Below are 288,358 nucleotides of genomic sequence, written 5' to 3' on the forward strand. Positions count from 1 at the left end.
CAGTTGGAGCAAGTTTTCCATTGATAGAATCAATTGGGGCACAGCAGTTGGAAAACTGATGATCTACCTGGAATAGAGCGGGCAGGACAAGAGTTTAGTGGACAAGGTGCCCTGTCCACCAAACTCCAAATCAGATCCTTTGTTCTCAGACTAAATTATAGAAAAGTACATTCAAATGGTAATTGTGGTATGTTACCATTATTGAACAATATGTATAAGCAATAATATATAGAGATACAGGGCTTTAGGCCAGCTTTCATGGGTTTTTCTTGGTTTTAGATTGCTTGGAAGGGAGGTCCTGCAAGGCCAATTTGCGGATCATTACTTTGGCCCGTTTATCTTCCCATGATGGCTCAAGAAGCCCTTTTATTAGACTACAGAGCCAATATGAGTTGTAGCTCGTAATTCAGAATCAGTGTGTTCTTTAAGCATTTACTTTCTAGAAGTGACATGTTAATTCTTCATTGAGATTATTTTTGTTTAGGAAGTGCACCCCATTTGTCTATGGCACTTTTAATAAGGAACATAGGAATATACATCACGTTTGTGATGGAGTAGCCATCCGCCAAACTTAGGTTCTAAATCTCCTTACTCCTTTTTAGGTCGAGTCTAGTGTTGCAGCGCATGCGCTGCTCGCTCTGCAAGGCATTTTGTAGTAGGAACAGATGTGGAAGTGCCGTGGAAGCTCTGCCCATACTTTTCATTGGCTAGTGTCATTGTCCATGAAAAAGGCTGGCTTCCGATTGATAATGAGGCTTCTTAGTCCCTCCTTGTTACCGCCCTGTCTCCTTTTGTGACTGCCCAGCAGGACTGAATCTTTCACTTGCGGCGTTACATGGTCTCCTTCATTTAGTCGGAAAGCACTATTTTCTTTCAGTCGGCTTTGGCAATTGCGGCCGCGTGGTTATTTTTGCATCGCGCGTTCACTTTAACAATAGCTGTCGCCCCACCCCGTGAGTGCTGTGTGGGGCGGCAGCTATTGTTAAAGTAAAAGTGTGATTCAAATATAAACAAGCAGCTGCCTTTTGCGCAATGATGACAGCTTGTTCTCCAGTGAAACTAAGTTCTGGATGTATGCGATGGGTTGAGGTAAAAATGGCCCTACCATAGCACTCCCTTGCAACACCGAGACAGGCAGCCAGACAACACTTCATCTTCTATCAACAACACCCAGGCAGGGGAGTGTGCGCAGCGCACACTTGTCGGTATTAGAAATTGAAAGGTGTAGAGCAGATGAAAGCAAGGGAAGAGTAAGGGAGAGGATGTGGTCCGTTGGCTGCGCTGCCACCTCTGGTGCAGGAAGCCAGGGTTCGAGCCTCGAGGTCGCGTCCACATCCTGTAATTCTGGGCAAATAACTTAATCTCCCCGTGCCTGAATGTGTAATATAAATACGGTGCTATGTAAAGCGCTCCAATACCTTCGGGTCGAGTTCGCGCTATATAAATAAGCAACCAAAAGAGCGATTTGCTTTGACATCAGTGGCATAAGAGAGGTGCTGTCCTGGTGAGGTCACTTGCTGTCTCCCAGACGCTCGCTTAGGTGCATGTGATCTTGCACTGTTTGATATATACGGGCCTGACGTCACGGCTCGATGCACCGAGACTCACTTCTGGTGGTCCAAAGCGGCTTCCATTGAAATGGCACGTCAACTGAGTGGGCTCTCGTGTTAAGGTGTGCCAGAGGCTCAAAGCCTCCACCACTGTGCAAGGGCAATTGCAGTTATTAAGCCCCCCTCACCCCACCTTTAATCAAGTGTTGCTGTGCTCTCTTTTCCGTCCTCCTTTCAGCACCGGTGACAATCATTAGACCGTAACAGCAACGGCTTGATATTGTAAAGTGCGTTAGTGATCTGACCTTGTGATCTGATGTCATAGTCAGATGGAGTGAGGACAATTGTTGTCCGCGTATAATGCTGTGATGTTAGTGTAGGTGTTGTAAAGTTTTGCAGACTTTAGGGGCAGTGAGCGTTTCCACTAAATTCTGTTACCACTCGACAGTTTCAGTGAAGTTGTCACTTGAGCTCTGACTTTACAAGGCAGTTTACACCAGAATACTCAGTTAACACTGGCTCTGGCTTCACAGGGTGGTTTACGCGAGGATACTCAGTCAACAATTGCGTCACGGGGAAGTTTCATTCTTGATATTCAGTGAGCTTTGATACCACATTGCAGTTTTAGCACAGATGCCACAGGATAGTGTTTAATGACACTTAGAGTGCGCTCTGACGTTGACGTCACAGGGCTCACTTAGAAAGGGTTTCTTGTGACTTGTGATTTCAGGCCACAGTTTCGGTAAGGATATCCAGTGAGCTCTGGTCTCTTTGCCATTTTGTTTCACAGTGCTTTCAGTGAGGCTATCCAGTGAGCTCCGGTCACTGTACCATTTCGTGTCACAGTGTTCCCAGTGGGGCTATCCAGTGAGCTCTGGTCACTGTGCAATTTCGCATCACAGTGCTCTGTGAGGCTATCCAGTGAGCTCTGGTCACTGTGCCATTTTGTGTCACAGTGCTTTCAGTGAAGCTATCCAGTGAGCTCTGGTCACTGTGCCATTTCATTGTGCTTTCAGTGAGGCTATCCAATGATTTCTGGTCACTGTGCCATTTTGTTTCAAAGTGCTCTCAGTGAGGTTTTCCAGTGAGCTCCGGTCACTGTACCATGTCGTGTCATAGTGTTCTCAGAGAGGCTATCCAGTGAGCTCTGGTCACTGTACGATTTTGCATCACAGTGCTCTGTGAGGTTATCCAGTGAACTCCGGTCACTGTACCATTTAGTGTCAGTCTTCTCAGTGAGGCTATCCAGTGAGCTCTGGTCACTGTGAAATTTCGGATCACAGTGCTCTGTGAGGCTATCCAGTGAGCTCTGGCCGCTGTGCCATTTTGTGTCACAGTGCTTTCATTGAAGCTATCCAGTGAGCTCTGGTCACTGTGCCATTTCATTGTGCTTTCAGTGAGGCTATCCAATGAGCTATGCTCACTGTGCCATTTCGTGTCACAGTCCTCTCAGTGAGGCTATCCGCTGAGCTCTGGTCACTGTTCCATCGCAGTCCTCTTTCAGTGAGGGTATGCAAGGAGCTCCGGTCAATGTACCATTTCATACCACAGTGCTCTCAGTGAGGGTATCCAGTGAACGCTGGTCACATTGCTCTTTCAGTGAGGGTATCCAGTGAGCTCCAGTCACTGTACCTTTCCAATGCCCAGTGCTCTCAGTGAGGCTATCAAGTGAGCTCTGTTCACTGTTCCATCGCAGTCCTCTTTCTTTGAGGCTATCCAGTGAGCTCTGGTCACTGTACCATTTCGTGCCACAGTGTTTTCATTAAGAATATGCAATGAGCTCTGGTCACTGTGCCATTTCATGTCACACTGCTCTCATTGAGTTTATCCAGTGAGCTCTGTTCCCTATGCCATTTCTTGTCACAGTGCTCTCAGTAAGGCTATTCAGTGAGCTCTGGTCACTATGCCATTTTGTGTCACAGTGAGGCTATCTAGTGAACTCTGGTCACTGTGCCATTTTGTGTCACAGCAATCTCATTGAGGGTTTTCAGTGAGCCCTAGTCAGTGTACCATTTCATGTCACACTTCTCTCAGTGAGGCTATCCAGTAAGCTCTGGGGACTATTCCCTCACAGTCTCCTATCAGTGGGAGTATCCAGTGAGCTCCGGTCACTGTGCCATTTTGTGTCAAAGTATTCTCAGTGAGGCTATTCAATGAACTCTAGTCACTGTGCCATTTCATTTCACAGTAAGGCTATCCAGTGAGCTCCGGTCACTGTGGCATTTTGTGCTACAGTACTCTCAGCGAGGCTATTCAGTGAGCTCTTGTCAGTGTGCCATTTCGTGTCAAAGTACTCTCTGTGAGGATATTCAATAAACTCTGGTCACTGTGCTATTTCGTGTCACAGTGAGGCTATCCAGTGTGCTCTGGTCACTGTGCGATTTCATATCACAGTGCTCTCAGTGAAGCTATCCAATGAGCTCTGGTCACTGTGCCATTTATTGTGCTTTCAGTGAGCTCTGGTCACTGTTCCATCGCAGTCCTCTTTCAGTGCAGGTATCCAGTGAGCTCCGGTCAATGTACTATTTCGTGTCACAGTGCTCTCAGTGAGGCTATCCAGTGAGCTCTGATCACTGTCCCATCTCAGTCTTTTTTCAGTGAGGCTATCCAGGGAGCTCTGGTCACTGTGTTATTTCATCTCTCAGTGGGGGTTTTCAGTGAGTTCTGGACACTTTGCCATTTCATGTCACAGTGATCTTAGCTAAGCTATCAATCTTCTTTCAGTGAGGCTATCCAGTGAGCTCTGGTCACTGTGCCATCTCAGTCTTCTTTAAGTGAGGCTATCCAGTGAGATATGGCCACTGTCCCATCTGTCTTCTTTCAGTGAGGGTATCCAGTGAGCTCTGGTCACTGTGCCATTTCATCTCACAGTGCTCTCAGTGAGGGTTTTCAGTGAGTTCTGGTCACTTTGCCAATTCATGTCACAGTGCTCTCAGCAAGGCTATCCAGTGAGCTCTGGACGCTGTGACATCTAAGTCTTCTTTCAGTGAGGCTATCCAGTGATCTCTGTCCACTGTCCCATCTCTGTCTTCTTTCAGTGTGGGTATCCAATGAGCTTTGGCCACTATGCCATTTCATGTCACAGTGCTCTCAGTGAGGGTTTTCAGTGAGTTCTGGCCACTTTACCATTTCATGTCACAGTGCTCTCGGCAAGGCCATCCAGTGAGCTCTGGTCGCAGTGCCATCTCAGTCTTCTTTCAGTGAGGCTATCCAGTGAGTGCTAATGTCGCATTGCTCTTTCAGGTCCCAGTTTACAAAGGTTGTTTTTGTGAGCAGGTGTGCCTTTTCCTGTTTTGGTTGCAATTTACTTCTACATTTTCAGGCATAATGAACAAAACTTTTTTATGACTTAAAATTTATTTTGAAAAGTATTTCTTGGTCGAAAATCCCAAAGTAAGTGATGTTTGTCTCTGGAGCAAGAGTCAATTACTCAGAGAAACTAGCATTTGCAATGCAATAGGTCTTGCATTGCCGCGAGTTTGAGCTATTGACATTGCAATTAACAATGCCTTTTATTTTTGTTTTCGTTTTTAAAAGATAAATAAAAGGCATTGTAATTTACAATGTCAATATCTTAAACTTGCATAACTGTGAGACCTATTGCATTGCAAATGCTTGTTTTAACACTCGTCATTGAGGGTACAAGGCCCCATACTCCCATCTTCCGTATTGTTGTAGGCCAAGGGGTGGTTTAAGGTGTCTTCGTTCTAGGGCAGCTGAGAATAAAACACACAAAGTTGCCCAAGTATGATTAAACTCCACAAACCAGGGAGAGACCCCCTCAGATGCCAAAAGGGACAGGGTGGGTACAAAGCTATATAGACAGATTCCCGTTTGTGCTTCAACTTTACTGGAGTATGAGAATACTATTGAAAGGATTTGAAGTTCACTAATCACTCATCTAGACAATAAAGAAGGCCTTATCCGTGAATTATTAAAAAAAGACACATAAAAAACTGGCACGTCTTGCTTCATATGTAAAAAATTTATTACATTTGTATTTATTACTATCAAGATTCATACATGTTCTTAAAAGACATTCATGTGCGCATTAGCAAAATCTTCTCCACATTTGGTGCAGAATACAAGCACCTTATTATTCCATCAAAACATCTTATTCCTGTACCTCAATTAGAACAACACAAGCAGCTCATACCCCCATTTCTCTTAATTCATACTTCCACTGCATATATCAAGGGAGTTAAAGTACTTCTATATTTATGGCTCCAAATCCAACAAATATCAGAAACCTTATATTTTTAATTACTCCGGCATCCATTATTATTTGGTAAATTACAATGCCCATATTATCTGCTACCCGCTAGATAGTCCCACATATGTTTTTTTTCTAGATTTCTTACATTTATTTAGACATTGTATCTTCTTCCAAGTAGGGGTCGCTACACTATTACTCCAGTTGTGGCAATATAGAATCGAGGTCCTTTCTATACAGTAAACAATTAGAACACACGCTTCAGCTTACATCCAATACAGACACTATACTTACTTCTTTAACTTTTAGACTTAAATTAACTTATAACTAACGCAGAGGGCTTTTTGATAAGTTTACCTATTCTTCGTTTTCAGAATGGTTCTATAATGATACGGAGATCTAGTGGCATACATTTATGAATGAGACCTCAATTCATCACAATAGTAAGCTCCAATTGCATTATTACAAGGGGCAAGGAGATAGGATGTGAGTTTGTAGTAAAAACTGATATAAAACACAACTTGGTTACAGAAATAGGATCTGGTGAGACGTTTGGACAGTAAGGGTATCAACATATCCATACGACACAGGAGAAAGTTATAAGTTAATTTAACTCTAAAATAACTAAGTAGAGTGTCTGTAATGGATATAAACTGAGGTGTGTGTTCTAATTTGTTATTGTATGGGAAGGACCACGATTCACATCTACACAACTGGGGGATTAGTGTAGTGACTCCTACGTGGAAGAAGATCCGATGTCAAAATAAATGTAAGAAAGATAGAGAAAAATATTGTGTGGAGCTACCTAGCTGTTGCAGATAATATGGACATTATAATTCACCAAATATTAATGGATGCCTGAGTAATTAAAATTAAAAGGCTTCTGATATTTTTGGGCTTTGGAGCCAGAAATAGGGAAGTACTTTTACTCCCTAGATTTATGCAGTGGAAGTAGGAATAGGGAGAATTGGGAGTATGAGCTGCTATGAGTTGGATTTGTGAATATGTGCAACATGGGGCCCAAGAAAAGGATATTGAATTTGATCGTAAGCAGTCAAAATATCGAAAATAAAATTTCGACCTACACTAATATCGAGTTTTAAATATCGAAGGGACAGAATATCGATGTCAATAATATCTATGGACAGAATATCGACCCTAAGGTAAGTATTTTTATATCGATGTTAGTAATATCGAAGTTAGTAATATCGATATCAAATATATCGATGTTACTAATATTAATGTTACTAATATCGATATTTATATTATTGTTATGTATTTTATTATGTATTTAATATGCATGTGTTATATGTTTTTTGTTAAGTGTTTTACTGGTTTGAAAATATATGTATACAATTTTTATATGTTAATAATGGTTTTTTAAGTCAATTTTGTGTTTTAGTACTGTAGCGGGTTGTGGGTTTATAGGGGAATAGGGTGGGAAGTAATTTAATTATATGAAATTAATTATACATTTTTAGGAATTATAAATTAATTTTAATTAATTTTTGCGTTTAAGTTCTGTAGCGGGTTGTGGGTTTATTGGGGAATAGGGTGGGAAGTAATTTAATTGTAATTAAGTAAAAATGTATTTTCATTTATTGGTATTGATAATTATATTATTGTTAATTAAGTATTAATTGGTAATTAATTTTTATTAATTGGTAATTAGTTTTTATTAATTGATTAACTGATAATTATGTTAAGTGTATTATTTTATTATTGGAGTGTGTTGTGCGTTTATAGGGGAATAGTCTTGGAAGTAATTGAAATCTTATTAAGTAATTATTAAATTTGTTGTTGGGTGTTGATAATTAATTAATTGGACATTAATTATTAATTGGTACATATTTTAAATTATATAAATTTGGTTATGAAAAATAATTTGTTGTTGATCAATCATTAATTGTGAATTAAATATGATTAAATATTATGTATTGATATTTCTAATTAATATATTAATAAGTAATTATTAATTGGTAATTAATGTTTCATTATTATTTTGTGGTATAATTTTTGTTAATTGTTCAATATTTTTTAATTGGGAATTACTTTTTAACAATTCATATGTTTTTGGTTATGAAAAATATTTTATTGTTTAATATTTATTATTTGGTAATTACTATTTATTAATTATTTTTTCTTGGTATTTATTATTAATTTATTGTTAATTAATTATTAATTGGTAGTTATGTTTGTAATCATAATTTATTGGTATTTGTAAATAATATTGAGTTTTTTAATAATTAAACCACTAATTATTTTATTTGTAACTTCTATGCTATCCAACACTTTCCCTACTGTTGCACTCTCTGGAGTTGGAATAGTAATTTTTATCCCTATGCTATCCAGCACTTTCTGTACTGTTGCACTCTCTGGAGTTGGAATAGTAATTTTGACCCTTACGCTATCCAACACTTTCCCTACTGTTTCACTCTGTGGAGTTGGAATAGTAATTTTTACCCCTACGCTATCCAACACTTTCCCTACTGTTGCACTCTCTGGAGTGGGAATAGTAATTTTTACCCCTTCGCTATCCTACACTTTCCCTACTGTTGCACTCTCTGGAGTTGGAATAGAAATTTTTACCCCTACGCTATCCAACACTTTCCCTACTGTTGCACTCTCTGGAGTGGGAATAGTAATTTTTATCCCTACGCTATCCAGCACTTTCTGTACTGTTGCACTCTCTGGAGTTGGAATAGTAATTTTGACCCTTACGCTATCCAACACTTTCCCTACTGTTGCACTCTGTGGAGTTGGAATAGTAATTTTTACCCCTACGCTATCCAACACTTTCCCTACTGTTGCACTCTGGAGTGGGAATAGTAATTTTTACCCCTTCGCTATCCAACACTTTCCCTACTCTTGCACTCTCTGGAGTTCGAATAGTAATTTTTACCCCTACGCTATCCAACACTTTCCCTACTGTTGCACTCTCTGGAGTGGGAATAGTAATTTTTACCCCTACGCTATCCAACACTTTCCCTACTGTTGCACTCTCTGGAGTTGGAATAGTAATTTTGACCCCTACGCTATACAACACTTTCCCTAATGTTGCACTCTCTGGAGTGGGAATAGTAATTTTTACCCCTACGCTATCCAACACTTTCTCTACTGTTGCACTCTCTGGAGTGGGAATAGTAATTTTTATCCCTACGCTATCCAGCACTTTCTGTACTGTTGCACTCTCTGGAGTTGGAATAGTAATTTTGACCCTTACGCTATCCAACACTTTCCCTACTGTTGCACTCTGTGGAGTTGGAATAGTAATTTTTACCCCTACGCTATCCAACACTTTCCCTACTGTTGCACTGTGGAGTGGGAATAGTAATTTTTACCCCTTCGCTATCCAACACTTTCCCTACTGTTGCACTCTCTGGAGTTGGAATAGTAATTTTTACCCCTACGCTATCCAACACTTTCCCTACTGTTGCACTCTCTGGAGTGGGAATAGTAATTTTTACCCCTACGCTATCCAACACTTTCCCTACTGTTGCACTCTCAGGAGTTGGAATAGTAATTTTGACCCCTACACTATACAACACTTTCCCTAATGTTGCACTCTCTGGAGTGGGAATAGTAATTTTTACCCCTACGCTATCCAACACTTTCCCTACTGTTGCACTCTCTGGAGTGGGAATAGTAATTTTTACCCCTTCGCTATCCTACACTTTCCCTACTGTTGCACTCTCTGGAGTTGGAATAGACATTTTTACCCCTACGCTATCCAACACTTTCCCTACTGTTGCACTCTCTGGAGTGGGAATAGTAATTTTTATCCCTACGCTATCCAGCACTTTCTGTACTGTTGCACTCTCTGGAGTTGGAATAGTAATTTTGACCCTTACGCTATCCAACACTTTCCCTACTGTTGCACTCTGTGGAGTTGGAATAGTAATTTTTACCCCTACGCTATCCAACACTTTCCCTACTGTTGCACTCTGGAGTGGGAATAGTAATTTTTACCCCTTCGCTATCCAACACTTTCCCTACTGTTGCACTCTCTGGAGTTGGAATAGTAATTTTTACCCCTACGCTATCCAACACTTTCCCTACTGTTGCACTCTCTGGAGTGGGAATAGTAATTTTTACCCCTACGCTATCCAACACTTTCCCTACTGTTGCACTCTCTGGAGTTGGAATAGTAATTTTGACCCCTACGCTATACAACACTTTCCCTAATGTTGCACTCTCTGGAGTGGGAATAGTAATTTTTACCCCTACGCTATCCAACACTTTCTCTACTGTTGCACTCTCTGGAGTGGGAATAGTAATTTTTATCCCTACGCTATCCAGCACTTTCTGTACTGTTGCACTCTCTGGAGTTGGAATAGTAATTTTGACCCTTACGCTATCCAACACTTTCCCTACTGTTGCACTCTGTGGAGTTGGAATAGTAATTTTTACCCCTACGCTATCCAACACTTTCCCTACTGTTGCACTCTCTGGAGTGGGAATAGTAATTTTTACCCCTACGCTATCCAACACTTTCCCTACTGTTGCACTCTCAGGAGTTGGAATAGTAATTTTGACCCCTAAACTATACAACACTTTCCCTAATGTTGCACTCTCTGGAGTGGGAATAGTAATTTTTACCCCTACGCTATCCAACACTTTCCCTACTGTTGCACTCTCTGGAGTGGGAATAGTAATTTTTACCCCTTCGCTATCCTACACTTTCCCTACTGTTGCACTCTCTGGAGTTGGAATAGAAATTTTTACCCCTACGCTATCCAACACTTTCCCTACTGTTGCACTCTCTGGAGTGGGAATAGTAATTTTTATCCCTACGCTATCCAGCACTTTCTGTACTGTTGCACTCTCTGGAGTTGGAATAGTAATTTTGACCCTTACGCTATCCAACACTTTCCCTACTGTTGCACTCTGTGGAGTTGGAATAGTAATTTTTACCCCTACGCTATCCAACACTTTCCCTACTGTTGCACTCTGGAGTGGGAATAGTAATTTTTACCCCTTCGCTATCCAACACTTTCCCTACTGTTGCACTCTCTGGAGTTGGAATAGTAATTTTTACCCCTACGCTATCCAACACTTTCCCTACTGTTGCACTCTCTGGAGTGGGAATAGTAATTTTTACCCCTACGCTATCCAACACTTTCCCTACTGTTGCACTCTCTGGAGTTGGAATAGTAATTTTGACCCCTACGCTATACAACACTTTCCCTAATGTTGCACTCTCTGGAGTGGGAATAGTAATTTTTACCCCTACGCTATCCAACACTTTCTCTACTGTTGCACTCTCTGGAGTGGGAATAGTAATTTTTATCCCTACGCTATCCAGCACTTTCTGTACTGTTGCACTCTCTGGAGTTGGAATAGTAATTTTGACCCTTACGCTATCCAACACTTTCCCTACTGTTGCACTCTGTGGAGTTGGAATAGTAATTTTTACCCCTACGCTATCCAACACTTTCCCTACTGTTGCACTCTGGAGTGGGAATAGTAATTTTTACCCCTTCGCTATCCATCACTTTCCCTACTGTTGCACTCTCTGGAGTTGGAATAGTAATTTTTACCCCTACGCTATCCAACACTTTCCCTACTGTTGCACTCTCTGGAGTGGGAATAGTAATTTTTACCCCTACGCTATCCAACACTTTCCCTACTGTTGCACTCTCTGGAGTTGGAATAGTAATTTTGACCCCTACACTATACAACACTTTCCCTAATGTTGCACTCTCTGGAGTGGGAATAGTAATTTTTACCCCTACGCTATCCAACACTTTCTCTACTGTTGCACTCTCTGGAGTTGGAATAGTAATTTTTACCCCTACGCTATCCAACACTTTCCCTATTGTTGCACTGTCTGGAGTGGGAAGTGTAATTTTTACCCCTACGCTATCCAACACTTTCCCTACTGTTGCACTCTCTTGAGTGGGAATAATAATTTTTACCCCTACGCTATCCAACACTTTCCCTACTGTTGCACTCTCTGGAGTTGGAATAGTAATTTTTACCCCTACGCTATCCAACACTTTCCCTAATGTTGCACTCTCTGGAGTGGGAATAGTAATTTTTACCCCTACGCTATCCAACACTTTCTCTACTGTTGCACTCTCTGGAGTTGGAATAGTAATTTTTCCCCCTACGCTATCCAACATTTTCCTTATTGTTGTTTTTTTTGGAGCTGGAGTAGTAGTTTTATTGTCTGTGCTATTTAATATTTTTTGTATTATTTTAGCTAATGTAATATATAATGAATTTTAAGAATATTCAAATTAAATGTAATTTTTTAAATGTGTTATATATAATTATTTAATTTTTATTCATGTTATTGTTTTATGTGTATGATGTATTTGTAATTTATAATAATTTTTAATAATTTATAAGTTATTAAAACAATTATTAAAACTGATTAAGTATATATATTATATATTATATGTATATGTTTAACTAATGTTTTATTACATTATATATATTTATTATTAATTTTAAACATTATAAAATATATTTGATTATGTTTATTTTATTTATAAGTATTATTTGGTTTATTTAACATATTTTTTTTAACTAAAAAATACCCTATATTTTTAAAAACGATATTTTTGACATTCTATATTTTATTTCCGATATTTTTGTACTTACCATGTTGTAGATAGGATGTCGATATTCTTGACATCAATATTTTTGCTCCGATATTTTTGTAGGTCAATTTTTTTACCTTCGATATTTTGTCAGTGATCCGAATTTGATATCTTTTTTGTACTTTTAGCCACTGTATAATATGTATTAATATGCCTTGAAGAAGGTGAACCATCCTAAATACCACCAAAACACCGAGTTGACAGATAATAAACTTTTTGTTATAAGTGATTTTATAATATACATATTTTTAATATTGTGTTCTAATTGAGGTACAGTAACAAGATGTTTTGATTAAATAAAGTGCTTGTATTCTGTACCAAATGAGGAGAATATTTTGGTAATGAGCAGATGAATATATTTTAAGAAAATGTATTAATCTTGATAATAATTATTAAAAATTTAATGCACAAGTTACTTACCTTCGGTAACAATATATCTGTAAGAAACATTAGTAGTGATAGATTCCTTACCTTAGAATTACCCCCAGGCGTCAGACTGGATCCGGAAGGTTTTGGTCAGCAGTACCCCTGCGCGTCTGTAGGTGTCGTCCTGCGGCTCTGCGAGCGTCGTTGGCGCCTGGATGACGTTGCTGGAGCTTCTTAGACGCGCCCACGTGCGCTGACATCAGTTTTGTACACGACTTTCCGAGCCAGGAATGCAGAGCCATGCAAGAAACTGACCACTGGTGCCATGAAACTAGGGCCCTGAAAGGGATGACCTTAACCCTAGAAATCAGTTCGCAGAACGGGGAGGATGGGTGGGGCGGTAAGGAATCTATCACTACTAATGTTTCTTACAGATATATTGTTACCGAAGGTAAGTAACTTGTGCATCTGAAAGAAACACGTAGTGATAGATTCCTTACCTTAGAATAGATACCCCAGCAATACCAACCCCGGTGGTGGGTCTGCGAACCAAGATCACACCAGAAAGTCCTGGAAAACCAAACGGCCAAAGAAGCCGTCTCTCCGGACTTGGCTGTCCAGGCAGTAGTGCTTGGTAAACGTGTGCAGCAAGGCCCACATAGCTGCCTGACAGATGTCATACAAGGGAATTTGCAGTCCCAAAGCAGTAGTGGCTGCCGTCGCCCGGGTAGAAGGCGCGCGCAGCCCCACCGGAGGCTCCTTCTTAGCCAAAGAATAACAAGCCTTTATGCACAGAATGACCCACCGAGAGTTGGTCCGCTAGTGCACGGCCCAACCTTTCTTGGTGCCCACGTAGCCAACAAAGAGCTGGTCATCCACCCGGAACTGTTGTGTGCGATTTAGGTAGAATGAGAGCGCACATTTTGGGTCCAGACGGCGGAGCCTCTCTTCCTCTTTCGAGGGATGCGGAGGCGGAAAGAAGGTGGGCAAAGTGATGGTCTGCCCGATGTGAAAGGCAGTGACAACCTTCAACAAAAAAGATGGACGAGTCCTTAGAACCACTTTGTCCAGATGGACATAGAGAAAAGGAGGTTTAGAAGAAAGAGCCTAAAGCTCACTCACTCTTCTGGCAGAGGTGATGGCCACCAGGAAAGCTATCTTTAAAGTGAGAAGATAAAGATGACAGTGTGAAGTGGCTCAAAGGGAGCACACATCAGAAATGTCAGAAACAGGTTCAAGTCCCACTGAGACATTATGAAAGGAATAGCAGGGAAAAGATGAGTAATGCCTTTTAAGAATCTATTTACAACAAGGGACTTGAAAAGGGAAAGCTGATCTGGAAGCAGTAAAAAGGCTGAAATGGCGGAGAGATAGCCCTTGATAGTGCCCAGAGCAGAGCCCTGCTGGGCCAAAGAAAGAAGGAATAGAAGGACCTCTGAAAGAGGGGCAGAAAGGGGATCCACAGCCTTTGCTGTGCACCATGCCACAAACTTATTCCACCTGCAGGCCTATACCGTCTTAGTGGAGGGACGCCTGGCTCCCAAGATTACGTCACAAACTTTGGGAGGCAGGTCAAAAGACGTCAACTGCCGCCGCTCAATTTCCACGCAAGGAGGTGGAGGCTGGACAGGTTCGGGTGGAAGATCGTCCCCTGTTGCTGCGACAGAAGATCCTCCCAAAGAGGCAGTCAGATCGGGGGATCGATAGCCATGCAGAGTAGCGCGGGATACCATACTCTTCGAGCCCAGTCCAGAGCCACAAGAATGACTTGGGCCCGGTCACGCTTGATCTTCTTCAGCACTCTGGGTAGAAGTGCTATAGGCGGAAAGGCGTATAGTAGACCGCAACTCCACTCGCGACGAAAAGCGGCGCCTAGCGAGTGCCGCCTTGGAAATTCCAACGCGCAGAACTGATGACATTGCGCGTTCTCTCCGGTGGCGAATAAATCTAACCAAGGCTCTCCCCACTGCTGAAAGAGACCTTGCGTCACGTCCGAGTGCAGATGCCATTCGTGATCCATCATGCACCGGCGGCTGAGTTCGTCCGCCCTGGCGTTCAGAGAAACTGCCAGGTGTTGAACCACCAGGAAAATGCCCTGATGTTCCAGCTATGCCCAGAGACGCAGAGACTCCTGACATAGGGTCCACAACCCCACCGCGCCTTGTTTGTTGCAGTACCACATGGCGGTGGTGTTGTCCGTGAACACCTGCACTACTCTCCCCTTGACCGAAGGAAGAAATGCTTTCAGTGCAAGTCGGATCGCCCAAAGGACCAGAAGGTTGATATGGAGCCGGGACTCTGCCGAAGACCAGAGCCCTCTGATCTCCACCTCTCCCATGTGGCCACCCCATCCCAGAAGGGACGCGTCTGTCACCACTGTGTGTTCCGGTTGGGGAAGGGAGAGGGATCTGCCATTGACCCAATCACAGTTCGTGAGCCACCACTGCAATTGTTGTGCAGTGCTCTCCGAGATCTGGACATGATCGGACAGGTTCCACTGCTGAGCCCGCATATGCCATCTGGCATGATCCACCAACAGGATGCAGGAGCCCATCAGGCCCAGTAGCCGGAGGGTCATCCTTACTGAAACCCGAGAGAAAGGCTGATACATTGGAAAATATCCCGGACTCGCTGCTCAGGAGGATGAACCCGAAAGTGCGCCGAATCCAGAACCGCTCCGATGAAGAGGAGCTTCTGAGAGGGAATCAGGTGCGACTTTGGCACGTTGATGGATAACCCCAGCAAATGCAGGAGGTCGGCCGTAGTCTGGAGGTGGGAGATGACTGCCTGGGGCGAGCCCGCCTTCAACAAGCAGCCGTCGAGATAGGGAAAGACTGGGACCCCTGATCTGCGCAAATGAGCTGCGACCACCGCCATCACGTTCGTGAAAGCCCGAGGAGCGCTGGTAAGGCCAAAAGGGAGCACGGTGATCTGAAAATGCTTGTGGCCTACCGTGAACCGCAGGTAACGCCGATGGGCCAACAGGACGGGAATATGAAAGTAAGCGTCCTGCAAGTCCAATGCTACCATCCAATCTTGCGGGTCTAGGGCAGACAAGACCTGAGCAAGTGTTAGCATCTTGAACTTCTCCTTCCGGAGGAAGCGATTGACGTTTCGAAGGTCTAAGATAGGACGCAGACCCTTGTCCTTCTTGGGCACCAGAAAGTAGTGGGAATAACATATCATATACACAGTGCATTTATAGCTAAAACGTTATACAGAGCACTTGTACATACCGCATTGACCATTCGCGACTCGCTAATACCGGAATAGACAGGGGTAGGGCCCTGCCTCCTACGCGGTCCCAAATTTCAAAGTACGACAGTCGCAGGCTCCGCCAGAGCCGCGGGGGTGGCACCACCCACACCCTCAACCACGTCGCGCGACAGGAAAGGGGAAGTCGAGAAGCGACGATGCTTCTTCGACTTCTTTTTGGAATGCTTCGACTTACCTGACCCCGAGTGCGAAGACTTAGATCCCGAAGAATGATGCTGACGGCTCTGTGACCAGTCCCTCTACCTCCCACGGGACCGGGACCTTGAGCGGCGAGGAGCCGACTGCCGGACTTCCAGCAACTTTCGGGACCGCTCCCGCAAAGTTTTCGGCGCCATGGCCCGGCAGTCGGGGCACGACTTGGAGTCGTGGTCGTGCCCCAGGCAGTAGAGACACATGCAGTGTGGGTCTATCACCATCATGCGGTGACAGTCCCCACAGTTCTTAAATCCTGGCATCCCTACGACACGAGGAGTCGATCGACTCGAGGAAAAAAGGAGACAAAAGGCCTTGAAAAACTCAGTCAAAAAATGACTGGGGGTACTTGCTCTTCCCGGATCTGCGCTTGCTGGCGCGAAAAAAGAAAGAACTGACGTCAGCGCGCGTGGGCGCATCTCTGTAGCTCCAGTGACATCATACCGGCGGCAATGACGCACGCGGAGCCGCACGACGATGCCTACTGACGCGCAGGGGTACTGCTGACGAAAACTTTCTGGATCCAGTCTGACGCCTTGGGACTAATTCTAAGGTAAGGAATCTATCACTACGTGTTTCTTTCAGATATATTTTTTACATATGAAGCAAGACGAGTTAGTTTTTTATAATTCATGGATAAGGCCTTCCGTATTTGCTAGATGCATGGTTAGTGTATCTTCAAATTCTTACAACTATTAATAAATCTGTTCCTTCAGGTGTATTAGCTTTACCAACAATTTATAAGAAAATAAGTGACCAAATGGCTTAGCCCATGCTTGTTAAGTCTAATCTTATGGCACTAGCACCATTCTTGACAGCATACAACATACTCAAAGTGGCAGAGGGATTAGTATGTAGAACTGCTTTACAACTGGTGGCTGAGAGTCATCTATGCTTTAAGGCTCAGGAATGGAGTTTGCTTTTCTCACATGCTGAAACATTTTTTGGAGTTATCATTTTTAACTCATATGGGCTTGGAGAAAGGCATGTGTGGTTACAGCTGTGTATCCTAATAAATCATAGTACCTCATCCTAGTTTTTTAATCAGTGATCGCATTGTTATAGTCATCCTGGCATTGTGATTCATTTTTAAATGAATGCAAAAAAAAAGACACCTAAGCACAGTCAAAGAACTAGAAAACAGCAGTTGCTCTTCACACAAATGAAAAAAAACATTTAATTTGTGTGAAAGCATTTTTTTTGTTAGGAGCACGAAAGGAAATACAAGGAATTGGTGCTGCATTCCCATTTTAGTTTCCATCTTGTGAAATGGCAGTATGCATTACATTTGTTTGCAAGAAGGTATAGTAACATAAGTGACTTCTTAACTACCTACCTCCATTTCCACAGGGCACCATGTTTTTGGCCATGGACCTTCATTTCACACAAATCATTGTAACCTGGGAGTTGTACTTACTTTTTACTCCAATTAACGAAGACATCTTTTTATGATGATGTATATAGTCTAGAACTGGATCCACTATATTTGTTGTAGATGGGAAGATCTAGAAAACCCAAGTATGTCACATTTGTAGTGAAGTAACAAATGTACTACATTGCACATATAATGGAGTGGATAAAGGGAGAGCACTGCATTTGAATGACAGATGATCATTCCAAACACAGCAACAACTGAATGGGCGCCGAGATGGTAGTATTCTATTGCCCAGTAGAAGTGATTTCTAAAAAGAGGGTACAAGGATTTGTTAGGCTTAGTCATAAACTATTCTCAATTAAGATTTGAACAGCAACGTGTGTAAAGATTAAGTGGACATAAAACCTGTATCTATACACCCTTACATTTATTTGACTACCCTAACTATGTGGGATTGCAATGAGCACCTTTACTCTTGTTTTCTGTGCTGGCCATGTTAGTGTTGTTTTGTGGACATGGCATGGCTGCCAATGGATTGCATCACTAACAGTCTACAATTCTTAACTCTCAGGAGGTAATTCCTCATACTATTAACGCCCTGCCCCCATTTATACATCCTAACCTCTTCATTACCCTTCTTCCTTTTCCTGATGCCCATTTCACTCCCCTGCCTTCCCCTTGCAACCAGATTTGCTCCTGGTTACTACTCGATTTTGGGGAAAATCATTCCATTCCCAAGGCTCCTCCCTCATCATCGCCCTCTTGTTGTCCCCTTTCCACTCTTTCCCCCCCAGTTTTATATAGTGCAAACTTGACTCAAAGGTTTCAGAGCGCTTTACATGAGCACCAGTTGCATTACAGACAAACACACTATTATGAAATCTAGCTGTTAAAAGTAGACTTAATGCAGCACAAAGTGGTATGGAAGGAACCAAATAGCTTGCCACATTCCTTTGTGTGTAACAACGAGTGCATGTCAGGTTGTCATGTGTATTCGTGGGGCCTGTGTGCTTGGATACCAGTTTTGTATGTTGGCCTGTGTGCACTGTTTCTGTAGACATATTGGTCATTGTGTGCATGGATGTCTGTAGTTTGGTAGTCCTTTCTGCAGAAAGGCGCGTATGATTAATCACTGTCAATGTGTGCTTGGATGTTGTGTCTTTGTGTATGTAATATTAAAAATTATAACTCTTGTCTTTGTCAGTGCCTGTACTTGCCTTCAGTGAACATGTGTAAGAATACAGAGTGATACAGAGCTTTAGGTTAGCCCATGTCAGCCATTGGCTTTCATGGGTTCTTCATGGTTTGCCATTGGTTGGATGGGAGGTCCTTCAAGGCCAATTTGTGGATTGTTACATTGTCCCATTTATCTTCCCATAGTTGATCAAGAGACCCTTTTATTAGACTACACAACCAACACAAGGTGTAGCTCGCAATTAAGAGCCAGCTTGTTCTTTGATGTATTTACTTCCCAGACCTATCCCAAGCTTTCAATTGTGTTAATAGATCTAAGCTATGGCAGTTGATGTATACCATTGGCATTGATAATAACATTATCTTATTTCTCAAGGACCTTCATCGAGACTCAAGGGCGGCTGTTCGCTATACAAAAGACATGAAAGTGAACCGTCAAATAAACATTAAGAGAGGGGTGCGTCAGGGGTGCATACTAGCACCCTTCCATTTTAACGTATATGTTAACTCTCTAGAGAAGGCCCTTTTGTCCACAAAAGCTGATTGTCCTCAGGTAGCCAAGCACAGTCTGCCAGTCCTACTATATGGGGACGACGCGGTCTTCATGACGAGGACAGCGAGGGGCCTACAACTTTTATTGAGTTCTTTTACTTATTTTATGGAACACCTGGACCTGACGGTTAATCAAAAATCGTTTATTATGCAGGTGGGACCTCGTACAGCAAAGCAGTTTACCTTTAAGCTAGGATCACCACCAATAACCAAGACTAACGTCTTCTTCCATTTGGGGGTTTTGTTCGCTGACTCCTTGAGCTGGACCCCTTGCTTACTTGGAAGAAAGGGGAACTAGTGAAATCTTCTGCAACTGTTTTGAACTTTGCCAACAGAGTGGGAGGAAAACCAATAGGGCACTCTTGAAGATTTACCAAGCAAAATGTATTTCAAAGGCCAGCTACGTGAGCGAGATCTGGGGCCATATTGGGGTCGGGGCCATGCAAATCGCCGAAAACTCCTTCCTGCGACGGGCCCTTTCTGTGTCGCAAAGTATTTCTTCGTACGTTGCGCATGAAGAACTTGGGATGCCTTTCCTCTCAGATGAATTGGCTTTTCGTCCCCTGGCATTATGGCTCAGGATTTGAGCCAAGCAGGAAAGTACACTTAGCAAACACATCTTAAAGGACTGTCTTTCGCTTGACCATCTTTCACGTATTTGATGGCTTCAGTACATAAGAGTCGGCCTTTTGAGGCTAGGCAGAGCAGAACTATTCACTAATCCGGAGAGTATATGTAAGAGGGACTATGCATGGGCCAAAGAGTGTTTCTTAAGAAGGAGCCGTTGCGAAAGAGAGGAAGTAGAGCTGTGCAAGTCCAGTGTGCGTAGGCACATTATGTTAAAAACGGTGCCAACCACAGAACCATATCTTTTAGGGCTCAAAAGCATTTATGATCGTTTTATATTGACGAGGTTTTGGCTCGATCTTTTCCACTATCTCCTGGCTCAACCGCCTGGCTCCCACAGAGGTCAGTGTCTCATGCCCTGTGACTGCGACAGAGAGTCTCCTCAGGACATGAAGCACTTTTTAATGTTCTGCAGTTTTTATGATCTTCCCAGAAAATTATTTATTATCCCTATCCTTAAAAAGGCTGGTTTCAGGAGGGTTAAACCAGATTTTATCTTTTTACAACTTCTTTCTACAGATACTGTTTTGTACACTCTTAACTTTTTAAGGGCAGACCTATGACTCAGGTCAAGTTGTGATTAATTTCTGCACTGTAATCCATGTATTATAGTTATTAACCCAGTGTAATTTGATGTATTAACAGTTGTTAACCTGTATTGTGGAACACGTTTTTATTCATGTTTGTTTGACTTTTATGGTTTTACTCATAAAACCAAATAAAGTTTGTTGATGATGATGATGATACTTTCCAGACATGACATGCTAATTGTTCTTTCTTACAAGTAGGAAGCTGTAGAAATTCCAGACAACCCACTCTTTAATTTAGGAGCAAAAATGATTATCGCTGAGTGACTGTGCAATCTCTGAGCATGTAACCATAACCTAAAACAATGTATGAACTACTGGGCTTCACCTTAAGGTTATTTTTGTACATATTCTTGGGCTTATGGCACAGCCATGGAAGCCAAAAATATCATATGACTCGTGCATCTTCTGCAAAAGGTCATTGTATACTGCCATTACAATATGGTGTAGCATTCTCATATCAGTTATGGTTTGGCAAATACAAAAGCAAAGAACTCTGTGATGTAGCAGGATAGATCATTTCTTCACAAACATGATGTTCGAAGAAGCCCCATCCCGTTTGAATGAGAAGCTACGCAAGCGGTAGCACAGTTTGCCCAGAGGTGGGCCTCGTCGCTGCTTACCATGCCACAGCACTCAAGCTATACCTCACAGTTGAGGCCCGACACGTCCAAAACTTGGCTGAGCTTCCATGCAATGCTCTCAGTCAGGACATGTCTACAGCTCCTATTGGGCTGCTGCTGTTGAACCAGGGGCAAGTATGATTTGCATATGGCTGTTCCCCGTCTGTAATGATATAGCAAGCAAAAATTATTGTGGTCTGGAATACGTGGCAAATTAATCACCAGTGACTGAGACTTAACCCACCATTTGAAAGTTTTTCTCACGGAGATACCTTATGTGTTGTGGGTATGATCAGAGGTGAGCGCCATTGCTTTCTGTATCAGACTAAAGATGCAGTGCTTTGGAAGGGCCAATAAATGCCAAAAATGGGCTAGGGGCAGTTTATGATCATGTTCAGACTAACCTGAGCAAGAAGTTTGGAATTGACTGATACTAACAGAACTGCCCCAAATCTGATTTGCTTATCGGGTCCATGTTTAAAGTGCGACAATGAGCAAAAAACTCAATGGACCTGAAAGAGTCCCATAGTTAATAAAAATTGTGGTGATTATTGAAAGCATTTTCCCATCACTTTTTAAAATCATTTCGAAATCAGATGCGTTTGTTTGTGACACTCATATCCACGAGCCACATAATTCCTTAGTGATCTACTGTGCAAATTTTAATCAATGTTTGCAAACCATTATCATCATCATCATCATCATACTTTATTTGATAAAAATTTCATCATAAAAGTATACAATACAGTACAATAAGAAAAACAAGAAATCACCATAAAACAACTAACAGCGGAGTTAATGGTGCCTATCGGAGGCCCCATAACCTTTAGATTAAACACTGGACGCCTTAATTCTCCTCATACGTGTCATCCAGGCACTACCCAGGAATTTTGCTACACCACATACCATAACTAATGAGGACGTATCAGTACAGAGGACCCGCAGGGCCATTATATGACATCTTAAACCCAGCCCCTGACAGAGGGGTTTCAACCATATCCTCCTGGCAACCCTGTAGGCAGGACAAGCAAAGAAAAAGTGACCCAAAGACTCTTTAGGGGCTGCACAACCCGGGCAAGCCTTTGATGTACCTCTCTGGATATTCCACCCAGCCGTAAAATCATACACTGGAAGGATCCCAAACCTGACCTTTAAATAGAGTGATCTATCTAAGGGTTTCTCAATAAAATCAAGATGCGGTTCAAATTTCCTGGACCATTTAAACTCCAGGAATCGCTCAGTAAGAGAACCCCTTACACCTCTACAAATGGCCTCCGTCTGGATCCAGTCCCAGTACATCTTCTTAATGACTTGCTTGTGTGGGGGAGATTGACTCTTCCAAGAATTGCTCAAGCCCAGTTGCACAACCAACTGCTTCAAGTTACTCAGCCACTTAATCTTATTGCCTTTATCAATCAAAATTAGCTCATCTAGGGCGGCCGCATATTTGTTAAGCTCCCCGGTCCTTCTCAATCGCACCCAAAAGAGCAGGGGACGGAGGCGCACTAAGTCGTTTAGGGGGCGCCTGCCCATGTCAAGACGAAGGGGGGTTAGCGGAGTGGAAACAGGAAGAGCCACCAGATCTCGCAAGAACTTATTTTCTGAAGTAATTAATTCAGGTATGCTTTCAAACCCCCAAAGTTCAGATCCATAAAGGGCAGAGGGTAGGACTTGACCCTCATATATTGCAAGCATTGGAGCCACAGGTTTGCTCAATGACTCCCGATGATCTCTCAGGACCATCGCAGAAACTCTTTTAAAATTTAGCGACATTTTAGCCAGATGGTCTTTCCAGCTCATCCGGCTATTTAACCTGACACCCAGATAGTCAAAGGAGTCCACCAACTCCAGAGCCTCGCCGTTAAGCGAGAGATTATTCCTAAATCTCTTAGAGGGTGCAAGGGCCATAAGTTTAGTTTTAGAGGTATTGATGGTAAGCCCTCTGTCACTACAGAACGCACTAAAGTGATGCAAGAGCTTCTGGAGGCCTGCTGGGGATTTGGAGATCAGAATGGTGTCGTCTGCAAAGAGTAGGGTAGGTGTTTTTCCCCTGCCAGGGATGGAGCGTCAGCCGATACCTCCCTTAGATGGTCCACCACCCCATTCACAAAAAGAGAGAAAAGGGTAGGCGCCATGACACATCCCTGGCGAACTCCCCTCCTCACAGGCACCCTCTCAGTCAGTTGTCCCTGAGAGCCCCATCTGATCCTCGCATAGTTCCCCTCATGGAGCTTAACAATAAAGTCCAGAAGTGGACCAGGGAAGCCCATCTTCCTCAAAACATCCCATAACTTTGATAGGGGGACCAGGTCAAACGCCATCCTGAGGTCTATGAAAGCCAGGTAGAGACTACCCTTATTGATGGTCACAGACTTCCAATAGATCGCAAAAAAGCGGAAGACCTGGTCCATCGTGCCCACCCTTTGGCGAAAGCCGGCTTGCAAGTGAGAAAGAACATGCTCCTCTTCCATCCAGGCACCCACCCGCATGATGATGACCCTACCAACCACTTTCTGGATTACATTGATCAAACTGATCGGTCTGTAATTGGCAGGGTCATCTCTATCACCCTTTTTAAACACAGTTATAACCTCAGCACCCTTCCATGAATCAGGGACTGGATGTCCCCTAGAGATCATATTCATTATCTGGGCAATAAGTTTGCCCCAGAGCGCGGGTTCCTCCAAAAGGAGGTCCCCCGGAATACCATCAGGGCCAGCAGCCTTCCTCGGGGTAAGGTGTCTAATGGCCACCATTACCTCAGAAGCCAAAAATGGGTCTTCGAGCAATGGTATAGGGGAGGCCTTGCTATCTGTCTCAGGGTAAGAGGAGCAGGTCATATCCTGCACGTCATACAAGGTGGAAAAATGTGAATGCCATTGAAGACTAGTTATGTGATTAACTAAAACTGGCTTGGTACGCTGCCTTGCATTATTAATCAATTTCCAAAACAAAAAGGCATTCCTTTTACTAGAAGCACATTTGAGGTCCTGCCAATGCTGTTCCTCCCAATCTCTTTTGGCCCGGGCCATTTCCTTCACATACTCCTTCCTCACTGATCTAACTAGAGGTTGGTTTTTATTTCGCAAGGCAACAGTTAACTCCTTCCTTATTGCCTTGCACTGAGCGGAGTACCAAGGATTACTAGGTTTGGGAAATATATTGTTCAATCTGTCACATTTACCCTGTGATATGAAGTATTTACCTTCTTCCACAATGGCGTTTTTGTAGACCAAGGCAAGGGATGTCACCTGGGTACTATCTAAAGCCGAATCAAGACCCACCAACTCCGTCGTCATCTCTTCAATGTGCACCCTGATCCTTGCCAGGTTCTCAGACTGAAGGTGAACCTTATCCCATTTCAACCTGCGGTTACCATTATAATGGATCACTTCTTTGGTTAACCCCAGAGGGGCACTTTTCGAGCCACCATTACAATTGGCCCACCGTATCTTCATACATAGAGGGTTGTGATCACTGTCCTGTGAGGGAACCACCTCCATGTCTATTAAATCTTGCCAGAGTGTAACATCCAGTAGAATATAATCAATTCTGGAAGGTCCGGTTAGTCTATTAAAAGTCATAGCACCGTCTTGGTCAGAAGTTGACCTGCCATTTAAAGCTCTTAAATTATATTCCACCGTAAGGGCATTTATCTGGATTGCCTTGGAAGACCATTTCTTAATCGGGGCTAATGACAAGGGAGGGATAGACCATCTGGAATCCTCATCTTCCGTGCCCAGGGGATCATCACCACTAAGAGGTTCAAAAGTACAATTAAAATCCCCACCCACAAAAAGTTTAGAAGTAGGGGGGCAGTTGGCCAAAGCCTGTTCTAAAAGTGTGAAGGTAGATGGAATGTTGTCACCCGGGGACCCTCTAGAGTAGATGTTAAATAGGTCGATCCTACTATCCTTCTTACAGCCTGCAAATGAAAGATGTTGGATATCTCTGGAGGATGATTCGTGTGTAGAAACCACCCAATTTAGTTCTATTTTTATCCAAACATGTAAACCACCTGCAGGTCTGCCCTTCCCGCAACTATAAGCGGGCTGCCAAAAAGTTGCGTAGCCAGATTTATGTACAGGGGACATACACCATGTTTCTTGGAACAAACAAACATCAAACTTTTCAATAAAGTTGTTCCATTCCGGGAGCTCTATCTTTTTTTTTAATCCGGCCACATTCCATGAGATCAAGTGAATGACCTCCTTGTCACCAGTATTCCCAACCAAACTGACCCCCTCGATACCTACCAACCCACTAGAAACAGGGTCGATGGTAACTGCGAGTGGAATTGGCGAGTTTAGAAGTTGATAGCCATCTACTCTGGACCCTATTGGCGGGTCGTGAGTGAGAGCTTGGGCACTAATGGAGTCGAAACTGGGATATGGCAGTGCAACCTTGTTTACACTATCAGAACCCATGACCACTCCAGAAACCTCTGGGCTATTTCCCTATAAACTAGCTGCACCTAAACAGCCCGAAGAACCCGGCATGTACTGTAAACTTCAGTCGCACTCGTCCATACCGGAAAACACTTCGAACCTATTCCCTGTCTCCAGGGGGATGAAGGGTTTCGAATGATCCAATCTTCGGATGATTGTACTATTGGATCTAGGTGGAACAATGTTCCACCCCTGGGAATATAATGCTGAATGGCCAGTGAAAGGTCCCGGGGGAAGAGGTGGGTAAAAAGGAACATGATCACTTGTGTTGGGTGGTGGAAATACCAGTGATCTAGGATAAAAATATGTCAGAGCTCTTGGGTTAATGCAGTTAGTACCATATCCCATTGGGCAATTTAATATATGAATAACTGCAACTGGATCTCTAAAGTTGATCACCACTATATCCCCCTTAATATATTTGGATCTACCTCCAAGCCAGGGGAGACGCCTAACATGGAGTATCTCACCATTGATACCCTTGTCAATCGGTCTATATTTACTTAACCAGTGAATGGTTTTATTTTTCAACTGGGTAAAACTTTCCCTCTTATTAACAGCCAATATGGGCACACCCGTCAGGACAACCACAAGGGGAACAGCTTCTGGGGGTAGTTCTACCTGCGGCCCATGATTCCCCAGAGCCCCTTTGTGGCTATTACTCCCCCACACCTCCCGAATATTCCCTAGAGGTGCCAATGAATTCCCCCCCACAGAGTCACTAACAGGATTTGCAACCACTATTTTATCAACAGTGGGAGGCACCTGCCAGTGATGGTTTGGCTCTCTCAAGTTGGATGACTGAGGGGTAGCTACACTAGATTGGAGGATGACCTTAGGAGGATTAATAGTAGAAAGGGAACTGGAAGGGGAGGGAGGGACGGCCCTATATGGCTGAACTTTAGCCGGGTTACCCTTACTTGTTAGTATAGATTCAATGTCCAACAATCTCTGCTCCACCCTCGTCAAGGTCTCAATAATAGGGGAAATGAGGGAACTAACCAAGACTCTCAACGAGTCTAAAAAAATGGGAGAGAGTGCCGCCTGCTGCGGTGGTTCAACAGAATTAGATGAAGCCTCAAGACCGTTAACAATTGAATCAAGGCCAACAGGGGCAAAAGAGGTGGCCGCTTCAGGCAGACTACCAAGAGCGACCGCTGACACTGGGTTGGTAGTGGTCATTGTATGTTTCCCAAACTCAGAGTAACTCGACTTGGGTTTAACCTTGCTCACCCCCCCCCTTGCGTCTTATTTTCCGTGGTGGAGGGCCATGGACCTTACCCAATTCTGTATTATTAGGTTTCTTCCTGGCCACTTTACCACGGCAAGGAAACTGTTTTGTGGGATCTGCATGTACACTAATCGAGGTGGGGGGAGGGGTTTCAGTCGGGACACAGATTGAGGAAGGACGATCCCGCGACACGGGAGGCATATTCTCCCGTACAAAAGGGTCATCATTACCGGTCAAGCTACCTCCAACCCTAGGGGAAGCGTGGACGACATAGTCATGTGAAACCCTTAATTTTAGGTTCTCAACTGAGCGACGACGCTCAGTCCGTCGATCAGCCATTTGCATTTCCCTGTCGTCATCTGACTGAACCCTCTTAAAATAGTTATCCAGGCAACCATTTGACAGCCCACCCGACTTTATCCCACTACCTACATCATGACCTGAAGCCATAGGAACACAGTTCAACTGCCACAAATGGAACAGAAAAATGAACACTAAATAACCGGGCCCCGCCCAGCCTCACTCGGCCTCTGAGGGCCTTAGAGGGCCCACCCTTTGCCCAGGCTTCGCCCGGGACTCGCCCCGGACGCGTCCCGCGTACGCGTTATAGTGGGAGTAGTTATGGTGGAAAGGAGGGGAGGGGCCGGGAAGAGTCACCAGCTGCGGCCAATGTCCAGCAAGCAGAGGGGCCGCTGGTACTCGCAGTCCCGGGTAAGCTTTTACGCTATCCTCAGAGCTCCCGCACCTGTTCCCGCACAACAGTCACCTGCGGTGAAGGAAAGATCCTGCACACAGCCCACCAGCCAAAGTCTGTCTCCGAGCGGCTCCCGCGAAGCGGGGGCCGCGAGGCGCTTTGAAGAGAAGGAGGGAGGGGCCGGGAAGAGTCACCAGCTGCGGCCAATGTCCAACAAGCAGAGGGGCCGCTGGTACTCGCAGTCCCGGGTAAGCTTTTACGCTATCCTCAGAGCTCCCGCACCTGTTTCCGCTCAACAGTCACCTCCGGTGAAGGAAAGATCCTGCACACAACCCACCAGCCAAAGTCTGTCTCCGAGCGGCTCCCGCGAAGCGGGGGACGCGAGGCGCTTCGAAGAGAAGGAGGGAGGGGCCGGGAAGAGTCACCAGCTGCGGCCAATGTCCAGCAAGCAGAGGGGCCGCTGGTACTCGCAGTCCCGGGTAAGCTTTTACGCTATCCTCAGAGCTCCCGCACCTGTTCCCGCACAACAGTCACCTCCGGTGAAGGAAAGATCCTGCACACAGCCCACCAGCCAAAGTCTGTCTCCGAGCGGCACCCCATTATCACCCATATCTTTTCAGCTCATTTGCCAGAAGCCCAACTATTATAAAATACAGTTAAATTAAGTATAATTTAAAAGAAAATGACAATATAAAAAACTAACAAAGGTGACGGACTCAAAATGGTAGCACCTCACTCCCAATATGCTGCTGCCTTATCTGGCTGTTAGTGCACAAAATCTCCAGCACCATTCACCTAGTGATGCCTCAGAGGGGAAATTCTGACAAACAATTTACATTAAATGGAGGTGCACTGAACATAGAAAAGAAGTCCAAAAGTGTTTTCTACTTTTCTTTGTTTAATTTTTATTTCAAATAGATAGATACATAACCACAGCCAACGCGTTTCGTTCCTTTAAAGATACAATTTCTTAACGGAACTTCTTCAGGGCTGCAAATAAGAAATAGAAAAAATATATATATATAATACAATCATTAAAACTGACGGACGTACACATATATTTACAAACATTAAAAACAAATTTCGTGTCATTTTAGATCATTCCGGTTGTACAGAAATGGAATATTGGGAGTGAGGTGCTACCATTTTGAGTCCGTCACCTTTGTTAGTTTTTGATATTGTCATTTTCTGGACTGGCTTGCACTCACTGCTGCTCTATATAGATTTTGAATATGTCACGTTTCAATGACGGACGGGAGGAATTAGCGCAGGACCTTTTTGGCAAAAGTGCCACCCCAATACCCACTGTACCCACCACCACGGAGAAACAAGGATTACGTGCCTTATTTTTAAAATTAGAACGTCTAAAAAAACAAGAACTGGCACGATGGTGGGATGGAGTTACACTCCAACAGTACATAGACAACAAGAAAGTCCCAAGAGGACTACGCATTCTAATTTTCCCCACATTCGAAGATCTGAGTGCGGATCTACTCAAAGAATGGGAAGTAAACCTGGAAAATGCGTCATTAGTTATGATGCAAATTTTGATAAGAAATGCGATCGACAAAGGGGCAAAATTGCTATCGGAGATTCAAAAGATAAAATCAGAGATTGAGACATTAGAGACCAAAGATCTAATTGAGAAGAATTATGAGATTCTAAAAAAGGTAATTCTGAGCCATCAACAGTATCTCAAAGATAAAAAAATGCGAAAAATTCGAAGAGATGATTGTGATTATAAGGAAGGGCGAATATACACCTTTGCCAAAAAATATGACTCAATGCAGACCGCCGATATTAAGAAAAGAGGAAGGGAAGAAGTTGAAGATACACGATCAATAAGCAGTACCTCAGTATCTTCACGAAGTAGTATGGCCTCAGGTAGTAATCAAGATGAGACCCCTTTGGGGGAGGGTATCACATCATTCCAAAAAGAACTGGCCACACTCCGGATAAGCAGCAATCAGCGGAAAAAACAAATTCCAAGACGAGAAGAGGAGGGAGGAGAGGTAAAGGAAAAGGAAAAGGCAGCAAAAGGCAGACAGCCAGAGCAGGAGAAAATGACACTGAGACCCAAGAAACCGTGAGTGCAACCCATGAAGGAAGTGACAATATCATAACTCCATCTGATGATACTCTAGAGAATACAAAATTGGAAATTATCAATCTGTCTGATAGATCTATTGATGTTGATGAACAAAGTTTGTTATGTAAAGGCCTTGGATTCTGTCCCACACAGTCGGGTGACTTATCAGATGTAAATGTTAACTTGTTCAAATTCACAAGAAAACTGAAATTAAAAGAGTACTTCAAAGATCGAAATTGTGGTGTGTTTGTTGAGGGAAGAAGTACAGAACCTGTCACACATAGTATTGAGGATGTCAGGAATATACAATGTCTCCTTTCTATTGAGGAAGGTGAAGATTTAGAGATTGAATCTCTTCTACAGGATTTAGACATTGTAGAAAACGTAAATATAGACAGTGGGTTAAGACCAAAGTCTAAGTTTGTTCCTAATCAGGGATACCATCCAAACATCGATAAATTTCACAAAAAAGTAACGGAAGAATTATACAAGCTAGAAAAATCAGAAAAATACTTGAGACATGAAAAACAAAATCTGACCAGGGGTGAAAGAGAGGCACTGAACAGGTTAGAGAATGACAGCTCTATAGTCATCAGGAAAGCCGATAAAGGCAATAATGTGGTAATGATGAATAAGGTGGACTATATGGGTGAAATAGATCGACAATTAAGCGATAAAATCTGCTATGAAGTCCTTAAAGGTAACCCCATAATTGAACTTACCTCCCGAATAAATCTTATGTTGGGAGAGTGGAAAGAAATATGTCTCCTAAATGATTTAGAGTACAGATTCTTGAAAGTGAATAATCCACGTTATCCATGCATTTATATACTTCCGAAGACACATAAGAAAGCTAAATTTCCACCAGGAAGGCCAATAATATCAGGAGTAGGATCACCTACTGAGAAAATGTCTGAGTTTGTGGATCACAAACTACAAAAGTATATGTTTAACCTTCCGTCATTTCTAAAAGATAGTAAGGATGTCCTGTCCAAACTGAAAGACTTTGCCTGGTCAGATGAACTTTTCTTTGTCACGTGGGACGTTGTTAGCCTATATACATGCATTGAGCATAAATTTGGTCTTCTAGCAACACAGTCCTTCTTAGACAAAGACAAAGCTGATACTTTTGAACACAATAGGATGATTCTGAAGATGATGGAACTGATTCTTACAACGAATGTGTTTCTCCATGATGGAAAATGGTATCGCCAACTTCGCGGTACAGCAATGGGCACTAAATTTGCTCCCTCATACGCATGCCTATTCATGGGATGGTATGAGGCGCTCCATGCATGGGGCAGAGAGGCCTCCCCCTGGACACAGTATATAGTGTTCTGGGGGAGGTTTATCGACGACATTATTTGCATATGGTCTGGGTCTGAAATTTGTTTACATCATTATTTCAATCATCTAAATAATAACTCTTATAATGTGACCCTAACAATGAATTACAACAAAACAAAAATAGACTTCTTAGATCTACATCTATATGTCAAAGATGGAATGATACAGAGTGCTCTGTATAGAAAGGAGACATCCTGCAATGGAGTACTCCATGCCACGAGTGCCCACTCTAGATCAGTCATTAAGAATATTCCTTACGGTGAGTTAGTGAGGGTAAGAAGAAACTGTTCAGAAACAAACATTTTTGAGAGAAATGTATCAGAGACAGGAAACAAATTTCTGGAAAGAGGTTACGAGGAGAGAGATGTAAAAACAGCCATCTCAAGAGTACATCAAATAAGTAGAGAATCAACGTTGGAGAACAGCACTAAAAAGATGAGAACTAATAATGACAAACCTAGATTCATCACAAAATACACCTCGCATAGTCAAAAGATTTTTAGTATCCTGAAAAACAACTGGCATATGCTACTAGAAATACCTACCTTCGGAACAATTTTGACTAAAAATCCGAGTATCTCTTACAAGAAGGGTACGACTTTAAAAGAAAGACTGTGCCCTAGTTATGTGACTTCATCAAGAAAAACTCAAACATGGCTACCTACGAAACCGGCTGGTTTCTTCACATGCAGCTCCTGCAATATGTGTGTCTTCGGAAAATACAAAACTAAGGAGTTTATGTATAACAACCAGAAACAGTATAAAATCAGAGAATTCATCAACTGTAAAACCTGTTTTGTAGTTTACATATTGGGCTGTAAATGCAATCAAATATATGTAGGGAGCACAACGAGAAACCTGAAATTGAGAATACAGGAGCACAGAAGAGCAATAGTGGCAGGAGATCCAAAGTACCCCATGGCGGAGCATTTTAAAAAAATCCATCCAAATGATAATGCATTTTGGTTCTTTGGCATTGAACATGTGGCGGCATGTAATAGAGGTGGAGATAGAGCCCTTATGCTAAGACAACGTGAGGCGAAATGGATCTGTAGATTACAAGCAATTAAGTTTGGCCATAATACAGATAACGAATTCCATTATTTTTTGAATTAGGACATTCATCAATGCTTTAAATCTTGTATGTAGTAAAATCAATGAACTGTGAGTTGTGACATCAACATTAAAATTTCAGATCGATTGTGTTGAGAAGCCATTCAATTAACTGAATGTTACAGATGTGATGTTATTTGTATAATAGGATGATAAGAAATATCAGTAACAATATACCGTGTATTGATTTTAGTCTTACTCGAAGTGACAGCAACGTTAGCTATGCAGTCACCCCAGCAACATGAGATTTTCTTTTCACGTATATATTCTATCTTTCTCTTCTAAGACGTTACTCCCTGCACATCCTCTTTCGCAAAATGTTTGTCATATCAGGAAATCCATATTATTATGTTGGAATCAATGATTTCTACAGTTATACACGCATTGGTCATTTCATCTAATCAACCTCCTAAATTAACTGATATTCAAAGATGGCCGAAAGGAAAAAAATTTTTTTAGAGCTATTTAAGCCTCAATATAATATTGCCGCTATGTTATCTCTTCCTGCCGATTAACACTTATAACTGGTCGTCCTCAATTTCAGCTAATGGGACATAGTATGAGGTTAAAACAATTTGCATTAATCTGCTATTTAAAAGGAGTATCCCCCCACACTTGACGTAACTAGAATGAACTATACTGGATTAATATGGCCGCCGTGTAAATCTTAAAGGAGTCTATTTCCACTTTTCCCCCCCCCTCTTTTCAAATAACTATATTTGAATCGTTAACGTACCAACCCTACACAGTTTAATCCCCACACTCCCAGCAAACCGCAATAATTTGACCATTTAAAGATGGCTGAACGATTTGTGTCAGTTCATCACATTCGAGTCGGCGCTTATGCGGACGTCGCGTAATGACGACGTCTTCAAATAGGCGTTAGACTAGGTGTTCCAGATCTGAATCAATCAAACCAGGTATCTAGATATATCCAATAGGACACAGTCTGATCACATAATAATTTGCAAATAACTATATTTGAATCGTTAATGTATAACCCTACACAGATCAATCTCCATACTCCCTGCAACCCGCAACCATTTAAACATTCTAAGATGGTGGAACGATTTGTGTTAGTTTATCGTATTCAAGTCGGCGCTTATGCAGACGTCGCGTAATTACGCCGACCCTGAATAAGCGTTAGACCAGGTGTTCCAGATCTGGAAATGAATAAATCTAGGTATCTAAATATAGCCAATAGGACACAGTCTGATTAGAAATTAAGTTGCGGTAATTGGATAAAGATAAGGATTTTTTCCTCCATATTTGCCGTAAATTATAGAAATTGTTTTAAAAAATTCACGTGGTCACCGTGTCAAACATCAAGGAGCCGATCTTAACTCCTTTTCTTTAAATAACCAATTTTGATTCATGTACGCGCCAATTATACATCGAATAATCTCCACATCCCCTACATAATGCAGGAAAATGGCCATTTCAAAATGGCGAAACGATTCGCGACAGGCCATCGTACTCGGGTTGGTGCTTGTGCTGACGGCGCATAATCATGACATCATCAAACATGCGCTGGATCAGGTGTTTCTGATCTAGATTAATCTAATAAACTATTTAAACACGAGAACAGCTGGGCGAAAACGGTCGGAGAATCGGGATGTGACTGGAGAACGCTTAATAAGGTACCTAGATTATTTTAACATCCTCCTTGTGGTTTTTACATGGGGGTTAATGAATGGTTTAAGACAAAACAACATGCAATTTTATGTTGAAGATACTAGATTGGATTAATAACTGTGTTGAATTAGGGGATTTTTGTGAATTTTGTGGTCACAAGAGATTGTGACTTTGGAGATATATTTAGTTGAGTGTATACTTTGTTAACATACAAATTTTGATGGAAGCTGATTACATGGGTAAAGGACCTCCAAAGGACAATCCACTTAACTTCTATAATATCAAATTTTGGGTTTTACAAATTCCTACTCTACTTCTTTTTCATTCATTCTAAAAACATAAAGGTCATTTTACTATTTACTAAATGATTTGATATTTTTGAATTTGGAGCGTTCGTGTTTAGAATGGCAACATAGATAATGTCAATCAAATTAAAGAATATTAATAAGTTTTGTGCCAAGCCATTAATGCATTTCATATATTCCCCATTAGGTGTTTAATCAATAATATGTTGACATTAGACTGAGCATCTACTTTTGATGTCGTTTGACATTTTACCTCATGAACTGAATTGAAGGAACAGTACAGGTGAGATCACTGCAAATCTTAAAAAACATACCCAAGCGCTCTTTCTTGATTATTATATCTTCCAAAAGTTGCAGATTGTTCTCTTTGGGGTTATCCAAACTTGAATTATCATTTTGAGGGACATATGACAACACTTTGGAGTCTATCATGTTCTTCGTGAACATAAAACAAAAGCACTTTCTCTTGAAATTTATTTATAATAGCAGTCTGTTATTCTATGAGGTCTTCTTTAAGTAGAAACCCTTTTAAAATTCCTGTTCTAGAAATAAGGGCCAAAACTGTCGAGCCTGTTATGCACTGTGAAGTAATGTATCCTTATCACTTCAAATTAAAAGTGAGCAAATAAATTTTTTTTTATCTTGTTTCAGATTCTCATTATGAATCTTTGTCAATCACCAATCAAATGGATATTAATACTTTAAACTTCAACCACTGGTATTTAGCTTTAGTCAGACCCTCCACGATCAATCTGGTGAGATACTTGATTATATCCATCCCTTCTTTCCCCTCCCACTTCTTAAAACATCATAATAATGAATTCAGATTGTTCTAATTTGGTCTCCTTGTCACATATTTTCTTTTAGAATATCTTCTGATCTTTGGATAGTTCCATTATCAAGTGGGATACATTACCTATTCGTCATTTTTCAATTTTTGAAATCCAAAGCCTGCATTTAATTTGCTGTCACTTTGAGGTAAGATGATGACCTGCACATTATGAGTTTTAGCTTTGGTTAAAAAGACTCAAAGCGAAAGATTGTCTAGAATTTATATAAACCGTAAATTAGGGAGTCTTGAAATACTTTATTGGTGGATTAGAGTTCCTTCTTCTTTCATTATTTCACTATAAACTTTTGGAAATTTTGTGTTTATATAATATAGGTGGACGTGTATAAGAATGAAGAAAAATGTGTAAAATTTTTGTAAATATCAATTCCATTTCTGTACAACCGGAATGATCTAAAATGACACGAAATTTGTTTTTAATGTTTGTAAATATATGTGTACGTCCGTCAGTTTTAATGATTGTATTATATATATATATTTTTTCTATTTCTTATTTGCAGCCCTGAAGAAGTTCCGTTAAGAAATTGTATCTTTAAAGGAACGAAACGCGTTGGCTGTGGTTATGTATCTATCTATTTGAAATAAAAATTAAACAAAGAAAAGTAGAAAACACTTTTGGACTTCTTTTCTATGTTCAGTGCACCTCCATTTAATGTATATAATTTAAAAGAAGGAGGCATACAGGTCATTGGTGATCTTGCCGTGAAGGATTTATACATCAGTCTGTGAAATCCACACACTCCAATTCATTAATGGTTAAATTAAATTACATTTTCAAAGTAATTAATTTATCCAGGGAAATATAATGAACTACTGAATTTGTGCTACAGATGTATTAGTGCTGTAACGATACAAGCTTTCACCGAAAGAAAACCAGTCGGTATCCAATGTATGCCCATTCTGGCATTCCTGTATAATTAAATGTTGGGCTACATTTGTTTCAAAGTTTTGCTTAATAAATATATATATATTTACAGGCTGAATCCAATTTAGCTATGCAATAAATAAGGTGGTCACAAACCATCAGACACACCTGGTCGTAAATAGCCATGTCACATTTATTAGACATGTATGGGGTTACTGAAGACAGAAATGAACATGGTATATTCAAAGAGATTCAAAAGAAAAGTATGCTGAAAAGGTGTTAGGATATTTAATAAGTTTGTCCTTCCGCTCCAAGCATTAAATTTATCTCGTGCTCTACACAAATAAATATGCTTAATACTGAAAATTTTTCAAAAAACTGTTATCGAAGTTTCTGGTCTTGTTTCCCTTTAATGCTGAATTCTGGTTTGGGTCAGTTCTTGTTTAGGAGTATGTTTGCATTCCCTTGAATGAACTTAAAGTTAACAACATGCAATGGGACACAAAGTAAAAAAGTAAAAACATGTACAATCAATTCAACGCAAAGTGCTATCAAACGTTCCTACACATTGCAAACACTGAAAATATATTATTGGAAAACTGATTTATTCATTAAAAAAAAAAATCAGGCCAATTCCACTTATATGGCTTTTTAAACAAATTGCAATCAATGCAAGAGGCAGCAAAAGTACCAAAGTCACTGATTTGATTTTAGTGCGCTTGCTGCCTACTTTAGCAGCTGTGCACCATGACACAAAATTTATAGTGCCAAAATATGTAAAATTCTCAAAAAGAAGGTAGAAGCTTGCGCTCTAGTATTGTCAAGCTGAATTCTTGCAATAGGTAATAGAAAGAAACTGTAAGCAGGAGACAGGTAGCATTTCCTAACAAAGTGAAAAAGATATAAACGTCTCGATATAAAGTGCATTTTAACGTAAATCAAACGAGACCTGCAGCTGAAGAATAATCCACTGAAATTTGGAAATACAAACATTTTGTTGCCAAAGTGATTTGAATGAGAGATAAATGTATATTATAAAAACCAATTGGTCATAAAACCAAAATTCTTTAAAAAATAAATTCTCCTCTACAGATACAGAACAACTGAGTAAAGATGCAACCCAGAAAGGGTGGAGTTTATTTGTTTCTGGCTTTTAAAGGTGATCCTTAAACAGACGATGGTGATCCTTAAACAGAGGTGCCCCACAGCAATGATTTTCTTTTCAGCATTTCATGCAAATGGAATAGGACATGGTTTTCTACCTGGATGTAAAAGAAATATAAACATATATGTTATTACATCTTAAATTCAATTGTACTGAGAGTACATTATATGAGCAGGTTCAGCAGAGATGACAATGACTGAATGGGAACTGAGCTTTTCTAAACATTTGCAAAAGGAATGTGCTGAAGCTTGTTCTAACACTGCCAACAGAACAGACTGTGTGTGTAGGTAAATGAAGGCCTTCAGTTTTCCTTTCCCTCAATGTTGCATTTAAAGAATACATTTGTTAGATCAGAGGTCTTTAAACTTTTTTTCTCAGAACCCCTTAAGGCGGGCCTCGTCCCAAAAATGTATGCTAAGAAAAAGGGGGATAGGGAGGGGCAAGGCTGAGCTTATGAGATAATTTAGTGGTAGTTATTTGTAGCTCATAATCCACACAAAATGTGAGACTTAAAGTGCAAATATACCAAACATAAACTGAACAAGTAGCTAGACCCCATAACTGGGGTGTTGTGAGCCTGGGTCCAAATACAACTGCATCTGTTGCACTAATGGCAGCTAAATAGCAGGTTGTCTCTTCTGCCTCTTTCGCCCCTTCCCCTCATGCCTGGTCACCACTCCAATTTAGAAACGGACTGTCTCTTGCAGAAACAAATAAGCTTCTGCATGTCTCTTTCTTTTTGCAGCAAGGGGTCCAGTGGCCCCAGCATTAAAGCAAGAAAAACGTGCCCCTCATTTCACTTTTGTAAAGGCAGACAGTCATAATTGTGATATAGTGGGCCCCTTATAGTCCTGGATCCTAATTACGAACTTGCAAAGCAGGCCGTGTCCCCCGCCCTTTGCTAAAAACATGGGCCGCCATCTTGCCCCATCATCCTTACTCCCCCCTTTCGGAGGCCTAGATAAGATATTGCTTCTGCTTCAATTTTCACCTCCCTTGGCAACTGGTCCAAAGCAACACTGGGACAGCAAAGGTGTACTGGGCCCTTATGGAAGCAAGGAAGGATAGTAAAACGGTCATAACTGCGGTTTAGATGGCCCTTTACACCCCTGGATCCTGGTGCCACTGCACTTGGAACACTAATAATACCTCCAGCCCTGCGAAGCAGGCTCTCTCCTCCGCCACCCTGGACTGAAGCTCCAAGCAGGCTGTCGACCCCCTTGTATAAACAAGCATTGGCATAGCCAATAGGTCTCGCTTTTGGGACCTTATAAGTATTTAGTTATGCAGCACAATATCCTTGGTGCAACAACATCAACCGTTGCATGGCTAAACACTTATAAGGTCCCAAAGGCGAGACCTATTGGCTATGCCAATGTTTGTTAAGTTTACTTCTGCCTACCTTCTTTACCAAAAATAATAAGGAATAGAAGTGCTGTGGTCAAATGTATTTCATCACTTCGTCATCATGGTCTCTCAACCGTAGCATCATTTCATTGTGGTCAGTTCCACTCAAGAGGCACAGGTTGCACTGTTTGCCCTGCTCTCCTTACCAGTGAATGTCTGGGCTGTGTTTTCCTGGCTTGGTTCTGCCATGTGCTTGTCAGGCCTCCTTATCAGCTTCACACAGCTGTGCCCTTTATCTTTCTGTTTTTAGCAGGAAGTGGCTCAGATTAATATGCCACCGATGCTGAGACAAGATTTGCAAGGGCTTGCTCTCTGGATAAAGGGCGACTTCAATACTTTTGTGCAATCGCGGCACCGGCGCTTTACCTTTAACCATGCTAAAAGTAAAGCGCGGGTGCTGCGATTGTGGCAAAAGTAAAGAAATAGATGTTTTTTTCTATTTCTTTACTTCTGCAGCAATCGAAGCACCGGCGCTTTACCTTTAACCGTGTTAAAGTAAAGCACGGGTGCAGCGATTCAGCAAAAGTAAAGAAATAGATTTTTGTTTTATTTCTTTACTTTTGTGCAATCGCGGGAGACTATTTCAAAACGACTCAAGAATCGAACAGCTACTTCTTTTTCGATGGAGACTTGGTCTGATCCAAAGCTGTTGTTACTGTACAGTCTAAGCAAGCCTGTTATTTATAAAACTAAAGATGTAAATATAATTTAAAAGTGGGTGTTAAAATCCATGGAGGGAGGGCTTTGACAGTTTATGCTAGTGACGCTTCCGTGTTCTGATATATAACTTTCTCTGGACTTAATATTATGTCCACACATATATTCATGTATCGGTTGCTGCCGAGGTGTTGAGGCAATTAATTGTACACAGTCATTGGCGCTTAAAATATCAACACCAGAAATACTACATACACATATTTTTTGGGGCCATATGTTTGGTTATACTGCGACAGAGTTAAAGAAAGGGAGAACTGCTTCCGGAGTATGGGCGGGTTCTGCGATGTTTTGTCCGCCCTGACGGTCACTACAGACCGCGCTCCAGCTGTCTTCACTATTGCAGCTCTCACTAAAAGTGAACGGAAACGGTGGTCTCTACTCTGTACTGTAAAAATAAAATCCTTCTTTTTGACACCGCATTCACGCTATTTGCCATAAAATGTCACAGACCAGAGTAGAACATGAAGTAAGTTTGATTTGGTTAAGTGAGCAATCCTTGCATTTGATGGTTCACACCGGCGCGAGGAGCACACTGTGTCTAGTGGTGCAGCAAGAGTGAGTGCTACAGGCAATAATGCAAGCAAGAAAATGGGGCCTTACGCCACAGTTTGCACACAAAAAAAAAATTATAAAGCCTTCAGACCACTGTGTCCAGGTACTACTGTACCTGCGGCGCTATTGCAAGCTATGCCCCTAAATTCCCCCTCTAGAAAGGTTTGGTGTGTGCGCTACCCCAGGATAGTACAGCCGGTACCATCACATGGAGACGGGGGGAGTGTGCACATCCAAAACAACAAAGGAACAGCAATGAAAGCGACTCTACGTAATGTTAACACAGTCTATATAATGAGATCATTTTGCATTACAGTTACATCCATTTTCATTTAAAAATGAAAAAAATACTTCACTTACCTGATCACGCGGGACAGTTATTACAAGGAGGAGGGAGAAGCAGTGAGAGGGGAAAGATGAGGGGAGACGGTGAAAGGTGAGCAATGGGGGAAGCAGGAAAGTAATGAAGAGAGGCAACACTAGACAGGGTGGGGCTAGGAAACAACAATGGAAGGTAGGAACATGTGGCAGAAAAAAAGAAAGTATCAAATGTAGAGGGCGAGAGAGGATCAGCAGTGAATGAATGAGGAGGCGGAGAGGAGGCTCTGAGGGAGAGTGACGGCTAAAGGCCGAGAGAAAAGCCAGATGGCATGGCACGTGAAGTGGCTGGTGTGAAAAAGCAGCAGGGAAGGGGGAGGAGAGGAGGCTCTGAGGGAGAGCGACCGCTAAAGGCCGAGAGGAATGCCAGATGGCGATTGCGCGCATGCACGCAAGCTTGAGACCAGCAGAAGAGTGTGGTAGCACTTTGAAAACCCACTTACTAAATGTCTCGCCTGAGACAGCGCATGCGCGGGCTCAGGCGAGACCTAAAAAGGACGCGAGTGTGCGCGCGCGACAAAAAGGATGTGAGTGGTGGCGCCGAGGGAAAAGTGAAAGCAGGCTGGCAAGTAGTGTGCGATGTGCGCACACCATGACGAGAGAGGAAAGCCAGATGGCGCCTCTGCTCGTCATTGTGCACATAACCGCACACTCTACGCCACCCGGTCGCATTTTTGAAAACCCTTGCACTAAATGTCTTGCCAGAGCAGCGCATGTGCTGGCTCAGGCGAGACCTAAAAAAGAATAACGGGAAAAAGTCCCAGCTCACACCGCATGCTGCTTGTGCTCTTTTTCCTGTGCACAGGGGTATCACTGGCCCTGATGGTAGAATGGTGAGGGGCATCCACCTCTTTTTCACTCGTAAGACAGCCAAAACTGAGGTGCAGTGACCTTTCAGAACCCTGGCACCATGGAACGTTTTTGGCCCTCAAATGCACAGAGAGAGGGACGGGGAGCTAAGAAAAGAGGTCCAGTACCTGTGCTCCCAAGACAATACGTCAAAATCACTGGAGGGTAACTGTTGCTGTAAAGGGACGCTTGTATAATAGGCAGCAAAGAGTATAGATGAAGAAAAAGGTTGGTAGTGATCCACCTAAACAGATGAATATTCGGTTGGATGAAAAGGAATGTATGTAGCGGGGAAATTGAAGAGTTGCCCTCACACACCCGTTAAAGTGTCATGCTTCATCATAGGGCGTTTAGCTCCTCGTGGGGTTGGCACTGCAGTCCCGCACGCATGGGCCCCGCAAGAGGGCTCTTTAGTGGAGATCTTTTAGGAGGAACCCCGTAGTGGTAAGTGCAGGTGTGTGGGGAGTGTGCTCCGACGGCAAGCAGACAAAGGCAGGTATGAATACCATACCGCAATATTCATCTGTTTAGATCGATCACTACCAACCTTTTTCTTCATCTATACTCTCCGCTGCCTATTAGGGGAGCATCCCTTTACAGGAACTGTTACACTCCAGTGATTGACGTTTTTGGCTCTGCCACCATCACACACTGGATCACAGTTCCCATCATTTTATTTAAGGACTTCAAGTGCTGTATTGCATGTTTTACGATAATCAACACAAACCTTATGTCCCTGTAACCAGAAGAGTCTGAAGGATGTAAAGATACAGTTCTTTTGTAAACCAGTTTTTGGAGCAATCAATTACATATGAAAACAACTCCTATTTCTATTTTTTCAACTTACTGCCATTCGTTTTTGATATAAGCTATTAGCTTCCTTGTGAAAACTATAAGCAATTTACTTAAGTGACCCCCCTTTCTGATTTCAAAATGTATTTAACTATTCAGCAATGTCTAACTCTCCAGGTTCATCCTTGGGTTTCCACCACAAACTGTAAATAGGTAGACACCACAACAATGCGATTTCACATACATTAAAAATGTACAAAGGAAAACATTAATTTTAAGAAATGTTTCATTGACAATCAAGTAAAAGTGTTTGCTTTAGTTTAAGAAACACATTCTTTTAACACGCATGTTTGCAAGACATTTTGCAATCTATTCTGAAGAATGTTATACTTTCTAAGACAGGCACCATGGCAATAGGACATGTCAACAACTAATCCCCTTTTACTGTAAAATTTCCAAATAGATTTTTTCCAAATTCTCACAATTTCAGTTTACTTTCTCGTAGCTCAGTGGTTCCCAAACTTTTTCAACACATGGCTCCCTAGACCTATTGGCCGTGGCTACCCATTATGTTACTTTCTTTTGGTGGGGGATGTAAGCCTGGTCTTTAAAGTACTTCCATTTTTCTCCCTGAAAATAATTGGGAAGAAGTCGATAAAGGTATTATAATCATAGATGTAATCCTATGCTATCCACTGTGGAGCCCTATGCAGTGTCACTGACTGCTGATTGGATGGACACTGGGTTCTAGGAGGACTGAAATGTTACTCTAGAACATGCTGTAAAACTTGGACACCGAGTAGATTTGTTCAGAATTGGTCAGTTATATACGCACCAAATTGATCAGTTCTGCTTGTTGGAAAAGCCCTTGCTTTGCCTTCCAACAAATGTGGAAGAGGAGACGCTCGTTGTAGGGTACGGAGTAGTGTACTGAGTAGCTTCAGCGCCTTGTTAGGAGTTCCTTTGGTTCATTCTGGTACTTGCAGTTTTGCTTTCCACTGTAAGTGTTGGACTTCAAGCAGCAGAACGCAGAGGATAAACACGAGAAAATGAACTACTGCAACCTGACAGGGGCAACAAGTTATCTTTGCAGAGATTACGAAGGAGTCTCTTTAAAATGGAGATTGAATGGCGATTTTGGGTTGCCCTCTAAATTAGCTCAATGTTTACATTGAGAAAAAAACTTGCTTCTGCTACGTTAAAACACGCTACACGTGGAAGCCTGAGGAATAACTGTTTGCATCAGTCTTGTTCTTGGCATAGTTTCATGTAAGGTTAGCAACAGGAAAGGATGCAGTTTATCATTGTCAACAGTGCTACGAAGTGGCTCCTGTCGCAAGTGTATGCTTAGCAAAACATTCCTAAATATGCTTGTTTCGGGTGCAGTAGTTCTTTTGGGGAAGGGAGCTGCTGGGAGTATTTTACTATGCTTGTGGTGGAATGGTTCTATTACTGGGAGTTAACAGCTGTGCCCAGGGACCACTGGTGACGTGGTGACTCCGTGGCAGTGGCTTGCGGTGCCTGCGCCTCTAGGTGCCATGGCAGTCGCTGCTCTTTGGAGTGATCTGCTTTGCTCTCAGTGACGCGGGGTGCAATTGTAACAGACCTGTGATGATAAAGGATCTGCTGGATCCACAGTCACACAGTCAGTGGGCCCTGCTCTGGTGCGCCGGTAATAACTGAGCCCCCGACCCTGGCAGAGTTAATGCTTATGAAAGGCTGGGGCGTGGTAAATCTCATGTTGCTCAGATATTACGGCAAGACTCAAATCCGTCATACATGGCATCATAGCCGTGAATGTCTGGGAGATGGTGCAAGGTCAAGCCTCTCAATGGCTCGGAGAATTAGGCAGGAGTCAATTACATATCTGTCTGGGAGGGCTGGGAAAAGTCAGTCTCATTTGGGGGAAAACTAACATGATCGTGTCGTCTGTAGGCAGGCTGAGGCACTGTAACCTGCCCCTGTCTCTCTAACCCGCTTGTGTGTGTGTGCATGTAGCTGCAAGAGACTGCCGCCATTCTCACCTGCAGCTGAGGGACATATATAAGTCATTCATTGATGTTGATTACTTATTGAAGTAGAAACAGACAGTGCTGGGTTACCTCTCTGCCAGGAATATGACGCAAGTCGACTATTTGATGTAAAACCTTGGTATTGCTTTGTCAATGAGTTCTTCTTGAGCGCTTGTATTTCCTTCCTTCTTAATTTTTCTAACACGAATCCCTTTGTGCATTCCTGGCTTTTGTACCATGAGTCATTAACTCAAATATGAGCTTATGGAATGAAAGCTGTGTTTGCCTGCCATCTAGAGGACGTACTAAGGTTTAACCATCAACCTCTTTGGCTTAATTTCTGCATTGTGGTTTTAAGAGGTGAAGGATGAGTCTAAGCGGCGCAGTGGTTTCCAAACTGTATGCACCTGTCTAGTTTTGACGGCGCACCAGGGTGCCGTGGCGCACAGATTGGGAACCACCAGAGAGTAAAGTGGCACAGAGTAGAGTGGCATAGTGTTCAGTGGCAGAGTGCAGTGCTGTAGAGTGCTGCACTGGTGTAGAGTGGCGTTGAGTGCATTGGTGTAAAGTGCAGTGGCGTAGAAGGGTGTAAAGTAAAGTGACAGTGCAAGGTTGTAGAGTGGCGTAGAGTTCAGTGGAGTAGAGTATGGTGGCATACAGTATAGTGGTGCACAGTGAATTGGCATAGAGAGCAGTGGTGAGGAGTGTATTGGTTTTGAGTAAAGTAGCGCAGAGTGCAGTGGAGTGAAGTGGCGTAGAGTGCAATGGTGTAGAATGGAGTGACAGAGTGGAAAAAAATGGTGTAGACTGCAGTCGCATAGAGTAGAGTGAAGTGGCGTGGAGTGCAGTGGTGTAGTGTCATACAGTGTAGGGGCACAGAGTAGATTAGAGTGGTTTTGAGTGGACTGGCATACAGCGGAGTGGTGTAGAGTACAGCAATGCAGAGTTTAGTGGCATCAAGTGGAGTGGAATAAGTAGAGTGGCAGAGAGTGCAGTGTTGCAGACATTACAAAATGTACTGGAATCCATATATGCCACATCATTCTGGATTCCCTTAGGTCTCCAGATTTCAGAAATGCAGAGGATTCCTAGGCGTCTTTGGGTACAAGCTAGTCAACAGACTGAGCAATTCCCCATTTCAAGAGAGAGAAGTTGGGATTTCTTTGTACATAGATTTGTCATATGACCTGGCAGAAAGGGGTAAATGCCCATTCGGCTTTACCCTGAGGGCGAAAAACGTGACTGTGGCCAGGGGTGGGGCACATAACCAAGACAGGCCAGTGCCCCATCGTATTCCTTTTATCCCTGGTAGTCTGGTGAACTTTCTACACCCATGGTAGGCAGGTTGGGCTGTTTATCACCTATCTGCCTGTCCTGGAGGAGTCAGAAACCCACACGCCCACCAGGGAAAGTAATGAGAACGAGAATGGGGTATGGGGTTGCCCATCCTTGCACTTATTGCTGCCCCCACCACAAGGCACCAGACAGTCTTTCTGCTACCCAGGGAAGGCAGAAAGGAAGATGAAGTGGGATTACCCCCTCTCTGCTATCCCATATGTCAAAAGTAAGTAAAAAAGAAATCAAATTTCCTCCCAATGAAAACAGGGATGGCTGCAGTATTTGGGCTCTGGGCTCCAGGGATGGAGAAAGTGTTTTTGGGCTCCAGGGGTAGGTGGTGTGGCCCGATTCAAAGAAAGATCAAATAAAAGATTTAAAGAAAGTTGAGAAGATGACAATGGCTAATCCGCATATTAGGAATGCACAGAAAGATGGACCTAACATTTCCGGCACATATGCTACCTTATGTGGTACTGACTACATCATTTCCGGCGAAATTGCGAGATATCCCAACCATGTACGGCCAAGATTTGGGTATGGGGAGGGTTAGTTACATTGATGGTGGATGCACAGTAAGGCTACAGGCTAGGGTTTCCGACCAATCTCTGCTGCATGAAAAAGTATACCATGTGCAGTGTTGGTTGGATAAACGTATTGCTAGTCACAGGGCCCGACTGTGGGCTAAGCCATATGGTTCACCTCATCTGTGCATTCCCAAAACCGTTTTGTAGTGGGGCACTATTGCAGCGCTTGCTTACAACATTCACTGTGCAAGCCCAAAGTACAAATGCAGTAGATTGTATTAACATGGAGCATGATTAATTATTTGAAAAAAATCCACCAAAAATTTCCTACACTATCTTAGTGAAATTTAAGTTACAGTTACCTTTGCTCTGAAGACTAACAGAACAAATACCAAAGAAACGCTCCCAAAAAAATACAGTTAAACCATGCTTACAACTTCAGTCGGAAAACTACCGAAATTCACTAGTCACGGTTTGCAATGAAACTTTAACTCGCCCACAATAAACTGTTTATGACTTTACACATGATGTCATAGATGACATCACCAACAACGTAACAATGGTGAAAGAAGATTTAATCATTCCATTGACATCATCTATGACCTTACAATATATCCTCAACTCTTTGAGTATTTGTTTTTTAATTTTAACATATAAACTCAGAAGGCCAACCATTGAGCCTAGCCACATGTCACAGCTGAGGTGTGTGTGTGTGTGTGTGTGTGTAAGGGGGGTAAGGGGGAGACTATGCACTTTCAGTACACTCAGTGCAGAACTAATGATTTCTAGTATCCTATTTGCATTACTTTCAGGTTACAGCCTGCTGAAATGTATACTGATACCCCAAGGATGCTTTCTTTTTGTATCAAAGATGTTTTATTGACATAGACTTACAATTCCTGGGTCATCCATAGTGGTGTCATTGGTATGCACTTCATTATGCTCAAGTTTCACTTTCCTTTGAATAGGCCCTGTTGGATGGGTAATAACCTTGCCAAATACCATGAAGATTCATCAAATGGTCACTAAGTGCAGCAGCATGCCACGTTTTGTGCTAATTCATGCTGGAGGAAAAAGTTAAAATTGGAAGGTGAAGGGATGGGAGACGGATGGAATGTTGCTCTCTGCTGCAGTCAAAACTGTTTAACGGATTCACATCACACTTCGAATTTGGAATTAAAATAAGACTTTCACCCAAAATACTGCCTTTTCGACAAGGAGGATAAAGTTAGCTAAGCGGCCAAGAAGCCTTTTCGACAAGGAGGATAAAGTATGCTATCGGCCACGGAGCCTAAGAGCTGCTCACATCACGTTTAAGGACTAAGGCTGAAACGTTAGGATCATAGGCCGAATGTTCTGGACTCGATGTGGTGAAGGGAAGGCCCAGAAGTGAGCTGTATCCAGAATAGTTCTAAACGAATGCCAGCCTCTTAGAAGTAGACAGATCCTCAATAATCCTGAACCTCAATGATGTCCAAAGGTTTGTTGTTGCCTGGAGATGGTCTGCGACTTTGGTCAGCCCGCCATCAAAAGCCAGCCGCTGAGGGAGGGGGAAACAGGTATCCCCAACCTTTGAAGGTAGTCAGTGACCACAGTAATTCCTTTCCTAAATATCCAAAGAGTGCTAGTGAGTCAGGAGAAACTGAAAATGCTCCTGGCCTACTTGGAACTATGGAACTGCAGTACGGGTATATAAAAGTGTGCATCCTGCAAGTCCAAAGACACAATCCAGGCCCCTGAAAGAAGGCATTGTGAGGTCTAAGGTCCAAAATAGGGTAGAAGTTAATGCGCTTCTTCGGCACAAGAAGTAGTAAGTTCGGTACCCACTCTATAGCATCTTTCGAGGGTAACACTCACACGTCTTGTAACAGAGTGTACAAGTGCTCCTTTTAAAGTCGCTTTGTTGTGTATGTGTGGGGGTGGTGTAAGGTTTAACAGGGCAAAAAGAAAGGGCAGGGCATACCCATGCTGAACAATTTGCAGGACCCATCAGTCGTGCCTGACGGATAGCCACGCTGAGAGAAGTGCTGAGTCCTGCCCCTTACAGGATGGGTGTGTGCCATTAGGAGCCAATAAAGCTACTTGGTGATGCTGAAAGGAAAGAGGATTGGTACCCCTGCTGACTTGAGCGTTGCCTGCCGGACCTCCTTCTTGAGTCTCAAAAGGACTGGGGTGACAGCTATAGTGGTTGTGCAGGCTGTCATTGCATATGTGAAAATCCCCTGAAGTAACTATGAATTGCTTGGTAGGCGTTAGCAGACTCAGGGAGTGTGCTGTGGATCTACTTTCATTAAAATGCTCTGAGACAAAATCGACTTTTTTATCCAAAAGGTGTAAGCCATCAAAGGACATATCCATGAGAAAGCCAATGTGACCAACCCTCCCCATCTCTAGAAAATCGTGTGGTACGCATACATTATTGGTGGAACACAACACTGTGCAAACTGCCCTTCACAGGTAATCAGTAGTAGCTAGGCCAGCCAGAATCACATATTTGGCTGCGTCTTGTCCATCATGAATTGTCTGAGCCAGAAAGGTCCTATGTATTCCGAGACCGCCTGCAAGATCTTGCTGGCTATGTCCCAAAAGGCATGCGTGTAGCAACACGATAAACAAATAGGATTGACTGATTTCAACGCCAGGCTAGTAAAGAAGAAGATCTGTTTTCTAAAAGCCCAAATCATCTTGGACTCTCTATCTGGAGGATTTGTGGGGAATGAATTAGGGTTCAACTTGCTGTCAGAACTCTAAACCACCAGGCTCTCTTGAGTAAGATGTTTATTGAAAAACCAGGAGAACCAGAAGCCAGTCTGTGACGGCAGGCCATATGGCTATTTCAATCAATCAATCAGGGTTTTATAAAGTGCAGTACTCTCCCATGAGGCTCTCAAGGTGGTCGGGGGGGGGCGGTGCAGCTCCGGTTCAGTCGAAGAGCCAGGTCTTGAGGCTCTTCCTGAAGGTGTGCAGAGTAGGGGAGCGTCTGATGATGACTGGGAGCTCGTTCCAGGCCTTTGCTGCAACGTAGGAGAAGGCTCTTCTGCCTGCTCTGGTTCTGCGGATGCGTGGGGTCTCTGCCAAGGCAAGGTCGGCAGAGCGAAGGTTCCTTTTAGGTATGTGGAAGGAGACTCTCTCGTTGAAGTATTTGGTTCCGATGTTGTGGAGGGATTTGTAGGTGAGGTTGAGTAGCTTGAAGGTTACTCTCTTCTCGACGGGAAGCCAGTGGAGGTCTCGGGGGTGCTGGGTCATGTGCTTGTGTCGTGGGGTTCCGAGGATGAGTCTGGCTGCGCTGTTCTGGATGGTTTGGAGCTTGTGGAGTAGGGTTCTGTTGATTCCAGCGTAGAGGGTGTTGCCGTAGTCCAGTCTGCTGGTTATGAGTGCGTGGTGATGGTCTTTCTGCACTCAAGTGATCCATAGATAATGGATCATGAGAAACTAGCCTAAGTCAACAGACAGTGGGTTCACCAAATTGGTGAGCCTCAACAATTTAGAAAAGAAAAATGCTTTTCTAGAGTCCCCTCACTCACCCAGGGTTGCCCCTAAGTAACATGCTTCATCATTGGGGCCATCCCAAGCATCTACTGCTTGGGGCGTGCTGCGACTTGAGAGATTTACGTAGGAGCACTTTTTCGTGTGAAACTATGTGTTGTGCAGTGTTCGGGGAGTGGTGTTTGTGTTAGTTAAAAATACCTAACTAGTGAGTTAACAATGTATTCCTACTCCTGGCTGGTAAGATAAAAAGGGGTTAATAACAGGAAAAATATAACTGTTATGTGGTTATATTGCCTATTATTTTGTCAACATGTTTCGAGGTATCCCCTAACCTCTTCTTCAGGACAGCATGGGATCCAGCCCCACGTGTACCATTCCGTGCAGAAACCTAAATTAAGGTGAAAAATTAGACTAATAACGTGCGCCTATTGAGCGCACTTGGTTATATACATACGGTTATTGATGAACACGTAGTATCTGTATTAGAGAAAAAGAAATGCAGGTTAGAAAAATACATCCTGTCTCAATGGGCAGGTGCTGGTATTCGCTTTTTGGCACACTCATCTTGTCAGTGCCTTTCAAAATAAAATAAGAAAGTGATCTAACGTTATTAAAAAGGAACAGTTAGTAGTGCTTGTTTTCATGTTGTTATCACACAAATCTCCAGTCTAGAGAAAACTGAACTGGTTACAAAACACCACCTTTTAAAAACCACCACCTTTTAAAAAACATTCATCTTCCTGGACAAGCTTTGTGACAGTAAACACACACTCAACATGTAACATTGTACAAACATATAGACATATCAACATACTTATATGTTAGCACTAATATGCCCCTTGGTCTGTCTGGGTGGAGGGGCCTGTAGGACCCTAAAAATGAGGAGAGAAAAGTGGAAGAAACACCAATCACGTTAGGATTAGAGTATTTTCTCTCTGCTGGATCTGTTTTAAATAACCACCAAATCGGGTTCCTGTTAGGAGAGAAAACGAGGTAAATCTTACTGTTCCAGGCATCCCTCCGTCAGTGTGACCTGTAAGTCCCAGGCTCGACCGCATATTAGCGTGTCTCTGCCTCGGGGCTGTTTTTATATTCTGTAAATCGCCAAGTCATGTTGGCATTGTTGTTAAAAGACTAGTGCGTGTATGGTTTGAAAATTTGATTTTGGCACAATGCGCGCGCCATTTTGTTGGGATTTGTAATTCCCAAATTGTAACTATTTGGTTATGAGGCTTACTATAGCTGCGAAAAATATTTCTTAATAATCAAAATACTACTCCTAACATTTACCTCATATTTTTGTAAAAACCAGAAACCCCTTGATTAATCAAGAATCGAACCCTCCATGGAGGGTGTTAACGGCGGCCATCTTGGATTGGGCATGTTTTTGGTAGCCCGTGTCTGGCAAATAAAGGTCGATAATTCATAATTAAGGGTTGTTAATTAGGTAAACAAGTATTAGGATCATATTTTTACTGTAGTGAGTGTTTTTCTTGGGGAAAATACATGACAAATACATTTAACATGATGTATAACATTTACACATACATTTAGGAGTGACACATATAAGAACCTCTAGTAGTTTTGCACTTCTTTTAGTAAATTCTTAACTTTCTTAGTTATAGTGTCTTCTTTTTTATGTTTTCTAATGGATTGGGCGTGATTCCTACGCTTTTATACCCGGTGTAGCTGGTTTATTTCACCACAGTGGATCAGGATTGTGTATACTTGGGTCATCTGAGGAAATGTCCCCAAGGTATACCTTTGTTCAGCCCTCTAATGTCTGTGCGTAGTATAAAAAACCCATCTTTGTTCCTTTTCTAGTAGGACCTGTGTCAGGTTATCGCATGGTTTTACATGCTCAAGGACTACCCATTGCATGTCATTAGGGGTATGTTGTGTGTCATTGAAATGCGCCGTCATCCTGGTGCTTGCTCTGTGGCACCGGATGTTACTTCGGTGTTCACAGATTCTTGTGCTTATTTTTCTTGTGGTCATCCCTACATAGTGTAGGTCGCACACGCATGTGATGAGGTATACCACTCCCATAGTGTTACAGGTAGTGAAATTCCGCAAGTCCCATGTTTTGCCTGTGTTGAAGGACACTCTTTTGGTGGTGGTAGTGAGGTGACAGACACTACAATTGCCACACGGATGGTGGCCGGTTGGTAATGTACTTAATACCTGTTGGTTGGTTTTGGTTTTTGGTTTTTGGACGAGTGTGTACTAATAGGTCTTTCAGATTTTTAGCCCTTTTATGTGAGAACATTGGTGTCGGTATGTTTAGAGTTCCACTGTTTAGGATCCGTCAATGTTGATTCCAGCGTAGAGGGCGTTGCCGTAGTCCAGTCTGCTGGTTATGAGTGATTGGTGATGGTCTTTCTGCATTCGGTGGGGTGGGGGGAACCACTTGAAGGTCTTGCGGAGGGAGTTGAAGCAGGTGGAGACGACAGAGTTGATCTGGCGGGTCATGGTGAGAGAGGAGTCTAGGATGATGCAGAGGTTTCGGGCGTGGTCTGATGGAGTGGGTGGGTTTCCGAGGGCGGTAGGCCACAAGGTGTTGTCCCAGGTGGTGGAGGAGGGTCCAAGGATGAGGACCTCTGTCTTTTCCGAGTTGAGGTTCAGGCAGCTGTTGTTCACTCATGCTGCGACGTCCTTCATTCCTTCCTGAAAGCAGAGTCCGATGTCTTCGGGTTTCTTTGTGAGGGAGAGGATGAGCTGGATGTCTTTGGCGTAGGATACTATGCTGAGCCCATGCTGACTGACGATGGCAGCGAGGGCCAGTGGGCAAGAACAGGCCTTTGAACAAGTTACCATTCTGATGTCAATGGGGGCCGCGTGAAATGGGAGCAAGGTTTCAGACGTGGTTGGCCTAGGGTGCGAATTCCATGACCTAAACTGCCTGCCAGACCACAACTGTAAATGATGGAATCTCTTTTGTTGGTGCTCTAAGTGGTGAGTCAACCCTGTTTAAGGGGCTTTAGTAGAGGTATCAAGCCCACTGTTCTCTTGAAAGTCCATGTAAAAGTGGTCATTTGTATAGGGAGGAGGGGAGTAACGCCTCCATCTCCTCCCCATCATCATCATTATCGCCTTCTTGGGGTGTACCCTGCTCAAAATTATAATGGAGCCTCTGTTGGCGCATCTGCTATGGAAAAGGCACTAGCTCAGAGTCAGACTTATGACAATTGCTTGGACTTCTGTAATTTGGTAGTGCGACACTGTTTGAGATCGGCCAGAATTTATTATTATTATTATTAAGTCAGTTCGATATCAGCCATCAGCATAAGCACCGGATCTTTTTCCGAAGTTGGTACATGCATCGACGGGGAAAAGTCCGGCAAAGGTCTTTAAGCCAGAGTGGATGCCTGCAGCAGAGATGGTACGCACCTGGAGCAGTTCTCAAAGAGTCAGACGGCGCTGAAATTGGATCCATCAGCGGAAACCTAACTGGAAGTCCATGCAGATCTTGGATGCCTAAAGGCATGCCAGACAGAGCTGGAAGTGCAGCAAAAACATGTAGCATAGCCTCCTTGACTTGCCGCGCAACGGAATCAGTTGGGGAATCAGTTCCTCAACTGGGAACCCATAGGAAGAAGACTGACTGACATAGTGACGCCCTTGACACTTCTCGCTGGATATAAAGTGGTGGCAAGGGGTTGAGTCCAGCATCACTTTTTTGTGTTTAGATTTAAATTTTGACTTCCCAGAGGACTTTGACAGCAAAGTTGACCTGTTTCAAGAACAGTCTTGGGAGCAAGATGGAATCCTCACCAGCGACTTGGGACTTACTCAAGGGTCATGACTTCTAATTTCGGCGACTTCCAGCTTTGCTTCTCGGTCCTGGATTACCTTCAGGCACATTTGCTGCATGACTTGGAGTAGTGTCTCTAGCCGAAACAGCAGGAATACACCTAGTGGAGGTCTTTGATTGACATCTGCATTCTACAATCACAGTATGCTTTGTTGTTTTAGGAGGGGATATCGGTCCCTTAGTTGGAAGCCTTTAGAAGTCCAACGAAGTTAGGATCAAAGCTCCGGATCCACATCAGAAGTTGTGGAAATAAAAGAACAAATGGAGGTTTACAGAAGGCTACTTAGTACGCGCAATCATATCCAGTATGGAGCCAAAGCAGAGCCTCACAGTGCCAGCAAACAGCGCACAGGACCATTGCTGGAGAAACATTATTGGATCCAGCGGGCACCTGTGGAGGATTCTAAGTTGAGGAATATGCGGTTAGGAGTATACATCAGAACAGCTACCCTTTGTGTGAGTGGTGAGATAAGATTTTGGCATGGCAGAGACAGTAAAGCAGAGATTGCTAGGCTCAAATTATATGATTACCTTAGGAGTGTGTTGGAATAGCAAAATGTAAAGTTTATTGATGAGCCCCAGTCCACTGTGGTCCTCGGTGAGACTAAAGTGGCCAAATTAAGTACTGTAAGAGTATGTGAAGACTACTGTACAGATGAGATTGGAGAACCGAACAACATAGAGTCTGTTATAATCAGAACAGTGTCGCCATCTTCGCTGCTGTCTTGGGGACTCCAGCTCCAACATCGCCCTGAGCCAGCAGGCGCTTGCTACTGGGGCGGCCTCAGCGGAGCACTTACAGCACTGCCCTGATACCCGCGGCACGGAACGCCAGCCTTGCTGCTGTCTTGGGAACTCCAGGTCCCATATCGCCCTATGCCAGGAGGCGCTTGCTGCTGGGGGGCGGACTCTGAGCGCTTATAGCTCTGCCCTGATACCCATGGCGCCGTCATTGCTGCTGTCTTCAGGACTCCAGGTGCCCACATCCCCCTGCGCTAGGAGGTGCTTGTTGCTGGGGGCGGACTCTGCAGAGCACTTGTAGGGCTGCCCCAAAAGCCGCTGTGCTGGACATGCCCAGGCAAAGCCCAAGACAAGGGCAGGATCATCCTGTGCCAGTCATCGACAGGAAGAGGCAGGGCAGGGCCACTCTCTAGGCTTGCCATCTTGGAGAACATAGGGGACGATGTCTTCAGCTGCAATTGTGAGTATTCGGGTTTGGATTACTGATAGCTGTAATGGGTAAAAGAAAGACCCAAGATAATACAACAGGACCAGGGACACCTGGAAAATGCACTAAAGGACATGCTGACGACAACTGTACGCTTGATGCTATCGATGATTTGATATAGGAGGTAGAGGACAAGTTGAATAAAGGGAAGAAATGTTCTGGGGCTACCGCCTCTAATCCAAAAATCACACACTTTTTCAATAGTAAAAAAAAAACGGGAAACCCTAGTAAAACAAACCTTTGTCCAGATGCTGCCGAGGACTTTGACATTCTTTTAAAACCAAATTATCACGGCTCATCAAGTGCCCCAGCTGCCCCATTTCTTGTACAGAATACTCAACCCATCGTGGCCAAGGCTGTGCCCAGTATAATAAGCACAAACTGCTATGCTCTGCTAACTAAACTGAGAGGAAAATTTGACGACCAGCAGCACAAAGATAGCAGTAGTGATAGAAAGAGAGGAGTCAGAGGAGGAGTAGAGTACAAGAGCGCTCCGATCTAAAGACAAACCTAACCAACAAGTTAGAGGCACACCTGGTTGAGTGCCAAGAGGATGGGTTCAAATGCCCAACACCTCAAACCGGCCCTGAAAGCGCATATAATGGGACTTAAACTAACATAGCCTCTCTATTTACCGCCCCATAAGCACCAAGAGCTACACTGAAGGAAACCCTATTGCTTAAAGCAATTGGCAACCTATAGAGAAGGCAAATGTTGGTTCTGCAAAGCCCAACATGGAGCCGAATACTCAAATCTTCCAAGACCTCACTGTATCAAGAAGCCTAACTTCTTGCCTTCTTCCACAAACAATATACCTATTTCACAGCGAGCTGCAAACAGTTGCTTCTCTTACTCACCAAAGCTCGATTCCTGTGCCAGTAATCTGCAACCCTTAATAAAGAATCTGATTACATCCTCACTGACAGCCAGGCAATGTAATATCTTCATCATAAGGGTTCCAAGACTGCAGACAAGACGAAGGGAGTCCATTGAGTCATTGACTCCAGTGTTGTTCGCTGATCCATTCAGATATCATCTTTGCCAAATGTTGTCAAACAACACTGACCTTTACGATAATAACAAACTATCCCTGAAAAACAGTCCATTATAGGTGTTTTGCTGGCACTGGAAGCTAGAACTTTCCCTCCCCCTGACTTAGCCAACCAATTTGAAGCTGCTTTGGACTTCCTTAATTACTGTCCTGTTCCCCGTGCTGGCTTGTCTTCGACCCAGAATCCCAGCGTTTTGTCACCTTCAAGCTTATCGAAGAGGAAGGATCAATTGATGCCACCAAATCAACTAAGCTTCACAACTCAGAGGGCCCTCCACCCTCTCCATTACAGGAAACTGACTGAGTGGCACAGCCCCAAACATTCCAGACGCTACTTGCTGTTAGTACTAACATCCAGCCCCTTGATTCGGAAGTTGAACATTCATCTGCAATTTCACAGGATCCACATGTCGGAATCTCTAGGGTGCCAGTCACGGCTTCATGTAGTATTCTCTTAAGGAACCTAGCAGGACTGAAATCAAAACATTTGGACCCATCTTTTATTGACACCTTTGATATCTGCATGTTTCAAGAATCGTGGTTTACAGAACCTTTCTTTAGGGCAGGTTATTTCAACTTTTATTGTCCAGCCAGTGCCCAAGGGAGAGGTGGTCTGGTGGGGGCTCAGTTACGTGGGAAAAAACTAACTTCAATGCAGTATCAAGAGACTGTGACTTCACCTGACATACTTGGCCTCTCCATCACCAAAGGGGACACTTATGTTTACGTGTATAATGTGTACAACAGGTCAGTGGGTGTAAGCAAAGAATGAGCCATCCTTACTTCTCTAGAGCACTCTTTAGATGCCTTACCATTAAATGCCTATCTGATATTTGCAGGTGATTTCAATGGGACATTTGAATCACTAGAAAATCCCATAGTAGACGTAACCGAGGAAGAAGATGCCTCATGGCTCATCCCAAAGCTAAACATTCAGCGAGAGTCGAGACGCTTGGTCCTGGCAAATGAGGTAGTACGCTGAGTGCATACCGTCTGATTTATTCGCAGCTGAGCCTGATATTTGGGACCCCTACCTTAATGCCCTCGCAAGCTCAATTCTGAATTGTGGCCCCATACCCAAATCTTGTGAAAATGATGAGATCGTCCCAATATTCAAGAAGGACCAGCAGGGCGATCTTGGCAACTACAGACACATCAGTCTCATTGATGGACTGCAGAAGTTATTGAGTTGCCAAATTCTGAAGAAACTAATTGATTGGGCCACAAAGAACCATATTTTCTCAGATTTTCAGGCAGGATTTGGGCCAAAAACTAGCACATTGGTTCAACTACTACACTTAAGCATTATCTACTGGAAAACAGTATTGCTAGGGAAAGGTCACTTGTATCCTTTGTGATTTAAAATCAGCATTTGACCTAGTTCTCCTCTGTAAAATCTGGGATGTGTTAGATAGCATGAGAGTCCTGGCCTGTATTCTCGATCTACTAATCAGACTAAATGCAGACAACCAAGCAAGAGTTAGGTACGGGAACAAGGGGGAGCTGACAGACTCCTTCAAAATCGAAAAAGGCGTAAGCCAGGGCTGTGTCTTGGCTACATCCCTTTTTTCTCTACACATTATTGAACTGGCCCAGTTTCTTGATTTTCCAAGCAATGATGCCCCAAAAGTAGGTACAACCAAATTTCTACTTTATTATTTGCTGATGATACTCTCCTCAGTTCGAAAACCCATGCAGGCCTACAGGCTATACTAGATCGTTTCTTGGAGTTCTGCAACGCAAGAGGGTTGGAGTTAAATATCGGCAAAACTACATTTATGGCGTTCAACCCATACAAGACTGCGAGACCCAGAATTTCAGTGCAGGGCAGACTTCTTGAGCAGGTCCAAGATTTCACTTACCTGGGGGTGAATGTGTCCCATCATTTTGGTTGCAGGGCCCAGATAAGTAAAAGTGTATTAAAATTGCAACAAGTAGGGGAAGTAACTAGGAAGGTCAAGAGAACGAAGTCTAGAAAAGTTTCCCCAGCAGTAGAAATCTATAAAGCCAAATCTTAAAGTTCTGCTCTTTATGGCACTGAACTTTGGAGTCATGTAGGCGCCAAAGAGCTTTCTCTGGTGGAAAACAAATTTCTCAGGGCCATGGTAAACCTCCAGCATAGTACGCTCCGACTTCCACTACTCACGGACATGGGTTTATACTCGATTCCACGAAATTAAGACCCTTACTGTTTTGGCACCAGCTCTGGTCCACCGGAGAACTAGAACCATATAGGTAACTCCTTAAATAACCCAGAGATCCTAGAAGTTTCCTAAGAATTCCTTGAATGGCATACATTAAGAACATTTTTACTCGCTAGATCTCCGCCTACTTTGGGATAACCCAGATGATGTTGCTGCAATACCTAAGCACTTATTTAAGGAGAGACTAAGAGAACACCTATGGAGGGAGGAGCTCAAGTATTGTAAGCCAGGTAGTCTGACTGATAGAATCTTCGACTCTGAGAGGCCTTATTACGAGTTTGGCAGTCTTCGTCTGGGACTGCCACCATGGCATGGTCACAGAAAGACCGCCAAGCCTGTGGTGCACCTGCCAGCCAGATTCAGAGTTGAATCCTGGGTGGGTGTTGTGATAGCGGTGTCACGGCGCCAGTCTGTTTATCTCATAGGAGAGCCTAACAACTAGAACCCTGTTGTGACAGCGCCTACTGCTCATTCCTGCATGGTGTGGCATGCACCATGTCATGCAGCCACACCATGCACAAACAAAGGTGCAATTACAGGGGGAGGGGGCACACCATCATGTCCAGATGTACCCAGGGGCCCTGTTAGGGCCATATTTTCTGCATTTCTGCCACCCTTTTCATGGAGGGCTCCCTGCCTTGAAATGGGTGGTGGAAAAGCAGGTCGTAATATGCTTGGCGATGCTGGTATCGGCACAGCCAGCATTTACTGCCCTTTTCCACACCACCATGGGTTCCTGAATCCTAGGCGGAGGCGGCGGTTCCACCGCCACCATCGTAATACGGCAGGCGGACCCACCGTGGTGGTGGTCAGACCGCCACTGCGAATACGGCAGTTCTAGGACCGCCGTACTCGTAATAAGGCCTTAAGACTGGCCCAGACTATGAGACCTCTTTTGACAGATCTTGGGTCCCCTTCCAAAGCAGTTGTACTTTAAATATAGATATGGATCTTTACCCATTCTCAGCTTCACCACCACCTGGGTAACCAATCTGGGCTTGGCTTGTACCGGAGAGTATGCACCATTTTCTCCTATTCTGCAAGGCATAAAAACTTTCGCACAAGAACTAGATTTTACCAACGTGCAAACTGCTAAGTTTTAGGCAATATGAGGTGGCCCTAGGAATCCTTAAGTCTGACACCAGCGAAGTGGTAGTCATTAGTGCTGCCAAGTATTTACAGGCTGTTATGCTCATTCGGAAAATATGTGTAGAGAACACCTTATGTAGCCCCTTGAGCAATGTCTGAAGGTAGTTTTCTTAGCCCTAGGTGAACATTTCATATGTATATTTGTTTGCCTGCACAATTCTCCTTTTTACAAACAAGGTGGGTTTTTCCATCAGTCTATTTCCTTTAATGAATCCTATTGATAATATGATGTTACAAAACTTCTGAAGAATACCCGTCCCATTTTAATTGAACAAATATTTGTTTTTGCTATTTTGCATACATGATGTAGAACTATTTTTAGCTGCCACATAAGAAACTGTTTTATTACTTCTCTGTCGGGATGTTTTACTGTGTCAAACTCTGATTTTAATCTATGTATGTTTTATGGAGCAAGTTTCCAAAATAAACATAATAATTAAAAGAAAGGTAGCTCAGATCATATGCAGGGATGACTATAGGGTAAAGATCTGTTCCATGTACGAAAATTAGTTTGAAAGGGATGATGTTGAAGAGTTGTAACTTTCAAGGAGGCACTATGACCAATAGTGAGGACACAACCAGTTTTGTATATTTTTGGTTACTAAATTTAACATCTCACAAGGATTAGCTCATATAGGATGTTGGCTAGTGAGATAAAGAAGTTAGGCACATCTCAAGAACGAACAGGAGATGAGGATGCCGAAGTTGCTATAAGCGAAGAAGTCTGCAATTTCAGGAACATGACCCTAAAAGGAAAAACTACAATCTGGGTATGCATTTATCTTGATTAAATATTAGGATGACAGGGCCAATAAATACTTCAAAAGCAAAACACTTGACACTAATGAATTGGATGGTATTTACAACTTAATGGTAATTTGTTAGTTTTTTTAAAAAGCAAAACAGGATAAACTACGTTTTTCTACCCACTGCAATGCAAATTCCAAGAACAGCTCAAAATCGCACACTATGGATAGGCCCTTCCTAAAGTTTACCTCCTTACCGTCTTCAGTTGTTCTTTATAGCATGGCGCTGAGTGTAATTTGGGTTTCCAGTTAAGTGGTGTCTCCCTCTTGATGGTTTGAACGACATAGTCTTCCTTTCCCATTCTTCATCAAAGGAGGGTCCTTCACCTACATTACAAGAAAAATAGCAACTCTAAATTATTTACAAGTACAATATAAGGTTAATAAAAGATTTAAACATGCGTCAGTCACCAAATAGACAAAGTAATGCAAATCTCAGAGATTCCAGGTTACGTAGATGGAAGTTGATGACCAACCCTTGATGTTTCAGGCTTCTGTGCAAAAATATGACGCATGTGCAGTGGTTTCAACAAGGCAGGGTAAACCACTAATCTAGTATCAATGGTTTCCCCTCTGAGAGTCTGAATATTTCCTAGCAATGAGAAATCCCTTAGCCTATTTGTCCCAGCCACCATGATTCTCGTTTCTTTAATTACTGTGACTAATTGTCTGCTTTGAACAATTTACAACCTTCTTCAGCTTTGTGGATATATAACAAAAGCTCTGAATATATATTTATATACTACAGGACATAGTAACTGCGTTCTGAAAATTAATTTACAAAAAAAAAAACATAGTTGGGCTGAGTGAGCATACGCTGACCCCAACCGTCATGAGGGGGGTTCTCAAAAGGATTCCCTCTCCACCCCTTGATTGGCTGGCCACATGGACAACATGTTGTGGCAGCCATTACAGGACTCAGGGACACTCTCTCTGGAGAAATGCATTGTAATGAAATCTTGCTTTTGAAAAACTCCTCTCATGCTTTTCTCATAGAGGTTGTGTAAGGTGTTCCAGAAGTTAAAATGAGAGCACATTTTCTATAAGTTCACATTATCTTTCTCAACTAAGTGAGCATTAAGTCTGATATCCTGAATAAACAGCTAGACAGCTATTATTTATTTGTGACAGAGGTGCAGCACACCAGAGTTCCTTTCTTGAGGGAATCAAAGCTGTAAAACTGAAATCATTTCCTTTAGACATTAAGGAAATGAGGGGGGTCATTTTCTTAGAGATATTATGGTTAGAGGCCTAGAAAGCTGAAACGAGAACTCAATTTCTATGAGTTCTCAAATATCTTTTGCATCCATGTCAGTAAAACATTCTGACATGAAGACTGAAACATGTACGCATAACACCAGCAGCAGTCTGTCAGTTGACTCCCAAGTGATCAACTGCAGCTACACCAGAGTTCGAATGAACGACTCGAGCACTAACATTCAGTAATTATGGTAAAGGTTTGGCACATCTGTACATCATCTTGATGGAATCAAAACTGTAACGCTGAAAGGAATTTCCTACAGCTCCCAAAAGAGGATACTTCAGCTAATGAACAAAATGAGGGCTTTCTATTTGTCATAAAAGAAAAATGCTACTTACCAGTATGCATCTGTTCTTGGCATGTAGGGCTGCAGAGTCACACACTAGTGCATAGATCGCCATCTGGTGGTGGTCCCGGATGATCACACTTTGTTGTTGTCCTGGAAGAGTCTTTGTATGGTAGATGACTCCTCCTTTGAGCACAGTGCGCATGGGCATCGACTCCATCTTCAGATTGTTTTTCGCCATTACGGGAAATGATGGAGTTGTGTGAGAACAGAAAGAGATGCCCATGTATAATGTATCTAATTAAGATATTACTGGAACAGATAGAGGCAGCGGGGGAGGCGGGTGGACGTGTGTGACTCTGCAGCCCTACATGCATAGATAAGCAGTTCTCTCCCTTAGCGGCGAGTACCAGTATCTGTTGCAGTGGTTTGAAATAGTGTTTTGAGTACAGCCTGGCCCACACTAGCTTGTTGTTTTGCTCGCACATCTACAGTCGTGCTTTGTGAATGTGTGCAGTGTAGAGCATGTAGCTGCTTTGCAGATATCATCTAAGGGAATGTTCCCTAAAAATGCCACTCAACAGACTGATTGAGATGGAATGGCGAAATGACTTTTGGAAGGAATTTGGGATTTGTCCTTAGAACCACCTTGTTGTGCTGGAGTTGCAAGAATGGTTCTTGAATTGTTAGTGCCTGGATCTCACTCACCCTTCTGAGTGATGTAATAGCTATTAGAAAAGCAACTTTCCATGAAAGAAACTGTAATTCACACTTAGGCAAAGGCTCAAATGGAGGGCCGATGAGCCTGGTGAGAACAATGTTGAGGTTCTATACAGGGGAGGGTGGTACCCTGGGAGGAATTATTCTTTTGAGGTCTTCCATGAAGGCTTTGATGGCAGGAACTTTGAATAATGATAGATGCTGTCTGTTTTGAAGGTAAGCTGCTATGGCAGAAAGATGTAACCTGATTGAGGAGTATGCTAAAGTGCATTTGCGGAGATGCAGCAAGTAGCATATGATGTTCTGGATGGAAACATATAGTGGGTTGATGTTGTTATTGGTGCAATATATAACAAATCTTTTCCATTTAGCTGGGTATCAAGCTCTAGTGGTAGAACGTCTAGCTTCTTTGATAACGTTCATGCAATCAGGTGGGAGGTTGAGATATCCACATTCTAAGACCTCAGGAGCCAAATTGCTAGGTTGATCTGCATGGGGCCCGTATGCATGATCTCTCCATGGTTCTGTGTTAACAGGTGTGGTTAGAGTTGTAGTTTTTGATGTGGTACCACTGAAAGTTCTAGTAGTGTGGTGTACCACGGTTGCCTTGCCCATGTTGGTGCAATTAGGATCAGTGTGAGGGAGTGTTGCTGCAGCTTGCGCACCATTAACGGAATGAGTGGGAGAGGCGGAAAAGCGTACGCAAATTTGCCTGACCAACTCATCCATATCGCATTGCCTTTGGACAATGGGTGTGGATACCTGGCGGCGTAGCTTGGGCATTTGGAGTTGAGGTGTGTGGCAAACAGATCTATTTGTGGCTGTCCCCATACTTGAAAGAAAGGTTGACGAACTTGCGGATGAAGTTCGTGAATCTGTTGGCTCTGACGACTCAACAGATCCACAATCTGATTTTGAACTCCTGGTAGATGTTCTGCTAGTAGATAGATGTTTTGAGGAATGGCCCACCTCCATATGCTCTGCGCCAGCCGGGAGAGCTGTAAGGAGTGTGTTCCTGCCTGTTTTTGGATGTAGTACATGGCTGTCATATTGTCTGTGCAAGACAGTCTTGCCTGATAGATAATTTTGAAAAGATTTTAGAACTAGAAAAATGGCTAGCCACTCCAAATGGTTTATGTGGAGTAGCTTTTGTTGTGGTGTCCACCTGCCTTGTACTGTGTGCTCTGACAAATGAGCTCCCCAGCTGATGAGGGATGCGTCGGTGGTTAGCACTACCCGTGGAACTGGCTCAAGCAACGGCCATCCTTTGGAAAGGTTCTTGGGTGTTCCACCACTGCAGAGAGCGATGTGTCCGGCCATCCACCACCACCAGATCTGTTAGTTGACCTTGATCCTGGTTCCACTGGCTTGCTAAGCACTCTTGTAGGGGGCGCATCTGGAGTCTTGAGTGTGGTACTACGAAAATGCAAGATTGCCATCATTCCAATTAGTTGCATGAACACTTGAGCTGTTAGTGAGTGCTGTGGTTGAAAGTTTTGTATAAGAGCTTGCATGGCTTGTATTCTTATTGGGTTGGGGGATGCAAGCCTTTTGGAGATGTCTATTGTGGCACCTAGATACTGCTGAGACCGGGATGGTTGGAGGTGTGACTTTGTTTTGTTTATAGTGAATCCGAGTTTGTGTAAGAGGTGAATGGTCTTGTGTATGTGCTGGAGGCATTGCTGGTATGACTTGGCTTTTATAAACCAGTCGTCCAGATATGGGAATACATGGATATTTTCCCCTCAAGTGTGCTGCTACTACCGGGAGACATTTTGTGAAGACTCAGGGTGATGTAGTGATCCCGAAGGGGAGGACTTTGAACTGGTAATGTTGACCGTCCACTACAAACTGGAGGTACTTCCTATGAGCTTGGTGAATGGGAATGTGAAAGTAGGCATCCTTGAGATCTAGGTTTGCAAGGAAGTCGCCTTGTTTTAGCAGAGGAAGACCTGTTGCAATGTGACCATATGGAAGTGGTCTGACTGTATGTAAGGGGTCTCAGGTCCAGTATAGGTCTGAGGGAGCCGTCTTTTTGGGGAATAAGGAAATACAGCGAGTAAACCCCTGTGTTTTGCTGGTGTAGTGGAACTGGTTCTATTGCTTGTTTGTGCAGTAGAGCAACGACCTCCTGTTTTAGGAGTGTGAGATGCTCTTGTGACATGGGACGCTGTTTGGGTGGTATTGTTGGAGGAGTGGAAGTGATCTCCAGGCAATAATCTGAGTGAATTATTTGTCTCACCCACCTGTCTGTTGTGATGGAGTTCCAGACAGGTAGGAACTGTTGTAATCTCCCCCCGACAGGAGTGGAATGGTCTGGGGGGAAGGCAGGAAAGTCACTGCTTGGGGGCGGAGGCAGTATGGGTGTTGTTACCTCTGCCTCTGCCTTTAGAATTGTTGCCTCTGTATCCTCCTCTGTAATAACCTCTATTGGGTGAGGATTGGGTGGGAGTTTTGTAAAAAGAGTTTTGTAATCAGTGAGTTGTTTAGGCGCCCCTGTACAAGGAGTGACGAAAGGACATTCTGGGAGTTTGATTTTGTAAAGCTCCCATGGATTTTGCGGTGTCAGTGTCCTTTTTCATTTTTTCGAGAGAGGTATCAACTGAGGGGCCAAACAGATGTTGTTGGTCAAAGGGTTGATTGAGAATACTTGTTTGTACTTCTGGTTTGAAACCAGAAATACGCAGCCAGATGCCGGTATTTATTGCCCTTGAGGCTGTGTCAGCAGCATCTAGAGCGCAACGGATGGAAGTATTAGTAATGATCTTCCCTTCCTGTATCAGATCAGTAGCCCTGTTCTTGTAATTGTCTGGTAGATGTTGTATAAGGGTTTCAAGCTCATCGTAGTGAGCCCTATCGTATCTTGCCAACAGAGCTTGGGTGTTGGCAATTCTCCAGACGTTGGCTGCTTGAGATGTCATACGTTTTCCTGAAACATCTAAGAGTTTGGATTCTTTATCAGGGGGTGGAGCATCCCCTGTTTGAGAATTTGCTCTTTTTTGTGCGTTGGAGACCACTAAAGAGTCTAATGGTAGATGGCCCTTGATATAAGCTGGGTTAGATGGAGTGGCTTTGTATTTTTTGTCCAACCTGGGATTAATTACCCTGGCCCTGACGGGATCTTTGAATACGTCTGGTGCGTGTTTTGTAATCCCTTTAAGCATTGGTAAGATGGTTGTGGTCTTATGAGAGGGTAATAGTGTGTCCATAAGGAAGTCGTCATCCACTGGGTCAGTATGGAGATCGACCCCATGAAAGGCTGTTTCTCTGTGAATGGGTTGTGTAAACCCAGATGGCCTAGAAGGGTATACGTCATCTTGGGGTAGATCCGGGGCATCTGGTGCATTGTAGTCTTCCCAAGGATCACCTGATGGGCCAGGAATATCATCTGGATCCTCTAAGGGTTGCTCATCTTCTATGTCTCCAGAAATATCATCGTCATTAGGGCTATGTATGCTGAGTGGTGAGTGTATAGGGGAAATATAAGGGTCTGGCACTTCTGGTGAAGGTACTCTTATGGGAGAAGTTTGAGCATGTTTTTTGAGAGGAACTGAAGGTGTGGGAGGAGGTTCCAGTTTTTGTTTAGAAGGTACAGTGGTGATATGTCCAGTCTTTGGATGAATAAGAAGAGTCTTTTGCTGTGGATCTGGGCGGAAAAGCTCTTCTATGGAAGAATCCTTCTTCGGGACCGGCTTGTCCTTTTTGGGATCAAGCTGTTTGCTGGGTTTACCGATGTCTGGTACAGTCTTAGGAGCGGATTGAGGTTTGGGTTCCGAAGACTTGTGGTTGGAAGCTCTTTTCAGCTTGAATGTTTTCTTCGGATCGGAAATTTATTTTGGATCCAGAGTTGTTGGTTCCGAAGCTTGTTTCGGGTCGACAGTTTTAGGAGTCGAAGTGTGCTTTGATGTTGAAGTTGGCTTCGGTGCCGACGTTTGTGTCGATGTCAGACTGGACTTTTGTTCGACAACTTTAGGTACCGAAGTTTTCTTCCGTGCCAAAGTCTGTATTGATTTCACTTTCGGTTTGAGAACCTTCTGTTTATCGAGGTTGACTGACGGCTGACTCGAGCCCGAGTCGCGTAGAGGCTTTTTGGAAATCTTCGTCGCCAGGCCCGAAGGCGGGGCATCAGAAGTTTGTGATCGGTGTGCACCTGGGCACGAAGGTAGAGGTGGAACCGAAACCTCACCCTGTGTGGGGGTAGCAAGAGGGTCGTCGTCTGTACGTACGACCGGCTGACCAGCTGGAAGGAGATCGTCATCTTCTGCCTGCTCGTCGGCTCTGGAAGCTGAATCCTGCTTCAGAAACAATTACTTCTTCCTGCTGTTGTTCTTCTTCGGAGTCCGGTTGGACTGGAGTGTAGGATCTGCTTCACAAGGGTACCCCTACTTTTTGCTGGTGTTTCACTGTTTTTCGACCTTAGTCTGGCTGTGGCCCTGCTAATCAGGACAACAGCCTAGCTGCTCCTCTCTAAAATGGTTTCCATGTACATTAGGTACATATCTAATTGGATTCTGGAGTGCCTTATAAGCCCCTAGTATATGGTATACTATGTACCTAGGGCATAGGTACCTCAGAGTCCTACCAAGGTCTGAAGCATGTAGTATGCCACCCCTGGGAAGCACTCCAAAATGGCACTACAGGTCTGCTACTGCAGCCTGGGTAAGGGTGTGCTTGCACCCCTTACAGTGGTATAGGCTACCTATATCCACATATATATATATAGACACATAAACCTATAAGCCACTCCTATGGCAGGCCATAACAATCCTGAAGGCAGAGTGCTTGGTTTTGTGTGAGAGGGTGCCCAAGCATGAGCTGAGCCCCTCTGCAGCTTTCGGAAATACTTCCTTATGGCTGTTCTGTGATACAGCCATACCATATACTCTTAAGTGCATTATAACCTCGCGGTAAATGCTAACTGTGGAATGGCTGCATCAAAACATGTCGTGTTTGGTGTCAAACATCTTGGAATACTACCCCCCGCCAGTTCTGGCGGCGGGGGTAGCATTCAACTCTTCTAGAGGGAGAGACATGTTCACACTGGTCAAACCCGGTAGGACTTTCCTGAGCCCTGGCATCACAAAATGGATGCCTCTGCCACAGACACGGGTCTGGCCTCCTGCTGCTGTCCGAAACTCCGGCAGGGGAGGCCTGGACAATAGGTCTCCTGTCGAAGGGAGGTGTAACCACCTCCCCAGACAGGCAGATGTGTATTGGGGCTGGGCGGGAGCACTCTCTGGTGCTTTGAAGTCCTGCACTGGGGGCACGTTTGCTGTCCCTGTGCATAGTCCAGTTCAAACCGGTTGCAGGGGCTACTTGCCTCTGCTCTGGCGCAAAACTGGACAAAGGAAATGGGTGTAACCACTCCTCTTTCCAAGCCCACCCATAGGTTTGGCCTTAGAGTTAGTCCATCCTCTAAACTTAGTATAAGTATAGGAATCCAGTCCCTAGGACTTTAGATTACCCTGGACGAAACTCTGCTACGTACATCCTGCACCTTTGACGTTCTATCCTGAGTAAAAGACTGAAGAAATCTCCCTTGGGGTCAAGGAGTGACTCCCCTGCTTGTCAGGCACCAAAGAAGCAACTGACCCATCTGCATCGCTGAAGCTCCCGCCGGACGCCAAAGTCTTTGCATCACCAGAGGTGGATTTTCAGACTTCCCTGAGGCTACCCTGAGTCCACAGCAAAGCTGAGGCCCGTGGCTATCGTGGGTGACGTGGAACCGTGACCACTGGACATCGTGAACTTTTGCAGCAACACTATCTTCCTGGTCCTCCTTGAAGTTGTGCTTTGGGCTCCGAGTAGCCCAAGCCTTCAGCATCTCCTGCACCGAAGATTGTTGGCCTCCACTCCACGAGTGACAAGTGGGCCAGTTTCAAGTGCGACCGCTCGAGGCTCCTTCGCGATCACTAGCCCGTTGGCTAGCAGGTCCCCACGAAGGCAACTCCTCTTCTACTTGGCCTTTCCTGGTTGCTCCAGACGTGCCCTGACTTACGCTCACTGGGTGAGTCCCTCAGACCTTGCTGGTCTGCACCGAAGTCCTTTCTCTGAATTCAAGTGACTTGCCGTTGCCAAGGCTTGTTGGGTCCAATATGGTCGGCGACACCGCAGCACTCGACAGACTTCGTGGGACAGCTCGAATCCAGCTCCTGGTTGTCATTGCCACCTCCTAGACCTCGTGGCTGAAGAGTCAAGACACCCGTCAACTCACCTGAAGCACCCGACATCTGTGGGTATAGGTCCATCCTACCCTCGGTCACTGGCTAGTGACCCAGACTCTGTTCCCTCTGCTTTCAGGTTACTTCCATTCTAGATCCAGGCTTGGATCTCTTCGGACACTTCTCCTCTTCACGGTAGCAGCAGTTCTTTGCAGGCTTCCATTGAAATCGACGACGCGACCCGACACCAAAAGACAACTATGAACCCGGTTTCCCTGGGTGAGGTAACTCGAATACTCCGGTGAACTTCTTAAGTCCAAAAAGGTTTGGTCCTGACTTGATTCTAAGTGTCCCTAATCTTTAAATTTCCAACCGCGACATTGCCCATAGAAGCTAACGGTTGTGTTTACACACTGCATACAGTCCCCGTGGGTCCCCTGTGTCACTACCTTGGGTGGTCCCTTGGGATCCCAGCGATTCTACAGGCTCTAGACTTTGTGTCTATCCCAGTCGTGGTTCTTATACCACTTTTTTGGTATATGGTTTGGTACGCCCCAAGGGCCCAAACGTGTATTTGTGCTGTTACTGATGCTTGCTCACTTGTAAATTAAGTACTTCAAACTCCAGTCGTGTAAAGAGATTAGAGGGGTGTGTTTAATCTTAAATACATATATTTTAAATATATACCTGGTCTGGTTGTACTTTCATTTGATCATTCAGGAGATTGTAGACTGGTAAAACAAGCTGCTTTACATTCTTTCAAGGATTAGCCTGAAGGCTGCTCTCCATAGATACCACTAGGATAGCTTTCAATAAAGGTTGTCTTTAACCAATTCACCATAAGGAGTTGTTTGGACTGATACAAGGTGCCCACTAGAACTAGTGGACAGCATATATCATGCCACCTTCTCACATGGAGTCTCCTGGACGAGGGTGTCTGGTGCCGATGAAGACAAATGTGCCATGACTCTCTGTGCTCGACGGTCTCTGATTGTCTTTTTGGACCGGAACGAAGCACAGGCCTGGCAATCTCAGCTTTCATGCTCTGGAGACAAGCACAGATTGCACACCTCATGTAGATCAGTGTGGGGGAATTTGTGTCCACACCGACTGCACTTTTTGAATGGTGTTCTTTCCATGAGCCGAAGGCCCAGTGGCGCAGTGGGGCCCGACGGCCCTCGACGAGCACCGGAATCGAGAAGTGCAGGTTCTTCGAGACGCGTGTAGAAGTAAGTCGCGATCGAAAACAATACTGACGGTAGGGATCAGGGAATGCGTGTTGAAAAGAGATCAGTAACGAAACCGAGCTGGAGCGACATACACATCCGAGCCCGATGGCGGAAAAAAACAATCTGAAGATGGAGTCGATGCCCATGCGCACTATGCTCCAGAGGAGGAGTCATCTACCATACTAAGACTCTTCCAGGACAACAACAAAGTGTATTCATCCGGGCCCACCACCAGATGGCGATCTATGCACTAGTGTGTGATCTGCAGCCCATATGCCTCGAACATATGATTAGTGCTCTCGAATACTAATATGGGGGCACATTTTCTATGACTTTCCAAATATCTTTCTCATTAATTTCAGTAAAACATTCTGACAAGTAGAGTAAAACATGTAGTTCCAAAACAACAGCAGTCTGTCAGTTAACTCCCTAGTAAAGAAGTGCAATGTCAGCTCCGAGTTCTAATGAACAACCAGATCACTAATATACAGAATTCAAGACAAACGTGGTGGACTCCTACATGTGATTGTTTTGGAAATGGGAACCTTTGAATGCTAAGCAATACCTGAGGGGCAGGCTGAAGTAACTTAGCTTTGAGATGTTAATATAGGTATAAAATCAGTGAGTTGAAAATGTGAACGGTCGTAGGGGTTTTTAGCACTTTCATGCATAATGTGTTTTAGAGGAGCTTGAATTAGTTAACAAGAGAGATGTTAGAAGTACAGCTTGCCGTGTTTAATCAGCCTACACATCAACTGTCTAGTTATAGTTAGTCTTGTCTGGTTAACGAGTTGAAAAGAGTGTGTAACGAGGCTTGCTACTTATAATAATTTGAAGGTAGTGGATAAATGGTACGTGAAAGTTATGACTATAACTTTAGAATTTTTAAAGTTTATGTAGTTTAAACTCGGTTTGTATAGGAAAAGGAAAATGCTACTTACCCAGTATGCCTCTGTTCTTGGCATGTAGAGCTGTAGAATCTTATGCTTATGCATCGATCGCCCTCTAGTGTTGAGCCTGGATGTTTGCACTTTGTTTTTCTTCGAAGAAGTCTTCGTAGTCACGAGGTAGGTGACTCCTCCTTTCGGTGATAGCGCGCATGGTCATCGACTCCATCTTCAGATTGTTTTCCCGCAGAGGGTGAGAGAATGGTGTTGTAGTAAAGAATAGAGATGTCCATGTGTATGTATGAATAGTAACAAGAGAACTACAGCAGCTACAGGTACCCGGGGAGGTGGGTGGGGCATGAGATTCTACAGCTCTACATGCCAAGAACAGGTGCATACTGGGTAAGTAGCATTTTCCGTTCGAGGCATGTGAGCTGTAGATCACATGCTTATGCATAGACTATACAGCAGTCTCCCCTGAGCTGTGGCTATCTGTAACTGATGGAGTTGTCTGAAACAGCGTTTTAAGTACTGCTTGGCCCACATTAGCTTGTTGTCTGGCTAACACATCGACACAATAATGCTTGGTGAATGTGTGTGGTGTGGATCATGCTTTGCAGATGTCAGTAATAGGGATGTTCCCCAAGAAAGCCATAGTAGCCCCTAGCTTACGAGTAGAAGGTGCTCTAGGGGGTACCGTTAGAGTCCTTTTGGCTTTTGCATAGCAAATCTGAATACATTTAACTATCCACCTAGCAATACCTGATTTGGATATAGGATTGCCCTTGTGAGGTGGTGCAAAAGCGACAAAGAGTTGTTTTGTCTTACAAAAGGATTCCGTTCTTTCAGAGTAATACAACAGTGCTCTTCTAACATCTAAGGTGTGTAGAGCTCGTTCTGCTATGGAGTCAGACTGAGGAAAGAAAACAGGTAATTTAACCGACTCATTAATGTGAAATACAGATACTACCTTACGTAGGAATTTGGGATTGGTACGAAGAACCATTTTATCTTAGCTGGAAAAAATGTTCTTCTATGGTACGTGCCTAAAGTTTACCCACTCTCCTCAATGAAGTGATTGCAATGAGGAAAGCTGTTTTCCAAGCGAGGAACTGTAGTTCACATTTGTGCATGGGTTCAAATGGTGGGCCCATTAACCTTGTGAGAACTATATTAAGATTCCACAATGGGGCAGGTAGACGTCTTGGTGGTATAACTCTTTTTAGTCCTTCCATAAATGCTTTGATTACAGGCACTCTGAAGAGCAAGAAATGTTGCCTATTTTGAAGATAGGCTGCAATTGATGCGAGATGCAGTCTGATGGATGTATAGGCCAATGATAACTGTTGCAAATGTAACAGGCAACAGAGAATGTTTTGTATGGAAGCATCAAGATGGTTGATGTTATTGCAATAGATAACACATCGCTTCCATTTGGCTGTGTAGCAGGCTCTGGTTGTAGGCCTTCTGGCCTCTTTAATAATGTTCATACAGTCTGGTGGAAGGTTCAGATAACCAAACTATCACTTCAGGAGCCAGATCGCGAGGTTCAATTGTTTGGGATTTGAGTGTTTGATTTCTCCATGGCTCTGTGAGAGGCGACTGGGAGTTAAATGTAATTTTTGATGCAATACCAGAGAGAGTTCCAACAGGGTTGTGAACCAGGGTTGACGTGCCCATGTTGGAGCTACTAGGATTAGTGTGAGAGATGTTTGCCTGAGTTTCCAAACCACTGATAGAATGAGTGGGAGAGGCGGAAAAGCATAAGCAAATATCCCTGAATAGTTCATCCATAGAGCACTGCCTTTGGATAACTGGTGTGGATACCTGGAGGCGAAGCTTTGGCATTTTGCGTTTTGGGGTTTTTGCAAACAGATCTAGGTGAGGGACTCCCCAAGCTTGGAAATATGGGTGGAGAACTTGAGGGTGAAGTTCCCATTCGTGTATTTGATAGGTCCGCAATCTGGGTGTTGACTCCTGGAAGGTGTTCAGCTAGGAGATAGATATTGTGGCAAATAGCCCACCTCCAGATGTCTTGGGCTAAGTGGGACAGCTGGAGAGAGTCCCCCCCCCCTTTTCTGTATGTAATACATATCTGTCATGTTGTCGGTTCGAACCAAGACAGCTTTGCCAGACAGGTGATCTTCAAAGGCTTTGAGAGCTAGAAAGATTGCCATCCGCTCTAAATTATTGATGTGGAGCAACCTTTGCTGGTGGCTTCACAGACCGAGCACTGTGTGCTGCAGAAGATGAGCTCCCCAGCCAGTAAGGGACGCGTCCGCTGTTAATACTGTCTGTGGAACCGGGTCTATGAACGTCCGTCCTTTTGACAAATTTTGTGTTTTCCACCACTGCAGAGAGCGATGAGTACGGCTGCTTACCAACACTAGATCGCTTAATAGACCATGTGACTGGTTCCACTGACTGGCTAAACATTCTTGAAGTGGACGCTTGTGCAGCCTGGCATGTGGAACGATCATGATGCAAGACTCCATCATTCCCAGCAGCTGCATCAAAACTCAAGCTGGAAGTGACTGATTGGCTTGAAACTGGAGAATAAACTCCTGAATCTTTAGAATTATGGCTGCGTTGGGAACCACCAAAGCCATTTGAGTATCTAAAGGGGCTCCAAGGTAGTTCTGAGTTTTGGCTGGCTGAAGATGTGATTTTAACACATTGACTGTAAACTCCAGTTGGTGAAGTAACTGAATGGTTACGGAAGTATGCTACCGGCATTGTTGATACATGCCGGCTTTGATGAGCCAATCATCCAGGTATGGGAAGACATGGATGCTTTGTCTTCTCAGATGAGCAGCTACTACCACCAGACACTTTGTGAAGACTCTGGGGGCAGTGGTGAGTCCGAATGGGAGTACCTTGAATTGGTAATGTTGACCTGCTACCACAAACCTGAGAAGTTTGTGGTGAGCCAGGAGGATTGTGTCAGGGTTTAGCCGTGCGCCTACCTAAAAACTACATTTCCCCGGGTTTTCAACTACCGTTCCCAGCAGCCTTTGCTGCTGGACCCGGATATAGGAAGGCAAGACGGTGGGGAAGACGTTCGCGATTTTGGGAGCTTAACGGGAGCGGCTGCTCTCGTTTTTCCGGAGCCTCTACGTGGCGACTTTGTCCGAAGATCGGGGGCAGACTACGACACAAGAACAGGTATCGTTTCAGCTCGTTGATCGAACCTCGCGCTTGAGGCAAGCAGCTCCAGGAAGCCAGGTAACTGTCAGTGGACCTATCATAGAGGTCTGACAGTGGACGGCAACTCGTGGGAGCAGAGTATTTGTCTGTTGTCCTCTGGAGGCATTTGTGTGGCGGATGCAAGTGGCGGAGTGCTAGGGGAAGGCGTTCCTCTGCATTGCCGTCACAAATTTCAGATTACCTTGTGAATTACAGGTGCCAAAGCGGACGGCGGTAGTTGATCTCTACGCCCTGCCGTGTTTGGAGGAATCCAGGTTTGGAGGGAGATTATTGTCATGCCACCGGAGTATATGACGTAATATACCCCGAGACCGTTCTTTTCATTTACTCATCAGGGATTGGTGAACACTCAGGAAAGGGATCTAGGGTCCAAGCACATTATCCTGATTGCATCCATTTTGGGGTCCTATTTTTCAGTTGGCAAGGGTAGGTTAAGAAGAGCTCTACCGTATACTAGGAAGCAGGAGGACGATATCCACGCTGCCCACTAACGGGGTTCTTTGTGTTCTACAGGGAGAGGGAGGATCAGGAGAGATTCGTTGAAGGGCTGACCTTACGCTGAGTAATTTCAGGTGAACAGTCATTTAATTTAGCGAGACTTTATTGAGAGTAGAATGTGATCAAGGTACTAACCTGTGTGTCTTGTTTTTTCAGCATCCTTTCCCTGCTGACCCTTCCTTTTCCCTTCCTAAGGTTTTTTCCCCGGATAGGGTTTTTTTCCCTCGCCGTATCATTCGAACACCCTGTGTTATATAACTCCAGGGTGTTTGGAAGGTCCGGAGGTGGAGCTTATTGATGCGTCTGGATTCCGCAGAACGAACACCTGACAGAATCGCGAACCCAAGAATTGCGTTCTGCCCGGTTCAGTCGCAGCAATAATGGCGTCCATGGAGGATGTGTTACATGCGTTAGTCCTGGTACAGCAGGAGTTGGCATCGGCTAGAGCCGAAACTACTGCTTTACGAGACAAAGTGGAACAGCTGTCTAGGAACCCTTTTAATGCCTCTTCTTCTGCCTCTTCCATTCAGGTGACAGTGCCCCCACCCATTCCTTTGGCTACCCCCGAAATGTTTTCAGGTGACCCTCGTAAAACACAAGTGTTTTTAACTCAAGTATTATTACACTTCTCCTGTAAACCAGCCTCGTTCCCTAATAACCATTCCCGAGTGGCCTTTGCCATATCTTACTTGGCGGGGGACGCCGCCAATTGGGCTGTGCCGTTGGTTAAGCGCAACGATCCCATTTTGTCGGATTGGTCGGCTTTTAAGGTGGAATTTGAGAAAATGTTTGATCGTAGAGCCAATACCTTTAGTGCTGACAAGGAACTTTTGGAGTTAAGGCAGGGAAGGAATGAGTTGATTACATATCTAACTACATTTAACCGATTGGTGGCTGAGGCTGACTGGCCGGAGGAAAAGAGGATGTCTCTTTTTTACCAAGGTTTAAAAGAGGAGTTGAAAGATGTAGTGGCCCAAGTGGACCCTCAGCCGACAACCTGTGTAGATATGATAAATCTGGTATTAAGACTAGCTAGTCGTCTGACAGAGAGAGGGGGTAGCCGGAGACGATGGGACAGAGGGTCAGGCAGTTACGAGCGGTCCCCTCGTAAGCCATTGGGAGGGCTAGAAGACAGTCCAGAACCTATGGAAATAGGAGCAATTAGAGCCCAGTTGTCCAAAGAGGAGAGAGAAGCCAGGAGAACGCAGGGTCTCTGCATGTACTGCGGGAAGAAGGGGCATTACGTTGGAGAATGCCCCTCGAAACCCAAAACATCTAGCGCCAGTCGATTTAAGCGCGTTGCGGTCTCTTCTCTAGTGACAGATAAGAGTCAGATTGAGAATCCAAGAGCTGGGGAGGAGGGAGGTCTCGAATGGAAACTTACTTCAGTATCCACCTTTGGGGTAGGGGAAACTGAGTCGCATCTGGTTATAGGCATGGCGCTTGAATGCGGCCACGAGATCCATCAGGTTTCGGTAATGGTAGACTCAGGCGCAACAGGCAACTTTATAGTCGAAGGCTTGGTGTCCCGTCTGGCCTTACCCCGTGTTCCAAGAGAAAATCCTGAGGAAGTCTTAGCTGTGGATGGGCAGCCGTTGAAATCCGGCCAGATAACTGAGAGAACAAGTGAGGTGGGGCTCTCGGTTGTGGCTCATGGGAAGACGCATTCTGAGGTTTTGACCTTAAACATTATTGCAGCCCCCCAATACGAGGTTATCTTAGGCATGCCCTGGTTGCGAAGGCACAACCCTGTTGTTGATTGGAGAACCAAGGCACTTCGTTTTGTGCCCGAGTTTTGTCAGGAACACTTGTCACCCAGTCCTCCGGTACATGTTGTAGTGCTAGCTACCCCCTACTTGGCGGCGACGGCAGTAGAAACCGACGTACAACTCCCCATTGAATACCGCAGTTATAGTGATGTGTTCAGTGAAGTTAGGGCAGAAAGGTTACCCCCACATCGGGAGTACGATTGCCGAATTGATTTGGTGGAAGGGGCTACAATTCCAACTTGCAGAGTGTATGCCTTGTCGGTACCAGAAACTGCCCATCTAAAGGAGTACTTAGACCACTACCTTTGCTTGGGATTTATTAGGCCTTCTAGATCCCCGGCAGCCTCTCCCATCTTCTTTATAGCAAAGGCCAATGGGGATCTACGGGCATGTGTGGATTATCGCGTCTTGAATAAAAACACCATACGCAACCGTTACCCTCTCCCCCTCATCTCGGTGTTGCTGGACCAGGTGAGGGAAGCAAAGATCTATACCCGTTTGGATTTGCGGGGGGCTTATCACCTGGTCCGGGTACGCGAGGGGGATGAGTGGAAGACGGCTTTCAAGACGCGATACGGCCTATATGAATATTTGGTGATGCCGTTTGGGCTTTGTAATGCCCCAGCGGCTTTCCAATTTTTTATTAATGACGTGCTGAAGGACTATGTGGACCGTTTTGTGGTCATGTACATAGATGACATACTGATATATTCCCAGGATGAATCTTGTCATGTAGAGCATGTGAGCAGAGTGTTGGAGAGATTGAGGGAACATCGCTTATTTGTCAAACTAAGCAAGTGTGAGTTTGGTGTGCATGAGGTAGAGTTCTTGGGGGTGAACCTCAATCCTAAGGGGTTGCAGATGTCGGATCGGAAGGTCCGGGCCGTGCGGGATTGGCCAGCCCCAAGAAACGTGCGTGAGGTGCAGAGTTTCTTGGGGTTTGCCAACTATTACCGCCGGTTCATTGTGCAGTTTTCTCACACAGCGGTCCCTATATTTAGGTTGTTGAGAAAAGGGGTACCGTTTGTGTGGTCCAAAGAAGCTGATGAGGCTTTTATAGCCTTAAAAAAGGCGTTTACTACAGCGCCGGTATTGGCACATCCGATATTGGAACACCCCTTCGTGGTAGAAGCAGACGCTTCGGAGGAAGCGATAGGGGCTGTGTTGTCCCAGCGTGATGCACTCACTGGCTATCTACATCCTGTAGCATTCCTGTCCAATAAGTTGACTCCTGCGGAGGTCAATTATACGATAGCCGAAAAAGAACTGCTGGCAATCAAGCGGGCTTTTCAGGAATGGCGGCACTATCTGTGGGGGGCTTGCCAGGCAGTAACGGTTTACACTGATCACAGAAACCTTCAGTACATGACCTCGGCTAGACATCTAACGCAATGACAAATGCGGTGGATGCTTTTCTTTGCTGAATATAATTTTGTGGTAACCTATAGACCTGGCATCGACAACCGGAAAGCCGACGCATTGTCTCGACAGGTGGTGCCCTGGGAGCAACCAGACATCGCTCCGCAGGCCATCATTCCGGCCACGAAGGTGGTGTGTGTGATCCGTGCGGAGAAGTTCCTGGAAACGGTTAGGAAGTCTAGGTCTGTGGTAGCATGGGAACGATGGGCGGCGAGTAAACCAGGAAGGGTAGTGAGACAAGGACTGCCTTTTCAGGGAGAGTGTTTGTACCTACCCACAGGGATATGCAGAAAAAGGCTTTCGTTTGGTGTCATCTAACCCCCATGGCAGGTCACCCGGGAGTGACCAAGACCGTACACTTGCTTCAAAGACACTTTTGGTGGGACTCATTGGCGAAAGACGCCAAACTGTGGGTGCTGGAGTGTGAGGAGTGCGCCAGAGCTAAGGGGGAAAATACCAGAATGAAAGGACTACTAATGCCCATGCCCACGCCTGCTCAGCCATGGCAGAACATAAGCTTAGATTTCATCACGGGGTTGCCCATGGATAAGGGGTGTTCGGCTATCCTGGTGGTGGTGGACAACCTAACTAAGATGGGTCATTTCCTTCCATGTAAGAATCTTCCCACGGCCAGCCAAACAGCACAACTGCTTGCTTCTCAGGTCATCCGATTACACGGCATTCCCCAGGTGATAGTGTCGGATAGGGGACCGCAGTTTATTGCCCGTTTTTGGAAAACCTGGTGTAGGGCCCTGGGAATTGAAGCAGCACTTTCAACGAGTTTTCACCCGCAGACAGACGGGCAGACTGAAAGGCTGAACCAGACCCTGAAAAAATACCTGCGGTGCTATTCTAAAGAAGCTCACGAATCATGGGTGGACCTGTTATGGTTGGCCGAACTGGCCTATAACAATGCTTGGCATAGCTCCACTGGCATATCACCTTTTAGAGCCAATTACGGGTACGAAGCCAACACCTTGCCAGTCAACATCCCTTCAGAAGTCTGCAACCAACCTGCAGTGATGGCTCGCTTACGTATGTTGAGGAAAGTGCATAAGGTGGTGCACGCTCATGTGGTAAAGGCCAAAGAGGTATATAAGCATTGGGAGGATAAGCACAGGAACCCCGGTCCTCAGTTCCAAGTGGGAGATAAGGTATGGTTGTCCACCAGATACATCCGCTTTAAGCTGCGAAGCATATTTCATCCACGCTTTATTGGGCCATATCCTATCGTGAAACAAGTCAATCCAGTGGCGTACAAACTACGACTGCCGTGTTCCCTAAGGATCCATCCAGTGTTTCATGTGCACCTACTGAAGAAAGCAGTGACGTCTCAGAGGAAGCGTCCCCCACCGGTGCTCGGTGACGGAAGTCTTGAGTACGAAGTACGGTCCATACGTGATTCAAAGCTGCGTCGGGGGGTGCTATGGTACTTGGTCTCATGGAAGGGGTATTCAGCGGAGGATGACTCCTGGGAGCCTTGGAACAATGTGCACGCCCCTCGAGCCGTTGCGTCTTTTCATCGGAGGTGTCCGTCCAAACCCGGCCCTAGGAGGCGCTAGGGAGGGGGACGTACTGTCAGGGTTTAGCCGTGCGCCTACCTAAAAACTACATTTCCCAGGTTCCCCGGGTTTTCAACTACCGTTCCCAGCAGCCTTTGCTGCTGGACCCGGATATAGGAAGGCAAGACGGTGGGGAAGACGTTCGCGATTTTGGGAGCTTAACGGGAGCGGCTGCTCTCGTTTTTCCGGAGCCTCTACGTGGCGACTTTGTCCGAAGATCGGGGGCAGACTACGACACAAGAACAGGTATCGTTTCAGCTCGTTGATCGAACCTCGCGCTTGAGGCAAGCAGCTCCAGGAAGCCAGGTAACTGTCAGTGGACCTATCATAGAGGTCTGACAGTGGACGGCAACTCGTGGGAGCAGAGTATTTGTCTGTTGTCCTCTGGAGGCATTTGTGTGGCGGATGCAAGTGGCGGAGTGCTAGGGGAAGGCGTTCCTCTGCATTGCCGTCACGAATTTCAGATTACCTTGTGGATTACAGGTGCCAAAGCGGACGGCGGTAGTTGATCACTACGCCCTGCCGTGTTTGGAGGAATCCAGGTTTGGAGGGAGATTATTGTCATGCCACCGGAGTATATGACGTAATATACCCCGAGACCGTTCTTTTCATTTACTCATCAGGGATTGGTGAACACTCAGGAAAGGGATCTAGGGTCCAAGCACATTATCCTGATTGCATCCATTTTGGGGTCCTATTTTTCAGTTGGCAAGGGTAGGTTAAGCAGAGCTCTACCGTATACTAGGAAGCAGGAGGACGATATCCATGCTGCCCACTAACGGGGTTCTTTGTGTTCTACAGGGAGAGGGAGGATCAGGAGAGATTCGTTGAAGGGCCGACCTTACGCTGAGTAATTTCAGGTGAACAGTCATTTAGTTTAGCGAGACTTTATTGAGAGTAGAATGTGATCAAGGTACTAACCTGTGTGTCTTGTTTTTTCAGCATCCTTTCCCTGCTGACCCTTCCTTTTCCCTTCCTAAGGTTTTTTCCCCGGATAGGGTTTTTTTCCCTCGCCGTATCATTCGAACACCCTGTGTTATATAACTCCAGGGTGTTTGGAAGGTCCGGAGGTGGAGCTTATTGATGCGTCTGGATTCCGCAGAACGAACACCTGACAGATTGGAATATGAAAGTAGGCGTCCTTTAAGTCTAGAGTAGACAGAAAGTTGCCCTTTTGCAAGAGAGGTAGTACCTGTTGAAGTGTTACCAAGTGAAAATGGTCTGACTGTATGTAAAAAGTTAGTTCTCTGATATCTAATATTGGTCTTAGAGAGCCGTCTTTTTGGGGAATTAGGAAGTAAAAGGACTACATGCCCGACCTTTGATGTTGTGGTGGTACGGGATCTATAGCTCCTTTTAGTAGTAGTGACTGTGCCTCTTGTTTGAGGAGATGTAGGTGATCCGGTGAAAGTTTGTGTGACTTGGGGGAATGTTTGGAGGAGTGTTGATGAACTCCAAGCAGTAACCAGAATGGATAATTGTCAGGACCCACTTGTCTGTTGTTATTGACTGCCACTTTGGTAGGAAATGTGACAGTCTTCCCCCGACAGGTCTTAAGTGGTCAAGGGGAACTATGGGCAAGTCACTGCTTTGTAATAGAGGGAGAGGTACGTGTATTAGAACCTCTACCTCTGCCGTTGTTCCCTCTGTAACCCCCTCTGAAGTAATTTTTAGAGCTTGAGGGTTGGTTATTGCACTTATAAGTGGATGCAGTTTCCGAAGAAGTATTTTTCGATCCTGCCTGATAGAAAGAGCGCCGAAAGGAACCACGGCCTGTGTAGACTGAAGGGGTCCCATAGATTTAGCCTCTTCAGTATCTTTTTTCATCTTGTCAAGTGAAGAATCTACCACTGGCCTTAAAAGGTGTTCCTTATCAAAAGGTGTGTTCAATATGGAGGCCTGAACCTCAGGTTTGAACCCCGATATGCGTAGCCAGGCATACCTTCTTAAAAGGACACTCATGTTTACCGCTCTAGCAGGTGTGTCAGCAGCATCTAGGGAGCACCTAATTTGGTTGTTTGAAATTAATTGTCCCTCACATACCAGGCTTGCGCTTTAGATTTATGTTGTTGGGGTAGAAATAGGATGAGGTGTTCCATTTCATCCCAATGCGCACAGTCGTATCTGGCTAGCAAAGCGTGTGTATTAGACATGTGCCAGAAGTTAGCTGCCTGAGAGGCTACCCTTTTCCCTGAAGCATCAAGAAGCTTTGACTCCTTATCTGGGGGTGGATCGTCTCCAGTAGTTTGGGAGTTTGCCCTTTTGCGTGCATTGGAAACTACCAACGAGTCTAAGGGTAGTTGTCCTCTTATGTAGACTGAATCAGATGGTGAAGGCTTGTATTTTTTATCAGACCTAGGGGTAAGGATACGTGCCCTGACAGGATCCTTAAATATGTCTTCTACATATCTGGTCATTCCTTTCAGCATGGGTAACATATGTGCTGACTTTTGTGTGCCGTTCAATGTTTCATAAAGAAAATACTCTTCAAGGGATTCTTTATGGAGCTGCACCCCATGGTAATTGGCAGCCCTGCCCAGCAATTCAATATAGCCTATACTGTCGTCTGGTGGAGAGGGCCTGGTAGGATATAGGTCAGGATCGTTGTCTGTGGGCGAGTCAGTGTTGTAGTCATCCCACTCACCTGTAGGTCCTGGCTGACCATTATTATTATCATCATCATCCCCATGATTGTCAGGTGTATGTGGTGGTGAGTGCTCAGGTGAAGTTGGCACAGGTAGAGACTGAGGAAAAGGTGGTGAAGGGAGAGGAGGAAGACAAGGAGGGGAAGGGTTTGTTCCAATATTTCTCTACTTCAATGGAATATGATTATATTCAATGGAATATGATTCAGTATCAGTCCTTTTCTTTAGAGTCACTTTAGTGGTAATGTGTCCAGTTTTAGAATGTATGTACAATATTTTCTGTTTCGGGTCCGGTTTTTCTAGCAAATCCTTTTTCAGTGCCGACGGCTTTGGGGTTGGTGTTTTCTGATCCGTGGTGGTTTTTTGGTGCCGAGTGGTGAGGTTCGGAGCCGGACTTTGGCTTCGATCCCGAAGGCTTTGTCTCAGGACCAGACTTGGCGTGGGGCTTTTCGGAGCCGGAAGGCTTTTTGGTAGGCTTCGGTGCCGAGCCCAAAGGCGGGGCGTCGGAAGTGTGGTCTCGGGGCCGACTGGGTCCCGAGGGCGCGGGTTAGTCCGGAGCCTTCTTTTTCGGTTGACTTGGGATTTGGGGCGAGGTAGGGACTGTACTTACAGTACGTTGTTCACGTGGGATGTCATCATCCTGGTTGAAGCCATCCTCTGAAAGTGAGATCAGATCCTGTTCCTCCTCGGCCCCGATAGCGTCGCCGGCTTCTTCTTCCGATTCAGGTCTGAAGAGGTCCGGAATGAAGCCTGTGTGTTGGCTCTGCATGTTGCGTCGTCGAGCCAGACGGTCGCAAAGCGTCTTTTTGGAGAGGAAAGCCTTGCAAGTGTTGCAGTCCAGTGTTCTGGTGATAAACACAGGTTGCACACTACGTGCGAGTCGGTGCACGGGTATTTCGCGTGGCACCGAGTGCAGAATTTAAAGGGAGTTTGTTTCATCGACTGCAAACCGAATCGAGGCGGTTAGGCCCAATGGCCTACCACGAGCTCTCCGATCAAAAGAGTGTTTTTGTCGCAATATCACGATTCACGAAGAATTGAATATGCGATAATAAACAATACAGTCGAGGGTGAGTGTTCTATGCACCGAAGGAAACCGAAGGATCGGTGTCGAACCGGAGCGCAGCGAGTAACATCCGAACCCGATGGCGGAAAAAAACAATCTGAAGATGGAGTCGATGACCATGCACACTATCACCGAAGGAGGAGTCACCTACCTCGTGACTAGGAAGACTTCTTCGAAGAAAAACAAAGTGCAAACATCCGGACCCAACACTAGATGGCGATCTACGCATAAGCATCTGATCTACAGCTCACATGCCTCGAACATAGGTTTTCCTAACTATAGCTAAGCTTTAACCTTTGCTTTTTGTCATTTGAAAAAAAAGGGTTTCAAATTGTGGAGTCCAGTGTTACAAGTGGAGAGCTATGTGGAGTGTCGTATAGTACAGTGGAGAGTGTTGTAAAGACTATTGCCATAGAGTGGAAAACTGTAGATTGGAAGAGTTGAGTGGAGTAGCGTATCACACAGTGTAGTAAAGTGGTATATAGTGTAGTGGCATGGTGTTTTATATAGTGGAGTCAAGTATTGTAGATTGGAGCAGCGAGTTGTACAGTGGAATGGTGTGTCAAACAGTACAGTAGAGTAGAGTGTTTTAGAGTGGTGTAGGATGAAGTGGAGTGTCACAGAGTGAAGTATCGTTAAATGGAATGTCGTAGAGTACAGTAGAGGAGAGTGCCGGTACAGTGGAATGTCATGCCACATAATGGAGTGGCCTATCGTAGAAAGAAGTTGAGTGGCATGTCGTCCAGTGTCATACAGTGTAGTACAGTGGCGTAGAGTGGATGATCACAGAGTGGAGTAGAATGTGAGACAGTGGAGCGGCTAGACCTGAGTATAGTACAGTGGCGTTCAGTGGGATAAAGTGTATTAGAGTGTAGTGTAGTGGAGTGGAAAACACTGGAGTGGGGTAGTGTAGAGTGGAGCAAAGTGTCATAGAGTTGAGTGGTGTGTCGTAGATTATAGTCGCGTGGAGCGTTGTAGAGTGGAGTGGTGTAGCATACAGTCGAGTAAAGTGTCATAAATTGGAGAACCATGTTGTACAGTAGATAGCGGGGTGTTGTACAGTATTGGAAGGTGATGTAAACTACAGTAGAGTAGAGTGGCATACAGTCTAGATGATTTTTGTAGAGTGAAGTGGTATACAGTACAGTGCTGTACAGTGGATTAGCATACAGTGTTATAAACTACAATGGCATAGAGTGGCGGAGTTGAGTGGAGTACTGTGTCAGAGTGCATTATTGTGGGGTGCAGTGGCATATAAAGAGTTGCGTACAGTATCGTGCAGTGGACTAGAGTATCGTACAGTAGTGTTGTACAGCGGCACACAGTAAAGTACAGTGTTGTACAGTGGAGTGAAGGGGTATAGGCAGAAGTAAAGTGTTGGACTGTGCCATACAGTGTAGTAGACTACTGTAGAGTGGAGTTGCATAGAGTACAGAAGTGTGTGAAACAGTGGAGCGGCGTAGATCGGAATGTTGTATAGTAGAGTAGAGTGATGTAAAGTCTTGTACAGTGGAGTAGAGTCAGGTGGAGTGGTGCAACACAGTGTGGAGTAAAGTACAATAGATTGTTTTGGTGTGTCGTAGAGTAGAGTGGCATGGAGTGGAGTGTACTGGCGTAGCACAGGTAGTAAACTCTTATAAATTGGAGTTGGGTCTCATAAAGTAGAGTGGAGTGCTGTTGAGCGGAGTAGAAGGTCGTAGAGTGCCATGAAGCGTGGTAGACTTTTATTGAGTAGAGTTATATAGAGTGGAGGTATACAGAGTGGAGGAGAGTGTGCAACAATGGAGCAGCATAGACAGTAGTGGAATAGAGTGGATTACAGTAAAGTGGCATGACATATGGATGGATGTGAAATTAAGCAGCAATGTAGATTATGGTGTGCAAAGTAACGCAAAACAGTGAATTGCGCTTTTCCAGATTTACCAGTGATGGAGCAAGGTTTCGTATTAAAAGAAACTTGCTTGTATGTATTGCTCTCAAATAACATGTAACCACGTAATAAACACATTTTGTAAATACTAACATTGCATTATACACGACATACAGTATCCAGGGGAAGCTTTCTTATGTGTATTACTAACAAGTAATCCGAGTGTCTTGAAATGGCAGCCAAAAATGAGGGATAACTTCATTGCCCATGCGTCTACTGCATCTACGTAGTATGACGTATTCTGTCGCTTGGTGGGAATACCTTTGCAGCTGCGCAATAGCTTTAAAAATGGCCGCTTGAAACTCACATGTTAACGCATATGCTAGTGCTTGAACTAAAACTCGTAAGTTCTATTAAACACTAATGCAGAAGATTAAAATAAGTAAATGGAGATAGAGTAGAGATAAGTGGTATACAGTGAAATCCTTTATTGTCACATTCTAACGTGTCTTTTTCTGACTTTATTATTAGTTCATGTTTGGGCCTCGGAGGGTGACTGAAATCCCTACCCCACAGGATCCGCGCGCATGGCCATAGAAACTTGCCGGAAACTAGCATGACACACTTGAATCACAGCCAAGGCCACATTAGGCGAAGACGCCTTGGAAAGTAAAACCCGGAACTGGACGAAAGCAACAATTTTGAACAAAATGTAAAACTTGTAATGATCATAATGTTAAATGCGGGGAGTGGGAATAAAGCTATGGGAAAGTAAATTGAGGGGCGGAAACATAGAACAATAGTCCACAGTGAAATTATGACATTTAATATGGCGTGATGAACTCACCTCCTCGCCCTGACCAATCAGAATAGGGGAAAACACACAAATTGCAATTTTGGGGGGAGGTACATGAATATAGAATAGTATAATTGAGGTAAGTTAGCTAGAGACTTTGTCAGATCCGTCATTTTCGACTCGTTACCGACCCAACACGTTTGCTGCTACAGACTCTGTCCGAGACGCTGTCTCAGAACCTGCTGCTGCAAGAAACTCTGCTCGAGAAATTGAGATACTGATCACTAATCTAATCATCTAGAAGGGGATTTCGGAAGAGGGACACCCCAGGAGAGTAGTATCAGAGAGGGGTGCGACGCTGGCATTGCACTTAGAAGAGGTCACCTTCCCAGATCCGAATCTGTCCAATCCTCTGTCTGCATCCTGTCCTGGCAGATTCTATCTGGCCTATCTTCAAGAGTTGGGTTCATCTATTACCTTAGGTAAATATAATTCTGCGAAAAATGTCATTGTACCTACTCTCTCTTTTTTTTCCATTTTCCAGGTACCGTCTTCATTGATCATTATTATGACTGTGTTTTATTTGACTTTAATTAGCCTCTTGGAAGGACGTGTTTAAGCTGTAACTGATTCTGACCCACAAAATTATTAATTTAGATAAAGGTTTTCAAACTTTTGAGTTTGTGGTTATTTCAAGTTTAAGTTAAATATCATTTTCTACCTTAAACTATCTCAGAAACCTGATTCATCGAGAAAGGAATTATTAAGGAGATCAAATTGGTAAGACTTGCTAAAGGTGTAACAAAACTACAGGTAAAACTCAAAAATTGATAACAGCGGGGTTTGCTAGCTCATTTGTGTGAATGGTCTGGGCCCAGGTGAGTATTTAGGTATATGTGTGTTTAACCCGAGCTGGTGACCCGCGCTCTATCAGTTTTTCTTTAGTAGCAGAGGCATGGTTAGGTTCTAGTTAGTTAGGTAGAAAATATTGTGGATTGAATTATTTGATCTATGCATTAACAACCACTATTTGTTAATTGTTATGTATTGTTTCATGTCGTCTGGAAATTCCCGGGAATATTGAATAGTGGGTGGTGAACGGAAGCCGTACCGCAGTGAGGTTACTTGACTGGATTAGGAAAGTGCTGAAAGTTACGCAGGACTAGAAGCACTGATCTAGGGACTATTTTCTTTTGTATGAAAGTGAGAGTAATTGGTAGCAAAGGAGTCCGCTGGTGAAACTTTGGTCTTATATCACCTAGAAAGGGTAATACTGAAGGAGTAGCGGGTTCTCTGATGCTTGTGTGAAGAGTAAACGGAAAGGTTTTACTCGTAGTGTGTGAAGAGTAAGCGGAAGGGTTTTACTCGTAGTGTGTGGAGAGTAAGCGGAAAAGGGTTTGCTCGCAGTAAAAAAGTTGACTATTCTTTGAATTTAGAGGATCAGACACAGTAGTGAATGTTTCTATGTTGTTGATTAATGAAAAATTCCGTGTAAATTCGTGAAATAAATACGTTTTTGAATTACCTTGTAAAGGAGGGGTCAGTTGTGGGTGCTGCACTGACGTCACAGAGGGCCACGCGCGCTGGAATTGGTTGAAACAGCGGGCGAGTGATGCTGACGTCATAGAGAGCCGTGCTAGTATTGGCTAAATGCATAGCAAAACAGAATCAGATTGGTGAGAAGAAAAAAGAAGCCATGCTGGTATTGGGCAATTGTTAAAGTAAAAGCGAACATTTGATTAGTTGAAAATAGAAGCCATAATAATAGTTGATAGTGGGTATTGCATGTGGAGACACGATCCTACTTAAATAGGGATTCGCCCAGATAGAAGATACTTAGGTTTTGCCCACGAACAGTATATAAAAGGAAGATCACACAAAATGTATGGAGAGAAAAGGAAAATGTCATTTATGCAGAAAATTAAGAATTATTTAAAAAAGGATAAAACCATTAAAACTAGAGAGGGAATTCTCATTCCTCCTCAGAAAACTCCCGCATCTTATATGATGGTAGAAAGAGGTTATCATACTTCTGTATGGGTAGAAAATTGGGTAGAGTATACAAAAGATGACGGAATACTGGCGTTCCCAGAGTACGGAACATTTAATGGAAGAATTTTACATAACTTACGCACTAGAATGAATGAATTAGAACCAAGACCCAGATTAACTCAGTATGAAGCACTAGAAGAATGGGAAACTGAGGCATTTGAGCGAGATAGACCCAGGAGTGACAGAAATTTGAGCAGATATTATCCAAACTTTCCACGTGAAACTCGAGATAAGCAGATGAAACAGTGGAGACAGGCCATGTTAACTGAAGGGTTATATCCTGTATTGGTGGCAGAGGAACAGACAGGAGGAAAGTGCACAAAAAAGAAAAAGCATTTAACATAACTGGTTGCGGAGACTCAGAAGATGATCATTTAGAACATATTTTAATGAAAAATCCTCCGCCTTATCAAGAAAGACCTAATAGAACTACCCCGAGTGCTCCGACTCTAGATACACCCTTAATGCCACAAATAGTACATGAGAGAATAATGGAAAGGGTACTCCAGGAAAAAGAAAGGGAAGCGATAAATAAGAATAGAGATGAATTAATACAGAAGATAACACAGTTAAACGCACATCCCAAAGCTTTGACTATGCCAGTGACTATAGGTTCTGTTGTCCCACTGTACGGGGATAAAGCATATTGTCCTAAAACACCTGTCATGACAACACCTATTATTGAGCCAAGAATAGAGAAGTTAGTTATTGATGACCAAGCTAGTGATTGCGAGTCTGTAATTTCATTAATGGACTTACCAATAAGAGGGCAAATAAATGACACACCCCGAAGAGTCACATCAGGTTGCTCAATAGAGGTACGAATCGAGACAGCCACCAGATGGAAAAGTGCCACAATCGTAACCCCAGAAAAAATAGAAAGATGGGCACAAGAAATAGAGAAACCAAATTCCCCACCAAAAATATTAGACATATTCAAATTGAGAGTCGAATTAGAAGAAATGATAGCTGGGAATGTAGGACTAGATAGGTTAAACACCTATAATGAGGAGGAATTGCTATTCATTTGCAGAAGCATAACCCGAAACACAAAAACATTTCATGAAAAACTGGTATATTTAGCCTCTGAATTGGGAATAGAAATAGAGCAATCCAAAGTATTGCAAAAACCTTATAGAACAGAATTTTCTGATAAGGATTTAGAAAATATGAAGGTGTCAGGAAGAAAATTACAGGTTATAGAATTAATGACTATATTGCAGAAATGGGGAGATTTAGACAGATGGAAAGTTCAGTGGTCAAAGAAAAAAGAGGAAGCCCAGGCAAATCGGGTAACATCTGAATATTTAGTGAAAGAAACAGAGAAGGCAGAAAGGTTGTACCCAATGAGAGAGGTTCCAGGAGGAGGATATGTACATGTCCCATGGACACGACAGGATATATTATCATTTACAAATGATTTTCCAAAGTTGAGAGAAAATCCAGTGGAATGGTATAGGCAAGTTGAAAGGTTTGTTAAAGTATCGAAAGTTTTGTTGAAAGATTTAGATGGTCTCTTTGATATAGTGGTGCCTGCTGATTTGTGGACTGAATGTAAAATTACAGTTGATTGGCCTAATGATGAGTACCCGAAATATGAGAAAACAGGAGCTCCATCAGAGGTTATGAAGAAATATAACCAAGTAATAACTTTCTTAAAAGGTAAAAATCCCCCAAAAGAAACAGATTGGATAAAAGCGATAGACCAACCCAGGAAAAAGATGAGTCTGTACATGCGTATTATGAGCGCCTCTTACAGGTATTCAAACAGTATAGTGGATTCGAGAGTATTGGGGATAAGGACATGACGCATTTTGTGTATCGGTTTGTGTCAGGATTACGAAAAGAAATATCTGAATTGATTAAGCAGCATAATTTGTGCTGGCAAGCAAAGCCAATAAATGAGATTTTAGAAGAAAAAGTGATTTTGGCTCAAGTCATATTAGCAGAACAGCAAGAACTCCAGTTACAAAATCAGGCAGGAAATACTGGAAGAGGGCAAGGTCAGGGGCAAAATAATGGGGGTAAATCGAAAGGGCGGTTAAGCAGAGAAGAGGCCAAGAAGAGTTTCACCTGTCATGGGTGCGGAAAATTGGGCATTGGAAGAACGAGTGTAAAAGAATACAACATAATAATGGCCAAAATGAAAATTTAAATCCACAGACGCAGAATGAGGTGCTAATGAACCCCAGCAAGTTGTAAACTTACAGAGTCAATTGCCATCTGCCCCTTTGTCAAATTTTGTGAGTCAAGCCAAGTACAGTGCAGACACAGGATTCCAAGAAGGAAGAGGTAAGAAAAATTATGTAACATCGCAGTTTCTTTTGCAGGATACATATTTTGGAGATCAAGATCAATGACGGTACCTGAGGGGAGAGGAAGAGGAGTGTGTACTTGGCGCCTCCATACCGGTCGATCAGTCAGGTCCGTACATTGATGGAAAGGTAGAAGGAAATTACATTACCTTTTTGTTAGACACTGGCGCTACCCGTTCTACTGTGAGAACAGCAGACATCCCAAACCTACCCCTCTCGGGAGAAGCGATCCAAGTAGTGGACGTTTCTAATAAACAAATTAGGACCCCTATTACAAAACGAATGGAGGTGTGTATTAGAAATTTTAAAGAAATGCACAAGTTTGTGGTGAGCGATTTTAGTCCTGTAAATTTATTGGGAAGGGACTTGTTGTGCAAAATGAATTGCACCATATTTTGCACACCAGACGGTGATACCATTCAGACCCCTGATGAAGATGGAATATATAAAATCATGTTAGCCAAACAAGGAACAGCGGTAGATGAGTTATATTCAGTGATGACCAAAGACGGCTTACCAGATGAGGTCAAAACAACTGTGAATCCTGAAGTATGGGACTTTACAGGAAAAGAAGTAGGGTTAATGACAGACGTAGACCCTGTTAAAGTGACTATGAAAGAAGGTGCAGTCTATCCAAATACTCGACAATACAAGATGAGTCCCGAAGTAAAAGCTGGTGTTGTAGTAGAAATTGATCGAATGGGCGAACAGGGCATCTTAAAGGAAATCATGAGTAGTCCCTGTAATTCACCTATAATTGGCATTAAGAAACCAAACGGAAAATATAGGGTAGTTCAAGATTTAATAAAAATAAACAATATTGTTGTGCCATGTTGCCCAATAGTACCCAACCCTGCAGTGATTTTGTACCAAATACCATGGAATGCAAGATGGTTTACTGTAATTGATTAATGCCATGCTTTTTTCTCCATCCCACTACATCCTGATAGCCGGTTTTTATTTTCCTTTAAATTTGAGGATCGTATCTATGTTTGGAATCGCGTTCCTCAAGGTACACAGAAAGTCCTTCAATTTTTAACCAAATTTTGAAAAAATGCCTTTCAGACATTGGTGCTACCTCGGGAATCACTCCTGGTGCAGTATATTGATGACCTATTGGTCGCGTCCAAAACAAGGAGTGATTGTGTAACTGATTCCATTGCCCTATTAAACCATCTAGGAAAAGGTGGACATAAAGTGTCCCCTGAAAAATTGCAATTGTGTAGAAACAAAGTAAAGTATTTAGGACACCAAATAGAACGAGGATTAAGAAGAGTGACCACTGAGAGAATAAAAATAATAAAGCAAATGAAACTACCTCAGTCACAAAAAGAAATAAGAATGTTTCTTGGTGTCGTGGGATATTGCAGGCAATGGATTGTAGTGTTTTCCCTACTGGCAAAACCCTTGATACAAATGACAAAGAAACGAGCAAAAGACCCAGTAGAGTGGGTTGATCTGAGCATGCAATCTTTTGTAAAATTGCGAAACTGTTTATGTGAAGCACCTGCTCTAGGTATGCCAGATTATTCTAAAGAATTTGCATTGTTCCGTTGTGAGAGAGAAAACTGTGCCCTCTCAGTTTTAACACAGAGACATGGTCTAATGTGACGTCCAGTGGCATACTTTTCTGCTACCTTAGATCCTGTAGCATCTGCATTCCCAGGATGCCTAAAAGCTGTGGCTGCAACGTGTGTAAGTATAGAACAAAGTTAGTCAATTGTAATGGGACATCCTGTTAAGGTATACGTCCCTCATGCAGTTGAAATTCTGCTAACAAGAATTCAAACTCAGTATCTCACTCCGAGCAGATTAACCAAATATGAAAGAATCATATAGGGAACAGAAACTGTGACCATAATCAGATGTACCATTCTTAACCCAGCTACCTTGTTACCAGACCCATACAATGAGGAAGTGAAAGATGAAGCTGAAGACAAATGTCTTGATGTAACAGAACTCAGTACCAAACCCCAACCAGACATACAAGATGAGCTTTTGACAGATGCTGAGCATGAGCTTTTTGTAGATGGCTCATTTATGCGCCATGAGGAGGGAGGGTTAAGTGCTGGTTATGCCGTATGTACATTGGCTGGAATAGTCGCAGCATTCATATACCAGGAGTCAAGTCTGCACAAGTAGCCTAATTGATAGCTTTAATTAAAGCCTGCAAAAAAATGGGAAAAATTGGAGAGTAACCATTTACACTGATAGTCAGTATGGTTACGGGGTTGTGCATGACTTTGGCCAGCTCTGGATGCAGCGAGACTTCCTGACTTCTTCAAGGTCTCCCATTAAAAAAGGAAATTTTGTAAAGAAGTTGCTTGAAGCAATACAATTACCAATAGAGGTGGCAGTGGTCAAGTGTGCCGCACACAAGTCAGGAAATGACCGTGTGACTGCAGGTAATCGATATGCTGACCAGGTTGCCCAACACTGAGCAAAATTTCAAATGGCAGTAAACAGGAAAGTTGAAAATTGTGGAATCAGCTGCCAACTAATGCTGTTGTCAGGATTACAAACATGGAGAGAAATAAGAGAACTCCAAGATGTGGAGAAGTGTGGCTCAATGATTAGAGCAGCAGACCCTGATGCAGAGGTCTAGCCCGGGACCAGGGTTCAATTCCCCGCCTCGGCGGGTCTTGGGCTCAAAAATTCCACGGACCTGATAATTCTCGCCTTGGTGCCTATTCCAATCATGGAGTCCCACTCTGCAACTCTGGGCAATAGCTTGCTTAATCTCCACAACGGCCCCCCACAACGCTAAGTATGCCTGGCCTCAACCTTGGGGGTGCCCAGGAGTGGACGCCTCACAGGGAAAGCCAGGATGGGTTCCACAGCGGTATTCGTACAAGCGCCTTGAGACCCTTGTGGGTGAGTAGTGCTCTATACAAGTATCAAATTTACATTTACATTTACAAGATGAAGCAGAGACAAAGGAAAGAGAAGAGTGGGAGAAAATTGGTTGTCAGAGAAGGGAAGAAGATGGTGTATGGGTTTACTTAGATGACAGACCTGTATTGCCAGATTGTATGCTTGCACCCATGGCTAGGATGTATCATGGAGACACCCACATACGCAGAGATGCAATGATTAGACTCTTTAGACGAGATTGGTTTAATCCATGGTTCAAGAACATTGCAGAGAGTCTTTGCCAAAGATGCTTGACATGTCAACAAATGAATCCCGGCAATGTAGACAATTGGAAAAGCTGAAGGTCCCTTTATAAGACTTCAAATTGATTTCATTCAGTTGCCTGTTTGTCGAGGCTTAAAATATGTACTTGTCATCGTTTGTCTATTTTCAAAGTGGGTGGAGGCATACCCCACCAAAAGAAATGACAGCTTGACAGTGGCCAAACTCCTATTAGGAGAGTTTATACCGCGTTTCGGTTTTCCAGCAACTATTGAATCAGACCGAGGGTCTCATTTTAATAATGAAATAATTCGATTAATTTGTGAAGCATTCAAAACTGAACAAAAGCTGCACTGACCAAGTGCGTTCTATATCTCACCCAGTTGGAGAAGACGCAGTCCCCAGGCAGCCGAACCAGCGCATGATCTGAATCGCGATGACTGGGTTGTAGTGAAGAATCATACTCGAGAATCGTGCCTAGCACCAAGGTGGGAAAAACCACGTTAGGTTATATTGGTTACAACCACAGCAGTAAAATGTGCAGGTTTGCCTAATTGTATTCATGCAAGTCATACTAAAAGAGTACCAGCACCAGACGAATAAGAACCTCAACAGACTCAAGCAGGTGAAGGGGCTGAAGGTTGTACAGCTGAAGGATCACAAATAATAAATCCTGAAGAAGCTGAGCAGGAACAACCAAGCACCAGTCAAGATGATTGGATCCCAATAGTTGAAATACCTGAAAAAATTGTAAGAACAAGGAGCCAAACGATATTAGCTAGTCAGGAAAAGAGTGAGGACCAGGTAGGAAAAGAAGAACACGCTCAGGTAAGTGAAACCACGATTGATAGGGAACCTGAGCAGGATCAGATAAGGAAAGAGCAATTTACTCAGACAGACAAAGTTGACGTTACAGCCCCGGTGTCTGAGGAGGGACAGATAGGATTTAGAAAAAACATTCAGGCAGAAGAAAATCAAGAAACAGAAAGACCGGAGCAGGACCAGACAGGCAAAGTCAAACAAGTTCAGGTAAAGAAAGAAGAAAAGCCACTTAAAACTGAACAGGGTCAGATTAGGGAAGAAGAACGCATCCAGGCAGAAGACATCAAATTAATAAGCCCTGGACAAGGTCAGGTAGAGAGGGATTCGGAAAACGAAAATAAACAAGTTGTGCCACAACTTAGTGAAATTAAAAGAACACTCGAAGAAACTGAAAGCGCAGTGCAAGCTAAAAGAATCAAGAGAGGCGATAATTGGCCTAGTGTTATCAAGAGAGTGAAGTACCGGTTTAAACCCATAACAGAGGAACCAGAACAAGTAGACGAAGTATCCAGTCAATCTGGACCGTCAACTGAAGTACGAAGACGAAGAAGTCCAAGATTAAAAAAAAATAATAACAAATTCAAGAGTCCCGAATGGACATATGTTATTCTTGAAGATTTCGAAAATTGGGAAATAATTGGAGAAGAGGATGAAAGCTTAAATGCAGAACCAATTGATGAAGAAGTGAGACCAACCTGAAAAAAATTCACTTTATATTCTGTCACGAAGTTAAAAACTCTAAAACGAAGAGAAATCTTCTTATCCCATTTGATAAATGGCTGACAATAGAGCTGCTGGAAAGCCGAATTGTGTAAAGAAATGTTGTAGAATATGTATAGGTAGTATATTTTTAGTACTCATAATATGGTTAGTACTAACCATGGCCATTCCTTATTTGATGGTTACAAATGTACAAAATAGCACTAATACACATGGAAAGGTAGATGCCATCAAAGGAGACAAAGTGGAATTAGAAGCACCAGATTTGTTAGATTTGCATCACACTGTTAATAAAAATGATGCAGACTTGAATGTTTTTACCAACTTGTTAGTACAATATGTAGAAACCATGGAGGTTAGTGATTGTTATGTATGTATGAAATTACCCGCATCTGTCGCAGGAGTAACATATCATCATTTACCATTGACATATGGTATTTTGTGTAGCGTTTTAGCAAGCTTATTTTATAGAACAGGGAAGTTGTAGTATTATTATTCTAATGTAGATGTGATCTTTTCTGAGGTTCCTATGCGAAAAAGCATGAACCCTGTCCTTAGTACGGAGACTCACAATTTATGGGTGAATATTTTCTAACAAAGAAAGCAATAGATATAGCTGAAGCGTAACAAGCACAATTTAACTTACTTGTGAATTACATGAAGAAGAGAAAATATTTTTGAATTTAGTTGAGGAAAGGAGACAGGATTTTCGAAAGAGAGCTGCTGAACCTAAACCTCAGATACCTAAATGGACTGAGGAGGAAGAGCATAATGCAAATGGCAAGACTCATGCTGCAATGTCTTTGGATTTTGAAAAGAAGGGAAAAATCTGTCTTCATAGGTTAAAGACTGAATATAACAAAGTGTTTATTGGTTCCAGTGAATGTGAACATAATTTCTTAGTAATTGGGGGATGGGGACTAAAAAGAGGAACTGGAATCTATTATCTGTGTGGCAATAAAGCCTATTTTAGACTGCCCTGCCACTGGTATGTGAGTTGCTATTTCGGAATAGTATTCCCTAAAGTTTATCATGTAAAGAGAATCACTGGAAGCAATGAAGGCAATAATGAACTAACCACGTGTAAAAAGAGCTAGTTTTTCAGAAATAGTAGGTGACATTTTTGAAGCATTGATACCTTCAGTGGGAGTTCTTCTAAATTCATGGAAGATTTGTCAGTTATCTACAGTAGTTGATCGGTTATCTACTGACACTGCTGGAGGATTCTTAATAATCAACACTGAATTAGTTACGGTCAGATCTATGGTTATGCAAAATCGACTTGCTCTTGACATACTATTGGCAAAAGAGGGTGGAGTCTGTAAATTATTGAAAGTGCAACATTGTTGCACGTATATTCCAGATAAAAGCGTTGAAATTGGAAAATACATAAAAAATATTACGAAATTAGAAGAAGAGTTGAAACCACTGGAAGTTGAAAATGTTTGCAAGAAGCTGACCAATAGCATTTCTAGTTTAGGTAGTTGGTTTTCTAACATAGGTATTGGTATTCTAGACCACATAATACTTCCCATAATGGGAATAACACTATTAGTATTAGCAATAATGTTTTGGCATAAATGCTGCAAAGGGAGAAAGAAATATGAATCAAATTAAAGAGGTAAGAAAAGAAAATTCGAGGAAATACAACGAGAAGAATTAAAAAGAGACTTTTACAAAAGAATGAGAGGATTACACAGTGTAAGGTGGAGAAAGAAAGGAATGAAAAAGTTGAAGAAGAAATTGAGATGTGCTAAAGTTGGCATCTGATTTATTAGAAATTAGTGATGGGATTAAATGCCATCAGAGAGGGGATTGATGGAGCAATGTTTCGTATTAAAATAAACTTGCTTGTATGCAATCCTCTCAAATAACATGTAACCACGTAACAAACACGTTTTGTAAATACTAACATTGCATTATACACGTCATACAGTACCCAGGGGAAGCTTTCCTATGTGTATTACTAACAAGTAACCCGAGTGTCTTAAAATGGCCGCCAAAAATGCGGGAACCTCATTGCGCATGCGTCTACTACATCTACGTAGTATGACGTATTCTGTCGCTTGGTGGGAAAACCTTTGCAGATGCGCAATAGCTTTAAAAATGGCCGCTTGAAACTCACATGTTAAAGCATATGCTACTGCTTGAACTAAAACTCGTAAGTTCTATTAAACACTAATGCAGAAGATTAAAATAAGCAAATGGGGATAGAGTTAAGTGGTAAAAAGTGAAATCATTTATTGTCACATTCTAACGTGTCTTTTTCTGACTTTCTTATTAGTTCACGTTTGGGCCTTGGAGGGTGACTGAAATCCCTACCCCACAGGATCTGCACGCGTGCGCATAGACACTTGCCGGAAACTAGGATGACACACTTGAATCACAGCCACGGCCACATTAGGTGAAGACGCCTGGGAAAGTAAAACCCTGAACTGGACGAAAGCAACAATTTTGAATAAAATGTATAACTTATAATGATCATAATGTGAAATGCGGGTGGGAATAAAGCTATGGGAAAGTAAATTAAGGGGCGGAAACATAGAACAATAGTCCACAGTGAAATTATTACTTTTAATATGGTGTGATGAACTCATCTCCTCGCCCTGACCAATCAGAATAGGTGAAAAGACAAATATTGCAATTTTGGGCGGGAGGTAGATGAATATAGAATAGTATACTTGAGGTAAGTTAGCAAGAGACTTTATCAGACTTGTCAGATCCGTTATTTCCGACTCGTCACCGACCCAACACGTATGCTGCTACAGACTCTGCCCGAGACGCTGTCTCAGACCCTGCTGCTGCCAGAAACTCTGCTCGAGAAAATTAGATACTCCTCGCTAATCTAATCATCTAGAAGGGGATTTCGGAAGAGGGACACCCGAGGAGAGTAGTATCAGAGAGGGGTGCGACGCTGGCATTGCACTTAGAAGAGGTCACCTTCTCAGATCCGAATCTGTCCAATCCTCTGTCTGCATCCTGACCTGGCAGATTCTATCTGGCCTATCTTCAAGAGTTGGGTTCATCTATCACCTTAGGTAAATATAATTCTGCGAAAACTGTCATTGTACCTGCTCTCTCTCATTTTCCCTTTTCCAGGTACCATCTTCATTGATCATTATTATGACTGTGTTTTATATGACTATAATTAGCCTCTTGAAGAAAGTGTTTTAAGCTGTAACTGATTCTGACTCACAAAATTATTAATTTAGATAAAGGTTTTCAAACTTTTTGAGTTTGTGGTTGTTTCAAGTTTAAGTTAAATGTCATATTCTACCTTAAACTATCTCAGAAACTTGATTCATCGAGAAAGGAATTATTAATGAGATCAAATTGGTAAGACTTGGTAAAGGTGTAACAAAACTACAGGTAAAGCTCAAAAATTGATAACAGCGGGGTTTGCTAGCTCATTTGTGTGAATGGTCTGGGCCCAGGTGAGTATTTAGGTATATGTGTGTTTAACCCCAGCTGGTGACCCGCGCTCTATCACCAGTCAACACAGGGCCAAGCACTGTGGTCTTACGTTGCTGTGTACATCTGACTTAAGTACTGTGTTGCCCATGTGACACTGTGCGTGATGCAAGGCTACCGCAATCCAATAATACAGCTAGGCCTTAATTACATTTTATAACAGATACACGTCCAAAGATGGGGACGACTCCGGTGTGTCTTCTTTGACTCTGAAACTGACCATGGCTCGCAACGCAACCTAATTCCTTGCATGCCGTTTACTTTCTGCCTGGCCATGAACTGGTTTATGTTCACTGTAGATTCCAAGAAATTGGTCCAAGATGTAATTTCCTTGGAGCTGTGGTTATTCATCTTGACATGAGCGTGCATTGGATTATGCGTCTACTCCACTCTCAGAAATGTTCCCGAGTTATCCCGTTGGCTTAATTTCCTTATGGTGGAAGAATACAAAGTACATTCCCCTGGACTTTGGATATCCCTTCGGTTGCAGTCAGCCATCCCTGATGGCCTCTGCTGTCACCTCAATTACAGCATACACTTAGGCATCATGTTGTAATGTCCTGATGATGATCCTTGCATTTCGATAGGATCAAAACATTGTTGACTCTTGCGCACTGATCCTGCACTGTATATATAATCCTGTATAAGGGTTGACTTGCTGCTATATGCTTCTTGTGACTAGGGGGCCCATGCATCAAACTAAAAACCACTCGCAAACGGGCAGATTCTCAGAATCTGCCCTTTTGCGCCCAGTATTTTTGCAAAATCGCAAATTGAGATTGCATTTAAGGGATCGCAAATTGCGATGCCTTGAATGCAATGCAAGATGCCATTAAAAATAGCGACTTCGCTATTAGGGTCCGCTATTTACCGGAAAATTATACCGGATAGTAATTAGCGAAAACTTTGAAAAATGCACTAAAGTGCATTTTTCAAAGTCACATGTTACACACACGCATATGCCCTTGGGGCATGTGTGTGCGCAACATGGGTTTGCATTACAATTTCAGGGGTGCCAAAGAGTGTCCTTTTGGCACCCTTTAAAATGCATGCGCAATTTGCGAGTACCTAATGGGTACTCACAAATTGCTCATGCAATTCCCATTCATTCCTATGGGCCTGTAAGCCCATAGGAATGAATGGGAAGCCATTCCTTGATTGCAACTTATCATTTGTGAGTCGCAATTAAGGAATTTTTAGGAATTGCTCTTTTTTTAGCGATTCCTACGTGCATAGGCTTTTGTGATTCCTTATTGGCGAATCCTTATTTTTCGCTAATAAGGAATAGCAAATTAAATTTTTGATGCATGTGCCAGTAAGAGTATATATTGATTTGCTTCGCATGTAAGTGCCTGAGCTTCTTTGTATGTTTGTGTAAGTTTTGTCTCTCTTGACACCACCCACTACTTGACCTAATTGTTAATAAATGTGGTTTTACTTTCCTTCAAAGACATTGTGTCATGTTTAAATCTACACTGTTTACAATTGTTATGCAATAATTGAACATGTAGTTGGTTATAAGGACCTTTGTTTCTTTAGAAAATTAGTTATATTTTGGGCCATGGTATACCATGATATCTTTGCAGTATACTGTGGTACATGGCGATTACAAGCCAGTATATAATTGGGTAATGGCTGTTTTTTGAGAATGAAAAGGCCAGCCATATGTGTTTACTACACTTTGGCTGTGTTCAATGTTAGAGCCTTAGATATAGATACAGGTGAGTTGTATTAAAGTGGCATTAGGTATGGGAATGTTTTTATAATATTTTATACATTTCTTAATAGGTTTACGGCCGTGTTCTGCAGTAGTTTTACAATTGTTTTTTAAATACCCTGACAGATATCACTAAGTTTAAACGCCTTATAACTTTAAAAATACTTAACTTACTTAACTGCCGTACCCCAAAAAGCATCATCTCTGCACCATGATGTATAATCTTGCCACATTTCATGTAAATCCATTTAGCCGTTTGCGTGATATGCCTAATTCAATAGTCTATGGAAAATATATTGGTGGAAAAGAACAAGTTACATACCTTCGGTAACGCTTTTTCTGGTGGATACAGTATCTGCCTGTGGATTCCTCACCTTGTGAATATCCCCTGCGCCAGCATTCCACGGAATTTTTCCTAGCTCTCCACGCCGACGTGGACGTCATAATACCATGGCTCCGCTCGCGACTCCGTATGACGTCACCGGAGCCATAAGAGAGCCACGTCGGCATGATGACGTCAGTTCCACCCATTTTTTCCGTGCCTCTGAGGCGAACAGGTGGACTGACACAGACTCAAGTATACATAGTACACAACATTTGAACCAATATATACAGCACTAAGTCAAAAAGGAAAGCTAAAAACATCAGCATTTCCTATAAATGAACTAGATAGAAAATACAATGAAAAAACAACCTGCCCAAAAAGGAATCTTTTAGGTATACAAAGGTGGACAACGGGGAGGCGGGTGGGTCAGTGAGGAATCCACAGGCAGATACTGTATCCACCAGAAAAAGCGTTACCGAAGGTAAGTAACTTGTTCTCTGATGGGTACATCTGCCAGTGGATTCCTCACCTTGTGAATAGATTCCCACAGCAGTCCCACTCCCGGAGGAGGGTGTCCACCTTCCCTATACCAAAAAGTCCTGCAAGACAGAGCGCGTAAAATGGCCCTCCCTCCTCATCTCAGAGTCTAAGCAATAATGCTTTGCGAAAGTATGGAGGGAGGCCCAAGACGTGGCCTTACAAATGTCTGCAACTGGAACACCCCTGGCCAAAGCAGAGGTGGAAGACTTAGCTCTAGTAGAATGAGCTCTAATACCCTCAGGTGGAACCTTACCAGCTAGGGCGTAGCAGATCTTGATGGTTAGGATGATCCACCAGGATAGAGTGCGCTTGTGCACAGCTTTGCCTTTTGAGTGTCCAACATAGCCCACGAAGAGCTGATCTTCCAAACGTATATCTTTTGTTCTGTCCAAATAAAAGCTCACTGCTCTTTTAAGGGTCTAAGCGGTAAAGTCTCTCCTCCTCCTTGGAAGGGGGAGGATAAAACACAGGGAGAGTTATGGACTGCCCCAGATGAAAAGGAGTAACTACCTTAGGTAGAAAAGCAGCCCTGGTCCTGAGTACCATCCTTCAGCATGTAAGGTTAAAAACGGGGGTTTTGAACTAAGAGCTTGAAGCTCACTCACCCTCCTTGCTGAGGTTATGGCTACAAGAAAGACCGTTTTAAAGGACAACAGCCTCAAAGGACAGCTATGAAGGGGCTCAAAAGGGGACCCCATCAAAAAAGTTAAAACAAGATTAAGGTCCCACTGTGGCATTACAAAGGGAGTAGGGGGAAACCTATTAATAAGGCCTTTGATAAATCTTAAAACAATAGGAGATTTAAATAACGACGGCTGATCTGGACGATACAGAAAAGCCGATAAGGCTGAAAAATAGCCCTTAACCGTGGCCACAGCACAACCCTGCTGAGCCAAGGAAAGAGCAAACTGAAGCACATTAGACAAGTGGGCCTTTAAAGGGTCAATGGATCTCTCTCCACACCATTTCACAAACTTAGACCATCTATAGGAATAAATTGACTTAGTGGAGTGTCGCCTGGATGATAATATAACATCCACTACGTCAGGTGGGAGAGAGAAAGAACTCAGGTTGCCCTGTTCAATCTCCAGGCATGAAGGTGCAGGCTCTGGAGCTGGGGGTGTAGAACCTTCCCCTCCTACTGCGAGGAGGTCTGCCCTGAGAGGGAGACGGAGCGGAGGGTGCGACGAAAGGGGAAGTAGGTCTGTGTACCACACCCTTCTTGGCCAATCCGGGGCGAGCAATATAACTTGGGCCCGGTCTTGGCGAATCTCCCTCAGAACCTGAGGAATCAAGGGTATGGGAGGAAACATGTAAAGGAGTTCCGAGCCCCAACTCAACTGAAACGCGGCCCCCAGCGCCCCCTGCATCGGAAACTGGAGACTACAGAATGACGGGCAATGCGCGTTTTCTCGAGTGGCAAACAGGTCCACCCGAGGAGTCCCCCACGTCCGGAAGACGTGCTGAACTACCTCTGGATGAAGCCTCCACTCGTGGTTGGCGGAAAACTGCCGACTGATACTGTCTGCACGTACGTTCAGCACCCCGGCCAGATGATTCACCATCAAGCAAATCCGATGTTCCTGAGCCCAGGACCAGAGTCGCAAAGCCTCTCTGCAGAGACGGTACAACCCTACTCCTCCCTGCTTGTTGACATACCACATCGCGGTATTGTTGTCCGTCAGGACCTGAACCGACTGACCGCAAAGGGAAGGGAGAAAAGCCTTGAGCGCCAAACGTTTCGCCCGCAATTCAAGAAGATTGATATGAGACAATCTTTCCTCTGGAGACCAAAGACCCTTGATCTCCAGATCCCCCAGCTGAGCACCCCACCCTAGGGTGGAGACATCCGTTATCACTGTGGCCACCGTTGGAGGAAGATGAAAGGCTTTCCTTGAGAGAGACAGATTGCCCTCCACGCTCCACCAAGACAGATCCGCTGCAGCTTCTCTGGAGATCCTGACTGACTCCCTGAGATCTCCGTTGTGCTGATACCACTGCCTGCGGAGACACCACTGGAGCGCCCTCATGTGCCAGCGTGCATGGTTGACCAACAGAATGCAGGAGGCAAACAGACCGAGCAGATGAAGGATCTTCAGAACTGGAACAACAGCTCCATTGTGGAATAAAGGGATCATCTCCTGAATGTCGAGAATTTTTTCCGGAGGAGGAAATGCTCGACACAAAGTAGTGTCCAGAACCGCCCCTGTGAACAGGTTGCTCTGAGAGGACACCAGGTGAGATTTGGGCACATTGATTGAAAAACCCAAGTTGAATAACAGATGAGATGTTACCTGCAGATGATGTTGCAACATCTCTGGCGACTCTGCTTTCAGTAACCAGTCGTCCAGGTAGGGGAAAACGGGGATCCCCGACCTCCTGAGATGGGCAGCCACCACTGCCATCACCTTGGTGAAGACTCGAGGTGCAGTAGTAAGACCAAACGGGAGGACCGCAAACTGGTAGTGTTGCGACCCAACCGTAAAACGGAGATACTTCCTGTGCGACTTCAGGATTGGGATGTGGACATACGCATCCAGCAAGTCGATTGACACCATCCAGTCTCTTTGCTGCAACGCCTGAAGAACCTGAGCAAAGGTCAGCATCTTGAATTTCTCCTGCTTTAGGTAAAAGTTCAAGACTCTGAGGTCAAGGATCGGACGCAATCTGCCGTCCTTTTTGGGAATCAGGAAATACCGGGAGTAGCATCCCTGAGCCCTTTCCTGCTCTGGAACCACCTCTATCGCACCTTTTTGTAGCAATGCAAGAACCTCCTTCTGCAGAAGAAGCAGATGGTCCTCTGAGCAAAAACCTTGGCAAGGAGGGTAAGGGGGAGAAAATTCCCGAAAGGGAAGGGCGTACCCATTCTCCACAAGGTTTAAAACCCAAAGGTCCGTCGTGACCAGTTTCCAACCTTGCAGAAAGTGGGACACCCCACCCCCAACAGGCCTCACATGATCCAGGATGGGGAATCTAGGGCTGCTTCCCTGTAGCATCATTGGGAGCAGAGGAGGCTGAGGGGGTGGAGAGATTGCGGCTAGAACCACATCGACCCCTTTGTCTTCCTCTATAGGACTTATAGAGTGGATTTTGCTGCTGTTGCTGCTGTTGCTGCTGTTGAGATTGACAGAAGGAGCGAAAAGAAGACCTTCCAAAACCCCTATACTTTCTGAAGTCAAAACCCTTCGACTGGGTCTGCAATCCCAAGGATTTCGCAGTCGCCCTGCTATACTTGAATCTCTGTAAGGCAGAATCTGCTTTTTCTCCAAAAAGCTTTGTCCCATCAAAGGGTAAGTCAACAAGAGTGGCCTGAACATCAGGTGAAAATCCAGAAGAGCGGAGCCAAGCCTGTCTTCTTGTGGCTATGGAAGAACCCATAACTCTGGCAACTGAGTCAGTCGTATCCACTCCTGACTGGATTACCTGTCTAGCTGCAGCCTGAGTGTCTGGAAGAACTTCCATGAAGCAACCCTTCTCCTCATCAGGCAATTTGGGGGCCAATTGCTTTACAGAGTCCATTAAAGCGTGTATGTAGCGGCCCAACAAGCAAGTGGCATTAATTGACTTCAGTGCCATACTGGCTGAAGAGAAAACCTTTTTAGCTGACTGTTCAATTTTCTTTGAGTCTCTGTCTGCTGGAGCTTGTGGAAATGCCCCCGAAGATTGTTTGGAGCAGGATGCTTGCACTACCAAACTCTCTGGAGATGAATGCGAAGAAAGGAAGCTCGGATCCCCTGGAGCTACTCTATATCTTCTAGCCACAGCCCATGAAACAGCAGGCGAAGAAAGCGGCTTGCGGCAAACGTCCATAATAGGATCCAGGATGGCCTCATTAAAAGGCAACAGAGGCTCAACAATTGAGGAAGGTGAATATAGAACCTCCGTCAATAAGTTAAGCTTATATTCAGCAGAAGGCAACTGCAAGTCTAAAAGCTCCGCAGCCTTCTTAAATACCAAATGGTAAGGAGCCAGGTATTGAGGCGGAGAAGACCTCGAAGAAGAAATTTCCCACTCAGGAGTGGTGTCCAATCCGCTTGCCTCCTGAATTCCTTCAAACTCATCCATTGAGTCGTCTAATTCACCTTCCTCCACTTCCTCCGCATGATACTGCTCCTCTTCTCTGAGCCTCTGAGCCTCTCTCCGTGAACGAATCCATGGACACGGCGTTGGTGGCGCCGTTCGTGGAGTCGGCTGCGCCGATGGAGTCGGCGGCATCACACGCAGCATGGCTGGAGTCAGTGCCGGCGTTGAGGGAGGCTTCGACGAAGGCACATGATCCAGACGAGGCCGGGAGGAAGGCTCTCCAGATGGCGCCAGAAATTGCCATGACGGCGCCATCGGAATGAAGGGCATAAATGGTGCCTGAGCATAGTGTTGTGGCACGCCCAAACCGAATGCCAGCAGACCCAGAGGACCTGAAGGTGCTCCGGATGGCAAGGCTGCTCTATGGAATACTCCATACATGCATTGAAAAAATTTGATGGATCCGTCCCTGGAGCTGGGAATTGCGGGTACGGATTCAAACCTGTATCCAGCCGGCGAGTAACAGGCGCCGGAGTCGACGGATCCTCTACCGGATCCACTGGTTCACCTTCAGGAACAGGAGAAAGTTCAGCATCCTGATCCGGCACGGCGTCGGAAGCTGGTGAATCCCTCGGCGCCGGAGACTGCGCCGGAGTTACCTTAGGCGAAGGAGACTTCTCCGGAGTGACACAAGGAGAAGGCGAAGATGAGACAAAGTCCCTACTGCGACGTCGAGGTGAAGTCGACTTCGAAGCTCTACCCTTCGTCGAACGGTGCCGAGACTCATGTTTCCTCTTTCTCTTATGTCTTCTTGACTTCGACGAGTGTGAAGTCGACGACTCCGGCTTTGACTTGTCTCGCTTGCGACCTCTACCTTCCTTTTTTGCCTTGGCCATAAACAGCTTCACTTCCCATTCCTTAAGTGGCTTTGGGTTCATTTTCCTGCAACAGGAACAGTCTTCCACGTCGTGATCCGATGACAGGCACCATAAGCAATCTTCATGGGCGTCAGTGATGGACATGTGACACCCACATTCCCTACATGGCTTAAATCCTGACTATCTCGATGAAGACATGAGTACTTTAAAAAACAGTAACTCACAAGTTAACTACAAAGTAACTCTTCAACCAAGGAGAGTGCTAGAAAACCGTTACGCGTCGACGGCGCGGAAAAAAGGGAACTAACGTCATCACGCCGACGTGGCTCTCTTATGGCTCCGGTGACGTAATACGGAGTCGCGAGCGGAGCCGTGGTATTATGACGTCCACGTCCGCGTGGAGAGCTAGGAAAAATTCTGTGGAATGCTGGCACAGGGGATATTCACAAGGTGAGGAATCCACTGGCAGATGTATTCATCAGAAATGTGTTTTGGGACCCCTTTTATCTTTGCATCCCCATAACGATTCACCACACAAATTTACATCATCTAAAAATGTAGAAATTCAATAGGTCCGGAAAGTTTTGTGGTGATTTGACAAATGGATGAAAAGTTATTAAGAAGCTAATATCTGAGGAAATCCTATCTTTAGGAAGACCAACTATAATTACAGAGTGGCAATCTGATTTAAAGTGATTTCTTGCTTTTTTTGTTATGAATTTGTTTACTGATTTACATAATCATGTGACCATAAATGTGTCGTTTAGCTGTTCATGTAGTAATTCTGAAACTTTACATATGCGCTCTAGTTTATTTTCTGGGCTTCCTTGCTACTTTCAGTAGTATTGTGCAACAAGACATCAGTAGGTTGTTGGCACTTATTACTTCATAACATCACTTACAAAACCAAAACGAATCATCTTCATACTCTATTGTACACTGCTGGGAAATTTCATTACAATCCATTCAGCCGTTTTGCTGCTACATGAAATATAAAAGTCTATGCAAAATGAATTGGATTTCAAGTGTATTTTGGGACCTCCCCCCTTTTTTTCTTGGCAGTCTCTTGACCAAGCACTGCAACACGTTCAATTCTCCATCAATGTAATGGATGAAACAGATGTGCAAAGTTTTGTGGAGTTTCGTCAAATGGGTACAAAGTTATTAAGGGACAAAAATTCAAGAAATCCCTATCTCTGGTAACCCTAACTATAACTACAGAGCGGATACCGCCACTCTGTGAGATGTATATATCTGTGTGTATCAATGTATGTGTGTGTGTGTGTATATATAGATATATATATATATAGACACACATACACACACACATACATGTATATATACACATAGATTTCAAGATATATAAAACATCATATAAGTATACAGCAGTAGGGAGGAGCCTAGCGCGCAACCAAGATGGCCGCGTAGGTGCGAGGCTCCCGAGGACCTCCGCGACCTCCTGAATTAATCCTGGAGATATCCTGTCCTTGTTGAGGGGACTGTGTCGGTGAACCCGAGCTGAGGCGCCACCCGTTTTTTGGGCTCGAATCGGACCCCGAACACCGGTGGGAGCATCGATTGAAGGTTGCGGCCTTCTCCTCGCCGGCCCCCCGGATTGGAGTAGTGGGGCGATCCGGGGACGAAGTGAATAACAGCGGCGAGCGGGGCTGGGCGACTCGCGTACCCCGCACTTTCACTTTCGCTTTTGCACCCTCCTTGCCTCAGGCGGGGTCGGGCTGTGGAGCGGGGTGCGGTGGTGTTGCCTTGTCCAGGTGCCCGGCTGACCCGCCGGCGGTGGGTTGACCCGCGGCCCGGTGGCCGCCCCCGCCCCCCCCCCCTGACACCCGTGATTTGGTGTGGCGGCCCGTTCGGAGATCTTGGCACGACGGTGGAAGGGCCAGCATGTCCGCCAAACAAGATGGCGACCGGACGAAGATGAAGACAACCCGCCGTGGCACGGCGCACCAGGCCAATAGTATGGATCGCTATACGCTCCAGAAGGGTTCTCCGGAGACATCGCGGTCATCCCTGGTGGGCCCGACGGAGGCGCCTGCCCAACCGGTGGACCTGACCCTCCGGGACGTCATGGGCGCCATCGCAGAGATGAAGGCCTCAGTGGACCAGCGTTTCGATACCCTGGCGCAAAAAATTGACTCGGTCCTGGTGGATGTGGGCCTTGTGAGGGCAGACTTGTCAAAAACGAACGACCGAGTTGACTCCCTGGCCCACACCACAACGAGCCTCACGACGGACGTGGTGGCCCTCCAGAAGGAGGTGCGCCGGCTTGGCCAGGCGAGCGCCCTGATGGACCGGCGACTGGAGGATTCCGAGGGTCGGGCCCGGAGGAACAATGTTCGCATTATTGGTGTGCCGGAGGGCCGGGAGGCGGCAGATCTCTTCGTGGAAGAATTGATCCTGACCCATCTCCAGCCCCGGGGGCTGAGTAAGCTTTTTGCGGTGGAGCGTGCCCACCGGGTCCCTGGGGGCCGCCCTAAGACCGGTGCCCCGCCGCGGCCTATTATTGCCCGGATTTTTAATTTCCGGGACAGAGACGCCATCCTCCAGACCTCCAGGCAACAGGGACCGGTCAGGCTGGACAACATGGATGTACACTTCTACCCAGACTTTACTCCGGCGGTCCAGAAGCAGCGACAGAGCTTTCTTGGTATTAAACGTCGCCTAAGGGACCTAAACCTCAAGTACTCAATGCTCTTTCCGGCTAAGCTGAGGGTGGAGGTGGATGGCCGTACGCACTTCTTCGACCGGCCCGAGGCGGCTGGGGACTGGTTAGATACTTTGCCTGGAGATCGGGGTGGGGGGGGCGCGGCTGGCGGGGAGGGCCCGCCGGATCAGAATTGAGGGGTGACTGTATAGGCCTTGCTCTGGATATTGTTCCTTTACCATATATTGCTTTCGTATGTTCCCCTCCCATGGAGGTCGGGTGGGGTCTGCTGGGGGCTTCCCTCCTCCTCTGGGGGACTAGTTAGTACTTAGTTATGGGGCGACAGGCACACTGCACTTTGGGGGGGCTGTCTGGGCTCATGCAGGGGTGCAGGGAGGGGGGAGTTCTGTTGGGACCGGGGGGTGGGGGGGGTGTGTTGTTTGTTAACACCGCAAGGCAAACCCGCAACTGTTTTGTTGTTTTTAAGATGCTCGGTGGGGGGCGACCGATTGTTTTGACGTATGATGGGGGGTAGGGATTTGATTGTGTTGTCATGGAATGTTAACGGCCTGGGGGATAGGATTAAGCGTGGTGTGGTCCTGCAGTATTTAAAACGTATTTCACCAGATGTTGTCTTCCTGCAGGAGACACACCTTATAGGTAACACCTTTCATGCAATGAATCGGCGGGGATATCGTTTGGCGGCCCACTCCGGCTTCACTTCGGGCTCGCGGGGGGTGGGTATTATGGTCAAGAACTCGCTCCCGTTGGAGATTGACGAGGTGCGCCATGATGAGAGGGGACGTTACACTGTTCTTGTGGGACGAATGGAGGGTAGAGTGTTTATCTTTATATCAGTGTACGTCCCGCCTGGGTTACAAGCCACTACATTTGCGGACCTGGGGCGCCTCCTTCTGGACCTTCCGGGTGGCCTGTTGGTGGTTGGAGGGGACTTTAACGCGGTTGCCTCTGGGTCTATGGATCGCCATCCCCCTAGGGACCTCCCCCGGGCACAGGCGTGGCTGCCCGGCCTTTTAGACACGCTGGGCCTGGTGGATTGCTGGCGCTTAAAGCATCCCGTATTGCAACAGTACACCTTCCACTCGGGGGCTCATGGTAGCCTCTCGCGGCTTGATTACATCCTTGTCCCGGCGGCCCATGCAGGGAGGGTGGGGGAGGTGCGCCATTTGGCACGGGGTATCTCAGACCACTCCCCATTGTTGTTGCATTTCGATGTCTTCCCGAGGGGGGATGGCAGGGTGGCCCCGATCAATGCATGGTATTTGCGCGACCCCACCATTCGTGCTGACTTGATCAAATCCTTACAGCGCTATTTCGATGAGAATGTGGGGTCGGTCCCGTCTGCCATCTCCCTGTGGGAGGCTTTCAAGGTGGTTCTTAGAGGGGAGGCCCTCTCCTTTATCTCCAATGCCCGGCGGCGCGAGCGGGAGGAGGTGACCCGGGTTGAGGCCGAGATTGCAGAACTGGAGGGTGACCTGGGGAGCGGGGTAACAGACGCTAAGTTGCATGTTTTGCACTTAAAGCAGGCGGCCTATCGGGCCCTCGTCACGGAGGCGGCCAGGGGCCTCAGTAGAGAGCAGCAGGGGTGATTGTATGATGTGGGTGACAAGGCTGGCAAATTGATTGCGTGGTTGGACAAGAGGGAAAGAGCGAGCCGCGTGGTGCCTTTGATTGAGAGCGTGGATGGTGTGTGCGTCACTGAGCCGGAAGCCATTGTCTCCTGCTTCGCGGATTATTTCCGCGAAGTCTACTCCCCGGTTTCTCCCTGCTCGGAGGAAGATTCCCATGCCTTGCTTCGGGACATCGCACTGCCCTCCCTTACGGTGGAGGACAGGGATTCGCTGGATGCCCCGCCCACCTCGGACGAAATTGCCTCGGCTATTCGCTCGGTTGCATCCGGCAAGGCCATGGGCCCCAATGGTATTCCCATTGAGCTATACAAGCTACGCCCGGATGTGTTGGCGCCCCACCTGCGCGCGATGTTCCTTGCGGCCCACTCGCGGGGCTCCCTCCCGCCGGACCAGCGTCTGGCTACAATTGTGGTGATCCATAAGGAGGGGAAGCCCCGTGAGCGGGTCACATCCTATAGGCCGATTTCGCTTCTGAACGCGGAGCCCAAAATCCTCGCCAAGGTGTTGGCCAACCGGTTGGCTGGCGTGGTGGGCGATTTGGTCCACCAAGACCAATCGGGCTTTATACCACATCGCAACACGGCGCTTAATCTGCGGCGCTTACACGGGGTGCTCGCACGTGTCCCGTTTGTGCGGGAGCCGGCCATCTTGGCGTCCTTGGACGCCACCATGGCGTTTGATACGCTCGAATGGCCATATATTTGGGCGATGCTGGCGAAGTTTGGGTTCGGCCCGGGTTTCGTCAGCTGGGTCAAATTGCTATATTCGGGCCCGTTGGCGCAGGTGGTGGTGAATGGGCGAGTATCTGCCCCATTTGCGCTGGGGCGGGGCACGCGACAGGGTTGTCCCCTGTCGCCTCTCCTGTTCGCCCTGGCCATGGAGCCCCTGGCGGAGTGGCTGCGGTGGCACCCTTCTATCCGTGGTCTCCGCTGGACCCCCGAGCATGAGGACCGCGTGTCCCTCTATGCTGACGATATCCTTTTGTATCTCGCCTCCCCGCGCAAGTCACTGATCGTCCTGGTTGATGTTTTGCGCTCCTTCGGTCGCAACTCAGGCCTGGTCATCAACTGGGCGAAATCCTGTGTCTATGTGCTTTCCGGGGAGGCCCCGGTCCTGCCACGGGACTGTCCGATCCAGATTGCCTCCCAGGGTTTCCGGTACCTGGGTATATATATCACTCTTGACCCGGAGGCCCGCTATGAGCGGAACTTGTTGCCCCCCCTCCAGCGTCTGAGGGAGGACGTGGTGCGCTGGCGGCGTCTGCCGCTCTCGCCGCTTGGCCGAGCGGCCTTATTTAAAATGATGTCCCTGCCGCGCTTCCTCTACGCCCTCCAGAATACCATGGACTTGGCCCCGGCACGCTACTTTCGCGAGGTGGAGGGCCTCCAGCGGCGCCTGTTCTGGGACGGGAGGCCGCGTATTGCTCTGGCTAAATTGACGCTCCCGTGGTACGATGGAGGGGTCGCCCTCCCGGACATCAAACGGTATTACTGGGCCTCCCAACTAGCTGCAATTAACCATGGCCTTTACGGGCCCGCCTTGAACCCGGCATTTGAGATGGACAGGACGCTTCTGCCCGGTGGCGATTATAATCGAGCGCTCTACTCTGGCGCGCCCGACTCCCGTTTGACGGGACCGACGCGTGTCATGGTGCGTGTCTGGCACGCGGCTAATGCAGCTATGGGGTGGAAGGACCGTTTGACCCGAGCGTCTCCGCTGTATGCATCTGAGAGGTTGGGCTCCCTGTGGACGTCGAAGGGCTTCGAGAAGTGGGACACGATCGGAATCAGCACGGTGGGAGATCTCTGGACGAGGGGGGGATTCAAAACTTTTGAGACGCTGCAGGCGGAGTTTCAGCTGCAGGGCAGTGAGTACTTTCGGTACCTACAGGTCCGCCATGCGCTGGGCTCCGTCTTCCCGGATGTTGCATCCATTCCGGAGTCTTCCCCCCTGGAGGACAGAGTGCTAGATGGCCATGTCCCGGACAGCACGATCTCCCTCATATACAAAAAATTGATTAACGATAGATCGTGTCTGCTGACTAGTCTCCGCGAGGCTTGGGTTGCCGACGGGCTGGAGCTGGACGACGAGGATTGGATTTCCGCGGTGGCCTCTCCGAAAGAGGTGGCCATCCCGGCTCGCCTTCGTTTCGTCCAGCTCAAGATCCTTCACCGGGTCTATGTGACGGGGCCAAGGCTTTTACGTATGGGTTTTGCCGGTGATGGAATGTGTAAGCGTGGCTGTGGTGCGTTGGCGACTTTCATGCATATACTGTGGGAGTGCCCGAAGGTGGAGCGATTCTGGCGTGGTGTGCATGAGGTTCTACGAATGGTTACGCGTGTCGCGCTGCTGCCTGAAGCGAGGAGATGCTTGCTGAATGTCTGGGAACCAAATGACTACTCGGTCCCGCAGGCGCGGTGGGTGACTCTGGGATACATGATAGCCAAGCGTGATATTGCCCAATTGTGGGGATCCCAGAGGCCCCCTGCGGTGTCGGCCTGGAAAGAGCATATGGATTGGTGTATGTTTCGTGAAAAGGTGGTGTATGTGGCGAGGGGTAAGCCTGGGGCGTGGATGAAACTCTGGGGCCCCTGGAACGCCTACCGCGGGGGTATTTGTGAGCCGCCGCTGCTACCAGCGGCCTCGCCGTCTCCGTCTCCCTAGATGGCGCCCCTCCCTTGGCCGCGGGCGCGCGGTCCCCCAGTCCCTGATCTACTCCCGTCCCCCTCTTCAGAATTTTGCTGCTGGTTTGGATCCCCCACTTATGGAGCACGTGTTGTCACTTTGGATCGAGGGTTGCCTTGCGGTTGTGGTTTGTTTATGTTGTTTTGCATTAAGAAAATGGAACCGTACTGTGGGCATGGAGCTGTGAGGCCTGCACCATTGATCACTCCTGTCTTCCTACTGTGCACCGCTGAGAAAAATTTTTGCTGTATGTATGTAATATGCTTTTGATGCTCTAGCGGCCGGCCGTGTGGTTGTAGGCCCATACCTGTAACTTCTATAAACTGCAATAAACGGTTCCAAAAAAAAAAAAAAAAAAAAGTATACAGCAGTAAAAGGTTAGCTCACTGGAAGTAGCCCACATAAATAGAGAGAACTGAGCTGTCGGGGCTTGATATTTAAAATAAGAGATAATTATACACATAGCTAAAATGCATGCACATACATATACTGTAAATATATACACAGTTGCTTTGGTTTAAGGCTAGGAGGAGGGGGTATAAATACATACATGTACATATATACACACACACACACATATACACATACAGCAACAAACTAAAATACAACTACACAACTATCAGTTTCACATATAATTCAGAGCATACTATTACTGACCTTTCTCATCAGAGGGTGACCCTGGTCCAGGCTTATTGGGGCTGGAGGAGTCTGTCCATTGGCCAATGGAATGTGCCACAGCCTGCTGGTCGGCCTGTGGCAGTACTAGTCTAACACCTGGTAGCATGAACTACTCAAAGAGCATATGTTCACCCAGTTGGACATGCGGTAGACTTATGGGTGTGTCTATGGGTGACATGTGAGGAGAGGGGCGTGGGGCATATTGGCAGTGCATTCCCACTCTGGTTCAAGGGCTATGCCCTGCACTGCTGGTCTCACTTTGACAGATGATCTTTCTTGAAAGATGCGAAGTCCACCTCACGCCTGAGAGTGTACTGGACAGTTATTGGGTAATGGGGATTGGTGCTACCCTTACATCAACGTAAAATATTTAGAGTGTAATAACCCCATCTCTTCTTTTGTAATCTATTTTATGGCAAGTACCATCATGGTCAAAGGTGAAATGCATCTGTTCAGTATTTTTACTATGTTCATGCTACAATTCAACATACATTATTGAGTGTCCTATCCTCGACACAAGAATATTACATACAGCTGTGCAAAAAGTTCAGCAGTATCTTCTCATAATAAAGATGAATAGATGTAGTTATGGTAAAGGAGTAAGGCAAGAGTAAAGTATAAAGGATTTGGAGGACTTTAGCAAGGTTTCGATTCGTAATTTAGGTATGACATGTTGGAAGATGTTGCATGTAGTTGACGTTTTGCGTACAACTGATTGATTCAATCAATCAAACAAATATACTTTATTCGATTTTTGATATTAAAAATCATGAAAGTAGCATGTTAAAAACTTTCAGAATTAAAAATACACACAATTCCATCTATACAAGAGTTTCAATCCTTACAGTTCCCATCAGTTAATTCTAATATTCATCTGAAGGAAATACTAAAATTGTATACAGTAACCAGCTTCATACCAAGATTAACCAGTTGATGCATTTCCTTTTTCTCAATATGCTTTTCAAAAATCCAACCATTACGCCCACACAATAAGCATTTTCCAACAGTTGCAAATATAAAAAGGCAGGGCGGCATTGCCTCCACCCCCTCTCTTCAACACTGGCAAAATCCATCTTGATCTTTCGAGTAAAAGACATTTGCAGAATAAAATCACATGTATTGTTGATTGGGTAGACATCTTATCGCATGGACATTGACATAAATCTCTAGACCAATCATTTACTGTGGGAAAGCTAACTAACCGATGGAAACTATCAAACCTAAATCTGCTAAGGACATACCTGTCATACCCTCCTATGCACCAAACCAAAGATGGTTGTATACTGGGAGTTACCAGGGTTAGCTGATGCTGAATCACAGTACATTTCTTGATTCAATATTTTGTTATTTCATGAGCAGACTTTCTTGAACTTCTACATGAAAAGCATATTTCTAACTGAGGAAGAGAACATCTCAAGAAGTCATTAAAAAGAGTATCTGTAATTATCTGTGATATACAAATATTTTATATAAGGAGGTCTTGATACAAAGAGTCCTTGATTCAGGTTGTTAGGACTATTATATGTCTAATCCTAAAAGAGTCCTCATTCGGTGGGTGGGAGGGTGGGGTATCTCTGTATTGCAGAACCTAAAAAAGCAATTTGTAACATGTTTGAAAATACTATAGAGACTATAGAGACTGCAGTCACACGGCCTCTAGTATGCCCAATGAATCACATCTGTAACAATGTTTTTAAACCACTGTCAAACTTCACACTGTCTTTTTTTGTATTGTGCTGTATAAAATACTGTGCTGTATAAACTATTATATCAATATAAATAAATTCAGAATACTGCTTACATTCATCCAAATTGAGAAAGTCCTGATGTACTTCTTCATTCCCAGTTCTGTTGTTTCTAGCTTTTTTTATTACATGGGCACGTTCTTTAATGTGGTGACCTATTGCCATCTTCTCAATCCCACTTTCAGAATCTTTAACTCCTTTAATGGTTTCTTTAATCTACAAAAACACAGTTACAACTTTATAATATCTGTCACAAAATCAAAATATTCAGAGAAATATTTTATTTGGACAAAAGCTAGGATGTTTTTATTTCACTGAAAACACGATGGGAAACAAATGTAATGACTGAGTGATACTGTTAGTACATTCTAGCAATTATAGCAGTCAACAGAACTGCTGTCTGTATGCAATGCACTGCTGAAACACCTCTAGTTACAAAAACATTATCCTACAACTTTATGATCAATGTTTTCAAAGCTATAACTAAATTTAGTGAAACAAACATTTTGTGATTTGCTTCACGGCCAGAGTGGATAACAGGGATTTGACAATAATACATGAAATACTACCCATTTGTTTGTCTGTTATGATCTATTGCCCTAAACTCAAAGTTTTCACATATGCATATTTAGGTACACATTGTCACAATAATTTGCCAAACAATGATTACAACTAAGACATGCCTGTCCAAGAGTTTTGGTAGCCGAAAAGGAGAGTCACTGTTACTAAAGTCAATAGTTAATAGAGCATAAACAGCTTGTGATAAATAATCCTACGGAGCTCAAATTCAAATGTTAATTTCAGAGCAAAATTAGATCCAACAGCTGCAAAGAGGCCAATGAAAAGGCACATTTAAATTTAGTGTAACATAAGAAGTTAAAACTCTAACAGGTGATCAACAGACCCCCCCACCCCTTTATAGTGTAGACATCGTGTACCAACTCATTGAGATGGCGGGGTACATTTCAAGCTGTCACCAGTGTCGGCAAAATGTCACACACATTTTAAAACTCATTTTGCTACAAAAAGTAGAGATTGGGAAGACAGTAGCAAGCTGGTCTGCACAGTGTTGATACTTTTTTCATAACTTCAAAAATCAGAAAGCAGTGATCTGAACCTGTATTCAGTATGAAAAAGCAAGTAAGTCACAGAAAGGGCTTAGGCATTTTTTAAAAACCCAACCACTACAGCAGAACAAACTCTTCACTCATTTTAGATGCCAAAAGAGGCCTAAGGTTCTAGCTGGACACAGACGGGTTTCCCTGTGACAAAACAACACATTTCAAGATAGGTTAAAGCGACAATAACTTTCTACGATGCAAAAGCTGGGAGGCCTCTGGCACAGAAAGTTAAATTTATTCCGCAAGAAGCATTGCTGCTTCATCAGCACTCTCTTTAGGGCTGCAACATGGAGGAGCACACACACCTCATGAAACACTAATGAGGCAAACAGTTGCAAACAGAGATGCAACAGTAGGGCAGGAAGCTCTTCACCAGTTCTTCAAATAAAGTGAGCCTGTTCCTTTGACATTCCACCATCATCATATATGGTATAAATCATTTGGAAATGTTCACAGCTTGCTATTCTGATTGCAAGCAAGTGAATCTATGAAAGATTCAATGTTGGAGAAACACAAGTTATTAACCTTTAACTGTGATTCTCCAGTGCTGATATTTTTCATAGATACATATGCGACCCACCTTCCACACCAGATAAAGGATCACCTCAGTCATTTCTACCATGGGTTTCCATTACTTGTGCTATGAAATTTGAGGTGTAAACTCCTCTGGGAGGGTGATTCACCGAGAACTCTCACCTTATTGGCCAAAGTTCTGATCTTTTATAATGAGGTGGATGTATTATTTAAGTGAACTCTTGCTGACGTCCTTACTTATGTTAGTGCCCTGTACTGCTATTTCAAAGTTACAGAGGGACTACCATTTTCTAAGGGGGAGTGATTCAAGCATCTGAATCCAGGAAAGAGCCATTGCTGGAGAATTTTAATGCTATGGAGTAGGTAGAGGTGTAGGAGGGTAAGGGGGATTTTAGCATGTGAGGTTGTGAGGTAAAGGGTGCTAAGAATAACTATAGGAATTAGGGCTGTACAGAGGTAAAGGGAGGTATGGGTAATTTTAGGGTTCATGGGTGGGTAGAGTTAAACCTCGTACAATACCAGTGAAATTCAGCAGTTAGTTACCTGAGCTAACTATAACTTATGCTCCCGCAATGCACTGCTCATGACCTCATATATTACATCACTCATGATATGGTCAGTGACATCACTGATGACATCACTGATGACATCTCAAATGACGTCATCAGTGACTGTAGTGTTTTCTAAACATTTTTGTGTGTTAAACATATATACTAAGGTACCACAAAATCTAAACGAGTATACTTTGGGTACTGCTGAGTGATTCCCTTTTTTAACATAGTTTATGTGAATTGCTGTATGAGTGGCTGTATTAGTGAGCGGGTGGGTGTGGCAGTGGCTGTATGGGTCAGTGAGTGGGTGTCTGAATGGCTGTATGAGTGACTGGGTGTGTAAGTGGCTGCATAGGTGAGTGAGTAGCTGTTTGAGTGAGTGGTTAAGTGAGTTTGTGTGTGAGTGGCTGTATGGAAGAGTGAATGAATGTGGGATTGGCTGTATGGGTGAGTGAGTGGTTGTATGGATGTGTGAATGGATATATAAGTGGCTGTGTCGTGTGTGTGAGTGGTTGTGTGAGTGAGTGAGTGGTTGTATGGGTGAGTGAGTGGCTCTACTGAGAGGATGTATGGGTAAGTAAGAGGGTTTGTGAGTAGCTGTATAGATTAATTACTGGGTGTAAACACTAGATTATTGGCGCAGTGCTGACACATTTCAAACACTCATCCCCAGCCAAGAGGGGAGGGAGTCCAAACTGCGGTGGCATAGTGAGCAAATGAACAATAGAATTAGGCCCAGATCTCTGTACTGGGGGTGCATGTTTGACATTTTTTCAACATTCTGTCCATCAACTGTTCTAATAACTGGGTGTGCCAGTAGCTGTATGAGTGTGTGAGTGGCTGTATGGGTGAGTGACTGGTTGTATTATCACGCTCTATGAGTGAGTGAGTGGGTGGGTGAGAGGTTGTATGGGGGCATAAGTGGCTCTGTGGATGGTGTCATTTGAGATGTCATCAATGATGTCACTGACCATGTTATGAGTAATGTAATATGTGAGGTCATAAGCAGTGCATTGCAGGGGTGTAAGTTATAGTTAGCTAAGGTAACTATAACTGCTGAATTTCTATGGTTTTGTACGAGTGAAATCTGAGCTTACTATAACGTTCCTTTAATCTTCGTTTTTTTCAGTACATTTCTAAGGATTTTCAAAATGTATTTCCTAAACTATAACGTCCCTATAACCTTTGTTGTTTTAAGTGAATTTCTAAGGTTTTTTAAATTGTATTTCCTAACTGTAACCAATAACCTCTGACACTAAGTGTCTGAGTGAGTTCATGATTGTCTCAGTGGGAGTATGAATGTCTGAGAAGGTTTGTAAGTGGGTGTGAGAGAGTATGAGTGGGGCTGTAAGTAGATATATGTGTCTGAGTGGGTCTGTAAGTCTCTGATTGGGGTGGGCGGTAAACTCCGCTCAGCTGGCGGAGTTTGTGGAGTTTTGCCACTTAGAGCTCTGCTTGGAATGCAGAGTTCGGGAATAAGTCCGCCAGCCGCTGACAGAGCTGAGTTTACTGGCGCACTCACATGTAGACTTCATCCCTTAACCAATAGTGCACCAGGATGCCCCTTTCAAGAGAGGTTGACAAAGGGGGCTGGTCCCCAACAAGGTCTCAGCAATCCCACTGTGGGTGATTTACTTGTGGCAACAATAGGGATTATTGCACCCCAACGACCCTCAGCAGCCAAGGGGACTTCATCCCCCAACCAGTAGTGCAACAGGAGGCCCCTTTGCAGAGTGATTGAGAAAGGCGACGGGGCCTCTGACGAGGTCTCAGAAATCCCTCTTTGGGGACTTACTTGTGGCAACAATAAGGGTTCTTGCCCCCAACGACCCACAGCAGCCAAGGGGACTACATTCCTCAACCAGTAGTGCGCCAGGAGGCACCTTTGCAGAGTGGTTGAGAAAGGGGGCCGGGCCTCCGACGAGGTCTGAGGAATCCTGCTGTGGGGGACTAACTTATGGCTGTTATTTAGTGGTCCAGGGGTCCGCACGCTAGCCCCCCCCCCCCCCCCCCCTAAACCTTTCTTTAGTCCCCGGAAGGTGGTGGTCCTCGGGGCTCAAAGAGCCTCAGAAAAAGGAGTCCATGCACACACCCTTTTAAAAAAAAATATATATATATGCTTCGGGGACCTGGGACATCCAGGGGCTGTATTAGAAATTAGCGCGAGAGCCGGCTTTTTAAAAAAAACAAATTGGTTGCATTTTTTGCACCATTCTTTTCTTTCTTTTAAAGTGTTTTTTTGGCCCATGACCAGAGCTAAGGGGTCAGGGCATTCCTAACCTGCTCCTTTTTTGTCTTATCAAAATGTTTCTTTGTAGGACTCAGCCCCAAGATGGCTGCCAACCCTTCACGTCCCTATATATCCAAATTAGCATTTTCATTAATATCTCAAATATTGCTGAACAGATTTACACCAATACACTAAAAGGTCAATTTTTGCACCAAACACAACCTTTCTGCCAAATTTGGTGAAATTCTGTTCAGGGGGTCGGGCTGTAGCTGTGCATGCCCATTGCATGGGGAAACACACTTTAGGGCCTCCCCCTCCCTTTTTATCAGCTCCCGCTTGAAGGATCACCCCAAAACATCCAAGATGGCAGCTGAAATGAGTGGCAAACTAGTTTTGAAAATTTCATGATGATTCATCAAACAGGGCTAAAGTTATTGGCATAACAAAAAAAGGTTTTCCTATGGAAACTACATCCCGATCATAACTACCTATTGACAACCGCCAGTAGGATATATACACATGCATACATGTGTGTGTGTACATATATATATATACATATATATACACACACACACACACACACATGTATGCATGTTCCACCTAAACTTGGGAACTACCTAGTGTTCTCTGCTTTTTTTTGTTGCATACTTTATGCGGCACTCTAGGCCTGAAAGGGCAGGAATGTGGCGTATTTATCCAATAGGGTGCATTCCTGTCCTTTTCCATTTTGCTGGCGCCGTTTTGGAAGCCTATTGCCAATGCAAGTACCATTGCACCATGTTGCAGGGTGCCTGTGTTGTAGGCAGGATTGTTTTGTACAGGAAGGGGCGCCTTCCTGCACAAAAACAATCCTGAGAGGCTTTTTCCTTTTTCTGCAGCACACATAGAAAGAGGAAAATATGAGGAGAAATAAAGATATTTCTTCATGTTATGCCTCTCCCAGTGAAGAGTATTGTTTTGGCGCATTCCCATGGTTTACAAGGTCCAGTAAATCAGGAAATGTGCCAAAAACCATGGGAATTGCATGGGAACACCCACGCAATGCCCATGGAGTGCCTACCCATGGCAGTGTAAAGCAATGCAGTGATTTGTGGTGCGTTGTGTTACTTCAGATGTTTGGAGCCTCTTAAAGCCTTGCGTGGCTTAAAAAAACATGGCTTGCGTCATTCTTGCACCATGTTGCATGGTGCAAAAGCAACACAAACCGGTTTATATAAATATTTGTTCTTTTCGCTACTGGCGGTCACAAGTAGGTAGTTATTGTTAGGATGGAGATTCTATCAAAAAGGTCATATTCAGTTGGCTATATCTTTGGCGCTGGTTGATGAATCTTCCTGTAATTTTCTGTCAAAATTTGCCCAGTAATGCAGACGGTGTCTTGTAAGTTTTGGGTTGTTTCGTGTAGTGGGGGCCGGGAAAAAAGGGGCGGGGTTCCAAACTGCATTTTACTCATGTTAATCTTCATAGGACCTTTAGACACGACTATAGCCCAGACAGCTGGACAGCATTACACCAAATTTGGGAGGGAGCTAAATCTTGGTAAGCAGATTGTGCTTTTTGTGATTTGGTGTAAATCTGTTCAGTAGTTTGAGAGGTATTAAATGGAAAACAAATTTGTATATGTAAGGACGAAGATTACCCGCGTATCCACCTGTGAGTAATCCAAAGATTCACTCACACTAGCGAACTCCTGATTGGCTAGCCGCACCTTCAAAGAAAAGTTGCGGCTGCCATTTTGTTTGCTGGGGAACGGTCGCAGGCGTTGAAAACTACAGTGAATATTGAGTGATGGGGTCAGGTGAGAGGTTTCCTGACCCCTTGTGTATGCTTAAAATGAGGGGTGAGGGTGTATTATAGTCATGAAAATGCCTAATTTTTTTTTTATCGTTTCCGAACACCACAGACTGCACGCGAGGCTCAATGCGGCCCCCGCCTCCCGTGTAACTTTGTGGGGGATCCACATATATTTATATACTCGCTCTTCTCTCACAGTTACTCAGTTACTCACATACTCATAAAGGTACTGCTACACCTACTCACTATCCCATACAGACACTCTCACATCCACTATTACACCAATGCACACACTGTCACGTCTATTCACATACCCATGGAGACACTGTCACACCCATTCACAACCCCAATACAGATTCTGTCACACCCATTCACATACCAATAGAGACACCTATACACCCATTCACATACCCATAGAGACTCAGTGACACCCATTTACAAACGTATACAGTCACTGTCACACCCATTCATAACCCCATAGAGGCACTCTCACACCCATTCACAAACCCATACAAGAAGTGTCACCCACACATTCACTAACCCATACAGAAACTCTCACACCCTTTCATATACCTATACAGGCCTCCTTTATTTCCATTTACATACCCATACAGTCACACCCAATCACATACACATACATAGACTGTCACCTCCTATCACATACCCATGTAGACACCTTTATACCCATTCACATACCCATACAGAGACTGTCAAACCATCTCACATATACATACATAGACTGTCAGACCATCTCACATACCCATACACAGTATCACAACCATTCACATACCTATAGACTCTCACATCCTCTGATATACCCATCGACACCTGTATAACCATTCACATATCCATAGAGACTCTCACCCCCCACATAACCATGCAGAGTTCCTTTATTCCATTCACATATACACAGTAGCCCACACATTTACATATCCATACACTCACACCCTCTCACATACCCATAGAAACTCTCACATACCCAGAGACTCTTACACTCACTCCCATACTTAAACAGCACCACACCCATTCACATACCTATACAGAAACTTTCACACCCTTTCATATACCTTTACAGACTTCTTTTATTCACATTCACATACCCATACCCATACAGACAGTGTCACACCCAATCGCATACCCAGAGACTCTCACATGCCCGTACAGAGACCATTATAGACACCCAGGTACATACTAATGCATACACTGACACACCCAGCTACACAGAAATTCTGACACTAACACACCAGGACATATACTAATGCATGAACTAACACACCATGGCACATACTGAAACATACACTAACAGACCCAGTGTAGGATGGCAGGATTCTTCTGCATGGTTACCCCCACTTTTTGCCTGGTGCTATGCTGGTTTTTGACTAGTCCGACTGGGATCCTGCTAATCAGGAGCTCAGTCTAGCTGCTTTCTCCCTTAAATTGTTGTGGTTAGTACTTGGGTACATCCCAGATTGGATACTAGGGTACCCTTACCAGTCCCTAGTATATGTCACAAAGGTACCCAGGGCATAGGTACCCCAGAGGTTCCCAATGGGCTGAAGCAGGCATTATGCCACCCACGGGAGACCATTCAAAATGGAACTACATGCCTGCCTCTGCAGCCTGTGGAAGCTGGTGGTAACACCACTTACTAAAGATATAGGTTTCCTAGGGCCACTGTACTTTAAGCCTATAAGTCACCCCTATAGCAGGCCTTATCAATCCTGAAGGTAGGGTGCTTGGTTCTAAGTTAGAGGGTGCCCCTGCAGGAGCAGGACACACCTGCAGCTAACGGAGTTCATTCTCCTGGGTTGTCAGTAAAGCAACCGTTTACTATATAAAGGGGCACAGCGTATTTACGCGATGACCATCTCGAAAACGGCTGCAATAAATCCTATCATGTTTGGTATCAAACATGTTTGAATCCTACCACCACACTGTAAACGGTGTGGGAGGTTTGATTCCAAGCACTGGAAGAGCCCTCCGTTAGGCTCTCAGTGTTCCCGGTGCCAACCTTCTAGACCCGGACAACACAAAATGGTTGCTGCCCACCAGAGACATATTTCTGCCCTCCTGCTGTTGAGCCACGTTTGAGCAGAGGAAGGTGGAACAATAGGCATCCTGACACAGGGAGGTGTGACCACCTCCCAGACAGGTTTTAGTGTATTGGGACCGTGTGGGTGCGCTTGCCAGCACCATAAAGTCTGCATGAGGGGCACACTTGGTGTACCTGTGCATAGACCACTTCAAACCAGTTCTGGGAGCCGCTGGCTCCCGCTCTGGTGCGAACCTGGACAAAGGACATGGGAGTAACGCCCTCCCGTCAGACCCTCCCCTGGGAGGGTCCCCTGAATCTTCCCAACCCTTTCCCTAGGGTACTTAAGAGTTTACCTTGGTGTAGGTCCCTAGACTCGTCGTGGGATATGATTCAGATCAGACACTACTTCTACCGCCTGGGCACTCTGGACTTCACTGAACTTCGTTTGGGCCTGACTTCGTCTCCCTTCAGGAACCTTCCAAGGCCTGTGAAGCATCAAAGACACTTGAAGGAATCTCCCGTGAAGTGTAGGAGTCACTCCGCTGCATTCGCAGGCACCGAAACTAAGTCAACCGGTCTGCTGATCCTGAGCTTCTCCGGACTCCAAAGGCTCTGCAATACAGGTGGTGGTTTTTCCCAGCTCCTGAGGCCTGCCCTCTCACCAAGTTTGAGACCAGTATCCCCTGTGGTGGTTGCAATAACCGAACCCCTGTGCACCGCATCAATTTGCAGTTGCAAGGGCTTGTTAACTTCTTACCAAGGAGAACTTCAGGCTCCAAGTAGCCCCAACCTCGAGCACCTCCAGTGCCCAGAATCTTCAGCTACACCGCATCATGGCCTGCATCTTTTGGTGAGCTGCTTGAGGTCCTAACGCGACTCCAGTGCCTCGGGCCTGTGGATCCACTAGAGGGTCACACTTGATTTTTTTGGCTCCCCTGATTGCTCGAGGCCTGCCCTGACTCCCCTGTTATTGGTGAGTCCCCTGGACCTTGCTGGCTCGGAAGTGGCTTCTTCTTTGATTCCTGCCTTGGTTGCATTTGCCAGGGCTTGTTGGTGCTCCCGCCGGACACCGACCCCTCAGCACTTGACATCCTTCATGGAACAGCTCTTGCACCACTCCTGGTCCTTCTCGGCATCGCCTGGTCCTCACAGCTGTAGAGTCAAGGCCATCGTCATCCAACCTGCAACACCAGACATCGGAGGGCATTTGCCTTCCAAGTCTCCTGGTCACCCCTGAGTGACATAGAATCTTGTCCCCTTTGCTTGCAGGTACATCTCATTCATCAAGAATCCATCCTCGCACTCCACCGGACATTTCTTCCTTCCTCCACAGCGGCACTTTCTTGAAGTCCTCCATTGGATTTGACGGCGGTTTCCGACACCACATCACACGTATGCACCCGGCTTCCCTGGTGTAGGTAACGAGGGTACTAGGGTATCCACGGGTGGGGCGACTCTCCAACCTTCTGTCTTCCAAGGGGTTTCTTCAGTGCCCATTGGGAAGAGTCCTTAGTCTTTAAAAATCCAACCGCGACTTGCACATAGAGTTGTACAGAGAATGCGGCCGTGTTTCCACACTGCACTCGCTCTCCATGGGGTCTCTATCTACTCACCTTGGGTGGTTCCTTGGAGCCCCAGCACTTCTACGTTCTCTCGACCCTGTCTTGATCCGAGTTGTGGTTTTTATTCCACTTTCTTAGTATATGGTTTGCCCTCTCCCCAATACAAATCTCCCCCCCCCTCCCCCCCCCTCCCCGGAGTCCACTGTGTATTTTGTGCTATTTACTGTGTTTTTCTCAGCTAAAGTATTCTGTGCATTGTGTTTATCTCCATGTTGGAGATACTGGAACGTACTAGAGAGTATTCTATAATAAATGCATTTTTTTATAAATACTTGGTGTGGTTCTTTTCACTTAATCTATACTATAAGATTGCATTCTGGTAAAACAAGCTGCTAGACACTCCTTCTCGACTAAGCCCGAAGGCTGCTCTCCACAGCTATCACTTAGAGATCTTTCTAAGGTTGTCTAAAACCTCTTAAATAACCATAAGGGTTGTCTGGACTGGTACACAGTGCCCACTTACATTAGCGGACATCATATACCAGGCTAGCTTTTCACACCCAGAAAAACACTGAGACACCCTGTCACACAGACTACATACACTGACACACCTATAGGCACACTAATGCATAGAATGACACACCCAGGGACAATCTAATGCAGATACTAATACACCCAGGCATATACTAATACATACGCTAACACATCTAGGCACAAATTGATATATACACTAATGCACCCAGGCACAAACGTATTCAAACACTGACACACCCAGACACACACTAATGCATACACTGACACACAGGCACATAGTAATGCATGCGCTGACATACCCAGGTACACACTAATGCAGACACTAACATGCCCAGGTGTGCCAGACACTGGCAAACCCTGTTGCATACTGATACATACACTAACCCACCCAGGCACCCATTGATTCATACACTGACACCCAGACACACACTGATGCATACACTGACACACCTAAACACACACTGATTCGTACGCTGACACACCCAGTCCCACACTTATTTATATAGCACCACAGCTACGCACACAACCGTCCATACACTGACACACCCAGGCACATATTTCTTCAAACGACACACTCAGGCACACAGTCATACATACACTGATACAACCAGAACACCTAATACATTCACTGACACACCCAAGTAGACACTCCTGCATACACTAATACACTCATCAATACACTCATAGATACACTGATGCACCCAGACACATACTCACTTGTACACTAATGCATCCATGTACTCACTAGTGCGCACACTGAAATACAGAGGCACACTATAGTAATGAGACAGACAGCTCGTTATGGAAAATATGGCGATTCTAACAAGAACCTTTTTTTAAAAAAAAATTACAACCAACTTTTTCTTCTTTATTTGAAAAAAGAACTACATTGAATGTAAAAAACTGGAGACAAATTGTTTGCAAAACAGTTGCATACTGAATAACAGTACTGTTTTTGAACAGTAAAAAGGAAACAAATGATGAATCTTGACCTTCTCCAACATGGTTATGTCATTCGTTTTCTTTACAACTAGCTCTTGGCAGTGGCAGTTGCCACAGTGAATAACCATTGGTTTTAGATAACTGCAGGTTGCTGTGATAGTAATGTTCCTGCAGTGTTGCCCAAGATGTTGATGGACCAGCATGAATTGAAGTAGTTGCTTTCTCTTTCATCATTGTTAAATTAACACGTTCATGGTAGGTCTTCACATGCTTCCACATCAATGATGTGCCATAACTATATTTCTTAAGAGTTTCCACACAGGCACCATAACCCAGACCCAAACATCACTCTCCTTTCTTGATGACACACCTTCATATGTATCACCTTCCTGCTCTGGTTGTAGAGAAGCTGCTGGAGGACTGCCTTCTGCCATATTTGCTCTTTAGGTAAAATGTTTGCACCTTTCTCCAACAAGAGACAGTATAAAAGTGACTGGATTGGGTGTAGTCTTATGAAAAAGATGGAAGTGGTTGAACAATAACCAATAGGAATGAAACTTTTCTTGCAAATCAATGGAGAGCGCCACAGAGCTTCAGATTCGCCGCAATGTTAAAACACTAATTTGCGCAGAAATAATATAGCATTATAGTCCGCCGTAGCGGGTTATACCGGCTGTTAAAGGCCCGCTGCAGCGTAACAAAGCAGAGGGACTTTAAAAGCCAGTATAGCCCTGCTACGAAGGGCAATAAGGCTATTAGAACATTCTGCCACTAGAGGGCAGAATGTTCTAACACAACAAAGCCTTCAGGGAACACGAGGGGATTGAAATCCCCTCAGGATCCCTGAAGTCTTTGTTCACAGCCAGAGCTGTGAACAAAGACACATTGGAATGTTGGTGCTCCGGGCTTATACCAGCCATTATAAGCCCGGAGCGCTCCATTGTTTTCAATGGAGCTTCCAACATTCCAATGTTCTAATAAACAATCATTCAGAATGTTTGAAATATGTTCATCCTTGGGGTATAATTTCAATTAGAAGCTTCTATAATCCTAAAAGTTTTTTAGGAAATCGGCGAATCTGCGGACTCCTTTACAACAGTTGATTGGAACAAAAACCATAGAAGACCATCAGAGGGCAATCTACGGTTCCGTGAGACATCCGCAGATCCTAAAAAAAATTTAAACTAAAAAAAAAGTAATAGTAGTTATGTGTAAATTAAAAGTACTATATTATTGTTTTAGCCAAAATATATTTTTTTCCTCCTTCATATTTTGCTCCAATTGTCACTGCTTTGAATTTGTTTTTTTAACTCTATTTAATATATAGCTTCCTTCCTTTTCCCTCATTGGTAGCACTTTCTCGTTGCTACTTTTTGTATTATTTTGAATACTTTCTCATTGTTTTCACCAGGTTTTTACCACTTTCTAAAACTTTTATATCACATTTTGAAAGTACCTATTCAGTCTTTTATCACTTGTACTATAAACTAGGAACAATAGAGGAGGCTGGCTAGCAGGCCAAGCTATATGGGAGGCTCTGTGAACAACCTACCACTGCATAAAACATTTAAAAAAAAAAAAGAAAAATCACTGAAATAAAACAAAGGTAGCAGGGACGTTATAGTTAGTGAATAGAATTAAAAAAACTTAGAAATTCACTGGAAAAAAACAAAGGTTACAGGTATGTTATCGTTAGGCTCACATTTCACTCGTATAAAACCAGAGAAATTCAGCAGGTTTAGTTAGCTGAGCTAGCAATAACTTACGCAAGTTCCAACAATGCACTGCTTATGACCTCACATATTACATCACGCATTACATGGCCAGTGACACGACTCATGACATCAGTGATGACATCTCAAATGACATCACTCATGACATCACTGATAACATAATCCATTGATTGTGACTATTTTCTAAAAGAATTTGGGTGTCAAACATATATACTAAGTTAAGTGACTGTGGGAGTGTCTGTATGGGTGACTGAGTTGGTGTGTAGTGGTGTATAGAAGACTGAGTGGGTTTGTGACAGAGTGTATACAGAAGTGGGTGGATGTGTAGGTTTTTGTAAGGGTGAGTGAGCGGATGAGTCTTTGGGTGTATTAGTAATGAGAGGCTTTGTGATTATCTCTGAGTGAATGGGTTTGTGTGTAAGTGGCTGTAAGGGTGAAGGAGAGGGTGAATGAGTGAGTGAACAGGTATATAAGTATATATATGAGTGACTGAGATGGTAAATGAGTATGTTTATGGGTGAATGAATGGGGTGCAAGTGGGTGTATGGGCAAGTAAGTGGGTGTGTGAGTGGCTGTATAGGTGAGTGAATGGGTGTGTGAGTGGCTGTATGGGAAGTGAGGGTGAGAGAGGTTGTATGGGAAAGTATGTGCTTGTGCCAGTCACTCTATAGGTGAGAGAGTACATGTGTTAGTTTATGTATGTGTTAGTTTATGTATGAATAAGTGAATGGGTATCTGAGTAACTATATTGGTGAGTGAGTGGTTGTGCGAGTAGCTGTATAGGTGAGTGAGAGGTGTGTAGCAGTATGGGTGACTGATTAAGTGTGTGGGTAGCAATATGGGTGCAAGACTGGGAATGTAAATGTATGTCTGTGTGACTGGAGTGGATGTATCAGTCAGTGATTAGGTGCATGAGTGGCTCTATATGTGAGTTACTGGTTGCTTTAGAGGCTGTATAGGCGAGTTGATGTGTATGTGCTTCTATGGATCAGTGAATTAGTGTGAGCGTTTGTATGGGTCTGTGTAAGGGTATGTCACTGGTCGTGTGGTAATGGGTGTATGAGATCTTGTGTTGGATTCTAGGTGGGGGTGTGAGTGCTTCTGTGGATGACATCATCAGTGATGTCCTTCAAGATGTCATTAGTAATGTAATGTGAGAGGTCATAAGTGATGTCCCTGACCAAGTCATCAGTGATGTAATATGTGAGATCAAATTCAGTGCATTTTGGGGGTGTAAGTTATAGTTAGCTGAGCTAACTACAACTGCTGAATTTCTCTTGTTTTGTACCAGTGAAATGTGAGCCTATATATATAACGTCACTGTAAGCTTTTTTTGTTTTTCAGTGAATTTCTAAGGTTGATTTAATTCTATTCCTTAACAATAACGTCCCTGTAACCTTTGTTTTTTCAGTATATAAATAGAACGGCAAGTGTGACTGCCTATTCAGTTGTAAAGTAAAGCACTTTAAATCATGACCCTAGTACCTGCTAGATAACTGTACTTATGACTGCCAGTTTAGTTGTAACATATAGCAATATTAGGTGTTTAGAGGAGTTCTGACAACTTTTGGTCCCAGTGCCAATGCACCTGCTGCACCATTCAAATCATGACCCTAGTGCTTGAAAGATAAATGCACTTGTGACAGCTGATTAGTTGTAAAATATAGCAATACTCAGTGTTTAATGGGGTGCCTAGAGCTTTTGGTTCTTGTGCCACTGCACTTGCTACACTATTGAAATCATGGCCCTAGTGTCTGCCAGATAACTGCACTTATGACTACCTAGTTAGTGTAAAATATAGCAATATTTGGTGTTCAGTGAAGGTCTGACAACATTTGGACCCGGTGCCATTGCACCTGCTGCACCATTTAAATCAAGTCCCTGAAGTCTCCACAATAAATGGGGTTTTAACAGTGCAAACAGCTTTAATAGAAGATAAGTATCGTAAATGCGCGCAACCAGGGGAAGATAAGTATCTGAAAATACTAAGGGCCATATGTAGGAAGCCCAATACCGGTCGGTAACGGCCGATTTTCGGTAAATATCCTGTTACCGACCGGTATTCAGGCTTTTGGTATGTAGGGGGCACATTTCAGGATTCGGTAATTTACCGAATCGGTAAAATTACCGAATCGGTAATTTTACCGATTCGGTAAATACCGAATCCTGAAATGATATGTAGGGGGAGTGTGTGGTTGTTGTGGGGATTCGTTATTTACCACCAACTAAATGTTGGTGGTAAATGACGAATAGCTGGAAAAAAGCATTTCTTTGCACTTTGAAGTGTGCAATGTGGCAGACATACATGCCCTTAGGGCATGTATGTGTGCCACATGTGCACACATGCAGGAATCAGGGGTGCAACAGGGTGTCACTGTGACACCCTGCCACCCTTGATTGTGCTCCCCCCATTACTGAATCGGTATTTACCGATTCGGTAATGGTAACTAGCTTCCCATTGATTCCTATGGGCCTCCTGGCCCATAGGAATCAATGGGAAGCCAGTTACCATTACCGAATCGGTAAATACCGATTCTAAATTACTGACCCATTCCGATTCGGTAAAAATTATCGATGGATTACCTACATAGCATTTACCACTTCATAAATACCGAATCGGTAAAATTCGGTATTTATGAAGTGGTGAATGTTAGGCTACCTACATATGGCCCTAAATGCTGTGCAACCTTAATGTAAGAAAAAAAGTTCCACCCACTAAAGCAGATTGGGATGAGCACTTTGGCCTAGTGAACCGGTAAGTGAAGCCCCTGTTAAGATATATTAAAAACAATGGATGTCACAGTTGTGCAGGCGAAACCTAAAAAGGGCACACAATCCACGGGCACGCAAATATTATCTTTTGGTGCAAAACATTGTCAGATGCCATATTTCCCACATATCCAAACATTTATTTAACGATAAAGCTAAACGGCAGCTAGATTTCAATTTCTTGATCTGGTATTAGAACATTGGAATGTTGGAAGCTCCATTGAAAACAATGGAGTGCTCCGGGCTTATAATGGCTGATATAAGCCCTGAGCTCCAACATTCCAATGCTTCTTTGTTCACAGCTCTGGCTGTGAACAAAGGCTTAAGGGAACCTGAGGGGATTGCAATCCCCTCCCGCTCCCTGAAGCTTTTCTTTTATTTGTTAGAACATTCTGCCCTCTAGTGGCAGAATGTTTTAATAGCCTTATAGCCCTTCGTAGCTGGGCCATACCGGCTATTAATGTCCCGCTGCCTTGTTAAAGTCCCTCGCCTTCAGCTCGGGCCTTTAACGATGCAGTGGGCCTTTAATAGCCGGTATAGCCCGCTACGGCGGGCTATAAGGCTATATTAACGTCTTCCGTAGGTGGTAATATCAGGACTGGGCATAAACAGCCCCTGTGCTTCGGAGATGTGTTGCACTGGCATCTGTTTCAGTGCACATTTCGATAAGTAATACCTCAAGAATGTTCCGCAGAGGAAAAACGTCAGGAGGGAAAATGTGAATCTGGTGTGATAACTCTCATTCCACTCGTTATTACACATTCTGACCACAAAACTGAGATGTAACATAATCCCGGGGTAAACTGAAAGGTGCAGTATTGGTATCTCTATAGAAAGTATTACAAATGGTAATTCCAAGAAACCTGCAATGAAGCTCTACACTTGCAGTACAGAACGATGAATCTCATTAATAAATCTCATGCAAACGGTGCTGAAGTAAGTCTTGTAACTTCTGCCCTGTAGACAATCCTGAAAATCTCCAAGGTTAGCCTTAATCCTTATGGGTTCCAGAGTAGCGTGCTACTCGCCAAAAAAGCGCTTCAAAACCCCATCGGGGTAGCAAGCGCTATATAAATATAAACCTCTTTCCCTCTTCTATTCCGCAACCTACCCTTCTCTATCCAAATAACTGAATAAATTAATTCATATTTCACTATACTAATTTTACTAATTTTCAACACTAATCCTTTATGGGTTCCAGAATAGCGCCTTACACACCAGAAAAACGCTTCAACACCTATCAGGGGTAACAGGTGCTAAATGAATGCAAACCTTTCTTCCCCTTTTATCCCTCCGCTATCCTTCTCACTCCAAAAAACTGACTAATGTCCACCACTCAAATTACTTTCATATTTCACTATACTAATTCAGCACTAATCATTTATGGGTTTCCGGAGTAGCGTGCTTCAACACCCCATCAGGGGTAACAAGCGCTATATAAATACAAAACTTTTTTTTTCCTCTTCTATCCTTCTGCTATACTTCTGAATCCAAATAACTGACGAACCTATCCACCACTTAAAATTTACTTGCATGTTTCACTATACTAATTCAACACTAATCCTCTATGGGTCCCGGAGTGGCATGCTACTCGCCGAAAAAGTGCTTCTACGCCTCGTCAGGGGTAGTAAGCGCTATATAAATGCAATTAAAATACAATACAAATATTCCGAATATTCCTCAAGCTCTTTGATGCATAACAGACTTGCATATGTTAGATTTTATAAAACACCATCGCCTTGACATGCTTCCACAGATCCCACAAAGACATTATAATGCTACTTTGCTAAAAGTTACTGCTTCTTTTCACTGCCACGTGCTTTCAACAACATGTCCTGTAACAATAGTTAGTGGTTAAGGGTTGCTTTGTAGAGGGATCTTTGATAGGACTCAATGAACAATAAAAGTTGCTGCCTATGTTCCCACGAAAAGGTGAAATGCCTTGCACTGTTATTATTTCACAAAACAGTTACAGCAAACTCCATCCTTTCTATACGCTTTCACGCATTACTGTGATTACTGCTCAGTTTAATTGATTGCTTGAGGTTATTGTATCTGATTATAGTCTTGGTTTATAATTGCCAGGGTTTAGGTGTGTACGATGGACCAGTTTTATTTCTGTCACTTTAAGTTGAATTAGAAAATTGGAATGTTGGGAGCTCCATTGAAAACAATGGAGTGCTCCGGGCTTATATTGGCTGGTATAAGCCCGGAGCACCAACATTCCAATGTGTCTTTGTTCACAGCTCTGGCTGTGAACAAAGACTTCAGGGAGCCTGAGGGGATTTCAATCCCCTCGCGCTCCCTGAAGGCTTTGTTTTGTTAGAACATTCTGCCCTCTAGTGGCAGAATGTTCTAATAGCCTTATAGCCCTTCGTAGCAGGGCTATACCGGCTTTTAAAGTCCCTCTGCTTTGTTAAAGTCCCTCGCCTTCGGCTCGGGCCTTTAACACTGCAGCCGGCCTTTAACAGCCGGTATAGCCCGCTACGGCGGGCTATAAGGCTATAGTAATGTATTGCTTTGCTATTGTCAGGATTCTTTATGGTTGAGTTGAGAAATTAGATGATTTCTCATAAATCTAGTTTGGGACTTGGCCTACATAATATTTTCAGATTTGTATATGTATTCACTGAAATTTCCCAAACAAAGAAAAAGTGTGGGTGTGTGAGAGCAGCTTTATGCAGACACACCCATCTCCTGCAAATGTAGTTATTTATTTGCACATATATGACACAAACAGTGAGAAGCTGAAAAATTTTTTTTGCCTCAACTGAGGAGCTTACAGTGAAGTAGCCACCAAGCAGACAGGAATGCTAAACACTACGCTGCCTTGTACACAAAAGGAAGCCATTTCAACCCCACTGTACCACACCCCCTGTACCATACAGCAGGAAAGCCAGATGCAGTCTAAAACAGAGTCAAGAACTGTGTCATTACATCTTCAGGGAGAAGGTTCTGGATTCTTCATATTTTACAGGCTGCCCAAGATACAGCTAATTACAGAGGTCTCAAACAACTGACCGGTATTTGGTACACCTGGCTGTTTCCAAGTATCGTCAATTTTACCTGTTACTGCTGTGCGAAAAATGAAGTCTAAAAAGGCTATACAAGTCTGGTCCAAATGAGACTTTGCTACTTTTGCTAGACAATAACAATGTATTTTATATGGAGCTCCCTACCACACGTATGCAGTTTCCAAGGGCTTGAAATAACAGAGGCAGACGCAAACTTTTCTGGATTTAAATTGTGGTATCCCCGACACAACATGTTTTGGCATGGCTCCTTGTGTCTTTTTTTACAGTAGCAGTGTCCTGGTGTATCCCTTTGCCAGGAATACCACATACAAGATAGGACTAATGCCCATTGATGGAGTTAAGAGCGGCTAATGTGGTGTTAGAGGAGAAGAGTTAAAAAAAATACTCAATTCTAAGTACAAATACTTGCGGATGACATACTGGCTCTATTTGAAGATGAAAGTTGACTGCAACCTCTAATAATCTTTGAAGAAAGAGATGTATAGTCATGTTTGGCATAAATTATCAAGGCTTATTCATATTTTCTATTCCCCAGGTTTACTGCATCTTACTATATCGAAGAGAATGAGAAGATGAACTAGCAGCCAGACTGCATAGATGTTCCTGTAGCATGCCCAACTTGCCATTTTTGAGTAAGTCCATAGAAGTTCCCATGCAATTTCTGTATCAAACACCAACTGCAGTGCTCCCCACCAAAACAATGGCACCTCCCAGGACACAGGCGTGATCGCGTTGTCTATGACTCCCCTCTTGTAGGAACCTTCCTGGTGGGTGTAGAACAGCAATGTCTATTTGGTCCCAGACAAAAGTACACTGAACGTCACCACTGGGGGTACATTTCCCTCACTAGTGTTAGTTTTTAGACAACCCACTTAATTTGCTAGTGTGCTGAACAAAATGGAGGATGGCTGCTGCTGCCCACTGGAAAACCACTGGCCTGCAAGGAGTCATTTTAATGTGATACTACCAAAGCATCTCCTCTGGAACTGTTATACCTAATATCACTTGACCAGGCCAGCCACAGAGAATGCACAGAGCTTTGCGATATCCAGCACACTGAAGTTGTTCACTTACCAGCTTGGCCTTGAATAGTGGCTGTCTTTCTTACCTGAACATGGTCACAACCTAAATCTCTGCCAAAGGCCAAACTGCTCTTTACATGCGGTGTTTACCTACTGGCATGGAAAATACCAGTCAGCGTTAGGATCCACAGGATCCAACCCAGAGTGAGCAAAAGCCCTCCAGACCCCTCAATAGAGATGGAAGAGAATTCTAAGAACGTGCCTACAAAAGTGGTAAATTACACCGAGTAGTGGCGAGTCTATCTAGCAAGCAAGCTTCCCTGAACCAGCGTGTTCTTTGTGACTATGAGGCCTACCCCTAGCACTACTACTGTTACCCTTTATATACTGCTACCCATTAGCCTACTTCTGACCTGGCATGAATACAGGCCGGTCAAAAGCCTTTGGTCTCTAAGCTAGAAAAAGTTTTCCTATGTCACAGAAGGGGGTCTCCATGACCCTCTAGGTCTGTGCAGTGGTTCATGCACCCAGATGGCACCCAAATCCACTGGATCCTGAGCTAGTAGACTGGACTCTGATGTCCCTTTGCGTGTCAGTTTCTACACCTTGCCCCTCTTATAACTCAGTTTCATAGCCGGAAGCAACCCTGACCTCTGACAATATAAAAACTGACTCTCTAAGTGACCACAACCATTGACCCTGTGCCCCTTTAAGGAATATGTTAACAGATTTTAAGTTATAAGCCCAAGATAGTCTCTCATTTGTAACAGGGTCGGCCCAGAAACCACATATTTCAATCATGACCAAAGGTTTTTGAGGTCACAAACTTTGTAACAGTTAGTGCTAGATAAAGACTACCACCATTCCTTCTAATCTTTACTCTTCTACAAATTTAAGGTGCTAAATTAAAGGATATCCTTTCAAAGAAATAAGCCTGGTTGGAAATATATTTTTTTATTGTCTTGGTAATGATTGTGTTATACTGTTTCTATGATCAAACTTTGTACTACCTCCTTTAAGCTAGATCTTCACTCCTCAACCAAGCACTGCAAAGTGAGAAAGGTTTGGAGGGCGACTTTTCCGTAACAGACCCAGCATTCAACATCCTGGCTAGTCAAAAACACAAGCAATCTCACCTTTGATAATTCTAAGCAGTTGCTACAGCTTCAAGGATCTAACAAAAGAGGCTGAAACATGGTATTGATTTATATGCTATGCATTGGCGTAATATGAAAGCAGTCTTGATAAATTTATGTCACTTTCAATCGGGACTAGTTGAAAAACCATAGGGCAATTGTTTATATCTCTTAAACAAGATAAATCTGCATTAAACAGTCTGCATATGTGCTGAAATAGGTCATTTACTATAACCAATTCCAAATTAAATGTCAATCGCTCCAAATGATTTAACTTTACTTTGAATCTTTCCTGGTAAGAAATGTATCAATAATTATGTATGTTTAGTAACTTTAAACAAAGGAATTAAGAAAATATAAAATTATTTAATCTTTACTTACGCCTCCTGGAGCTTGCCGTGTTGCACTTGAGGCTTGAAATACTTTGGGAGGTTCATTTCCGACTTTGGAGTATGTCATTACCGAAGAAGAGCTGAACGAGTGTGAATTAGGTCCAACTGGTAAGCAATCCTAAAAGGATGATTTCAATTTGTTAAGAAGGTTAAGGCTTTAAGTGGTTAGTAGGATTCCCACATCTGCAGTAGAAGAGAAACGTACTTTTCAAAGACACCAAAGATACACTAACCACTTAACAATGCAAATGTGTCAGGATATGAGCTAAGAAGGTCATGTCCAACCCATATCACACAAGTAAAAGGCAAAAAGGAAGAATGCAACTTATATTTATATTTCTCAGAAACATAATGTTTACATTATGTATATGATTATGTTAACATACTGGCACTGAGCCATTATTTACCTGTTTAAGATGGCGCTGGCTGTATTAATTCGAATGTAGCCATTTTCTGATTGTCAAGAACTGATAAAATAGTGAATGTTTCCATCGCGCCTGACACAGACGAAGGCGACTGCTGAAACGCGTCTTGCTTGCTGCAAGAGTTCAAATAAACTTGTATGAACTCACCCCCCACGAGTGCATATCTTTCGTGCTTATTAGGCACTGGGAATACGAAGCGTTTATATAAATATATATGCACTGAAAAAAACATAGGTTTCAGGGACGTTATAGTTAGAAATTGGCATTTAAAAAACCTTAGAAATTTACTGAAAAAAACACAGGTTTCAGGGACGTTATAGTTAGACATTTCATTCGAACAAAACCAGAGAAATTCGGCCATCATAGTTAGTTCAGTTAACTATAACTCGCGCCCCCACAATGCACTGCTGATGACGTCACATATTACATCATTCATGACATGGCCGGTGACATCACTGATGACGTCACTGATGATATCATCCAGTGACTGTGTGTTTCTGTAAAGTTTAAATATGTTTTATATGTATATATGCGAAGGTGTATTGAAGAATGAATGGGTGTACAAGTGTCTGAATGGATAATTTAGTAGGTGCGTGACTGTCTGTATGAGTGATTAAATGTGTTTTACTGAATGCATGGGTCAGCAACTAAACTGTGTAAATGTCTGTATCAGTCTGTCAGTTGGTGTGTAAGCGGTTGCATGGGTTGGTGAGTAGCTAAATGAGTGTCTATATGGGTTATTGATTGGTTGTCTGAGTATCTGTATGGGTGCCTGAGTGTCTGTGTGGGTGGGTGGGGGGTGTATGACTCCCTTCATGGATGTGTAAGTAGGTGATTCACTGGGTGTATGGCTTCAAGAGTGCATCTGTGATGGACTGAATGGTTAGTTGAGTGTGTGTATGGGTGCGTAGGTAAGTGAATGAATGTCTCAGTGGTACATGTGTGAGTAACTACATATGTAAAAGGCAGTATATGTGAGTGTTGGGAGTATATAAATGACTATATGTGAGTGAGTGGTTGTGAGAGTGGCTGTATGGATGAGTCCGTGCTTGTATTAGTGATTGTATAAGAGTGTAAGTATGTGTTAGTATATGTATGAATAAGTGAGGTGGTGTGTGTATAACTCTATGGGTAAGTAAATGGGAGTATGATTGATTCTTTGCATGACCGACTAGGTGTGTGAGTAACTATGGATGAGTGGCGGTGTGTGAGTGTCTGTATAGATGTATAAGTGCACATAATAGTACCGTATTGATGAGTGACTGCATGTATGAGTGACTGTATGGGTGAATGAGTGGATGTGTGTGTAGACCTAGGAATTAGTGAGTGGGTATGTAATAACTGGTATTAGCGTGTTTATGGTTTCGAAAATGGTAGTCTGTATTTTAGAGTATGTGCATCAAAGAATATATTAGGTATGAGGAGGTGAATCAGATTATCACGTGGATGATGTAATCAGTGATGTCAATTGAGATGTCATCTATGGTGTCATCAGTGAGGCCACTGAACATGTCATGAATGATGAAATATCTGACATCATCAGCAGTGCATTGCGGGGGTGCGAGTTATAGTTAGCTGAACTAACTATAACAGCCAAATTTCTCTGGTTTTGTACGAGTGAAATGTCTAACTAACTATAACGTCCCTGAAACCTGTATTGTTTTCACTGAATTGCTAAGGTTTTTTAAATGCTAATTTCTAACTATAACGTCCCTAAAACCTATGGTTTTTTCAGTGAATTTCAAAGGTTTTTTAAATGATAACTTCTAACTATAACGTCCCTGAAACCTATGGCTTTTCGGTAAATTTAAAAGGTTTTTTAAATGCTAATGTCTAACTATTCCTACGGAGGTAGGACGTGCAGAAAGAGAAAGAAAAGCACAGAAAGAAGCAAGAGAAATGCAGAAAGAGGCAACAGAAGTCCAGAAACACAAAGAAAGTTGCAGAAAGAAGCAAGGGATATGCAGAAAGAACCAATAGAGGTGCCAAAAGAGGCCTGTTTGCAAAGTCATCCTGTGACCCTAACCTTTTGCTGACTGGTACTGGTGGTAACTGACTCTGACTAACCAGACCTGGAGCCAGTGCTATGCTCAAAGACACTTAGAATACAGTGAAAACACCTATATACACTAGGGTACACTATGGATTGGGGTACCCATGTGATTGGCATGAACTCCCATTAAGGCCCTAGTACATAATAGGGCAGGGGGATTAAGATTACCTCTGAGTCAGAGGTGCAGAAAGAAGCAACAGAGGTGCCGCAGAGGCAAGAGAGGTACAGAAAGAAGCTAGAGCAGTGCACAATGAACCAACAGAGGTGCAAAAAGAGGCAAGAGCGGTGCAGAAAAAGGAGAGAGAAATGCAAAAAGAAGCAAACGAGGTGCACAAAGAGGCAAGAGGGGTGCAGAAAGAAGAAAGAGAATTGCAGAAAGAAGTAACAGAGGTGCTGAAAGAGGCGCTAATGGTGCAGAAAGAGGCAAGTGAAATGCAGAAAGAGGCAACAGAGGTGTAGAAAGACACAAGAGAGGTGCAGAAAGAAGCAAGTGAAATGCAGAAAGAGGTAACAGGTGCAGAAAGACGCAAGCGAGGTGCTGAAAAAAGCAACAGAGGTGCAAAAAGAGGCAAGAGAGGTACATTAAAAGGAGAGGGAAGTGCAAAAAGAAGCAAAAGAGGTGCACAAAGAGGCAAGAGGGGTACAGAAAGAGGCAAGAGCAGTGCAGAAAGAACCAAGAGATGTGCAGAAAAAGGAAGGGTACAGAAAGAAGCAAGAAAGGTGCAGAAAGAGGGAAGACGACTGCAGAAAGAGACAACAGGGGTGCAGAAAGAGACAACAGGGGTGCAGAAAGAAGCAAGAGAGGTGTAGAAAGAGCCAATACAAGTGCAGAAAGAAGCAATAGAGATGCAGAAAGAGGCAAGAAGGGTGCAGAAAAAGGCAAGAGCAGTGCAGAAAGAACCAAGAGATGTGCAGAATTAGGCAAGAGTAGTGCAGAAAGAGGGAAGAGATGTGAAAAAAAGGAAGGGTGCAGAAAGAAACAAGAGAAGTGCAGAAAGAGGGAACAGGTATGCAGACAGAGGCAAGAGAGGTGCGGGAAGAGGGGTACAGAAAGAGGCAAGAGAGGTGCAGGAAGAGGGGTACAGAAAGAGGCAAGAGGGATGCAGACATTTGCAACAGAGGTGCAGGAAGAGGCAAAAGAACTGCAGAAAAAGACAAGAGAGGTGCAGAAAGAGTCAAGAGAGGTGCACAAAGTGGCAAAAGGGATACAGAAAGAGGCAAGAGGGGTGCAGAAAGAAGCAAGAGAAGCGCAGAAAGAAGCAACAGAGGTGCAGAAAGAAGCAAGAGCAGTACAGAGAGAAGCAAGAAAAGTGCAGAAAGAAGGAAGAGAGGTGGAGAAATAGGGAAGAGGGGTGCAGAAAGAGGCATGAGGGATGCAGAAATGTGCAAAAGAAGTGCAGAAAGAACCAACAGAGGTGCTAAAAGAGGCAAGAGGGGTGCAGAAATCGGTAGGAGAGGTGCAGAGAGAGGCAAGAGGGATACAGCAAGTGGCAGGAGGGGTACAGAAAGAAGGAAGAGAAGTGCAGAAAGAAGCAACACAGGTGCTGAAAGAGGTGCGAAGGGTGCAGAAAGTCAAGAGAAGTGCAGAAAGAAGCAACAGAGGTACAGAAAGAGGCAAGAGAGGTGCAGAAAGAGGGAAGAGAGATGTAGAAAGAAGCTAGAGAGTTGCACAAAGATGGAAGACGGGTGCAGAGAGGGACAAGAGGGGTGCAGAAAGAGGCAAGAGAATTTCTGAAAGAAGCAACAGAGGTGTAGAAAGAAGAAATGTGCAGAAAGAGGCAAGTGAGATGCAGAAACAGGCAAGAAACGTAGCGAAAGAGGGAAGAGGAGTGCAGAAAGAGACAACAGGGGTGCAGAAAGAAGCAAGGCAGATGCAGAAAGAAGCATGGAAAGTGCAGAATGAAGCTGTCGTGTACCTCACAAGACTCACCTTTGCTTGCGAGGTGATTCCGCAGAGACGACAAGAGCACCCGTCCCTGTACCCACCTGACCTTCGTGAATAGTAGTAACCAACGGAGATGAGATGGACGCAGGGAAGGGAGCCAGAAAGGACGTAGTGGCTGGGTGTGGATGTATCCTGGGGGCCCTATGGAAGACAGGAAGAACTATTCGATAAGGAGTCCTAACCCCTGTTCTACAGCACCCACGCCAACCCACACACAGAAAAGAAAATCATTCCGGGGACTCACCGATGCTTCTTCGGATCAGGGCAACCAGAATCAGCGCTGCTCAGGGCGAAGAACTCCTGGACACTACTCCTTCCGAAATCAAAGTAAGGCGCTCCTGCGCCGGTGAGTTGAAAGAAAGGTCAAACCATGCGCAAAGATGTTCTTGCGCAATAAGGCGGCAAACTACGGGGGCAAGCTATAACAAAGGCAATGTAGGTGCTAGAACACAGTTCCAAAATGAAGTGGGTACTTTGTCACAGTAGCGCTCCTGCGCTATGGACACTTCAGTACCCCCAGAAGCACACCCACGCTGAAGGGATGCAAAACCAAGAGTATCCCACCAACGCTCCTGCGTTGTAGGATTGAGGAAAAACCCCCAAGCGCTCCTGCGCTATGTAAACTAACTGTGCTCCCTAAGCGCTCCTGCGCTAAGTAAACTAAAGAGCTCCCTAAGCGCTCCTGCGCCGAATAAACTAAAACACCCCCCAAGCGCTCCTGCGCTAAACGAACAAACAGGTCTCCAATGATATATACAAGTATCCCATGAGCACTCCGGTGCTCTGGGATTCAGGCAGCCTCTGTGGCCGGAATTCTCGATACCCAGTGGGGCGCTCCAGCGCCGAGGGAAGGAATGCACAAGCACGCCTTCAACTTACTGGAACCAGGTTGCGGGGGTCGGAACTCCGCAGTCACGTCTTCGGGGGATTCAGTAGAATACGAAGCACGGAGCCGGCGGGAAACGCGCAGTGTAAGCGTTTCCCCCGGAAGTGTTCCTTCGACCTCTCGTGCGCCGCAACCACTAGACCGGGACTCACCCTTCCAACCGGAAGTGAGTCTCCCGGCGTTTCTGTGTGCGCGTTTGCGGGGCACCTGACAGTACACCCCCCCAAACAAAACCCCCACCCCAACGACTCAAACAGGGGAGACAGGGCGTGGGCTCAACGGGTGACTAAGATGGAAAGCACGGACTAGAACGGGAGCATGGCGCACATGGGACAAAGGTTCCCAAGACCGTTCATCCGGGCCGTACCCTTTCCAGTCCACCAGGTAGTACAGCTTACCTCTGGTACGACGAGAGCCCAGAATGGCCCTGACCTCATACTCAATATGGTCCTCCACCACCACTGGAGAAGGGGGAGAGGGAACAGCGCTACCAGAAGGAACCGCCCTCAGCAGTGAGACATGGAAAACAGGGTGGATCTTCATGTGTGCAGGAAGCAAGAGTTTCATAGCTACGGGGTTGACCACCTTGTCGATGACAAAAGGACCCACAAAACGAGGCAACAGTTTCTTGGGGCCATGCACATTCAGGTGCCGAATGGAAAGCCATACCCTGTCACCCCGACGGTACTCGGGCTCCTTCTGTCTATGGGCGTCAGCATACGCCTTGTAGGTGTCCTTAGCTTTAGCCAATTCAAACCGTGCTTGTTGCCAGAGGCGGCACAAGGACTCATGGTAGGCACGTACCGTGGGTAAGAGGCTGTCCCGGGGCACCTCCCAGGCAGTAGTGCGAGGGTGACGGCCGTGGAGGCAAAAGAAAGGAGACATACCGATGGCAGAATGCTTGCTGTTGTTGTACGCGTATTCCGCCATCCACAGCACCTCGGACCAGTCCTTCTCTACCGTAAGCAGTAAACAACGGAGGTACTGCTCCATGGTATGGTTCGTCCGTTCGGCCTGGCCGTCGGTCTGGGGGTGGTATGCGGATGACAGGCGGACGTCCATCTCGAGGATCCTGCAGACCTCCTTCCAGAAGCGGGACACGAACTGCGAGCCCCTGTCCGTGATAACCACTGACGGAATGCCATGGAGACGAACCACTTCTTGCACGAAGCTCACGGCCAACTCCGCAGCGGTGGGCACCTTTGCCAAGGGTATGAAATGCGCCAGTTTGGAAAGGTGATCCACTATGGTAAGGACAGTGGTGTGACCAGTCTTGGTGAGAGGGAGTTCCACCACGAAGTCCATAGAGATGGTGTGCCACGGACACGGTGGCACCGGGATGGCACGCAGTAGACCAACAGGGGGCGTTGACCTGTTTTTCCCCAACAGACAAATGGCACAGTTCGTTACATGGGTTTTTGTGTCACTCGCCATTGTGGGCCACCAGAACTGTCGTTGCACTAGCTCAAGTGTCTTGTGATAACCAGGGTGGCCAGAGAGGATATGATCATGGCACATGCGGACTGCTTTTTGCTGACTGGGAATCCCTGGTAGGTACAACTGGTCCCCCCGAAACAACAACCCGTCCACACACGTTACTCCCTTGTGGCCCTCTGCCAGGATGTCCGGATCCGCTTGCTCCATGTCGTCCTTCACCTGTGTCATGAAGTCCGAGGAAGCCACTACGCCCTGGAAGTGCTGGTCCGAAATTATGGGAACCGGCTCGGTGTTGTCGGCCTCCTCCTCGGTTTCGTCCAACCGTGAAAGGGCGTCTGCTTTGGCGTTGTCTTTCCCAGGACGGAAAGTGATTACAAAGTCGTATTCATTGAAGAATAAGGTCCATCGGAGCTGGCGGGCGGTGAGGGCACGTGCTGATCGTAAAAACTGGAGGTTCCTGTGGTCGGTGTAGATGGTTACCGTGTGTTTTGCGTCTTTCAGGAAGTGACGCCATTACTCAAAAGCGGTCTTGATTGCTAAAAGCTCCCTGTCGGACACCGTGTAGTTGCGTTCTGCTGGTAGGAGCTTTTTGGAGTAAAAGGCCACTGGATGCAGCTGTCCGGTATCGGTGTTTCGTTGGGACAATACGCCCCCTATGGCGTCCTTAGAGGCGTCTGCCTCTACTATGAAAGGCTGCTTGGTGTCCGGGTGTCCCAGAACTGGGGCTGTGGTGAAACGCCTTTTCAGTTCATGAAAGGCGCCTTCTGCCGTCTGATCCCAACTGAAACGTACCCCTTTGCGTAGCAAGCGTGTAATGGGAGCTACCATCCCAGAGAACCCGGTGATGAATCTACGGTAGTAGTTGGCGAATCCTAAGAACCGTTGGACCCCTTTTACCGACTCCGGAGGAGGCCATGACAATATGGCGTCCACTTTCTTATTGTCCATGTGGATGCCTGCCGGAGTGATGATGTGCCCCAGGAACTCCACCGTAGTGACGTGGAACATGCTCTTCTCCATCTTCACATATAACCGGTGTTGTTCCAACCGTCGGAGGACGGAACGCACATGTTGCACGTGTTCTGCTTTAGACTGGGAGTAAATCAGTATGTCGTCGATATAGACGATGCAGAACACGTCTATGTAGTCCCGTAACACTTCATCGATGAAGAACTGGAACGCTGCAGGGGCATTACAGAGTCCGAAAGGCATGACCTGATATTCGAATAGACCAAACTTCGTCCGGAAGGCAGTCTTCCATTCGTCACCCTTTCGGACTCTGACCAGATGGTAAGCACCCCGTAGGTCCAGCTTGGTATACACAGAGGCGTCTTTGACCTGCTCCAGGAGGTTGGATATCAACGGTAGCGGGTAACGGTTTTTTACCGTGATGGCGTTTATCGCCCGAAAGTCTATGCAGGTCCTTAGATCACCCTCCTTTTTCGATACGAAGAAGAGAGAAGAGGACACCGGAGACCTGGAATGACGAATGAATCCGTTGTCCAAAAACTCGTCCAAATATGATCGTAGGTGGATGTTCTCTTTTTCCGTGAGGGAATAGATCCTGCTGCATGGCAACTTAGAGCCAGGGATCAAATCTATGCGGCAATCAAACGGCCGATGTGGTGGCAGGGTGTTGGCTCCTTTTTTGTCGAATACCTCTGCCAGGTCTTGATATTCCTCCGGTATGGCTGCTTGGGAAACCATCCCCATACCTTGTAGCGGCAGCGTTCTAGCTTGTATGGAGCGAGCTCCCATAAGGTCGTCCTTCGCATAACAGCTTCCACAGCAATGCTCCGAATCCAGATGTATGATTCTGGACACCCAATCAATGCGTGGATTGTGCTTCACCAACCACGGTAAGCCAAGAATGACCTTGAATTGAGGGGCGTCTATGACGTCAAAACAGATGGCCTCTGTATGGTGGTTCTCGAAGACCATAGACATGTTCTCGGTTTGCTGCCGGATTGGGCCGGACGTCAGGTCTGTGCCATCCACAGCTTTAACGGTTTCGGGTTGTGCTTTCGACACGGTGCTGATGCCCAACGTACGTGAATAAACGGTGTCGATAAAGCAACCAGTTGCACCGGAATCCACCATAGCGGTCACCAACCAGGATTCATCTGCCTGGTTTCGTAAGGTTACTTCTACCCCTATGTGGTGGCTGCCATCAAACACCGCAGGGATCGCTGAGAAAAAAGATGAAGAACCCAGAGGACGGATCCCCATGTCTACTGGGTTGTCTCGTTTCCCGACTTGTCACCCTTGGTGATGGGCAACACGAACGGCCTTCTACCACGTGGTTTCGTTGGTTTCACCGGACATTCCCTGACAAAGTGGCCACTTTTTCCGCAGTATAAGCATTGGTTCTGCCTCCTTCTTTTCTCTCTTTCTTGGCTAGTCAGTGGTCCTTTGATGCCCCCTATCTGCATGGGTTCCGGGGCCTCACTCGGGGGGTTGGATTCATCTTTGGCTTTTTCAACACCCTTGTCCCCCATGGATAAGAAACGGTTGTCACTACCTTTTCCTTTCTCTGTTCTCCTTTCCAGTAGTCGAAAGTTCATCTTCACCACCATGTTGATGAACGGGCCTATTTCCTCAGGGGGATCGGGATACTGCGATATGAGGTCCTTGAGATCATCGCGTAATCCCCGATAAAATACGGACACCTTCTTATCCTCTGGCCAATGGGATTCGATAACCAACCGGTTGAACGTGGTGATGTAATGAAGGAGATCCTGGTTACCTTGTTTGTGATTGAGCAACTCGTTATCCGCAGCTTGCACAAAGGTGTGCCGGGCGAACATACGTCGCATGGCTTCTTGGAATGTCGGTAGGTGGTGTAGCATGGGTTCATCGTTATCCACTAAGGCAATGGACCATTGGGCGGCGTCTCCGCCCATATAGGACAGGATGAAGGCTACCTTGGATGAGTCGTCAGGAAAAGCCGTGGTTCTGGCCATGAAATGCAGATGACATTGATGGATGAAGATGCCGTACTTGGTGCTGTCCCCGTAGAAGCGTTCGGGTGGTGCCAGCTGTACAGGATGTGGCGTGATCACTTGTATGGCGGGGTTCGGAGAGGTGGTGGTAGAGGACCCCCCAAAGGTAAACGTAGGCTGCCTCAACAGACCTTCTTGTAACACTCTGGGACTAGGGGTGGTTCCCCACGGACTGGTAACCCCCGATGCCATTTGGCCCTGTAGGGCCGTGATGTCATGGCGTAAGGTGAGGTTCTCGGTTTGCATAGCGGCTAACATGGCCGCTATGTCGCTTAATGTAACCTCTGGGTCGCCCATGTCGTCTGGGTGGAATAGAAATCGTGGGCTTCGTATTCTGTCGTGTACCTCACAAGACTCACCTTTGCTTGCGAGGTGATTCCGCAGAGACGACAAGAGCACCCGTCCCTGTACCCACCTGACCTTCGTGAATAGTAGTAACCAACGGAGATGAGATGGACGCAGGGAAGGGAGCCAGAAAGGACGTAGTGGCTGGGTGTGGATGTATCCTGGGGGCCCTATGGAAGACAGGAAGAACTATTCGATAAGGAGTCCTAACCCCTGTTCTACAGCACCCACGCCAACCCACACACAGAAAAGAAAATCATTCCGGGGACTCACTGATGCTTCTTCGGATCAGGGCAACCAGAATCAGCGCTGCTCAGGGCGAAGAACTCCTGGACACTACTCCTTCCGAAATCAAAGTAAGGCGCTCCTGCGCCGGTGAGTTGAAAGAAAGGTCAAACCATGCGCAAAGATGTTCTTGCGCAATAAGGCGGCAAACTACGGGGGCAAGCTATAACAAAGGCAATGTAGGTGCTAGAACACAGTTCCAAAATGAAGTGGGTACTTTGTCACAGTAGCGCTCCTGCGCTATGGACACTTCAGTACCCCCAGAAGCACACCCACGCTGAAGGGATGCAAAACCAAGAGTATCCCACCAACGCTCCTGCGTTGTAGGATTGAGGAAAAACCCCCAAGCGCTCCTGCGCTATGTAAACTAACTGTGCTCCCTAAGCGCTCCTGCGCTAAGTAAACTAAAGAGCTCCCTTAGCGCTCCTGCGCCGAATAAACTAAAACACCCCCCAAGCGCTCCTGCGCTAAACGAACAAACAGGTCTCCAATGATATATACAAGTATCCCATGAGCACTCCGGTGCTCTGGGATTCAGGCAGCCTCTGTGGCCGGAATTCTCGATACCCAGTGGGGCGCTCCAGCGCCGAGGGAAGGAATGCACAAGCACGCCTTCAACTTACTGGAACCAGGTTGCGGGGGTCGGAACTCCGCAGTCACGTCTTCGGGGGATTCAGTAGAATACGAAGCACGGAGCCGGCGGGAAACGCGCAGTGTAAGCGTTTCCCCCGGAAGTGTTCCTTCGACCTCTCGTGCGCCGCAACCACTAGACCGGGACTCACCCTTCCAACCGGAAGTGAGTCTCCCGGCGTTTCTGTGTGCGCGTTTGCGGGGCACCTGACAGAAGCAACAGGGGTGAAGAAAGAGGCAAGAGCAGTGCAGAAAGACACAACAGTGATGCAGAAAGAGGCAAGAGAAGTGCAGAAACATGCAAGAGAAGTGGAGAATGAGGCAAAAGAAATGCAGAAACAGGCAAGAGATGCGTACAAAAAGGCAAGATATGTGCAGAAAAAAGCAAGACTTGTGCAGAAAGAGGCAAGAGAAGTGCAGAAAGAGGCAAGATGAGCGCACAAAGGGGCATACGAATTGCAGGAGGAGCCTAGAGAAGTGTAGAAAGAAGCAAGAGAAGTGCACAAAGAGGCAAAAGAAGTGCACAAAGAGGCAAGTGAGGTACAGAAAGAGGACAGAGAAGTGCAGAAAGATGGAAGAGACGTGCAAAAACAGGGAAGAGAAGTGCAGAAAGAGCCAAGAGAAGTGCAGAAAGAAGAAATATAAGTACAGAAAGAGCCAAGAGAAGTGCAGAAAGAAGCAAAAGAATTGCAGAAAGAGGCAAGTGAGGTACAGAAATAGGCGAGAGAGGTGCAGAAATAGGCAATTAAGGTGCAGAAATAGCCAAGAGAAGAGCAGGAAGAAGAAAGAGAAGTGCAGGAAGAGGAAATAGAAGTACAGAAAGAGCCAAGAGAAGTGCAGAAAGAAGCAAGAGAAGTGCAGACAGAGGCAAGAGAACTGCAGAAAGAGACAAAAGAAGTGCAGAGAGAGGCAAGTGAGGTGCAGAAAGAGGCAAGAGAGGTAGAGAAAGAGGCAAGAGTGGTGCATAAAGAGGCAAGAGAGGTGCAGAAAGAAGCAACAGAGGTGCCGAAAGAGGCAAGAGAGGTACAGAAAGAAGCTAGAGCAGTGCAGGATGAACCAACAGAGGTGCAAAAAGAGGCAAAAGGGGTGGAGAAAAAGGTAGGAAGGATGCACAAAGAGACAAGAGAGGTACAGAAAGAGGCAGGAAGAGTGCAAAAAGAAAGAGAATTGCAGAAATAAGTAACTGAGGTGCTGAAAGAGGCGCTAAGGGTGCAGAAAGAGGCAAGGGAAGTACAGAAAAAAGCAACAGAGGTGCCGAAAGACGCAAGAGAGGTGCAGAAACAAGCAAGTGAAATACAGAAAGAGGCAACGGAGATGCAGAAAGACGCAAGAGAGGTGCAGAAACAAGCAACAGAGGTGCAAAAAGAGGCACGAGAGGTACAGAAAAAGGAGAGAGAAGTGGAAAAAGAAGCAAAACAGGTGCAGAAAGAGGCAAGAGGGGTGCAGAAAGAGGCAAGAGCAGTGCAGAAAGAACCAAGAGATGTGCAGAAGAGACAAGAGATGTGCAGAAAAAGGAAGGGTACAGAAAGAAGCAAGAAAGGTGCAGAAAAAGGCAAGAGAAGTGCAGAACGAAGCAGGAGAGGTGCAAAAAGAGGGAAGACGAGTGCAGAAAGAGACAACACGGGTGCACAAAGACAACAGGGGTGCAAATAAAAGCAAGAGAGGTGCAGAAAGAGCCAATACAAGTGCAGACAGAAGCAACAGAGGTGCATAAAGAGTCAAGAGGGGTGCAGAAAGGACCACAAGATGTGCAGAATTAGGCAAGAGTTGTGCAGAAAGAGGGAAAAGATGTGAAAAAAGGAAGGGTGGAGAAAGAAACAAGATAGGTGCAGAAAGAGGTAAGTGAGGTGCAGAAGGAGACAAGAGAACTGCAGAACGAGGCAAGAGAGTTGCAGAAACATGTAAAAGGGGAGCAGAAAGGGGGAACAGGTATGCAGACTGAGGCAAGAAAGGTGCAGAAAGAGGGAAGAGGGGTATAGAAAGAGGCAAGAGGGATGCAGACATTTGCAACAGAGGTACAAAAAGAATCTGATGTGCAGAAAGAGGCAAGAGAACTGCAGAAAAAGGCAAGAGAGGTGCAGAAAGAGCCAAGAGAGGTGCACAAAGAGGCAAAAGGGATACAGAAAGAGGCAAGAGGGGTGTAGAAAGAAGCAAGAGAAGTTCAGAAAGAAGCAACAGAGGTGCTTAAAGAGGCAAGAGGGGTACAGAAAGTGGCAAGAGATGTGCAGAAAGAAGCAACAGAGGTGCCGTAAGAGGCAAGAGAGGTGCTCAAACACGCAAGAAATGTACAGAAAGAGGGAACAGGGTGCAGAAAGAGGTAAGAGGGATAAGGAAATTTGCACAAGGTGCAGAAAAAAGCAAGAGCAGTACAGACAGAAAGCAAGAAAAGTGCAGAAAGAAGGAAGGTAGGTAGAGAAATAGGGAAGAGGGGTGCAGAAAGAGGCATGAGGGATACAGAAATTTGCAAAAGAATTGCAGAAAGAAGCAAGAGAAGTGCAGAAAGAACCAACTGAGGTGCTAAAAGAGGCAAAAGGGGTGCATAGAGAGGCAAGAGGGGTACAGAAAGTGGCAGGAGGGGTACAGAAAGAAGGAGGAGAAGTGCAGAAAGAAGCAACAGAGGTGCTGAAACAGGCGCGAAGGGTGCAGAAAGTCAAGAGAAGTGCAGAAAGAAGCAACAGAGGTACAGAAAGAGGCAAGAGAGGTGCAGAAAGAGGGAAGAGAGGTGTAGAAAGAGGCTAGAGCTAGAGAGTTGCACAAAGAGGGAAGACGGGTGCAGATAGAGACAAGAGGGGTGCAGAAAGAGGCAAGAGAACTGCAGAAATACGCAAGAGAAGCACAGAAAGAGGCAAGAGAAGTGCAGAAAGAGGCAAGAGAAGCGCAGAAAGAAGCATGAGAAGTGCAGAAAGAAGCAAGTGAAGTGCAGAAAGAGGCAAGAGAAGTGCAGAAAGAGGCAAGTGAGGTGCGGAAAGAGGTAAGAGAGGTACAGGAAGAGGCAAGCGATGTGCAGAAAGAGGCAAGAGAGGTACAAAAGAGGCAAGTGAGATGAAGAAAAGAGGCAAGAGAGGTGCAGAAAGAGGCAAGAGAAGTGCAGAAAGAGGTATGAAAGGTACAGACAGAAGGAAGTGAGGTACAGACAGAGGCAAAGGAAGCATAGAAAGAGGCAAGAGAAGTGCAGAAAGAAGCAAGAGTGATTTGTACACCATTGGTACCAATTTAACACCCACATTTAGCAATAAGTAACAGTTGAAAATTCCAGCTTTGTAAATGACCTTCCACCACGCTGTAACACTTGTCGCTGCATTTTTGGTAACGTTTGAGCTAGAAAAAATATTTTTTTGTTCAAGTCTGCAGATTATATAGCAGATGATGGATTATGCGGCAAATGCAGAAAATGGATAATTATGCGAAAATCAGTGCAGCCAAACACTCACAGAATTCCAGTGGCCTTCATCATAACCTCTGACTAGGTCCGGAAGTGCTCCTCAGTGGCTACTTCTTTGTTTTGTCTCACTGAGTTTATAGTTTAACTTCTATAGAGACGAGGAAGACTAAACCTGAGGTTACCACTCCACAACACAGACTACCATACCACATAATTACTCACCTTAACACATAATCCCACTCTACCTATTTCCTATACACTAAATACCACATACTTTCTATCCACATAATTTCACTGCACAACATACCACATGATTCCACTACACACAACGTACATTCACTCCACTCCCAAAAACATTAGTAAAAATCTTTAACATTTACAACGCCAATAGCTCTAACTCTCGCAAATGCGAAACCTATTACATTGCAAATGCTTCTTTAACTACTAGTCGCGTTTGCAGAGTGGTGGAGGAAGGGGGCTGGGCCTCCGACCAGAGCTCAGGAATTCCGCTGCGAAGGACTTACAGGAGGTACCAGGAGGGCTTCTTGGCCCCCAAAGTCCCTCAGGAGTAAAGTGGACTTTATACCCCAACTCATAGTGTGCCAGGAGGCGCATTTGCAGAGTGCTGGGGAAAGGAGGCGTGGCCTCTGAAGACCTCTTAGCAATACCACTGTGTGGGACTTACTGGAGGTAATAGGAGGGGTAGTTGGCCCCCAAGGACAACCTTAGGGGCCAACTACCCCTCCTATTACCTGCAGTAAGTCCCATACAGCAGCAAAGGTAAGTTCTCAAAGCATGCCACGCCCCCTTTGCCCACCAGTGTGCAAACACGCTCTCTGGCATGCTCTTAGATAGGTATTGAAGTCCCCTTCGCTGCTGGAGGTCGTTAGGGGCTGACTAGCCTACACGACACCTCCAGTAAGCCCCAGATAGTGGGATTGCTGAGAGTGGACACATGCCTCGCCCCCTTTCTCCACCATTCAGCTAATGCGCCTCCTGGTCCGCTCTTGGTTAGGAGATGAAGGCCCCTTCCCTCCTGAGGGTCCCCGGGGACCAACTGGCCCACCATGTACCTCCAATAAGCGCCACACAGCTGGATTGCAGAGAGGTGGTCCGAGGCCATGCCCCCTTTTTACATCACTCTGGAAAAATGCCTCCTGGGGCACTGCTGCTCGGGGGATGAAGTCCACTTGTGTCCCGAGATCCTCAGGAAACAAGAGGACCTCATCGCCCCACCAGCAGTGCACCAAGAGGCACGTTTGCAGAGTGGTGTAAAAAGGGGCGTGGCCTCGGAGCACCTCTGTGCAACGCACCCCTGTGGCGTTTACAAGAGGTACCTGGTGGACTAGTTGGCCCCCAGGATTGAAGGGGAATTAATTCCCCAACTTAAAATGCGCCACAGGGCCCCTTTGCACTGTGGTGCAGGGAGGGGGCGGGGCCTGATGTGACAAGTACCCACTTGGAATGAAAATGGACTGGGGGACAAAATCAAAAGGGGTATTGTCCTACTATATGTTAACCAACATGCATTTGGCATTGTAATGTTACAAGACACATCTTATAGGGAACTCATGCATGGCCCTAAATAGGAAGGGATACCGAATGATAGTACATTCTGGATTTACAATGGGCTCTAGGGGGGTGGGGGTCCTCCTTCGCAAAGGCTGCCCCTATATGGTTCACAACACCTGGCCAGATGCTCAGGGCAGATACTCAGCAGTCACTGGCACATGGGAAGGGCGTGTCATTAACGTAGTCTCCGTGTATGTCCCACCCGGACTACAGCGACAGATATTACACGATGTGGGGGCATTGCTAATAGACTGCCCATGGGAGCATTAATATTGGGGGACACTTTAACTTGACCATGGATTGTTCACGTGACCGACTAGGGTAGAAGAGTAGTGAAGACTAGGTCAATGTGAGTGGGCAAAACCAAATTGGAAAAAGTGAAGGCATTTGACTATTTGGGGATTCGGCTTACTCCATTAACTTGCACCCACAGGTAGAAAAATCTAAATTACTTTTAATAAACCAATGTGCACATATAAGTAAAATTCACAGGAAGACAGTTTCTAAGCAGATTGCCCCTGCCCTCGAGATTTATAAAAACTAAGGTTTTGGGTGGGGCACTTTACGGTGCTGAGTTGTGGGGCACAACTGTCATAGCCTCTCTATCTACAGTAGAAAATCGATTTTTAAGATCACTGGTTGATCTCCCCACCAGTACTCCCTTGGTGCCTCTTTACCTCGATACAGCACATAAACAAAGCATAAAGTAAATTACAAAATTTTATATTTCTGGCATAGGCTCTGGACAGTAGCAGAGTTAGATCAATACCGAGAGGCTTTGATGGACCTCTTAAGACTTTGAGATTGTTCTCTTGCTTACTCGATTTACTTGGGAGGTTAAAGATGGACAGCTTTTGGCTCAGCCCTGATTCCATGAGTGGTATTTCGAGGGAAGAGCTGAAAGGAATGTATTGGAAAAAAATATTCAAACTAGAACTAACAGGATATTCCACAGGGCTAACAAAAGATTTTTTGCTGCATAAATCATTCCACTGTTCGAAGCATCAATAGAAGAAATTACTCCTCCAGTGGCAAGAAAGCTCTTTTTACAGTTTAGACATAAGACCTTACCTACCAAAGCATTTTGCTCAGGATGGAGCGCGAGTCCTTTGGTAGATGATTTATGTCCTGCGTGCAAAGCCGGTACTGAATCTATTGTCCACATACTCTTTTTCTGCCCTCAATGGATAACACCCCTGTGCCGATCCATTGGTCCAGGACATTATTTAGAAATCTTGAGATTATTATCAACAGATACACATAGATTGATAGTATTTGGTATTTCTCACTTTCTTTTTGCCATGTGGATCAGACAGGGGAAGTTAATGCAATGAATTTACTTTAGCCGTTTTTTGTTAGCCTGATTATGCCAATTTGATAATGAATTGTTTCTACTTGGGTAGTGAAGAATTTAGTTTGATTTACAACTTTTTAGGATTTTATGAATCTTAACCATGGGTTTTATATATGCTGCTAACTCGAAAATGAATTGTTGTATTAAGTGCAGTGGAACTTTGATGAAATTTGGTGTTTTATATATTTGTACTGTTATGCACTTTTTTGGATCTCTGAGATCGTAATAAAGTACTAAACTGAAACTGAACTGATATCCACAAATATACTGTAACACTGGCACAGACCACAATCCCAATGACCTCTTTATTATTGATGTACATTGGGAGGCAAAGGAAGATTAACAAAGTGAAAAAGCAATATAGAAATATACTGCTCTTACTGTTTATCTGATAGGCATTCCAACATTAATGTTTTTGTTACTTACACACAAAAAAACATAAGCACTGAACAGCTTATGGTTGCACCAATAAAGATCCTGATTGTACAAAAAAATACACTATGGTTTGATTATATAGGTTTCAAGACTAATGAAATAAATCTTTTTGGAAAAAAAACTCTTGCCTACGAGTGTGCAAGTATTGTGCAGCTGTGAGGGTCAATTTGTTCAGCAAAATCCAGCTCTAGCACCAATATGTTAGATACTGGGGAGAGGAGATAGCTCACATAATTACATACCAATAGCTAGGGGAAAGAGGGGGAAGGTAATGGTTTGAGGCTACGCTTACAACCATAGTATGTATTTCTGTGGGAGTGATTGGATGGCTAATGTTTCATGTCACTAGGCATTTTTCCAATTACTGGATAAAAAGCGTTGTAAATACTGTAAACAGAGAGAAGTCTTTTACAATTTTAAGAACATTATAATAGATATTCAAAACAGAGAATAACGTCAAGAGTGTTCCTCGATATTTCAAGCAATAGTGTTTGTTATGAAAGGAAGTGTTAGGGTAAAAACCATTAGACTTTTAATTTTAATACAATTTCAAGCATATGTTGCTTAACGTAAGTGTCTGAAAGAATAACCCTTTTATACCACCACTGTAAACAGAAATCAGTGTCCCTATGCAATTAAAGAGGAGATGAGGAGAATCGGTTTGAAAATAAAAAAAAAATGATAAAGTTACCTTTAAAGTAAAATTAGTATTCCTAGTTATACATTCTAACATTAGTGCGGCATTTTATAATCTCAACTCAATTCGAGTTCTTTGAAGGCAGCAGAGCATCTTTGCACTCCTGGACCTTCGCCTTAGGACTTCGTGGAGGACAGTGAGTGCCACAGGGATATTTCTCTATGTTTCTTTTTGACAGGGTAGCTTGTAGCTACGGAGATGAGGATGTAAGCTAGAAGCCTAGTCTCCATTTTAGCCATGAATGTGAGGTTAGACGGTCTCCTTCTCTACACCCAAAATTAAAGGATCAATTAGCTCCACCGTGGACTCAGTATGGTCCAAAGGACATATAACCGTACCTCTCAGTCCTGAGGGACTTTACTGGGCTTCCCTTCAGCTTGTAGTGGCACCAGCAACCACTAGAGAAGACTTTTAGCTGCTTGGCAGGAAAGAATACACACAATGTGACGTCAACACTCATGAAGGTAAAAATAAGATTCTGTAAGGCACGGCCTCAAACAGTCACTCACAGTGAATGGTCAGTTTTCCTACTGTGACTCTTGTGTGAACACAAGGAGGGCATGCCTTGCACTGAAGAACGGAATTCTGGCTGTACTTAGGCCTGGTCTCGCTTCACAGGTGGGCTAGATGGCAGGGAATAGAAACAAAGATACATCTAGAAGATGCTGGAGTCTTACTGTTCTATGTAGGGCACCTTTGAATATATTTTGTTCATCTTTTTCCAATAAGGACTTAACTGTTCTTGTCATAGTTCTAGGTACATGGTGAAATACTGTCTTGGCTTAATGACATGGGCAAAAGTAGCACCACAATGCTACCCAAGATGATTATAAGCATGGAGCTCTAATTACTTGGAGAAAATCAAAAGAAGATATCATACAGAAGTGCTTAGCTAGTTTTACAAACGGGTTTCCAATCAAATGATGAATGTGCCCATCCTGGCACAAGAAGGTTGAGTGGTATGGAGGAAACTCTGTTGTGTAAAGTTTCTGTTAATGAGCAACGTTAATCATGGTTCCCAAAATGTGTATGTCAAGCATCCAATTACAGGTAAAAACTCACAATGGGGGAAGAATCTCAGTGTAATCTTCTAGCTCATGATTGAAATATGAAAATCGATACAGTCTTCATGTAAGTTCTTGACACTGCTCTTAGCAGAGAGATAACAAAATACTCTGTTTAGTTGCTTCCCAAGTTGGCGCTTCCTGAAATGTCAGGATATAGCCCTCTGGGCAGACCATCGCTGAAGGTTTTGTCGGGAAAGTTGTAATATAAGTATCCCATGATGTTTTTCATGAAGTGTCCTTAACAGGAGCGCTCAGTCTTTTAAGATTTAGCATATTTAATATCTCTATCTCTATTTTTTCTGCTTGGAGCTCGCCGCTTTTTCAGGCTGGACTTGTGGGGCAAATGAACACTTAAGGGCTTCTTCTTGAGGGATTGACTCGCCAGGCCTTCTTTCAAGATTTTGACATCTACAGATGGTTCCTCTTGCAAGGAGTCTGCTCTGGAGTGTAAAGCTCTTCACATCTTTGCCAACTAATATCTTTGTCAATTGTATGGAGTACTAGTGTTTCTAATTGATAGGAAAGTGTCCTGCCCACTCCACGTCTAGTGAGATGACAGCATCTTCCTCTTAGAGTCCCTCCATGGAATACGCTTTGTGATGTGTTCTCCTGTCATTAATTCTAACATTTCACCAGTGACTTTGAGGTTACGTGCCCTGATAATGTATATGTTGCAAAGTCATTCTGTGCCCTGGGCACCCCCCCCAACTTTTTGCTGACTGGAACTGGTGGTAACTGACTCTGACTGACCCTGGGCTTTGTCTAACCAGGCCCAGGGCCAGTGCCAAGCTGAAAAGGAACACATTAGAATACAGTTAAAACACCCAACATACACTAGGGTACACTATGGTATGGTGGGGTACCCCTGTAATTGGCATGACTTACCCCATAAGCCCCTAGTATATAATAGGGCAGGGGATTGAAACTACCTAGAAGTACCTAGTACCCTGGGGCATGGCAGTTTAGAGGCCAGCAGCTTTTTCTGCACTTGCATGTGTGCACTGCTGAAGCCTGAGGTCAGTTTAAAAACAGCCCTGGGTGACAGTAAATTGTGCCCCTTATCAACTTTGGTGGTAGTGGCACTTAAAAATGGATAACCTACAATGTTTTGGCATATTAGGGACCCCCAGGGTCTCCCCTAGGTATCCCAGGGGTGGGGGTCAGATATGTATACGGTACACCCCTATAAAATGAGTTTTTATATGCCTGGGTAAAGTGAAATTTCACATTTCACTCCCCACATTGTGGTAAAGTGCTGCTCAAATTCGACTTTGATGCTAGACGCACTGTGGAAGGAGGATCTGCAATATTTCTGCAGATTCAGAACCCCTAAAGTCTCCCCTAGTTGCACAGAGGGAGGGGGCCTGTAGGAATTAGGAAAATACTTATAAAATATGTTTTTATAAGCCCTGGTGCTAGAAAACTGGCCCAAGTCATTCTCCCCATTGCAAATCCCAGGCCCTATAGGTTAACATTGCAGGAAGTTATTAAATAATAACTACTGCTAGGAAGGACCTAGAGCCGCCATTCAAAGACTTATCAGAATAACAGTGCTAAATCCAACAATATCATATTGTTGAATTTCTCCTAAAATGTACATACAAGAAGTTATACGACTTTCTTGTATGTAAGTCCAAATTCAGCCTTTCAGTGGTCTGCCCTGATTGGTCAGAGTTAAGTGGATTAGCCAGGCTGCTTTGAAGAGGTGATAAAGAGCCCCTGGGCTTACCAACTCTGCTGGGAGGGCAGTGTGCTGTTCCATAGGAATGCTAGGCCAGGGGGTGGAGTTGTAAACCATGCTCCTCAAAGGCAGAGGGGAGGCCTTGGTGTCAGTTTCACTTTGACACTCTTGACCCAGAGTCAGGGCTAGGCTTAAGGAAGGTATGTGCAGATGGTAGAGGGAGAGTATAGGGAAATAAGCCATCCCTGGGGGGGTGTTTATCCAGGTCTTGACGCTCTGCTGGAAATTCGGCCATTATGGATTTGGAAAATTTGCTGCACTCTGGGACAAAATGATGCCACACTCTACAGGAAGTAGTCATCGCCTTGAAGAGTTACCCTGGTCAGGAATGACCTGCTGCTTGACCCAGAGAATTTTGAATAAGTATCTGAGAGGGGCAGAGTCCTCCAGATCTGCTGCTTGAAACTTACTGAAGCAAGAAGTGCCCTGCTGAGAAGTTTTACTGTGCAAATATTTCTAAGGCCTGACCTCTGAAGACTGCACCAACTGAAACTGCAGCCCTGTGGATTACCTTGCAGCAAAAGGACTAAAGAGTGGACTCCCTGCAAGCTACAGGTTAACAGAGCTCACCTGGACATCCCCACAAAGAATTCCCAGCCTGAAGCACCAGGGGATTTGTAAGGGTTTTGTTCAAGTGGATTGCGAAATTGAAGTTTCACACTTTCAAGGACCCTCTTGGAGATTCCAGAACCTTGGATTGTGTGTTGGATACTTTGGGACCCGCAAGCAGAACTTCAGGAAAGAGTTTTAACTGGACCCCGCCTGCTGGAGAAGGCGCACCACACATTTGGTGAGATTCTCCAGAACAGTTTCTAAAGGTGTGTCCCTCTCAGAGAAAACGAAATGACTAAAAGGGGCACTGTTGGTTTCTAAGCACTATAAAGTGACTAATTTTTAAAAATTCACATCTCTGGTTCCCTACAGTGGATATTTTTCGTTTTGGTGTCATTTAAAAGATACAAATATTACCTATTTTTATAAATTGGTGTTGGATTTTTATTTTGTGTTGAGTCCTAATTATTTACTGAAATGGTGTTTTTAAATGTTTTACATACCTGTCTTTGAAGTTAAGCCTGCCTGCTCGCAGCCACGTTACCAAGGGTTGAGCATAGGAATAATTTTCTAAGACCTATGCTGGGTCCTACCATGTGTTAGAGGCCTTATTGCCAGTGGCAGACCTACATTTGCCCTTGCCAATAACCCACTTTCCAACAGTATGGAACTGGTGCTATGCTACAAACAGTGCTTCTTTTTGCTTTTCTTGGATTTACGTTTAGGAGTATGTGAGTCTCATAGTTCTAAAATGAAGGAAGGTGCTCCACATTGGCCAGCAACATTAGACGCTCATAATGAACTCTCAGGAGCCACTTTCGCCAGATGCCTTTCACATGACCCAATGTGCTCCTAGACATACTTAGTATAATGGGTTTGACAGAATTGCGCAAGCGCCATAAAATCATGTAATCTACGCATGATCTTTTCATTATCCAAGGATATGTGTTGTATCTTTTACTTGCATTGCTCTAGGTAAAAGGATGTTTACATAATATCAAATATGGCTGCTGCTTGAAAACACAGAAAAACAGCTAATGCATAGTGAAGCATAGCCACACAATAAATATTTGTAAATGTGTTACTACCATAATAAAAATGGCTTATTTTGCTTCCATACAGAATATTTTAGTCTTCTACGTGTCTCATTACTTTCGTGAGTTAGGCATTCATCCATGCAGAAACATTAATTGTAGTCTTCAATTAAGTATTCGCTGTATGTTGAAGGAATGATAGAATCCAAAGCATTCTGAGCTGGTACATAGCTTGCAAGTCAAATGAAAATAAATGTAAATTTACAAATTCCAATCTATAAAATTAAGAAGGGCTTACTGCACAACACACATCAAGGTAACGCAGAACCACCACAGCAATTTCCAAATCAATCCATGAGTTTGTTTTATTCGACAGCAACATGTGTGAAAATGCTGGTGAACAAGCAAACAGCAATACTGTGCCATTTTCTTGCAAATAAGAGCTTCTGGATAGCTCCAGAAAAAGTAGAGGCACAAAGGTATTTTAAAAATGTAGACCTTCATCATCAACTTTCAGTGTCCAATGTAAAAATAGCCAATAAGATATTTAAGTATTTTTTCTTCGAATTAACACATACAACAGAATATCAAGTGAAGAACTCCACATGTCCACCTCTGAGGAATGAATTAATTAATAAACTATACACCATTACCGAAAAGGTAGCCATATGAAACTCTTGTTTCAAGTTAGTAAAGCTCTTGTGAAAAGAAAAAAGTCATTTACGAAACAATCAATTTTCAGAAAAGGAGGGCTTGTAGGTTAATCTGCATCACAACAAAAGGAGAAAACTCCCCAAAATTGTAAAGACTTAAGCAATAAGGTAAAATACACACTGAGACCATGCACTTTCCCAATGGTAAATGTTACCACTTACAATTTTCCTTTGCACGTCAAACATTTGTTTTCTCATGTTTGCCATTACATTATCCATTGCCTGGAAAGGATCCGTGGAGTCAATAGCCTGTTCAAAATGAACACAAACGTATTAACCTCTTTAGCAGACAAACAATGAGTGTTCACTAGTAAATAGGGAGAAACAAATCATCAAAACAAACAAGAAGATTAATTCACTCCTGCCGGTAAAGTCACCCAGATGTTCTGCTTTAGCCAGGTTTCCACTCTGAACTGACACAAATGCAAAGAATCCTTCCACCTTAGCTATCTTCCCTACTATTAGTAATAGCCTCTTATAGAACTGTTGGTTACAGTAAAATCAGGCTCACCTAATGATCCTTGACCCTCTTATATCCTAAAATAGGTCTTCAATACCTTCCCTGGTCCAGCTTTGACCCTTCTTAATTCTTCTCTTTGTCAAAGCCTAGTACCTATCTCTTTTAAAGATACTGTAGTGCTTCTTTTCCACAAGAAAGCAGCTGAGGATCCTCTTGCATTGAAAAACCATCGCCTGATATCATTGCTATCTACCTTTCTTGGCAAAAGTGCTAAAGGGCCATGTAGCACAAGGTGTATTTCTTTAAGAATCTAAATTCTTAGACTCTAGCCAGCTGGCTTTTGACCCACACATTCTATGGAATCAGTAAGCTTTCTGTGGCCGATGATATGCATAGGGGATGTGACAAACACTCTACCCTTGCCTTAGTTCTCTTATATCTCTCAGCGGCCTTCAACACGGTCGATCATACTCTTTGTGGATCGTGCCAAGGCTGCAGGGTTACAAGGCCTGGCGCTTGATTGGGAATGTCCTTTTAGGAAAGATTTTATCCAATATGAACTTAAAACATGAATTGCATAATTTACAATTATGCCGATGATATGCAACTACTTTTTAAGCTTGACGACTCCCCGATGTCGAATGAAAACTTTTTTTTAAAACATGCTTTTATCCTCAATTGGATGAAAAGCAACCATCTTAAACTCAACACGGACAAAATCGAGATTGCCATCACGAAAAGCAAAATTGATTACTGGAATGCATCCTTCTGGTCATCTGACATGGGGTACCTCCCTTCCCCATAGAAATCTGTAAAAGTCCTCGGAGTTATTATTGATGGCGAGTTATCAATGAAACTCCAACTAGGTGCACTGATCGCCTCCTGCTTCCTACCGCTCCGCAGGATAAGAAAAATCTCCAAGTTTCTTACCTTTGATGCTCCTATCCAAGTTGTCACTGCCTTCGCCATATCTCGGCTAGACTACTCCAAATCCTTCTACATTGTACTTCCCTCCTTGATAGGCTCCAAGTAGCCCAAAATCAGGCAGTTTGTCCAAAATATTGGCAGCCTAAACTATGTCACATCACCCCTTTACTAAGGGATCTCCACTGGCTCCCTATGGAGCAAATGATTGTCTTTAACACTGGGTGTATCATTTAAAAAACGTTTGAAGGTAAAAGTCCTGTCTTTATTACCTCTCGACTTCTGAAATACATACCCAGCAGGACACAGCATTCCTCTTCTAAAAATGTTATGTTGGTACCGAAATTTATTTTTAAAAAAGGAGAATGGGTGGTGCCAGAATTTCTTTCCTAACCCCCAGAATGTTATTTTTATTGTTAAAAGATTTGTAAAGCGCGCGTACACCGGGCTGGTTTCATAGAGCTACTCTGAGAGGTGCCGGACCCTAGGGAGTTACTCGTAAGCTTGTTTGAATAGCGGGCCGAGCGCAAATTGCACGTTGGTATATGCCTATGAATAAGGCTGTCCAGGAATTTCGGGCTCCTTCCATCCAGGGATTTAAAGATGAGACAGCATACCTTAAAGGTGCAACGCTGAGAGATGGGAAGCCAGTGCAGCTTTCTCATGAAGGGGGGGGGGGGGGGGTGACCTGATGGTGCCTAGGCTGTTGAAAAATCAGTCTTGTCCCCACCCCCCTGTAGCACAAGCTCCTTTTCTCTTGATATACAAATAACCTCAAACTTAAGACTCTGCTTTTCCGACAAGGATATAATTAGAGCATCTCCTTCTTCAGTAGTTTGTCTTGACTAGTTTGCTTCTACCCTAGAGCCACGGAACGGTTTGGTGTATGTGCGCTTTCTGTAACATTACATATCATAGCAACCGATGATTTAATAACAAATCTTGCAAGCAGATCCTCTCTTTATCAAAAGCTATGATAGATATTTACACCAATTCAGGCTTTTAGATCACCAGCAAACCCCCGCAACAAGAAGAATCAGAGGGAAGCAGTGGTATATTACTTTTGTAGATTGGCCATCAAAGCAAAATTTACAGATGAAAACATTGTCACCTATATTGATTTCTTTTCTTACTTTCATTGCTTTTCGATTTCAATGATGAGTTTCTTCAGGAGCACCACAAGAGATCTAGAACAGCAAACTTTTTGTCGATGGCACTTTTAGAACAAAAAACACACTTTCTTGCACAGCACTTTTTACTAACGTTTGCTACATTTTTGCTATTTTCTCAGTTTCCTCCAGCAGATTAAACAACCCCTGGGTACCTTTAGAATCCCCATCATGTGAGTGAAAGGACAAATATGTGGATAACTTCTGTGGAAGAAAGGTATGAAGGCTTAAGTTTCAAATACCCCAAACATCACAAAGGAGTTAACCCCTGGAGAGGGGCATAGAATCCCGTAAATCCCATTATGCAAAAACACATACATCCCTTCTCTGCAGATAGAATCTCTATCATACAAGTTAATTACCTAGGCATACACTCAAAAGATGTTAATCATCCCTACTTCAGAATAAAGCAAAAAGTTCGACTCCCAAGATCTTACCATTTTCGAACCCATCAAACACTCCTGTCGCATGGAAGATTATTAAGAAAGCAACTGCCATCCATCTGCACTAACCACATCAACAGCAAAACCTGTTGCATGCTATGCCTGCAAGTGTATCTACAGACTACGCTGTAGAAGATGGCAACTATCAAAGATATATACTGCACAGTTTTCATCACTGACAATGGTGATATCTTAACAATTGGTCTTGCAAGTCCTCTTGGCAGCCATCAATATTGTCGATCATCACAACCTGATCCACATTCTGGATACATAAATTAATTTCACAAACACTAGAAGAAGTCTCCTGTGATCTTTCCACCCTATAACGACTCGTATGAGGGCTGGGCACTTCCAGATCTCCAGGCTAACCCTTAGATCAAAAATACAGCATCTCCCCTGTCCTTGCAACCACAAACACAGATATACCAACACATAAATGGCAAGGAACTTTAGCTGCTGTGCTAGGTTCTTTTTTGGGTTTTACACCCGACTGGGTTTGATTCTGTTTAGGATCATGGGGGAGGGTTCAAGTACATTGAACAAGAAACAAAATAGATTAACAAGATGGAGGTTGAAACGCATTGGCTTTGTACACATAGAGTGTGGAGGAGTGTTTGATTAACTAGGGACATTTCCCTCGCTATTTTCCCACATAAGATACTTGAACTGTTTGCTTTCAGAACTATTGTTAAAGCAAACAAAACCCCTTATGTGGGACCCCATCATTGAACTTTAATGGACAAACTCTAAATCAAGACTACAGTACTTAATATGAGTGTTAAAGTTTGAAGACAAGGGACCTGCAGTCCGTCCATTACCTAAATTTAGTTGGCTTCATTGCCACTCTTATTTGCTGCCTTTGAATTAGCCCACGTGAGAAGGCTTTGTTTTCTCTTCTTTCGGCTGGAGCATAGACCAAGCACTGATTGCTTCAGCTTGATTGCTGCCCTACCACTGATCATGCTGTGATTGAAGTACTACTTTTAATCTTCATCCCTTCGTCCTTGGTGAACCTCTTGCCATTTGTAGCCATGTTTTACTATGTCACATGCACTTCAAATAAGCCCTTTTGTCCTTTGAAATGGATGTTTATTGTGACAACAAATGTTGCTTGCTTCCAAGCGTATTTTCACGAACACATGGGCGCAACTGCCCTTTATGTCATGGGGTTTTTGCCAAAGATCATTTTCTTTTTCTTGTTGAGGCATGGGGAGGTTAACTGATTTGCTCTGAACCCCAGGAGTGTTGTGCTGAGACCTAACAAGTACTGGCAAAGTCAATATGCCTCACCTTCGAGACTTTTTCCTCTGCCATTGTTTTTTGTTTATGGTGTACAGCAGGGCTCCTGTGCAGCATGGCTATAAAAAATATTTTTTAAAAAGGACTTCCAGCGCTAACGAACTTTAAAAAAAAAAGAAGTGCATTGGCCCTTGTTTTGTGACACTGCTCTTTTAAAATTAGTTATAGCCACACTGCAAAATATCCACACTTTGTACAGCAATCCAAAGACAATAGCTCTCCCAGCTTGTTCTAGATGTGCAAGTCATGGTTTGCAATACATTCAAGTTTCAATGTTCGTGGAGTGCTTTAACACTGAATAATTGATTAAAAGTTATAAAATAAATATACATGTTGTGCACATTGTTTTAAATTCATGTATGTATGAATTAATGATAAATTTACAAGTGGGGGCCACCCCCTCTTTTCTTGTTTTCTTGCCTTCAAGATTGTTTTAGTGGGTGGTGTAATTGGAGACGTGTAAAAGGTACCTCACGAGTCTCAGATTTCAGCCTTCAAAACATTTCACGTTTAACTCATCAACCATCCTTCAGGCAAAGTTACATTTTGAACATGCCTTGGCTCTTGCCATAACAACATTACGTGTTATCTAACCTTCTCCATTCAGATGTCAGCAGTTGGTTTAAAACGACTTTGAAAAGGAATGTCCAATAATCTTTCCAGAATTTCTGAGAATTCATTCAAGAGGATGGCACTGAACGTGCTGCACAACTGACTTGCGTTTTTTTACTCTGACTTTAAATGAATTCTAAGCAGTGTCTTCTTACATCCCAAAGTCATTCAATCAGAGACAAGATACAAGTCTGGTTTTTTTATTTTTTTATTATATGTTCCAGTCACTTCAGCGAGGAAAATCGCAATTTTAGGGTATGACTTAAAAGCAATATATCAAATAGCTTCAAAATGATTTGCTTGTAATTTAAAAGACAACAAACACATCACGGCAGACAGCAGGGAGTTAAATTCGGATACATGGGCAATATAAGAGTCTGCCCATAGATTGGAATTCCAAGTTTAGATTTTGCCTGGAAAAACCTTGTGAATTTTACTTGGGTGAATATAGACGGAAATAAACGGCAAAAGCTTCAAACATTAGTGTGGTAAAATGTAGTAAACACTGCCTAAGCATTTTATGCTTCATCGCTACTTGACAAATTAGAAATAGGAGGTATTTACCACAGTTGATAAATTCCGCACTCGTGGACATAGGTCCTGGTGTGGTAGATGTCGTCCTTGTCCTGCTGAACTTTTAATGGAATCTAAAATGTGCATCAACCAATCATATGTACATTTTCTATATAACATTGTGCTACCCCAATTCAAAATTACAATGTCAACAACTTCTTGTCATTGCAGCTAATTCATAAGTAAACCACGACCATATTAAGAACAGTGTGAAGACGACTATAACCACAGCAGACAACTAATATTCTGCAACCTATATATAAATAGATGCAGCTATAAACACCACCAAATCCCGAGCAAGCTCTATTTTCACCCACTGCTCTGGAATCCCTCTCCATCACACACACCAGTTGAAACAGAGACTGATTTGCTGTGTTCCAGGAAATGGTCACATGAGTGTCCAATTTAAAACGCACCCAACAATGTGTGCAGCTGTGCTTCGCACATTTACTAAGAACACGGCCTTTGAAACAGACAAGCACACCGTTTCGAAAGTATATGATGAATAAATATTTGAATCCCAAACACAGTGCATACTATATAACAGCCTCATGTCCATACTGTACTATGAATACATTAAAAACCACTTCATGCCTCAGCTGTGACAAGAGCTTGCACTGCAGATATATAAAGCTCTTCTCTGCACTACATACTAACAATAAATTCTTAATGCATCCATAAAGAAGGCATCTCGCCTATGTACCAGACCATGTACTGCCCCGCATAAAAAACTATGTACAGAACTGCTAACTCCCAGCTATGTTTGCTATCGAAGCTCCACCTGCGTGCAATTGCACGGAATCAGATACAATGTAATCCCAAGCTTTATGCTAGCAATGTATAAATGTGGACATTTTCAGACAGACAACTGCTTAGCAGGTAGGCAGGATGCTTTATATGCTGTATCTCTTTCATGAGAATAACATTTCTTTTTAGGGTTGTTAAAGTAGGTGTGCACTAGGCCCTGATTGAAAGCGGCCTAGTTATTTTAACCCGGAGCTACAAGTACCTGGGGTACGGGCAGGGCTTTAAGTGGGCCGGGTCCAGTTTTTAAAAAACAGGTGCCTAGACGGGTCCCTATCGGGCTCTTCATTTTGGCCCCCATCCTCAGGGTCAAAAACAAACCTGAACTCTGCAGTAGTATCACCCTTCACTGCCTTTGGGGTAACTTTAAAGAGACTAGTTTTAGTTCTTTCACGGTCTCATCATTTCAGAAATGAAGCTTGTTCAATGGTATATACAACGAAGCCGTAGTTGTTGCTTATTTAGCTTATGCAAGTAACAACCATTGACAAAGCCAGTACTCCTGGCTTGTTGTAGGTGTAATGCTACTTTTATTATTTATCTGGATGCAATGACAGAACCCCAAAATACCAGTCATGCCGCACACTATGCTAAGCACAGATGTATTAGCTTACGTGTTTTTGAACCAAGCCCTTAATTACATCCCTCACTCCATTTCGAGAGGACCCCCCCCCCCCCGCAGTTTTTTCACTCCACTTACAGCCCTGGGAACGGGTAACTTAAGAGGATGGCGTAACTGGGGCCTGGAACACCAGTAAGAAATGGATAACTGACAGAGAGTTGGTGATTCCGTATCAGACCCCCTCAGTAATTCCTCATTTCCCTTGCAGCGCATAGCCCCCCTCCCCCTCCCCGAGATTTAGTCTGATTTCAGCAGCTCAGCACCCCCAATGAATATTTCTGGATTCACTCTTAATACGCATCTCGAAGGGCCGGTAGGTCCAGCTATTGAAGAAGTCAGTCTAGTCTGTGAGGAAGTCTGCTTATATATTCTTGATGTAAAATATTTGTCAAAAGCAATAAAAAAATAAACATTTTGACATCATTATAAAATATTAAATTTAAATGGCCTTAAAACTGTGAAAGGCACACTAGGTCTACCAAACACACATAGAAAACAATCACTGGCGAAGCCAATTGGTCTGTCTTGCCTTTCGAGTCCAATTTAAATGTATTTGTATACCATGCACAGTTCATACAAAAAAAAAATGACATAAATCCGACAGATTAAATCAACGGAGTCCGTGTTGAGTACAGCAGTTGCTATTCTGAGGCACATATATAGATGTACAGAACTGGGGCTCAAAAACGGTAAACTGTTGAATTGGCTCCAAATTGGAGCAAGCAAGTGCCCTACTAGGTACCACATACGCAGACTTCAGTATAAATTGGGCAATGCCTGTGTGCCAAGATGCCATGTGGTCTTGTGCATGCTGCAGCCAGGGCTTTAAGTGGGCCGGGTCTCACCGGTGCTCAGTTTTTTTCAAAGGGGGTCTCAAAAAGGGTCTCTATCTGGCTCTCTTTTGTGCCCTGGCACAGGCGGTCCGTTTTGTTTCCTTGACTGCAATGACTGCAGGCACATGGATGTGCGCATGTTCACACTGCTCACTTCTCACTAGTGGAGAAGTTACTGCATGACGTCATCTAATCACAAAAGGGGCTCCACTTTATATGTGGAGAGGGGAACAAGAGGCATGGCTGGCAGCCTCCAATACTGAATATTTACCACAGAAAGCTGCTCCTAGTGTGATGACCCAAATGTAGTTACAAGAACGTCGTGAGTGTGGGCATCTCACAAAAAGTAACGGACTGGTCTCACACACCACCTGGTGTCATGCTTCATCATCGGCCAGTCCTCGCCCTCTAAAACCTTCGTTTGTTAGAGGGCGGGCATACACCTGATGACAGGGATGCACTTCTAAATAGCTAAGTGGGGGCCCGTGATATTGTGAGTGGATTTAAAAATCATTATGGTTATCAGAAGTGCTATTTTAATGTGACTGATAACTATATGATATTAAAAGCATAGGACGGTGAATGGGGTGATTAGTGTCCCCTAACCGTCTCGTGGGTGGTCAACATGTTTCTGCCGTGTCGGCCCAGTTGGGTCCAAGGCATTCATCAGGACTTAAATATACAGGGGGCTCCGTTCTTACCAACTGGTGGCAAGATACTACCAATGTGCGGGTGTGGCCAAGGCCACTCTCCACTTCCTAAATGGCTTCCAACGGTAAATCCTACAGAGAATATGGGAGAAATCAGAGTTATTTAGAACATTTTTGGGTCAAAAACCTGAAAAGGAAAAGAGAACAATGCATGCATTGGTTTCTATTGGTGAGTGATTATTGCACGTGACTTTGTGACACTCTATTTGTGTACACATAAGTGGAAAAGGAGAGGTGGTAGTAGCTGAAGGCTACTACTTGTCTTACCCTAATTGTAAGGATTACTTGCCCCATGGGGGGAGGGGGAGGAGAAAAATCCTGTTTGTCCGCTCTGTAAAGAAACATAAAAACCACAGTTTTCATCAGTCAAAGTGGTGGAGGAAGATCTCCAAACATTCGGTAAACATCCACTCGTGCACCCGATCGAGTACGTAATTACTCGCATGTCTCTCAACTCATTCACACTCTTACTATGACAGGAAATGTATTCCTCCTGAGTCCTATGCGGCTGCTCCCGGTCCTCCCGAATGTCGGAATGAGAGGGAGCGGCCGGGGTCATATATAGTGTGGCCGTGTCACTAATTGGTGAGATTGGCGCGAGTTAAAGAAAAATAAGTGTTGTCTGGTGTGCGTCTTCCGGTGTCCCGGGCGATCGAGAAAAAACATGCCTGAACTCAAGATGGCGTTATAGGCGTGTCCAAGAGAGTACGCGAAGCCAGGTATGCCCATTCGATGTGAGGCTGGGGGCGGCCAGCGGGGTTTCGTGGTTGACTGAAGTACCAGTCAGGGCGTGTTCAGTTGTCGAAGGGACGCCGCATGCGTCAAAGTGTGGGCTCGCGATTGGCCATAGTACGTCAGTGCGTGCTTGGTTGGCATGGTAACGCCGCGCGCGCCGGACGAAGAGTGGAGCGCTGAGGGCAAAGGATGAGTGCTGCCTGTATTACGTAGTGTGTAAGATGCTAACGTATGCCCATAACGTATGCCCATAAGAAGAGTGGAAAAGGGCTTATATTAAATGTATTAAAGAGCGAAAAGTTAAGAAATAAAAATAAAACTATGCGCTATGTAGGTGCTGCTGACACATTGGATCATCTCAAGAAAAAAACATGCCCTGACGGGGACTCGCAAATTGCTAAGGCGCGTGGGGGCGTGTGCCGTTGTCAGGGTAACTTTACATGCGGTTCAGTATTGAATGCGGGGCGAGATAGCAATATGGATTGCGCAGTGATCACAAAGGTGAAGCCCGCCTAATGGTATGGATGCGTGCATAGTAACACTGCATGCGGTTCAGTATTGTATGCGGGGGCGAAATAACGAAGATGTCATGGATTGCACAATGGTCACAAATGTGGCGCCCGCCTTGTGGTGTGCATGCGTGCATCGATCTGATAGTAGAGTTACTGGGAGTTACTAGGAGTCGATGTGTAAGTGTGTTCAGTGAAAAGATATTCAGAAAAGATATATTTATATCTCTGATTCAGTACATGTTGTTAATGCAGGGGTGTAAGCCAAACGTGGTTGAGAGCATGTAGATGGTATCAATGCCCTATTGTGTGCGCTCTGTAAAAGGGGAATATACTATTCCTGTAGGTATAGAGTGGAGCTTAGCTTGAAGAGATAGCTGTCATGCTAATGGACAAATATCATCGCACTAGTTGAAGCCACGGGATGTCATCGTTAAGGCCCCTTTCATGGGATCGTAAGCGATAGACCCATCGTTGCTCCCTCACGTGTAGGGCTTTAGTTAAGTCGAATTTGCTTTTTTTCATGATCTCAATGATGGTCCAGCTCAGATCCGTGTCATTGTGTTTTTTTTCAACAAAATGCCGTGTCATCCTTGTGTTTGTTTTTTTGCACCTGATCGTGCTTCGGTGTTCATTAATGCGGGTTTTGATCTTCCTTGTTGTCATGCCCACATACTGGAGGTTGCATGGACATGTTATCAAATACACAACATTTTCGGTGTTACAATTACTGAATGTTCGGAGTTGCCATGGTTTGGCCGTGCCTATACCCACTTCTTTTGTGTGCTTGGTGAGATTGCATGATATACATCCGCCACAGGAAAAGTGTCCCACTGCTCGTGGCTGATCCCAGAGTCTCTGTTGTTCAACGCCCTCATCCCGTAAACTTCTGTTGCGTTTGAATGCAAACAAAGGTGTTTCCCACTGTTTGCCAGCACTGTTCAATATATGCCATTTTTTTCTGATGATTTTTTGGACTAAGTTAGATACTGGGGTGAACGGGGTGACGCACACTGGTCTTCCTGTGTTTTCTTTCTCTACGTTTTCCAAAAGTGCTTCTCTTGAGTTGTTTCCTGCTCTTTTCTTCGCCTTTCTCACCATTTTTCTTGGGTAGTGGCGTTCGATGAGTTTCTTCTCAAGATGTGCTGCCTGTTCCTCATAGGTGTCTTTGTCAGAGCAATTCCTCCTGACCCGGAGGAACTGACCGACCGGTAGGTTTTGTTTGAGGGCTTTGGGGTGGTAACTCTCATATAGGAGTAAACTGTTCCTGTCCGTGAGCTTATTGTGTACCCTGGTTGCTATCCCCTCGTTGGTAAGTGTAATATCCAAGTCCAGAAAGACTGCATGGTTTTTATTTATAGTGTGTGTGAACTTGAGGTGTCTGTCTTTAGAGTTGACCCAATGGACAAATGCTGTTGCGTCCTCTTCTGTTCCATTCCACACTATCAGTACGTCGCCTATGTATCGTTTCCAAACTTTAAGATGTTTCAAAAATGGGTTGATCGGGCTATGGATAAAATCATCCTCAAATTGCTGGACATACAAGCATGCCATACTAGGGGCAAAGGTGCTGCACATCGAAGTACCTGTTATTTGTCAAGTGTGCATGTCAAGCTGGGCATTACAACGAACCAGTCCAACTCGACATGCACACTTCATGCCGGGGCTTCTTCCCTGGAGTCTCAATTTCTATCAATCAAGCCACACCCTCACTCTTAGGCATAACTACACACGAACTGCAGCTCAAAAGAGCGCTGCGGCTGGAAAAAATAAAGCATTTCATTCAAAGGACATAGAGGCAAACACTTTAAAATAAAAGTATGTGTGGTGGGGGGAGCAGAAGAGCAACTCTCCAACGCTCTCAGAGAAACTGGTAAAGTAAAGAGTTCCTAATTGCGACTTCCTATGAATCGCAATTAGAAATCGCTATTTCAAATATATGAAACTCATTTGAGTTTCATTCGCGATTTCCAGAGGGCCACAAATAGACCTACTACGAATCGGCCCATTTGCAACTGGCAAAAAGATTTGTATATGTGGCCCATATTTTCTATATAGTGAGACACCCAGGTGGGAGTTTAGCTCATGCCAGATCAGATTATCCAAGGCTCCTTGTGCAGCGGTTTTAAATCAATTAAATCGGTAGCATGAATTAAGGCATGCTCCTCGGCTGCCATGCTTTGTTTGATGAGCTCTGATTAACCTATTTCTAAAAAGAGTGCTATAGAGAAAAAACATGTTAGCTTTCTGTAAACAACAAAACACACCAGATGATGGACGGAATATTGTGCATTGGCAAAACATTCACCCCCAGTCACAGATCTGGGTTTAATCCATCGTTATTTTGCTCACCACGCCACCCCAGTTCAGACATGGCCATATGCAAATCAGTCTTGACCCTGTGCCTCATGGGAACAGTCCAGCCCGAACTGCCAAGCCAAGTCTTCCCTGGACCGGAATCAAGCATCCTAGGACCGGTTTCGGGGTTTCACCCCTCTTCAGCCAGGATAGCTTGACTCCAGTGGCGTAGTGAGCACGGGACCCACGTCTGGGCATACCCTTTCCACATAGGGCGAACAGCAAAACACACAAGATGATGGACGGAATGCTGCACATTGGCAAAACATTCACCCCCAGTCACAGATCTGGGTTTAATCCATAGTTATTATGCTCACCACACCACCCCAGTTCAGACATGGCCATATGCAAATCAGTCTTGACCCTGTGCCTCATGGGAACAGTCCAGCCCGAACTGCCAAGCCATGTCTTCCCTGGACCAGAATCAAGCATCCTAGGACCGGTTTCGGGGTTTCACCCCTCTTCAGCCAGGATAGCTTGACTCCAGTGGCGTAGTAAACACGGAATGGCATGGTGAGCAAAAAAACGATGGATTTAGGCCCAGATCTCTGTACTGGGGTGAATGTATGACATTGTTCTGCATTCTGTCCATCAATAGTTCTTTTTGCATTTAGCTTTCTGTAAACAAGACATTCATTAGATAATTTTGTTAGATCAGTGTATTTTTGAAATGAAAATAGTCCCCCATGCATTGCAATGCACCCTATAAGAGGTGGAATGATACACATACCAAACAGCCAATAGAATGAGGTGAGAGGGTAATGCTCTTGAGGGTAGCAGCCAAAAGCCAATCTATGAGTATATTAAATTGATAGCAGTATGTTGTAGAAAGCTTCTACTGTCGAGCCAAACTCAATGAAACCTGTGAGGAAATGATCCATTTGTAACTAATTACCTTTTTTAGCACTGCCTATCATGGCTAATTTTGAACCTATAATTATTTTCAGCAAATACGATTTGTATTTGAGTCTCTCTGGCAATTTGAGTACTTATTTATGAAAGGCTGTCCTAAGGGTCTAAACTAAAAAATAACTCAGTCACTTGGAAACACTGGACAGCAATACCACTGGAAAGTAAGTAGGTGTGAGACTAACAGTATAGTGCAACAAAAATTAAGGACTTGTGTGATGACCACGTGGGAGTCTCAAATTGCTAGCATGTTGGAGGGTGTTCTTTGAATGTTGGTTAAAAGAATAAATGTAGGTGTGTGAGACCCTAATTGACATGCAATATCTTATTACAAAGAGTGTATTTAAATGTAACGTTCGGATCTGACAGAAAGTCGAGTAGAGCATGGACACAGAGTCATCCGCATGCCAGGCAAAGCAAGGCACGCAACTGATTCCAACCATTGCTTCCATAGGCAGAAGTTGTTTAAAACTCTAGATTTTCTTCAAGTCCAGTACAACTCTGTATGTACACTCCAAAGGTATTAATATGTTGTGGTGTCTATGGCGTACTGCCTGTAGAGCTATGCTATAAAGCACTTGATAAGGCAGTATATATAAACATAATAATTAAAAATAATACAGTACATAAGACCATTTCCGTAAAAGATTATACTTCCTCACTGGGTTCTCCAAGTAGGGAGAACAAAAAAAAGATGCATGAGACGTTCCATATTCTACCTGGTATTGAGCCTGTGAGGCAAATATTTTCGTTTCATTAGCAGTAAAATTGCAACTCGCGATTTCCCATTCAATTTGAAAAATAGTGAGGATGAGGTGCAGAATAAAGAAGGTGAGATACTGGATAGGGAGTGCGTTGATGTGAAGCCTGATAGTGGATCGACAAAAGATAGATACTATGACTAAAGTTGTAATCCTCCTTTCCTTAGGCTTGTCACAGCCCTAGCTCAGCTTTTCTTTAGGTGGGACCTTCTCATGTTGATGCTGGTCTTGTTCCTAAAATCTCTAGAGTATTCACCTTCACCTGGGCAGGTGACCAAGGTCTTGGTATCAAGTGATCTTCTCTTGACCCCTTAAAAAGGCTTAAAGAAATCTTAAAACTGCTCTGTCTGCCTTTTCCTTGCTACTGACTCAGCAAGTCACCAAGGGGTGCAGATGTTTGCCATGGTGAGCTCTATAAATCAAAGGGGTCCCAAAAGGTTCTTTCATTCTTCTCATCATGCTTGCACCACTACCTCATGGTCAAAAAGGCCTCCCTATGGCCTTCCAAAGGCCACCATTTGAACTTACACCCTTTAAAAGAGTTTGAGAATACTGTATTTTGTCATTTGTCTCGCTCTAGACTGCTTGTAATGGCCTAGGATGAGCTGGTCCTCGGAGATGAGGAAAGAGGGAAATGCTTGTCCGGAGATATTGCTTCACCACCAAAACTTCCCCCTAGCCGACCTTTGTAGCCTTTCACCAACAGCCTGCTCCTTCAACCAGATAAGACCTTTTCTTGATCACCAGGTGTTTTAACCTGGGTGACAAAGTAAGAGGACATGCAGGGTAAGTTCAAGCTCCTTTGTAACTGTAGTTGTGGAAGGGCCATAAACTAGAAGCCGCTTTTGATTGCTGTTCATCTTCCAAGCCACAGGGTTCTGGTTCAGTGAGTACTGTGTTGAGCAATACTTCAGTAGGGTTAGAGTGAACTGAGGCCAGACCATGTTAAATACTAGTTCGTTTTGGTCATCTGGTCTCCCCAGGTGGTTGTGATAAAATCGTCCTCTGTGCACACTTCTATTGGCTGCAGCTCAACCTTCATCCTCAGGTCAGGACAGGTGGGTGATCATCCGCGTTGAAAAACGTTTGTGAGATATCCTCGTAGCAACTGAAGTATCTCTAGAGCTTTCTATTGCGCATTAATGTCTTTGAACTTTGACCTTGTTCAAGGCCTCTATCTTTGCACCTCCCTGCTGACTTGGTTATCATCATCATCATCAAGATATCTTTATTTCGGCGATTTGCCTTAACCCCTTCCATGCTCATGACGGAACGATTCCGTCATGAGCATCGGTTGAGCTGTGCTCATGACGGAACCGTTCCGTCATGGCCCCGCCCGCGCTCGAACCCTTCAGCACCGCGGGGGAATCCGCGCAGCGCTGAAGGGGTAAAAAGTACAAAGAATAAATATATACACAGACAGACCTGACACAGAATAAAATAAGTCATAGCAATACATTAGGTGATGATCAGACCCCTTCTTCTATTCCACATTGCTAATAGAAATTTAGAAACTGCAAAAACTATACATTCAGATGTGTCTGTTTTAAGGATTCTAAAAGCATGGCTACATTGCCGAAAACCCATGTTTTTGCAGATAGGCACTATCCAATGTTTCTTTGCTTTTGAGTATGCAGGGCAAAAAAATAATACATGGAGCTCATCCTCTTTATCACAGCTACAGCCAGGGCAGGCCTCAGAAGAGGTAAGTGCCCAACTACTGGTGAAAGCTCTCAGGGGTAAAGTGCCATATCTCCATTGAAGATATAATTTTCTTGATGCAATGGGATAGATAATATGCATAAAATTCTCAAATTGATAAAAATCCTTGACACTTAAAAAAGATTTAGTTAAAACTCCATTCTTAGGAGCAGTCTGTACTCTGTTTAGTTGCTCAGCCACGTAGATCTTAGTAAGCATCTTCCGCGAAATCACCTTGCAGCTTGTTTCCGGTTCATACCACATGTCATCTAACCCAAGTTTGATAAACTGGGATTTTATAAACATAAACCAAGGGATTTTTAGTACACCCTTGCTAGCCAAAATTTCCTTCAACTATAGTCTATAATGCAATAGTTCCGGCGTAGTCCACAACCTGTGCCAGTACCTAAGGGGCTTCAGGGCTAGTTCATCATCGATCGGCCTCAGGTCCAGATCCATCCTTAAAGGATGCAGCGGGGTGCTTTGTGGGAGTGATAATAGCTGTCTGATGAACTTATTTTCAAATTTAGGAAGTTCCAACCCTGTTAAATGCCCCCAAAGTTCCGCTCCATATAAGATTGCTGCCCTAGCCTGGCTCTTATATACTTCAAGCGGGGGTTTAATAGGTTTATATGTAGACGTATTAGAAAACCTAAGAATACCCCCAGCATACTGGGATAGTTTCAGCTGCGCTTTAGCTATTTGTGGAGCCCATGAAAGATTTTCACTTAGAGTTACTCCTAGATAATCAAAGGTTTTTACCCTTTCCAAATTTGATGAATCTAATTTTGGGTTTGGCCGTGTGGAAGGTGAGGGATTAAAAACCATATACTTTGTTTTATTCACATTGATTTCCAGGCCACGACCTCTACAAAAGTCCTCGAAACTGTCGAGCACACGCTGAATTCCCATTGGTGATTTAGAAAGTAGCAGAGTGTCATCCGCGAACAAAATCGCTGGCACCCTGCTACCTGCCAAAATTGGGGCATCATTATTAGGGGCACTATTAAGATGGGAAATCACACCATTGACGTATAGGCAGAACAGGGTAGGTGCTAAAACGCACCCCTGCCTCACCCCTCTGCCAATGGGGAACTTGGAAGTTAAAGCCCCATTCTTCCCATGACGCACCTGGGCAAAATTACCCTCATGCAACTTAATCAGTATTGCCAGGATTGGTAGTGGCACCCCCAAACTGACCAACACAGCCCAAAGTTTTCCTCGGGGCACTAGATCAAAAGCGGAGCGGAGGTCCACGAATACCATGTAGAGGCTGCCACCCTCAATCTTTGCTGTTTTCCAGAATAGCAATAACAAGCGAAAGATTTGGTCCATGGTAGAGGTGTTCCTCCTAAACCCCGCTTGGTATTGGCTCAGTATAGCGTGCTCCTCCATCCAGTCCTGCAGTCGTTCAAGGATGAGCCGCGCGAAGATTTTTTGCGGGACATCTATGAGGCTAATGGGCCTATAATTTGCCGGTAACAGAGGGGAACCCTTCTTGAAGATGGGAACGATTTCTGCACCCAACCAAGTGCAGGGCACATTCATTCCTCTCAAGATTGCATTAAATAAAATACATAGATATGGTCCCCAGATCCCCATTTGATGTTTAAAGAGGTCTCCCGGCAGTTTGTCTATCCCTGGGGCCTTACTGGATGGAATTTTAGAGATGGCATTAACAACTTCCTCGACCGAAAACTCTATATAGTCGAAAGGAATCATTCGATGTTGGTAAGACCGGATGTAAATCCATATCAACTTCAATAGCGTACAGGGCTCTAAAATGGTCTTCCCAAATGTTAGCCTCTATATTAGGTTCGGTTGCAGGTTTGGGATCGCCGCTTCCTGTGTTAATTATAGCCCAAAATTTACGGGCATCATTCTGTTCTAAGGCACAGGACAGGTCGGTCCATTTTGCATAGTCCCAGTCCTGTTTGGCCAGCTTCAACATAGCTTTATAGTGTGTTCTCTTGGCGGAGATAAGGATCTTGTCATTGCCATATTTTACAGCCCGAATCAACTCTTTTTTTGCCAGGCGACAAGCATCATTAAACCAGGAGGAGAGAGGAATCCTATTCTTTCTCTTAGTTACCAATGGATTGAACACATCAAATAAGGTACTAACTAGATTCGTATGCAGAGCCTGCAATTTGATATTAAATTCAGGAGGAGGTTGTTGAGATGTTAGAACATCTAGTTCAATGAAACACGGCAAGATTGAACTATACAATTTTGCCAGGTCCTCGGAAGACGCCTCCACCTTATCCCACTTGACCCTGCGCCGATCATTCGTTAGGACTAGCCTATCTGCTCGAACATCTCTGTGCCTGGTTCCTTCGGTTGTGTGACCGGAGAAACCAACTCCAGCCTCAGCAGATTGTGATCACTGTCATCCCTTACAATGACCTCAAGGTCGATAACCTTTGACCACAGCTGTGTCCGAACCATGATGTAGTCTAAACGTGATTCGTGGCCCTTTTTATTATATGAGCACCTAGAAGGTGTATCTGAGTAGGTGCGTCCGTTACAGGCCCTAATTGAGTGACTTAGTGTAAGGGCCGTTATTTGGACTGCTAAGGGGGACCATGACCTAGTGTGTGGAGATTGGATTTGCGGAATGGACCAGTAGTCATCCTCAGTTGCAAGTGCACCGTAATCCATCCCCGGTAAGGGTTCATAGTGACAATTCAAATCTCCTGCTACTAATAGGAACACATCCGTTGGAATGGAATACAGAAAATTTGATAGTTCGTCAACCGTAGTGGACTCACTAGCTAGACTAACAGGTCTCGAGTAGACATTCACAGCAGCCAGCTTAAAGCTATTAGGCCATTTCAGGATTACACACTGTATATCATCCGAGTGGGTGCAAACAGACTCAGCTGTGCAACCCAGATGAGTTGCCACCCATGTGGTAAGACCCCCAGATGGTCGTCCCTTGCCCCCCCATCGTGCAGGTATGTGAAAACCCGCAAATCCCATTCTCCTTTCCTCTGTTCTCGCCCACGTCTTCTGGAATAGACATATGTCCATTCCATCAATAAAAGTGCCCCAGTCATCACTCGCTATTTTACTATGTAGCCCCGCAACATTCCAGGACGCAATCACCAGGGATTCGATATTTGTGGTTGCCCTGGGGTTGCAGACACTCCTGTTTGTAATGATGGTTTCACACAGGTGCTGCTCTATGACCACTTGGGCTTCTAGGCGCCTGCCATCAGATATAATCTCTTGGGGTTCAAGGGGGAGTTCGGCGGTGGGGGTATGGTTCTCTATAGCAGTGATTAATATCCCATCTATTCTTGACGAGCACTCAGCCTCACCAACAGCCCTACTTTTACTATTGTTCTGAATTTGGGTGTCGCCCATTACCCGACCAAGTCAATCCACTTGGTCCAGACAGCTGTATCTGTTTTGAGTTGATATTTTGGGAGGTGCTAGCAGATGATCATATGGAGCCCTTAATGACCTATCTCCTCCTCTGTGTTGTACTAATGACCACCCATTCTCCATAGTGTTCCAGCGGGTCGGTGGGTAAAAGTGAGACAGAGGGTAAGTTTGAATCATTGCTCCCTGGTCATAATGCCTCCAATTGCAGATATGTTCAGCAGTTCGGGGATCTTTAAAATTTACTAGGAAACAATCACCCCTAATAGTTTTAGGACCATGACCCACCCACGATTCTCTACGTGCCATAAGGATTTCACTAGTAATATGGGGGGGAAGTGGTCGATTTTTATTGAGCCAATCTATTACTTTGTTTTTAAGAGAAGGGTATGGTTCTATGGTTGAATTTGGAAGCTCAGGGACTCCAACCAAAATTGCCACATAAGGGCTGCATTCAGGTGGCAAATCTATAATACGTTCCTTGGGGGGATAACCCTTGCTCTCCATCTGACCACTCTTCCCTTTATCTACGTTGGCATCCCCCCTCCGCAATGATGTAATTGGCGTAGTAGTTGGTATTATTGATATTGGTATTGGTGGTGGGACAGGCGTGGTGTTATTAATTATAGCTAGCTCAGGCTGGGAATGCCCAATTTCAGCTGGAGCAGGACATAGATTAGATGTGTCTACCTTTAGATTGCTCTGGATATCCAGCGCCACCTGTTCCATCCGCAAAAGCTGTTGCTCGATACGAGACAATCTCAATTCCAGGGGCTTGATAATAGCACTCAAAAGAGCACTTACGGTGGCATGTGTCTCTACTGGGGTGTCATGTGTCTCTACTGGAGTGTCACTGCTAATAGAGGTTCCTAACCGGATTTCTGAGGGTGTAGGTGGGACATGAACTAGGGCAACAATAGGTAGAGCTGTTGTAGTTGAATTACTTGTCATCTGGCTACCCGTGTGACCTTTGGCAAGTTTAGCTTTTTTTGCCCCCCGCCCTAGGGGCCATATTCATTTTCCTTTTTGGCATAGCTCCCTCACGTCTTCCTCGCAGCTGGGGGAGACTTAATCTCTCGGGTGAGCTTGGCATTGTTAAAGCTAGAGTGGAATCTAGAGCTTGCTCAGGTGAAAGAGACTGCGGAGTGCGAGCATTGGCGATATGACCCATAGAGGATCTTTTCGCAAAAGCTAAATCTTGTGAGACTCTTCTTTCCATTAATATTATCCCCTGGTCAATTACGGAATTTGCTCTTGTAATGAAGTTGTCCAAAGTTCCTGTTAATGCAGTCCTGCTTCTGGTTTGTGATGCTGCCATACTACGTTAATCAGGCAACAAAAATAACAGTACTTACAATCCTCCTCGATACTCAGTACGGCAGGGGGTGTTTGGGATGGCAGAGGGGTAGCCCGGTCCGGTCTTGTCCGTGCTTGAACGGGCTTAAACGGGCCCGCCCTTGGCCCGGGCTTCGCCCGGGACACGCCCCGGACGCGTCCCGCGTACGAATGAATGTGGGATTAGTTATAATGGAAAAGGGGGGAGGGGCCGGGAAGAGTCAACAGCTGCGGCCAATGTCCGTCAGCAGAGGGGCCGCTGGTACTCGCAGTCCCGGCTCTGTTTACAGGTCGTCCCCGATGCTCCCAAAACACTCAGCAACCCGCAATCACCGCCAAAAGGCTCCGCCGTGCAGCTTCCAGAGTCCGTGGGCAAAGACCTGCCTCCGAGCGGCACGATCAGGACGTCTCTTCTCTCCGTATGTATAGAGAGTCACAGTTCGTTCCCCACAGTGCAGCGTCCAACACAAAGAATACAGTTTAGCGCGTTTTAGCGCTCTTTATGAATTTGTTGCTATTTTAGTCATAGCGTGCTCCAGAGTTGTGGCAATGAAATCAATACAAAATAAATGGCATCCAGTTACCTCAAGTCCCCGGTTTCCGTTGGGAGCAGTAGCACTGCGAACGCTTCCTTGCGCTCGTGAAGCAAAGCAAAATGCTGTCTCCGAGTAACGCGTGCTCACTCTATGGCCGTGAATTCCAGACAGCTGATTTTCATCAATGCTACGGCGTGTTCCTTGGTTATCAATACAGGATATTGTGGTTATGCTTAAGTCCCATCCGTAACAGATATTCTTAGACTACTTGCCATTGCAAACATGGCCATTGACAAACAGTACCTCCTAATGGATACACAAGTGTCTAATATTTTCTAACATTTCAGAAGCGCTGTCTCAGCTTCTGTGTAGCATGGAAATACGGCATCTTGGTACCTGCAATATTCCTCCACTACCAGATATATATTTGACCCAATGACCAAACCCCCCCCCCCCCCCCCCCAAGAAAAAGGCCAACATTTTTTTATCTAACTGCCATGATGCCCTTTTGTAGAGCATAGTAAATTAGGCCATGTGACATACTCTGTTAAAATCTCTTACATGATGATCCACCGGAACATTTAATTCAGCATGGCCTTGTGTTTCACCACCCAACGGTGACTTTCATGAGCCACATGCTTCATCCTCCATATGTTTAGAGTCATCCAGAAGTTATACTATGTTAGTGACAGTTGTTAATGAAGAATGGACAAACATATATGATTCAATGGGGTGCTGAAAGAGTGAATTTACCGCACTGCGACAGCAGCCTTCTAGATAATTAAGTGTAATGCAGTGTCATACCCAGCTTGCTAGAAACCCCAGGGTGTGTCTGAAGTGAAGCTGTTTGTGTCACAACTATGAACGGTCTGCTGTGGAGGAAGAGGTTAAAGTAGTGGATAGGACTGAAATGTATAGTTGGCCCTGCCTCCCATCTTAGGCCCAGTTGGGGAAGAGCGTCAGCGGGCTAGCCTGCCAGCCAAGCCAAGGGGAAAATCAATGATTTTCGCGTATTAAGTCGCAATCCCAAACACGCGCCAAACTCCCCCAAGACCTGTAGAAGCCTCGATACCGCATCCTGCGGTGAGGAGACATAGAATAACGCATCATCCGCGTACAGTGATGTGATATGAGGAGTCCCACCGATATTGATTCCCCAGTGGTCTAGGTTCCTGTGCGCCCATAACGTCAAGGGCTCTATCGCCGGTGCAAACAGGAGTGGAGAAAGTTTGCAGCCCTGGCGCGCCCCCCTCCCTAGTCACCACTCGCTTGACCTACTGTGCCCCACCCGAACTCTAGCACTGGGTGCCATGTATAGGATCTGTACCCACCATCTGTACTGCAGGCAAAACCAGGCCACCCTGAGCATCTCCAATAGATAACTCCAGTCCACTGAGTCGAAGGCCTTTTCCAAATCAATGGAGACAAAGGTTAAGTCTTCGTCTCTTTGCCGAGCTTTGTGCAGAATGTGCGTCAATCGCCTAATATTCATGCCCATGTTGCGTGCTGGTAGGAAGCCGCACTGATCCTCATGGACTAGGTGTACCATATGTGGGCCAGCCTAGCCGCAAGGACCTTAGACAACATTTTAACGTCCGTTTTTATCATCATAAGAGGTCTGTACGCTGAGGGATCCTGGCAGTTCCCCCCTGGCTTAAGGAGCATGACTATTTCCCCTTCACACATTGATGGGGGTAATACCCCTGCTTCAAAGGCCTACTTGTAGTAAGGGTTGCACAAGCTGATTTGAAAAGGCCTGCAAGAAGGCCATTGGGAACCCATCAGCCCTAGAGGCCTAGGCTTGCGGAATGGCCCGAAACACCTCCCACACCTCTTCGGCGGTGATCTTAGCGTCTAGCTCCTTCACGCCTGTGGGAGAGAGCCGAGGGAGCGCCAAACCCTCAACAATGGGCACATACCTCTCTGCTGCCACTCCAGGGTCCGCAGTATAGACCCAATGTAAAAAGAGCTGGAACCCTCCAGTATCCCAGCCCTGGTGTGGACTAGATTCCCTCCCTCAGCTTTCAAAGTGGTGGTCAATGTGGGAGCCTGCTCTCTTCAGAGAATCCAAGCCAGTAGGTGTCCTGACTTATCGCCCTAGGCGTGAAGTCTCTGGCGGTAACGCGTTAGTGTATACTTATCCAGCCTATCCCAGATGTTTGTTATGCACTTGCACTGTTCCCGTTCCCTTCTGCCCACATCTGGGTCAGACTGGCTCCCCGCCTGTATGGCGGTTAAGGTTTTCTCCTCACTGTCAAGCTCCCCTAGTAGTTGTCTTCTCACCCCCCAGGCGAGTCCCATGCTCGCCTCCCATGCCACTGCCTTTAAGGTTTCCCACTCTGAAGCACTCCCGGTAGGGCCCGCCCAGTTCACAACCAGGTAGTCTATTACAGTCTTAGATAGTGCAGCCCTTCCCGCTTCATCCTCGAGTAGGTCGGGTGGAAATCTCCAACGCCTCGGCCCCAGAATGGGAGACCCTCACTTCACCAAACAACGTACCGGGGAATGGTGCGACAGAAATCACGCCAAGTTGGTTCCATCTGCCTCTGGGAAGGCCGGCACACCCGACACCAGGGCCCTATCTAGCCTACTCTGTGTTTCATGTGTAAGTGAATGGCATGTGAAGATAGGAAGTGTAGGATGGGCATTCCTTCACACATCACGGGACCCCAGTTCAAACATAAACTTCCGAAGCATGTGGGACATTCTCGGTTTCGTTCCTGCTTTGGGGGCCAGGTCTAGAGCACAATTAATGTCACCCATCCATATGTATGGGGCGTCCAATTTGTTGGACAGTAGGTCCTGAATGACCTGAAAGAACGTAGGGTTGTCTGTGTTTGATGCATATGTGTTTAAAATAGCAATTTCCCTGCCATCTAGCGAGCTTCGCAGGAATACATATCTGCCATTCACATCGGATTCACTGTATATCGGAGTAAATGGTGTACCCAGAGCCACCGAGACTATAGTGCCCCTGGCGTATGTCAAGAAAGAGGAAGGAATGGTAAATCTGACCTTGCCACTTTGGCCTCGCCAATGTCATCCAGGTGCTTTTCCTGGAGGCAAGCTATGGATATATGATGGCGTTTGAGGAAAGTTAATAACCTGTGCCTTTTGGTGCACGTGCCCAACCCCCGCACATTCCAGGTCAATAATTTGAACTCAGTCCCCATTGTGAGGTGTTCTTGCTTCAGTTATCAATGTAGGACCCTGCCCTCCCATGACTGAGCTACTACGGAGCACACCTACTAAGCAAACCAGAAAAAAACAACTTGTAGCAACAGAACCCTTCCCCCCTCCCTCGGACATTTTGTGAACAACAATATTATAAAAAAATGCCTACCCCTATGTCGTGCCAGGTCGCATGCATCACCCTGTATCGCCCAGCTGGGGCACAACCCTCTTAAGCTGCCCTGCAGGAAGAAATCCGGACCCACCCGCCCGATCCCCCATGATTTAACTTAATCAAGCGATAGAACCCTGGGGTGAGAGTCACCATATCCCAATAATAACACACCCTGGTACCCGCCCGAGTATATGGGCATATGCCCGCCCTTTCAATGCATCAGACCACTCCAGTCTTTGTATAGTTGAATACTCGCCGCCAGCCCAGCTTGGGAGCCATCCCAAGCCCCCCGTTCACTGCTCCTCCATGGCCTCCGCCACCTGTCCAATCATAGTGTCTGGAACAACATCCACGGATGCATTGAGCCATTGAGTCTGTTCCCAATTATCCATATTAGCAGAGTCCCCTTCGGCCTTCTGTATCAAGGGGGTGTCTGTGCTCATCAGTAATGTGGCATCACTTCCAACTGTGATCCTTTTCTCCTGGCCCTTGCCCACAGTGAGAGATCCCTCTGCACCCTCACTGGACTGGGATCCCAGAAGCGGTCTAGTGCACCATTTCTTGCTCCAGTTTTGTGGCTCTCGCAGTGGAAGTGCATCTCCACGAATCTCCAACCATTCCCACACTTCCTCTGGGCTCTCAAAGAAATGCGCCCTACCCTGTGCCAGGACCTTCAGTTCTGCAGGATACAACATGCATTGTAGGTGCATGTCCCTTAGTTTCCTTTTAATGCCTAAAAACAACTTTTTGTTCCTGCACCAGCTTGGTATAATCCGGATAAATGGAGATCCTACTGTTTTCGAAGAAGATGTCCCATTGCTCTCTGGCAGCCCTAAGGATGCAATCTCTGTCTCTATAATTCAAGATTTTTGCAATGAACCCCCGCGGGGAACCCACAGGGGTGGCGGGGGAACCAAGGCCCTGTGTGCCCTCTCTGTAGCAAACCTATCCAATAGGCCTGCCGGGCACAGCTGGGTTTTGATCCACTGCTCCAGAAACTGATCTGCCGACCTCCCTCTGCTCTCTCGGGGAAGCCCATTATAATAAATGGGGAAACCCAGTAAAGTGTCAAAGGACCTGGGTATCGATCGATAAAGAAAACAGTGGTCCTAAACATTTCTTACTATACTCAATGCGTGTCTGAAAAAGAGTATACTATGAAACCAATTCATATAAGTGAACGTGAACAGTTTAAAGGCACATTCAAAATGAGAACAACAATCTTAAATTAAGGGCCACCAAAAATTCATTAACTTGCAAACAATTTATTTCTGCTCAGCGGAAATAAATTGATGTTTGCAAGTTAATGAATTTTTGGTGGCCATAATTTAAGATTTGTTGTTCTCATTGTCTTTTTGAATGTGCCTTTAAACTGTTCACGTTCGCTTATATGAATTGGTTTCATAGTATACTCTTTTTCAGACACGCATTGAGTATAGTTAGAATTGTCTAGGACCACTAATCTCTCGGGGAAGCCCAGCATGCGGATGTTACTGTGTCTGGCGCGGCCCTTTGCATCTTCTGCATGGCGCTCCAGGATCTTTGTTGTGGAGGATAATTGTATTACCTGTTTTTTAAGGCGGCCACCTCCCCCTTGAGGCCTGATACGTCCTGCTCCACCACTGTGACCTTATCAGCTACTTTGCGGAGGTCTGCTCTCAAGAGATTAACGTTGATGGAGACATTGAAACGGGAACCTTGAAAGGCAGCTAGCAGCTACGCCCGTGTAGGCTCTGCGTCTCCCCATCCTCCTCATCTGTCCCTGTGGGTTTGACACGTGATGCGCTGCGGTGGGTGGCACGGCATAGTGTTCTGGGTAATGGTATTGGATGCCCCTGCACGAGTGCCTTTGTCATTGCCCATGGTGATGCTTGGTGGGGACCAGCCGACGCTGGACCGTGTGCGTCACCCTGCCCCTTAGTAGTCCTGAGTAACCCTGGGCGTAGTTCGCGATGTAGTGCTATGCGTAGCTACGCAAAGTGCACTTCGTACTACGCGTAGCACTTCGCGAACTGCGTAGTATGCTGTTCGCACTGTGCAAGATGCCGTTTTCAATGATTGCACAGTGCGGACAAGCATCCGGCACTGCGCAATCATTGAAAACGGCATCTTGCACAGTGCGAGCTGTAGTTTTCTGCCGCTCGAGTAGATTTTTACTCGAGCTGCAGCTTTCTCAGCTCGGACTGGTAGTTTCTCATCGCGATGAGAAACCTGACCACCCCGCGTTGAGAATCTAGCCGGGAGGTTTATTTTCCACGCTCGCGATCGCTAACTTGATGTTGCTGATCGTGAACGAGGAAAAAGTCTCGCCGGGATGTCATTTTGCTTGCTCGCGGTCGCCAACTTGACGTTGAGGACCGCGAGCAAGCAAAAAATCACCGCTGCACTACACAACGCTACGCGTGTTTGCACTGTGCTACATGCAATTCGCAAAGTGTGAAGTAGCGCAAACTTCGCAAACTACGCAAGCGTAGCGTAGTGCTTTGCCCAGGCTTAGTCCTGAGGCTACCCGTTCTCGCTCCGACTGGCAACGCCTAGGTTGTGCTTTTCCTGTGCAAAATGACCCCGGCCCAGGCAAGGTCAGATGCCCACGGGTCACCTCCACCAGGATTGTCACCAGCCAGTGTCCCAATACAGTATGATGCGTTGCAGTCGCTGCCTCCCCTTTATTCCCCTAGGGAGCTGGGCCGTAGGAGAAAGCCCTCAATGCGCAGCACACTCCCAATCAGCCTGAGTTCAGTAAATGCGCAATTATCTTCCTCTGCAAGCACACCGGGCTTCATCCAGCACTCAGGCACACAAATATTACAGTTCTCTGGTGGCCCCCTGGCGATCAGCACAAGACCATCTATCCTTCAGGAATGTCACCAGGGAGAGCGGGAGGAAGGAGGGGGTGTATATGGGCGTCAAGCTCCCCTGGCAGGGCCCACTGAAGGATGCGGGGTGAGACTCCTGCCCCTCCCTGTGGCCCATGCACCACCGCTGCACTCAGGCCAGCAGCAGAGCAGGATCAGCGTGGTTCCCCCTCGTCTGGTATTGGCTCCTGCCGGGCTCATTCGCACCACTAGGGCCTGGCTTCACGATGCGATGGAAATCCCAGTTCAGGAACCCGTCCGTGCCCGGGAGGACCCAAGTCCGATGGGGGCCCCCACCACAGTCCACACTCCGGGCCCGTAGACCGCGCCCCCACCGCCGCCGCCCGGGTCACACAGCATTCTCCGCTGCCTCTTTCCCTCTTTTGCACATCGACTGTAAGAGGACATCAATTTTGCAGCACATCCGGGCACACAGTCCGACTTCAGCCCCTGGCAGCCAGTCGGTGCACCGCAGACGTGCGCACCAGTCACGCTCCTTGCAATGCCGCTCCCCTGCTGCAGGTATGTGTGTTTCAATTAGTTGGCGGCCAGTACTCAGCAAAAAAGGCCCACCGGCACGGCAGAGTCTTACGGCCGACAAGGGCACTCTCTCAAACCTCACGGGGGCTCGCTCACGCCGGTGGCAGTTTGAAGCCGCCTCTATACTCACACGGCGTCTATGCCCGGCCCCCAGGTCTCAGTCACCGGCGGGCCCCGGATCGCTACACCGGGCCGGCCCCACACCACGGCAGCAGGGCCGATGCCGCTTACTTCTCAGCAGCCGGGGGCGTTCAGGGCCTCGGCCAGGCCGCACCCACTCCGCGTTGGCCGAATCTCCTCAGGAGGGCCTCCCCCCCGGCCGGGATCCATCCCGACACCGCCCAACACTTTCCATGCCACTCGGGGGGGGGGGGGACTCACGGGGACACAACCTCACGCCCCAACAATCTCGGTCCCAATTGGTGTGGAGGCAGTCCCCGAGCCTCTGCCATGCTCCCCTTTGATTCACCGCTGCAACACAGAGCTCATCCTCGTTTCGGGCCTAAGTACGCCGTGCGCCCATCCCTGTTAGTTTTGCATTTCTCAAGCTGGCGAGCAGAATTTCAGGTTCGCCATAGATTGCTTGTATTAATACAGTGTCCCACTTCAATGGATGGCACCAGGTATAAATACTGGGCTTCAAGAACCACTCATCGATCATTTCAGGACCTGTGGAAGACTCAGAAGGAGGAATGCCCTGCTGCCAGAAGGACTGCCCTGCAGCCAGAGGAAAGACTGGACCTGCTCCTTGAATCCAGTACCACCATAGTGACCACAAGAGCTAGCTGACTAGCCTCCTGGTTGAGCTACAGGGACATAACACTATTCCAGCTTACTAGACCCAAATGGACCTGCTTGTGCCCTGTTGCTGGCCTCTGATGGAGTTAGTTCTGATCCTCAAGAGGTGCCCCCAGGTCCTGGATCCTTGGCTGGCTTCAAAGTGTACTCCTCCTTGTCCAACTGAAGGTTCGCTCAACACTGACACAGTGCAATGCAATTTGATGCTCCCAAGTTCAAAGCTCAGCAAGCTGAATTAGGTCCTGTACCCGGCCCGTGCTCCATTCCAATTAGTCTGAACTTGTGACTTTGTCCTGGTCCAGTGCAACCAGATAACCCGTCGGTGCTTTGTGCTTTTTTTGCACTACTTTTACCTAAGACTGTGAAATTGTGTAGTTCAATCCAGTTTTATTGATTGAATTTTAGTTGTTATGGTATCATATTGTTTATTAACATTTACTCTATTTTTCTAGATTAGTGTGGGACTTTTCTTTTCTTGTGTCGTGTTTTTACTTTATTACTATTTGAGTGTTGCATTAATACTTACATTGCCTCTAAATTAAGCCTGACTGGTTTCTGCCAAGCTACCAGAGGGTTAACCACAGGCTAATTTAGTGACTACCGTGGCTCACACTGAAAAGGATTGTGTTTATTATTTGAGTAGGGCTTACACTCTTTCAAATAATAACCCAATTTCTTGCACACACATATTGTAGACATAATTTCAGGCATTGATAAAAATCTATTTAGAATCAGACCTCTTTACTTGAGATGCTTGAATACTGTCATCATGCAAGCATGTTTTTCCTGGACATGAATGGTCACCTGCAAGGATTTTGCAATTCATATTAATGCCAACTGTTTGGCCCATAACCGCCTTCGAGACCACACACAGAAAGACTTGAGTGGGAGAAGAAACAACAAAGCTGAGCTCCTTGCGCTGGTGAAGACTGATATGGATTGCGAAGAATGCAATCTAGCTGGAGCTCATTCAATCTGGTAAAAGATAGGTTAAGAGCAATCCCGAAAGTAAAAGTTCCCTCATTACATGTGCAGTATTACTGATTGAAGTCATATTATTTACCCAGTTGATAGCAGTGTTTGGCAGTTGCACGTTCCCATGATGTATTTTTCTTTGACTGGTTTTACATTTTGTTCAAGATAAACTTTGATTTGTGCATTGGTGGGCTTTGGACTTTTACAACTATGGCAGCGTGTTTCACCTTTTTATGCTGTTTTGATTTTGGTATGCATATCGACAGGTGCTCATTTGTGCCTAGGTTCAACTGGTATGATAATGTCACCAACATGGAGATTAACCAGTTTTGTTACCAGACATATCTTTTTGGTGTAGGCATATACAGTCATGTAGTATCTTCTGCAGTTTGAGAGATGGTAACAGACAAGGTAGATTAACACTTGAGTCAGACATCAAGCAGCTATCAGCATGTCACAACCTACTGCAGTTATGAAGATAGCTTTGGAATTGTCTATTACAGTGTCAAACACTCAATGGATGGGTTGCCTTCCCTCAAAGACACTTCATTTGTCGACTGCCACCTTTCCTTTGACATTTACTGGAGAAAATGTGTCCGCTAGCATGACTCTATCGAGGCCTACTGTTTGTACCTGGCATCTAGATTGTTTTAGCATCAATACCCTCTTGGGTGCATGGTGGAGATAATAAATACATCAAGGTCATCAATGGAGTTCATTTTGAAAACCTTTAAGAGTTTTGTTGCCCCTTTCAAGCACCAAGTGGTTTCTCATTCTGGTCATTTCATGGTGAGCCAGGCTCCATACAGATGTGCACAGCACCGTCATGTACTGTTCAGGCATGACAGACCTCTTCCATGAAGTTGTATGAGGGTGATCACTGAGCCATTGATGCATGGCTTCTTTTTTATATTAGACTAATCATGTACTATTTGTTTCCACTGGGCTATAAACCATCTGTTGTCCATTGCTTGCTCGGCAGTCAGGTTATTTAAAGGTGCACCCTTTGTTTCATGTGGTCTGATAATTCAGTCAGTCAAGAACAACTTCATTTCGGTTTGAAAGAACCATAAACGTTTACAGGAAAATTATCACAATATATAAAACAATTACAATCTATAGTTTAAAAGAACAATTCATAAGATTCCAGGGAAATAAAATTCTTTACATACAGTAATTGAATTGGAGCATCATGGTATTATACAATTCATAGAATTCAGAGAGCATAAGATACGAAATCAATAGGGAACGGTTTAGGACAACGTACAATAAAACAGTTTGTTACACAGTAGCTCTTACTCATAGCGTTTTCTAAAAGCCCTAGAGAGTTTTATGTAATTGGCTACCACAATACAAATGTCAGGGGCAGCCAATGTGTACAGGAAGTTAAAACCATCAATATATGTGCAAGGGCGGACTTTCCTTTTTATGGGACTAAAAATGTTCTCCTCCCTGTTTTATATAAAGTGCAGAATAGAATAAAGTGCATAGTGCTTTGGCTCATAGAGTTGTCACACATGCAGGGTGTGAGCTTATCAGCCCACCCTCTTTGACGTACAAATGCCAACAGAAAGTGCACAGTGCGTAAACAGAATCTGGTCATATAAAATCTAGTCTGCAAGTCAGTAGTAAAAGTGAAAAAATATTGCAGTGGGGCAAGGGGCATCTGTGGTTGGCCCATATCATTTTTTTCTAGATAATGCATATTGGGCCTGGAGTAAAACGTCTCTTTAATAATGGTTGCAGCCTTTGGTGGGATACTTTCCGGGTTGTCATAAAAGTGCTCCAGTCCTATCTCATGATATTTGTAACTCACAAAGCGGAACCATGGTATTTTTAGAGCATTTACCAGGTTTTGCCAGTCTTTGATTACTTCACAAACTTAATTCTTCAGGCACCCAAAATGTTGCCCATATAAACAAAGGGGGCTAGTTATACGATCCTCTACAAACTCTAGTTCCAGTTAATTGTGACCTAGAAGGTTGGGGCACTATTTGGAGTCATCAATAACCTTTTGGTGAATTTGTTTTCCAATGTTTGTTAATAACGGCTTTTATGATGTCCCCACACCCCTGCCCCATATTTTGCGATAGAAAGACATTTTGCTTTACATAGGGTAATAAATTATCTCACAGGCTTATGTCACAATTTACGCGCAAAACAAAATAGCCCATATACAACCCTGTTTGTATGATGGACTCTTGCTGTGACAAGTGGTTCTCAAATCAACCGGTTATTATGTACTTTCCCCAAGTATGTAAAGTTGTCTACCTTTTGTATTCTCTTGTCCCTCACAATACAATTCTTGTTTTTTGTGGTCTTGGGGCCACATACCATAATTTATGATTTAGTAAAATAGACTTTTTGGTCGAGTGAGGACATAAAATCAGTAAAAATATCAGGAATTTCGGAAGGCTATTAGCTGTCATTGCCATTAACACTGTGTCATCTGCGTAAGCTAATGAGGGAATGGGTTTGCTGCCAATTTTAAGAAAATCAAAAATACCTACTTAATAAAAGGGCCTCCAAACCATTTGTGTATATTAAAAACAAGAAGGGGGCTAAAATACACCCTTGTCGGACACTCTCTGTTGAGGCTATCAGATCGGTTTTTTACCCTTCGGTGTTGTATCTTATGGCCACTGTGGTGTTAAAAGTGTAACCTGCAGAGGAGGGATACCAAAGTTTCTTCTACGCCCATACCTTCCATCATAGCCCACAATTTGTTCCGATTAACAGTGTCAAAGGCACTGGACAAATCCATGAAGGCCAGGTGGATAGAGACCTTCCTGGCCTTCACGTATTTGTTAATAATTAAGGACACGTTAATAATTAAGGACACGTTAAGGCACTGCTTGGTCGTGCCTAGTCCCCTCCTAAAGTCATATTGCGTTTTAGACATGACCTCTAAAGTGGTTGCCCAGGCCTCCAAGTGGGGAAGGAGGACTCTACCTAGCACCTTGGCTGTGGCATCAACAAGTGAGATTGGCCTGTAGCATGTCGGATCGTTTCTGTTGCCCTTTTTGAAAACAGGGACCACTAATGCCTCCTTCCAGGACACAGGCGTGGGGCCAATGATAACTGCCTTAAAGACATTCGTCAACAGTGGTGCCGACAAGTTAGGATTGCTTTAAAAGAGATCAAGGGGCACCCCATCTGGGCCTGGTGCTTTCATGCGGATCCCCGGAGTTAACGCCTCCTCAACCTCAGATACTGTGATAGATAAACTGAGTTGGGTGGCTGCAAATAGATCTACAGGCAGATCCCTTATCAACTCCTCTACCCTCTTGTGCTGTGGATTAAAAATACCAGTAAAATGAGCTACCCAAGCATCTCCCAAGATTAGTGAGTGCATCTGTCTCACTTCTTCAGTAAAAAAAGGGCGGTTGATAATTTCCTTTTTTTGTGTGTATCTTTTAGGACTTCAGCACTCTCTAGATCTTCCCATGCTGAGCTTCTCAATTCTGCTTTACTTTCCTCAATGACAAGTTTATATTTGTACCTTGCAGCTTTGACTATATCTCTGTTGCGCAGAGTAGCATGGAGTGCCCTTTTTAATTCCTTATGAGCTCTGGCACACTCGGAGTTAAACCATCAGGCCTCCTGGGGTTCCCTATGTTGGGCGCTCCTGGTCAGTCGTTTGGCTACATCGGAGCACAATAATCCGAACTCCCAGACAACGTCCCTTGGTGAGGAGTCTAACTGCAGACACCCCATTATTGTGTGATAGTTTCCTCTGATGGTATCTTCCTCAAATTTGTGGGGATTGATCTTGCCCCAATTTAATCTGACTCTGTTATTCGACTGATAATGAATCAAGCGATCATCGCCTTACCTCACCTGGGTCTTTAACTTAATGAAGGTGATGAGGTGGTTACGGTAGCTCGCACAATTAGATTTCATCATAAAATCATGAACAAGCGTAAAGTTCCTCGATATTAACATGAAATCAATGAAGCTGGCACTGCCACATATGTGGACACTGTGATAAGGAGTCACTAACTAAACAATTCATAAAGCATAAATCATTCCCTACAAGAATAGAGTTTAAGGCTTCGCCCTGGGGCGAAAGAGTGAAGTGGGGCTGTGGCTGGCCCTCAGTATCTACCAGCCCACAAACACATTGGGAGCTATACTTACAAGTTATACAGTTAAAATCCCCTATCCAAAGGATACATAATGGCTGCCACTTCCCAGTAACTTGAGTAATTTCATTTTTTAGGGATTTGATCGATAACCTGACAGTTGTTTTGAGCAAAGATGTTGTGGTACCAATTCACCAATAACACTCTGACCTTAATTAAATTAGAGATCATAATTAACTGATACCTGGGTGACGAGTTTAAACAGCTGGCTTTTAAAGATCCATATTGTACTGCTATGAACACCATAATCCCTCCCTTGGCCCTTCCTGCAACTGATGGTAAAGCAGGAACGCAGAAAGAACGCTACCCATCTATGCTAATATCATCTCTGGACCAGGTCTCCTGGAGCCAAATGATGTTGAAGCCTCTGATATACCCTAGCCAGTCCTTGTTCGTTATTTTGGAGAGGATTCCTGCAATATTCCAGGAAATAATTTTAAGGGGAGGGGTAGAGTTTCCCTAGCTTGATGAACCCCCTGGATGCACAAGGTATGGCACACACTGGGGGCACAGGTCCTTCAGCCGCGGGTTCTACATCATCTGTGGCGCTCCATAAGTTGTTACATGTTTATGCCGCACCACCCCCTTCTGATAATTCACTTTTCTTACTTCATTGATGCAAAGCAAGATATGCATGGTTCTCTCGCAATCTGAACTAAGCACTGATGTCTAAAATCCCTGGATGGATGTCCTAGCGCGGTGGCATAGCCTGGCATGAAAAACACCTACAGACTTGTCCAAGATTTTTCCCGGCCAATGCAGGTTAAATTAAGAGTTTTGACTGTTGGGGAAGTGGTTTTCTCCAAATAATCTAAATTGTCACCTGGGTGTTGCAAGGCCTGACAAACAGCTGCTCCCATGACACGTTGCATGAAGAACCTCTTCATGCATCTTTCTCTGCTACAAAGTAGTTCTCTGAACTTACCAGCCATGGCGGGCATAGGGATGCGGGGACCTCTTGAATGCCAGCATTTAGATCAGTGTGGAAGCTTCACAGTGAGCTACAGGTCAGGATGCTCTGACATAATGTTTCCTTGGGCACCAGCATTATCAGCTGTAAGGTATCCGATTCCCCAGTCTACTCCCTTTCCCCAATTCTCCACAGCATTGCATTTCTGCTATGCTCAGAAGTCTGACAGGGGTTGATCAGCAAAAAAACACTGGGCCAGTAACAGAGTCACATTCAGAGTATATCACACCCTGGCTAGGTGACTTCTCTATGATAAACTTGAAGCCACTATGCACACGAATATGTATATATTGTTGCCAATAGTTTAAAGTTTAACAGGGTCAATTTTGCTCATACAGTTTGTTGAAAAAAGGCTAACCATTTCAGTAAATTGACACACTAAGTATACATGATTCAGGAAACATTAATGGTTCAAAATACAAAACTATATTAAAAGGTATAACCACAAGCTAATACATATTATCACTGAACATGCCAAGTTTATTCAGCAAAGTACTGATTTGAAACAAAGTTAAAAAAAGCAACCAACCATCAGATTGTCCCTCTTGGCCACTCGACGATCTGGACGTTCTCCATCACCTACTATCGAGAAAAATGGATCCCGCCCAAATGGTTCAGAAAAGCTTCTCATCATGTGATGTACATGTTCACGATGTGAAGAAATAGAGTCTCTTTGGGGAAGAGAATAATAGAGAAAGCACTGTCAACAAGACTGCACAAAACAATGTTAAATTAAAAAATATTCCATCTAACTGAGATAAGGGAATTTAATGCATTTTCAAACAACAAACTGCCAGGTATTATAGTTAGGCATTGTACATCAGTTTCCTCCTTCGTCCTGTACATAAACGTTAGCAGCCTAATGTTTGTTACACGTCATTACAAGATAAAAAGTTGAATTTTACATTCTAGACAAGAGGACAACAAAAAGACACATTAGCATGGGCACAAACCATAGTGAAAAGTGCTTGAATCTTATCGTTATAAGTAAGTGTAGGACATTTCAGCTATAAGATAAGAAACAACGATTCCAACATTATATTACTCTAATGAAAATCAGCATATTAAGGAGTCAAAAATTACTTGTTTTAGGACAGCAAAAGGAGTTTCTCTACTTTTAGCTAAAGAGTTTATTAATTGAACAGATTAAACTAGTTAAATCAGCGGTTAGAAAACATACAAATATGACATCTAGTGCTTAAAACACTCAACTAAACAAACAACTCTATTCACCTTTAACTGTTACAATGCATGTGTGAGAAACTGGAGGGTCAGGCATCGCCATCTATGTGTTAATCTGCTTCTCATTTTGATTATCAAGTTTTGGTGGAGTCAATATTCCTTCTTGTCCAAGAAACCCATGTCACCATGCCCTAGGCATGTCGTATACAGCACAAAAGAGTTCGAGATTTGGTTGGGTAGTGGTGTTTACCTAAAGTGACACCCCTTTTGATGTGGCACCTTATTCTGTAATTGGGGGTACAGACTCTTTTTGTCTGTAACTTAGTTAGGAGACAGTCCACTGGCTCTCCCAGGAAAATCTGGGAAATAGGTCACAACTGGACCCCTTTATTCACCCTTACTCAATCTGTAGCATGTAGGAGAGTTTTGGGAAACATTGGAGGTGCTGTACATGTGTTAGATCCCTCTGTAACAATGGAATGCCTCAGTAAATAGGGTTCTCCATGCTGTAGTATGAGCAGGAGCGTTCTGTCTTCCTTCACCCTGCATAACCCACTTGTGCTGTTCTTGTTAATTCAGCTCTTCCTCTAGAGTGTTTTGTACAGCAAAGTGCAAATCTTTGGCTTCCAACACTCATCATGAAGCAGGTGGAAAGACACACCTCTTGTGTTTCAGTGGACTGAGCTAAGACAGTTCCAATAGACTGGGCCATAACGTGGCTTGATCAAAAACAACCAAAGGCAAGACAAGGCTGTGCACCTCCTACAGAGAAGAAGGGCTAGTTGCTCCTTTGCTGCATCCTGTGCTTAGTGCTGAGGGGCATAAAACGTGTTCAATACAAAAAAACAGGAAAGTTTCATCTGAAGCCACAACAATATGGCAACTTAAATATAAAATGTGGTTTGAGCTCACTGTTTCCCATAAACGATCTGCAGGAAATTTAAATTTGTCTGGTCGGCTAACTGCCCATACAATGGGTTAGAAGTGGATTCCTGCAATAAATAAGATGTTCATCGTCTCCCTCTTGGAGCTCTGCACACCAGTAAAAACAGACGAGTGCCAGAGACAGAAATATGGCTATCCTCTTTTAAAGAGCATACCTTAAGAATGGGAGAAGAGACTGCAGAATGCTGCTGAGAGACCCTGGAGGTGAACTGTCCAACAGAGGAGAGGACCAGCCCTGTTCAACCAGAGTCCGAGTTCAGTGTTCAGCAATTTGCAGTGGGAAGTCGGAAGCAGAAGCCTTGCCAAGACCAGAAGCATGCAACTCCTGCCCAATCTAACCAATGCATCACTTACGAGCCGCGGTCCTGAAGCCAGCTGACATCTTTCCCTGCTGCCTGAGAATGTATATCTCTGATGACTACATACTGCATGTGTGCCGGACTCCTGCGCTATGCTACACCCTCCTTGCGGCGTACAACATTCTACAAGCAATGCTGAAGATCAGCAACTCCCATGAGCTTGCCGAAGTATAGCCCTTCATCACTTCAAGTCATGTGAGGACCCTGAGCAGCAGAGCACTACATACCCAGCAGCTCTCCTATAACTGCGTTCAAGTTTTCCATGAGTGACCCCCCCCAGGACCCAACACTGCTGCCCATTAACTCTTATGCGCATTAACTCAGCGCCTTGAGACCCTCACAGGTGAGTAGCGTGCTCTATAAACCACTGATTGATTGATTGATGGTGCAAAGACACTAAAGTTCTTTCCCTGAGCAGCCAGCAGCAAAGTACAATTCTCACCAAAAGTCCGGTCCCAGCTTCAATATAGCCATATGGTGACAATCAAAAGACCCTGAAACCAGTGTAAAAATGCTCTAGAATCAAACATTGTGCTTGGCTATTAAATTATTTTAGCCCTGCTAAATGCATATCCCTAATGATTGCACAGAAAGCGCTGAGTACTATTAGGGAAAGTTAATTATATTGTCATAAAAAAAATTCTAAATTTACTGAGCATATTTTCGGGCATTAATACAAGTTTTACACCTTGCTCTGAAAAAATAACATTGCTTAACGTTTTGTTGCATTCACAAAACCAAACCACACCAGTTATATATAAACAAATGGGTTTTTAGAAGTGCAGAAATGCAATTAAGATAAAGGTTCACATAATGCCACGAGTAAAGTGTTCCATGACTGTCACCACAGTAAAGGCTCCATCGCCCATTCTTTCCTTGTATGTCAACAAGATGGTCAGAGTCTGAGTTCTCTTTTATATCTGGGAGCAGTCTGGGGAATAGCTTGAAGGCAATGGATTTGAACAAACTGCGTTTGTAAGTGGGCAACCAGCGGAGTGTCTTCGAATGATGAGACATATGGGATTGCTAATTCAGTCTGAGAATCAGCTTGATTGCAGTATTTTAGAAAATCTATAGGGGATGTACAAGATACCAGGGATTTTCGAGCAAAGAGAGAATTACAGTAGCCCATCCTTGACAGTATCGGGGAGTGGACCACAGTTGCTCTAAGGTCTGAGGGAAGCGAAGGCAGAACTTTGTTAGGACTTTTAACAGGATAGAGAAGGTTGAGCTGATCACAGAGATGTGTCCCTGAATTGTTAACTGCAAGTCTACCTAAATTAGAGACGTGTTTGGATAGAAAGGGCATTGAACATGACATTTCAAGTCACCGTTCTGGACTTCAACACTCTGAGGTGGTTTCAGTCGAATTAAGTTGGAACGAGTTAACATCCATCCAATTTACAATGGGGCCCATACATTCTCTAAATATGGACTGACATAACATATTCCCATCTAAATGAAATATAAATTTGGTGTCATCCGATAAGTTAATAAGTTTATCCCAAATGATCATCTGAGAGCAGCTATATAAAGGCTTAATAGGGTGGGACTCAGGGCGGAGCCCAGCAGCACCCAAGAGCAAGGGATTTAAACTCTGATAGAAGTAAAGAAACAGCTTGCAAGCTGTTCATGATAAATTAGATGGACACTCCATGGCACTGCCTCCCCACACTAGCCTCACAAATCTCTCTAGATAGATTGAGTAGGGGATGGTGCCAAAGGCAGCAAAGAGAAAGCATAAATTCAACAATGCAGTACCTCCTCCGTTCAAATGAATATAAATCTCATTGAATACAGCCAGAAGTACAGTTTTGGTGAGGAAGGAAGGCTTAAAGCCTGTTTGACTATGATCAAAACAGGAGATGGTATCTAAGCATATAGACTATTGTGAATTAACCAAGCTCTCTAGACTTTTGGTAGTAAATTATAATAGCAACATAGGGCTGTAATTTTCTGGTTTTAACCATTTGGTGCCTGCTGCTGGTCCTCGGTAACATGACTGTGAATAGCTCTGCTGCTGCACTTTGTGTCTTCCTCTCAAACAGTCAGGGAAAGAGGGACTAGTTGTTCATCCTGCCAGGATGGTGGGGTGGAGCTGTTCCCTACCCAACTTACATAACTAAGGAATGCCAACAGCACACTCACAAACAAACCTGACACTAGTCTTTTGTCCCAGCAGATTTCTTGGAGCCTTGGCAGGGGAAGGGAAGAACTTTCCAGAATCAGATGTGGGGATAGCCTGGATGTGACCCCCACTTCTAACACTGGCAACAGATATATATATATTGGAACTCCTCAGGCCCCCAAAAATCTACTCGCCCACTAGCAATTGTGAGTGAGATTTTTTCAGGTCGAGCTATTTTTAGAATGTATTCTTCCTTGCTGGGGAGTGAACTTAAACTGAAAGAAACAGATGTTCTGTTTATTCAGAAAGTGAATGAGCAATTAATTAAGAGGCCTTTAAATCTTGTTTTTAATCTTGACACATTTGCTGCTGCTTAAGGACAGATGTCAAAGGTCAGTTTGACTTTTTACTAATTCTTGCAAATCTGTTCCTGGAAAATGATTTTTACCTTTCTTTAACTTATTACAGATAATGGTTTTTGTCAAGTGAGCTGACAAGAATTGTGAAACAAAAGGATGTCAAATTTTAGCTTTTTTCCTCCACCATTTAAACTGCTTGTAAATGAATAGTACAAGTATTTCAAAATATAATAGAAATTATGAAATAACTTTTTTTGTAATTCAGAAGTGTGATACAACAATTTAAATAGGAGCAAAACAAATCAGCACACTTTACTTGGTGATGTGCAAATGACAAATATTTGCAGACACTTTATTTCCAAACATTGTACACTAAATAGTTTGAAAACCACGTCAGTGACAAATTCTGTGTCAATTTCATTGTAAAATCTGCTGATTGCAAATGACAGTGTGCTCCTACTTTATGCTTTAGTCATGTATTTATTAAAAGTGACAGCTTTTAAACATGTTTTGAAAAGCATTTCTCCCCCCACCCTGATGACAATGCAGTCAATGAACTAAGAGGCAAGTCAGTGGTCATGTGTATCCTTTATGTGGCTAGATGTGTATTCTATATGGAGCTAATATTTAGTTTATTAAATCAAACAAAATAGCTTTCTGTACAGCAGACATCCTGAACTCATGTACTTTAAGGTGCTTTCATTTGTGATAAAGAAGAAAATGGCGTCTCAGTGAATTAAAATACTTGCCCAGGGTCACATCATTGGCCTGCCTTGTTCTTCAGAGGACTACCCTGCCGCTATCAGGAGCCTGCCGAGCTGCTTGAGGCCTACCTTATTCTTTAGAGGACTGCCCTGCTGTTTGAGTCGCGTCTTGCTACTTGAAGGGGAGAGGGTCATTTTCTTGAACGCAGAACTACAGGGACTTCACAATCTCCAGAGACCTTGAACCCTGCACCTGGTCTCTGCCCGGGGTGAGTTCTAACCCCTAGTGGTGACTACCTGGTCCGGGACCTTTGGACTCGGTGCTAGCGGTGCTACTCCTGCTTAACCCTAGAAGTTGGAACTTAGGCAAAAAGGGCCGAAATAACTGACAGAAAACCATAGCCTCCTGCCAGCAGATTTGCTAAAAGGAGAATCAGCAGTGGGCAATCGTTCTTCTCCGCAGCAGCAATTCCTGTTCAGCTGGACCTCCGAGTAATAGTATCTGATATCCTGAAGCACTCTGGCTACAACTGATAAACTGATACTTCATCCATCTAGAGGTTTTCGACTTCCAAAAGTTCCAAACCTAAAATCTTCACCAGGCCCAATGGCGACAGGTTCCCCATCGACGAAAACATGCTCCTCAGCCTGGAAATCCAGCTTTCCCGCTCTGAGCATTTTTTCCGCCATTGTCAACGGCTTCACCAAAACTTCATCCAGCAGCTTACTGATAATGACTCCTTGGACAGAGATGGCTGCCTTGCCCCGCTGAACTCTACCTTCTCTTGGATTTTTGCTTCGAACATTTTCAAAGATTGAAGGTATATCAAGACCAGGCCGATCCACCTCACGCATCCAACCCACGCTCCATCCGTCAGCCATAACTTTTAATTTTGCACAGGTCTTGCATGACCAGATACCCGAGGTTGGCACATCTTTTAGGCAACATTTTTCAATAACATTATTTTTAATTCATAACTACGGTTCTACTGATTGGATTTAATTTGTTTTTGCGTCAGTTTATTATCACTTTCTATAGTTTCCTAAATTAGTCTGGGGGTTTTCTTGTGTTGTGTTTCCACTTTATATTACTGTTTGTGAGCTGCATAAATCCTTAACACAGTGCCTCTAAGTTATGCTGGACTGCTTTTGTGGCAAGCTACCAGAGGGTATGCACAGGTTAAATTATTGACATTTGTGGTGGTTGCCTGAGTCAGGCTTCCAACTCCCTCAACCAATAACTCAATTTTGTACAGAACATATAAAAAAACTAAATCTTTTTGATCAATATCACTTAAGTTTATCTATTATTTTCTATTGAAAAGGGTCATGAGGTTATCACAAAGTTTCTGGGTCAGAACAATGATACATTTTTTCTACTGCAGGGGTGGAAATATTTAAATTTTTAAAAACCTCCCCGGTATGGTTAGTGGAATTACTCCTTTGATAGTAAGCTGTACACACCGATTCTTATTCACACAAACCATTTCCAAACACAGCTTTTCATTTATGTCATAAGCAGTATGCCACATAGGTTCCTATGTTTTTTACAATTCCACTTGGCCTCCTGCATTCCATAAGATTTCAATGGTGCTGACGTAGCAGATTTTGCTGGAAAAATTGGTTTGTGTGGAATTGCGTAATCTAGTGCTGTTATGATCCAAATATTCAAATCAAATCTTTGTTTGCAGCCATGATGGCCATAACAATACGAAAGTACAAATTAAAACATAGTGGATACCATAAAATTCACACCTTACTGGATCTGTGAAACCTTGGTGTGGTTTCCCCTGACTTTGCGTCTACCGCCTGTGTTTTTGACTGTGTGCTGGATTTCGTTTTTGCTGAATTGGGTACTCTGGCCACTATGGGCCCGATTCACAAAAGTAATCTGATTTAAAAGTATTAAAGTTAGGATTTTGACTCAGTTATACTTAAGTTTTACTTAAGTTAAACTTAAGACCAAAACTTGAGTTTAACTGAGACAAAATCCTAACGCTACTACTCCTAAGTGCCCTTTGTGAATACAGTCGTAAAGTTAGGATTTTGTCTCAGATTACTTATGTGAATCAGGCCCTTTGCCACTGCTGATCAGTGCCAAAGTGCAAGGGCTCCCAGTGTAACTTTTGATTATGATTGGTTATCCATGATTGGCATATTTGATTTACTGATAAATCCCCAGTAAAGTGCACCGTATGTGACTAGGGACTGTAAATCAAATGCTACCAATTGTCCTGCAGCACTGACTGTGCCACCCACACAAGTGGCCTTTCAAACGTCTCTCAGACCTGCCACTGCAGTGTCTGTGAGCGCAGTTTTTAAACTGCCACATAGACCCGGCACGTGCACCCACTTGCCAGGCCCTAACCTTCCCTTTTCTTAAATGAGGGTCACCCATAAGGTAGGCTCAAGGTAGCCCCATTGGCAGGGTGCAGTGTATGAAAAGGTTAGTTTAACAGACAACAACGGTTCCTGTGGACAATCAACAAATGATACTCAATATATAATAGCACAATCACAATAATCGAACTGCCTTCGATTATTTTGATTGTGCTCTTATATATCAAGTATCATTTGTTGATTGTCCACAGGAACTGTTGTTGTCTGTTAAACTGTAAAGTACCCTGGTTCCGTGTGAGTAAGGTGACCCTTGTTTTTTCATACACGATATGAAAAAGTTATGACATGTAGTGGTAAGTTTTACATGTCCTGATAGTGAAATGCTGTGTACTTCGTTTTACACTATTGCAAGACTAGCTCTCCCATAGGTAATCATTCGATCTGTCTTGTAACATTTTAAGTGTAACTTCCAATTGGGAAAAGATAGAGAAATGGAGTTTGGGTTCCCTGAGCTCAGAATTTCATAACACATCTTTTAGTAAAGGTGGTTTTTACATTGTGTTTCAAAATATCACTTTTCGAAAGAGGGCATTTTCATGCTTAACCATCCTGTTCCTTTGCCTGTGGAATCAACGTCTGGTTTTAGAGTGACAAGGACTTGTTTGTGCATTCACTCCAGACACTCAAACAAAGGGAGCTGAGGTGTGCCTTGCACATGCTGATGAGCCATCCTGGGCTAGAGTGGTGGAAGGAGTTGCCACTAGCACCTGAATAGGCTGTGGCTGACCTGCACAATGCTGTTTCCACTCCCTGTAGTGTGGCTGCACTAGGGAGGACAGAACTGGTTTTGCTGAGCAGGAGAGACTCTCTGAACAAAGATTTCACAGAGAAAAAGGGGTAAAAGTATTACACCGAAACCCCCAGAACTTTAGACTACTTCTGAATCAAGAGGACCTTCTGCCAAGGAGAAGGGCTGAAGAGCTGTGAGGAGGATTACTGCCCCTGTGCTGCGTGTTGCTTTGCTGGGTTGGCCTGCAGTTGCCTGTTTCTACCTGAAAGAGGACAAAGACTGAACTTTGCTGTGAATCCTGCTTGTGAAGATTGCCAAGGGCTCAAAGTAGAGCTTGCCTCCTGTTACGCTGTCACACGGACACAAAGACTTCATTTGCAGCCTCCCTAAACTCCACTGCTGGGAGTTCTGATCTGCCTTGTGGTACCAATCCCAGTTCTGGGCCACTGATGGTGTTTGCTGGGCTCAAAAGGATCCCCGACGCAGTCTCCAACGTCGCTGCCTGCAACGGTCACTGCTCACTGAGTGAGTACAGCACCCACCGCGACGACTAGCAGCCCAGGCGCAAGCTGATGCCCTTTCCGCATCGACTCCGATGCCATCGTCGAGGTCGCTGTCTGTACTGGGCAAAGAGCACCACTTGTGGTCCACACAAAGCACCACCCGAATCCAGCGCTTTCCGCGCACCATCGCGGAGTCAATAACCCACGTGGGTGACTGCCTGACGCTGCATCGTCATAAGCAACAGACGCACCGCCGCCGAACCACCTCCCCTGCACAGTAAGGAACCAAAGCCTCCCCTCACCTGCAACACTAAGGAACGGATACCTCACCTCCCCAGCGGCAGTAAGGAACTGAGAGCGCCAGGCGCCGTATTACCTCTAGGATGCCATGCGACACCATTGTTTTTTTAATCATTACAAAAGGTACTGTGCCTCTGGGGGTCCGTGTGACTCTGTAGACGGCCCGCACACCTTGTGGTAGGTGCTGTACTTTGGATCTTTTACAAGGGTTATTTTGATAAGTGTATTTTGGATTTTTGTTGCTTTGGTCTTGTTTGATTTAGATAAAGATAATTTATTTTTCTAAACTGGTGTGTTGTCCATTTGTGGCGTTTTCAGTGGGTTTTATACAAATTCTTTACACATTGCCTCTGTAGTTTAGTCTGTCTGCTCTGTGCCAAGCGATCAGAGGGTGAGCACAGGCAACCATAGGTGTGCACTTTACTCAATCCGGACTAGAAAGAAGGGTCCCTACTGGGACAGGGTGTATACCACTGCCAACTGGAGACCCCCATTTCCAACAGGATCACATGAGGTAAAAGTAATTTAAAAGTTGCAGTTGTAAAAGGCCATGCAACCAAGTTGTAACTTTGCAAATTGTGTTAATATAAATCTTCAACTAAGCGATAGGCCAGGCCTGTGTACTGCCCTCTAAAGTACTAAGTGCATGTTAGGTGTAAATAAAAAAAGAAGGTGAAAAAACTGCTGGATTTGTAAATGTGAAGTATAAATACATAATACATTAAGTATTCCTTGAGCGGACTTCCCTGGGTTTCTCTGTGTTGCCAATAAAAACAACTCCCTCCATTAAGGTGCATACGGAAATAACTCTTTATGCGTTTTTCAAATATCTATATGGAAGAAGGCTTACTTAATTTGTAGCCATTTAATGCTAAGATGCAATTGAAAACTCTATTTGTAAAGTTTAAGTGTAAGCTAGAGGGGCAGGCACAACAAGATGGCGGATGCAGCCTAGTGCATCAGCTGAAGGAGGGGGGTGGTCTCGAGGGGCCACCGTAGGTCGCGGTGGGCTGCCCGGCCCCGTGTGCACCTACATAGAGACTGACAGCGTCGGCCCCAGCTTCAAATGCGGTGGGGCTGGTTCCCTCCGCTGGTGAGGCTCTGCCACCGGGCCTACACTTTGAGCAACAATGCGAGTGCCCAAAGCTGTGCAGTCCCACAGATGGCCCCATTTGAAGTGTGGGGCCGGTCCCCCCCTGGGAGCCGGTAACAAGTGCCTGAAGGGGGCATCCGTAGCAGCAGCAAGGGCCCACACTGAGTGAAGTGGGCATGGTGGGTCCCGGAGTAGACTGGTGGCCGACGCCAAAGCCCGGACCACTTGTTGGGAGTTGACTGCACTGGTTATTGAGGACCTTGCGGCCAGAGAAGCAGAGAGGCCCTGATCCTACCTGAGGGGCTCGCAGTGAGTAGCTGGACCTGCATGGGGGCCGCCTGCAGTGGGTGGTGGGCTTGGCTTCCGAGTGACCTGTGTGGTGTGGAGCCACTGCTTGGCACCTGATCCAGTCCCTGGGGCCTGTGGATGTCGGAGGCAGACACTGCTGGTCAGCGGAGGACACCAGTTGTTTAAGCACCTATCTGTGCCATTCGCTGAGGGCCACCGGGGTGCAGGGAGACACCCTTGTTCACTGCTGGCACAATAAGAGGTACCTGCAGTCACATTTCCCCGAGTGAGGGGGTGGGTGTACTCGAGGTGGCCCCAAGCAGCACACACAGAACGATCCCATTTACCCCCCCCCCACACACACACACAGGGACCGTTCTACATTACAGAAAGGATTCCATCCACGTGCTGGGAGTTGGGGACCAGGACCCACGTAGGAGGGTGGGGGAATGGCTCGGCCCCGCCTCCCAAGTTAAGACGATACACCTTGCTGGTTAGCGGAGGCAGCCCATTGCTGATCTAAAAGGGGGGGGCTATGACGGGCCCAATGCTGAGCCCTGGACAGAGACTGCTTTGATAAGACTCTTGGAGACCCTGGGATTGCTCCCCAAGCTGCAGGCTCCCTTCGTTCACATCTTGGGCACCAGGAACAGGGCTGTCTCCATCTTGAAAATAAGCCAACTGGCCTTTTTTCCACCGGGGGTTGTCGAGCTCTTCTACAACTCATTCCTTCATGGAGGCCCTGTTCTCCTCTCTGCGAGGACCATCAGTCAAATAAGATCTCTCCAGCGACATCAAAGAAATCAGACATGATGTGGACGCAATTTGAGATCGGGTCTCAGCTATCGAAGACCAGGAACATTCTACGATGAAGAAGTGGAACACTTACAGCAAGAGTTGATCTGCCTACAAGAACAGCATATTGATTTGCAGGCCCATGCGGAGGAGCTAGAAAACAGGTTGAGGTGGAATAACATTCAAATCAAGGAAGTGTCATCCTTTGCAGAAGGTACGGACCTCGCGGACATTCTAGCCAGTATCCACAATTTTCAGTTAAAAGAAAACATCCTATAAAAGGCTTGCGGAAAATACTCACTGACCTCTAGGGGGACACGAAGACTCTTTATCAAGATTTAGCTACGATAACTCTACAGAAGGGCCTGGGTTTCACCCAGCGACCACCCACCTGCAGAACATTGGTGTCTTTTCCTCCTGGGGCCACCCCTTTCGACTTATCTTCTGTCTCGATGGCAAGCTATATCAACTCAGTTCACTGGAGGACCTGCCAGATACTCGGTATAGAAGGCTCTACTAGTGGTGTTCAGGAGGCGGAATCAACAAAACAACCGTACTGCAGGCGTCCTCGATTGTAAAGACGTGAGCCAGTCTCTAGGAACTCGAAACTTGCTCTGGCCATGATCGCACTGGAACGTCAAGCAGTGCTGGAGTCACTGACCAGAGACTAGTCTAAAGGGACAGCATATGCACGAACTTGGCATTGGAATTGCTACTCAATGAAAGGTTGGCTGAGTGGGATGTGGGGGGGGGGGATCCAAGGGGCCACAATACTGACCCTTTACTACCATTTGCCGGAGAAATGTGGACTTGTTCTGACAGTTCTGGACTTGATCTTGTTATTCCCATGTTTTTGCATTATGTTGGTTTTGATTTTGGGGGGGGGGGGGGGAGTACTCCTCTTTGACAATGGCAGGGGACGGAATAGATACACTCAGGAAGGGGCCGTGAGATGGGAGGATGAGCGAGGGAGGTTGTAATCGGATCATGTGCGTATTGCTTAGCCTTACTTTAACATACGTGCACAAGAGTCGACAGCAGGTCAAAGTCCTCACATTGAATGTGAAAGGCCTCAACAACCCAATCAAACGCAGAGCAATATTGTTGTACCTTGAAAACTCTTGAGTTGACATATACTTACTCCAGGAAACCCATATTCTGGTTAGGGACGGACACAGACTTCGATCCCCCACTTCCCTCGCGAGTTCTTTTCCTCCCCACCCACTAAAACGGTGGGGGTGGCCTTACTAATATCCAAGTCTTTTAGGGGCAGGGTGGGTCCCAGGGTGGCAGAAATAAAGGGTAGACTCATTGCATACACCGTGTTTGTAGGGACCAACCCCTTGTGGTGGGCTCGATATACACCCCCAATGGAGAACAGGAACAAATCCTATATATGGCCGTATCGAAGGTGATGTCCTCTCAGGAACGGCGTATCCTCCTGAGTGGGGACCTTAACTTGGTATTAGATACCGACAAAGATAGGACGACGCACAGCTATGGCCAAACAGGCCATGGGAGGGGTTGTCTGAGGGAGGGGTTGAATGGTTGCGAGAGCTGGGCTTGCGTGACCTAATGAGAGAGTTTCACCCACAAGCACTCTACTATACCTTTTTTCCCCATGCACACAAATTGCATGCACAACTAGACTACTTTCTAGAGACAAGAGACTACACACTCTCACAGTAGCATCTGACATAGAAACCGCTGCCTTATCTGACCAGGACGCAGTAACTCTCACATTAGAATTCCCTCCAACCGCTGGAGACCCTTTTGCAGCGACCCAAGGTCATATCACAGGTTGCATTAGCAATTCTAACTTCCTTGAATTCAATGAAACCCCTGATACTACACATTTTGGGAGGCCCGGAAGGATGTTATAAGGGGAAAGTTCATAGCTATCTCGGCGGCGGATAATAAGATCCACAAAGAGAAAAGGGGTCAGTTGGTCAGTCATGTCAAGGAACTAGAACGGGTACGAGGATATGGTACCAGTTACAAGCCGCCCGAACCCAACTGCCGAGAATATACTTAGATAGGGCTGAATACGCAGCACTCAGACTAAAACACTCCTTCTATGCAGGGAGAGATAAGCACGGATGCCTGTTAGCTAATAAATTAACTGCAACTATCAGGCTTCCACTCCTTGAGAGCATCAGATGGTGGTGAGGTGCTGGATGATAAATCCCTACCTTCAGCATTTAGGGATTTTAATAACAACCTTTATTCAAGGCAAGACCGCGACCCACAATACCCCGCCTCGTATTTGCAGGGAGTTAAAACAACCAGAGTCTCCCCAACGCATGCAGCTTCATTCGACTCCCTATTAAGCTGGAAGAGGTCATTTCTGTGGTGGCTCTTCAAAAGCCCTTAAAGTCTCTGGTGTTGGGTGGCTTCCCGGCAGACTTCTATAAAACTTTCTGCCAGGACTTGGCCTCCATCCTCACCAGGTTATTTATTTCATCCCCTCCTCACTGTTTACGGTGGACAGAGTGGTTATCCCGAACCCTGGGAAGAATGAACAGCACTGCAGCTCATACCATCCAATATCTCTTTTAAATGTGGATATTAGGCTTTTTACCTGTATACTCGCAGCGAGACTAGGCCCTCGGATGCCTGGCAACATTAGTCCAGACCAAGCTGGGGTCACCCCCAAAGGCAATGCAGTGACAATACGAAATGCATACTACACCTAATGGACAAAGCAAATCACTCAGGCAGGGAGACTCTGTTGCTAATGATCGATACCGAGAAGGTGCACTAGTCATATTTGGAAATGACCCTGCCCCACTTTGGATTCGGTGACTCTTTTAGAGTGTGGATTTCAAGCTGCTGCAGCTCGCTTATGGCAACGGTTAGGGTCAATGACTTAATGTCTGCACCCTTCCTCATTAAGAGGCACTAGACTAGACTCATTAAGAGTGCCCTTTGTCACCCCTGTTGTTCGCTCTCTACATGGAGCCCATGGCTCAGTGGGTCGGAGATTACCTTTTTAGAATTGCCTTTGGCTGGGAACCGCACACTATTAGCTTACATGCTGATGACTGTTAAGACTGGGCATCTTTTGGCATGTTTCCCCTGTCTTTTTGCTTTCTAACCTCCCGTTTTTTACTCTGTTTTTGCTGGTTTAGTGTCTCTGCGCAGTTTCTCATGGCTGTTCAGTGTTAAAGTGCATGTGCTCCTGTTCTAAATTGTTATTACGGATTGGTGTTTCAATCATTGGCCTATTTCATTTACTGGTAAGCCACTGTAAATCAAATGCTACTAGTGGGCCTGCAGCACTGATTGTGCCACCCTCAGATGTAGCCCTGTAAAGGTAACTCAGACCTGCCACTGCAGAGTCTGTGCGCGGTTTGTAACTATAAGGTCAACCTGGCAAGTGCACCCACTTGCCAGGCCCCAATCTTCCCTCTTCTTACATGTTAGTCACCCCTAAGGTAGTCCCAATGTACCTCTGTGGGCAGGGTGCAGTGTATGTGAAAGGTGGGACTTGCCCTGGTGTGTCTGGCATGTCCTGATAGTGAAATGCTGCCAATTTCGTTTTTCACTACTACAAGGCTACCTGTTTCCATAGGATAGAATAGGGAGTTTGCTTATAACATGTTATAAGCATAACTACCCCTGGAAACAAGGTGGCAAAATAAAGTTTAGTATGCCTGAACTCAGAATGTTAAAATGCATCTTTAAGTGAGGGTATTTTTACACTCTGTGTTTGAAAATACCAATTTTGGAAAGTAGGTATTTTCTTCCTTAGCCATCCAGAGTGCCTCTGCTAGGATGTGGATTTACTGTCTGGCTTGGGACTGACAGGGGCTGGGGATGTGCAGTGGCTCCAGAGAGTCTGGATGAGGCAGGGCTGGGCTGAAAAGACCTGGGCTGCATTTAGAGTAGGGGGAGGAGATTCCCTTTCACCTGAATGGGCCTGATCTGCCTTCCACAATGCTGTCTCCACCTCCTGCCAGGAAGCTGGGCCAGAGAGGACAGAACTGATTTGAGCTAAGCACAGCCACTCTCCGCCTAAGACAACAAAGCGGTCTTGAGTATAAATATTGGGGCCCAGACTCCAACATTTTGGAACTCGCTGGAATCAAGGAACCTGCCAAGAAGAGATCGAAGAGCTGCCAGGAGGAGTACTGCGCCTTTGCTGTGTTGCTGCTTTGTTGGGTTGACCTGCAGTTGCTGCTTCTGACTTGGGCAGTGAAAGAACTGGACTGAACTTTCTTTTACTTGTGCTGAGTAATTCCAAGGGCTTGAAGTAGAGCTTGCCTCCTGTTCTGAAGTCTCAGGGACTGCAAAGACTTCACCAACCTCTGGGTACCGCTTCTGGAACCGCTGTTTCAGTTACCACAGAGAGGGGAAACGCAACCGACTCTGTCACTAGCTGTGTGTCCTGACGGCACCACTGAAGGCACTGTCTTGCACCGCAACCCTGGTCTCACTGCCACTGCTGACCGACGACGCCGAGGCACTGCTTGAATCGTGACCTGTGGGCACCACACTCCGCACTGCCTCGCTTCACTTCACCATCCTGGTCTCACCGTCGCTGTCGCTGTCGCTGCTGCTGACTTCAGCACCCGTGACCGCATCGTGGCTGGGGGCACCGCTCGTATGTGTCAAGATGTGCCGCCTCGTCCCACACAGCAGTCTGGGCCGACCGACGCCAGCTCCCGCTAATCGGCTCTGCTGTTTGCATGGCAACCTGCCAGCATTGCATTGAGCACCACCTCACCCTGTACCGTAAGCCTTGGTCTCACCAACGCCATCTGGACGATCGTCACCATGCTGCTTCCATTTTGCAATGCAACCGCAACGTTTACCACGACCGGCTCGAACCAACGTGCCAGCCGCAACGAGAAAGGTACTGTTACCGAGTCTGTCTACACTTTTGCTGGCCTGTACTGGCTCGGTCGACTGGAACTGTTAGACTCTGTTGTTTTCAGCATTACCGTAGCCCCGGACGGAGCTACCGACTGATACGAACTGTGTTTGTGAGGTATTTCTGCAATTTTAAGGATATCTTGCAAAGTATTTATTTTTAAAGTACTGTGTGTTGGATTTTATTCGTTTTGGTCTTATTTTGGATATATAAAAATATTGGATATTTTTCTAAACTGCTGTGGTATCCTTTTGCAGTGTTTTCACTGTATTACTGTTGGTTATGTGCAAATGCTTTACACACTGCTTCTGAGATAGGCCTGACTGCTCGTGCCAAGCTACTAAGGGGGTGAGAAGGGGTTATTTTATGAGTGTAACACCCTTACCCTGACTAGGAAGAAGGGTCCCTACTTGGACAAAGGTGCAAACCCTTGCTGACTAGTGACCCCCATTTCTAACAATGACGTTTTAGTTTCATTAGCTAACCCCAGCACGGCCCTACCGATTTTTTTAGATGAATTGACCGCTTTTGGCGTTGCAGCGGGATTCCGAATCAATGTCAGTAAATCCAAGGCTCCTTACCTTATCGATACTGGCTTAACTTAAGGCTCGATACCCCATACAATGGGTCCATAAGTCAATCCCGTACCTAAGAATTCAACTTGCCTCTTCAATCCACCAGACCATTACACTGAGCTACGGTTCCCTACTTTGTCGGAATAGTGAGGATTTAGCTAGTTGGAAACACCATCGCCTCTCATAGCTTGAATGAGTCGCCGCTCTTAAAATGACCGCCTTAACGAGAGTCCTGCATCTCTTCCAGGAGACACCCACGAACGGGATATCTGCACATTGCAAAAAAAATTAATCTATTTTTCTGGATGAGTAATAGCCCCTGAATGCAAAGAGAATTGAGTTAGCAACCTCCGGACGTGGGAGGCAGGAGAGCCAACCTACAGCATTTCTTTCAAGTGGTGCGACTGCACTACCTGTTAGAGTGGAACAGAAACCAATCGTGAAAACACTGCCTGTTCCAAGACAGAGCGATAGCAGGGCTTCCTCTATAGAAAGTCCCCTTCCTAAACAAAGCACAAAGACCAAAGGGTCTGCAGGCACCCCCTACCACTAGGACGGCTATGGAGGCCTGGGAACAGGTGGGGACCCAACGGGGTCTCACGTAATTCCCCTCCCCACAACGCCTCTGTTCAATAACACAGATTTTTCCCCTGGGTGTGCAACAGGTGGGCGTTTGGAATATGGCGTCAGACAAATGCCGCTCAAGGGGTCATCTATTTGATGAGGACGGGATAATCTCATTGACTCAATTAAGCCAGCAATACAACCTGCTGGAGAGCGAGAGAATACATTATTTGCAACTACAACACTGGCTTCTGCATCCATCCAACCTCCCTGCAGTACGAAGACAGCTTATGCCCTACAAAAAGTGGTTGGTACTAAAACTACTGATTAAAGGCTCCTCTCTGAGCTAAAAACCTTTTTACGCCAGCTTACCCGGCCCTTGTGTATCCCAAGTCAGAAGAGGTGGGAGGTGAAATTGGGGAACCCGTTATCCTCTGAGTGGGGAGAGATCTATTACAGAGCTAGGTACACAGACTGCAATACTGCTAGTATTGAGACTAGCCACCAAGACAGCAACCCAGAGTGAAGCTCAGACTGCTGGAGAGGCTGTGGTTCCCCAGGCACCTTGCTACATTTGTTGTGGGACTGTCCCCACCAGAAAGAGTACTGCCCAGGTTCCCTGCATACATAATTCTGGGTTTGTCCAACCCCCTAACCTTGCTGCTCAAATCCCGCAGAGGGAGCCAAATGGGACTAGAATTAGGGGCAACGCTCCAGAATATTCTTGCTCATTGGGGCTCCGGACACATACCTACATATCAGGGGTGGCTTCATATATTATGACATATCGTAGAGATGGAGAGGATTGCTTCATCCCTTTCCTCCTCTAGGGCCTAATTTGGAGAGATCTGGTGCCCATTTCTCACTCTATTGTCAACAGAAATCTGGGAACTCACCTGCCCCAAATACCTATGCATACTCCTATTAATGGATATTCCCCCCCACCCTGGCAATGAGAGTTAATTTGACACTTAATGCTAAATTCCCTGTGCAGTTACTAAATCTAAATCCGGTATTTGTAAAGCGCAAATTACTCATCCTTAAGGGTCTCAAGGCGGTCGGGGAGATTAAGGGCCATATGTAGGTAGCCCAATACCGGTCGGTAACGGCCGATTTTCGGTAAATATACCGTTACCGACCGGTATTTAGGCTTTTGATATGTAGGGGGTTCATTTCTGTATTCGGTAATTTACCGAATCGGTAATTTTACCGATTCGGTAAATACCGAATACAGAAATGAGATGTAGCGGGAGTGTGTGGTGGGTGTGGGGATTCGTTATTTACAAATGACGAATGACTCAGTTAATGCATTTTTTGGCCCTTAGATGTGTGCAATGTGGCAGACACACATGCCCTCAGGGCATGTATGTGTGCCACATGTGCACACATGCAGGAATCAGGGGTGCAACAGGGTGTCAATGTGACACCCTGCCACCCTTGATAGAGCTCCCCCCATTACCGATTCGGTAATGGTAACTGGCTTCCCATTGATTCCTATGGGCCTCCTGGCCCATAGGAATTAATGAGATACAGGTTACCATTACCGAATCGGTAAATACCGATTCTAAAATACCGACACTTACCGAATCGGTATTTTTTTACCTACATTACATTTACCGATTCATAAATACCGAATCGGTAAAATTCGGTATTTAAGAATCGGTAAATGCAATTTACCTACATAAGGCCCTAAGTGAGATATTACCCAGAGTCATATGGTGCTGAGCTGAGCTGGCTCGGGAGATCGAACCGCGAGCCCTGCGCTCTGGAGTCAGCCGCCCTGGCCGGTGTGCCGCACTACAGTTCTTTTTCCTTATCAAGTACTGGGGAGTGGGAGAGGGTGGTGGGCATGTTTCGGGGACTGTTTATTGTTACTAACTGTTGTAAACAATGCATGTTCATATGCACAGCGCTGTGCCGCTCTTTTATTAATATTCCTGCTATGCACATGTGAATAAAAATATTTAAACCACTGTACGTGGTGGTGAATAAAAATGTCTACTTGCAGTTACTAACTGTAAACATAACATAAGTTCTGGAAACATAAAAAAACTACAGAGGTACCAAATGCACTTTAAAAACTGGAAATAGAGCCTAACAATTCCATTGATAAGCAGTCAAAATGACATGGAACAGAGTGGCCAAAAACATATTGCAAACCTCTAGGAGGAGAGAGAACTGACTAGCTGCTACAGTCAATCCTACCTGACAACTTGAAACCTAATCAAAGTTTCACCATGAGCAAAGTCATAGTGCAAGGCTGACACCTGAATGGCTGTAGTTACCTACCACAAAGAAGTTCTTTTGATTGGAAGGAAAATTCGGGAGAGACTGTTGAGTTACCTTGAGATCATTGGAGTTTTAACTGATGTTTATGATGGATATTCTTCAATAGCTTGCATGTGAAAAAAATCAAGATAATGTTTCAAGCAGGTGAATGGTTTCTGCAGGCCACCTTGACAGAAGTCAATATGGAGCCCAGAAGGACGCACCAGCACTTGTCAGGAAGGATGGGGGTAAACAGGTATACCTGTGTGTGTGGGGGGGGGGGGGTGGCGGAGGGTAGCCAGTGTCTGCTGTAAAGTAATGTATGTGATCCAAAAGAGGAGAGGTTAATGAGAGGCATTTCTCTAATTTTACTCTTAGAGAAGATGAAGCAAGGGAGACTAAGGTGGCAGTGTAAAGGTAAGACCTCTCTTCAGGAGGAACCAGAGTGTCATGGGACCCCTCCTGCAGGTTTACGTGATTCTCAGAGAAACCAATCTGGACTGAATGGAACTAAGTAAGTCCAATCCACCAGCGGACAGGTTCACCGAAGTTATATGTACATCACCCCATCTTCAACAAGCACAAGACGTGGAAGATGTAAAGGAGTCAATAGATCTTGGAAGACATTGTTCCTGTATTTGCAGCAAGTGGATGATGGGCTGGGCATAAACACTTATTGGTTACCAACCAGGTTAATGACACTTAGGGTACCATGTGGGGTCCTTTTCACTTCAAAAGAGCAGAACCTGCTCCGGACTTTGGTCTACAGTGATGTCATATGTGGTATTGGCTTTCCAGTTAAGAATTCTGAGTAAAGCCTATAACTAAGAGAAACTTCAGGAGGCCCACGTGTGAATGACTTTACACTAGTTCACACTTTTCAATGCAGCTGCTGTACTGGCTGACAGTCTGCCACTTCAGGGTAGGTGTAAGACATCTAGGGAGGAGATGTACCCTGGCGAGGAAGCAAGATGGTAATGCTATCTTGGGTTTGAATGTGAGCCACAAGAACTGGTATGAAAACTGTTGATGATCTGTGTGTTCCCCCAAGTATGTGAGGTATGAATTTGCACAATTTTCCTGACAGCTGTAGAGAGTAAATAAGTTCTACTGCATGAGCTGTGCTGCAAAAGAGACAGAGTAATGTCTAAATTGAATAAAGAGTAGTGAACTGTTCTTTAACAGAGCTGAACTTCTAAGCAGGGTTTCTGGACCTTCATATCTAGGAGAAGCAGTAAGTATATATGGTGATCTTTTTTATTTTCCAAGCAATAAACGTGTTCTCTCAACCAGAAATGAGCACTCTCCTTTACACGCGAGAGTCCAGATGGAAAATGTGCCTGAGCGTGCAGAGATTTTGCCATACAGGTAATAAAAAAGTGCTTCAGTGACACTGATCATTACAGGCATGACAGTTCATTACAATACCAATACGACTGCCAGACTTCAGGCCACATCTAGAATTATGCTGAAAATGTAGTGTAAACCGATAATAGATGCTTTAAAGCTACTAAAACTATTTAACATTATTGGGAGTAACAAGAGCCTGCTTTTACGTCGTACTATCATGAAGACCAGTTACAATATGTGGTGCAATGAGGGAACACTCACGAGAAGTAAACAAAAGACTGATGGCTCGGTGGTACAGATTCTCTGTAAGATATTAAAAAAAACTGGGGAACTCCAGTTCTCAATCGCGACTTCCCTTATTAAACAGGAAACATGGTGATGCTCTAGAATCATCTCCTTGATTCTCTGCCCCCTCACCTGGCCATGCTGTTGGGAAAAAGCATTTTCAAAGGCCCACCTAAAGAAATAGTCATGTGAACATGGAAAAAAGTGGAGACGTATCAGGCGACAACATATAGCGAGATCACAGAATTCTGGACTTAGAGGTATGTTCTGAGTGGAAACAATAAAGTATTTTCCCCATTGAATACCTGAACAGCCGTTACAGTTCCTATTTACTGGCATATGCTTCCCCTTCAAACAGAAGAATTCTGAATATTTAAAAAATTGTAGGGTTAGCACACTTGGGAAAGCATGTCATACAAACTTTCCAGGTAGGTCAATTTTAACATAAAATGAGGAGGGATCTCATACACAGATGAGTAAATAATGTAACCTGTTAATATGTATGTGCTCCAGTCCTCCATGAGACTAGGTCGCCTTTATAAATAACCCCAAAAATACACCAAAATAATTGTGATGGTGCTGAATAAAAAAGTGTTCCCCCCCTTCGGGTAGATGTGGCAATATGTCTGGCTAAAATATCAGAATGGCCACTAGTATTCAGTTGGAGATGTCACTACAAAAATGAATCAACAAATACTGAAACGTGGCAGTTTATGTAATATGTGGGTCAACTCATCGTTAGTAGTGGAATGCTAAAGAGCACGCCCATTTAAAAGGCTGGGCAGTTGTGCCACATTAAAAACTGGACAATGCAGCAATAAAAGGAAAACTGTATAATAACTGAAGATAGTATGAGCCGCATTTTGGGTCTTTTGTATTTGATGACACCCTGGTGATAAACTACATATACCATATAAAATAAAATCTAAAAATTATAGATGCACTGGGAAGCCACAGGTAGCTCACTAGTGGCTACACACAAAATGTATGTACGTATGTATGTAAGCATGCGGCATTATTGTAGCAGCCGCAACAACACCCGATAAACAGTAGATTATGAATATATTCAGTCATGCTTGTTAGTACGGCCTGGTAAATTATTAATAAAATATTGAAGTAAAAGCTCACTACATGTAACATTACTAAAAATTATGAATTCTTCCCTCTAACCAGCTACATGAAAGTCGACTGTGGGTGCGTGTGCTCAGAGCACTTCATTGTTACAAATGGTTTTACAGCTGCTTTGAATGTGTTGAGGGCTGGAGCCCCTGGATAGCTAGTTTTTGAGAATGCAGCAAGTTAAATGACTTTCTATATAAAGAGAGATAGTTTTGGTTTGCACAGCTTTCAAAGTAATTCGCTGTCTTCTCAGATGGTCGGAATGGAAGAGTGCAGAGCGAAAATAAGATTCTAATAGTTTTTTTTAAAATGTATTTCCATTGTAATATATGGCTCAGTTAGAAAATAAACCTGTACATGTAACTACGAACTACATTCTGGATTATTCGACGAGGGTACCTCTTCAAATTGATTCTAATTCGGTGTGAGCTTCTAGCGCCCCTTCTGGTGTTGGACACCAGACAATCTGATTCAGGACTGAACCTGGGCATGGGGTGTTTCCCACACAATATTTCCAGTTAGCGATACTCACGAGAAGAAAGGGTCTTCGTCAAACTCGTGGAGAAGGCGACCGAACATTGCTGCTGGATGCCTTGCTGAGCGACTGGTAATCACGCTGCGTTTTTTTTCTCCAAGGCCCTTCGGCCCCACCTTTCAGAATTAGGCCACTGACGGCACCTCTCTCGCGGTCTGAGCGCAATTCACTGTACTTCCCTGCGAAGCCTAGGTCCTCTTGGAGCCTTATCGCCACCAACTCCACTTGAATACTGCTTAAATCACGTGACCCTGGCTGGCGCTTCCCATTGGATGACGCGGTTGCAACGCCAGAATGTCCCCGAGGGGCCGTGGCGGAGTGAGCCGTAGCCATGGCAACTCGTGTAAACACAATAATGCCCGGGCTAACCTAAGCCTGGTAACCTGAGAGCGGGCAGGCGCTGCCCCCCGGCCCGCTTTTATAAAGTGACGACCGGGCCACGTGCCAGGGCCCGCGGCGCAGAATACCCCCCAGAACAGGGGCTCGGTCACTTATTTGGAGAGCTGTCTTAAAATGCTTTAAATATAGAGCAGCTGCACCAGCGCTGCATTCAGGACTAATAGCGTCGAGTGGCAGTTTAGTTGTGATGTCACAAAAATAAAATCTGCTTACTGTGTTTAAGCACGCGTGAGAGTGTGTTTTTTCAGACACCAGCCAGTTTTCAGACATAGTCTACGACATTGGAGGGAAACGAAGAGGAGAATATTGCCTTTCGATTTCAAAATATCTTTATTGGAAAATTTTGTAAAAAGAAGAACAAACAGGAGCTGGGAGCAGGTCTGACAGCTCAATGTACAGGAGCTGGAGTACAGATTGGTCAATAGACGAGTGCCAGCATTAGGCGCACATGTAAACATTGAAGTAACCAGTTGATCCCCGGCTCCGAAAAGGAAGGAAGCAAAGAAGAATAAAGGAGGAAAAGAGGAAAGGAAGCCCGAAGAGAGGGGAGAGAGGAGAATGTCTAGCACCACAATCCCGAAATACTGTATAATATAGTGTATAAGTATCAGACCATGACACATTCATAAAAGTGAGGGCACAAATGAATATTCATATCACAAAATGAAGTCAAGGTGGCTTATGGGTGGCAAAGTAAACGTCCAGGGTAGACCATATACTCCTCGTGGGTGATTTCCAAGGGGAGTTTTGCAAGACAATGTTATCAGCCCCCCTGAGGTGTATGACCCAGTTCATCCAGCAGTTGTAAGAGGCCTTGGTGGTGTCCTTCCAGTTGGAGAGTACCGTTTTGACTGCAGAAATCAACAGTAGATCAAGGAGAGCTCGATCATCCTCCGACTGCAGATCCACCTGTAAAAAAGCAGAAACCACAGACGAAAGAGTCCTAGGGATTACACAGTGAAACAGCGTAGATAAAAATAGGTAGACTCTATCCCAGAAAGGTTTCACAGCAGAACAATGTAAAATGAGGTGAGCTAAATCACCCCTGTCCTGATTACAGTTCCAACACTTGTCATCTTCCCGGATCCCCATGGAGAACAACCTAGCTGGTGTCCAGAAAGCCTTGTGTAATAGCCAGAATTTCGTTTGTGATAAAATTGGGGAAATCTTGTTGCGTGAAACTGACTTCCATAAAGGGGGCCACGAATCATCGGTTAGCTGATTAACCGAGAGAGCGTTCCAATAATCAACAACCTTAGAGTTAAGCCTGGATGATTTGGGGCGCAAGAGGTGGTAAATCTGGGAAACCTGATGGCCAAGTTTATTAAGTTTTGATGCAAATGAGGGTAACGATGGGGAACCAGGGGATAGTCTGGATTTCGCAATGGCAGCCCTCACTTTCAGGAAATTATAAAATTCAATATCAGCTAATTGGAATCTAGACTGTAGTTCCGTGAACGACAGTGGGTAAGCATTATTTTCCAATTGTTGGGGGAAGAAAATACCGGATTTGTACCAGGGATCAAGGGAAAGTGGTTTACCGTTATAAAGAAATTTGGAGTTTAGCCAAATTGATTCCAAATTGGAACCTTTCACCCTAACATCCATGGCCTTGTCTAATTTTAAGAGAGCCAATTTAGTGTTCTTAAAGATGGATCTCGAGTGGGTGGCGATAAGGCGGTTAGCCGTGAGAAATGATAGGTGATGTATGTTATTGAGGAGGGCCCTTTCTACTTCCAACCACACTGGTGTGTAATTATCAGGAGGAGAAATCCCAAGGAGGCCTTGCTTTGCCAAAAAGGCGCATTGGTAGAGACGAAAATCAGCCAGATTTACGCCCCCCAGTGTCTTATCAAGCCTTAGTTTACGGATGCTAATTCGAGCTTTTTTGCCGCGCCAAAGGAAGGATGTTAGTAGAGTATCAAGTTTATGGTGAAAGGAGTCAGTTAAGATGAGTGGCAGCATACTTATGAGATAGTTAACTAAAGGAGTGACCATCATCTTGATAGTTTCGATTCTCCCCCACCACGTGATAAATTTTGGGGACCAGGAATCGAAAAGTTTCTTAATTTTCTGCAGGAGTACCTTTTCGTTTTGATGTAGGGTGTCTAAGATGTTATTACCAAATTCAATCCCCAAGTATTTTATGAAGCCTGGCTGCCAAATCAACCCAGAGTCCCCCAACATATCCCTAGTGCAAAACACATTTAATGGCTTAACTTCCGATTTATCTCTATTGAGTTTATACCCGGAGTGTAAGGAATAAACTGCGATCGTGTCCATTAGTGCTGTGATCGAAGAATCCGGGCATTCCGTAACAATCAAAATATTGTCCGCATACGCGGCTAATTTGACTCGCACCCCATTGATATCCACACCTGTAATATCTGCGTTGAGCTTGATGGCCTGAAGAAGAGGTTCCAGCGCTAATAGGAAAAGTGAAGGAGATAGAGGGCAACCCTGTCTGGTACCCTGATAAAGGTGGAAAGACTCCGAAAGCGACCCATTGACCGCTATGCGCCCAGTCGGTTTTAAGTATAGAGACATAATCATTTTAATAAAATCAGTACCCAAGTTAAAGAGGTGTAGGCACCATTCCAAGAACGCCCAGGAGACTCTATCGAAAGCCTTCTCGGCGTCCAACGTAATGGCAACAGAGGGTTCAGATTTAGTGGCAGCATTTTCTAATACATGGCATAACAAGCGTGTGTTGTCACTAGAAAGCCGGTGCCGGAGGAACCCCACCTGGGAATTACTTATCAATTTATGAAGGACCAACTGTAGTCTGACCGCGAGAATTTTGGCGTAAATTTTGCAATCAACATTTATAAGCGAAATAGGTCTATAATTTTTTGGATATTTCGGGTCTTTCCCCTCCTTGGGAATAACAACAATGTTGGCTTCGGTCATAGAATCAGGCGTATGGCCTGTGGCAGCACTATGGTTAAAAACCTGTTTCAGAACAGGACCTAATTGGGTTAAAAAGGATTTATAGAAGGATGCCGTGAAGCCATCTGGGCCTGGTGCTTTATTTTCTTTCAAGGATCTGACAGTCTTTTCTATTTCCGAACCATTGATTTCCATGGCCTAGCATGGCAGAGTCCTCCTTTGAGAGTTGTGGCAGATTCAGACCCCGGAGAAAAGCAGTGCACTTCTCATTGTCAAAGGTCTGATTATTCGAATATAGATCCTGGTAAAATTGTTTGAAAGTGTTGAGGATACCATTGTGTGAAGTGTGGGTTAGGTTATTAGCATCCTTAATCGCAGAGATGACATGTTGATCACGTTTATGTTTAAGATAGGAGGCTAAAAGTTTCCCTGCCCTGTTAGCCTCGCATAAATTCAGCGTTTTAAATTTATTGATCCACACCCCGGCACATTCACTTAGTATCCGATTGTACTCATATTTTTTCTGTGTTAAGGACAATAATAGGGTGGGATCCTTTGAGGAGGCTATGTGGGCAGTCTCTAACCTCCTAATCTCTCGTTCTAGCTGAAGTAGGCCTTGGTTCAAGCGTTTGTTTATTTTTGTTTTTATAGCAATGACTAGTCCCCGTACAGTGGCCTTCAGAGCATCCCAATGTGTGTTTATATTGGTGTCAGAGACCTTGTTGTGATCAAGATAATCAGAGATGGCCTCCTCAATCCTCTTTTTGTCCTCAGGGTCTGATAAGACATCGCTGTTAAACCGCCATCGTTTTGGAGTCTGCACCTTGTGGCTACCCGTTAATTGAAGAGAAATGCAAGAGTGATCAGAAATCAACCTTGGGGCAATATCAGAGTACTCAATGAGGCTGGTGTATGTCCCCGAGACAAGGATATAATCAATCCTAGTATACGAATTGTGAGGGGGTGAGTAGAAAGTATAGTCCCTTGTGTCTGGATGTTGGAGTCTCCAGGGGTCTTTGAGATTAAATTTAGAGCTAATAGTTGTGAGCATAGCGTGAGAGTTCGTAGGTTGATAATGGCAGTTGGATTGTCTATCTATTACTGGGTCCAGGGGGAGATTGAAATCGCCTGCCATTATAATTAGATCCTCCTGAGAAAAACTATCTAACCTGTCTGAGATGCTGGACCAATAGGTGGGGTCATCTGTATTGGGACCATAAATATTGACCACGTGTATTAAGTCTTCGCCTCTCCTCAAGTGAGTAATCAATAAACGACCCTCATCGTCGTGTGTATAAGATTCTATCGTGATGTTGGCAGATCTCGAGATCAAGGTAATGACCCCCCGTTTCTTTCTATCTGCTGGCGAGCATGCCATTTGCGAAATCCAGTTACACTTAATGAACCTACTATCCTCCTCTGAAAGCTTTGTGTCTTGTAGGAGCATAATATCGCTTTTGGTCTTGGCTAAATACTCTAAAACTTTACATCTTTTCACCGGGTGATTGAGACCTTTGACGTTTAGGGACACTACCTTCAGATCGTTCGAAAGGAAACTCTGTTTGTTAGTGGCCATCAGTAACAATTATAAATGGTGAGCTCAGTAGGTATAAATCTTGATATGGAGGCAAATGCGAATGTTTAAGAAACCATATTGCAGGGCACATATAATAGTCAAACAGAACATACATCTGCAACAGCAATATAGCCTGGAAAGCCATATAATCCCTACTCGAAAAATGCATAAGGGATATAAGGCACCAGACAAGTCGAGCAACAGAAAGAGACCAGAAAGAGAGAAGAATGAAGGAGAAGGAAGAAAGGAAGGAAAGGAAAAGAAAGAAAGGTAGATGGAGAGCAGCTAAGGAATCAACAATGAAGACAGTGAAAACTACCGCAATACTTAGCATGTGGGAGGTGCGACGACAGAAGTGTCCACCCGCACTCCCGAGGAAGCTTCATGAACAGAACAACTATATATATACCTTCCCAATAACCAACTATCAAAAGACCTTCGGCTAACGTACCAGACTAAATAGAAACAAATACAAATGCAGATATCACATATCTAAGCGCCATCCCAACCGATAAAGGGTTTGTACCACCCCCAAAGTTGAACTGAATCATTACATTGTGCTGCAACTGCAAAAGAAGACAATGAGAAGTGGAGCAAAGGCAACCATGTATGCCCTACACCGGGCTTGGCGAGGACTTCCTCTTACTGGCAGAAAGCTGCGATAGGTCCATGTCTTGGGTAGGAGGGCCTTTCAAATAATTCGCAAGGTCTCTGGGATCATTGAAGAAGAGTTGTTTTCCTCCATCCGTAATCTTAAACCTGGAGGGACCGACAAAGGAGAACAGAATCCCTTTGTTTCTCAGCTTGTCTCTTAGGTTTAGGAAACCTTTACGTATGTCGACAGTAGGCTTCGAAAAGTCTTGGGTGAAAATAATGTTATGCCCTTTCCAGGTGAGTTGATGGTTTTTCCGGGCGTAGTTAAGTATAGCTTCAACATGGCGAAAACGCAGAGGCTTACATATGATTGGTCGGTCCCCCTGCCTTGATGCAGATTTAAATGAAGGGATTCTGTGTGCTCTGTTTAATTCAAAAGGTTGATCATACGGGATGCCCGTGAACTTAGGAATCCAGTCCTCTAGAAAGGCTAAACAGGAACCTAGAGCTTCCTCCGATCCCTCCGGAACGCCCAGAATTCGGAAGTTGCCTCTACGATTACGGTCCTCCAACTCGGCTGAGTGCCTCAAGAGCCTAGACGACACGTCTTTAAGGGAGGTCGTGTCATTGCATGATTTGGTAACCATGTCCTCCACATCGCTAATCCTCTGTTCGGCTACCGAAAGTCTGTTATTCACCATGTTCAAGTCAGCTCTAATGGCCGTGATCTCCAGCTGTATAGTATCTGTAGTTTGCTTGGTTGATTTGGCTAACTCATGAACATCGGCCAGCTTTTTGAGGATTAGATCTAATGTACAATTGATGTCTGGTTTCATTTTGATGGGCGAGTCTGACTGTGAGGGTTCACCTTTATTTAGTTTATGCAGCAACTTAGAGTCACGGTCAGCCATTTTGAAGGTTATTTAGGTCGTAGTAGCCACAGGATAATTATTTGGTAGCCTCCGTGGTTGGTGAAATTGACTAGGAAAACCCAGACGCTCCGTGCCAGGAGGGAAAATGTGGAGTGGATAGGTCTATCCGGAGGACCAGACGATCACAACTCTTGTATATTGCCGTCCAAATATCAGGTATGGTGGGATCAGCCAACAGTAGGCGGTGTATTAGTAAATCGCTGTGAGTCGCGGTGAAGAGGGTGCCGTCCTAATAGGTAGTTGGCGGTGTCCACTAGTGCGGGATAGAGCAGAGAAATGCCCGGCGAGAAGAACAATCCAGGAACCGCATGGTGAAGAAGGCTTCCCTCCTCAAGTCGCGCCGAGAGGACACAGCGTACAAAGCGTGGCAATGCAGGGCTCGGTGTGAGGCTCCCACTCTCTCTAGGAGCTCCGCAAAGGGACGCACAGGCACCTCAGGGAGCAAGACAGGAGTTCAGCAGGTAAGAGAAGACAGGAGCGCCCAGGGCCCCATCTGATAGAAGACACTAGCCGAGCTCCAATGAAGCGGCAGATGGGTGTTGAAAATCAGCTGAGAGGGGACACCCAGCGAAGCATAAGCAGACCCCTGGCGAGAACTTGGCTCGCGCTAGACCTCCGGAAGTAGCGATAGCCTAGGTGGCTGAGTTTAAGGAGCACTGGCACTGGCAAAGTCCGGAGCTTCTCTACCTCGCCGCCATCTTTGAGTCAGGCGAACAAGGTTAACAGTAATCAAGCGCCGAAACAGCAAGGGCGGTGAAATCGCTGGAACCACAGAGCGGCATCAATGTGAGGGGCACAAGGGGATGGTAAATAATGGCGTACCTGCCGCGGGTCAACAAATCAGCCGACCGGGAACCTCTTTTCCAGCCCGGTAGCTAGGCGCCATTTTGGTGATCGAGTAGCGCGTCGCGAGGAAGACCCTCTGGAAAGTCGGGTTTCTAGCCACCGCTGTCGGAAACAAGGAGGTCTTCAGACGCCTGAACACCCACGAAGCGTTGCCATCGCTACCCAGTGCGCGATCAGCCGTCTGAAAGGCTCGGGAAGGACAGTATTTCCCCCGGTCCGGCGGAGTGGCTGAGTCAGGCGGCCATCTCTACTGCCGTCCAAGCCACGCCCCCCGACAATATTGCCTTTCAACGCAGTTTAATGTCCTACTGGACGCCAAAACAGTGTTCGAGACAGCGAAACTAGCCCTGATCTTAATGCTAACAGGTGTGGCCAGATATGTTATTATTTACATTGTGCAATATACGTCTGTGGGAGGCTGCTGTTTTAGGTGGAGAACACTTCCAGAAAAATCACTACAATTAGGGTGACCAGATTCCCAAAACATCAAGCATTTGCAATGAAATAGATCTCGCATTTACTAGAGTTTGAGCTATTGGCATTATAAATAACAATACCTTTTATTTATGTGTTTACAAAACCTAGAAGCGATGCGTAAACAGCACTTGCAGGTTTTGTAAACACATAAATAAAAGGCAATGTCATTTCCAACGCCAATAGCTCAAACTGTTGCAAATGCGAGACTTTTGTGGCACCTGCGCTTTAGCTTTCAACATCGTAAGCTAAAGCGTGTGTCTGCAATTGCTTCTAATGTAAACAGAGAGAAACAAAATGCACATTTTCTATTTGTTTACTTGTAAAGCAAGCACAGCACCTGTGCTTTAGCTTAAGATGTTTAAAGGTGAAGCATGGGTGTCGCCATTATATATATATTTTTTAAATAAGCAGAAAAAGAAAGGCATGCTGCTGTGTTCGGTCAGCAAATAACAAAAGAAAAGCGAGGCTGCCATTATTCTTACCGAGGTGTGCCGCACAGGGTAAGTGAAAAGAAAAATAAGCATTGAAGGAGAGGATGTCTGTTAGAAATGGGATTTCTGGTTGGCTAGTGTGGTGTAGCGGTCTAGTCTGCGACGCACACTGCGTGTGACGTCAGCAGACATCCGATAGCGGCCATCTTTGCGGATCGGCATTAGCGTGCCGATTTCAAGTAGTACGGAGCTCCGCGCCGGCACTCCGATAGTGTATGCTAATAAATGACAATAACCCTCGCTACGCTTGTGTGTCCATTTCTGCATGGTATTGTAGTGAGGAATCAGGATCTTACATTGGCGACGAGGTGGTGAAGGTGTGCCCCGCGCTGCATCCAGAACCCACGTGGAGAGCAGTGAGCCGGCAGGATACCGTCGAGATTACACTATTGGGAGCGCGGCAGTGCAGCGGAGAGCGCAAGTAGCAGGGAGCAAAGCATTGTTCGGGCAGGTCACCCAGCTCAAAGCCTGGTAAGGAGGTGCAGGCATAAATCCAGTGCCGTCTGAATCGGGGAGAGGGCGCCAAAGCAAGGCCCGACGGGGGGGCGGTGCCCTACAAAACTGGAAGGAGCCAGTGCGGACCACACGGAGAGTGGGGAGTCCAGCCAGGACGACGAATCAGGGGGCCGAGGCGCCCGAGCGACCAGTACACCTGGCGAATCCACCACAGGTAGACGACGCTCCAGTGCCGGAGGGAAGATGAGCTCACAGACGTTCTCACTGACGAACCCCGTGCCCTTCCTAACAAAAGTCGGGGAACCAGAGATGCCATGAGAGGATTGGAAAAGGTATTTCCTAAATTACCTATCGGCATTAGAAGAGGAGGGCGAGACAGAATTCTCGAGCTCGCGGAAGAAGAAGATTCTCCTCCATCATTTGGGCCCGGCGGGACAAAGGGTGTACGAAGACCTGGTGAAAGAAGTGAGACCTGCGGCGGACGACAATGTGTTCCAACACGCGATAGAGGACCTAGACGCCCACTACCGCCCAGCTGTATGCACAGCCATTGATAGGTACAACTTCTACCACAGGGCACAAAACAAAGGGGAAACGGTCGATGAGTACGTGGCGGCCCTACAGAAACTGGCCCTAACATGCAAATTTGGGACCTTACAAGAGGAACTGATCAGAGACCAGATCATCATGCACACGGTAAATACCTCCATCCAAGAGAAGCTGTGGGCGAACGGCGACGCACCATTGAAGACTGTCGTATCCCTGGTGAAGAAAGCAGAATTGACCAGGAGGTGCGCGGAAGCGGCCAAACGGGAACGCCAGCCAGAGCAGGCTGTATGCAAGGTAAAGGATCGGAAGGCCACTGACAGCAAAATGCCGGCAGGACAACAAGGCGCTCGGAACTTCAGAAGGTTCAACGCCCGAACAACGAGACCCCAAGTACAGCGGCAGTGGAGCACGAATGCCTGCTACAGGTGCGGCAGTGGCACTCACGCCGCCATCGACAAGGGCTGTCCGGCGTTCGGAGCTAAGTGCGCATACTGTGGGCTGTTGGGACACTACGAAAAGGTGTGCCGTAGGAAATCCCCGAGGCAACAAGTGAAATATGTAGCACAAGAAACAGGCAAGGGGGAAGAAGACGAGAACCACGAAGAGGAAGATGAGATCTTGATAGTGGAGGAACAAATACTGGGCATAGAGAGTTCAGTGGGAAAAAAATGAAATGCGACATGAGCATAGGGGGAGTAAGAGTCACCATGGTAGCAGACTCGGGATCGCCCTACACGATTATAAGAAGAAAGATATGGGAGGAAGATTTCGCAACGCGAACAAAGTATCATCTGAGGCCCACGGACATTCATCCAGTAACGTTCACCGGGGAACCCATACCCATGGTAGGATATTGCCTTTTAACCTTCGAATTCAAGGGCAGAACGTGCGAGGGGAAATTATATGTGGCAGAGAAAGGACCGTCGGTACTGAGTTGGAAGGACCAGGGTGAGTTAGGGATAAAACTGAACCCAGGAGGACGCACGCAAGTTCTCATGACCGAGGAAGGACCAGAACAAGAGGCGCAACGGTGGAAGGAAGAATTCCCGGAGGTCTTCAAGGACTCCATTGGTCGTCTGGCGAAGTTCACACATAAGATACACCTGAGAGAAGGGGCCCGTCCAGTGTCCCACAGAGCTCGTAACATCCCATTCCGGACCAGGGCAGCCGTACAGGAAGAGTTGCAGAGACTGGAAGACAATGGGGTGATAGAAGCGATTGACAACGCGGAGTGGTTGGCACCCTTAGTAGTGGCGCAGAAGCCCAGCGGGAAGGTGAGGTTGTGTGTGGACCTAAGGGAGCTTAACAAGAGCATAGTGGTGGACAAGTTCCCTCTTCCCAGGATCAACGAGATGTTGGCCAAGACCCAAGGGGCAAAGTGGTTCTCCACAATAGACTTGACGTCGGCCTATCACCAGATTGCCCTACACCGGTCATGCAACCACCTGACGTCATTCATCACCCTGTTTGGATGCTACAAGTTCCTGAGGATGCCGTTCAGACTCGCCTCAGCGGCAGCGGTCTTCCAAAAGCTCATGTACCGGCTGTTCCATAAGAAGGCAGGCATCCAATATTTCCAAGACGACATCTTGGTAATGGGAACATCCACACGAGTTATTCTGGATAAACAGACTTAATTCAGTTCACCCTTTTGGAATGAATGAACGTGTTGAATATAGTTGCTATCTGTAAAGTACTTCACGCATTGCATGCGTTGTTTCCACACTGAATTTAAGAGATTTACTGTTCAGGCAGTTTCTATTGTTTTGTTTATATTTTATATTGTTCACACAATTGTAGCGGTTTCGCTATTCATAGACTTGGATACTTTTTTCGTCTATCCTCACTCTATCTTGCGGTTTCCTTGACTACCTTACACTCTCTTTAGTCTTTTTTCACTTGCTTTGAGTCACGTGTCACTTCACGCAATACACGTACGTGTCACTTCCGGGTGAATGGGCTTTATCTTCCGTTATCCAAACTTCGTACCGGCATCACCTCTCCATGCGTCTACTTTGTAGAAGCTCTGGCGGTTTCTTCAGGTATTTATGTTATATATCTATCTACCCGTACGTTCTTCTACCTTTGGGATGCACTTTTTTTGACTAGGTTATTACGAAAATTACCGATCACCCGTAGGCCTGTCGGTGTTGGACCTCGTTTCACCTTGTTCTCGCTATACTGGCTCCTTTCAGTTAACCTACTGCTGACCGCATTCTGACCAGGTTTCTTCTTTTTAAACACCCACTGAGGTATATGTTCCGTTCCATTCTTCACCATCGATCACGGCTAGTTACTTTACTAATCCTAACTCTTTGCGTCCTGGACCTCTGCTCATTTTCTCTCCTTCTTTCACAGAAATACACCCCCCTGACGAAGGGCGAGTCCCGAAATGCATCGGGGATATCTGAAAAACTATGCCATGAATGTTGACCTGTTGACCTATTAACATGGATATCCTAATTTGAGTATGAGATGTATCATACTGGATTACCAATGAATTAAAAGACATCACAAAGAGCCTTGAAAACTGTTTACGTTGTTCTTCAAAGCGGACTCTCCGCTAATCTGAGTGCTAATGTGAGGTCGTCTTTCTTATGAGACGCTTTTCCCACTTGCATACGTACACCTCTGAGGTTAGGAGGTGGTCTCACTAGCACCAAAGCAATTCAACTTGACTAATTTGTTTGTTCCTATTAACTTTTGAGTGCTACCGTATCTCTTCTTCATTATTTATTGACTCCCTAACCTACACGGTTTGCACCTACCCAACCATGTCTTATGATGACATAGCTAACCTCACTGCAAACAGAGCAGAAACATTCGGTTTCTCGACAGAAGAAACCAATCGAATTTACGCATTGATCCAGGACACAGAAAACCTTACTTCCTCTACTGCTTCAACTCAATCATTAATCAAGCAACTATTGTTTACAGCCAAACGAGAGATCAACCAGAGGCTGCATGCAAGCACCCTGATTCGTTACCACAAAGTTCAACGAATACCTAGGGGATTACGCATTCCTTTAAAGTCTACCCTCTGCAAAAACAACACAAGATTTACTGAACGTTGGTACGCAATTCTAAATAAGTGTTCTTTGGACCTCATCCTCCTAATTGTTGAAGAATTATCAATCCTTCTAGATGAACTAGGCAAAGAAGTTACACAGTTAAAAACAGAACTCAGCGCCAAAACAACCACTGAAGAAATGACTAAAATATTGGAAGACGTCAATAGTCAACTTGACAAATATCAGAAAGAAATCAATGACAGAAAAATACGTAAATTTAAAAGAGACACCATGGATTACAAGCTTGGGGAGGTGTATACATGGGCAGATGTATATGCTACACGCAGACAACAAAGACCTTACAATCGATCTACGGACGAAGAGACATCATCATCCGAAGATACACAGATTCAATCGAGAAGACCCATACCTAAACCAGTGGACGACTCCACCACGAGCCAGCCACCGACCTCTGTAGAAAATATAAATGAAACAACCCCTTTTTTAGGGAGAGGCCGAAAAATCCCAGAAGAACCAGGAGGGCAAAACACAAGACCAAAAGACACTCCGATAGCGAGAACAACTCGGAGTCAGAAAACCTAGTTATTAATATATCTCACAGACATCTAACACCGGAGGAAATATCCACCTTACAGAAGGGCACTTCATTCGTACCCACTTATAACACCAACGAATTGGAAACCCAAGTATCCTTATTCAAGTTTATGCGTAATCTTCGCCTCAAACATTTCTTTACTAACATCATAGAATCGTCCACGACTCACGACAAAGACACTCTTATGGGCCTAAGACCCAAAAGTAAATTTATGGCTCCAGTGAGCCACAAAGTCTTAGATTCTTTTGAAATCATCGTAGGTAAAGAAATTACCAATTACTTCCAAGAGCCATTGGCTAAATCAAGCAACTTGACTCGCAAAGAAAGAAACATCATAAAAACCTTGGCAGCGGATAAAGATATTACGTTCAGTAAGGCGGATAAAGGGGGAGCTCTTGTTGTATTGGATACCACCTTCTACACTGAAAATGTTAACGCTCATGTTAATGATCAAGACACATACCTTCAATTGACCTCGGATCCCACCAAAGAATTTTCAGCTGTTTTAATGGCTATTGTAAACAAGGCACTGGAACAAGGCACCATCAATGATAGAGACAAACGGTTTCTGATCACAGACTATCCTAGGGTACCATATCTTTATATGATACCCAAGATACACAAAAATCTTGAGAAACCTCCATTTAGACCAATTGTTAGCACCAGAAACTCCATCCATGAACATATTGGAAAATATATCGACAGACACCTACAACCCATTGTTCAAGACATGTCTACATACCTTAAAGACACCACAGACTTTCTTATCAAACTCAATCAAATTCAAATTCCAGATAACGATCAAATAGTTTTATGTACTATTGACGTCAAATCTTTGTATACCTCCATTCCACATGATTTGGGCATGCAAGCGGTTGAATCATTCCTTGTAAATACTACTATGGATGAGGACTTAAAAGTTTTTCTACTTGAACTATTACACTTTTCTCTATACCATAGTTACTTTGTTTGGAATGATAACTATTACATTCAACTGTCGGGGACATCGATGGGCAATTGCGCCGCACCTGCCTATGCCAATATCTTTATGTACCGCTTTGAGATTGATCACATCTTATCACAAGAAGCATGGTCAAAGAATTTACTTATGTTTTACAGGTACATTGATGACATTTTTTTAATTTGGAATGGTTCACAACAAGAATTGGTGACAAAGATTACCAATCTTAACACCATCAACGACCGCATTCAATTTACCCACGAACTTAATCAAAAACATATTAAATTCCTAGATGTTGACATTACAGTACAAAACAGGGAAATCATTACCACCGTCTTCACGAAGACGACCGATCGCAACAATCTCTTACACTTTTCCAGCTTTCATCAAAAATCTTTGAAGAAACACCTTCCATATTCACAACTCCTAAGAATAAAACGTATATCTTCTACAGAGGAGATTTATCGGCAACAAAGTGATATCCTCATGGATAAATTCAAAAAGAGATCTTACCCAGCTCCTGTTTTACAAGATGCCAGAAATCGTGCTGAAACTAAGGACAGATCTACCCTTTTAAAAAAATCTACTTGCATGACTTCTGATGACAGACTGGTTTTTGTATCCAAATTTTCCAGACAAAGCAACAAAATCAAGAACTCTATTCGGAAATATTGGCCACTTTTGCAGTCTGAGCCTGATTTTTTTTTTTTTTTTTAATTTTTTTTATGAAAACCTTTATTAACAGTTCTATCAAGAACAAGTACGGGCCTACAACCCCCCGGGGCCGGCCGCTAAGAAATCAGAGCAAAAACCAGGCAAGTGTAAACACAGGCAGCACTTCGGGGAGCAGAATCGTAATGCTACTACCGTGAGCAAAGTAGGTAGGGCACCAGGAGAAAAAGGTTTTCATTTTATAATGAAACAAGGCAGAAGGATCAGGTGCCAAACAATTTTCAAACAGCAATTACAGATATGCAGAGTAATAAACGTAGGCGATTTACAGCAATCCATTAGGTCAATGGCGCAAACACAAGAACATCAGGATGGGGAAAAATATCATAAGCAGTTGCGCCTGCAGTCCTACGCCAGAACTCCCGGAGAGCGCTCCGGAAATTGCGGTACACACGGAGCGGCAACGAGTCATAGCAGAGGAGGTGTATCACGCTGATCCCGGAAAAGAAAAACAAAAAGAATCAGAGAAGAAAAAGGAGGCCATGGAAAAAGAGATAAAAGACTAAAGAATCCCCTCCCCCAACCCCCCACCCTGCACCTCTGCAGATGAGTACGGCCCCCCCCCCAGCAGTGTGCCTGTCGCCCTGGAACCAGACCCGAAATATAGGAGAATAGGGAAAAAGAAGTAGGAAAAGAACCCCACCAGACGGGGGGGGTAGAGAAAGTATTAAGAAACTGGAGGAGGGCCTTCAAAACATACCCCCGGCTTCTCCCTCCCGCACGGTAAGTTTCCCCCAAAGTGAACAATAAGCGGCACAAAATCTGTCTTCTCAAAGAAAAATGGGGAGCATTATGCACCTATTATGCTGTTAGCTATGCTAGGAGAGCACGCGACCCCTGAGCCCGCCCGTCCACTAGATGACCACCCCTGAAGGATCAGCCTCATCCCTGACCACTCTTTGGGAGTCTGCCCATGCCTACCCCTCGACCCAGCACCATATCCGATGTTCCAAGGTAGAGGATTGTCCAAAAACGTCCGAGAAGCGACGCACACAGGTGGGGTGGAAGTCCCTGAGCATCAACACAGTCCGCAGCGTGGAGAAACAGGCTTCCCAGTGCTGCACAAGGATATGCACTGCACTCCAGGTCCAGGAAGGCAGAAGCAGCCAAAGCAGACAATAGTTGCTGGAGTTGTCTCTGGGTCGCAGGAGGGCACGTACGGGACGAGGCTACCACATCCCACTCAGGTCTAGTGCCTCCGGGGCAGATCAGGTCCTCAGCTGGACGAACACACTGTAGCATACTGGCCGGAGTGTCCAGCTGTGCACTAACCTCAGGGGTGGCCGCCAAGGTGTCCTCCTGTGCGCAGTGTGGGTAGTCCCTGTGTACGTGCGGACAGGCGGGCCGCCACTGCCCCAACGCCGACGCCACACCGTCGAGCTTACTCCCCAAGACCCCGACACCATGAATCAAGGAGGAGTGAAGAGCACCAAGGGCCTCGAGGAGGTCGCCGTACCCCAGCACAGCTCTCTGCGATCGCGCCGCCACACTCCCGAAAGTCGCAGTCTCACAATCCCGCTGCGGCCCAGCGGACAGGATGGTAGGCTTCATTGCAACAAGATGGCCGCCAAGTATGCCCGACCCTCACCGGGGCCGGGACCCTGGGACCAGCGTCTCGATGTCCACGTCGCTGGTGACCGGGTTCCGGGGGCAGGCGAAAAGTTATCCGTTGCGTGGTCGCGGGCAACAGTCGTCCCCACTACGGACCAGCTCCCGTAAAAATTCTGGGGCGGCCCGCAATGATCAGGGCAGGATACGGGCGGCGGCCGGGCAGCTCACCATCAAAGGCAGGGGCAGCCACCGGAGGGTCTGAGAATTGCACCCCCGGGCATGCACTCGGTCCGCTACGCATGACAGTAGAGACGACCACGACGAAATGTAGGCCGAGTTTGGCACCGCTCCGGTGGACCGACTCCACCCAGTCACAACAGGCCGCTGTTGTTGAACTGCCACCCGGCCACGGCGTCCACTCGAGGTCCCGGCTCCAGGGCCGCACAGGCCGCAAAGTTCAAATGCACATTTCTCCGGCGATACCGCAGCCAGAAACCTCGGAGTCACACAGTCGGGTGCCTCTCTCCTTCAGAAACACGACCGCGTAGCACAGGTTAAGGATCTCGTGCAGGATATCCGTGCGGGATGCAGAGGTTCACGGAGCCGGGAGTCTACGCTGCCGTCCCGGTCGCCATCTTGGCTCCTCCCTGAGCCTGATTTTAAAGGCATTTTTGATCAGTTACCGATTTTTGCGTATCAACGGACTCCAAACCTACAACAGCTACTGAACAAGACCTCCTCCGAATCCATTACAACACACAAAGGAACTATTCCATGCTACAATTGTGGTGGCTGTAACAACATCATCAGGGGAACCAGCTTCATGCACCCCTCGAAAGGAACTCCAATTAAACTAAAAGTCACAGCTACTTGCGACTCCAGCAACATCATTTACCTTCTTAAATGTCCATGCGGTCTTCCATACGTAGGAAAAACTGAAAGGAAGATGAAAACCAGACTCATAGAACACAAAAGCAACATTCGAACTCTCAACACTAAGTCTACGGTTGCGAAACATTTCCTTGAAAACAGACACAACTGCAGCCAACTGAGATTCTTGATTTTGGAACAAGTTCCACTGTTACAGGGAAGAGACAATAACGCCTTTTTATTGCAACGCGAGTTATTCTGGATAAGCAGACTTAATTCAGTTCACCCTTTTGGAATGAATGAACGTGTTGAATATAGTTGCTATCTGTAAAGTACTTCACGCATTGCATGCGTTGTTTCCACACTGAATTTAAGAGATTTACTGTTCAGGCAGTTTCTATTGTTTTGTTTATATTTTATATTGTTCACACAATTGTAGCGGTTTCGCTATTCATAGACTTGGATACTTTTTTCGTCTATCCTCACTCTATCTTGCGGTTTCCTTGACTACCTTACACTCTCTTTAGTCTTTTTTCACTTGCTTTGAGTCACGTGTCACTTCACGCAATACACGTACGTGTCACTTCCGGGTGAATGGGCTTTATCTTCCGTTATCCAAACTTCGTACCGGCATCACCTCTCCACGCGTCTACTTTGTAGAAGCTCTGGCGGTTTCTTCAGGTATTTATGTTATATATCTATCTACCCGTACGTTCTTCTACCTTTGGGATGCACTTTTTTTGACTAGGTTATTACGAAAATTACCGATCACCCGTAGGCCTGTCGGTGTTGGACCTCGTTTCACCTTGTTCTCGCTATACTGGCTCCTTTCAGTTAACCTACTGCTGACCGCATTCTGACCAGGTTTCTTCTTTTTAAACACCCACTGAGGTATATGTTCCGTTCCATTCTTCACCATCGATCACGGCTAGTTACTTTACTAATCCTAACTCTTTGCGTCCTGGACCTCTGCTCACTTTCTCTCCTTCTTTCACAGAAATACACCCCCCTGACGAAGGGCGAGTCCCGAAATGCATCGGGGATATCTGAAAAACTATGCCATGAATGTTGACCTGTTGACCTATTAACATGGATATCCTAATTTGAGTATGAGATGTATCATACTGGATTACCAATGAATTAAAAGACATCACAAAGAGCCTTGAAAACTGTTTACGTTGTTCTTCAAAGCGGACTCTCCGCTAATCTGAGTGCTAATGTGAGGTCGTCTTTCTTATGAGACGCTTTTCCCACTTGCATACGTACACCTCTGAGGTTAGGAGGTGGTCTCACTAGCACCAAAGCAATTCAACTTGACTAATTTGTTTGTTCCTATTAACTTTTGAGTGCAACCGTATCTCTTCTTCATCATTTAACATCCAAAGCGGATCACAACAGAAAGTTAGAAGAAGTGCTAACAGTGTTAAGGCAGAACGGGCTCACCGCCCAATGGGACAAATGCAAGTTTGGCATGAACAAAGTCACGTACCTAGGGCACGAGATCAGCCAAAATGGCATCAAACCCAAGGCGTCCAACGTAGCAACCATTAAAGATGCGCCCACGCCCACGAACAAGGAGGACGTCCGAACGTTCCTGGGTATGGCTGAGTTTTACAGCAAGTTTGTGCCACACTTTGCCTCCAAGACCCACCACATGAGATCACTCCTCAAAGACGAAGCCGTGTTCCGATGGATGGAAGAACAACAGCAGGAATTTGAAGAGATGAAGAGAAACATCAGCGAGGCGGTGCCCATTCAGGGATTTGACCCGATGGCGCTTACTGTAATAACCACGGATGCCAGCGACCGGGGACTAGGCGCGGTACTCACACAAAGGACCACCGAGGGAGTGACCACCACGATAAGTTTTGTGTCCCGAACGTTAGCTCCCAACGAGAGTAGGTTCAGCGTCATTGAGAAGGAAATGCTCGCAGTGGTGTGGGCAATGGAGAGGTTCCGGCAATTCCTGTGGGGAGGAAGATCCCTACTGCGCACGGACCACAAGCCGCTGGTGAAGGTCCTCACATCCAGCGGGCATAAACATGCCACTCCAAGAATCGCCAAGATGCCGCTGAGGCTTCTAGACTACGTATACGACGTGGAGTACCTGCCAGGACACAAGAACAAAGTAGCTGACTTCCTGAGCAGAGCAGCGTCCAAGGAGGTCACGGACGCCCAAGACGAAGGTGGATGGGAGGAGTATGCTGTGGCGTTTACTGGAGACCACGAAAGAGCCATACGTGGACAGGAATGGGAGACGGAATATGGGAAGGACGAGAAAACGAGAGCAGTCAAAGCATACGTAACCAAGGGATGGCCGGACAAGAGATTACTGGAGGAAGAATAGAAACAGTATTGGGAGGTCTGGGACGAATTGTCGGTAGGGGACAAACCTTGGTTCTTGCTACGAGGCAGCAAAGTAGTCCCCCCACACACGCTGAGGCCACGCATTATCTCCATCGCACATGAAGGCCACTTGGGGATAGTGAAGACAAAGGGGAGAGCGAAGGAAGACTACTGGTGGCCGGGAATGGACATCGCAGTGGAACGCCACGTGAGGGCGTGCGAGTAATGTTGCAACGCGGATAAGACCCAAAGAGTGTTACGTCCGCCCCTGGGGAGATATGAATGTCCCGAGAACCCGTGGGAAGAGATTTCAATTGACGTCCTGGGCCCCATACAAGACACCAATGGCGTCCAGAAGTACCTCACGGTTGTCATTGACTATTACTCCAAATGGCCAGAGGTCCATGTGGATGACAACGCAGAGACAGAAACAATACTAGAATTCCTCACAGACGTATTTATAAGAGAAGGAATTCCCAAAGGGATCCTGAGTGACAATGGCCCACAATTCACATCAACCAAGTGGGAAACCTTCATGGACAGGAATGGCATCACAGTCCGACACACGCCGATTTATCACCCTGCGGGAAATGGAGCAGCGGAAAGATTCAACCGGGTGATTATGGGGTCAGTACAGGCAGCGATCAGCCAAGGGGTCAACTGGGAAAAGGAGTTAAAGCGGCTGATGTGGGCCTACCAGATAACACCCACCTCCACGGGTTACAGTCCGTTCCGCGTACTGAGAGGGAGAGAGCCCTTCACGAAGGACAACGTGGCTTGGAAATGACTCACAGTACAAAGTCACTGGTCCCCAGCGGTCGTACGCAGAAACCTGGAGAGAGCACAAGCAGTGTACACGGAATATTATGACAAAAAACACAACACCAAAGACGTCGCACTCGAGAAGGGTGAGTGGGTGAGAGTCAAAGTACCCACACAAGGGAAGAAAGGAGACAGCAAGTTCACGCCCCCGTTCCAAGTGGTAGAGCCATACTCCAGGTCAACCCTCCTCAGCGACGGGAAGGTATGGTCCCAAGACCGCATGGCGAGATGCACTCGTGCCAATGGGAAAGAGCCCAGTGTGGAGTTGAGCGATACCGGGGCGGCTAGTGCCACGCTGGACTCGGGGGCAGTAAGAGGGAGATCCGGTGAAGCAGAAGGCAGTCCCCGGTCAGGGACAGGGCGCAAAGGAAGAGAGGAAGGCACAGGACAGGAACCAGACACCCAAGAGGAGCCTGAGGCGGCAGAATGGAGTTATGCAGGACTCAGAGGAGAAGGCGAAACATCCTGCCTAGACGGGGTCGACACCACCCTGACCACAGGCGAGGGGAGTAGGAGGACACGATATGGGAGAAGAGTAATGTTGCCAAGGAGGTTCGAGGAGTTCAGTATGGACAACAAGTAAGACTGTTCTTACATGAGGGGGTTACTGTATTTTGAGCGATTGTGAAGGGGGAGATGTGGTGTAGCAGTCTAGTCTGCGACGCACACTGCGTGTGACGTCAGCGGACATCCGATAGCGGCCATCTTTGCGGATCGGCATTAGCAAGCCGATTTCAAGTAGTACGGAGCTCCGCGCCGGCGCTCCGATAGTGTATGCTAATAAATGACAATAACCCTTGCTACCCTTGTGTGTCCATTTCTGCATGGTATTGTAGTGAGGAATCAGGATCTTACAGCTAGGGCATGCACCTAAGCCAGGCAGAAACCACCACTCTAGTCAGGTCAAGGGAGTTACACGCTGAAGATGACTCCTGCTCACCCCCTTCCCCCTTGGTAGCTTGTCACGAGCAGTCAGGCTTATCCCAGAGGCAATGTGTAAAGCGTTTGCGCATCACACACACACAGCAGCGACACACTAGGCACACCACAAAGGAAACTCCACACAAGGTTATATAAAAAATAGCCTTTGTATTATCATAAATACATTAGAATCATAATCACAAATGTACACTGTGCCAGGTAGCACTAGACAATACTTCACAGGGGATTATATACATGACAGGGCCAATTGGGCCGCTGTCAGAACCATTAGAAAGCACAAGTAGTAGATATAAAACAACCAGCAACTACAGGTAAAATACTGTACTCAGCATCATCACATTAGGCATAACCACATTATGCATCACATTAAGCCTAAACATATTAGGCATAACTCGCAGTACATTAAGCATAAACCACATTATGCATTCATTACCTCAGATCTCAAGTGCACCCTAGTAACACTGCTCAGGTGCATACATCACCTTAGGGCCTTGCGCCGTACAGAACCACAAAATGATTCCTGGCCAACTGGCCTTCCATCGAGGGCCCGTCTGGGCTATCCCAAATGCCCATTGTCCCAAAAGTCAGGGCTCGATAATCATAGGGCCTTCCACCAGGCCTTCCGGCTGCCAAGGCAGCAGAGAAATGTGCGTGATGCACAGGGGGGCGGGGGTGCATCTCACCCCTTCCTTGTTATCAAAACAAGCATGTCCTTGTCGTTGCAGCTGCCCGCGCTCTTGCGGTGCAGCTGGGGAAATCAGCCTCGGCACCGCAGTGCCTCTCGAGCCCCACTCCGGGATTCTAAAAACCAAAGTGCCCCCTTGTTGCAGCTGCCCGTGCTCTAGCGGTGCAGCTGTGACAGAAAAAGCACTGGCCTCATCTGTGCCTTGAGGGCCCCCTTCACCAGGGCTCTTTTGGTGCCACTCACGGCACCAACAATGCTCAAAAACTTCAACCCCAGTCACCAGGGTTTCTTCTGTGCAGGTTCCAGGCACCGACAGTGAGCCTGGCAGGCCCCCGCTCACAGGACCTCTCCTCACGTCACCCGGTCTCCTCACTGGGGCCGTCGATCCCTGGGGACCCGCCTCTCTCTCTACGAGACAGGGGTAGGTGGAAATGGAGCTCTCAAGGCTCCGACTCCTCTGGCTGCAACACGTGGGGCTCCCACAAGCACACAGGGGCTCACCTACCTCCAGGCACGATCCGCCTGACATCCGGTCTGGGCACGTCCGGTCCTTGGCGTCTACCAGAGCGGGGTGTGCTCCCGCCTGGGTTTTCCTCTGCCCGGGGCACACCCTGGGTCAGGCTTTCCTCACCTGACTTCCTGTTGAGGCCAGGAGAGCCCACAAGACTTTCTCTCTCCTGCCAGCCGACCCGCCTACAACCAGGCAATCCACGCATGACTTCTGGTGGCAGCCGCAACGGTCCATGACTCCTCTCTGAGGCACAGAAATGCGGGGTAGGCTCCTGCTTGACTTCCAGGCAGCGTGGGGGAATCCCCACGCCGGGATTCCCTCGGAACACTTTTGCAGCCCAGCGCTGTAGGGCACAAGTGCTCCTCCCACCCTGGCACCAGCAATTAAGATGTAGCGCTCACGAGGCGCTAGGGCTCAGTTGAGAGAGGCAGAGCTTCGGCAAAGCTGGGCCCAGGCAGGCCAGCTCACAGAGCCCTCCAGCAGAGGGACAGTCCCTCATGGCGGTTCCTCCTGGGGCCCAGCAGGTACAAACAAGCACCCAAAACAGCACACCTTACATGGGGTCACAGCCTCAATATTTATACCATATTTGGTCTTTGTTCTGCCCTGGCACAGGGCTTGGAGAACCTTTCCCAACTGGTTCTGAAGCACTTTGTTTACAGGGCCTCCACCCTCCTTTGCCAGGTAGGGCTCTGTCCTCACACACCACAGGTGGGCGGAGCCAGCATTGACCCATGCAGGCACAGACCCATTCAGGGTTAGGGGCTACTCCTCCCACTACTCTAAATATAGATCTGCCTATTCAGCCTAGCGCTGACTCAGCCTGCTCCTCTGGAGCCACACGCCTCACTAGCCCCTGTCACTCCAGAGCCAGACATGCAATATACTTCAGACCGGCACACAGCACACAGAAATGCCAACATCTAAACGTGGCATTTCTAAAATAGTGATCATAAATCTGCACACACCATTACTCAGCATTTATTACCACTATTCCAAACATACCAAACTTGACCACGCTGCTCCTCTCATATCAGGAATTACCACAGAAACACTTATCAGGAAATCCCTAATGCATTCCTATGAGAGTGCAGCCTCACAGCAGTGAGAAACCCAAATGGCTGTTTGTCACTACATGTCACACACTTAAGGTACATGTCCTACCTTTTACCTACAATGCACCCAGCCCATAGGGCTTGTTAGGGACTACCTTAGGGGTGACTGACATGCACTAAAAGTGGGTGGTCACAGACGTAGCACACACTTTAGGTGCCATGTCACAGCGGCAGTAAACTGCGCGCACAGGCCCTGCAATGGCAGAGGCCTGAGACAGGTTTGAAAGGCTACCTTGGTGGGTGGCACAATCAGCACTGCAAGCCCACCAGTAGCATTTAATGTAATGTGCCTGGGTATCTGAGATACCACTTTACAAAGGACTGACAGGTAAATTAAATATGTCACAGAGAGCACACACACTTTACACTGGACAGCAGTGCTAAAGTGCCCAGAGTCCTAAATCCACCAACACCAGGTCAGAAAAAAGACTAGGAGGAAAGCAAAAAGTTCAGGGATGACTCTGCAAAAAGGGCCATGTCCAACAGTGTCCTTCCTGCAACAGCAGGCAGGACAAAGTTATTTAAGAAAATAGTGCTTGGAGGCTGTAATTTAAGCTTATTGAGTAAGAACACATGTAACAAGGGGTGTCCTTATGGGAAGATACAGAAGAGAAAGGCGATACCAGGGAGGGATTACTAAGCCTATTGACCAATGAAAAGCCACCATTTACAAAGGTCAGGAACCAATTAAAAAGATAGGTGGGAAGCGGGCAGAGCTTCATGCCCATATCCTGAATACAGCATGTTTGTAAGAGGCAGCGCAAGAGCTGCCTAGGCAAGACCTAAAAAGCCCTTTATGTAACAGTTGTGAATTGCAATGGGAAGCTTTACAGACAAATGTATATTCATGCTTGTAGTCTACTTCTCACATAATTAATTGGGAAGAAGGAATCCCACCTCTTCCTCTTTTTTGCTGTTCTGAGTTGCACGGAATGTAGGGCAGAGGGAGAGAGAGGAGATTCAGTAGCGAAGAGACATTGAGGGGAGTAGAGATGGTGAAAGACTGTTAAGATGGCACACAGTAGGCTCTGTTGTGTTGACAATCGGTTGACAGGGTTAAGCCAGTCTTGCGAGGGGTAAGACCTCCTCAGGCAGTAAGTCTGTGACACAGCATACACAAATTTGTGTTTACTAGAAAGGAGCTAGCTTACTAACTAGAGTGTACTCAGGGTTCACCTGCTCATAATGTCAGCTGTATTTAACCACGGCCCCCTTAAATCAGAGCTGCCACTGTAAACTCCTTCAGAGTCAGATTTTTAATTTTAGGCCATTTGCTTTGGAAGCAGACTATCCCCCCCCTCTCCTCCACCTCAAATAGGTTGGCGGCCTCCAGGAAAGCAGCTAAACGCTTTCATGCTATGGCCATTAGTGCTACCTGTGTGCCATACTACCAACATCCCCTCAGTTTCATATTGAGCTAGTCCTGGGATGAAGGCAACCCACACAGCCATCTTGCTAGCCACAGCGAACTACCCACACTACAACACAAACCTCTGCTACCCCTCCAGAGTTGGTCTGTGTATGCTTGCAAGATTTGCAAAACAAAAGACTTAAAAAAACTGATAAGAAAATATTTTAAAACATTTGGCCTGTGCTTACATGCCTGTCATACAAGTTGAGCACCAAGCACTTAAATGCAGAGAGTAAGTGTACAGTGAGCCCTAATGTGATGGAGCGGGTAGTACAAAATTTTGTATACCCCTCCCTATTCTGCATGCATATACTAATTAAATAATCTATTAATTGTAATATTATTAAATGAGTTTGCATGTTTCAATCAATATTACTAATATACGAAATATACCTGGGATTTGCAATTTGCATGGCTAAATAATCTGTATAATTAAAATATGTACGCATACTAACAGTAGAAAATAGAATATTGCATGATATATGTTGCTTTTATGACGTTTTTGTAATTTCGCTCCAGATGACATCAAATGGGTGAATATGAACGCTTTAAGTGTCGCTATATGCTAGATAATTACAATCACATAGAGGGGTTAACATTTTAGTCATTATTTCTATGTATTAATTACTTCTTTGTGTTTGTTTTGCTTAAGTTGTCCTTTGGGCCTAAAAACAAAATGGCCGCCAACGTGACACGACGTGATGGCCACCATTCCACGAGGTTTCGGGCGAAGTGCGATTGCGCTATAGTTTGTTCCTGTGGCCTTGTCATGACCCTTGTCATACTGTGCCCGAACAAGGCCACGGTGGGAAGTCAGCCAAGTACCAAAACAATGGACATTTACAAGAAACCGGAAAAATCTAAAACCATGACATAACCTCTTGAACTGTGCGAAACCTCACCGGACGATCCCAACCGACCAATTAGAAAAGCCCAAAACTTGTGAAATGTTACATTTGACTTTACTTTTATTATAAAAATGAGGGTAGAATAGAGAGGCGTGCTTACATTTTTTCCCTTTCCTTTTTGCTGACGAAGACGACGGTGACGCTACATGACGGATGACTGCTGCGTTCCAGAATCTTTTACAATCTGAATGCTGCCCATTTTCCTGATGAACTGCGAATTTTACAAAATTTATCGGCACTGATAGATGCTTGCACGTCTCTGGTCCTTGCCTATTCTTTGGGACTGTAACGTGCTGCATGAAGAACATTTGATTTCTGATCTGTTATTGACCGATTGACGGCTATTTGATGACTTAGAGGACGTCCGATAGACAGATTAGGTAAATATGGTGTTCTGTGATTTACATAAAAATTTATATTAACTTTCTAAATGCCAGCCTAATATTTTGCGATAAATAGATAAACGAATATTGATTAACAAGCAAATGCGTTTGTCATTTATTTAGGAAAGAAAGATCAAAATCTTAAATGTGTTTTAGCTGGTTCTAAATCACCATCAACTAATACAACTAAATGATCCATTGATCACGTGGGAGGAGTACCTTGATGTTTAGGATTGAGATCCGTAGGTGTAAGGAAATTAATGCATAAAAATGTAATATAACCTTTCCTCTTTAGGTTAAAGGGTATTCCTTTCATGTCAGCGCTTGAACCGCTCATCTCTCCTGTAAGTACAGACCAGTGTGAAATGACATGTGAATGGTGGTGTTATGGGCCCTACCAATGACTGTGTGTGTGTGAAAGTGTTAATGTGATATCTGGTCTGTGACGAATGGAGGATATTTGGTACGGGTCGCGTCTTTTTCCCCGTTACCCAGGTTTCCGCGCTGCAACAGTTTTTCTGGTAGCAGTATGATGGTTTTTATTGTTTTGGTTTGGTGATTATTGCTTGTACATTGCTTATTGATTATTGATTAGTATTGGTTTATGTATTAACACTCTATGTTGAGTCACGTCGAGCTTTATGTTGTTTGACGGCTTCTGGGATGTAGGAAGTCGGAAGTTTGTAACGGTTCCGTAGTAGAGCAGAGGTAAGCGCTGCTCTCGAGAAAGACGGAATTGTTGTTGCCCTATAGGTACACAGGGAAAGCGTGTGACGATTGGAGTTGCACGACGCATTGTCTGGGTTCGATTCGGTAACATCGTCATGTGTTGCCATTAGAGACATTTTCTGTATGAGAGAAATGTATGCTAGCGAAGGTCACCTGTGAAATTTTGGTCTTAGGTACCAGGAGTCCAAAAGGCACTCTGATTACGCTTATCACTGGAAAGGTAATAGGTGTTCCCTAAGCTTGCTAGAAGGATAAAGTAGGGGGAAGTGCTACTTTGTTAACGAGTGTTATAATTCTGTAGTACGGCAGACTGTTCGCTGCTCTCGGGAAAGACAGAATTCTGTGTGAATGAACTACATCTTCCGTATGAAAGTGCGTGAATGAAAAGGCATTCGGGTTAATTGCGAAACTCTGGTTTTATTTCTCAGGAGCATTGGGTCTCCAACTAGGTGTCTTAATTCTGGAGAAACAATTGGCTAATGCTTGCTAGAAGGGTAAGGTAGAGGGATGTGCTACTTTATCAACGGAAGTAACGATTCCGTAGTAGGGCAGAGGTAAGCGCTGCTCTCGGGAAAGACGGAATTCTTGTGAAAAAGGTCATTAACTATTCTTGGTTAGTGAAGCAGACAATGGTGGTGTTTTTATGTCGTTACTAACAGATTTGTAAGTAGAAAGAACGTAAGAAAAGTTACTGATAAAATTTTGTAAAGGAGGGGTCAGCAGAAGCAGGAGCAGGAGCTGCAACAGCAAGTAAGGCTGACGTCAGAAAAGCCGCGTTGGGATTGGCTAGCAGTAAAAGAATTTAGATGTTCCTGGTTAGTGCGTTAGTGTACGCCACGCTAGGATTGGAGAATTACAGGGTGACGTCAATGCCCCGGATTGGTGCGTTAGTGTGAGTCGCGCTGGGATTGGAGAATTACAGAAGTGACATAGACGCTCCGGATTGGTGCGTTAGTGTGAGTCGCGCTATCATTGGTTAAAACCACAGAATAGTCGTAGGAGAAAAACAAGCGAAACACAGAATAAACAAAATGATGTATTACGATACACCTGAGAAGGAAAAGAAGTCCTGGTTTGGGAAAATCAAGAAATAGTTTAAAAAGGATAAACCGATTGTGACTAGGGAAGGACAGTTGCTTCCCCCACCCAAAAACTCCCGCATTCTTTATGGTTGCGAAATACGGATATTATTCTTGTATTTGGATAGACTATTGGGTAAAATACACGAAGAATGACAGAGTTTTGGCATTTCCAGAGCACGGTTCGTTTAATTTAGCGGTTTTGAGACATTTGAGAGAGAAAATGATGAATCTAGAACCAAGACCTAGACCAGAGCTTTCCAAAGTATGTGTCGCGACACGTTACTGTGTCGCCTGACCTTCGTGGGTGTGTCGCGCAACAGGAGCCTTGGCCCTCGCAGTGAGGGCTTGAAGGCAGGGGCGCAACGGAATTGAGCTGAAAGAGCTGTCTGTGTGTGCGCGCGCCCAGGCTGAGACAGCTTCCCACACACACAGACAGCTTTGAGATTATCGCAGCCGCACCCGGGTACTTCACAGGTCTTTACAAGACCATTAACGAGGCTTTGTTTTTTTTTTCACCCCTCCATCTCCACATGGCGAAAGGGACAAATCCTTTGTTTGTCACCTTGCCGACTGTCCTGCTGCGTGGATATTTCCTTTTCTATGCAGTGCAGGAGAAAAGAAGTTTGTTTATTCCTGTCACCTTTCCCGACCCCTGCAGCAGTTTATCACACCAGGCTGTGACATAGTTTGACTAATAAAGTAGGTAGGAGAATTTGTCACTATTTGTTTTTCGATTTAAAATGTGCACAGGACCAGCAGGACACATACTTTGTGCGTGCTTCATTTAAACAATTTTTTTATCATTATCATGACCGATGCAGGATAAAATAAGACAACACAACATGCCCAGATAACGCTGGTGATTAATGATCCTGCTGGAGGGCAATCGTTTGTCTGTCCGTAGTTTTTAAATGCAGACCAACTGTAGTTTATGTGGAAGCTCAGTGGGTTACTGCCTTTGTCACAGAGATCCTTGTGCTACTTGCAGTTCAGAAGTTACAATCCTAACATAGGACAGTGACCAATGAACTGTCACCAAAGAGCTGCATACAAACATGAATGGTGTAGTTAGAACTTCGCTTATTTTTGTTTTGTGATATAGTTAGAACTTCCTCAGTCTTTCATTATTCTAATGTTGCTGAAATGAGTATGTTTGGGCAGATATACATTTTTATCAGTAAAGCTGACCCCCATGTAATACTCTTTAAATCCTAAAGTTGTTTCCCCACACCAAACCCTCTTAAAATATATTGCCCACCAGTATGTATGACGTGATTCATACACCTTGTAATCCTCATTGGCTTATGTGACATTCCCTGTAGACTGATTTACATACTTGTATGACTCATTGTCTCTGTATAATGTGTGCGTGGTGTAAAGTACTGACACACACTACACTGACATGAGTAGCGCTGTACAACAAATGAAATGCATATGAGAGAGGGGCTACGTAAAGATGAGGGGCACTGTTGGAGGGTGGCAGCGAGGGAATCTGAGGAGGAGGTGGTGGTGGGAGGGGCTATGGAGCAATGAGGGGCACTGTTGGAGGGCGGCAGTGAGGGAATCCGAGGAAGAGGTCATGGGGTGGAGGGGGGGAGCTAGGGAGAGACGAGGAGCACTGGTGGAGGGTGGTAGAGAGGGAGTCTGAGGAGGAGGTCATGAGGGGGAGGGGCTACAGAGAGATGAGGGGCACTGGTGGAGGGTGACAGTGAGGGAATCCGAGGAGGAGGTCACGAGGGGGAGGGGCTATGGGGAGATCAGGGGCACTTGTGGAGTGTGGCAGTGAGGGAATCCGAGGAAGAGGTCAATAGGGGGGCCATGGAGGGATGAGGGGCACTGTTGGAAGGTGGTAGTAAAGGTATTTACGGAGAAAGAGGTTATTAGTGTGGCGCCAAAAAAGACTTTCGCATCAGCGCTAAACCCGGCCCTGTCATGGCCTTTCTGTTTTTGTTTAATTAGCAGTCTGGTCATACAGGCTACTGTGGAACATACTTTAAAGTGCGTGCTAATTATATTTACTGCTTTATTCAATGTTTTAAGTGTGAAGGTGATTTTACTATTGTTTTTACCGGGAAAAATGAAAGTGGAGCCCGATGGTGCCTGATATGGGGCTAGGGCCCAAGGTCAGCTGTGAGATAAGGTGCACTGGAGAGGAGTAGTGGATAATCAAGCCTGTAAGGGAGTGCGTTGCAGAGTCCGGGGTCAGGTGGAGGTAGTAATGAAGAGGGATTCTCCCTGAAGGCTCGCACAGAGGGAGCCCGAGTAGTGTCAGTTGCCTGATACTACCACCCCAGGAACCTCCTTTTCCCATCAAAGGAACATTTCATAGAAAAAACACTTTTTGAGAGTGATAATATTTAGAAAGAGATTTGGAAAAGAGTGCGTTTTACTGGGCCTTGTAAGACTAAGAAGAGATAAAGGAGGGCACTGAAGCAGGCCTGCCTAGACATATATGCGACAAATCGATCCCGCAGTGGCCCCCCCAAATGCACCCTTGGCCCACCCAAATAAAAATTCCTGGAGCCGGGCCTGATCAGGATAATTAAATAAGAGGTCGCAGGCCATGGGGCCATTTTTACCAGCCCTTTTCTACCTTATTCCATGTCCCTCTCTCACTTACACACACCCAACACCCCAACCCTTTTGGTTAAGACATGTCATTAAACAATCCCTAACGCATGGCTAATGCAACATGTTCACTGCTCTTTAGCAGTTACTGCTTCAAGCTGTTTCAGGCAATACTCTCACCCCTGCACACTGCTGTTTACAAAAAGCTGAACTAAACAACAGGCTTTTCCCACTGAACGATGAGTTGAACAACTGTATTACTTTTACCAGGTAATAACCCGACAAAGCAAAATGACAACTATCAATTATTTAACAAATCCTCTCAATTATCTCACAGCTTTAATGACTGCCGCTGAAAACAAAAACTAAAAATCAATATTAGTCACTGCCAGTAGCACAAGAAACCAAACATGAAAGTTATATGTTTGTTTAGCAGGTCTATCGTAAGTACATTTGAGCTCATTACAATATTTAACAAATTAGATTTTGCTTCGGGGTTGTGCAAAAAAATTATGCAACCCCGATGCAAAATCAGGGCCTTAACATGTATTTTTTTTTTTAAATCCTGCCACAAAGAAACTGGCAACAAGGAGAAATGCGGCAGTAAATCTGTTCTACTCAACTGGTTGCAAAGTCTGTATTTTAAAATATCATGGGGTTAAGGCACCTGTGGCAGAGATCTTTGTGTGCTCAGTAAAGCTCAGGGAATAATAATAATGGTAAAATAACTATTTGCTGGAGAGGTTTGTGTTTTGTCTAGTCCCAGTTTTGGATCAAAGTAGCATTGAGGGTTAATAGGTCTCCTGGAAAGCACATTATGTAACGCGCAGATGACAGATTTTTATTGTATGTAAATGGGCAAGTGAGTTAGCGCTTTGAACACAGAGATCCTTTTGTTACTTGCAGTTCATACATTGTAATTCTTCTAATATAGCACAGTGAGCCAAGAAGGACATGTGGCTCCTACACCTTGTAACTCTCCCCATCTTATGTAACACTCCCTTGATTTACACACATCATTTATTGTCAATGTATAATGTGTATGTATAAAGCACTCTGACACTACAATGGGATTAGTAGCACTATAGCGCTGTAAAAGAAACAAAACAAAATAGTGGCATTTAAGTTGTTTGTGTAAATACTGGGACAGACTAACAAATCTGACATTCCTACACACATGCATATCTCTTATATAAAAGGACTGAACAAAGTCAAAAGCATGCCTGCCTCTTGTGTGATGTGATGTGATAAGCTATGTGCCTTTGTTTCTCCTCCATTTCATTTAGATGTGAGGCTCCTGATAGCTCCCAGCCTGGATACTCCAAGAAAAGGAGACCTGATGGCCCCTTAACTTCGACCTTTGTTATAGGCCCAGCTGGAATCTGATAAGCCCCTTCCCCGTCTGTACATTGCTGCTTGGAACAAAAGCAAACAATGTGCAGGCACTGTTGAATGTGTCCCGGTGTCTAAAAATTGCACCAAGACAAGTTTACCATATTTCTGTGGGGCCCAATCTCATAGCAGGGTAGACTGCGATCACCCTGTGAAAAGAGTGGATAGACTCAGTCTACCCTCAACTTGTGCCCGGTCTACTACATAGTGCCAAGAGATGCATGTGCATCTCTTGACGCTATGTAGCAGCTATTGCTCATTTTAGTAATGATGAAGTTCACCTGTGTGCCCTAATACTGAAAAGCGAGGGCAAGAGATCTTTGCAGTGTAAGTTAGTAGATAGGTACATAGTACATTTCCTTTACAACGAACCATGAAGCGGTGTTTAGGAAATTATTAATATGCTAGTTAAAACAGGTGCATTTAGAAAACTGAGGCCCAAGCTCCTAACTAGCAGGAAGGCCATTTATTTTCTTGATCTGTGCGTAAGTGGATGAGCTCAAAGGGGTAAGTAAACATCACTTATCATTTTGCTGGCTCGGTGAGTGAGGTGAATAATAAAGCCGATCTACAAAGAAAACGAATCAACAGGGTTGGGGCGGGCGGGAGGAGATGGAGTGAGTGAAAACACCAGCACTCGTGTGGAGTGCTCAAAGACAAAGAAAATAGTAGCTCCTATAACAGGAGTAGTGGAAGGACGCAAGCACTTGGTCCATGTTCAGGGGGAGGGTCAAACACAGGAAGAAGCATGACGCTTTTATGCTATGGACTAACGGGAACGACGGATATGAGAGCACGATGGAGCAAACAAGTGGTAAGGCAATGGGCGGGCTGAAGCCCACAGATTGAAAACATGCTGTTCGAGACAGCACATGCGCAGCCTAGACGGGACCTAAAAAAAAAAGGACAGAATATGACAAACAAGGCCAACATGCTTAAAGTTGATTATTATATAATAGCTGACCAGCAACTTAATATTTGGCCCAATACAGGAAATAGGTTTTCTTTTGATAACGTGGCGAAACAAAAACTCCACAACCCAACCGACAGTTGATCTAATGTACTGCCTTGTTTTTTTTAACTGGGAATTATTCTAATTTGATTCACGTTTCTTTTTAGTATTTAAGAAGGAAGAAACGTTTGCCAAAACCAACACTCCATATGCTGTGGGGGTGCCCTTTTTGTGCTGTAAATCACTGGGGCATGTGTCGATGTGTGCATGATTATATTCTTGTTTCAGGCACAAACCTAACCTTACTCCCTGTTTTGCCAGTCACTGTCTTTGTTAAAAACAGATTCACAATTGCTTTATTAAACCTTCTTGCTTTCTCCAATTTGATTGAAAATGCACCATTTGCCCACTATTTTTTAAACCCCCCCCGAACACCTCTGTGGTGATTCCGGCTCACTCGCTACGCTCGCTCGCATTACCGTGTCACTAAAGCAGGAATGTCAAAAAAGTGTGTCACCAGCATGAAAAGTTTGGAAACCTGTGACCTAGACCAACACAGTTTGAAGCACTGACAGAATGGGAAGATGAGATGCATGACAGAGAGAGACAGAGGAGTGGCGGAAGATATAGATACATGTTTGGTAGAGAGATTGATATGGTCATGAAAATCATGATGACAGAATGAGGAGGTGGCGGAATGCAAGTATGACTGAAGGTTTGTTTCCGGTCAAGAAATGCTGAAGAAGTTGGAGGTAGAAAATGTACGGAAAAAAGACATAATATAGAATCAGGAGGGTATGGAGTGCATGAATCGGAGGATGATGTACTTGATGACATGTTTTATAAAAATCCACCCCCGTATCAACCAGAATCTGAAATGTTGACACCAAGTGCCCCAATGAGAGAAAGTTTGCGAATCATTAAGACTGAACCAGTACCCCAAGAATTAGGGAAAAATAATTCCTTCAGAGACATAGAGAGAAAATCAGATGATAAAGTGAGTGGTGAAAATTCAGTAGATTTAGCAAAAACAACTTTAGAGTTCACTGAAAAGATCAGGGAATTGACAAAAAATTTGGAAGCTGTGACTGTGCCCGTTACCATAGGCCCTGTAATGCCTATGTTTGACAATCAGAAAGATAGTGAACATTGTCTAATGGTCCCTTATAACAGTAATAAACAGATGGAGAGGCCAAAGCAAAATTCAGACGAAAACCCATGGAAACAAACAATGAGTACGATCGAGCCAAATGTTTCTAGAAGCCAGATGTTAAGCCCAAATATAGTAGAAAAACATACAATGACCACGGAATCAGTATTAGGGACTCCAAGAAGCCTAGAACGAGGTAATGAAGAGAAACCAGTAGGTCCTACTTCAGAAGAATTAAGTGAATGGTTAAGGGGCTTACAGAGAAAAGACAGAGAATCTCAATCAATAGATGTGGCCAAGCTACGAATGGTTCTGGAAGAATTAATAGTAGGAACTATCCCCACAGAGAAGTTAAAAACTTATCAGGATGAGGAGTTACTATTTCTGTGCAAAAGTATAACTTGGAGAGCAAAAAATCTGCATGAAAGATTAGAAGAAGTAGCAAATGAAATGGGTATAGATATTGAAAAGGTAAAGGCTCTACAAAAACCATATCGAATAGATTTTACTGAAAAAGATATTGAAAATTTGAATACGACAGGACGAATAAGTCAGATTTAGGAAATAATTATCTTTTGAGAAAGTGGGGAGATGTGGATAAATGGAGAAGCAGGTGGTACTGAAAACGAGATGATGCCTCAGATAAAACTTTTGCAGCTTTCCCTGTAAGAGAAAAGGAAAAAGTAGTAATAGAATGCTCCATGAGAGAAATTCCAGGGGGAGGATATGTACATGTTCTATGGACTAAGCAAGATATTTTGTCATTTACCAATGATTTCCCTCGGCTGCACGAAAAGCCTGTTGAGTGGTATAGGCACGTGGACAGATTTGTGAAACTATCTAAAGTATTATGGATTGATCTAAACAGTCTATTTGACAGAATAGTACCAGCAGACTTATGGACAGAGTGCAAGATCATGATTAATTGGCCTACACAAGAATACCCTAGGGATCCAAAGACAGGAGCCCCTGACCCAGAAGTGATGAAGAAATATGAACAGGTTATTGCCTTTTTGAAAAATAAAGTACCTCCCAAAGAAACTGATTGGGTAAAAATTTACAGAACTCATCAGGAAAGTAAGGAGTCTGTACACGCATATTATGAGAGATTGATTCTGGCCTTTAAACAGTTCAGTGGTAATGAAAATTTGAGTGAAAAGGATTTGAGCCATTTTGTATACAGATTTGTATATGGTCTACGTCCAGAGATTAGTGAAATGATCAAGCAACATACAGTAGATTGGCAAAACAAGAAAATAGATAAAGTATTGAGACATGCTAAATATTTTAGTGATGAGATTGAAGCCAAACAGCGTAAATTAAAAGAGAAAGCTATGTGGGCACATGTAAAGGTGGCAGAAAGACAGGAAGCTCAGTTAATGGAACAAGTGAATAATATAGGACCCAGACCAAAATTCACTCCTGGGAAAGGTAAGGGAAATTTTAATATAGAAGAAGCTAAAAAGAAATTCCCATGTCATAATTGCGGAAGCATAGGGCATTGGAAATCCGAGTGTAAATTTCCCCCAAATACTAATAATGAAAATGCATCATTGAATCCACAGGTGCAGAATGAGGTGAGTGGTCAACCGCAGCGACAGCAGCAGGTTGTTACCCAACAGAATCAGGTGCCAAAACCGCCTTTTCCACAAAGCAAAAATTCACAGAAATACAGTAATGAGACAGGATTCTACAACGAAGAACAGGTAACTAAGCTGCCGCGCGCTAGCGCTGTTTCGCAGTATTGGCTACAACGCGATGAGAGCGAGTCAGAAGAAGGTTATTGAGGGTGCAGAGGGGAGGAAGAAGAGTGCGTACTTGGCGCAACTCTAGAAGTAGACCAGACAGGCCCATTTGTGGACGGAAAATAAATAATGAGAATATTACTTTCCTAATCGATACTGGTGATACTCGATCAACTGTTAGGTCAGCTGATGTTAAGAATCTTCCTCTCTCGGATGAAACAATCCAAGTAGTTGGTGTATCCAACAGATAAATTAAAACTTATCTTACAGAACCAGTGAAAGTTAGCATAGGGAAATTCTCTGAAATGCACCGCTTTATTGTGTGCAATACAAGTCCTGAGAATTTGTTAGGTAGGGATTTGCTGTGCAAAATGAATTGCACTATTTTCTGTACCCCTGATGGTATAGCATTTGGGCCCCTGATGAAGACGTGCTGTATAAAATGACTATGGCAAAAAGAGAAACTGAGGTTACTGAAGCCTATGCTGTATTTAACCCTGATGAATTACCTAAGGAATTGAAACAGACTGTAAAAGCAGAAGTCTGGGATTTCACGGGAGAAGAAGTGGGACTAATGAGAAATGTGGACCCAGTAAAAATAACAGTGAAGCAAGGAATAAGCTATCCAAATGTCCCTCAATATAAATTGACACCTGAGATAATTGAAGGAGTTACTCCTATAATTGAGAAAATGATAAAACAAGGCATTTTGAGAGAGATAATGAGTAGCCCATGTAATTCCCCAATTATGGGACTGAAAAAAGCCTAATGGGAAGTTCAGGATAGTGCAAGATTTGAGAAAGATAAACAAAATTGTTTCCCCATGATGCAGAATGGTATACTGTGATTGACTTATGCAATGCTTTCTTTTCCATTCCATTGCACCATGACTGCCGGCAAATATTTGTGTTTCATTTTGGCGATCGTATTTTGGCTTGGTGACGAATCCCACAGGGGTATACAGAGAGCCCCTCAATATTTAATCACATATTGAAAAAGTCTTTAAAAAGCCTAGAGATGCCAGAAAATTCAGTGTTAGTTCAATATATCGACAACCTGCTTGTGGCGTCGAAAACCCATGAAGCCTGTGTAATGGACACCATAGCATTGCTGAATCACCTGGCAAATGGAGGACTTAAAGTGTCACCATCGAAGTTGCAATTTTGTCAAAAAGAAGTAAATTATTTAGGCCATAACATTGAAAAAGGACTAAGGAAGATAATGATAGACAGAATCAGGATCATAAAAGGAATGAGAGCTCCAATGACGCAAAGAGAGGTGAGAATGTTTCTTGGAATGGTTGGGTATTGTCGTCAGTGGATAAGCAACTTCTCCCTGATTGCAAAGCCTTTGGTACGCTTGACGAAAAGTGATGTGAGAGATCCCATTGAGTTGAATAAAGAAGAATTGGCAGCTTTTAAGCGATTGAGAGATGGTTTGTGCGAAGCGCCAGCATTAGGAATGCCTGACTATGAGAAAGAGTTTGAGTTGTACTGCAGTGAGAGGAATGGATGTGCACTCTCTGTATTAATACAGAAACATGGAAAATTGAGAAGACCAATTGCATACTTGTCATCTATGCTAGACCCAGTAGCTGTAGCTCTACCTGGGGCCTGAAAGCAGTGGCTGCTACCTGTAGGAGCTTGGAACAGAGTGAGGGAATTGTGATGGGATATCCTGTGAAAGTGTTTGTACCTCATGATGTGGCAATCCTTTTAACAAGGAGTCGCGCTCAGTTCATGACACATAGTCGGCTGACAAAATATGAGAAAGTCATATTAGGTGCAACGAACGTGAGCCTTGTGAGATGCTTGAATGTGAATCCTTCAACGTTGTTGCCTGATGCTGAGAATGTTGAAGTCAGAGATGAAGTGGATCATGATTGTTTGGATGTACTGGAGTTTTGTACCAAACCACGACCGGATATAAAAGATGTACCTTTGCCAGACAGTGACTTTGTGATGTTTGTAGATGGGTCATGTCTGAGAACAGATGATGGAATGCTGAGTGCAGCATATGCAGTATGTTTACTAACATTGTGGGTACCTGGGAGGAAGTGAGGCAATTGCAGGAAGAAGTAGGAGATGAGGAAATGAAGCAGTGGGTAAAAGCAGGATGTGCACCAAGGGAGAAGGATCATGTGTGGATCTATTGGGATGGAAGACCAGTTATGCCTGATAGCATGGTGTCTGCCATGGCACGGATGTATCATGGACAGGGAGACACCATGATTAGGGCCTTTAAGCAGACCTGGTAGAATGCAAAGTTTAGACTTGTAGCAGAAAGTCTTTGTCAAAGATGCCTTATATGTCAGCAGTACAACCCTGGAAGAAAAACAGTGGTGAGTCTAGGAACAATAGGTCGAGAAGGAGGGCCTTTTACCAGAATGCAAGTTGATTTCATTGAGATGCCTCCCTGCAACAGGTTGAGGTATGTTCTAGTAATGGTTTGTTTGTTTTCTAGATGGGTAGAAGCCTACCCCACAAGAAGACGGGATGGGATCACCGTAGCGAAACTATAACTGAGAGAGTTCATTCCCAGATTCGGATTCCCAGTAACAATTGAATCAGATAGAGGAAAGCATTTCCATAATGAGATCATTAAATTGATTTGTGAAGCATTGAATGTACAGTAAAAACTACATTGTGCCTATCGACCAGAAGCTTCTGGTGTAGTGGAACAAATGAATGGTACTATCAAAAACAGAATAGGGAAAATGTGTTTAGCCACGGGTTTGAAATGGCCTGATGTCTTGCCTCTAGTACTCATGACTATAAGATCAATTCCAGACAGAACCAAATGGTTAAGCCCCCATGAAATTATCATGGGCCGAGCAATGCGTCATGTGTTCATACCAGTCAACAAGCTGTTACTTATAACTGATGACATGGTGTTGGATTACTGTAAGGGCCTGGCTGACGCAGTTCATTCTGTGTTTCATCAGGTCGGAGCGGATGCCACCACCCTTGAGAAGAAGCAAGCTCATGATCTGAGCCCAGGGGACTGGGTGAGAATCAAAGTACACAGAAGGAGGAACTGTTTGGTCCCACGGTGGGGAAAACCACGACAGGTGATTTTGACGACAACAACAGCTGTGAAGTGTGCTGGAATCAAGAACTGGATTCATGCGAGTCACACATTGAGAATTCCAAATCCAGTGGATAACAAAGAAAGAGAATATTACGATGAATCAGAATCAAGTCCTGAATCAGATGAGGAAGAAACAAGAATAAGAGAAAACCCTGAAAGGGGGGAATCAGAATCAGATCCAACTTTTGTCCCAAGAAGTATTCCTTGAGAAGAATGTTACAAATTTCTGATACCAGCTCAGATTCAGAGACTGAACAAGTAACTCTACGATCGAGAAAAGAAAAAAGACAGTGAAAAGAAAATTAAAGAAATTCTTGATAAAGAAGTTCCAGACGTAAATTTGAGAGAAATTCCACCTGAAATAACAAAAATAGATGGACAGGTGCCAGATACAGAGAGAGAGGGAAAGATTCTTGCGGAAGACCCCCGAGGAGGTGTAGGGAACTCCAACATCCAGTTAGAGGAAGGGATAGTAGGTAGTCAGCAGGAAGATTGTGCGCAGAGAACTCGATGAGAGACAGAAGTAGGGAAAACAAAAGAAGTGGTGGAAAGAAAAGCTGTTGAAAGTAAAAAGCAAGTTGAAACAGAGTCGGAGAAAAGCGAAGATGAAGTACCAGAAGGTCGAGTCTCAAGTAAGAGAGCATTGAGAACTGAAAAGAATGATAAAGGAAGTAAACTGAAAAGATCAGCAAGAGATGAAGTTTGGTCCAACAAAATAAAGAGGCTGAGATATCGACTGACACGAGTAAATTCACCATGAGCTGAACAGGTGAATGAACTAACTAGTCAAGGGAAATCAAAAGACGAAGAAATAATTGTAATAGAGGAAAGCAAAAGAAAGAGGAAACCAAACCAGAAGTATAAGTCGCCGGAATGGACGTATGTGGCCCTGCCTGAAATAAAAGAAGAGGCGGATAGCCAAGAAAATCCAGAGGTGACTGTACTGGAAGTGGTTGAGGAAGACGAAGAATCGGAAGTCCTGAGAGTTATCTTGTCCGACATTGGAGAAGAAACGGATGTTCAAGAAGTTCTGTATTCAGAATACGAGTGAAAGGTGAAGGACGATGAGATGCCAAACTGAATAAGACAAGAATGCTGCTAATGGAAAAACAATAAAATACGGGAAAAAGACAAAACTGGTAGAACCAAGTAGGTGCTTAGAGCCTTGGGTTAGACAAACTAGTTGTGAAGTAGAAGAGGCTAAGTCAAAAGACACTGTTCATTTTTACAAAAATGGCAAACACAGATAGTAGAAAAAATAGATGTATATTCTTGAAGCGATGGTGTAAGATGTGTTGTTGTTGTACAGGATTATTAATGCTTCTGTGGAGTGTACTAGCTCTGATGATCTCATTTAAGGTTACCATAGACACAATAGAAGGACATAGTGAAAATAAAACTAATATAGAAAAGATTCAAAAGGTAGTTCCAACTAAAATAGATAGAAATTATTTGCATAAAGACAGGTCTGTAACTGATTTTTCTAACAATGTTTTTTCGAAATTACTGTATGAATATGTAAAGACAATGGACGTAAGGGACTGCTACGTTTGTATGCAGTTTCCTGCATCTGTATCGGAGGGAGTGACTTATCACCACCTTCCAGTAACATATGGAATAACATGTAGTGTAATTGCTAGTTTATTTTACCAAACAGGGAAGTTAGAATATTATTTCTCAGATGTAGATAACATATTTTCACAAGTACCATCAATTAACAAGCTAAATGAGGTATAACCTGCAAAGGTATTAGGTGAATTTTTCTTAGAGACTAAAGAACTAACATTAGCGTATATTTTTAGAAATAATTTGACTTGCAGTTTAAAGAAGGAAGAAAATACATTTTTGGATATGGTTGAAGAAAGGAGATTGAAAATGCAAAGGAAAGCATCTGAGGGAAAATTGGAAAAGACTGTTTGGGATGTTGAAATGGAAAAACACCTGAAGGGAGAAGCTAGTCCAACTATGGCTTTAGATTGGCCTCAGAAAGGAAAATTGTGTATTAGAAGGAATCAAACTGCATATGATAATTACTTTGTAGGTAACAGTGAGTGCCATGATACATACCGAATCATGGGTGGATGGGGATTTAAAGGAGGAAATGATCCAGTTTTTCCTGGGTTATATTTTATCTGTGGGAGCAAGGCATATTATCGTTTGCCAGACCATTGGTATGGCACATGTTATGTAGGCCTGGTTTTCCCAAAGATTTTTCACATCGGAAGAGGAGAAGATGATGTACATAAGTTAGGTAGTTATTTAGCACGTAGAAAAAGAGAATCTTGATCAGAAATAGTAGGTGACATCTTTGGAGCATTGATACCAGCAGTGGGAATATCTCTGAATGCAAACAAAATTAGAAGACTGTCAACAGTAGTGGATCGCTTGTCAACAAGCACCGCTGGAGGATTTTTATTGGTAAATACTGAGATGGTTGCCATGCGTGCCATGGTAATGGAAAATCGACTTGCCCTTGATATATTATTGGCAAAAGAGGGTGGAGTCTGTGGAATTCTGAAAGTTCAACATTGTTGTACTTACATTCCAGACGAGAGTAAAGATTTGAAAATGTATATTAAAAATATAACTGATCTGCATGATGAAATTGCACCACTGGAGGTTGAAAGTGTGTGGGAAAGAATTGGAAAGAAAATATCTTCTATTAAAGATTTCTTAGTAAACCTAGGTAGTACCTTTTTAGGAAAAATCTTATTTCCATTAACATGTGTATTTTTTGCAGTATTAATATTAAGATTAGGATGTCTATGTCGCAAGAGAAAAAAAATCCAGAACAAGTTAAAAAGAGAAAATTTAAGAAGGCAGGATAAGAGACAAGAGAGGGAATTTGAAGAAATAGAATTAGAAGAAATGAAAGATAACATGTATAAAACAGCCAGAAGAGGAGAAATTGGGGAGACAGAGATGTAAATTGAAAGCAAGAACTCATTTCAACTCCATGAAAAGTAATACAAAATTTTAATGTTGTGGTGATAAAATCACCAAAGGGGGGATTGATGGAGCGGGTAGTACAACATTTTGTATACCCCCCCCCCTATTCTGCATGCATATACTAATTAAATAATCTATTAATTGTAATATTATTAAATGAGTTTGCATGTTTTAATCAATATTACTAATATATGAAATATACCTGGGATTTGCAATTTGCATGGCTAAATAATCTGTATAATTAAAATATGTACGCATACTAACAGTAGAAAATAGAATATTGCATGATATATGTTGCTTTTATGACGTTTTTGTAATGTCGCTCCAGATGACATCAAATGGGTGAATATGAACGCTTTAAGTGTCGCTATATGCTAGATAATTACAATCACATAGAGGGATTAGTAAGGGGTTAACATTTTAGTCATTATTTCTATGTTTTAATTACTTCTTTGTGTTTGTTTCGCTTAAGTTGTCCTTTTGCCTAAAAACAAAATGGCCGCCAACGTGACACGACGTGATGGCCACCATTCCACTAGGTTTCGGGCGAAGTGCGACTGCGCTATAGTTTGTTCCTGTGGCCTCGTCATGACCCTTGTCATACTGTGCCCGAACAAGGCCACGGTGGGAAGTCAGCCAAGTACCAAAACAATGGACATTTACAAGAAACCGGAAAAATCTAAAACCATGACATAACCTCTTGAACTGTGCGAAACCTCACCGGACGATCCCAACCGACCAATTAGAGAAGCCCAAAACTTGTGAAATGTTACATCTTGACTTTACTTTTATTATAAAAATCAGGGTAGAATAGAGAGGCGTGCTTACATTTTTCCCTTTCCTTTTTGCTGTCGAAGACGACGGTGACGCTACGTGACGGATGACTGCTGCGTTCCAGAATCTTTGACAATCTGAATGCTGCCCATTTTCCTGATGAACTGCGAACTTTACAAAATTTATGGGCACTGATAGATGCTTGCACGTCTCTGGTCCTTGCCCATTCTTAGGGACTGTAACGTGCTGCATGAAGAACTTTTGATCTCTGATTTGTTATTGACCGATTGACGGCTATTTGATGACTTAGAGGACGTCCGATAGAGAGATTAGGTAAATGTGGTGTTCTATGATTTACATAAAAATTCATATAAACTTTCTAAATGCCAGCCTAATATTTTGCGATAAATAGATAAACGAATATTGATTAACAAGCAAATGCGTTTGTCATTTATTTAGGGAAGAAAGATCAAAATCTTAAATGTGTTTTAGCTGGTTCTAAATCACCATCAACTAATACAGCTAAATGATCCATTGATCACGTGGGAGGAGTACCTTGATGTTTAGGATTGAGATCCGTAGGTGTAAGGAAATGAATGCATAAAAATGTAATATAACTTTTCCTCTTTAGGTTAAAGGGTATTCCTTTCATGTCAGCGCTTGAACTGCTCATCTCTCCTGTAAGTGCAGACCAGTGTGAAATGACGTGTGAATGTTGGTGTTATGGACCCCACCAATGACTGTGTGTGTGTGAAAGTGTTAATGTGATATCTGGTCTGTGATGAAGGGAAGATATTTGGTACGGGTCGCGTCTTTTTCGCCGTTACCCAGGTTTCTGCGGTACAACAAATGCATGCAGGTAAAATGGGCCTGCTTCCCGGCTGGATGGTAAATACAACCGTAATTGGATTACAGAAGGCCCCTCATACACCCAAGGGCCCCAGTACCACTGCACCTACCGCATTATTGATAGTTGGACCTCTATTAAATTAGGAGGCGTGATGGTGTTGTGTGGTGTTCGTTTTGTCTGTGTGCGTGTTTGAGCATGGGTCGAACATCGAATTTGGTTGAATGTTTGAAGGGCAACAGGAAGAGAGGTAGCAAGGGTTGGTTTATGGTTGATGGTGACCTGTATGAAAGTCTTGTGCTCTGCCCATGCTGTGGTGTGCTTTGTGTATTTAATAAGAGCAAGTCTACCTTGTCTGTGATCTTTTCAATGCCAACTTAACAGATGCCTTTGGTAGTGGCAGAGACACATTGGACTCTCATAAGATGCAGTTAAAAATGTCTGAAAACTGAATGATATGTAGTACGTGGTCAGTGAAGGGTGGTGGTGGTGCAGGACAGTTGCTATGCAACTGGTCACTGCTCAATATATTTTGCCCTCCATCACTCCAAGCTCACATCACAATGTGTCCCCTTGGTGGGAATTAAATAGGCAGAGATTCTCAGCTGCACTCGAGGGTGTGTGGAGAAGGCGCAAGACAAAAATGATTTCACCCATTCCCTATAACACAGAAGGGCAGAACCCTACTACATTTCTTATGTAGTATGCCATTCTACAAGTAAAGAAGAAACCAGGGGTATAACTTAAAAATATGTTTTCCAGCCAAGGTTAATCACAGCGAGAGTAGGCGAGTTTTAAATTGCTTTCTGAAACATAATAAGAAGGAAGAAAATGGAAGTGTGTTCCAGGCCCTTAAAAGTGTGAAAGTTAAAAGGGCATTCTTCTAATCCCAGGCAATGCGTGGCGGGATTGAGGAGATTGGCTGGGGTGACTGAAGAGAACCTGAGGGTATATGGTGTTTAAAGAGTTGCTTGATATAGCTGGATCGTCAGGCCATCATGGTCAGATGACAGAAAGAGAGTGTGGTGTCAGCTCTTTTGTACTCAGTAAGGACTATGAAGAAGAAGACAGATGAGTGGGGTATGCTTTGGTTACTTACCAGTAACATTAATGTCTCCCAGGATGGGTCTTCCTAGTCACAGTGCTGCTTTGAACGTGGAAAGAAGCAATTAGAAAGGTTGTTGTGGCATATTTTTGCAGGAAGGTATGTTAGCGACTTCTACTATTTACATTAGAAAGCGGAAGTTGGCCATTTGGGGTTTTTTCTCATTGCAAAAAGCTATTGTATAACCATTTTAGCCGACATATGTTTATCCCACCCAAATAGGACTTTTACGAGGAAGCCTCGAACCTGGAGTAATTAAGATTACCTGTAAGTAACCAAAGCAGTCACTTACAGTAGGGGCAACTCAAAATTCTGAGGGAGCCTTGTGAAGTGAATAAACAGCACGCATGGGCAATCTAGTTTACAAGACTACTTCTAGAATTAGCATCTGAGAACGGCCCGTGAGTGAAGCGGTTGACTCAGGAGTGGTATCAGAAAATATTTTCTCAGTACATAAGATTGTTAACGGAATGATTACCCTCCATAAATTTGGGTGAAAATTAATAAAAGCCCAAGAAAGTCACAGATACTCCTAACATAAAACCGAAGACCACGTGCTGTGGGTTGTTATAGGCTAGACTAGAGGAAAATGGGAAACGGCCACTCAAGATGTCTCTAGTAGTGCCGGCTGGGCTTTTATTTGCTGACATATTCAAAGTTTCTACTGCAGACTGCACCCATTATTAATCTTATTCGGAAGAGACGAGCCAAATTCTCTTTTATAATGTGTGCTGCCAGAGCAGAAGTGTTGTGAAATAAATGCAAAATCGCCTGTATGTTTGGCGCAGGGACGTAACACAGGCTCCCGCAGCCCCCGCGGTGGGGGGGGGGGGGGGGCGAGCTGCAGGGGGCCCCATCCGCACCGTACTCAGTCCTGAGAGCTCCATAGTAAATACGGAGTGGAGGACCCTTTATGTACCTTGAGGAGGGGCCTCCTCATCTATCGTTACGCCAGTGGTTTGACGTACAAAAGATCGTCTGTCCTTATTAATGCTGCCACCTATTGAACTGCACCAAACACGTCAACGGTACCAGAGGGTGCTTTGATATTATTATGTAAGCTCCTTGCTTCTCAGCACACCCTGTCCGTTACCGTTACAGTTACGTTTATCCAAGCACCAAAAGCTGGAATTCGATATGCATTTAGCAGATTTCAATTAAGGATATTTGGGTGGGAGAGTTGTGTTTTTTGTTTCCTACAAGCAGGTTCTTGCCTTCCCAGACACCTATAAAATAATAACTTTTTATGCTAGGAGAGGTTATCTTTAAATCATTATAACATTAATGATAGCATCCGGTTTATTGCTTTTTTACCTTGGAACAGTTACGACAATGGGGCATGTGTGAGTAATCCCCCCAAACAAGTGACTACAATCAATAGTATTTAAGCAGGGGTCCCGAAGTCAAGTATCGCTCAACCTTAATGCACAGGGCATCTCTTTGGAGGTGAGAATTAGGGCCCACTTCATGTCAAACGGCGAAGGCGATCCTTCCTTCTCTCTCGCCTATTAGTGGGGGCGCGACGGGGACTAAGACCTTAAGGTCTGACACACAGCCCATACTCCATACCCTAATATACCTTGCCCTCCCCAGTGCAACAGAGTCCACCAGACACAAGTCCTTTTACCACAACACAACCACTCCTTCATAAGCACACGTTCACCACTGAACGGTGTCTTGGAGCTGATCAGTTATTTTGTTTCCCAACTCAACTATGTAATTCTATCGACCCCAGAAGATAAGAGGCTGAGTAGGTCCATCATCATTCTAACATATGAAGACATGGCTATTGAAAAGCTCCTGCTGTGTTGCATTAATTTATGAGTCATCAGTAAGAAACCCGAAAACTACCAAGGGAAAAAAGTCCCTGCAGATCCCTCGGGCTTCCCCTCCCCTCTCAAACACTTCTCTCTGCAGCTCCTTCCTGAAACCAGGAACGCACCTAGCCCTACGCGGGGGATGTGGTACATGGTGTAGTGAGGACAGGGGATTAACTGTGGACATTGCTAAGTTAGCATAAGTTAGTAAATGCTTGGCTGCCATTTTGCCGCTTTTGCACACGGAACGACATGGCCCTGTTCTCGTAAATACTCTGCTTGCGCATTTTCACAGGAGAACGGTCTGCCTTTCACATATCTAGCTGTACACTGTGCTGTCCGCCTGCACAGAGTGTTCAAGGTCGAAAAACAATGTATGCTGTTGATTTGGTCAGTCCCACGCCCATTGACACAACATAGAACACAGCTGCACTACTGAAAATCGAGTGCTTTCAATATGGCATTGCATGCATGTAGAGGCAGTTGGAGAAAAGCTTTTCCAGAATAGAAGAGCTGCGCTTGTCCGGAGATGTAAATCCTTGCATCTAAACTTGGAGGTATGGGGTCCCCCTGACAAAGCCCAGATGTCTTCTATAAGTAGAATAAACTATCTCTTAGCACGGGTAGGGTGGAAAGGCGCTGTGGTCCTGTTTCCACTGTCATTATAAAATGATTTCCCCATTCGTACGTTATGGAATGGTAACAATGCTGATTATATTGTCCTTATGCATTTTGCTACTAGTATTGGCTTGTGTACTGCATTATAGAGTAAGTTAGTTAAAATAAACATTTTAAACTATACAGTGTCTCTGTTTACTCCGTTTGTGGACTAGTACGAGTGTTTGAACGAAAGAGTGTTCTTGTTCCCGCGATTTCTGAGAGGGACAAAGTGACATGTTTTAGGATGTTTAATCATTGGTAGCTTCACTGTAGTACGGAGAACGAATAAGACACTATAGCTAGGGCACCGAGGTGGGTTTTTTGGTACACCACTACACACCGAGGTCCTGGTTTCCTGCGCATAGTTCTGTGTATGTGCAGAATCCCTGCAACATGGCGTGCCCAACGTTTGGTTTGGTACTTATATACGAGGCACTTTAGTAATACTTGTGCATGTCCACAATACCCTCGCTTCTGTTTTCCGGAAACAGCTGTGACGGCATAACCTACCTATATGGATGTTTTTATAGGTTTTGTTTTTCAAGCTTGATACAATTAAACGGTTTTGTTCTTCTTTTAAGTCACTAACTTATATTGCGCTGCCACACATCAAGTTGTTCTCCTTTCTTTGTCTTCATGGCAACACCGCATTTGATTTAATGGCGCTCTCCCCCACTCAGTGACTCTGGTCCGTTTAGGCCATTTATCTATTCCAGGAGCCACTTGGCCATTTTTGGCCGGGTTCACACCACATCCACGTTATTTAGCGGTTCAGATTGCGGATCTCTGCGTCTTGCACACCTCCTTAATCAAGGTGCATAGAGCTCTAGTACAATACGTCTCACGCAATCTCCAGGTGGGAGCATCTGGGGTTGCTATGCAAGCGGCTGGGCCTTGCAGACTGACTATTAGTCCTGTCATGGTTAATTCAGTTATGGGCAAGCGTCCACAGTATAAGGATGATTTAACTTACTGGCTTGCTGAGAAATTTGACCAGCTGGAAGCGGTATTTCCAAATACAACTCCTGTGGAAAAACACAGGATTTTAACTATTAGTTTGCAGAAAGGCTTAGTACCCGAAGTAACCGATTGTGAAAATTGGGGTAAAGTATTTGCGGCAGTATTTGCAAAGTGTTTCGGCACACCCTCTGTGACTGTGCTTCCCTCTGTGATTAAGCGTGTTCAAGACGAGCACGGACCGGAGGCGGCCGTTGAATTAGGGATGAGGCTGGTTGGAGTGTTCGACGTAGTTTCTGATCTGATCCTTGCTAATGTCAAGGGGGGATGGAGTAAACTTTCAAGTGTCCAATGCTTTGCACCTTGTTCCAGAGGACGATAAGCCACGCAAATTACCCAAAATGATTGCAGAGGCTTATAAAACCATGGGCGCAACAGTTTGGGTGTTAAGCCTTTTGCTAGAATACCAGCACAACAACAAACTCAGACGGTGCAGTGTGATAAAGACGACTGTCCATTCTTTCCTAAAAAGAATTGGAAGAATAAAAAACAGAGGAAGCAACAACAGAAACAGGGGTCGCGTGCAGCATCACCGGTATCCGTGTCTTCTGAGCGCACCTATGATGTGCGCGACCGCGCAAGAATTAGGTCTCCTGACCGGTTTTAAGTTCCTGATCGGCGTTCTCCTCGTTCTTCACAGGAAACATCGGGCTCGCAAGCCGGTGGAGGTGAACGCCAGGGACGCGGCAGAGGTCGAGGTGCCCCACAAGGACGTGAGCAACCTCATCAGACTGACGGAAAGGGGAAACAAGACGATTTACCTCGACAGAGCCCACAGTTTCAGAAAAAGAAGGTTGCGACTTTGACAGCGAGATATGCCACAGACGGTGAGAACCCGGCTCTGGAATCTAACATGGGCAGTAACACTGCTCAACAGCGCAGCGGAAGTTACCATAGTGGGGCAAGCACTGCGTCCATTTCTGGAGTGGACAGCAGCTGAAACTTTTATCACAGTTGAAACGGCTGACACACGAGTGGCTACCCCTGACAGATTATATGATATTGTTTTTCTGATTGAAGGTGACATACAGCGTGTAATTAAAGGGATTTTTTGGGAAAATCTGACTTCTTCTTATGACATTTTGTTGGCAGAGGCAGATTGACCACCGCCTTTTGTTCTTGCCGCTCCGAGGGGGGGAGGAGGTAATACTGCCAAATTTTTCACATAACGTCTCCAAAAAGCAAGCAAATGCTTTTGCAGAAGAGTGGGTTTTGGTGCTTGCACCAGCACGGTACCATACTCAGGTGGGCTGGGATAAAGATTCTCCCATGCATGAGATACCATTGCGGTCTATGCCACTGCCACAACCCCAGTATCCCCTCTGGCGGGAGGTGAAACCTCCCTTTTCTGAGATTCTGACACAGATTATCAATGAGTGACTGAGACATGTGTGTCACCGATGAATAACCCTATTTTTACCATAACTAAACCCGAGGGGTCGTACCGCATTGTTTTGGATTATCGACATTTGAATTCTCATTGTTGTACTTTTGCAGTACAGAATACCCATAGTTCTGCCCTGGTATACAGTCTTGTCCGTAAAAAATATAAAACTACGCTTGATATTTCCAACAGCTTTTTCAGACATAATCTGTCCCCTACAAGCAGTCAATGGATCGCTTTAACCGCAGCGGAAAACAAAAACAATTCAGGCGATTAGCCATGGGCTATAAGAACAGCCCGGATGTATTTTCAGCCGTGTCGTCTCTTTGTTAGATGGCATAGACCCAGATGCGTACTCGTATGTTGATGATATTTATCTCACGGACGACGAATTATGGCCTCATCTTTGTCGCGTGGACCGCATCATTGTTTTGTTTGCAGACTATGGTTACAAATTTAATTTTGCAAAATCACATATTGCAGAGGACACAGTGTTGTTCTTGGGCTAAGAGCTCAATAATGAAGGTAGAGGCTTGGCGCCTCACTTCTTGGAGAAATGCACACGTTTGCGCCCTCCTACAGCCATGAAAAAACTACAGTCTTTGATGGGATTTTTAAATTTCGGTTGTACTTACATTCCCGATTATGCCCAGTGTATCAAGACATTGTATGCTTTAATACAACTTAACTTTTCAAAAGCCTGCTGGCTTCCGGAAGATTCAGCTATCCTGCAATTTTTGCTGTCTCATCTCCTTGAATCTAAATACTTGTTGACACGTGATAACCACACAAACATGGTGATACGTATAGTGCCAGGCGCAGTGGGTTTCACTTACTTGACGTTTAATGAAGGTGATACAGTGCCTATTGCTTACAAATCACATTTGTACACTTCGGCAGAACTGCGGTTTTCCACTGTTGAAAAAGTCTTGACAGCTGTCCGGGTGGCGATCCTAAAGGAGCGCGCACTGGTGCAGGGGAAAATCATTTTGGTAGTGACTCCATGTCCTGCTCTTGAAGCAGTGACAAGAGCAAGTGTGCCAAACTCAAAAGCTTTGCATCCACAATGGATACAATGGGCTACTTTGTTGACCTCTCCGGATGTGACATTTATCTTCGACTCCTCCCTGCAAACTCAGGAGTTTTTACAGTATGAATCTTTTCATCCTCCTCCTCTTTCAATGCACCTGCTTGAGGAGTACCAATGTAGCATTTACACTGATGGTTCGACGCAACCGGCGACAGAGTCAAACCATGCGTATTCAGCGGCCTGCGCTATTGTGGCAGGTACCATAGTGAACGGAGAGTTCAAGTCCAGTGTTTTTCACATACAGGGACTAGGTGACTGTAGCGCCTAATTAGCCGAGCTGCGCGCTCTGGTACTTGCACTGGAGTTTGCAGATCCTTATGTGACTACTTTAATTGTAAGTGATTCTTACTGCTGTGATCAGTCTTTCAATGACAACTTATTCTTTTAGTCTCAAAATGACTATTGTGATTCTAAAAGCAGCGCAATCAAGCATAAGATGCTTTGGGTTTGAGTCGCAGATCTTAAAGAGTGTTGCCTCTCACACATGTGATTCATACTCTTGGCCACCAATGCGTAGGAGTACACGTGGTCGGCAATAGTTTGGCTGATGAAGCAGCTAAAACAGCAGTATCCACGTGTTCAGTTGAAGCAGTTACGAGATCCAAGAATAAGATTGATGATGACATTTTGGCAGCAATAGCTGCTACTGAGAAGGGTGGTAATTACCCACAGGGTTTCCCTTAAACAAACTCTTATCATTTAAGTCCCAATAATGTTCATTATGTGAGAATTCATGACGTTGGTGACTGGTTGATTCCCAACACGGACCGCAGACTTTCTCTGATAACAGCCGTGCACGAAGGCATGGCTTCGGCCCATGCTGGCGTGTCTGCGACTGTCTCTATCTTGCAGCAGCTGTACTGGTGGCGTGGTTTATATAAACAAACCCGTAATTATGTGCTTTCTTGTGACATTTGTCAGCAGATTAAACCTTCAACGGTAACTCGTCCACCACAAACGCAGCTGTGTATCTCCAATAAACCTTTTGGATGTGTTTAACTAGATCACTGCGGTCCATTTTGTTCAGATACTAACTATAAAGGTATCTTAGTTGCAGTTGATTTGTGCACATGTTTTCTTTGGGTATGGCCACAATGCAGTGCTGACGCTCAAACTGTCATCAGGGATTTGCGTGTCTTTGTGGGAATTTTTGCTTGTGGCACCTTTCATTCCAACCAGGGTCCAGCATTCGCCTCTAAGGCGTACACGGATGCCATGAGGTCTTTGGGGGTGCAGGTCAAATCTTCATTTCCATAAAGGCCTGAGGGCAAGTCAGTTGTGGAGCGAATGAACTGTGACTTAAAACAATCCTTGACAGCTAGGGTTTTAGGTACTGGCAGGAACTGGTTCACCCATTTGTATAGCGTACAACGTACACTAAATAATCTCCTAGAAGATCTCTGGGTGGGCTAACCCCATACAAAATGCTCTTTGGCATGAAAATGTTTGTGCCAGACCTTGATGGTCTAGACATGGCGGCGGCTACCACATCCTTTGACGTAGATAATCATTCTGCTATAATACTGAACCTATAAGAGACTCGTGACAGTCTTGCAAAGGAACATTCACCCTCTGCCACTGATGCTGCGCTGCAGATTCCGGTAGTCGGCTGGCTACCCAATGCAGAGACCTGGTCAGAGAGAAGGTGGAGAACAAAAAAGAGTTTGGCCTCTTATTGTGCACCTGTCCCAGTGCTTAGCGTGAAGGGAACTCGTACAGTCATTTTACCACCACTTCTTGGGTATCAAATGAAGTGGACCCAAGTAGTTAAACAGAATATGGCCCATATACCCACAGTACAAGCAAGGGATGAAATGTTACTATGCCTGTCCTTGGAGCCATCCCCAGCACTCCTATTTCCCAGTTCACAGTCCTGACAGAGAAGTTAAAGGATGCAATACCTCGCCCTAAGCTTGGAAATGGACCACGGTCAAGAGGCTGGTTTGACCCAAAGCCAAAAGAGCCCTTGTTGATGCCTTAAAGTCCAAGCCGAGAGCCCCATAGCAGATAAAAAGGTTAAGCAGAGATTATAAAACCTTAAGAAAGGAAAGGAAGAAGGACATCAGGGTGGAAGCTTGGAACGACCACCAGCAGGCCACCGACTGGGTCAGCCCCAGCGAGTTCTGGAAAGCTATTTTAAAGAGCCTAAAGACCCATTCCTGGATGTTCACGTAAGTGAGTATGCATGGGTCAGATATTTTGAAGACATATTTAGCTCCGATACCAACTCCGCATGTTGGCAGTCTAACGCAACTTTCTCCATACAAGGTATTTTAAAATTCTCAGTTAGTGAAGTCACAAAAGGGCTGAAGGCCTGTATTCCAGGGAAGGCCCCAGTGCCAGATGGGGTTCCAATTGATCTTATGAAAGATAATTATGATCTATGGGCCCCCTTATTAACCAACGTATTTAACTGCATAGTGATAGAGGGCCCTCCCCCGTCCTGGAATCATAGTATAATAGTCCCAATTTATAATAAGGGAGATAGAAGCAGTCCTAAGAATTACAGACCCTTTTCCCTACTGGATACCACGGCCAAGCTTATGGGCAGGATCCTATTAACCATGTCGGAGGACTGGGCCCAGAAACATAGCATCTTGATGCAGGCCCAATATGGTTTCCAGAGGGGCAAAGGGACTGTTGACCAATGCCTTAACCTTTCACTCTGCATTGATAAATACACTAAAGTCAAAGGTGGGAAGATCTACATGGCCTTTATGGACCTGTTGGCGGCCTTTGACTGTGTATCCCATCATAGGCTGTGGCAGATGATGGTGGGGATTGGGATGGATTCGCCAATAATTCATTTCATCCAACAGCTTTATGCCAATGCAACGGCTTGTGTCCTGTATGGTTCCAATGGGGAATGTACATGCTCATTTATGATCGAGAGGAGAGTAAGACAGGGTTGTGTCCTCGCCCCGTTTCTTTTTCTATCTAAACAAACGGGTTGGGGGCAGACCTGACAGACGCACCCAGGGATGTGCCTATCTTTGAAAGAACACCCCTCCCAGTATTGGTATACGCTGACGACCAGGGCCGGACTGGTAATTCCGGGCACCGGGCGATCCCCCGGTAGGCTGGATGGAGTGGGGGCCGGTTTTTTGACAGGGGACCGGTTTTGTTTTTGCTCTGTGGAATCCTAGATTAAATGCAGTTGCAAAGATGTGCAGTGTTGTTTATCATTTAAACAAGCGGTTGGCTGAATGGCAGTGTCTGTTTGCCGAGATTTACGCCGTGTTGCGTGGTGTCTGCTAGGGGAGTCAGCGGTGTAGGTAGCACAGAGGTGTGGGCAGCGCCCTTGAGAGCTCCCGGCCCCACTGGAGCTGGACACTGGATCATGTCACCAGATTTGAGCTCCTTACAGGGACTATAGGCAGGGAGCAGCCCACAGTCTCCCCAGCCCTTGTGCTTGGGCACTACGCGGAGGTTCACACGCCCCTGAACGGTGTAGACTGTGGAACACCACCAAAAACTCGATTTGTTGTAAAAGTCTGCAGTCTTTTACACTTCTCTCCTTGGCTCATCATGAGGAACACGTACCAAGCAAATAAATGTCTGCAACAAGAATAAAATATCTACATGTGATAATGTGTTGTAATACCATAGGCTACCTGCTTTCGGGATTTGAAATACATGATTAGTAAAATATTATATGCGACAGCAGGCAATGTTATATCAGAAGTACATATTTATTTCACTCATCAGCAAGAGGTTTTGCTTATTTATTTATTTTTATTCAGTCTATATAAATTTTTTCCCGAGACAAAAATAAATGAAGTTTTGTGATTTTGATATTTTATATGCTTTCTAGATGATATGGACTTTATGTTCATGGGAATATAATAAGTGGGGTGGGTATATTGTGAACAACAGTGTTAGGTCCTTCTTTGGCCAACGCTCTTTCCGGACACCTTTGCAGAGGGCACGAATAGCTCAGTGGGCACCAACCGCTGCTGCCGGCTGCGAGAAGGGGCTGACGAGGCGCCTGGAGAGACTGGAACCATCCGGTTCCCCCATCCTGGAAGTTTACTGTCTGCTGCAGGGGTGCCGTTTATCACGTGTGGAGGGAGCGGTGGGGCTGCATATGGTGTGAGTGTAAACACGGGAAACAGGGAGCAACGACCATTGAGGCAAGGGGCTTAAGGTACCCGTGCTGATGTTCATGCACAATACAAGGAGCAGCGATGTCTGCGTGACGCATCATTGCGCAGTCTGTCTGCATGGCGTGTCACGCATTGCGCACTCCCTGCCTATAGTTGACTTTGTTCTCAAAAGTGGCGTCAGCTGCATTGATGAGCTGCCTAGCTGTGGATGACAACCCAGCGACTCCTCTCCAGACACCTGCATTTGGAGGTGGTCAGGGGTTGCTTCCATTGGCCTTCAGGGAGTATATTTCAGGTGTTGACCATGGGGCAGCACATTGACCCTCCATATGCACTTTGGAGGGTTCACGCTGCTTACAGGTACCTGGTAGTAATTTTTATTATCAAGCTAGAGAATGCCACAGAATGAGTACTCCGTGCTTTCTGCTGTTTTATGAAAACTGTCTATATTTAAAGTGCTGGAAAGCAGCCAAGGATTTGCACAAACTCGCCTTAATGTGTTTTAAAAACGTCCTCTAAGGCTGCTGGCCGCCCTGCCCTCACTTTCATCAGGGATTACTCTTCCTTCTATTTTGAGCCTAGGGCAGTGCTTTATACCAACCAAACAAGATGTTTTGCCCGGCCTTTCTTTTTCTGGTCCGTCGAAGTGTCTATGATTGAATGGCATTATGCCGAGTACAATTAGACTGTGCAACAATTATAGCACATCCGGTACATCGCCTGTCGTTGCATTATCATGGAAAATAAATTATTATTTTTACCTTTACATTATCTACTTACCCTAACGATTATTGTATCCAAATATTTCTTTATTGGTCCAATTCCGGCCGTAAAAGAGAACAGATAAAGTATATAACAAAGAAAAAATACAAATATCAAACGTCCATAAATTAGATTTAAAAACATTCATAATGGTAAAATTGGCTTACACCAAATTTGAAAATATAATTTACTTGTAAGTCCCTAGAAATGTGGTTCTACATATACCCAGGGACTGCAAATTAAATGCTGCTACTGGGCCTGCAACACTTATTGTGTCACCCACTTAAGTAGCCTATTTAAACGTGTGTCAAGGCCAGGGTCTGTCATTGCAGTATGCCTGTGCAGGTGTAAAACTGCCATTTTGACCTGACAAAAGGAACCTTTTGCCAGGCCTAAAAATATTCCCTTTTGCTACATACGTCAACAGGATGTCACCACTAGCGCAAGCCATGCCAATAAGGCAGGGTGCAGTATGCAGACTGCAGTGTATTTAAATTGTTTGGCATATACTTTTAAGTTTTATATGTCCCGGAATAGGTGAGGCTCAATTGCTACCCTTGTTCTTTGTGTGATTCTTGAATTTTTGAGAATCCTATGAGTTAACTTTAGTGATGTACAGGCAACAATTGATGGCAGCACCCACACTCTGAAAGGTGTTCCAGTGCCACTAGCCTGGGTGCCTTTGTGTACATTTTTCATGCTTTCTGGCCAGGGTGCCCTGATAACATCGTACGCCTCAATTATGGCTGAATTAGACTTAAGGGTGAATGAATCTGAATCCTTCATCATTATAGCAGGAGCAGGTAAAAGCTCAAAATCCCCTTATTTCCATCTGGGAACAAAGAAAATCGAGATAGTGGAATCCTTTCCATACCTAGGAGTACTATTCGATAAAAATCACTCCTAGTCGAATTTGGTGACCGCAAGATCCCTAAGTCTGGAAAGTAGCCTTCACGCCATAAAGGGCTTTGCTAAGAAGTTGAGTGCAAGTCCATTGGATCCTATCAAAAAGATTTACCGTGCAAAAGCAAAATCCGCAGCAACATACGGATCTGGAGTATGGGGCATGGCTCATATTGGGAAACTGTAGACAATAGAAGATACACTTTTCAAAAACAGGGTGTCTCTTCCTCAGTCTTTTTCTAACTATATATTACATAGCAAACTGGGTTTGCCCTATATAGTAGATTCAATTAGACTGGCCCCAATCCTGCTATGGATCTCAATCTGGCGCAGGATGACTGTTGATTTAACGCAGAGTATAATTGGCTACTGTATGAAATTGGAGCACTATAACAGGAATATATCTCGTTATCACGCAGTCTTTTTCCCCGAAGGGAATTACAACTCGGTCGTTACAACGACCGCATTGTAATTCCACATACCATTACCCCGCAAGTTGTAACAACAACTTGCGGAGGGGGGGTGCTGGATGTTGGAATAGTATAATTTACTATTCCAACTCCAGTCTGTGAGGACAGTAGGGAAGGTGTTGGATTTTAAATCCAACACCTTCTCCCCCCCTCCGCAAGTCGTTGTTCCGACTTGCGGAGTAATGGTATGTGGATTTACAACGCGGTTGTTGTAACGACCGCGTTGTAATTACCTGCGGTGAAAAAGTTTTGTGGTAAACGTTGTTTACCGTATAACAGGAGTGGTTGGCTCAGATATGTGGAGGCTGGCCTGAGTGCAATCGGACAGAGTGATTTATTTAGGGAACCGGCATCTTGTAGAAGGGTGTCTGGGCAGAAAATAATTGACCTGTTCATGAAGAGGGTAAATTTCAATCGCAGGGAAAAAAACAGTCACCAAAAAGCGTCACTTGCATATGACCTGATTCCACAAAGAGCAGAGAAAGGATTTTCATATTTATCCAATATTCCACTTAGACAGCATAGATTTATCCTGCTCCGCTTTCGCATGAACTTAATTCCCTTGATGCTAGGATTCCCAGAGAACCAAAACAAGCATGCAGATCTGACACCATGCCCTTGTGAAAATCAGTCCCCATAGTCAGACCTCCACCTGGTACTGTTTTGTAAACTTTACCTTACAGAAAGAGAGTCTTTCATTCTCCCAATTTTAAGGTGTCATAATTTTAATTACTGTAGGGTGGCATTGTACTTTCTAAAGTCCCTCTCAGATCCTTTTGTCTGTTTTTCTGTAGCCTCATGCCTGTGGGCTCGCCTTGGAAAAAGAAAGATTTGAGAAGTTAATTTAATCATTCTCTGCAATTTTGATTTTCCTATGTGCAAATGAGGCGCATTTGGCATATTTTAATATGACAGTTAGTATTATGTCCCGAAAGTTTTCTATTTGATGCATAATACTGTTCGTATTTTTATATATAATATGTTTGTAACAAACTTGTGCTTTTATGATCTCTAATAAGTGATTGAATAAAGATTTTAAGTAAGTAAGAGTGTGTGTGTCAGTGATGTCATCAGTTATAGTAAGCTGAGGTGACTAACTGCAGAATTTCTATGGTTTTGTATGAGTTAAATGTGAGCCTAACTATAGCTTCCCTGTAACCTTTGCATTTTGCAGTTCATTTCTAAGGTTTTTTTTGTTCTGTTTCCTAACTATAACTCCCTGTAATCTATGGGGTTTTTCTGTGAATTGCTGCTTTTCAGGGAATTTTGATGTTTTTAATAATTTTTTTATCCTAACTGTAACCTGTCACCTTTGAGACTTGGTGTGTGAGTATCTTTGTGGGTCTGTGAGTGCCTGTGTGCGTGTAAGTGGGCGTTTGAGTGTCTGTGAGTGGGTGTGTGAGTACTTGTGTGAGTAGGTGTCTGGGTGCCTGTATGTGTTTGTAAGTGACTGAGGGGGTGCGTGAGTTCCTTGTGGCTCTGTGAGTGGTTCTGTGAGTTACTATGTGGGTCTGTGAGTGGGCGTGAGAGGGCCTGTGTGGGTCTATGAGTGGGTGTGTGAGTACCTGTGTGAAAGCCTGAGTGGGTGTCTCAGTGCATGTGTGGCTCTGTGAGTGCCTATGTGGGTGTGTGAGTGTCTATGTGGGCCTGTGAGTAGGTCTCTTAGGGCCATATGTAGGTACCTAAATACCGGTCGGTAACGGCCGAAAATCGGTAAATATCCCGTTACTGACCGGTATTCAGGCAATTGAGATGTAGGTGGCTGGATTTAAGGATTCGGTAATTTACCGAATCGGAATTTTAAGAAATCGGTAAAATACCGATTCGGTAAATTACCGAATCCTGAAATCCAATGTAGGGGGCACTCAAGTGAGTGCATTTTAGGTTTCTGGATTCGTTATTTACCACCAACTACAAGTTGATGGTAAATAACAAAAACCTTTTAAAAAGCAATTTTGTGCTTTTTGACAAGTGCCATGTGGCAGACATACATGCCCTTAGGGCATGTATGTGCGCCACATGTGCACACATGCACGATTCAGGGGTGCAACAGGGTGTCAATGTGACACCCTGCCACCCATGAATATGCTCCCCCTATTACCGATTCGGTATTTACCGAATCGGTAATTGTGAATGGCTTCCCATTCATTCCTATGGGCCTTCAGGCCCATAGGAATGAATTGGAAGGGATGCATTATTACCGAATCGGTAAATACCGATTCATAAATACCGAATATTACTGATTCGGTAATAATTACCGAATGTTTACCAACATTCTATTTACCAATTCATAAATACCGAATCGGTAAATTTCGGTATTTATGAATCGGTAAATATATATTACCTACATATGGCCCTTAGTGTCTCTGTATGTGTCTGGGTGTGTGTGTGAGTGCCTGTGTGGCTCTGTGAGTGGGTCTGTGAGTGCCTGTGTGGGTATGTGAGTGGGTGTGAGAGTGCCTGTGTATGATGGATGCTGTGCATTTTGGGCATTTGCATATTTAGGGCATTTAAAAGGGAGAATCATGCACTCTGCCACGAGATAATGAGAAAGAAATCACTTGTCACAGTCATTCCAGATCAGATTGAGCTCCAATAGATCATCGATGCAGTCACCTCCATTAAGGATTTCAGCTGGTTTTTCATGATGGAATACAAGAGGAAACACACTTTGCTTTTGCCAAGCCCAAGAAGTTAGGATCGGTTGTGCTTTACTGAAGTTGGACTTCCACTGGGGCACCTGCTATATTTATATTTGTAAGTGCTTGTTGAGGTTTAATTCATATGGAATGTGCATTGGAGCAGAATGGCCCTCGGGACCTGGATCCTACCTAGGGCATCCAGTGTTCATCTTGGGGACAGCAGGGAGCCTCAAGGTCCCCGCGGTCCCAGCTAGCTCCCCATCTCCTGCGGAAGCCAGCATTGCTGTTGCACACAGGGTTCTTCTGGAAATGCAGCTCCCTGTGTGCAAGAGCAATAGTTTCATCTCTTTCCCTTCCCACATGTCTGCGAGCAGGGAAAGAGATGAAACCTCCGATTCCGTCGGGTGGGAGCACTTTGACAGCTTCCGCCTGCTGGAACCGGAGAGATTGCTCTTACTTGGAAGAAGCTGTTAAAGCTCTGCCAAGTCAGAGCAAACAGCTATATCTGGGGGGCACCCTTAGACATAACAGTAGCCAGCCCTGGGGGTGGTGGTTCACAGAGTCATACTTGGCTCCAGCAGAGGGTCCATGTGGCCCTACTACTTATGTTTGCATGGTCTAGCTCCAGGGGAGTGGTGGTCCAGAGGTCCTATTTGGCCCGGGAAGAGGACTGCAAGGCCCCCTCCAAGTATTATATACTGGATAGGCCCCATGGAGGTTGTGGACCTGGGGCATGGGGAGTCTGTGCGGCTCCCCACAATTTGTTACATTTATTGCCCTGGGGAGGTGGTGGTCCCTGGGGCTTGTAGGAAGCCCAGGAGGGGGATCCACGCTGCCCACCTCTAATATTAAAATGAAATCCCATGGGAAGGTGGTAGTCCCTGGAGCTTCGAGGAAGCACAGGAGTGAGGTCCACACAGCCCCATTCCATTATGAAAATAAAGCCCTGGGGAGGTGGTGGTCCCCAGGACTCAAAGACCCTTAGGAGGGGGCACTGTGCACCCCCTTCATTTTAGGTATCAGCTAGGCAGTGCATGCGCTGTTTCTTTCGAGACATGGTGTACCTACAATATGGGCTTGAAGCACCGCCCATCTTAAATATTGGCTCCTTTTACTGTCCTTCATTAATGTCTGCTTTTATTTGGTGAATATCCTTAATAATCCCTCCTTTTGGTCTTTTGTAACCTCCAAGGAGGACTACCCCTGTTGCTTGTATCGTTTCACTTGTACCATTACAGCAACTGCTAAGGGAACTTTTTTTTACAGTTCACACAAGGGAACGCTCTGTGTTTTCACTCCTCTAAGCCTTTGTGTAAACAATGCCGCAATTCTTATCTCGCCGCATTTGCTGTTCATGCAAAGACCGATATCAAATGTGAGATGTGGTTTCTCATGATGGAGCAAGGTTTCGCATAAAAAGAAACTTGCTCATATGCAATCCTCTCGAATAACCTGTAATACTATAACCAATCTGTCCGTGAGTACTAACAGTGCACCACATTAAACATTATTGTATCTAGGGGACGCTTTTCTATGTGCCTTACTAATGAATAACCCGAGTGTTCTAAAATGGCCGCCAAAAAAGCGGGAATTCTTCTGCGCATGCGTCTACTACATCTACGTTGTATGACATTTTCTGTTGCTTCCGGGGAAAACTTTGCAGCTGCGCAATAGCTTCTAAAATGGCTGCTTTAAAGAAACGCACTAATGCACATGTTGAGCTGAAACTAACCTATGCAAGTTCTACTAAGCCATTAATGCAAAAGATTTATTAAGTAAATGGGGTTAGAGTAGAAGTAAGTGGTATACAGTGAATTCATTTAAGTTTGAATTCTAACGTGTTTTTCTTTGACTTTATTAATAGTTCACATTTGGGCCTTGGAGGGTGACCGCGTCTCTGTTTCCTTGTGGCTTCCACGCATGCGCAAACGACTGCTTATTCTGAACAAGTGAATTAAATTGTCTGGCTGCCAAACCCTAAGCCCAACAAGGACATGGGAAACTAACTTGTGACCCTACGAGAGGAAAGAGAAGCAACATTGTGAAAGAGACTTATCGATCCACATACGAAATGATTGTGGAAATAAAGCTTGTGGGTATTAAAATTAAGGGGCGGGGGAACTAGACAATAGACTAAAGAAAATGATTGCACTCAGTATGGTGTGATGTCCTCACCCCACTGCTTGGCCCAATCAAATTGCGGGTGAACATGGAATTGAAACATTTGAGGGTGGATCATACATTTGAATTGGTATAACAGAGGTAAGTTCTAGTTAGTTAGACACACTTGATGCTGAGATGCTGATGCTATGCTGAGATGCTGCCCGATTTTGCTGCAATCTGACTGAAGAATCCAACACTAGGGAAAATTCGTGGAACAACCGAGGAGGCACATCTAGGAAGGGGTCCGGACGAGCCCGAGCTGGAGAGAGTAGCACCAGAGAGGGGTGTAACGATGGCGTTACACTAGAAGAGGTCACCTTCCCTGTCCTGAACGTGTCTTGAATACTTGACACTCTGATGTCGGGGTCCTCACACCATTCTAGGTAAATATATCGGTAGGGTAAATGCTCCGTACTCGCTCTCTGTCCTTTCTCTCCTTAGGTGCTGTCATTGCAAGAATTTATTAATGCAAACTGATTATAAGCTAACTGTACTATTTTTCCTGATGGAGACTTCTGGTATATTCATTTCTATTTTGATTTGACTCACAAAATTATTAATTTAAAACTTCTTCCGAGTCTGTGGTTCTTTTAAATAAAGTTAAATGCATTATTGTTTTTCCTCCCTATTCTAATCTACTACTAGATCTTATCAAATTGTTCATTTACTCAGGAGACAGGAATGGTAAGAATACTGGTGTAAAGGTTTCCTAGGGTAAATTAAAATTGATGACCAGTGGATACTTGCCAGCTCATTTGCGTGTATGAATGGATATGGGCCCAAATGAGTCTTGTGTGTATGAATGTATAGAGCTGGTAAACTCCGCTGCATCAGTTTTACTTGGTAGCAGAGGCATGGTTAATATAGTTAGTTAGGTAAGGATTGTATTTAAAATTTTGAATGATTGATTTTTGTTTTAACCAAAACCCGTTATGTATTGTTTTACGTTGTCTGGAAATTCCCGTGAATATTGAATAGCGGGTGGTGACTGGAAGCCACACTGCAGTGAGGTTATTGGTCTGGATCGAGAAAGTGCTGAAAGTTACGCAGGACTGGAAGCACTAAATTAGGGAACATTTCTTGTATGTTAGTGAAAATAATTGGTAGCGAGGAGTTAGCTGGTGAAATTTTGGTATTATATCACCTAGAAAGGGTAATACTGAAGGAGTAGCAGGTTCTCTGATGCTTGTGTGAAGAGTAAGCGGAAAGGTTTTACTCGTAGTGTGTGAAGAGTAAGCGGAAGGGTTTTACGCGTAGTGAAAGAAATCTTACTATTCTTTGAATTAGTGGGTCAGACACAATAGCGAATGTTTATACGTTGTTAATTAATGAATTTGTATGAATTGTGAGAAATTAAGTTTTCGCATTACCTTGTGAAGGAGGGGTCAGTTGCGGGTGCTGCACTGACGTCATTGAGAGCCGCGCTGGGATTGGTTGAAACAGCGGGCGTGTAGTTGATGCGAAATCGTAAAGGAGGGGTCAATTGTAAGGAGTGATACTGACGTCACAGAAAATCCACGCAAGCATTGGCTGAGCGAGCGAGCAGAGTAAAAGTTGATTGGTCCGCAGACTAGAAAACGCAATGGTATTGGAGACAATATTAAAATTAAAGCAAGCGTTTGATTGGTCATCAAAATAGAGATCACGAGAATAATAAGAGATAGTGGAATTTGCAAGTACGATCCAACATTAACAGGGACTAGACCAGATAGAAGGTTTTTAGGGTTTGCTTACGAGCAGTACCTTAATAAGCACAAGCACGCGATGTACGGAGAAAAAAGAAAAATGACATTTATGCAAAAGGTTAAGAATTATTTCAAAAAGGACAAACCTATTAAGAGTAGAGAGGGAATTCTCATTCCTCCTCCAAATACGCCTACATAATACATGATGGTGGAGAGAGCCTATCATGCCTGTGTATGGTTAGAAAATTGAGTAGAATACCCAAAGGATGATGGAATATTAGCATTTCCTGAGTACGGAAGTTTTAATGGAAGAATATTGTACAATTTAAGAACAAGAATGAATGAATTAGAACCCAAACCTAGATTGACTCAATATGAAGCTTTAGAAGAATGGGAAATGGAAGCATTTGAACGTGACAGACCACGAAGTAACAGGACCTTAAGCAAATATTACCCGAAATTTCCCCGAGAGACTAGAGATAGTCAAAGGAAACAATGGAGGCAGGCCATGGGGCAGAAGGTTTATATCCTGTGTTAACATCAGAAGAGCAGATGGGAGGTAAATGTACAGAGAAGACCAAGCACTTAACCATGATAGATAGCGGAGAAACAGAAGAAGGGTATTTAGAGGACGTATTGATGAAAAGTCCTCCACCTTATAATGATGGATTCAATAGGATGACACCTAGTGCCCCGATGATAGGAACACCTTTGGTTCCACAGATAATACATGACACCGCAGACAGGGTACTTCAAGAAAAGGAAAGGGAAGCAATAAATAAGAATAAAGATGAACGGATACAGAAAATAACTCAAATGAATATACATCCTGATGCCTTGACCATACCAGTGACAATAGGTCCGGTAGTTCCATTATATGGTGAAAAGTCCAACTGTCCTAAAGTTCCTGTAATGCGTACCCCAAGTATAGAACCTAGAAAAGAAAAGGTAATATTAAATGATCAAGCAAGTGAATGTGAATTTGAATCAGTAATATAATTAATGGATTTGCCCATAAGAGAGCCGATGATGGAAACCCCGAAAAGAAACTTGCCCAGTTGTTCAAAAGAAGTTAGATTAGAAACGTCATCAGGCACTAGAAGTGCCACAATACTAACCCCAGAAGATATTGAGAGATGGTCACAAGAAATAGAAAAGCCAAAGTCTCAGCCAAAGATATTAGACATTTTTAAATTGAGAGTGGAATTGGAAGAAATGGTTGCTGGAAATGTGGGTCTAGACAGGTTAAATACCTACAGTGAGGAAGAATTACTGTTTATCTGTAGAAGCATTACACAAAATACAAAGGCATTCCATGAAAAGCTGACAAATTTGGCATCGGAAATGGGAATTGACATAGGGAAATCAAAGGTGTTGCAGAAACCCTATAGAGCAGAATTTTCTGATAAGGATTTGGAAAACATGAATGTGTCTGGAAGACAGTTTCAGATCAGAGAGTTGTTATTTCTGTTACAAAAGTGGGGAGATCTTGAAAGAAGGAAAGTTAGATGGGCAAAGAAAAGGAAGGAGCACAGGTAAATTGAACGACATCTGAATATGTCATGAGAGAAATAGAAAAGTCTGAAAGGTTGTATCCGATGAGAGAAGTACCTGGAGGGGGGTACGTACATGTGCCATGGAATAGACAGGATATTTTGTCTTTTACGAATGATTTCCCAAAACTGAGAGAAAATCAGGTAGAATGGTAAAGACAAGTTGAGAGGTTTGTGAAAGTTTCAAAGGTTTTATTGAAGGATCTGGATGGTCTGTTTGACATAGTAGTACCTGCAGATTTGAGGACAGAGTGTAAGATTACTGTGGATTCGCCTAGTGAGAAATATCCAAGAGACGCAAAAACAGGAGCCCCGTCAGAGGATGTAATGAAAAAGTACCATCAGGTAATCACCTTTCTAAAGAGTAAAATTCCCCCAAAAGAAACCGATTGGGTAAAGATAGACAGAACAACCCAAGAAAAAGTATGAGTCTGTACATGCCTATTATGAACGTCTTTTCCAAGTGTTCAAACAGTGTAGTGGGTTTGAAAGTTTAGAAAATAAAGACATGACTCATTTTGTGTATCGATTTGTGTCTGGGCTGAGATTGGATATATCTCAAATGATTAAGCAACACATGCTGTGCTGGCAGTCAAAGCACATTGATGAAATTTTAAAATATGCAAAATATTGTGGGGACGAAATTGATAACAAGCGAAAAGCTTTAGAAGAAAAAGTAATGTGGGCTCAAGTAAAATTAGTTGAACAGCAAGAGCGCCAATTAAATAAACAGTCAGAAAATCAAGGAAGATCACATGATCAAGGTGACAATAACGGGGGGAAAGCCACGGGGAAGATTAAATCGGGAAGAGGCAAAGAAAAAATTCCCTTGTCACGGGTGCGGGAAGTTGGGACATTGTAAGAACGAGTGCAAAGCTATACAAATTATTAATGCCCCGAATGAAAATTTAAATCCACAGACGCAGAATGAGGTGTTAATTAGTCATCAGCAACAGGGTATAGATCTTCAGAGTCAATAGCCACCTGCCCCTAAATCAAATTTTGTGAGTCAAGCCAAGTACAGTGTGGACGCCGTATTTCCAGAAGGAAGTGGTAAGAAAAATTTGGTAACATCACAGTTTCTTTTGCAGGACCCACTGATTGACTATGATCAGGAATGACGGTGCCCGAGGGGGAAGGAAGGGGAGTGCGTACTTGGCGCACCCCTACCAGTAAATCAGTCAGGTCCTTACACAGAGGGTAAAGTAAAGGGAAATAATATTACTTTCTTGTTTGATACTGGTGCTACCAGGTCTACTGTAAGAACAGCAGACATTCCTAACCTGCCCCTCTCGGGAGAGAATATACAAGTTGTAGGTGTTTCAAACAAACGGATTAGCACTCCAATTACAGAACCCATGGAGGTGCGAATTGGTAATTTTAAAGAAATGCATAAGTTTGTGGTTTATGACCCAAGCCCTGTAAACTTGCTTGGGAGAGACCTGTTGTGCAAAATGAATTGCACTATATTTTGCACACCGGATGGTGTTGCAATACAAACCCCAGGTGAAGATAGAGTTTACAAGTTCATGTTAGCTAAACAAGGAACAGAAGTAAATGAATTATATTCGATGATGACACAAAACGAATTACCTGCAGAAGTCAAATTGACTGTAAATGCAGAAATATGGGATTTTACTGGGAAAGAAATAGGATTAATGGCAAATGTAGATCCCGTAAAAGTGACTGTGAAAGAAGGTGCTGTTTACCCGAATACCGAACAATACAAATGAGTGCAGAAGTAAAAGCAGGTGTCCCAGCAGAGATAGAGCGATTGGTCGAACAAGGTATCCTGAAAGAAATAATGAGTAGCCTTTGTAATTCACCCATAATTGGCATTAAGAAACCTTCCGGTAAATATAGGGTGGTTCAAGACCTCAGGAAAATTAACAAGATTGTTGTACCATGCTGCCTAGTAGTGCCTAATCCAGCAGTGATTCTTTATCAGATACCATGGAAAGCAGGATGGTTCACAGTGATCGATTTATGTCATGCATTATTTTCTATTCCATTGCATCCAGATAGCAAGTTTTTATTTTCGTTCAAATTTGAAGAGCATGTTTATGTCTGGAATCATGTGCCTCAAGGGTACACTGAAAGCCCTTCAATCTTTAATCAGATTCTTAAAAGAAGCCTTGAATCTCTTTTATTGCCCAGAGAGTCAGTCCTGGTGCAGTATATTGATGACCTATTGGTGGCGTCAAACACGCGAGAGGACTGTGTTACTGATTCAATTGCATTGTTAAATCACTTGGCAAAGGGTGAACATAAAGTGTCCCCTGAAAAACTTCAGTTTTGTAAAAATTCAGTTAAATACCTGGGACACCAAATAGAAAGAGGAGTTATAAGGGTGACCTCTGAAAGAATCAGAATAATAAGACAAATGAAGTTGCCACGAACCCCCCAAAAAATAGGATATGTTCCTTGGAGTTGTAGGGTATTGTAGACAGTGGATTGTAGGATTTGCTTTACTAGCCAAACCTCTAATACAAATGACCAGAAATAGAGACAAGGATCTAAAAGAATGGGATGAGGAGAGTATATAATCTTTTAGAAACTTGTATAAATATTTGTGTGGAGCACCTGCTTTGGGTATGCCAGACTATTCAAAAGAATTTGCATTATTCTGCTATGAGCGGGGTAATTGTGCGCTTTCAGTTTTGACACAGAGACAGGGATTAATGAGAAGGCCAGTGGCATATTTTTGTGCTACCTTGGATCCTGTGGCCTGCGCATTACCAAGTTGCCTGAAAGCTGTGGCTGCAACTTGTGTAAGCATAGAACAGAGTGAGTCAATTGTAATGGGACACCCTGTCAATGTGTATGTTCCTCATGCAGTGGTGATTTTACTCACCAGGACCCTAACACAGTACCCTACACCCAGTAGACTGACAAAATATGAAAGGATAATACTGGGAGCTGAAAATGTGACAATAGTGAGGTGTACTATGCTTAATCCAGCTACCTTACTACCTGATCCTTATGAAGAAGAAGTGAGAGATGAGGTTGAGCATGAATGTCTTGACGTGACTGAACTTAGCACCAAACCACGTCCTGACATACAAGGGGAACGTTTGAGAAATGCAGAACATGAGCTGTTTGTAGACAGCTCATGCATGAGACACGAGGATGGAGGATTAAGTGCTGCTTACGCTGTATGTACATTAACTGGAATAGTCAAAGCATCCTATTTACCAGAGGTCAGATCTGCACAAGTAGCTGAACTAATTGCTTTAATTAAAGCATGCAAAATTGGGAAAAATTGGAGAGTAACCATATTTACTGACAGTCAATATGGTTATGTGGTTGTGCATGATTTTGGCCTACTGTGGATGCAGAGGGATTTCCTGACTTCTTCAGGGACTCCTGTTAAAAATGGAATTTCTGTGATAGAATTACTGGAGGCAATTCAATTACCAAAAGAGGTGGCCGTGGTTAAGTGTGCTGCTCACCAATCAGGAAATGACTATGTGACAGCTGGTAACCGATATGCTGACCAGGTTGCCCAACATTGTGCAAGGCATAAGATTGCCTTAAACCAGAAATACGAAACTTGTCGAATCAGCTGCCAACTTATGCTACTTGCAGGAGTGGGGACCTGGGAAGAGGTGAAAGATCTGCAGGGTGCAGTAGACATGAGAGAAAAGGAAGAGTGGGTGAAAATAGGATGTCAAAGAAGGGCTGAAGATGGTGTGTGGGTTTGTTATGATGGCAGACCAGTCATGCCAGACAGTATGCTTGCGCCAATGGCTAGAATGTACCTTGGAGACACACATGTGGGCAGGGATGCAATGATTTGACTCTTCAGACAAGATTGGTTCAACGCAACGTTCAGGAATGTAGCAGAGAGCCTTTGCCAGAGATGTTTAATATGTCAACAAATGAACCCTGGCAGGAAAACTGTGGTCTGCATGGAAAAGATTGGATAGGCAGAAGGACCTTTTGTGAGACTCCAGTTAAATATCATTCAACTGCCTGCTTGTCGAGGGTTGAAATATATATTTGTCATAGTTTGTTTATTTTCAAAGTGGTGGAAGCATACCCGACCCAAAGAAATTACAGCTTGACAGTGGCCAAACTCTTGTTAAGAGAACTCATTCCTAGATTTGGTTTTCCAGTAACGATTGAATCAGATAGAGGGTCTCATTTTAATAATGAAATAATTCGACTAATCTGTGAAGCATTCAAGGTCGACCAAAAATTGCACTGTGCTTACCGTCCAGAGGCTTCTGGAGTGGTAGAACAATTGAATGCATCCACCCCACTGGAATGGCCTGATGCTTTGCCTCTTGTTCTGATGGGACTCAGAAGTATTCCAGACAGAAATACTGGATTGAGTCCCCATGAAATACTCATGGGAAGAGTAATGAGACAGGCATGTATACCAGGACACAAGCTGTTGAATATAACTGATGACTTGGTTTTGGAATATTGCAAAGAGTTGGCTGATAGAGTGCGTTCTATCTCTCATCAGGTTGGGGAAGACATTTTCAACAGACAGCTGAGCCACTTGCATGATCTGAACCCCGGTGACTGAGTAGTTGTGAAGAATCACACTTGAGAATCGTGCCTGGCACCAAGGTGGGATAAACCGCATCAAGTTATATTGACTACCTCAACCGCTGTAAAATGTGCAGGGTTGGCCAATTGGATCCATGCAAGCCATACCAAAAGGGTACCAGCTCCTGAAGAAGAAGAGTTACAATTAAAACCAGAAATCGGGGGTGCTGAAGGTTGTGCAGCTGAAGAACTCCCAATAGAAGATTCTGAAGTAGCTGCCCAAGATCAACCGAACCCTTATCAGTACGACTGGATCCCAGTGGTGGACATACCTGAAGTACTGATAAGAACTAGAAGTCAAACACAGTTAGATAGACAGGAGGAGAGTGAGGACCAGACAGGTATAGAAGAACTCGCTCAGGAAAGTAGGGAAACGACTGTTAGGGAGCCTGAGCAGGAACAGCTAAGTAGAGAGCAATATACTCAGACAGAAGAAACTCAAAGCTCCATTCCTGAGTCTGAGGAGGGACAGTTAGGATTTAGAGAAACCATTCAGGAAGAAGAAGGTAAAGAGGTAAAAAGACCTGAACAGGACTAGATAGGCATAGAAACGCAAGTTCAGGATACAGAAGAAAAACCAGACATCACTAATCCTGAACAGGGTCAGATCAAGGTCAGATAGAAAGGAAATCTGATGACGAAGCTGATCAAGTTGTGCCAAAATCTAAAGAAAATAAGAGGAGTCTTGAAGAACCTGTAAGTGCAGTGAAGTTTAAGAAAAGTCGAAAAGGTGATAATTGGCCAAGAATTATCAAGAGACTGATATATCGACTTAAAACAATCAGTGAAGAACCTGATCAAGTAAATGAAGTAACTAGTCAATCTGGACCTTCCAAGGTAATACCAAAGCGAATGAGTCAAAGATTGAAGACACTGAATAACAATTTCAAGGGTCCTGAATGGACGTATGTTATTCTTGAAGACTTTGAAAATCTCAATTTAAATGAAGAAAGTGATGAAGAACTGAATGTTGAACAAATTAAAGAAGAAGTGAGACCGACCTGAAAGAGAAGAGATGCTTAAGGTGTTATCTCATACCAGGTTCTGAATTAAAGAAGAGACACATCTTCTTGGTAAAATGTCTGATTATAATGTTGCTGGAAAACCAAAACAAAGCTGTATAAAGAAGTGTTGTAGGATCTGCATTTGTAGTTTAATATTAGTCCTCATAATATGGGTGATATTACTAGCAATAGCTATTCCCTATCTGATGGTTACTGACAAACAAAATAGTACTAACACACATACAGAAATTGCAAACATTAAAGGAGATAGAATAGACTTAGAAACACCAGGGGCCTTATGTAGGTGGGCTGGCATTTACCACTTCATAAATACCGAATCATACCAATTCGGTATTTATGAAGTGGTAAATGCAATGTAGGTAATGAGTCGGTAAATATTACCGATTCGGAAAAATTCGGTAATTACCGAATCGGTATTTACCGATTTGGTAATGAGGCATACCTTCCCATTGATGGGAAGGTATGCCTCATTACCGAATCGGTAAATACCGATTCGGTAATGGGGGAGCACATGCAAGGGTGGCAGGGTGTCACATTGACACCCTGTTGCACCCCTGATTCGGCCATGTGTGCACATGTGGCGCACATACATGCCCTAAGGGCATGTATGTCTGCCACATTGCACACTTACACGTGCACAAAAATGCTTTTTTTCACCTACTCGTCATTTACCACCAACCTTTAGTTGGTGGTAAATAACGAATCCCCACACCCACCACACACTCCCCCTACATCTCATTTCATGATTCGGTATTTACCGAATCGGTAAATTTACCGAATCGGTAAATACCGAATCATGAAATATTCCCCCTACATCTCAAAAGCCAAAATACCGGTCGGTAACGGTATAATTACCGAAAATCGGCCGTTACTGACGGGTATTTGGCTTCCTACATGAGGCCCCAGATGAGCTAGATTTACACCACACTGTAGATAAGAATGAAACTGATTTAAATGTATTTGCAAATCTCTTAGTACATTATGTTGAATCTATGTACGTTAGTGATTGTTATGTTTGCATGAAATTGCCAAGATCAGTAGCTGAAGGGGTAACTTATCATCATTTACCATTGACATATGGAATTTCATGTAGTGTACTAGCTAGTTTATTCTATAGAACTGGAAAACTGCAGTATTATTATTCAAATGTAGATGTGATATTTTCAGAAGTTCCCATGCGAAAGAGCGCGAACCCTGTCCTTAGTACTAGAGTCTCACAATTCATGGGTGAATATTTTCTAACAATAAAGACAATAGATATAGCTAATGCACATAAACACAACTTAACATGTAAATTGCACGAAGAAGAAAAGATATTTTTGAATTTAGTAGAAAGCAGGAGACAGGATTTCCAAAGAAGAGCCTCTGAACCGAAACCTCAGATATCTAAATGGGCTGAAAGGGAAGACCTTTTAGTAACTGGCAAGACTCATGCTGCTATG

At 44.5% G+C, this 288,358-nt stretch overlaps 1 protein-coding gene across 2 annotated transcripts; it reads right to left on the reverse strand.

The window, feature by feature from the left end:
• Positions 1-36,848: 36,848 nt before the first annotated feature.
• Positions 36,849-216,804, reverse strand: MLF1 (myeloid leukemia factor 1). 2 transcript variants are annotated; one of them, XM_085634741.1, is made up of 7 exons: positions 216,621-216,804; positions 193,795-193,936; positions 159,119-159,205; positions 135,391-135,519; positions 114,068-114,227; positions 59,413-59,542; positions 36,849-37,002 (listed from the first exon to the last, which is right to left on the reverse strand). In XM_085634741.1, the coding sequence occupies exons 1-6, from the start codon at positions 216,665-216,667 to the stop codon at positions 59,418-59,420; spliced, it is 690 nt and encodes a 229-aa protein (XP_085490867.1). In that variant the 5' UTR covers positions 216,668-216,804; the 3' UTR covers positions 36,849-37,002; positions 59,413-59,417. The 2 variants fall into 2 exon arrangements, with proteins under 2 accessions (XP_085490867.1, XP_085490868.1); XM_085634742.1 differs by lacking the exon at positions 159,119-159,205.
• Between the last annotated feature and the right edge of the window lie 71,554 nt (positions 216,805-288,358).

This window comes from Triturus cristatus, chromosome 11 (assembly GCF_964204655.1).
Source record: "Triturus cristatus chromosome 11, aTriCri1.1, whole genome shotgun sequence".
Classification (NCBI taxonomy): domain Eukaryota; kingdom Metazoa; phylum Chordata; class Amphibia; order Caudata; family Salamandridae; genus Triturus; species Triturus cristatus.

What these genes read in the sequence shown, in the direction of transcription:
- MLF1 (XM_085634741.1), bottom strand. Translation starts at nt 216,667, where the DNA reads ATGTTCGGTCGCCTTCTCCACGAGTTTGACGAAGACCCTTTCTTCTC. An exon ending in GACGAAGACCCTTTCTTCTC is followed by an intron (nt 193,937 to 216,620) that starts GTGAGTATCGCT and finishes TCTTCCCCAAAG; the next exon opens with AGACTCTATTTCTTCACATC. An exon ending in CTTTCTCAATTTGGATGAAT is followed by an intron (nt 59,543 to 114,067) that starts GTAAGCAGTATT and finishes CTTGTAATGTAG; the next exon opens with GTGAAGGACCCTCCTTTGAT.